This window comes from Chelonia mydas, chromosome 3 (genome assembly GCF_015237465.2).
Source record: "Chelonia mydas isolate rCheMyd1 chromosome 3, rCheMyd1.pri.v2, whole genome shotgun sequence".
NCBI lineage: Eukaryota > Metazoa > Chordata > Testudines > Cheloniidae > Chelonia > Chelonia mydas.
Window position 1 is genome coordinate 126,598,759 of NC_057851.1, and position 278,034 is coordinate 126,876,792.

General features: G+C 43.0%; 5 protein-coding genes, 3 long non-coding RNA genes and 1 pseudogene across 22 annotated transcripts; 6 read left to right on the forward strand and 3 right to left on the reverse strand.

Moving 5' to 3' along the window:
- The first annotated feature begins 13,546 nt into the window (after positions 1 to 13,546).
- On the forward strand, positions 13,547 to 29,380 carry LOC122465118. Its single transcript, XR_006289698.1, has 2 exons — positions 13,547 to 13,707; positions 22,179 to 29,380. It is a non-coding gene; the product is annotated as an uncharacterized LOC122465118 (long non-coding RNA).
- URB2 (URB2 ribosome biogenesis homolog) lies at positions 25,794 to 58,687 on the reverse strand. 12 transcript variants are annotated; one of them, XM_043543283.1, is made up of 11 exons: positions 58,683 to 58,687; positions 47,094 to 47,128; positions 45,985 to 46,127; positions 43,617 to 43,793; positions 39,259 to 42,670; positions 37,082 to 37,242; positions 35,178 to 35,288; positions 34,017 to 34,259; positions 33,181 to 33,271; positions 31,469 to 31,608; positions 25,794 to 26,514 (listed from the first exon to the last, which is right to left on the reverse strand). In XM_043543283.1, the coding sequence occupies exons 3-11, from the start codon at positions 46,108 to 46,110 to the stop codon at positions 26,317 to 26,319; spliced, it is 4,659 nt and encodes a 1,552-aa protein (XP_043399218.1). In that variant the 5' UTR covers positions 46,111 to 46,127; positions 47,094 to 47,128; positions 58,683 to 58,687; the 3' UTR covers positions 25,794 to 26,316. The 12 variants fall into 12 exon arrangements, 10 of the variants coding, with proteins under 10 accessions (XP_043399218.1, XP_037751153.1, XP_043399215.1 ...); XM_037895225.2 differs by lacking the exon at positions 58,683 to 58,687 and having other exon boundaries at positions 47,094 to 47,239; XM_043543280.1 differs by lacking the exon at positions 58,683 to 58,687 and having other exon boundaries at positions 47,126 to 47,216.
- On the forward strand, positions 47,350 to 73,595 carry TAF5L (TATA-box binding protein associated factor 5 like). Its single transcript, XM_037895231.2, has 5 exons — positions 47,350 to 47,492; positions 53,909 to 54,053; positions 61,093 to 61,197; positions 63,921 to 64,645; positions 71,624 to 73,595. The coding sequence occupies exons 2-5, from the start codon at positions 53,912 to 53,914 to the stop codon at positions 72,419 to 72,421; spliced, it is 1,770 nt and encodes a 589-aa protein (XP_037751159.1). The 5' UTR covers positions 47,350 to 47,492; positions 53,909 to 53,911; the 3' UTR covers positions 72,422 to 73,595.
- A 12,881-nt stretch (positions 73,596 to 86,476) lies between these two features.
- LOC102939249 lies at positions 86,477 to 87,418 on the forward strand (annotated as a pseudogene).
- Positions 87,419 to 88,782: 1,364 nt separating this feature from the next.
- LOC122465119 lies at positions 88,783 to 91,143 on the reverse strand. Its single transcript, XR_006289699.1, has 2 exons — positions 90,337 to 91,143; positions 88,783 to 89,408 (listed from the first exon to the last, which is right to left on the reverse strand). It is a non-coding gene; the product is annotated as an uncharacterized LOC122465119 (long non-coding RNA).
- A 110-nt stretch (positions 91,144 to 91,253) lies between these two features.
- On the forward strand, positions 91,254 to 127,606 carry ABCB10 (ATP binding cassette subfamily B member 10). 3 transcript variants are annotated; one of them, XM_043543287.1, is made up of 13 exons: positions 91,254 to 91,716; positions 99,207 to 99,407; positions 99,797 to 99,999; positions 102,833 to 102,967; positions 108,284 to 108,430; positions 109,545 to 109,680; positions 110,667 to 110,762; positions 116,509 to 116,722; positions 117,492 to 117,567; positions 119,724 to 119,904; positions 120,190 to 120,233; positions 123,052 to 123,086; positions 123,944 to 127,606. In XM_043543287.1, the coding sequence occupies exons 1-13, from the start codon at positions 91,404 to 91,406 to the stop codon at positions 124,197 to 124,199; spliced, it is 2,037 nt and encodes a 678-aa protein (XP_043399222.1). In that variant the 5' UTR covers positions 91,254 to 91,403; the 3' UTR covers positions 124,200 to 127,606. The 3 variants fall into 3 exon arrangements, with proteins under 3 accessions (XP_043399222.1, XP_007071115.2, XP_043399223.1); XM_007071053.4 differs by having other exon boundaries at positions 116,509 to 116,718; positions 117,488 to 117,567; XM_043543288.1 differs by lacking the exon at positions 91,254 to 91,716 and adding an exon at positions 92,006 to 92,214 and having other exon boundaries at positions 116,509 to 116,718; positions 117,488 to 117,567.
- Positions 127,607 to 141,726: 14,120 nt separating this feature from the next.
- On the forward strand, positions 141,727 to 204,620 carry NUP133 (nucleoporin 133). Its single transcript, XM_037895233.2, is given in 28 exon segments — positions 141,727 to 142,043; positions 144,630 to 144,748; positions 146,386 to 146,489; positions 149,518 to 149,625; positions 154,239 to 154,370; positions 156,214 to 156,384; positions 158,504 to 158,519; positions 158,522 to 158,658; positions 158,742 to 158,812; positions 159,428 to 159,575; positions 162,395 to 162,539; positions 166,125 to 166,282; positions 167,053 to 167,144; positions 170,490 to 170,531; positions 170,533 to 170,651; positions 172,226 to 172,320; positions 172,415 to 172,639; positions 173,768 to 173,890; positions 177,358 to 177,457; positions 183,194 to 183,445; positions 184,786 to 184,919; positions 186,159 to 186,317; positions 191,088 to 191,223; positions 192,827 to 192,945; positions 194,501 to 194,581; positions 198,506 to 198,570; positions 203,264 to 203,352; positions 204,366 to 204,620. Coding segments are annotated over 28 exon segments (3,450 nt in total). The 5' UTR covers positions 141,727 to 141,870; the 3' UTR covers positions 204,503 to 204,620.
- Positions 166,570 to 179,037, reverse strand: LOC122465120. The gene is made up of 2 exons (XR_006289700.1): positions 178,826 to 179,037; positions 166,570 to 166,599 (listed from the first exon to the last, which is right to left on the reverse strand). It is a non-coding gene; the product is annotated as an uncharacterized LOC122465120 (long non-coding RNA).
- A 5,613-nt stretch (positions 204,621 to 210,233) lies between the features above and the next one.
- Positions 210,234 to 215,382, forward strand: ACTA1 (actin alpha 1, skeletal muscle). 2 transcript variants are annotated; one of them, XM_037895234.2, is made up of 7 exons: positions 210,234 to 210,929; positions 212,307 to 212,447; positions 212,929 to 213,253; positions 213,561 to 213,722; positions 214,215 to 214,406; positions 214,523 to 214,704; positions 214,973 to 215,382. In XM_037895234.2, the coding sequence occupies exons 2-7, from the start codon at positions 212,319 to 212,321 to the stop codon at positions 215,114 to 215,116; spliced, it is 1,134 nt and encodes a 377-aa protein (XP_037751162.1). In that variant the 5' UTR covers positions 210,234 to 210,929; positions 212,307 to 212,318; the 3' UTR covers positions 215,117 to 215,382. The 2 variants fall into 2 exon arrangements, with proteins under 2 accessions (XP_037751162.1, XP_007071113.1); XM_007071051.4 differs by lacking the exon at positions 210,234 to 210,929 and adding an exon at positions 210,939 to 211,290.
- Positions 215,383 to 278,034: the final 62,652 nt, after the last annotated feature.

Sequence of the window (278,034 nt, forward strand, 5' to 3'; positions counted from 1 at the left end):
TATTGTGTATTTTGGTCCTGGTCCTGTAAGCCCTTGTGAGTAATGTTACTCACATACAGGATCAGCACTTTCAGACTGTATTATCAAGGTGTTTACCACTGTCCCCATCTTCCTGGTATCTGAGTTAGTGCTTTCAATTAGTACACTTAAAATATTTTAAAAGCAGTCTAGTGTGATAATTTTCTCTGAACTTGTTGGCAGGTATATGGTGCCACCTATCATGCTCACCATTATGATGGCAGACTGTAGTGTTATGAGCAGAGGAATTCCTGGGATTTAAATTCTGCTCTGACACCGAACAGGTCTGTGACCTTGGGCAAACCATTTAACCTCTGACTTTTTGTATCTAAACATTGAGAATCTCCATGGTCTCAATTTCCTCATCTGTAAAATGAGGCTAGTAATATTTAGCCTAACTTGTGTACAGGGTAGTTAGGAGGTTTAATTAATATTCGTACAAAACTTTGCAGATGTTAAGGGTTAATGAGGGAGACGTTTCTATATGCTGCAGTTCCATGGTCTGTATGAAGAATAAAATGTAAAGCCCAAGATGAATAGTTATATAGTAGGAGTCCTGAAATTTGATAGGCTGATCTATCCGTTCTCCTAAAGTCTCCACTGAGTACAGGTCTTCTCCTAAAAGAGCTTAAGGCCAACATAGCATCAGACTGAGATTTTGTGTTGTAACATGATGAAGCACCAAGAAGTCTTAATGCAAACGTCACAACATGGTGATATATTACTATGGCACTTCTTTGGATCCCTCTTAGCCACAGCACCATCACCTCCTCCCATTAAACTTGGCATGTTGCTGGGTCTGTCTGTTTAGTGCTCAAAGAGGGTGCAGGAGGCCCAGGTCATAAGAACATAAGAACGGCCATACTGGGTCATACCAGTGGTCCATGTAGCCCAGTATCCTGCCTTCCGACTGTGGCCAGCACCAGATGCTTCAGAGGGAATGAACAGAACAGGGCAATTTATTGAGTGATCCATCCCATCATCCAGTCTCAGCTTCTGGCAGTCAGAGGTCAGAATGAAGAAAGGGAAAGCTGACTAGAGGTTTGTGTTTGAGGACAGATCTCCCTCTCTAGCTCAGTGCAAGTGGGCTTAGCCTAAATTGACACTACCTTGGAAAAAGTCACTGAGCTAGATTCTCTAGCTGACTCACAAGTCCTTTGATGGACTGAGATGGTGGTGCAAAGGGGCTGTAATCCAGCCACAGATAATTCCTCTCTCAGAGGGGAGCTGACTGCTAGCACTTCTGCCCTGCTGTTGCCCCATTTCTCAGAGTAGGGGGTGGGAGAAGGCAGGAAAGGGGCAGGGTGGAGTTCTGTTCCACTTCACCAACCCTCCACTGGCATATGAACCATTAAGGACCCTATATCAGTGAGGTCTGACAGCAACCTCTGGCCATGAGGATCATGGAGCCATAACTGGCTCTAATCAACCTCTTGCTGCATTTCTTTCCTTGTTGTTTAACCAGAATTAAACTCAAGAATAAAAAACATCAAGGGCAGCTCCAGTGTTTCCCCAGAGCTACCTGCTCTGGCTTCTGGTCAGCACAACAGCCCTTGATCCTCTCTTACGTCTGAGAGCACCACCCCTTCTTTAGGGCATTGAGACTAAATATGCTCAATGTCCACCTAATATCTCCCAGCTGGTAATAGCTCCTGGAGCTGCCTCTGAACCCTGCTAGAAAGTAGCCCATGTGACTCCAAATCATTATCTGGCTCATTGGGGTTTCCTCCTAGACACCACTGGAGCAGGGAGTGGCTGGGCTTCTGGATATCCTTCTGGAGGCATGAAAATACCTGTACACCCCACCACAAGGAGAAATTCACATCATGTGAAGCAGCATAATTCAAATGCTTGGGGCAGTCCAGGAGAACATACTGTAAAACAGTAACCAGCAATGAGAATTAGTCCAGTAGAATCTTGAAGGTTATGTCTACACTGCAATTAAAAACCCATCGAAGGCTCATGCCAGCTGGCTTAGGCTCACAGGTCTTGAGCTAAGGGACTGTTTAATTGTAGTGTAGACACTGGGGCTTCGGATGGGTCCCAGACCCTGGACTCCAGCCTGAGCCTGAATGTCTACACTGCAATTAGACAGCCCCTTAGCCCCAGCCCCACGAGCCTGTGTCAGCTGGTATGGGCCAGCTGCTGGCGTCTAATTGCAGCGTAGACATACCCTAAGGGTACGTCCACATTGCACACTAAACCTGGGCTCTGACTCAGGTTTGAACCCAAGCCCCCCTTCCATTCACACACAAAGCAGTCTGACTCAGGCCAGCTGGCACTCAGGATCCAAGTCCTAAGACCCTGCTAGGGGTGGGTCAGAGCTTGAGTCCCACTGTGATTCAGGTCCAAGTCCTGTCATTTTGCAATGTGGAGGTAGCTCAAGCCACAGACCCAAGTCAGAAGGTCTGCGCAGTGCAGTACGGATGCATTAGCACAGCTGTGAGACCCGGGTTCAGCTGTTGTAAGCCCAGGTTTACAATGCAGTGTGGGCATACCCGAAGTTAACTCTCTTTCTTCTGTATCCTTTCTGTGTAGTGTTCCTCGTGTCTTGTTTCCCTTTTTAAATCATTGTATCATTATTCTGACGCCAAATATTTGTTTTCAGTTCCATATTGGTGCAGGTACTGCCAGGGGAAGAAAGTGCTAGAGCTCAGATCCTGCACACTCCAAGACAATTGTCTGTGAAGCCACCTGTTTCAGATGACCCAGGAGCTCACATAAAGCAGCAGAACCCTTGAGCTCAATGCTTTTGTTAAGATGTGTGGCCATCAAGACTCAAATTTCATTATGAATAATCAGGATTTTATTTATAGCGACAAGAAGAGAGGGTCCTTTGTGCAATATTCACTAAGGTTACCCGGGTCAATGGCAGCCTCATTGTACCACCCTACTCTGTGGGATTAAATATTTTATACACAGCACTGTTGTATTCTGTCAGCCTCCCCTGTCAGTAACTGCTGCCATCTCATTTTTTCTTTCCCCTCCCCAAACAGACTAGAAAAGAATTCAACATATGTCATTCAATGTAGTGTGCAGTTCCATTTATTCTATGGAAGACAAGAGTCAGCATGAGTCATGTCAAAGACATGACAGTGGAAGCATTTGCTAAAGCTTTCCTTTGAAATGGTTATTCCTACTTCATTTATACAAATACTTATATATGTGGTAGGGCAGCACCAAGGATTTCCAAGTGGTCTACCAATATTCAGCTCCAGCAAGGTAGGTGTTATTATTCCCCATTTTACAGAAAGGTAAATCGAGGAACAGAGAGGTCAGGTGACATGTCAAAGGTCATAAAGCAAGTGAACGGAAGAGCTGAGAACAGAATTTAGGAATCTTGACACTAAGCCCCTGCCATAACAACTAGACCACATTCTCTCCTGGTTTGTAACGTATTAATATAGTTCAAATAGTTGGCAAGCGAGTGGACTCTTGTTTAACTCTTCCCTCTTCTTCTGCAATCAGAGAAGGCCAGAACCAGTGGAGTGGCTCTGCTCTTCAGAGAGAGGGACAGCTCCAGGAGGACTCGCTGGTCACTGGTGCAAAGCAAGGATTTGGGAGTGGGATCAGTGGATCCATCATTTGGAAGTGGGATCAGTGGATCCACCATTTGCCCTACCTCAACCAAGGAAAGGAGATGTAAATGGTACAGAGGCTATTCCAAACCTCAGGCTGGAATAGCAGACACAGTACAGCTCCAGCTGTGTTGGAAGACTTTCCCTGCCTTAGACCTGGAAGAACTCCCCAGAACACAGCACCACTGTTATGTGCATCTGAGGAAGGATTTTGTCCTGTATGATCAAAAAACCCCACATATGATAAAAGTATCTACAGTGAAAGCAATGCAATGCATGTGTACATAACACAGCCACAGTGGAAGCTACATCTTCCCAGACAAACACTCGGAAAGGATAGAAGCACTGATGTGATCCCGCGAGATTAAAAAGGAGAAGGAAACAGAATAGAGACATATGAATCTTTGTCAAGATAAATTGCCTTGCGCCAGAGAGCTCTGGGAGCATCCAAGCAGTGATTAACTTCCTAATTATGTATTTCATCAAGTACATTTTGGTTCTTATATAATATAGATACACAAATATACTGCAGATATTGTGGGCCTAATTATCCTCTCATTATCCTATAAACTGGGAGTAATCCTGTGGAAGGCAATGGGAGTACACCGGCATACGTGAGTGGAGAGTGAGTATCAGACTTTGTTCAAATATTGATCAACCATATGTTGAATGCATACAGATGACATATTAGCACTGCAGGCACTGGGTCAGACATTTTGGTGGTTTATGTGAGTTGGGGAGAGATGTGTGCTCTAAATTAGTTTTCTTAAAATTTCATTCTGAGTGCTTTCTGACCCCAAATGACATGCAAAGCTGTACCCATTTTCTGACAGATGCCTCAATGCAATTTTTAGCATATTTTTCTCACCCTTTTTAAATTGACTGAAAAGAAAATGCATTGAGTAGGATGTTAAATTCTAATTATTACGGTTTTTCCAGAGTTACCTTTAAAGCAATGGACATCATAAAATGATAAAGTGTACCAGTCTTTTTAAGTAACAGCTGAGCATTTGTGGGAGTTGGTGACTTTTGGGGACATTCACTTTTTGCTTTTTAATAAAACGTCATCGTTTATCAAGTTGGTTTTCTGTAGCATCTTTCTTACTCAAGGTATCACAGAGCCCTTTAAATAGTCCCAAGCAAGGGCCTGATCCTACAACCAGTTACTACCTATCACAATGCTTACCACCACAAGTGGTCTCCATGGAAGAAATTCTGCTTATCTTCCCCAGGTATAAATCCAGAGGAGAGCTGCGATCTTCAAGGGATTTACTCCAGATATACACTGGTATAAACGAGAGCAGAATTTGGCCCATTGAGACTACACATGGAAGCGAGCACTTCATCCAGTAGTAAGAGCTTACAGGATCAGGCCCTCAGCAGCGTACTGACTCTGTAGGTGAAGGAGTGGCCACTATGCATTGAGCAATAGCTCCCACAACAACTTGGTCAATGGGGCTATTCATTTGGAAATTTGGATAATCCCCTGCTCTTTTCAAGAAGCGCCATAGGCCACCTTGGCAGCCAACAGGGATGGGCAAGTGGGACTTCCATTTAATCAGGCATCCAGTGGCTGGCACCTCTGAAAAAGCAGACACCTGTCCAGCTGCCCTGGAGTGTCAGGCTTGGGTAGAGACCCAAACACTAGTGTTGAATTCTAATCTCAACCTTCTGGTCTAAAGGCAAGAAAGCTACTAAGTGGGCCATCATGACAGCATGTACTGTTATGCAGAGCTTAATCCTGATTGCTGCTGAGATGTAGAAAGCTGCTAGCAATCTTATAGGTGATAGCATAAAATTTCTATCCTCTATATAGTGCTTGTTACTCATCATATTGGGCCTGATTCTCATTTACCTTAAGGCTCTTTTACACTGCTCTGACAGTGAAAAGAAGCTCTAAAGTCACGCCCACTTTAAGGCCCCTTCACTCTGCCAGAGCAGTCAAAAGGAGTCATAGTGCAAGTGGGAATTCAGGCCAGAAACTAGGATGCTCTCGATAATGAATTAAACATCTGTAGGTGCTGATGGTTCTCGGTGCTACTGAGATGCAAAGTTCATTAAAAGTCTGTGATAGATCCTTCATGCAACCGGTTTTTGTATAATTAAGTCTCCAGAGGGAAACAAGCTTAATCACAGAAAAACATCAACAGCAATTGAAGGGGTACTGCAATATTATATGGATTCGGCACATCTGGACTGGCCCCCCTGAGCTTTGATACTAGAGAGTCTAGATTTTAAACACAGAAAACACCTGGAGTCAGATTCATATCTTGTCTAACTCATTGACTTTAAATGGGAGTTATAAAAGGGAAGAATCTGTCCCCTGGAGTTTATTCCTTGTCTATATCTTAGGCCCTACTGGGGAAATATTGACCTGATGTAGCACAGCTCAAGGCTTGTCCTGCTCTACACAGGCTAGAGAATGTGTTCGAGTTTAGTGCTAATAATACATGTTTCTGTTCCCACTATTCAAAACATCTCTGGCCTCTTCCAGTTCTCCCATTACTGCAGACAGTCTCTAATAAGAACCAGTCTACACCGTGCCGCTGTCTCATTTTAAAGAACATGGGAACCCTGCTCCTTCAGTTCCAGAAACACAGACTGCGACCACTTAGGCTGTCCTGTAGCTGCTAGGAGCTGCAGATCCCTCACTTCAGTGGTCCCCACTCTTTTTACCTCATGCCCCTCCTTACCCCGTCCATGCACCTTCCCCACCCCCCAAACTGGGAGCAGGGCCACGGCTCCAGGAGTGGGAAGACAGGGACAGGGGTAAGGGGGCTCAGGCGGGGGCCACAGCTGTGGACTGGGGTGGGGCCAGGCACAGAGCCCTGGGCCGTCCACCGAGGTGGAGGCGCAGGTCCAGCAACTGGGCTGGGAGAGGAGCCCTGGGTATGGGGCCGGCAGCTGGGACCTTGGGCGTGGGGCTGGGGCTGGGAGTGGAGCTGGGTGGTGCTCCCTCCCCACCTCCCATGGGGGCTGGCCCAGGCCCCAGCTTCCGCCCCCTCCGAAATGTTCCTCCATGCCCCTCTAGGTGGGTGCACCCCACAGTTTGGGGACCTCTGCCTTACTGTCTATGTGAGCCACTGTGACAGGGCACGCACTATTAGTAACACCCTGGTCACTGCAGTTGCTGCAGCCCTGGGAAGACTGCAGGCTTAATTGAAGCCAATCGACCAGTTTGTGTTGGGAATTACTGACACTTGGTGGCAATTGCTGGGCTAACAAGGCAATTGGCTGAGTAATTGGGAGGAAGAGGAAGCAGGGGAGAGCTCAGAGGATGGGGAGAGAAGGCTGTGTGGAAGTTTCCTGCTGTAAGACGGCATATGTTCTGTTATACTACGTAAGTGAAGAATAAATACGCACATGGTGAAAGGGTGATAACCTGGTGTGTGTTGGTGGATAAGAGCTCAAGAAACAGGCCAGGCAATGTGGCACACTGGATGCCGACGGAGCCACCCTGTGACAGTCACCTTCAAGGGGCAACATCATCTATGCACATGAAGCCAGCTCAATACATTACAATAGGGAAGGAGTTCGAGGTATATGGGACACCACGGCATGAAAAAGAGAAGATGAGTGAGAGAAGGGGATTACGAGTGACTTGATGACACCAAAGTGACCAGGGGAGTTTTGCACAATATTGAAGGAACTATACTTATATCATTCTGACATCAGAAAAAGAGAAACAGTAGAGGAATAAATCTTCCTAATCCCCATGAGATGTGCCAGCAGTATGTTTATGGAGATGTTGATTTGTGTTGATGGATGGCTAGACCTTGTGACTGTTCACTTAATCTGACAGGACTGATAGAAATGGTAGAATGGTAGAAATAGATAGAATGGTAGAAATGATAGAATAGTAGAAATTCCTGCAGAAAACAAAGACTGTCATATGCTATTACAAACAGATTTTGGTGCATGGCTCCTTCAGGGGAAAAATGAAGGGAAGCCCAGAATCGCTGTGAAAGGGAAGAAGTCTGAAACTCTCCTAAACTCATTCCACAGGATGGAAGGCATTTCAACATCAGAAGAAACAAGTGAAGGGCCACCCACCTATTACAGTCCCACTTGGTTTTTCTTTCAACATCAGTGGATGATGTGCAAAGGGGGCACAAATTCAGATTTTTTCCCGATTTCCCCTTTTATCACATCTTTCTGATGCATAAAGAAACACGGAATGATTAATTGTTTTTCTGCTTCTTTTTTTTTTATATTAGCAATTAGATATTTATCCATCCTGGTGGCACCCATGCTAAGCAGGCCTGTGGCATCTTGAGATTTTCTACCCCACCCCAGCACCATCTGTAGTTGTTTTATTACCTGGCCCTACAGAATGGTTTATTTGATCATTAAACAATCAGCCACTGAAGGGAAAGCCTACATCAGCAGAGGGCTTTACTGAAGTGTTAACCCAGAAGGGCATCCTAATAATATAAATCCACTGCCCTAGACCCCAGCATGGGGTTCCAAGCCAGAAACAGAGAAAAGGCACACACACTACAGAGCTGGTCACCCTCCATTCTCTTGCATGCTGCACTACAGAAATAAAGACCTGAAGAAATGATCTCTAGTGCTCTGGGGGTCCTCTGAATCCAGTGATACAAAAGAAGCCTGCAATGCCAGTTTGCCATTGGGAGATTCCATCTTGGAATCATCTAGAGAGGCAGTGCTGCCTACCAGATAGAGCATGGAACTGGAATTCAGGAAATCTGAATTCTACTCCTGCCTCTGTGACTGGCCTGCTGGCTAACTTGGGACAAGTCATTGCCTATCTCAGTGCCTCAGTTTCCCCAAGGAGGGATTGCTCAGTGGTTTGAGCATTGGCCTGCTAAACCCAGGTTGTGAGTTCAATCCTTGAGGGGGCCATTTAGGGGATCTGGGGCAAAAATTGGGGATTGGTCCTGCTTTGAGCAGGGGGTTGGACTAGATGACCTCCTGAGGTCCCTTCCAGCCCTGATATTCTATGATTCTAAGGTAGTTCAGGCCAGGACTCTTAAATTGAGTTAAATTGAGAGCTCTCTGAGAGTTGGAGTGTCTAAGCAAAGGCTGGGTTCTTGGCAAGGAGTAATTATAACCATTAAGCATCCATGTTTGAAAACTCTATCCTGGTAGTTTGGAAAAGCTTCCTTAATAAGACTTGAGTCACCTTTGCAACCACAAGGGCTACTGACATTACTGTTTTTTTTTTAATTTAAAGTTTAGATTTGAGAGCAGAGGGTGGCAACAACCATACAATAAACAAAATAAAAATCACCAGCTGAGTGATCCTGAAGTGATTCCATTTGACCACAGTACCTAGAATCATGTTTGTTGTCTTCTTCTGGTTATTCGGAGAACAGATGAAGTGACCCAGGTAGGAAATTCCTCACAATTCCACACTACCTTTTCTGTTAAAACAGTCCCATTCCTTATTTATCAGGTACAAGTTAAAATTGGTCTGATCAACGTCAAGACGCTCCAATTCCAGTCTACCCCTACGACACCACCTCCTGTCCCGCATGTGAGCACGCACACACATACACATGCTTAGTTGGCCTGATTTCCCTAGCTAAGATACATCATTACAGGATTTTGACAGCCACACAGGCAGAGGCTGCGAGTTGAGTACGATTATGAGGTAAATATTTAGCTATAGTGGAGTAAGATAGAAGGCAAGGGAATTGGAACAACATAATGAGGAGAGAAGTAGCAAATGAAAAGATGAAGTGGATAAGTAAAGAAGAAAGATGCTTTAGGGGAAATGTACTACGAACAGAGGGAGGTCAGAGATTGTTTCTATGGCAATGCAAGTCTGAGACTAAGACAGCAAAGCTGCTGGCAGCAAGCAAATGTATTTCAAATGAAACATGAGGTAACTGAGCAGACCCCTGTGCCAATAATGGGGAAGTCACTAGGCAGTTTTGAGCCTCCAGTAACCCCCACCCCTTATTCATCATCTGCAGCACTATGAAATCACCCACCCACCCTGGAAGCTATTATTGTCTTTGTTTTGGTCCTTTAAGTGTTGCTCAGGTAGTAATTATGTTCCCCGCATCCTGACATATAGGATCATAGCTATTATAAATTGAAGAGACCTTGCAGAGCATTGTGTCCTTTCCATACCAGCAAGAGATATAGCACACCATTGGTGCTTCACACTCACAGAGTATAATCATTTAGTAACTTTGGAACATATTGCATGCTATTTTGCTTCTATAGGACCATAGGTGCTGGATAGAAGAGTGCTGGGGGGGCTGCTGCACCCCCGGGCTTAAAGTGGTTTCCATCATATCCAGGGTTTACAGTTTGGTTCAATGGCTTTCAGCACCCTACTACACAAATTGTTCCAGCCTCCCTGTATAGGGCCCAATCCTGCAAGATTCCCTTTTGGCAAGGTCCTAAGTGGCCTCAGTTCCCACTGACTTCCAGCAGTGTAGCAGGGTGGGCTGGTCCTTTAAGGGAGCTGAGCTTAGCATCTCTGGGTGTAGAAAGTGAGCTGGAGAAGAGTGAGACCCTACAATGGCTCAGAGAGGCTATTAAATGGGGTACACGTTAGGGCAGCCTTTCTGGTTGCTCTGGTCTGTGCCAGGAGCTGACCCAATCCCTAAATAGGGGAGACACAAGCCACCTTTCTTTGTCCTTCCACCAGCACAAGTGCAAAGATAAGTCTGTCCTTTTGTCTGTCTTCTCAGCTTTGCACTAAAGACTTGCTAAGGCCTTACAGTGATGTGGAAAGATTTGGAGGTAGTCACTTTGTATGTGATAAACAGAGATTTATTTTTTAAATTGAAGGGGCAGAAATAAGGCAAAGTAAAGGGAAATAAAATGAATTTAAACACAGGTACATAGAGATGGACATGTTCACCATCTGCTGTACGCCTATGATCTTAACAGAAATAGAGGTTATAAAAATAAAAGAAGAGAAGTCAAATGGCTTTTCCTCTACATGACTCCTATAGCCCCAGTCTGACTGAGCCTGACAGCTTTCTCTGAGACTCAGAAGGTCTCTCTTTTTCATTCAGACAATGCCCTGGATGTGCATACCCGGCTCCCAACAATTTCAAATAATTTTGGTCCCTGTAGTAGAAAGTCTCTAGATGCCATGATGTGGAATCTTAGAAGCAGTGGGTTGAAGTCGCGGAGGGCAGGTAAGGTGGGGTGAGTTACATGCTGGCAAGTTGTTTTACATGAATGTAAGTGAGTGCATAGTGGTGTAACTTACAGAGCAGAGGGGTTGAAGGAAAGTTCAAGATGATGTAAGTTACAGTAGGGTGGGTAGTACTTCAATATACACCCTTCAGTTATCTGCTCTTCCTGTTACACCCCTCACCTCCAGCCCTTTGGCATTTGAATTACACCCACTTAGGCTCCCTTATTCCTATGTATACCCACTTACAGAGGGGTAAGAAGGATAATCTAGCGGATCAGGACCTGGAATGGGACTCTGGAGATTTGGGTTTGGTTTTCAGCTCACAATTTCCCTCTGTGACCTTGGACAAAACAGTTCATCTACCTGTGCCTCAGCTTCCCATCTGTAAAATGGGGTCATTCTTCCATGGCTCTTCTGACATGGACAAACACTGGCCTCCTAAGAAGTAAACTGAGATGATCACATTCATTTCATATAGGCCACTGAACAGCCATCGGCTGGTAATGAGGAAGTCACTCTACGTATGTGAGTCAGATTGAGTTGATGACCCAGCAGTGAAAGGATCTCTCCCCCATTCCTGAGATCCAGGCTTGCCTTGGATAAGCAGGCAGATAAGAGTTTTATTTAACCTTCTTAAAGCTGGAAATCTAACTGCAGGCCCCTCAGATCAGGTTCTCAGCCTTCAGCAAGGCAGGAACTACTGTAAAGTTAAGCAAACAGGTACAAACAGTCAGACAAAGTTAAGTTCGGGTGTTGAGTGAAGACTTGTTTTGGTTCTTGTTTTATGCAAATTGCCCAGAATGCAAACAGCCTGACCAGTGCTGCAGCACAAATCAGGAAACACCAGGACCTTTGCTGACAATCAAGAGACCCTGATTCAAGCTTCACCCTTGTGCACCCCTCTCCCAGCTATGGCCTCATTTTTATTTGCTGTTGTTGCATTTTGTCAAGTTTGTAGAATCACTTTTGTCCAGATCTTTTACTTTCCAGCCCTGAGGAGGAGGTGGTATTTATATTGCAAATGGTGAACATGTTTGCTGTGCACTGGAACGATACTATGGGGGCATAGGGGTAAGAGGAGATATATTTGCTTGTGTCTGTATGTAAATTGTACAGATCTGCTTGCCAATCCCAGGTTTGTTTGAATCTTACTTGGAAATAGTTTTTAAGCCTGTAAGTGAAGAAGTCTTTTTTGGCAGCCAAGTCTTAAATACAGACTCTAATCACCACTGCACATGTTGTACAATCAGCCGAAAAACTGATTATCTTTTATATAAGCTTATGTTCAAGGGGCAAGTCAAGATGTTGAGTTGGCACCAGTTCAGTGTCTGAGTTTGTGTCTCTTTCCCATGCATGCAATAAAAATGTATACCATATGCTTAAAAGAGAGAAGCAAATTATATAGAATGGGAGATTAAGAGGAATGACCATGGAATTGCCATCATAAATTAGATGGGCCATTTGGATATAATAAGATGGAATGAGCTGCTGGGAAAATACTTATTTTACTGAACGCACTTAGTCTTCATAAATTTTTATTAGTTGGTGGGTTTCTAATAAGAGTATGTACCTCAATATTTCATTGACACTGGGGTTTTCATTTCATTTTAAGAAAAATGAAGAGGGGAACAAACCCTCTGGCTCATACTGTTTCTGTAGGAAAGGATATGGGGGGGGGGGGGGGAGGAGAGCGAGAGAATTTAAAGATATTTAGTAGTATACTTTTCCAAATTCATCTCTAGTTTAAATGCCATGAGCATCACTATAGTTACCCCTCAGATTAATTTGACCCTACACGTTCAGATCTAATAGAGATCTGTAGCACAGCTAAAGTCACAAGGGAGAGAAATCATGCTTCAGACCATAAATTAATCACCAGCTGGAGTCAGGCAAAAAAATTTCCCTCTGGAATACTACTGCAGTTAGGTGGATTGGAGAGGGATTTGTACCTTCATTTCAAACATCCAACACTTGCCACTATTGGAGACAGGATATTTGACTAAATGGCCCATTATTCTGTTCTGGTAGAGTAATTCTTGCGAGCTATGAGTTCCTAGCTTCCTTTACAAATCAGATATTATTTTCCATTCAGCCACCTGCACAAAACTGATCCTTGTATCAGTATGTGGCCCCCGGTGGTCATATTTCCTACAGAGAGTCACCAGTGCTCCCCATCTTCGATGGGTTTGCAGAAAGAATGAGTTGTGTAGCAGCTAGTACATGAACAGCTGCCAGGAAGTGCTCCTAATCAGTGGACTACAGGCTTTCTTTCCCAGGCAATGGGTGCTTCATCTTTAAATTCAGTCTGACTTACTGGCACAAACCCAGGAAGTGTTAGTCCATCTGCCAACTGAATATCCCAGTTAGTCTGCAGAGGTTTGCCGTCAGCTGTACAAGACTCCCCCTGCCCCCCCTTCAGGAATTTCTTTTTTTGGACAGACTCAGACAGGATCCTGATAATCCTCACCATACTTTCCCTCTCCTAATAAGCCTCCACCAAGCCCTGTAAAGAAGTTTAGGAGCACACAATGCAATTAATACCACCCCTAATCCAGCTGGTGTGGTGACTGCGTGTAAGTGAGCCTGGAGAAGTTCAGGTTTTATCGACAATGTTTGGCAACGCTGATCCCAGAATCGAACATTATTTCTCACTGGTCTGGGGAATGGGATCCAGGAGCATGGTGTCTTTCTACTACATAGCTATCACAGGGTAGGATGGGGTGTACACACCCCACACGGGGAAACAGAGGGTTAAGGAACGCTCTGGTAACAGGAGGCCCCGCCCAGCTGAACCTGGTGGTGCGCTGTAGTGGAGGCGGAGCTGAAAAGGGTGCAGCGCAGCTCACTCAGGGCAGTCAGTGAAAGGGAGCAAGCCTGCACCGATATCTCCTGCAGGACTCCAGTAGGAGCTGCACACCACCCTGAAGCTCACCTCAACTGGAGTGACTAGCATCTCTGAGAAGAGATACAAAACATCTGTTTGTGAGTGGGAAAGGGAACCCTCTGATCCACTTCTGAGGGGGTGCATTGCAGGCTATTGGCCAGGCCTTCACCATGTGGTGAAGAAGCAGGGAAGTGGTAGGAAGTAACCCAGAGGGTAGGCTGGATGATATCCTGGCCCAGGGTGCACACCTGATGTGCCTGCCCCTGGGTGGGAACCTGGAGGAGTGGGAGGGCCCAGGTTCCCCTATTGCCAATCCCTGGATTTGAGCCACTAGGTGCTATGGCTAACCACCAGTGCTCTGACCACCTGTGGATGTGGTCTGGGGAGACATATCACAGATTCTGACCTTGGAATCTAGATCATCCTACTGTAGTTAGAGGTAAAAAACCCTACCACACACCACAAGACATGTTGCCCCTCAATGAAGTTCCGAGCAGATTGGTGTCCCTGTCACAAATCCAACCACCACAATTGGCAGAGAAGTCTAGGAATGAGTGAGACTGGAGACAGGACACCTCCCCACCCCTTATTTTTAGGAATGCTCAGTGATGACTTGCCCACACTCAGTCACTTAGGGAAGCTTACACCGTTGCTGCCGGGCCTGTAACTGTTCTGTGGCTAAGCAGCGGACTTTAGTCTCCAGAGCCATCAGTGTGATATTTTTCACAATTACTCCCTGGTGAATGTCTGGCATGATCAGCATCCAGCTGACACTGGCTCCTTCATCTTCCAACTGTGGGAGGCTACACTGAGTCATGCCTGGATGGACAGCATCTGTGTGTCCTTCTTTAGCATGCTGGTACATTTCACAGTGCCAGAGTCGTGCACACAATACATAACAATTATGCACTCAACTTCCAGAGCCTCTTCTACCCAAGGATCTCATTAACGTTTGGAAAACCTTTTAAGTCAGTGCTCACCTTCTTCCAGTGCAGTAGGTAAATATTGTCTCCATTTTTACAAGGGGACTGAAACCAAGGCACAGAGACCTTCTCTGCCTGTCCCCAAGGCCCAAAGGAACTCTGAGCCACAGCCTAGACTAGACCTCTCACTCCTGACTCCCAAGTGTGTGTTTGAATAGGTTTCTCTCTAAAGACAAATTATCCCCTGACATTTTCCAGGTCATCTGCCTGCCTTTACCCCCCTAAAGAACAGCCTAGTAAAGGCAGTGCATTAGTCAACGTGAGTTAAACTTCTCATCCCTCCTCCTGTTTGCTCTTTCAGGCAGGGACTGACTTCATTTTGTGTCTTAGCACAACATTAGCACTTAAGTTATAAGGAATCCTCAATTCTCCCACTGAAATATAATTTGTCCTATTTCCATATTGGTGCCTATCACTGCTGGATGCTGTCAGCAATGTTGTTTACTATTTGTTGGAACTTGTAGGAGGGAGCCAGCTGAGAGAAGAGTTTCTTCAAATGCTTCCATAGTGGGTGTGGGGCTTGACCCCTGAAGAAGCAAGTGTTTGGCCCTGCAGAACTCTGGTATCCACTGGAGGAATGGGGCCATGTACTTCTCTCCCAGCTCCATAGCAGTGACTAGAACCCCCATGAAATGGGAGCCTCCTGCAACATTAAGGGGGACCCTACAAAAGATAATGCACCCTGGGTCTGTATTATCTCTTGTGCAGATTCACTGCTGGCTGCCAAGACTGTGAAGCACAGAGCACTGGCCAGCAGGCCCTGCTCCTAGCCTGCTCAATATGCAGACCTTGTGTACTGGTGGGAAAGCACCATTGAGGTGGCTGCCTCCCCTTTCGATGCAGCACAGGGGAGAGCATGCCTAGAGGAGACCCTTAACACAGAGATCCCTTCACAGGAGTATTTTTGTATGGAGCGAGAACCAGTCTATGCCAGGGTATGCTGGCAAGCTCTCCCTTGCTCACCTGGAATAAGGGGCTTTTCTGAGAGTACTTGATCTCCTACCTCAGGGGGCCTGGAGTCCAAATGTAGCACTTGTCTAATATCTCAACTAATCTCACTCCCTCTCATTCTAGTTACTGAGGCTTTCTGATACAGCTCTTTGGTCCTGATTTGCAGTTACCCTGCTGCTCCAGCACAGCTCCTCCCCTAAACAAGGGCAACTATTCAGTGCCAAGGATGTAGTATTTATGCTATAGACAAATGGCCACCGTTGTCACCAATACTGCATCCCAGGGACATTACATGCCAAAAGTCTTTTTCAGAACGCTGATCCCTGTTCCTTCATCAGCAGTATGAAGATCCCGTGTAGACAGCTAAAAGAGAGTTGGGCCTGTCCACCAGCTTGGGGACAAAACAGTCAGCCATACCCCACTTCTACACAGGCTCTCTTGTTCCTCCACCACACAAGACAGATGGGAAAGTCCTATTTGTGATAGACTTGACCTGGACTGATACTGTAGGGTCCTCCACTCCCCAGTAGCTAGAAGATCACAGCCTTCCCTTAGCCATCCGGGGGACCACAGGGCAGGTGGGACAGCCGGTGGGTGGGTGAGTGTGGGTGTGGGTGCACGCGCGCCTGCCTGCAGCCTTCCACTATTGCTCCTCAGGGAACTGTTTATTTGTCTGCCCTGTCAGGGCCACCACACACACACTTATCTCTGCCAGCTGGGAGTCAGCACAATCACTCCAGCTGCTTACCTGGATCAGCTGGTTCTCAACACCTGCCTGCTGAGCTTCTCCTTAGGCCAGGGCTTGCTGCTCAGACTGTTAAAGGGGCAGACCACTACTACAGTGCCCCACTGAAATCACTGGGCTCCATGCAAGTGTAACCCACACTCGCTCTGTACGGCCCTCTGGCCTTAGGGGCTGGGCCACACATAAAAGTTGATGAGCTTGCTACAGCAGTGTATTAACAAAGAGGTGATTTAGCTCAGGCGGTAGTTCCTTATGCTTTTACATCCAGAGGTGACAAGCCCTGCTGATAATGACCCACATGGGGGTGTGGTGTTACGCCAGCACAGGAGTCCACCTGCATGAAGCTCACTGCAGGACTAAGGCCTACGTTTTTACCCCAAACCCGTTACCATGGTAGCTGATCACCTCAGTTCAGTACCAGCCATCATTGGGGGCATCACAAAATGACGACATTCATGTTCCTAACTACTTGATGGGTGGGGACACCGAGGCAGGTATCTGATTTCTGACAGTTGCATTTCCAGTTGGCTGAGGACACAAAATGAGCAGCTTTCCTAAAAACAGCCAAATAAATCTGTTTCCATCTACAAATCTCTCTGATCTGCACAGTATCATATTAGTCCCAGCAAAGATCCACAGACATCAAGAGACAATTGACACTGGACACAGTGGCTTCTCAAGTGTGGATCATTTTCCATTAGTGAGTCACTGGGACAGCGGGAGCAGAGTTGTACAATAAAATTGCCACAGCAGCCGGGGATGGATTAACACTAAATGGGACCTGGATCAGCCACAAGCGCATGGCATCAAAATGACTCGCTTGTTTCTGGGAGGTTCAGGTCGGTCTCCGCAGAAATTCTGGGGTCTCTTTTGGCTCCTAGGACTCAGCTCAGCCCATCTGCTTGATCCTGCCTAATCTGCTACTGACTACATTGAAGTAGAAATGTCATGCAAAGTTCAGCGCTGCAGGCAGATGGCGTGTCAAAGAAAAGCGGTGATCAGACTGACATGTTGCAGGATTTCTGATTTTCATGGGAGACCCCAGGAAACTGCTGTCAGTGGAATCAGACAGTGAAGTGAATCCAGATGATTGTTGAAAGAGAGGGTAAAAAGCCTAGGAACACTTGAGCAATTTAGCCTGCTCTAATACTCTGCATCTCCAAGAGAAAGATGTGATGTCTGGGTTCCCCTCCCATGGTGTTATACACTGCACTAATTCACACAACTGACGAATATCTAAACGGGCACAATTACGGCCCATTATATGGGGAATATTTAAATAGTCATATTGACCTGAGGCTTTGCTTGTCATTTGCAATATTGATAATAACTTGCATTTCTATAGCATTTTTCATCCCCCCCAAAGATCCTAAAGAACATTACAAAAGTTCTACTAAACAGAAATCACTTCTCTCACCATTAAACAAACAAACACAGCTGCCATGTTTTGGGGCAGAAAGTGGCAGATGTTGAACAGCAAGGTTTAGGACAGCAAGTGAAAGATACTATATCCAATAAAAACTCAAGGTGACATGGATGTAACTATTCATAGTGCCAAACATGCCATGCGACCTTCAGGACCTGAGTGCTGAGCAACCAATCGACGCCCCCTGGATTTGCACCCCGCGAACAGGAGCGTGAGCTGTGGGAGCTCGGTGGATCTTAAAATCAAACAGCATTACGTGAAAGCACACTAGGGGATCTTCAGTGAGCGCCAGCAGAGTCTGCATGGACAAATTAATGCGCAATGCGTTAGTGCACTCTACACATCACACCCCTGGAGTGCACATTACCACATCATGTGGACAAGTCCTCAGAGTGCTTCCTTTTCTGAATATTTTAGAGGGACAAATTGATTTCCAATGCAGCTCCTGAAATGACTTGGTGGATATGTATTGTCACATCTTAAAACATAGAAGAATGACAGCGCGTACCTTGTGCTCCTCATGGTTTTATGCACACAGGTTTAAAAGTACCTCTGGGTGACTGGATGGCACAGGGCGCGGATAAAGGGCTATGGAGTCTTGCATCCCTAGATCCTCATTTGACTCCAAGCCAAAGACCCTTTTCTCCTGCTGCAGGATCTAAGTTCCTGGTGTCCTGTGCAGGGGTGAAATGCACACTTGTGCAGAGACCACCCGGAAGGCCTATGTGTGATTGAAGGGATGCAAAGGCCTCTGGCTGGCCCCTCCGCACAGGGTGGATTTCACCCTGGAAAAATAGGGCTCTGCATAATTAGTAACTGAAAGTAGCTATCATCAGTGGTTCCCTATTGGCCCATTCATATTGCAGTTGATGAACCCTGTACAGTTCTCAGGGTACAAACATTTCTGTCTCTTCCCTCCACAATACACACACACACACTTCCCAGTCTGCAGCTACTCAGTGGCTGCCTCTACACAGACAAAGGAGACAACGTGTATGGAGACACAATTACTCCCTCAGTCCTAGAGATGGACCCTCCAGGGCAGGGATGTTTGAGAAGGAGATTTTATTTTTCTACTGGAAATTTTGAATTTTTTTATGTTTTTTCCCCAAAATGTCCCATAATATTTAAAAAAAAATAAAAATAAAAAATCAAACAAGCATTGGATTTTGTTTTTTGGGGGGAGTGGGGGTGGAGGGGTTGTGAAGGGGGTTTAGTTGAAAAACCAAGACATTTCAAATGAAATGAAAGTGTTCTCACAGAAATATTCACTTCCCTCAAAAAGCCATTTTCCATTAAAAAAATAGAAATTTTTTTATCAGCGTTAATTATGGCAGAGCTAGATGAATCACATACTCTTGTAGATAAAACCTGAGCTTTGGATCTGGACTTCATGGATAAATGCAGGGGGACTGATGTTCAACCATGGTGTTTAAGAATGTTTTCATTTCATAGATTCATAGAGATTAGGGCCAGAAGGGATCCTTAGATCACTTCGTCTGACCTCCTGTATATCACAGGCCATTGAATTTCACCCAGCTACCCCTATATTGAGTCCTATAACTAGTGTTTGCCTGAAAAATCTCTCCCCCTTGACAAGGTCATATGGGACCAAGGGTTTTTTTCTGCATGTGTTTGTGCGTGTAAAGTAGAGGGGAAGGGGGAAGAAGTAAAGGATGCAAAGCCACCAGATGGAAGCAACAGAGGATGATTACAGCATTAAGTGGAGGGAAATTGGCCCAGTGACTTTTGTGCCCCTCTTGTCTCAGCAAAGCTTTATTTGCTTTCCCCTCTTCCTGTCAGTCCCTGTGCCTCTTCAGGTCTTCACTATTAAATTTGGCAGGAAACTTATTAATTTGATTGCTCATAGGAGTGCCCAAAGATAAATACATGCAGCTTAATAAACCTTGTTAGCAGGAAGGAAGGAGAGAACATTTAATTAATGTACTGTAGTAATGGTTGCAAAGCACTTTTGAAGATGAAGAGTGCCATGAGTAGGATGCTGCCCTCAGAAGTCATGCACATGTATCTGAGGGGTGAAGATAGCTTTAAATATTACTTCAGTCTTTCAGGGAATAAGTAGAACACATAATGACTTCTTTTGGCTGCATGTAGGAGTGAGGGAGCTCACAGATACTCTACCCCGTTGCATCCTGGGAGTGTTGTTGTTGCAGAAGGTACAGGGAAGTGGGACTTCTGAACCCTTTGCCTCGTATGTGTTGGCTCACAAGGCAGCTGGTGGTAAAATTGTTGAGCCATTGGTCTAGGCTTGTGTGACTGCCTTCCTGTGGAATTTTCTCTTCAGGGCAGGTGTATATATTCCCAAGGAATGGAGGGTGGCCCTGGAGTCCTTTAGAGTATGTAAGGATTCATCTGGCTTCTGGTCAAAAAGATGAGTTTCAACAAAGGGCAGGACTTCCGTGGAAAACCCCGCAGTGGGAAGCCATGATTCATGGCACATTGTAATGGCAGTAGCCATTGCCTTTGAAGATGTATCTGCTGCATCTACTGCTGATTGAAGAGTGGTCCTGGCAACCAGATTGCCTGCCTTAGTGACAGCCTGAAATTGAGCTCTGTCCTGTTGCAAAAGCTATGCAGTAAAGTCAATGAATTTATAATAATTCATACTTAGCCATCAGTGTTTGGTAATTGGCTATTCTGAACCAAAGGTGAATAGAAGTGAAGACCTTCCTTCCCAATAAATTGAGTCATTTACCCCTTTATTGACCAGATTGAATCTAGGCTGTTGCTGGCCAGATGTCTCCATAGCAGCCTAGACAACCAAGGAGTTAGGAGCAGGATGAGAAAAGAGAAATTATACCCCTTTGGCTGAGACAAAATAACATTTTTCTGGCCTCTTGGGGTAGGGGCCCAGATCTTGGGGATATACCAGACTGTTCTAGCTGGTTCGGCTGGATCCAGAGAATTGGAGGATGTCCAGGAGTTTATGCTGAGAATCCTGAACTTCCCCCCCCAAGGACGATCTGTAACTCCTCTGACGCCATATGTAACAGTTCCTGGAATTGTGTATGGTCGTTGGGGAGGATGGGGATACTGGAGCAATTGCTTCCTTCAATGATGAGGACAGCCTCACTGGTACCAGCGGAACTGCCAGATCTGATGCATGATTCTCCTCTTCCAGGCGGTCAGGAGGAAGTGCTGCCTGTCCTCTCACAGGGGAAAGATGGACTGACTTCCTAGTGGATCATGTTGTCTCTGCAGGGTGGTATGGGTCCTACAGTCCCCACTATAGCCAGTAAGACAGGTCAAAGGGTGATTGTGGAGGTCTCCAGGGCATGGGGTTCCAAGGCAGGTGCTTAGGCAGAGATTGGTTCCAGACTGACCCAGGTCCCTTGTCTGGGAAGGAATGTCTCCAGAGGAGGAGACATTGGTTCCTCAGATAGTTTAGAGGCTCCCAAGGAAGAAAATATTGATTCTGGATCTATTGGCAGAACCAACAGTTCCGCTGGAGGGAAACCATGGCTGGACGCTGGAATAGGAAACAGACTCCGCCCATAAATTGCATCTCCTGGTGGAGTCAGGACCTCCCTGGAGAGAGACCTGATCGAGATGGAGATTGAGGATCCAGGAGAGCAAAAATGTCCTCGGGCGGAGCATAAGACTCTACTCTTCATGGAGCGTGAGGGGTCCTGTCAGAGCTGGAGCTGTTATAATTTGTGCCACTGTCAGGCAACGCAGAGCCAGTACCATTGGTGGCTGAGGCTCCCGACGGTTTCATATTGTTGGTGCAGTCGGTTCCCAGAGCTGAAGGCTTAGTTGGTACTGGAGGCACTGCTGCCACCAGCGTGCAATCTGGTACTGATACAGCCCTGGATTTGTGGGCTGTCCTGACATGACCCTGTGATTTAGGACATTCTAAGTCCACATGGGCTGAGCAGGAAGACTCGACTTAGGCAGGGCTGTATCTAACTTCTTTGAAGCAGATTTAGAGCGTTTATGAGAATGCTCCCTGCCCTCCCAACAAGTCCCCAGTGAGGGATCTGTGGGGATAAATTCCCTTGCTCCTAAGTTGGATCTCAGAGCAGCAGGTGCAGTCCTTGCTGATGTAGGCAGTGGGGTCTCCTGCCCTGGGTCTGACTGTAGCCTCACGGTCGTCTCCATTAGGTGCTTCTTAAGGCAAAGATCCTGCCCTTGACGGACACGAGTGGGGAACAAGTGGTAGATACTGGGCCTGGCCACAACATGAGCTTCCCCGAGGCAGCATAGGCAGCATTCATATTTGTTGCTGACTGAGAAGGAGCGTGAACAAGCAGCACAGAATTTGAAACCCGGGGTCCTGGGCAAAGTCCACTACCCACAACAGGGCAGGGAGTGTGTGTGGGGGGGGGAGAGAAAGGGTGATTCCCCAGGATGGGGAATCTAACTAACTATCAAACTTAGATAAGAACTATCAGATAAAATTCTTTAACTATTTACAAAAAATATATACCTATGTATTTACAGATTGAAGAATAAAGGAAGATGAAGCTTGGACAATGGAGGTTCCGACCCAGGCCATGTAGTGACAGGAAGGAACTGGAGAGGCGGTCAGTCCACTCTGCCCTTTATCTCCTTGGTTGGAAGCATGAGGAGAGTGAAGGCAAATATGTGGCCCAACAGACCTGGTTTTCAAGAATTTTCCAGTTCCGGCTGCATGGCACGCACATGCACCCACCGTAGAATACACACAGGCACCAGCACTCAAAGAAGGAAAATCACCAGAGAGATTTTCAGAATTGTTCAGCAGTCAGTGCTCAGCAGCTTCCCTTGTTCTTCCACTGAGCACTTTTCAAAAATCTGGTCCTTCGTGTTGTTGGGATACACGCAGAGTTAGGGTGCCGTGCTCCGGTGTCACGCACAATGCCGCATTGGCCTGTTGCAATGCAACCAGGGCTAAATCTTGTTAGAAAGTTATGTGTACATGAATGCCATGTTGGGATCTCCTAACATCTCCATGAGCTAGAGGCCTGATCCTGAGAACTCTTACTCATGCAACTAGCCTTTACTCACACCAGCAGACCCGTTGAGGTCAATGGCGCTATACATGAGTGAAGGTTGTAGCTCTGAGGTGGAGTGTTAAAGAAAAAAGCTGGAACAAGTAAGAAAGGGGACCGGATCCCGAGAAAAAAATAGTACTGCTGAAAGTAGTAGTTCTGGTTTGTGCCCCACTTCTTCTCACTCTTTTGGTTGGAGCCTTTATGCGCTTCTGTAATAGGAACAACCACCAACCAAGGTCACCGAGCAAGTCTGTGGCAGAGTCAGGAGCACAACATGGAGCTCTGGACCCTTGGGCCTTATCTATACAGGGGTTTTAAGCCACTGATGTAGCAGCACCAATGCAAACCCCTACTGGTGCAGTGCATCTACACGGACCAGAAAACAGGCTAAGGTACAGCATTGCAAAAGTCTGCACTAGAAGTTTGCATTGCATTGGTATAGCTATACACCAGTGACTAAAAGCCCCAGTATAGACAAAGCCTCAATCCTGTTCTTTAATTACAAGACTGTGCTTCCTACAAACTCTTTCCCTTCTAGTGATTAGCTCTCCAACTGGCATACTCTAGCATATAAAGAAAAAACTATGACTTCATAGCTTGCTTTTGTGACTTGCAGGATGGCTCCATCCTGTGATGAAAGATTGCATTGCATCCAAATGTGAATTTCTTTAACAGAAGTCATTCAACTTTTTTCACCCAGATGGGTTATACCAGCACCTTAATGATTTATTCTAGCTAAAGAACCTAAGAAAATTCTTGAGAGCGCTTCTCCTGTCAGCTTAGTTAATCCACTTCTGTGAGAGGCAGTAGCTAAGTCACGAGAAGCGCTCCCGCCGACACAGCGCTGTCTACACCAGCGCTTCAGTTAGTTGAACTACATCGCTCAGTTGTGTGGATTATTCACATCCGTGAGTGACGTAATGATACAGAAGTAATTCTCTAGTGTAAACCAGGGCTTACAGAGACCCTCCGCAGCATACCCTATAACCAGGTGATTAGAAGGAAAACCAGGGTTCAAGTTCCTTTTTGCTACCTAAATCTCCTTGGGAATCAAACCTGAAAAATCAAAATGTTTTGTTGCACGAATGATAAAATGAACCATTTTGACATTTCCAAAAAGTTTTCTTTTTGACAGAACTTTGCCAAAATCTACACAAATTCACCCAATGTTTCAGTCGATCCAAGTCAGCATTTTTCAGTGGAAAAAAAGTTTAGTCTGAAAAATTTCACTCAGTTTTAGTTGTAACTCATACCTTACCCTCCACATGCAAGTCAGACCCACTACCCTGCTGGGGGCCAAGGAGCTCACTGTACCTGGTTCAGCCCCATGCCCCCTGAGTCAGAAACCTCACCCTTCTTCCCAGGGCCTCCGCCGATGCTCACAGTCCTCCTAACCACCCTCTAGTTCACACTGGATTACTGACTCCCAGGGAGCCCCTCTCTGTTTGCTACCCCACTTTACTGGGCCACAGGCTGTTCTTGTTTTCCCTCCAGCAGGCCTGCTTGTCCTTTGTCACTCATCTGCTCCAGCTGGGGAGGCAAGATAAGTCTGGCACAGATGCAGCTGAGCCCTAACACTCCCCACCCCTTAAAGGCCCAGCTCATACTGGGAAAGCCCCAAGCACTTGGTGCACAGCCCTAACAGTCCTTCACATTTCTGGAGTCTCAGGGAGAAGTGGTAGCCAGTACTATCTTTTCAACTATGGCTGTCCAAGATGCCATGTGACTTTTCTACTTCATTTAAAATATCATGGTAAGCCAAATTCTAGCCATTCCCCCCACCTCCTTAAGGATTACAGATGTAATATTTTTCTTCTTCCATTAGCAAATAAATTGGAACACACTGGTATTTTAGGCAAAGGTGTCCTAGAATTGTTCAGATCAGAAGGTTTTAACAATGGTCAGATTTTTTAAAAAATCATTAGCGACTAAAACTTGTGAATATCATCATTTTCAGCTTCGCTTAAAGGGATAACATCAGTGATTCTCAAACTTCTGTAATAATGGCCCTTTTCACATGGCAAGCCCCTGAGTGTGACCCCACCCCCACCCCTGTATAAATTAAAAACACTTTTAAAATATTTAACACTATTATAAATACTGGAAGCAAAGTGGGGTGGGAGTGGAGAGGTGGCAGCTTGCGACCCCCCCCATGTAATAACCTTGCAACCCCGAGTAGTCAACCCCAGTTTGGTCACAACCCCCTGGTCTATATAATCAGGCTGAAGATACGAGTTAAAGGTTGTTTCACGGACACTAGACTCTGAATTCCCCTGCCAATTTTGGGGGTTTTGTAAATCCAAGTTTCCTATACTATTAGATATTCTTTTCTCTTCCCTGTTGCTGGGTGAAAGCTCCACACAAACAAAAGGGAGGGGAATTACTATGCCTCCACTTTTGCAAACTGCTTCATGCAGGCACTAGAGTCAATGGGGTTCCATTGTCTTCCTGCCTGGAGCAGTTTCCAGGAGCTTAAGATGGGGGGCAGCATTGCCCACTGGAGAGGGCACTGAACTCAAAGACAGGTGACTTGAATTCTGGCTCATCTCAGCACTGACTTGCTGTGTGACCTTTGGAAGGTCACTTCATCTGTCTGGGCCTGTTTCCCTTCCCCACCCTTAGCCTATTAGATGGTAGGTAAGTATTTGGCAGCAGGGACAGACATATCTCACTGTGTTTGTACAGTGCCTAGCACAAGGGACCTCTGGTCATTACTGTAATACAAATAATAATTGGTTAATGATGTGGGGAAGACTGAAACTGACTATACATAAAGTCAACAAAATAAAAGCAAAAGCTTTTTCCCCCACTCTAATCTCTTTCACTTATGGAAAGCTTAGGTATTACTTGTAAAGATACCAAAAAGTACTCAGGCAGAATGATTCACTTTGGTTATATATTTGCGCAAATTAAGTGAGTATGTGTGATTTTATGAAACAGTCACAGGAGGGCAGCATCAGCTGTGTTTTGGGTTTGATGGAAAGGAGATATTTGATAAAGCTTTCTAGCAGGTCAGGGTTTATGATGATACTTCATAAGACGCAGTAGAAAAACTTACTGGCTAGACAGATACAAACACCACTTCAGGTTTTCTAAAAATCTGTATTTACACAATTTTGTAACAGAAGTGGACTGAATATTTTACAGTTGCACACAAATAAATTTATTTAGCATGAATGTAAAACAAAGTATGGCGTAGGGCACTTTACCATTATTTAGCGCTGCTCCCCATTGTAAACAACAGGGCAGGGCAGTTGTATAATAACTGAAGGTTTTCACTCAGTACATTCTTTGCTTGCACAGGAAAATTACATAAGGCCCCAGATCCTGCAACAAGTAGCACATATATAGGCTGCAGAGAGAGATTTCAATGGGGCTCTGCACAGCTGCAGCAGGGCCGAGGCCTAAGCATGTGTCCTTTTGCTACCATAGATGTCGAGACCAGTTATACAGGGACATATAATTCAGTATTTTACTTTTAGCAAAACAACTGATGGCATGATCCTGCAATGTGTTGATCATCCTGAACTCAATCAGAGCTGAGCTTTCTCAGCTCCACACAAGATCAAGTTCTTATTGATTATGCAAATGTTAGGAAGGATACGTCACGCAGTGTACTTTTTCTCCCCATGTTTTTTAGTTTTGTGGTAGTGGGTATAATCATTGTACAATTCCTTAAAGACTTCTCTTACGCCCATCTGTAGCGATGCGTTTAAGAACTTGATGTCGCGTTCAATGCAAAGGTCTAGGATGTGATATATTCCCTCAGTTAGATGTTTCTTTACAGCTGGAAGTAAGGTCACCTAGGAGATGAACAAAATCTCATGAAACTTTTTACTTTCCATAGTTAGTATACGTCAAGTGACTGGAAATAAAAGTACTGACAAGATACAATCCAAAGTATCAGCCCATCTGTTAATTTATTATCTAATATTTTACACGGTGTTTATCTCCCCGATTTTGCAAACCTGATTTAAAACACAGCAGTAATATATAATCCTGTATATTAAGATTTGCAGCGGTGCTGAGTGTTCAGGTAAACACTCTGTTATACTTGGGAGAATTTGAAATCATCCCAACAAAAAAAACCCTACAGTAAAATATTCTAAGACACCCATCCTGGAATAGATTTTTCCAGCAGTTTTTTGTACACCTCTTTCATATTCAGGAGATGGAACAATAGCCAACATATCAGCTGCATGCTGCACACTGAAATCTCAGTTAGGAACAAGTCCTTCTGTGAGCCTACATCTAAAATGGTTAGTTTGTTTTGCCTCTTCCAGTTTAATAACTGCATTTATCTAGCAACTTTTATCCAAGAATTTCAATTTGCTTTATAAGCATTAATTACAGAAGCCTTAAAGAACACCCTCTCAGGTGTGTGTTTACTTGACCCATTTTAACCCCGTGGAACCCCAGGCACAGAGAAATTAAAAGACTTGCCTTAAGTCATACAGCAAGCTAATGGCAGAGCTGGGAATACAACCTAAAACTCCTAACTCAGTCCCTTGCTGATCACTAGACACGCTGTCTTCCCACAACTGCCATAATCCCCATAACAAAGCTCATCAAGGTTGACTCTGGAGTGTTTTGGGGCTCTAGGCAAACTGGAACACATCCTAGGATCATAACCCGCTCACTAAACATTTTACTGCTTTAGGTTCAGGTGGCCTCTGGAGCGGATCATGCTGTTCTTGCCACAGAAATAGGTCTTATCTCTGCTGAATACTAAAATTAACTTGGTGCCTCCAGACCTGTGCTTCTGCACTCCAAGCATGAAACTGCATGAAAGGCTCTCATTAAAACTCAGAATTTTCCTCTCTTCCTGAGGCAAGTAATACACTCTTCACTATGGAAGTGAACTCCTAATCCCTGTGTCGGGTCCAGGCTCTCTTTCTGCCCTGAGGCCACAGAGCAGTGAAGGGGCAGGGGCTGCCTTCTAAGAGGATGAAGAGCCAGCTGATCGCTGCACAGAAGGAACAGCATGAAATGCCACTATAATTGAGAATTTGGATCAAGTTCATACCTGGTGTAAGCAGATGCATCTGCAGTGGAGTTACACCCACTTACACCACATCTGAATTTGGCCCCAACTCCTCTTGACTATCTTTACTCTACAATGCAATTCCCACAAACCACTGTCTAAAAACCTTATGAGATTTACACAACTGCCACTGTGAGCTGGCAGTTAATTCTACCTACACACGTGTTATGGTCTATATAGTTAGCAAGACCAATCTGCGTTACAGAACTCTTGATGGGGGGACGGCTAAGTGTGTGAAGAATTATTTCATCATTGCTGAATTATGCTACAGCTCTGAGATAACGCATGAAAGGTGAGATCAAGCATGTGGAAGAGGCTGCAGGTGTACCCAGGGCCAATGATGGACTTTTCTAGGTTTATTTCAGAATAATTAATAAGGGTCTACATTTGTTGTGATAAATATTGATAAACTAGATTTTTCATCAGGGGAAAGTGCCCTTTATGATTGAGAGAGTACAAGTGTGTGTGCAGCCTTTGTAAAAATCTACTTTGAAAAGGGGTTTCTCTTCTGTTCTTTCAGAGCAACATGAGAGGTCTCAAGTGCTTTCTAGCATGTACAGGTCCAGCCCCTTTCCCCTTTGAGATCGATCCTCTTTTTTTTTTTTTTTTTTTTTTTTTTAAAAACTCCACGTCACCAATTCAGTAAGTGTCCCACCAATTCATTAACTCTCCTCCTCATGCTCAATTATTCCATTAACATATGAATCCCCAAACAAAGATTCGTTTGTGCCGTTATTTATCATCAACTAGGTAGGCATATGGTTACACCGCACCCTTTAGCTAAAGTCTCCAGAGGCCTTACGCTCTAACACAGACTCAAATCACTTGAAGATGTCCATATGTGAAAATTAAAACAGACACCACGTGCGGGACACTCAGCGGTTCTATAATTAGCGAGCACAGCTACCGAGCAGGTTTTAAAGAGTGAGGCTTAAAACCAGTGAAACAGCATATTTAAACCCAAGAGATAATCAAACATTAACTTTCATTGTTATTTGCAGAACAAACTTATGCTCTATATATGAAAGACTCTGTTCTGAAACACTGAGGGCACGTCTAAATGAAGAGTTATCTCCTCGCAATAGCCTGCCGTGCATTAATTGAGTGTGGACCCTGCTGCCACACACGAACAGCTTCATAGTGTGCTTTGATTTACCCTGCTTTGACATGGGCGTAGATCAAAGCTCATTAGGGACTCTTACTGCACAGCAGCAGGGTCCATGTGGACAGTCAGTGCATGGCAAGCTAGTGTGGGGTAGATTTACACCCCAGCAAAGTTTAAGATCAAGTGATGCACCCACTTTTTAAAACTTTGGCCATACGTACTCTCTTATAGGGAGTAGCTGCTCTTATTCAGAAACCAGTGAATAGTGGGATCTCAGTTTGCTTTATGGATTGCCCATCCAAATGCTCTAGTAATGTCTTTTCAGCAATGGCTGTTTATAGTTTTAATTCCTCTAATTTGGGGGGGATAGGAGGACTTGGTAAAAGAGCACCCTGCATTTACACTGACTGAATATTTTCCCCCACTCCCTTTCTTCACTCCTTCCTCACCTGGAGCCCCCACAGCTGCAATTGACACCAAAGCGGGATTTGCCTGGTCTTGGTGTGGGAGGGTGCAGTTTGTGGAAAAGAAAAGGAAAGGTAAAAACATAAAAATGATTACAAAGAGCGAGGAAGTAGAAGCTGGCAGCTTCTGCTGAGGATGTGGAAACAGGTAAAGCAGATACCAGAGAGCATGCTGCTGTGGATGAGTTACTCAACACTGCTAGAAAAAACAGGTTAGGGAAGCCAAAAAAAGTACAGACAGACAGACGTCTGAACAGCATGTGAGTGAGTTGCAGAAGGACCTGGCAGCAAGAACTTAATTTACCCCAGTTAGTCCTACTGGGGAAAAGACAGGCAAGACAGGAGCAGCTGGATTTGTTAACACCAAAGTTATCCCTGTTGGGAGTTCCCTATGGCACTACTTCCAGTCACTCCTCTCCATCACCCATATCCAGCTTATTGCTGGGAATGGCTCTGACTGCAGAAGCTTGAGGAAACTGATCGTGCTGAACATTACTTGAAAGGGTGGCTGAATTATGTGGGAAGCTAAGGACAAAATCGTCTGTTCGGCCAACTGAACGTTCGGGCAACACAGGTGGCACTCTCAGGAGCGGACACTCAAAGATTATCACAGTGTTAAAATGCAGCAGTACTTTGCAAGTATGATGTCCGTCTAGAGACGGCCTGAAGTTCCGCTCATGTGAGATGCAACCCAGTGAGGCACCTGGCAAGCTGTACAGAAGTGGATTAAGCCAGACAACAACTGTGGAGATTTTTGATCCTACAGCAGTTGCTCCAGATGGTTGATGCAAAGATGAGGATTTGGACATCTGAGCAGCAGCCAAAGAGAGCAAGACAAACCCGCTTGGCTGGGCGACTGCAGAAAGGTACCTGAATATCAATGGATCAGGCCCAGAGAGGCTCGTACACAATGCAGTCCTTGAAAAGAGTTTGCTGTGAGACAGCCCTTAGCACGAGTACTCTCTAGAGCCTTAGCTGGGGCAAATACAATCACCAGGACATCAATAATTAGCGTAAGTAGGCAGGATATGGAGCAGCTGTGTGTCCTGCACAGAAACGAAAAAGGCCCAGTTGAAGTTTTAAACCTAGGACAGGGAGACATGTAAAAAACCCTGATCACTAGCACAAATTAATTACAAGAGGATTTTGCAGGCTTTGATGGACACAGGCAGTGTTCAATGAAATCCAAATTGGCTAACCTGGAACAAATTAGTAATTCAGAAATTAAGTCTGGCTGTAAGGAGCTACTCCATTGTAGACTATGCAAGAGCAAGAATATTTGCTTTCAGTAGAAATGGTTGAGAAAGATGTAACCATCCTAACTGCTTACTGGACTCTTTCCTCTGTTTAATTAATGTCAAATTCTTGGCAGTACTTCTAAAATAAGATTAGAGCCTGGTTATAGATTTTAGAGCACTAAATTATTGCTCTCAAACCAGAAATTTTAGTCTGAGGGTAAAATGTCCAAGAGAAACCCCTACAGAATGCAGGCAGAGAGCAAGGCATAAGATGTCCAAACGGTCTCTGATAACTGCCAAGGGTGGGCTCAAACTCAGTGCATGAGTGTCCTCAGATTTAATGACCACAGCACATCACCTTTCGCCACTCACCTTCTGAAAGAGCGGGCTGCCTACAAACTCTCCGATTTCAACAAAGCCCTAGTCTTGCTGCACATGCCCACGTGGCTATCACTCTCTCTTTGATTCATCAGAAAGCTCAACCTGACCTGGAGTAGTAAACTTTATCCTCTAACTTTTTCAAGACACCACTGCCCCCTTGGGGAAGTGATATCATGTACCAGCCGAGATAATTCCAAGCACCTGAGATCAATTTGGGGAGAATTAGAACCATAGTTCGAGCCCCAGGTGTATGCAAAAACAAAACAAAAAACCAACACACCAGAAGAACCAGGAGATTTTGTAAAAACAATTTTAAGGGGTAGATCATCTCAGGAAGCTTTGCTCAAATGACCACAAATTTGGAACACTAGCCCTACTCTGCATCCCTAGGAGGTACAGCAAATTTCAAGACATCCAAGTCAGCATGTGGATTTTAAAAAAATTTAAAATAGTTGTCTTTTAAACAATAAGTGACTCTCAACCTGAACCTTATAAATGACTTTAAGGTGGATGAGTGTATATTACCTTCTGCAGTTCAATCACGTATTGGGCCACTATAAAGACAGAAAACACTGTGAACTCCTCTGTTTTTGCAGCAATGTGACTATACATCCTTTCCACCAAGCGTGCACATTTCAATACAACTCCAAACTCATCTGTGCTCCCTAAAACAGAAATCAAATTGTGGTGCAAAATTAGGGGTTAAAAAAAATTGTTATACAAGGAAAAAAACCCCAAAAAAACAAAACTTCAACAACTACCTAGCCATGGTTTCATATTTTGGATTTGCCAAAATGCATTTTTTTAAACACAGGAGAGGTGAGAACAGAAGAGTGGTTTAAAAGCAACTGTGCCCTTATGAAAATGAACAATCCCTTACAAAACTTTATAGACTCTCTTTCAAGGGCAATATTGTAAGAATAAAGGCATAAGGCTGTTTCAACTCCACCATACGCTAGGATGCAGCCAACTTTTGTTACATGAATTCAAGCAGAAAGAAGGGCGGGGAAAGTACCTCCCATGTTCCAGTCCTCTGCCCAGTTAACTGGAAAAAGAGCAAAAACATCAAATTTTTTTAATTTTTTTTTTTTTTTTTTTTTTTGAAGTGCCACTTGCAGAATACATTATCAAGAAGCAGCTTTTTGATATAGAGACCTATTACATGGCAGAGTCTCCAAAGAGAATCACCATCACTGGAGACATTAAAAACTAGATGGGACAGAGGACTTGAATTTTCTGTAGGGAACAATCCTTCACTGGCAGGCAATGAGATAACTTAATAGAAATTAGGAGGAAAGTGGGGGGGGAAATTCAGGCATGTGTCTTGTTTTTTATTATTAAAATACAATAATTCTGCAGGGGTAGATGAAGTGTATCTAAATCACAGCATTTCCTGAACCTGTAGCTTTCCACTGATTCTTCTCTTTGGAAAATGTGGATACTACTGAAATGTATAAGCCCCAGCTTTTATGCCATGGGTGCATCAATATATCATTCCTCTCTCTCCTTTGGAATATCTTAGTGTACTTGCCTATTGCATATACATGGTTATAATACACACACACAAAGTGGGGTAAATTTCAAAGCAGTGAACTTGGTTTTAGCCACGTGAATTAATGGAGTCAAATAAGTAAATCCCAAGTAACATTTTGAACATGTACAAGATTCTGGTTTTGTATCTAACACACAATGATGAACATGTAGTCTGTAGCACATCTAACATCTGCAACACAGGGCTCTGCTTAGTAGCACATATGTAAAGCCCTTTCCCAAGTGCGATGGTGTAAATCATCAGCATTTGGAGCCACCACACCAGAAAAAACATGTTTTTCCTAAAACTTTCACTGACCTTATACAATGGGGGCTACTGTGGCTGTTTCTGAGTGAGAATGCAAAGGTTGGGGAAAGGAACTGACATAAGGTACAAGGAGCCTTGCCCCTGTCTGTGTTGTGTCATTGTGCTGGGACCAGCCAGGGTTACAGTTCGAAATGGAAGCACTATGCTAGTCTCCCAGGATGAAGCCTGGAAAGAACCTTTCAAAGAGTGTCAGAGTGCAGATTGCTACGTGGCTCATCCTCACTTCTGCCTATGTGGCCAGTGGCCCAAAAGCCACGATCTGGCCCTGGGACTTTGTTTCAACTTCTAACGTTACACACAGCCTGCCCTGTCCTGCACATTCTTCCGTGCATTGCACCCCTCAGAGTCGGGTACGTTAATGAAAATGATGACACAGCACCTCTGTCTCCTTTCTGTCGCCCCTCGTGCATAACAGAAACAACCAGCCTATTGAAGCTGTTCAGGAAAGATGGCGCTGCTTTTAGCATAACCTGGAAGAACATCAAATGAAAGAGGATCAGATAAATACCTAATGCAGTACAGAAAAAAGGCTTTGAGGATGGTTCCTTTATTAAAGCAGCACACGCAGCATGACGTTCAACATCCCAAAATAAGAGTGGATTTATGTGCTTTAAAGGAAGGTACATCGCCTGTAAGCTCTACAGGGAAGGGACTGTCTTTTTGTTCTGTTTCTACGGCTGCTGGCACAATGGGGTCCTGGTACCTGACTAGGGCTCGTAGGTGCTATGGTTAATACAAATAATTACAATCATCTCAAAGTAACCCCACATCCACAAAGCAGAGGTTGAAAGTTATGCTGTTCTAATGCCTGGGGCATTTACCGCTGTCTGTCCTGAACCAGTGCTTGCCCAAGGGACCAGAAATTTAAGGACCAACACACTTATTCATCTGAAAACAGTTTGGAAAAATCAGCTTTCAGCTGACAGGCACTAGAGGCAAAAATTTTCAAAAGTGACTTACACAGCCAGGAGCTTAAGTCCTTTTGATCTACAAAGAGACTTAGCCTAAGTGCCTATATCATTTTTTTAAAAAAAAATATGGAACTTAGGCCCTTTTAAAAACTTTGGCCAAATCTAACTTTAGAGGTTGTGATAATTTGCTTCCAAATATCTTATCATTTCAGAACCTTCACGTTTTCAACCTCCTGGTCATAGGTCAGGGATTGGCTTCTTAAAATTTCTGATCCCCCACCCTTCAAGCCCCTTCTCCCTTCACCTTAGGGTGACACTGCAGTATGGAAAACAGCACTTCATGAATTCCCAGGAAGATGCTCCCATACTCCTCCATCTTCAAATGATCCAGAGGGACAGTCAGAAGAATGCTGAATGCCAGGGTCACGTGATGGGGATTGGAGAGAATCTCTTCTCCTTGCCTCAGCAGGGCTGCTACTGTCTCCAGTATAGGAACAACAATGGTGGGAATCAGCAACTGGTCCCGACAAGCCTCTTTGGTTTGTATCTACATGTGAAAGACAAGACAACAATAACAAAAAAGAATTCCGCTGTCTCCACACACCCCCTTCTTCCACACCAGAGAATTGTACTGTTGCAACTTGAACCAGCAGGAGTACACTGGCGCAAACTGCAACAGCATAAAGCCTCATCCGTACTAATCAATCTGTTTTAGGCACATGCCGTGTGCCATATCCACATGCAGCATTCCCTGAAAGCACTGCAGGGTCTGTGCATTGTTGCATCTATCCCACAATCCCATAGAGAAGATGCATACAGGATGTGTTATACAGGGTCTATTTGCATCTGTTCATGTTTTTACACTGTTCCAGTGGATACTTCTGTCCTTCACAAGCATTGACTCACCCCAAGCCACTGCCAGACAAATCTCTGGTCCCAGAGAGTCAGGCATTGTGATGGCACGCACCAACACTACTACAGTTGGGTGCAGCACAACACAGGTAAGGAAACTGATTCAATTATTTTCATTCACTTATTCAGTCATTTTTATATGCTCTTTTTTATTAGTTTGGCCTTGTAGCAAAGCAAAAAGCCAACAAACAGTTTTCTCCTCCTTTGGATCAGAAGAAGAGTTGCCCAGGCCTGGGGAGAAGCATCTCTCTAAGCCTCTCCATGTAGCCTAGTGAGATGCTCTCAACCTCTACACAATGCAGTGCAACCCCAAAGATGTAATCTTCCTCAAAGTAACGGTGATGTTAATGAATGAGTGTGTGTGCCATGCCAGTATACAGGGACATACCTGAGGAAATTTGGGCCAAACAGCGTAAATGGATCCTAGCCAAACTGATGTCAAATGTAGAATTTTTTTTTTTTTAAATATATTTTTATGTATGTTTCAGACACAATTGTTACAGGCTCTGTCAAACAAAAGTGATAGGTAACTTATACTGTGGGAGTTACTTACAACTAAAGCTGTGATTATCTGTGGGCTGGTAAACCAGAAAGCTTTCTCTTTCTCTCCAGTTAACGGGCAGCTGAGCAGCAATTTGGTTAGCGTAACAGCTGACAATACTTCCTGCAAAAAAATGGATAAACAATCACTGCAAAAAGATAAATACGCTCACTTGAAATATGGCACCTCTCAGTGGAGACATCACATTATCAGCAGCTCAACAGAATTTGCACTGAGCAATAATCACCTTAGCATTCTGTACAATATCTATTTTAAAAGCAAATCGTGACATTAAAACATTTAAAAATAAAGGCAGATCAACTCATGTAGCAGCCATTATAGATAATGGAGGGAAGTAGTGTGAACATACACATATGAAACTCACTTGTGGTTTGAGCCTGCCATATAACCAGCATAATCTCATCACATTTACCAGCTAACATGTCACCACATATTGGCTTATAAGAACTAAGATGAAAACATAGAACATCAATGTATTTCAGCCTTACAGTCCAAAAACATGCAGATTTCAATGCCTATATGCTACGGCGACTAGCGTTACACAAACCATGTAGAAAGATCAGGTTAGATTTTCTTTTAAATGGACATTATCTACGGAGATGACACACAGATGCCTTTTCCAAATGGGCAGGTCTGGGAGCCAGATACTCCTGAGCTTCAGCAAGGCTCTGAGTTCCAAGTCACTTAACCTTCCGGGGGGGGGCCTATGCCAGGCTTGTTTGCCAAATTTCTTCCCAATGTTACAACTACTAATTCAGTTCCACTGGCGACAGATGTTACATGTCACTTAATGAACTACTGGAAGATGCTCAGATGCTACAGTAATGAGCACGGTATAAGAACCTATACAGAATAGAGTAGTGGGAGCACTAATATAATCAGTGCTTCACATAACTGCTGGTGTTTAAAAGCACCGTGCCACCTGACCCTGTTCAGAGTAGGTTTGGACAATAAAATGGTTAAAATGCCAGTGGCTGCAAGTCTCTTGTCTGTGCTACAGCTTTGGTGGTAACAATAGTGGGAAATTTTTAAGTGATAAAACCTTTTGTCTGGTCTTGGTCTCAGTTTCTCCATCTGAAAAATGGGGATAATTGTACTAACTTACCCTCCTTCTCAAAGCAGTCTTGTGACGATCAGTACATTTGTGTTTGTAAAGCACTTTGCCAATGAAAAGTGCTCAGTTACTGCTAAGTAGTACTGTGATAAGCAAAGAACCACCCACATTACAAGAAATGTATACTAGCATGTGCCAGTTTACACCTACAACTGCAAAGAACAGACCACATTAGATGTGACTTTTAAATGAACTAGGCAAATCTTTGTTTTGCGTGAATGGAGTTAATGGACTGAACCAGCTTCCTGGTAATCACCTACATTATTATGACAAATTTTTCTGGGTGCTGAGTCTGAGGACTTTACTGAATAACACAATAGGAAACAAAATTAAAGCTTTTATTTGGCCAGTTTGTAATGTTAGAATTAACACATAGGCGTCGACTTTCTGCATTCTCTACAGGAATTCACTGATGTGAGACTCCTGTTAATATTACTGGGAATTAGAGTGCTAAATGCCTGGGGATCCTACTGAAAGCTTTCTTCATAGGTAAGAAGTTTCTCTCTTTTTCATAGTGGAGTCTATCGATCTCAGGTATTTCTAGGGCACCCTTCATCGCAGTACCTAAGCACCAGGTTTATTGCCATGTAAGTTACCATGAGTGTGCAGCATAACAAACACACATTTAAAGCCAAACTCCTATGTGTTCCTCATGTCGTGTTCACGGTCTTTCTTCCTGCCCATTTTATCAGATACCATCCATGTTCTATTGCAGTTTTTCAAGCCATGGAGAGAAAACTAAAGAAAATAAATTATAAGAAATAAGCCCAAAGTTCCCTACTTTAGGATTTTGTTTCCAAATATTGCTAACTTCAAGTCCTTGGAGCACCAGCCTCATCATGGCACAGAACTCCTCAGTCGTGCAGCTCTCCACCAGCTGGGTCATCAATTCTGTCAGCTGCATTTCTAGATCTTGAATCACCTGGACTGTAGTGCCAGGGCCTGCATATTCAAGAGACACAAACACGTCTGAATTGCTTATCCACCTGGGGAACTGCCAAAAAACCCCTTTCAAAATCAAGCCTTGAAAAAGAGCTCTCTCTGTGAGTGATTTTTTAATGTTCACCCGCACAGAACTGCTTTCTCCCACCTACCACAGCAGCAGTGTGTCATTCAGAACATTCCCATCCTACTGTGTATCCCGCAGTCAGTATCTTGATTAAATGCCTTCACTCTGTGAAAACCCCATAATGAGGCTTGTTCACAAGCTAGGGGAACAAGTTGATCACAAGCTACAGAATATCAGGGTGTTGGGAGGAGAGCCACACATCACATGAATATTAATGGACAATGCTTAGATCTCGGTTTAGCAGTGACCAGGTCTCCTACATATGAAGTCAAAGATTATATTATCTATGACTAGTTTAAATTTTGGTTTACTTTGCAAGCATATTTATCTGCTCCACAAACACCCCGAACGTAGCAGTAACTCCTGGGATTTGTGGCAAGATTTTCTGTAGGAGAAAATAATTTTAATCTATTTAAAGCCTGGCACTTCTACAGCACATTTCATCAGAGAATCTCAAAGCATTTTATCACCATTAATTATGCCTCTGCACTAAATAAATATACCAGCTTTGTACATGAGTAGAGTGTGGTACAGAGATGTTAAGCGGGAGTCAGCAGAAAAGCCAGGGTCAGAATTTGGTAATCCTGACTCCCAATCCTGTTTTAACACTTACAGAATTCACCATAGGAGGCAGTATGATGTAACTGGAAAGAACTGAGATACACAGTGTGCAAGAAATATTATACATAGACACAATATAAAAATCTATTTGCAACTCAACTAGCAAGAGCTTCAGCCAGGCTCACAAACAGATTTACAAAAAGGCTTCTCCATACAGAACTGTACTACAATTAAGGGATTAAGAGCATTTGTGATTCCCTACCAACCAGGGGGTAATATACATTTGTAAGATCACTGTAGTAGTAAACTAGACTAAATCAAATCTTTCAGGCATCAAAGACAAAAATAATATTGCCAGGTTTTTTGGTACTACTACACTGCACATGTGCAATGTCAGTTTAGGTTATATTTTAAATGAGGCAACATAGCATAGTCGTTAGATCACACTGGCAGTCAGAAGACCAGGGATTCCCCTAATTCCAATTCTGTCACTGGCTCACTGTGTGCAGGTGATAAAGGGTCTAGCTTTCTGAGAGGTGCCGAGTACCCACAGCTATCATGGACTTTGCCTGGAGTATATTGTGCTCAGCACCTCTGAAAACCAGGCCAGTAGTCTCTCTGTTCCTCAATTTCCTCACCTTTAAATGGAGATGATACTTATCTACCTTTGTAAGGCCCTCTGAGATCTTCAGTGAAAAGTGCTGAGTTATTTAACTAAGCCGATCCATTAATTCCTTCAGTGATAGTTGCTATACCAGATACATAAGACCAAAAAAAATGCATCTTCAGAGCAGCCCCAAAAAGTTTGACCACATTTGGTGAAATGGTCCTAAACAGAATATTTCTACAGGGGTGTTTCTCAGTGCCTTGAGCCATCATTTATAGAACAGTGTAGTATTTTAAAAAGGGCTAAGGGCTACATTTTCAAACCTTGATAGATTTGTGTCACAAAATATACATGTGCACACACAAAACATGTATTAGCATAGGCAAAATACATATTTTTGCACAAAAATGAGCACTGAGGCACATGAGTAACTATTTCTGTGAAAGCAAGGAGATCAAAATAACTACGTGGCTGACATCCTCAAAGACCTTCCAGATGAGACCCCTACCAAGACAGGTCAACACTGCGCCCCAGTCATGACAACAGTATCCCTCTAAAAGCTTCCCAGTTTGTTTCTTAAAAAGATAGGACCAATTTACTGATGGACTAGCATACGTGGATATCTTGTGACTTTCTTAAGAACCTCTTGGATGCTTTTACCCACCCCTGTATTCCAAAATTAAACGGAGGAGTTGAAGAAAAGAAAAAAAGAGCTCTGTACCAGCAAGTAGTTTTTTTACAGCATGGAACACAGTGAGAGCAGTCTCTTCTCCAGGATACAGATCTGTTACTGAGCAGAAAACAGTTAAAAACTGCAAGGCAGAGTGAAAGAACTGGAGATGGCCTTCCACAGAGGTCAGCTCTCTCAGTACCTGAGTGTAAAACTTTTGGTACAGTTCAGTGTGGGAATACTCCCGATATTTTCCTGGGTCTTTAGGATTCTCTTGCTTGCCTTCCATTTTCATAAAGCCACCAGTGCACATGTAGCTCAGATCTGCTTTCAGTAGAGTTGAGACAGCTGGGATGAACGCCAAAGGCAAAGGCTGGTCTTTGGTGAGGTTTCTAAGGCAGAGCTGGATGGCTGTTCCTGTCTGGAGGACTGTTGGCTCCAACAAAGCAGACAGCATTTCTGTCAGTTGTTGTTTCTTCTCTGGCTGCTGCTGGAGGTACAGAGTCAGAACACGGCAGAGTGTGGTTAGCGGCACTAGGAGCAGCTGATTGACTGCAGCGTTCCAGGGCTTGCCTCTGTCTGCATCAGCATATGGTTTGCAGCTCGCTAGGAAAAAAGTGAACTTTTCCAAATTGAGTTTCAGGCTCTGCCTCTTTTCGACAATCATCTGAAGAAAGCCTTCCAAAAAGGTTTGGATCACCTGGAGAAATTCTGCCCAGGCGGGAGTGGTCAAAACATCAGCAAAGCACTTGCTGGCTGCAAACAGGGCGGTCATGACAGCCTCAAGAGCATCACTGGCATGAAAAACTTTAAAGACAGAGTTGACACTTCTGCCAGTCTGTAGGCATGTTAGGAGGCGGAAGCAGGTAATTAGAAACTTCAGTGATAGCAACTTACTGCAAGAGATGTTAGCTCTGGTATTGGCTACCAAGGATAGCAGCAAGAGAAAACAACGGGTATGGTCTGAAGGAAAAAGACTGTCAAGTTTCAATGCAGAAATCATCTCTAGTAAATGCAAAAAGCTTTCTATCTGGTCTTCTTCCAAAGTAATGGGGGAACCGGTCCTTGTTAACAACAATATATGTTGAGCAATTTTTTCCATTGTTGTCCAGCAAATGAAGGGTTCATCCTTTGATTGATTGTTTTCTGACTGTGCCTCCCCCATGCCAACCATCTTGCAAGATGAGAAGACTTCCTCATGCCATGGCATATTAACTGCAGACAGCTGTTGAATAGGCTGATCTACGATGCCCTGAGTAGCAGAACACAACACACTAGAGCACTGCTGAATAACGCGGCTTATAAAAGCACAGTGAAGCACCTTAATTTCTGGAAGAAAAGTACTATGCAGCAAGGCTTTAGAAACCTTTTCAGCTGTGATGAAGGAATCCTGATCTGTAGAAACTCCCGGAGCTTTAGTTGATGATAAAGTCTTCAGAAGCACATCAGCAACATACTCTACATCTTTCAGAGAAAGATGAGGAATCAGGATTGTTAGATTTGAGACTACAAGGTACCAGTGTGCAGCGGGGTAGGTGAGAGCATTTATTGCACTGATGTTGCCATTCCAAGGTTCGGACTCTTCCATGCTCATGCTTGATCTTCCAGAATGAAGGATGAAAGCTGCGGCATGCTGCAAGGTGTGAAGATCAGCCTCCGTCTGAAAACTGGTTTGCATTAAGATCTTTTTTATTTTCTGAAGCATGAGCAGTTCTAAGCAATATTTACTAGGTGAGCAGAAATTACCTGAGAATCTCACTACCCTCTTCCAACACTGGCTATCCACACGAGGGAGAAGGGCTGAGAAGTCCCACCTCTCTGCAGCACAGTCAGTACCACCACCAGCTGCTTCAGCCAGTCGAGACACATATTTGCTGCAGTTTATACTAAGCAGAGTGTCAACCTCCACCCATGTGCAGACAAGGAGGAGCGCAGAATCACTGACCTTCTCTAGCCAAAACCCTGGTTTATTTTCGTCTGCCCAGTGATCCTTCAATAGGTCGAGCAATGGCTGGATTACCTCTCTCTGCATCTTGTCCAACAGACTCTGAGTGCGAAGGACAACAGGTAATGGGGTGACATTATCCAAACTCTTCATATTGAACAGAAAAGCGTGAAGCACAGAGCTCACAGACAACAGCTTCAGTGCCATGTCAGAATCATCTTTAACGTCAGGAATTATTTGAGTCTGACACTTCTCCAGTATGAGGAACAAAATATCCAGAATCTGATTGGGTGGCAGCTCGAGGAGGCACTCACGAAGCTTTGCCGTCAGCCCAGCAGACAAGACTGGCAGCCTTAACTCTTCAGCAGCTGGACGGCAGATCACGGACAGAACCTCTTCAAAGAATTTAGGGAACTGTCGCAGCTTTGTGTAAGTCTGAAACATGGCATTTATGAGAGTCTCTTGGGGCTTCTTTGTACGTGGCTCAGAGACCTCTGCATCAATCCAAGCTGAGGCCACAAGGTCATCCAGATCAGGCTCGACAATTAAATGATTTAACGAAATCAAGGTCTTGAGACACCTAAACCAAGCTGGGATGGAAGCCTGGGAGTGATTCACCAACATTTCTGCCAGTTTGCGGTAAAACTGGAACTGGGTCTCTTTGTGCCTGATCCGGTCAGCGGCAACGTTATAGATATCGTTGCTGAGCACCAAGTTCAGGAGCTGTTCCACAGCAAGCAGTTCTGTGCTCCAGTCTACTGGCGAGAGCATCTCCTGCCACAGATCCTCCTGCAGGTGAGAAATCCTTAGACAGCCAAAAAGCCTGGTGAACATGTGGAAACAGACCATGTGGTTTTCTGCCTTACAGTAAGAATCCAAAAAGAGCTTATAAAGCAGAGGTACTGAATTTGCTACTATGATCACCTGGAGCGTTGATTCACAAAAGCTAGCATCCTGGAACTTGGACAGCACCGTTTTGACTGGCATCAGAATAGTTTTAAGAGCCCTATTCTTTTTCTCTTGCGGTTCCCTTTCTGGCAGGAGCTCCTCTCTGTAAGAGGACAAGAGCTCAGGCTGGAAAATCCCAGCCTGCAGCACAGCCTCTACTTGGTTTCGGATTTCCCTGCTCAGATGCTGACGTACGCGGCCATCATCAGCTGGTGTCCATGCTCTGGCCATAAGCAAATGCCTCAGGAGCAGACATGGTTGAAACAAGTGGCTGGTCACTTGCCCAAACACACGATTTGGGTTGATCTGTTGCCTCTGAATCAGGAGGTACTGAGCAAAGGTCAGCTGGAGGATATCAAACAACTGGGAGGTCACAGCATCTTCTGAGGTCAGCCATTGACAGGCCAGCCAGGAGAGCTTGCTTAGGAGATTCACCATCAGCTCACATTTTGTGGTATAGATGATGGAGAGAGGCGGAGTGGAAAGGATGCCCCTGCAACAACTTAGCACTGTACCAACATTTCCGCGGGATTTTTGAATGCAGGACTCGGATATCCTTTCATTTATGACCTGAAGATAAAACAACAAAAAAAGCATCACTATCAACCTTGCACACAGAAACAAAGGTCATTGGGGAACAGACAACAATCTTCTATTTGCTGGGCGGCTCCGGCTGGACACATCAACAGCACTTAAACGATCATTAGTAACAGAAGATGGGAAGGACATAGACCCACCAGTGGTTATTCCTGACCCCAGGCATAGACAATTGATCATTTTCAGACTATAAATTCTTCAGGGTAGGGACCGTGTCTTTGCATGTGTCTGCACAGCATCTGACATGAGACCCCATTCCTGACTGACTACTGTAAGAAGAACAACAATAATGATGCATGATAATCCACCTCATTCTAACTGTGAGGAAACTTACTTAGTGCTGTAGAGAAAAGAAAGGCAAGATGCCCTCCCCATCCCAACAAGGTCCCTACCAACAGGGGGGGAAATTCCCTCCTTATCCCCAGTTGGACAACCTATTTAGCAAGGATCTCAATCAGTAAGCAAATAATTCCAATTATACTCTAAAACAGCCATATGATCTTCCAGAGTTTCCTGTACTAATATACATTTGCGAGCCTTTAACTCTTTCTCACGTGAGTAGTCTGAATGAAGTCATCTAGGCTACTTGTGAGAACAGGGGTTGCCTGACTGGGTCTTTACTTACTAACCAAAATATTTAATCCTGTTCCATCCCTGATAGTTTGGGGAGCGGAAAACCTGTGTGAAATCATCCGAGTATGAGGCTATTGGGAAGTGTTGTTGCTTTCAATCTTTGTTCTCCACAAATATCAGCTGTCTTGCAACAGAGGGGATAGAAGGGAAAATAAATACAATGGCCTAAAAATGTAAGCTAAATTATCCCTATTTTCATACAACACCTACCTCTAAAAGGAAGAGTCATATATTGTATCACATACTGCACTGACATTCATCACTTAAAGAGTTTGGTTTGAGTTACCTGTGCAATCAAAAAACTGAGGTTGATTGTCTTTCCATCCTTTAAGAGATTCTGTAGTTTTCTGCTATGGAGAATGTTATCCAGGTACGTCCAAAGTTTCTCAACAATTTCATCCTCCAGTTCAAGTTTCTTGTTGTAATATGAAACCAATGCATGGCTCACCCAATCAAGTAATACCTGTGTAATTTAAACAAACAAAAATATACAGCTGTGGGTGATCATCTTTACCTCCATGGGAAAAGGTTACAGAACTGTAGTAGCCACTTCACACCTGAGAATTGTGTGGAATGAGCTTGATGTGGACACAGAAGTTTGTCTATGCAGTTCTCCAAGCAGGATCAGGGCCTGAATTTGTAACAGTTTCTAAACTCAATTTTGGCTCCCTTCACACTCTAACCTTCATAGTAAAGCTAATGTCAAGGGTGAAAATGCTGATTTCCTTTCAGCTTCTCTTAAACCAGCAGAGAAAATTTCTCACATGAAATTTTTATATCAGTGAGGACATTTTTGAGTGAGGGAACTTACGAAAAGAATTGTGGATTTTCACTTTATAAAAACTGTTCTCATTTCCAAAATGCAAAAACAGCTTGTCCTAAAGATTGCACGTTTATTTAAAATCTCGATCCCCAAATAGAATGATTGCACAGGCCTGATTTAACTTTTTTTGGTGTTCCTATTTTTTCAGTCTCTGTGATATTGATAGATAGATATAGAGAGAGAAAAAACAAAAACAAAAAAAACCCTCTGAAGCTTTGCAATCTGTAGAGCTTACAAAATCCTTGGGCAGCGTCTGCTTTGCTTACAAGGTGTACAGATATAGTCCATGTACTAGAGGGTCTGCAGACCAGACCTGAATATCTTATAAATTCCACAATCACCATTATACAGTTACAAGTTCCAAAGGCCCTGTCTGACCTGTAAAGGATTATAAATGTCATAAGTCAGCACTGAACTTTCAAGGTACATAGATTGCAAGCTCCATGCTAACCATTATGAAGTTTCCAGCTCTTACAAAGCCTTCAGACCTACAACTACGGTTAAGGAAGAAGCACATACTGTAACCCAGTGAGCCAAATTCAAGGAAACAATCTCTGCTAGCAAAGACGACAGAGTTTTTAAATTTTGTGAGAGAAATAATAAGATAATTTTAAAATTATTAAAGCCACTGCAGCCAAGTCTCCCAGGGGAGTAAAGAGGACGCCTTCAATTTCTGCTCCGTTTTTGTATATAGATGTGAAATAAATAAGATTTTTCTTAATTTTTTTCCAAGTTCTTTAAGAAGATGCTTTGAAATAACATTTTAAAAGTTTTACTTTTCTTTAAAAAGCTAAGGAAATGTAGGCAAAAACCATTAATACACAATTAAATTGTATAACGTTGCTCACTTAGCCATTCTATCAAAGGTTAATTTCATGTTTTAAAGCAATTCATAGAACAATTTAAAAAAAACAAACCACTTTTACAGATCCTTCTTGTGCTAAGTTCTCAACTAAAATGCTAGGTGGTTTGATAGCTGGGTCAGCAGGCAAAGCCCACTAAACGACGTAAGGTCTGCCCCCCTCAGGTGAAAGGAGGAGTCACAAGTCCCAGAAATCAACTATTTACAGGGAACAAAAAAACAAGTCACAGGATCAAAACATGGTATCCAGAGAGGAACACCGCACAGAGAATGTGCTGGACAATACCCACTACTCCAAGGAAGAATCCAAGGAGTGAGTGGTCATGCTGCCCAGATTCACACAGATAACGTGCCAGGAAACAGGTCTCACAGCCACAGAGAACTCTCCCCCACCAGTCCAATTTCCCTGTCCTGGACTGGTAGATGGTCATTTTAGCCATTATCAGGAGACGGTTGGCAAGACTTTGCAGGGGCCATGTAGGAAATGTGATGAAAGATGCTAGCCTTACAACTCTGGAGACAGAGGTCTTCAATTTATCCACAAAACAAAAATAGCATGGACACTGCATCTCTCTCCCCTCTGCCCCATGAGCATGTCCCAATCCTGAATTGGAAAAACCATCTTTAGATGTGAGAAGGTAGTTCATTCTTTAGCCCATTCTATACTTGGACTTTCTACTGAAGCCACTAAACAAAACTTCCATATGACTGCCTCTTAGTGGTCATTGTTGTGATGGAGATGAAAGCCTATTAGGAAACAGACTGGTCTACTTCACAACAGCAGCAACAACTTTCAGTTACTCCCTATTGCAGCTGTATTTGCACCAGTGTCTACAGGTGAAAGGCTATGCAATGCATCTTGATTCATCCTCTGAATCAGCTTGGTCTCCACAGCAATTAATTGGTACATTTTTCTGCATTTAACAATTAAAACAATTTAAAAAAAAAAAAAACAACAGAAAACCATACTTGTTCTTTATTTGGAAGAAAGCACTGATGGGAAATCCATGCAAAGTGAGCTAATTTGATTTTGTCTTCCCAAGAGGTTTTTGCACTTTTCAGCTTCAGGTGAATTCCTGAGTAAATTGCAGCCATAGAGACTACTATTGTATCTGAAACGTCAAATATTCACAAAAATATTAGATGCACTTGAAATAAACATTAACCAGAAGGATTTAAGAATACCAGAATTAATGGTTATTTATCTCTAGTAAAGCAGACTCTTATTTGGGCTAGCCCTATGTTCATTTGGCTTTACAATGCAAGAGACCTGGGTTTGATAAGCAGGTCTGGTCACTGAGGATCCAATCCACTGAAATCAGTGGACACAGCATTGGATACCAGGCAAACAAGAGCTGGGAAAACCGAGCAGACAACAACATAAACTGGGCCTTGTTATGAGAGGTGCTGAACTACCCAACATTCCTCCAAAAAAAATCACAGGAAACTGCGCATGCCCACCACGTCTCAGGATCAGACCCTACATCCAGTGCTTAATTTGTCCCAAGGTTTGCCAGGTGCGAGCCCCGGCACCTCTAGGCTTGGCAGTTCATAGCCCCGGCACCGCTAGGCTTGTTGTACCAGTTATGAATATAAAAGAGTTGCTTAAGCCCTGGCACCTAATTGCCTTGGGCCCTGGCACCTCGCCCATTACACAGCAAGCACCGCCAGTGCCAACAGCTGAACCGAACCCACCCCTCCAAAGGCGAGCCACGGGGTCCGGTACAGACCGGAAAATAATGGACCAGATTCAGTAATGTCCAGCCAACCACACGGAGCAAGGGCCCGCTGCTGCCGTACGCCAGACCCACCCAAGGGTCACCTGAGACCACGGACCCCCCCCTGGCCCGCAACAAGCCTCGCTCGGCTCGGGCCAGCGTGATCTCGCCCTGCTCTGAGACACGCCGTCCAGGCACCGCGATGCAGCCACCCGCCGGGGCACCCTTCCCGGGCTGGGGCCCGCCCCGCGACCGAGCCGGCTCCGGCCCCGCAGCCCGCTCCCCGGCTGCCGGCGCCGCACAAGCCCGGGGGCAGCTCGCTCACACCGGCCGCGCCCCGCGCGCAGGCTCCCGCCTCACCCGGCCGCGCCTCCCCGGGTCCCCGCACACACGTGCTGCCGCCCCGTGGCCTTTGCCCTTCGCCCGCTCAAGGCGCCAGGCAGCGCTAGCCGAGCGCCGCGGCGAGGGCCTCCCATTGGTGGGGGTGCGGGTGCATCACGCATGCGCTGTGGCAGCCGCCCCAGCTCTCCTCGCTCGCTCGCTCTCTCTCTCTCTCTGTGTCAGTCAGTCATGGAGCGGCTGCCTCGAGCCGCGGCGGAGACTGAGGCAGCCGCAGCGGCAGCCAAGGGAGGCGGCGCTGGCTGCGCGCGCGCTGCGGAGAGCGGCGTCTCGCGCCGGCGGGCGCAGTGACAGCGCGAGCCCAGGATTCCGCCTTGTGCCCGCAGCAGAAGCCGCCGCCGCTGCCGCCTGCGATGCTCAGTGAGTGGCCCCGGGCGGAGCGCGCGAGCAGGCTGCCCCGTGCAACGCGCCCGGCAGCCGTCCCGGGCCCTGGGAGGGAGAAGGAGGCAGGCCTGGGCGGGGGGGGCGGCGCACACCGCGCCGGGGATGCAGCTGCGCCCGCCTGCAAGGGGACGGGAACCAGTTGCCTTCCCTGCAGCGGTGCAGCCTCAGCAACAGGGAGCGGGATGGGGATCCTCCCTGACCCTGCCTCCCCATCCGCTTCTCCTCTGCTCCCTCTTGCTTTTTATCTTCTTCTTCCTCCCCAGCTTCCTGATTCCCCCTGGCGGCTGCTGCCTTCTCTGCCCGTGGCTTTCTTCCCCTCTGTGCTCTGCACTGATTTTATTGGCGGGTTGGGGGGATTATCAAACTGATTCTGCCCTGAAAAGTGACCCTGTAAAAATGGCCCTGCGGGACTCCTTGATTATTGTGTCTCAGTGATTCTAGGTCACAGGAACTCAGCTTACATGTAGCAAAACCGTAACTTTGGTAAATGCCAGCCCTACAGCCAGAGTCTGGGATCTGAAGATCAAGCTGGGGCTTTCACGTTTTCATCAGAGCCGGCACTAAAGGCCCTACAGGCCCAGTTCTGCCCTCAGTGACACCTGTGCAGCCCTACTGAAGGCTAATCAGGTTGCCCAAGTGGCACTGAAGGAAAAGTTGGTCTGCAGAATCTCATGCTGTTGATGATGCACGAGCAGGAAACAAAAACCTGGCTTCATTCCCAGGTTGTAGGGCTGGGAGTTATGAATGACTTTCTACTGAGCACATTTGATTTGAGCTCAGTGAGACATAGGGAACCACAAATTCCCATTCTTACAAAGCTGCCTTCTAAAATACAACTGCAGTGTAAAAAACAAACTTTTCTTATGTGTTACAAATAAACTCTGAAAGAGTTAAAAATTCAGGATTTATTAACAATCTATTTTATGTCACTATGGATTTTTCTTTTTATGCTTATGCAATGAAAAATTTATTTTCATTTTCTGGTCTTCATGCACTTGCTCAGTGGTGTTTTGTTTGGGTTGCAAACACTGTAAAGGAAAGTTATTCTTTAAAAATACTGTTTCAGTTGGGAGGGGGAAATTCATGGAAATGGGTCTGTTGCTCTAACTTTGTTTTTACAAAACCTAATTTTGGAGTAAGATTTGACCCCTCAGCTTCACTTTAAGGAAGGCAGGGATGTATTAGAATTTGAAAGGAGAGGGTGAGCTATTGTGGGTGGAAATAAAATAGATCATGCTCGTGTGGGACACAGGAAATAAGGCAGACAAAGCTTGCCATTTAATCTCATTCTTGAAACTTCCTTCATGGGGTTGGTCAAGCTTATTCTATGGACTGTGCCCAAAATACAGGTCTGGTGTAAATGGACACAACTCCCACTAAAACCACTGTCTCCTCTATTTCTGAACCCAAACTCCACTGCAGGTAGTCAAATTATTTTTTGTCAAGGTTCAAATTTCTTAGTCAAGGTCCAGACTCCAGAGAAACATTTTTCACACCTCAATAACAATAATGATAACAAATAAATAAAAAGATTCCATGGTCTGTTCCAAAGCATCTGGTGATCAGGATTTGGCCTACAGTCTGCCTGCCCACTACCCCTGCTTACTGTTTCTACCATCTGGAATGCTTTTCCTATTTTTCTGCACCTCCTTAAATCTCCCTTTCAGCTTACAATGTATCTTGTCTCACTTACCTGGACCTCTATTTCTCTTACTGTATATGGGTGCACTTAAGTAAAATTTGAGCAAACATTTCGAATTCGTAAAAACAAGTTTTTACAGAACCCTAAGACTAGTAGAAGTAGTGCCATGAAATAATTTTTTTAAAAAAAATGTGACTGGAAGCAGTAGCTTTTAAGCAATTAAACATTTCCCTGTATTATTTCTGACCCAAACACTGAAGTACTGAGAAGTTGAGAGAGAACAAGAGTAAACAAAAGTGGAATTGCTAAGCACCATAAATAGTTAATTAGATTCTTTAAGTTCAGTTCTCAGTTGTCAGTGACACAGGCAAAAATATTGGAAATAATGATTTTTTTAGCAGAGTCCATGTACTTCTGTAAAGTGTTCTGGGATTATAGTTTATATGAAAGCCCCCATAAAAAAATGGAGTTACGCTGTACTGTACATGGACTCTAATTTTGGTGCCTCTCAGTAACAGAACATTGACCTGAAAGCGAGGACTCAATTTGGGGATAAAAGGCAGTAATACTCTGCCTACAAGTCAATGCCTGACACGCCATTCACCATCAAATCTGCAGATGTTCAAAATATGATCACTGGTGCTCTGCTGAGCTGGTCAGGTTTGACTCTTCATATGGAGGCTTGTATACACAGTTCTCAACAAAGGCAGAGGCCCCAGTTCTTGCAGTCATGTGATGAGTTCAAAATCTAAGCTGGCTTCTGAAAAGTTGTTACTAGCCCTTTTGTATGCGAAGAAAAGCTTGAAAACATGGACAGAGCATAACTGCATTAGGGTCTGCCTGAGTCTGCAAGCAGCTTCCAGAAGGAGAAGCGACAACCACTGTAGCCAGGGAGGGTGCCCCTTGGCCTCACACTAACCACCAAATTGGACTAGGTTCTTGTTGCTCTGGGGAAGGGGAGCTTGGCTTGGGTTCTGTGGGATTGGCACCCCCTTTGGGGCTCCCTGTGGGCTTCTGGCTTCTCAAAAAAAAAAAAAAAAAAAAAAAGTAGTTTTCCCACCTACCACCCCCTCATGACATCAAAGCAAGATATTTAATTCTGTGTAGACTGCAGCACTTTATAACATGATCTTCCCCCTCCTTTCTTTCTTAGTTTGATAAGCAGTAGAGGAGTTAACAATATTGACCTATTATCATCCCTGGGCACTTAAGTTGATGCCCCACTAAGAAGAATCAGGTAGCTCAGACCTGTGAGTGATTTTCAGGCTTTGTGCAGACTCAGGCTGTTGCAGCCGTTAGTCATTTCACATTTTAAATGCTTTCTCCACAATCAGGAGACCAAAAGACTTTAAGTGAAAATTGAGATTTTGGAGAACAAGATGGCAGATTGCGGGGGGGGGGGGAGGAATCTAGGTCTCTGACCTGGTGTGATCTGGCCTAACTTGAACCTTGCTGACAGCATTCTGGATGGCTGATTTCTTACGTTTATTTAGATATGCTCTCTGCAATGGCCATCAAAATCAAAGTATCTTTAGGAATATTGTTTTGGGGGCTTTTCTTCCTGTGTCTCTTACTGCAGATAATTTCCCTGCTTCCATTATAACACTCACGAGGAGTCAGGTCTGATAGCCAGTGGTAGAGCTGAGCTGTAGACAGCTGGAGCAAAAATAACTTTCCAGGAGAGAGGCTTTAGTGGACCACCATAGCACCTGTAGCAGTAATGTCGTGCATTTGCAATGTTTTAGGGGATTTGCTCAGTAGTAAATCATCTAAGCAGTTCCTATTTGGTGACAAGAGTAAACAAAAGTGGAATTGCTAAGCAGCATAAGTAGTTAATTAGATTCTTTAAGTTCAGTTCTCAGTTGCCTGTGTTACCTATTTGGTAACTTTAAATCATCCCTTATCTACAGGGGAAAAAAAAATCTTCTTAGGAGATGTCATTCCTAGTGTCAATCCCAGTCCTGTTGCAGGTAAGGGAGAGAGTGAAGGGGCGTAAGTGTTTTCCTGCAAAAGTATAGAGCCCTGCAAATTCACAGATATCCACTTTATATTCATGGCTATTCGTGGACCATTTTTGCAGATCGGATGTGGATACAAATTTTGTATCCACGCAGGGCTCTACAAATGTAAAAAGCTACCCCCAAAGCTCTGAAAAGTCCAAGCCTGAACGAGCTGCCAGTAATTGATCTGTATCACAAGTCCTAATCTAATTAGTCTAACATCCCTAAAATGCCCAATCCCTGTATATGAGGATTTGAGAGCCCTATTTAAACTCTTGTCTTTCTCCCTTGCCTCAAACTTACCCTCTTCTCCATTAGTCATCTGTTTGATTCAGCAATTGCTGGTGAAGACTGACCTCTGTTCCCCTCCAGCCCTTACGTCATTACCATTTTATAGGATCTGCTGGAGTTCTGCACCTCTGTGCCTCAATGTAATGAGTGATTCCCTTCACTCATTACAGGCTTATTATGAGTCAGCTGTATAAGGTAGCTGTGTTCTAATGTGTGAGCACCTCTCCTTGATGCAGCTTTATGTTCGTTTTGGTAATGAAATATAAGGCTGTGACTAAAGCAAAAAAACAAGACTCTGGTGGTTATGGGTTCTATTTTATATTGAACCACTGATGTGAGGCTGGTCTACACACCGTTTATGCAATGATTTAACTAAATCGGTTTAGAAACGTATGTAGTTAAATCAGTGCAAAGCCCTTTTGTAGATGCACATATTTTGGATTAAGAGTGGCACTGTGATTTAGTTTTAAGTTGGTTAAAAAAAGATGTAAAATAACTTAGTTTAAGGTACTCCATAATCTGAAATAAGAGCCTTTACAAGAGGGGGTTTCACAGATTTAATTAAATCTGTTTCTAAACTGATTTAGTTAAATGTGTGCACAGAGTAAGCATCGATAAGGCCTTAGTTTGAGCATGGGTGAGTCACTTATACATCAGTTATACCAACTGCAGTATTGGATAAAATACAGGACTTCGGCAAAACAGATTCTGAATCTGATTTAAGCTTCTCTGAGTGGGAATTAGGGTTTGGAGTTCTCTACATTCACTTTTTTGTTGACTTGAATAGAATCCTTTTATATCTCTCCCTTCTGCAGAGAAATGTTAAAGATATCAGCAGAACTTATGTTGATTTATATGATTTTATTAGCGCTTTTGAGTGGAGGAAGCTGTGGTTGAATCATACAATTTCTTCATTTAATAAGGCCGCTTAGAAATGCTTTGAAAAACCCACTCGTTTGTGGCCCCCCACAATTGACTCACTTAGGTGAACAGATGGAAAACTTGTCCCCAGAGCAAATATGGCTTTGTAATAGTACAGGTCTCTTAAAATTCCACTATTGCTAAAATTTCATATCCACACCCACTGGGTACTTTAAGAAGAGCTAATTGTTTTAACTGCTCCTGTAAACTGTAAAATGTGTGTGAGTATTAACAAAAGCTAAGCAACTGTCATGCTCTTTAAAAAGCTGTTAAAATACTCTTGTTCTGTTTTGGGAAAGGACAGCCATAAAACTAATGTTGCCTGTCTGAGAACTGATACACTTCATAAAACATAGCTGCTCAAACCAGAAAACATACGTATTTATGGTAAATAAATGCAGGTCTTTTTGTAGTGGGAATGGGGACAGGGACGTAGGGTAGAGAGGTAGGAAGCTGACTTAATGTTGAAGTTCTTTAGCTCATTTTTCCAGTAGAAGAAAATTGGCGCTAATCCATATTTAATAAACCGTTTGTCCTTGTTTGATGTTTATTTCACTTAAAACTCTTAAACATCCCTAAATTCTGAATAGAATCTATGGCTTTTTGACTAAGTGTCATTAGTGGGCAAGGGGGATTCGAGTAACATCTGACCAATGTTCCGTTTGTCACAAACTATAGGCTGATGCAAGTAGCATCAGACTCATTCGTTTATGAAGCTATGACACTTTTAGAAAATGTTTGCAAAATTCACTGACTTTACTGTAAATAATTTCTAATTAACTTGTATTGCTTCTTTTTGTATAAGGATGACCCAAAAAGATGTGTGGGAAAAGGGTGGCAGGATGTGGGGAAGGTAAGGGAGAGAAGGGTGCAGAGAGTTCTGCTTCTTACCTTTGAAGTAATAGGAATGTTAACTGTGGTCTTCCCAAATTTTGCTGGAGGACCTCCTGGAAGTCCCAGAAGTTATAATGTTAGCTCTTGCCTCTTAAAACTTTTTTTAAAGGAAGTTTAAGTTGTATGATTAAAAATGTATTCCCTTCTTTGCTGATCAGCTTTCATTCGTGTGATGTAATTTCACTGGTTTTCCAGTCATGAGAGTCTTAAGGCTAAACAGGACCTGAATTTGTAATGTGAAAAAGCAAATAGGAGAAACATACCTTTCAAACCGTCCTTATACATCACAATGAAAAAGAGGGTGAGGGAAAGGCACAACCGAATTTAAAAAACAAACTTTGCAAGTTACTTTTGCTACCTTATAATGGATGTTCTTTTAGCTAAATAAAATCTTTTGGCTAACCACTGCAGTTCTCTCTTACTCTTTTAGTGTCTAGTTATGCTGAGATATTGGGAGATGAGCACTTAAGGGTATCTCTCGTACTTTAGTATCTAAAGAATCTGCCTTTGTGGTTGCTAGTATAATGGAAGTGTTGAGCCATTTGTTTTCAGGTTTAATGCAGATACTATGTTTATGGAAAAAGCTACATAACCTACCTGTAAACCATGTTTTTATGCCTTATCATCTTTTTTATTTTTTGGAGGTCATGAAACGCGTACGCACAGAACAGATTCAGATGGCAGTGTCCTGCTACCTCAAGCGCCGTCAGTACGTGGACTCGGAAGGTCCCCTAAAACAAGGGCTGAGGCTGTGTCAGACTGCTGAAGAGATGGCAGCTAATCTCACAGGTAAATTGTCCATGGATACTTATTGGAGGAGTAGTGGAAAATACCAAGTTTCTATATAGTAACTTTTATTTTCAGAGGGAAATTTTCAAATACTAAATTGGGAGGAGTTACAATGTAAACTGTAAATGTAAACAAGTAGTGGGGAAAATAAAATGTAAAGGGGCCTACTCCAGAAACATGGTCAGAAGAAGAAGAAGATTAACGGTAGAGAAGAAGTAAGCTAATTAATCTGGGCAAATATTCTGAAACACTCATTTACACTCTGTGGGAAGGAGAAACCTGGTGAGTACTGATGGCGAAAAAAACCTAAGGGTAAAATTGGGTATGAATAGGAAAAGCCCATACAACTTTGTGTTGCAGAAGCACAGAATCATATGAAATAAAAATAACAGGAACTGTTTCTTTCTCTGGCTAGTAGTTGTCATGTAGTTTTGAAAGACCCTTCCATATCGCTCAAAAGAACCCTGTAATGGCTGGAATGGAAAGTGTGTACATGCACTCTCTCTCCCTTTCCCTTCTAAGAGCTCCTGGATCTCTGCTACACCCTGTCTGCTCCACCCGCAACATATCCCCCTCTGCCCCAGGAACATGTTTGTTTGTTTTTCAAACCATGTCTATGGCACTCTTCACTATAGAACCTGAAGGGGAGGGACACAACTGTCCACAAATATTGCAAGAATGTAAACACCAAAGGGTGAGGTGGGGGCTATAATGAGGGATGAAACTCGTTTAGTGGTAAAAGAAAATATAGGCTGAATGTTTGGTGGGAGGAGGAAGATCTCTGTCAGTGAGATCTCCACCTGTGGCAGCCTCCTGAGGGGAGCGGTACACACTCTGTTTCTTGTGACATGTACATCTTGCCTGGACAAAATACTAGTTACTGTACAATTCTGCATTGGCAGGGAGATGGACTAGAAGATGATAAAATAGATCTTTTCCATTTCTAGAATAGACCCACCACAATACCGAAGCAGAGTGTAGCATGCTATGGGTAAATGGAAGGTTCAACTCTTTATAGATCTAAGATAAATGATAATTGGTGCTTGTTTACGGCTTTTCATCCTCAAACCATTTTCAGTCAATAGCTATAGCAGGGTTATAGTGGATCACAAATTGAATATGAGTCAGCAATGTGATGCAGTTGCAAAAATGGCTAATATGATTCTGGGTATATTAACAGGAGTGTTGTATGTAAGATACAGGGGGTTATTGTCCCGCTCTGCTCAGCACTGGTAAGGCCTCAGCTGGTGTACTGTGTCCAGTTCTGGGTGCCACATATGAGGAAAGATGTGGAGAAAATGGAGAAAGTCCAGAAGAGAGCAACAAAATGATAAAAGATTTTGAAATTCTGACCTATGAGGAAAGGTTAAAAAACGTGGTCATATTTAGTATTGAGAAAAGAAGACCGAGGGTTGATAAGTCTTCAGTTATGTTAAGGGCTGTTAAGAGATTGGTGATTAATAGATAGGACAAGAAGTAATGGGCTTAATCTGCAGCAAGGGAGATTTAGGTTAGATGTTAGGAAAAACTTTAACTATAAGGATAGTTAAATTCTGGAATAGGCTTCCAAGGGAGGTTGTGGAATCCTCATCACTGGAGTTTTTTAAGAACAGATTGGACAAACACCTGTCAGGGATGGTCTAGGTTTACTTGATGCTGCCTCAATACAGGGGGCTGGATTTGATGACATCTCAAGGTCTCTTTCAGTCCTCCATTTCTATGATTCTATTTAATCTTCACAACAAACCTGTGAAGTATTCTCATTTTAAACAGGATGCAACTGAAGTAAAAAGATGAAGTGATTTTGCTGAAGGCTTCAGTGGGGAAGAGGGAGGCAGTGTAATAATGAGATTAGGACTCAGGAGCCATAATCTCAGTGGCATAAAGTATGACAGTAGATGCTGGTGGGATTATGTTGGTGTATGCAAATCTTACTATTTTGCATACAAATAAAAACCTAATTTAGATAAGAGAGTATGAATACCTGTATATTTTTAACTGACCACCAAACACGGTAAATAAATTTATATTCATTAATGTGTATCCTCCTGCCAGTTCAATGATTTTGTTGCTGGTGATCCAAAACGCAGTCGTCAGTTCTCATTAGATCCCAGACTCTGGGCTGTCAGCGGTCATCTGTTGAGGTGGTCGCTATTAATTCATTTCAGACATGTTCAGTGGGAACACAATGTGCATAAGTTACAATTCTCCAGGTGAGAGTGAACCTCTGGAAAGTTCTTTCTTCGTGACTTCAAACAAATATATAAATGGAAACTGGGCTGATCCAGACTATGGAGGTCAGATGGTCTTCCTGCAACATATCCTGACAATGGAGGTTGCCTTGATCTTGAAGACTGATAACTAGACTAACACCTGACTACAAAAGAAAAGCCTCTTGGAATGACTATTTTCATCACTTTTCCTAAAAATCTCCTGCTGACTCCCTAACAAAACCCAGCCTTGCTTTTCCTCTTCAGCTGTTTCCCTGATTGTTTTCGCATATTGTTTTCTAAACAACAATCTTTCCATTTAATTCTCTGGGTCATTTACATACTATTCTTGCCTGTCTCCTGTACTGTAGTTTCTGCTCTTTTAGATGTATTTCATACTCTATATTTGATTTATATACTTTTCCTTTTCTTTCCTATACTGACACTTACTTTTTCCTTCTTCCTTCAGAATTGCTTTATCTCAGCCCATCCCAAATGTTTGATATTGTCACTATATCTCTCTAGCTATTTGCCTGTTTTAGGGCCTTCACTACAGCATACAAACTGGAGAGCAGAACTTCTTCCCAGCTCATCTTCTGCCCTTTATGGGACTAGAAGCATAGTGCACCAAGTGAACCTGCAGCAGGGTTTTCTAATACAGGTATATACACATATACCTGTGGGTGAGGTAAATTGATAACTTTCTAACAGACAAAAAAGAAGTGAGAGTAGCCATACTGTGTGTATCAGCTGAAGAGAACACTTTCGTTAGCCAAAATAGAACATTACAAGGGAGATCATCGTTACAGATAGGATAGTTCCTTTCAATCTATTAGCGGGTCACGTAACTGGCTCCATTTACAGGAACTGAAATCAGGAAACAGATGTTATCAATCGATGCTCTCATGGCCAATGGAGAGGGTGGGGGGGAAAACTGTCCATGGTAGAACTGAAAGAAATGTGTATATGTTTCCTGGCCCAAAATCTTTCTATTTCTTTCAGAAGGAAAATACACCTGAAAACAGCTCTCCCTGCTCCAGAGAAATTTTTAGGGAGTGATTACCTTCTTGATTCCTGTGTAAAATGTCAGGAAGGGGAAGAACTAGAATTCTAACTGCTTATAATTGGCTCATATGTAGTATCTGTTTACTGTTTGCATGATGGCAATGAGCATCAGAGGCATTGTTGAGAGAGCAAATCGCAACAACATAACTACCCGATTAGCCAAGTTAACTACTCAAAGGTTACACCCTTCTGTCTTACATGTAAGGTTATTTTCTTGGTTTGAAAAGTAAGACAGTTACACAGGGCTAAGGGGAGATTTAGTGATACTCAGTAGAGTGCACCTGTGTGGTATGGGCAGAGTGACAGATCACTCCCATTGCCTACGGGAATGTCAAAATCAGGACCTATTGCCAAGGGTAGTGCTGGGGAAACTGGAACATTCTAAAGAGCTGACGCTAACTCTTTTCTTTAACCCTGTAAAGAGATTTTATTACAGAATGGCCATATTTGCGTACATGGGTGAGTCACATAAAAGGCAAGCTCTTGTAATTGGGTCTGCTGCTGTTTGGGCTGTTCAGATGACTGATGCAGCTGACTTTGTAAACTGTTGTGCAATGCTTTTTTAGGTTAACATGAGCAAAGTTTGTATATTATAGTTCTAATAGAGAATGTTGACTTTTTTGAGCCATAAGTCCAAGCACTAACAGAGAATCTGAACTGTAGGCATTAAGTGATCCTAATAACTTTGTCTTTTAGAAGTAGAAAAACATATTTGAAGTCATTCAATAAATATATAGGGGTTTTTTTCCTTTTTACATCGCCTCTAAGATTTTATGCAACACAGCATGCCTTCAGACCCTTACTGTTTGCTTCTGCATGGAATTCCTACCAATTCTGAATTTCCAAAGTAGCTGGGTTATGGGAAAACAATCTTCCAACAGGGTTTAGACGTGCATATTTAGGAAATAGGGGATTTGGGAGGGGTGGGATATTGTTATTTATGTAACTTCACTAATACTGGGTTTGTTCACAGAGGGGGCTGCAGTTTTGCAGCTACCTTTATGCTCCTGCGGCTGAATTGAGCTCAGCCCTGGGAACTTGTAAACATGACCACTGCGTTTCCCTAACTCGATGGAAGATATGCCTACTTGTTATAAAGGAGGGGTGAGGGTAATGCTAGGGTATATGTGAATCTTGGCTCAACGCTATCTCCATTTCTTTCCAGTGCAACACAACAGAGGTAAGCTGGAGACTGGACTTTCTCTCTTCAGCATGTGGAAACTGGCAACTTTGTTTATAGGCTTCCAGGCTGTAATAGCTGAGTCTTATGAACGCGAGAGAGCAAGAGGGGAACCAGGATGAGGATTAGGAATAAAGAGACCGAGGAAGAAATTGTGGAGGTTGGATTGAAAACAGATGGGAAGAAGGAGAGGATGTAGGAGAGTATAAACATGGATAAAAGAAGGGGAGTAAAGGAAAGAGGGAATGATAACATTAATAAGAACAGAGAAAAAGTATAGTAAAAAGAAAAAAACAGATGAGAAGGAAGAGCAAAAGAGTCAAGACATTATTAAAAAATTTTACATTTACATTTTGACAGTCAAAATTTAATAGTGTACAGATGTAGTCTGCTTAGAGCAGGGGTGGGCAAACTTTTTGGGCAGAGGGCCACATCTGGGTGGGGAAAGTATATACAGGGCAGGGGGTTGGGGTGTGGGAGGGAGTGCAGGGTGTGGGAGGGGGTGTGGTGTGCAGGAATGGGCTCAGGGCAAGGGATTGAGGTAGAGGAGGGGTGCGGGGTGTATGGGGGCCTCAGGGAAGGGGGTTGGAGTGCAGGAGGGGTGCAGAGTGCAGGAGGTGGCTCAGGGCAGGGGTGCAGGAGGGGTGTGGGGTGCGGCAGGAGGCTCAGGGCAGGAGGTTGGGGTGCAGGATGGGTGTAAGATGCAGGCAGGGAGTTGGGGGGTGGGGTACAGGAGGTATAAGGGGTGTGGCAGGGGGCTCAGGGCAGGGAGTTGGGGTGCAGGAGGGGTGCGAGGTGCAGGCAAGGGTTTTAGGGCAGGGAGTTGGGGGACAGGGTGCAGAAGGGCTTCGGGCCGGCGCTGCTTACCTAAAGCGGCTCGGGGTGGCAGTGCTGCGCACCGGGGCCAGGGCAAGCTCCCTGCCTGCCCTGGCCCCACGCCACGCCGGAAGTGGCTGGAACCACATCCCTGCGCAGCCCCTGGGGGGGCATAGGGCTCCGCGCACTGCCCTTGCCACGCCTCCAGGTGCCTCCCCTGAAACTCCCATTGGCCACGGTTCCCTGTTCCTGGTCAATGGGAGCTGCGGGGGGCGGTGCCTGGAGGCAAGGGCAACACACGGAGCCCTCTGCCCCCCCAGGGATGTGGTGCCAGCCGCTTCTGAGAGCGGTGTGGGGCCTGCAGCACCACAGGGGGCAATCCCGTGAGCCGGATCCAAAGCCCTGAGGGACCGGATCCGGCCTGCGGGCCGTAGTTTGTCCACCCCTGGCTTAGAATCTCAGAGACCTGTGTATAGGTGTAGGAAGTGGAAGATTTTGGTTTTCCTTCCTCTGATGGGGATCCCTTTGAATACGTCAGAGCTATCTTTACCAGAGTTAATATTGATCTTTCTGAAAAACAATGTAATACCTATTTTTTTGGCCATGGCGTGTATTTGTCAAAACAAAACTCCATTGGAAAGGCAGTCACAAGCACCACTACAAGGTCTTTTTCTTCCCTACTGCAAATTACTCCGTATCTTGTATCATGTAGGCTGGTAAAAAGATACTGCCCAGATCAGTTGGTGGATACAGCTCTGCTATAGCATGTGTATGCAGGGCCAGGGCAGGGGGTTGGGGTGTGGGAGGGAGTGCGGAGTGTGGGAGGGGGTGTGGTGTGCAGGAACGGGCTCAGGGCAAGGGATTGGGGCAGAGGAGGTGTGCGGGGTATATGAGGGGGCTCAGGGAAGGGGGTTGGAGTGCTGGAGGGGTGCAGAGTGCAGGAGGTGGCTCAGGGCAGGGGTGTGGGAGGGGTGCGGACTGTGGGAGGGAGCTCAGTGCAGGGGGTTAGGGTGCAGGAGGGGTGTGGGGTGCGGCAGGGGGCTCAGGGCAGGAGGTTGGGGTGCAGGTTGCTGCAGGGGGCTCCGGGCAGGGAGTCGGGGAAACATGAGAGCATAAGGATACGTTTTGATAAAAACTAGGTGTTTGACGAAGTAAAGGTATGAGTTTGTGAGCATTGATTCTTTAGTGGGATTTCTAGACACTGCTGTAATACAGGTAAATTGTAATTGGTGAGCAGTCCCTATACTCAAGAAATTTGATAATTTGATTTAATATCCTCAACTGTAGAACTCAGATTCTCTGGAAATTCCTCACTTTGTGTGATAGATTCATTTGAGAGAGAAACACAAGTTTGCTTCAATAAGAATGATTTATTTTAGCACACACAGAGTTGTAGGACTGTGCTGAATTATCTAGTAGCAATCTAAAGGGATCTGTAACTATGTTTTGAGACAGAGAACTTTGTGCTTTATTTGAAAATTAAACAGTGGGTAAGTAACTATTGTTTCTCGTCAAGCTTTCAGTATAGTACTTAATGTGTGCAACCTTTGTCCTTTTCCATTTTCCCTAGTTTATGTAATTTTGGATTAATAGTTTGTCAAATGCCCCATGAGACCGTATCTAATGCTTTGGAGTACATGGCCCACATTCATCCTGAAATGTTGTCTCTTTGGTTGCATTTTGTTTAGTTTTGTGTTATGAATTTTGACACTTTCAGATACAATCACCCTTGGATTCTAATTTTTTTTTTTTTTTTTTATTCTCCCAGTCCAATCTGAATCTGGTTGTGCCAACGTAGTGTCTGCAGCTCCCTGCATGGCAGAGCCACAGCAATATGAAGTACAGTTTGGACGATTACGCAGTTTTCTCACAGGTAAGCAGCTGCAGGAGGAGGATAGCAGATTCTGGACAGGTAGTATACATTTTTAATTTTGTATAGTGTACAGTGTTCGCTCAAAGTCTTTAAAATTCTTTTTTGAATGGGTGACTTTGTGTCAAGAGACCTAAATCTGAAGTCCTGTGGCTTCAGTGAGTAAAGGAACTCGACCACTTACCTTTAAAAACAAGTAAAACAAATTAACATTTAAGATTACAGCAACTGAAAGATTAGAGAGAGAAATATTTATCTTTTTCGGTATGTTTACTCTGTGCATTTGACAGCACTTTGAGCATAGTCAGTTTTGCTGTTTCCCTTCTCAGTCGGTCAGTTTACCCTCATGTTTGCGTGGATCTTCCATATAGCAACAGGAGAGCGGGAGAGGTGTATTATTTTTTTAAGAAATGAAAAAAGGAAAGTGTGATTGTAAAATCACTAAAATTGACAGATCATTTTAGAGGGAGATGTAGTACTATTCTATTTCTGTTCTCTTTAGCTTTTCAGACATTGTGGTATCTGACTGCCTGAAGCTATTTTTAACTCATTTTTTGATTGCCTAGATCTTAAGGGGAACTGTGTTCCTTTAAATTTACCTGAGCATTGCTCCAAAGTTTTTGGGATGAAAGGATGTGGGGAGGAAACCAACAATGTTATCACTGTGTGCCCCCAAAAAGAAGGAAAAATTGATCTTTCTAGAAACGAGAAGACCCTTGCGGGGTAGGTGGCAGTAAAAAGTGGGAGGGGCTTCCAGGGAAAGGAGTACAGAAGTGGCCAATCAAAGTGTTGTGTGTGACTGCCACCCTTCATGGCTGTAGGGAGAGCTCTATTGATTCCAGTTATATTTAAGTTAGGATTAATATTCCTGCTGGAGTTGAGGAGGGTTAGTTGGGAAGATTTCCCATCACGGTATATAATATAGCTGGTCTGTAGACTTACCGTGACCATCAATAATGCAATGGTACCAAACTACTGTATGCTTTTATGATTTGTCGGGTGGAGATAGTATTGAAAAGTGTGGACATTCTTTTCAGGATTGCAGGTAAACCTCATGTATTAGACGCGGGGAGCAGTTTTCTTAGCATCTTCTCCTTGAGGCTCACAGGTGCCCTTTAAGACAGCCTTCAAGGCTCCAACTGTCAGCTGCTTTCCCCTTTTCTATCCCCTTCTGTTTTGGTTTTGATCTTACCTGCTTGATCCACTTCTGACTTGAACTTTAACCTACTTTCGTATCTGCATCTGTGATGTGTAATCTGCAGCCAGGCAGCCAAATGGAGCCCACCAAGGGCTTGCTGCCTGCCGTCTTTGTCTCCACTGGCACTGAAAAGCTGCTGTTGCACATTTCTCAGCAGTGCATTCCTGTAGGGCTCCTGCAGTTCCCATTCTCTCCCACCCCAATTCCTGCCAAATGGTAGCCTCTTCTTCAGTGAGGTCCTGCTCCTCTCAGCACTTCTGAGGCATGGGAATGGAACAGAGCACCATCTGGCAGCTTCGGAGTTCAGCGTGTGCAAAGCACTAATTGGTTGTCCATGACCTGGGAGAGAAGGGAGAAAGAATGCAGAGGCAGGAGAGGCTTACAAAAGGAGACAGGGAGAGAGGTAAAATGGCAGGATGGAAAGGAAAACGTGTTGGAAGAATACTTAGGTTCTTTTCCATTGTCTTTTCTCATTGATTTGAAAGGAAAAAGAGAAAATGATGTATGGGAAGGTAAGAGGCAGAGAGAAATGGGAATAAAGAAATAAAAAGGGATGAAAAAGACCCACCTTTAAGGCTTTTAAAATATATTTTGTTCCATTCATCTGAATGCATCATACTCAAACGTTGAGGCTTGAGCTGCTGGTAAATTGCTGTTGTGGCCCTGTATGCTGCCAAGGTTTTTGTGGCACTGCTTGGCATGCTACAGCTCCCTGCAGCCAGTTGAACCCGGGAGAAAAACAGCCCCAAGCAGCTGGCTTAAAAGGGGTGGAGTTGTTACACAGATATAGTCTTGTCAAGGTACGGTGCATCCCCATCAGGTATACATGACACTGTGTTCTAGAAATTACTGTTGGGATTTGTTTTGGCTAACGAGAGAGAGAACAGGGACAGAAATAAAACTGTGAAGCACAGCGTGTTGCAGTACGTTTTCAAAATAAACTGTGAGGATGTTCCTCTTCCTTCATTTGCGAATCAATTCCATGCATTTAAAAAAAACCAAACTCAAGTTATACTGAAGTTGGGAAAATCACTCAGTACAGGCCCCAATAAAGGAGGTAAATAATTCTGTGTTAAACATCACAGAGGTCTGGTGTACAAATATGTTTTTTAACGTATCCTAATTTTAGAGTGCAATTATTTCAGTACATAGAGCATTTAAAATAGGAAAATTTTCTTCTAAATTCATAAAAGAAATTCCAGCTGTCATGTTGCTTATGGTGTGTATTTTAATAAATTGGCCTTAATTGAAAGGGCTCTTAGTAACAGAAGAAAGCTATTTCAAAATGAATTCTATGTTGACAGTCTCCCTCTTGCTGAGCTGAAAATGTATTTTAAATCAGAGATGGAATAGATTCCCTATACCCCCTTTAGGGACACCAAGTATTTATTTAGAAACACCAACAGAAGGCTAGACATTTGTCCTCTTACGCCATTGAAGGCAGCTTGAATAAATTGTCTTGATTTATATTCCTAGCAGAAAATAGATTGAGAGAAACCATAATGCTTGTTGTTGTGTTTTGATCTAGATTCAGATTCCCAGCACAGCCATGAAGTGATGCCTCTTCTGTATCCCCTTTTCGTCTACCTCCATCTTAACATGGTCCAAAATGGCCTAAAGAGCACAGTGGACAGTTTCTACAGTCGCTTCCATGGGATGTTCTTGCAGAATGCCAGCCAGAAGGATATCATTGAGCAGTTGCAGACTACCCTGACAATTCAAGACATCCTGTCCAACTTCAAGCTCCGGGCATTTCTGGACAATAAGTATGTTATCCGCCTTCAAGAAGACAGCTACAACTACCTTCTCCGCTACCTCCAAAGTGACAACAACAATGCTCTTTGCAAGGTTCTCACCTTGCACATTCACCTGGATGTGCAGCCTGCCAAGAGGACTGACTACCAGCTATATGCCAGTGGCAGCTCCTCACGCAACGAGAGCAATGGCCTGGAAACGACAGACATGCCTGCTTCCATACTGCAGAATGAAGCAGCGCTGGATTTACTTCAGGACAGCATTAAACGAGTCAAGGACGGGCCTCCTTCACTAACCACCATATGTTTCTATGCCTTCTATAACACAGAGCAGTTGCTGAACACAGCAGAGATCTCGCCGGATAGCAAGCTGCTTGCTGCTGGGTTTGATAATTCTTGTGTAAAGCTGTGGAGCTTGCGATCCAGGAAGTTAAAGTCTGAGCCTCATCTTGTAGACGTGTCCAGAATCCGTCTGGCTTGTGACATCGTGGATGAAGAGGTCTGAATATCCTTATTTTTCACCCTATACGTTTTGGAATGTGTGAAGACTATTTATATTAGAAAGGCTAAAAGAAATGTTTTCTAACTTGGGTGTGGGAATAGGGCTTCATGGAACAGGGGAGAGGAACTGTGAGGGCACTGAAAAGCTGAATGACCTTGAATCTGCTCCACCCCAATATGAAAGTCTTTTATGAGCTACTGCCATCCCTCTCTTCTCCTGCAGCAGCCCTTAATGCAGAGAGCTGTGGGAGGATTTTATGTGGACAAGCTCAGGCAGCAGCCTGCCAGTCCTAGCTGCTTTTTTCCTGCTCCCTCTGTATTTGGCTCAGCCACTAGAACACATGCAACCTGGCACCATTGAACCACTAGTGGAGGCCCAACCCCCAGAAGCATGTAGCCTGAGAGTGAGGCTGGAGGGGTACCAGGAGTGAATAACAGTGAATAAGACAATACAAAGCAAAAGTAACAGGGAAAACAAGACAAGAAGGGGGAAAAGGAGCAGACAGAAGATGGTAGGAGATAGAAAATGGACAGAAAAAGAAGAGAGCAGAAGGGGGCTGGGCCTGGTGTGAGGAATCATGGAAGTGGGAGCCATGCCCGTTTCTCAAACTGTCTCAAGGGAGGCTCCAAAAAGGTTGAGAACCTGTGATTTAACAGATCAGCGGGTAAATGGTTAGTCTAGAGAAAGTATGCAGAACTGTCTATATTAAGGAAACTGCATTGTAGAAATGTAAGAGACTTGCCAGTCTATCTTTGTAATGTTTGAGATGAGAATGACGCGTATCTCTTTGCATGCTTGGCCTTCACCCCAAGGTGTTGCTGGATGGCATCATCTAGTTTATTCCACATCTCTTTTAGTTAGTGCCAATTGCCCCATTTCTGCCCTCCCATTGCAGCCACCCATGTGGCACCTTGCATCTGATTAGGAGATCAGGACTTGTGACTCTGACTTTCTTTAATCATCCTTCAAAGCAAGGCCTCCCTCATTCTTGTGCTCAGCAGCTTCCTGTGAGAACATCCTCTCGCTACTGCTTTGCTATTTTGTGTTGCTCTTTAAAGAAAACCCAGTAGCATCTAGATAGTGAGGGACTGTTTACTTTGACATAGTAAAGAGAACTCAGAGCCCTAATTATGAGGAGGGATTGTTTTGTTTGTCATCTTGGGGCAGACTTCCAGGCTTAGTAGCATTGAGTTAACCCGTTCAAGTGGGTGTACAAATTTGTAGCTTAGGCTATCCCAAGATCAGGCTATGAACTACCTTCATCATAAGGTTCTGGGAGTCCATAGGACTTGTCACTTTGAATCAGTGCGGTGACAAATATGCAGGTCACCTCAGATTGCCTTTTGGCTTCAGGCTGCCCTATGGTATATAAATTCCCTTGTTTACATATCTAACTTCTGAATAGCAAAACACTGCCAATGTATTTGGAGTGTATATTGCTTCTTGCTAGCAAGTGTTTACATACCATTACATGTATTCTGAAATGGCTTTGGAAGTCTGCGTGCAAATGGCTCTTGCTGATTATTTAACATTTGTGTCTATTGTAATATTTTGATGCAAATTTAAAACAATATCTTGTCAAAAATTAGCACACGTCCAAGCAATTTCTGCCCCACCACCTTCACCCACTGACCAAAAAACCCCCAACCATCCTGACATCAGGATCAAATTTTGGGAAAAACCTGGACGAACACGCTTCTTGCAACATGTCCTAAGATTGCCAAATTCTGGGCTAGAAAGAGAAAAAATTCCAGAATGGAGAGCCCACTAATGAGAATATGCTGCCACAGGCCTCCAGGAGTTCAAACTTGAGAACAGGCATTCAGATACAACTGGGATGGAGGCCCTAAATACCTATATAGGCAGAGCAAGAGCATTCTGGCTGGTCAGAGCTGCCATGATGTGTGATAGTGAAAGGGAAGGCTGTATCTGGGAGAGCTGTTCATGTATAAATGATCAGTGACTGTGGAAAATATACAACACACAGGATAACATAGATAAAAAGTACCTGGATGCTACAGCGAAGAGTGCTGTAGAACAGCCTTTGGTGATGCCTCACTTTGGAGGTACAGGGTTTCTTTATTGTCTTGTTTTTCTTCCCTCCTCTCCCCGCACCCCCCACTCACTCGAGATACTTTGGTTTTGGGGAGATTATTGCATTTCCTTAGTGCCTAAAGTAATTTGCCTTCAACTTTGTTTCTAATTTGCAGTAAACTAAATGGCTAAATTCAGTTTCTCATGATGTAAAATTGTAAGATTGCACCAGTGTTCAATAGACCGTTTGCTGTAACTGCACTGGTGGTACACTATCAGGTTTTTTTATACATCTCTATGTATGAACAAAAAGAGACGTTCAGCTATTAAAATAATTCCCATAGCATGAGTGTTACAGAAGTGCAGTTGCTTCTATTTGGCACAATGCCCTAAAATTATTAGGGTCAAAAGGCTTTTAGCAGGTCTAATTTACATGGCTGAAAAGCAAGTTCCTTATTCAGTGTAATGCCCCAACATGCTGGTGATGTCTCATCTCTGAAGAGTACTGGAGGCTTCAGCCTGCCCTTTGGGGTAAGGCAAGTCCATTGTCTTTATAATCACATGTGTGATGGGCTTTATATTAATATTCTGTCATTTAACTGTATACTCTCAGTCCAGTGTAATATGTGATTTTGCACCTGTGCAAATAGCCTCCTAATTGCCCTCTTTGCAATGTTCCCATGTAAGTGTCTAGGACTATATACATGAACAGCAAAAAATGCTGCATTTTATTCCAAGCTGTAGGAGTGGTTGCTCCTAAACTCTGATGTGAAGTCAGACTCAGTTCTACTTAAATTCTGCTGTGAAGATACTGATTGGCAGGGGGCCTATGAGTGGAGGAGAGGGGTTAACAGCCACTAGGTACCAGGCAGGAGGAATACTGGAGGAATCAGCCTGAAGACTGTCCTGCAGAGTCTCTTTTCTAGCAGAGGGTAGGGGCTCTTCAAAGCAAGCATCTTCCCCTGCTGTGCAGCTGTATGCAGGAATGGGGCTTCCCTCTTGAACACCTTAGGAGCTCTGCAGGACAAGAGAGAGATTGTAGGTTTCCAGGATTATCTGCTGGTGGAGGGATGGGGGTGGAAGAGTGAAATGCTGCCTGGCCCCAACATTGTTCCCATTAAAGATCTTGAGGCCTGGCTCACTTTCTAAGTGCTGCTGGGCAGAAGGGTATAGGGCTGGGTTTGGCCCTTTTTCCCAACATGTGACTGGGATGGAAGGGTTTGAGGATGAAATGTTTGTCATTTAAAAAAGAATAACTTCAGGGATTTTATATAAATGTTCCCAAAATTAATAAAAACAGACTGGCTCTAGGGACAATACTAAAAATAAAAAATTGCCCTGTGGGAGAAAATAGTTCTTTACTATTTGTGTGCGCGCACATGCATATGCATGCTCATATTTACACACACACAAAATCATCTCCTGTTAGTTTCAGGCAATATACCACAGCCTTAATTGTTTTCTCCCCAAGTGTTGGTTGCTGTTGCCCTCGGTGTGCATGTATGTCTGCAGGGAAATGGAGTCTCTCTGCTATTCTACCTGTCCTTCTGCCTGCTTTTTGGATCCTTCTCAAGTACCTGCATCTGCTGCTCATAGCTTTTTCCAAGTAGTGGCAGAGTAAAATTAAATCACCATGATTCTTGTTAGTTTAACTACTGCCCACAGAGATACAAACAGCAGCAGCGAAACTTACCAGAGTTAAATTAATGTCACACAGCAGCTGATGTAAGAGAAAGATTTGAGCATCAGCAAGGGCACATTGAGCTTGCTGTCTGTAGACTCAGGAAGATGACATTGCACTGGTTCACATTTGGAAGGTAACCTTTGCAACCAAAAGGGCTTTAAAAATAAAAACACTTCAATTCTGTAGAAATCAAGTCCTTTACTTCCCTGGCGAAATTTCCTACTCACCAGTGGGGAGTAGATTTAAAAAAAAAAAAAAAATCTCATACCAGAGATTGACATTTGGAAAGTTCTTTTAATACTTTCTTTAAAAAATTCTTTTTTTCTTTTTCAGACCGTATTGTACAAATAATAAAATACAATTTTTAATGCATGTAGTTGGCTTGGAAAAGGGTAGTGTTTTGCATATTGAAATGTAGAGGAAACAAATTGTTCACACTGCTCTAACCTGCAGTAGTAACTGCTTTGGAAGGGATGATTGATATTCTCAGTTATGCTCAGTGCTATAATATATCAAAGAAAAGTATGTATTATCACATTTCATGTCTGGAGCAGTAATTCTGAAAAATTACTAAAGGAGAATGAAAAGGAGGACTTGTGGCACCTTAGAGACTAACAAATTTGTTTGAGCATAAGCTTTCGTGAGCTACAGCTCACTTCATCAGATGCATTCAGTGGAAAATACAATGGGGAGATTTATATATACAGAGAACGTGAAACAATGGGTGTTACCATACACACTGTAATGAGAGTGATCAGGTAAGGTGAGCTATTACCAGCGGGGTGGGGGGGACACCTTTTGTAGTGATAATCAAGGTGGGCCATTTCCAGCAGTTAACAAGAAAGTCTGATGAACAGCGGGGGCAGGGGGGAATAAACATAGGGAAATAGTTTTACTTTGTGTAATGACCCATCCACTCCCAGTCTTTATTCAAGCCTAAGTTAATTTTATCCAGTTTGCAAATTAATTCCAATTCAGCAGTCTCTCGTTGGAGTCTGATTTTGAAGTTTTTTTGTTGAAGAATTGCCACTTTTAGGTCTGTAATCGAGTGACCAAAGAGATTGAAGTGAGGAGACTGGATTCCCCCACTCCCACAATTGATGACAGCGCAGGCCTAATTCTGTTACTGTTCTAAATGCTCCAAAGAGTCAAGAGAAGAGCAACAAAAATGATAAAGGGTTTAGAAAACAAGGAAAGGTTGAAAAAACGAGGCATGTTTAGTCTTGAGAAAAGAAGACTGAGGGGTGACCCAATAACAGTCTTCCAATATGTTAAGGACTGTTATACAGAGGACAGTGATCAATTGATCTCCGTGTCCGCTGAAGGTAGGACGAGAAGTATTGGGCTTAATCTGCAGCAAGGAGATTTAGGTTCGATACTAGGAAAAACTTCTAACTATAAGGGAAGTTAAGCTCTGGAATAGGCTTCCAGGGGAAAGTTGGAAGCATTAAAAACAAGTTGGACAAACACCTGTCAGGTTTTAGGTTTAGGTTTACTTGGTCCTGCCACAGTGCAGGGGCTGGGACTTGAGGACTTCTTGAGGTCCATTCCAGCCATAAATTTCTATGATTCTGTGAAATACTCAACTAAAATACAATATGGAGTGTAGAATGTTCTTTGTGTGACACTGGAAACAAAGGAATGGAACTCAGTCCTCAACTAGTGAAAGATTTGTGGTCTGTGAATAACTGGGTGCATTTTTTGAGTACAGAAGAAGGTTACTGGAATGCGAGATTACTTCTGAGCAGAAGAGAAGTGACACATGCTTGCTGATAGTCTAGAAATCATAATTGATTGGGAGGGCATATAACTAAAATTCTGGATTTATGCATTTTACTTAAATTGCACTGTAAAATAGGGAACCTCAGTGGGCTCTTATTGGCAACTTTGTCAGGAATCGTAGGTTTGCAACTGATTAACATAATATGCTGCAGATTGCAAGCCCTGACCTTTAATATGGATATGTGGCTCACTGACAGTGCAGGCTCCAGCGAGCAATGCTCCATCCAGGGCAGAGAAGGCCACTTGGCTAAAAATGGAGCTTTGCATGTAGGAACCAGTAGTCTCTGTGCCACACACCCATAATAGAGATTCAGTTGGCTGTAAACCAGATCATAAAATTCCCGTGGGTGCTGCTTTAATGAAGGAAAGATTTGTGACTTTATTATATTTCTTTTCAGAGTAGCAGCCGTGTTAGTCTGTATCCTCAAAAAGAAAAGGAGTACTTGTGGCACCTTAGAGACTAACAAATTTATTTGAGCATAAGCTTTTGTGAGCTACAGCTCGCTTCATCGGATGCATTGGGGAGGAGGAAATGCACAGTAGTATTGCTTTCAATTGCCCTTCATTTCTTTTAGTCTGCTGCATCTTTTTTCTGCTAGGAGTCTGGGTTTCTTTTATCCAGAGTGACATACACTTCCAATAATAACTACACCAAAGCATCAGGTGCCAAAATCTGTTTCCACACTACTGCCAAGAGCTTAGTAGAGAGTGAGTAGAAAGTTACCAAATGAGTTTAGCAAGTGTGCCAAAGGAGGAGAAATTTGTAAAAGAATACATCTTAAAATAGCCTGTCTTGTCTATTTTAATATAATCTCAGGTCTTGTCTACACAGGGCACTCAGGAAAATTAAACCAAATTAAATAAAGATGTGACTTTAGAGTGGATTAACTAAACCACATTAAACTCTTGTGTGGAATTCTTATTCAGAATTGAAGTGGCATTAACTTGGTTTATGCAGTGTTGTTGTAGCCATGTTGGTCCCCAATAAAGACATTACCTCACACACCTTGTCTCTTTAATTCGATTTAGTTTAATTCACTTTGGAAGTGGACTAAGGTAAACCAAATTAAGGCCACTTTGATTCTGAATAAGAGCATTCCCACAGGGTTTTTAGTGTAGTTTAATCCACTTTATAAATTAAATTGGATTAACTTTCCTGAGCGTCCCCATGTAGACAAACCCTGAATTTAAGGTTCCTTCAGAGATGGGAATGGGGGTATGGAAAGTGAAGATAAAACCTTGATAAAACCAAAACCCTTTCAGCATGTCCGCAGAAGATCTAGCATGGAGCAAACATGCTCGAGAAGTGGACATTGCTACGTTACACAGAATGGATATCTGTAACTCTGCCACTAGTTCTCCATTTTTTGGTGGTGGCAAGGGAGAGGATCTTCTGAGATCACTTCAGACCACTCTTCACTTGTTGCTTCTTGTTCAACAAATAAATATCCTCTCTTGTTTTCTCCACTGTCCAGGAGGAAGATGATGACAATGTAGGCACAGAAATGAAGATACTGAGAGGACATTGTGGACCAGTGTATAGCACGAGGTTCCTATCGGACAGTTCGGGACTCTTATCTTGTTCTGAGGACATGTCCATCAGATACTGGGACCTTGGAAGTTTTACAAACACTGTGTTGTACCAAGGGCATGCCTACCCTGTCTGGGATTTGGACATAAGTCCTTGGAGCCTGTACTTTGCCAGTGGTTCCCACGACCGCACAGCAAGACTCTGGTCATTTGATCGGACATACCCACTGCGAATATATGCAGGCCACTTAGCAGATGTGGACTGTGTCAAGTTTCACCCCAATTCCAACTACTTGGCTACAGGATCCACAGACAAAACTGTGCGCTTATGGAGTACTCAACAGGGGAACTCTGTGCGCCTCTTCACAGGTCACCGTGGCCCTGTGCTAGCACTTGCATTTTCTCCCAATGGTAAGTATCTGGCTTCAGCAGGAGAAGACCAGCGGTTAAAGCTGTGGGACTTGGCATCTGGCACTCTTTACAAAGAATTGAGGGGGCACACGGACAATATAACCAGCCTTACTTTTAGTCCCGACAGTAGTTTGATTGCCTCTGCATCAATGGACAATTCTATTCGGGTTTGGGACATCCGGAACACATACTGCAATGCCCCTGCAGATGGTTCTTCCAGTGAACTGGTTGGTGTATATACTGGACAGATGAATAGTGTACTGAGCGTACAGTTTATGGCCTGTAACCTTCTTCTGGTGACTGGAATTGCACAAGAAAATCAGGAACATTAATTTTTTTAGGGAGGTGGGTGGGTGGGTGTATTGAATGCCAGAATCCATTACCAGCTAAGATTAAATTACTGACTGTGAAACACTTTCTTCCTCTCTCCCATTAGCAGACATGTTCAGAATGATGCAAATATTTTCAAATGGCTTTCCCATAAAATGCCCTATACCGTTGAACAGAGAGAGAGGAAGAGGGAATGCAGAAAACTTTAACCTAGTCAGATACTGGTAGGGCAGGGGAAGAGGGGAAGAGAAAGCCTGTTGTCCAGTAGCTTGGGACAACCAAAAGCCTAGTCCAGACAAGTGAAATTATCAACTGGACAAGCTGCTGACCTGCACTTAAATATTCTGCATTGACTGAGGGCGTATCCTATCTACTATTAGCGGAGGTGTGAGTGTGCTCACATATGTGTAACTACTGGCCCAGTTGGCTTTTATTTTTTTCTGGTATTGCAGAGGACCAGAATTTAAGACCCTTATATTAAAAGAAAATGGCTATTTACAGTAATGGTCCCAATCACTACAGCTCACAATAGCACTACTGAAGTGTTTTGGACTAATAATGTAAAAAAATTCACCTTTTTTAGTAAGGGGAGGGAAATCTGACATCATAACCCATCTCTGTATTATCATTTGGGTTCCGTTCCTGGCACTGCCTGTGATATTTTGTAACTGTTCCTGATCCAGGAATTTGGGATTTTCCAAATCTGGTTGCACTGTGTTTTAGAGGTGGAGGGAGTAGGCAAGAGTGGTGATTTGGGGGTGATTAATAACTCACCCCGGCTGTACAAGAGTGTGAGAGCCTGATGGAACTTAACAGCAGAAATTTGAACTCCTCATAGGAAAGGGCCATGTCTGCACCTCACCAAAAATATTTCAGCAAATGGAAGTTGGCAATCTTCGGGGGATGGGAAGGGAACACAACGTGAAATGGAAAATAGTATTACTAAATTATTGTGCATACACAGAGGCAGCTTTGCCAGTGTTGGATTTTTCTCAAAATGTTGCAATATCAGTTATATGAACACTTTGTGAAACAAATCGTCAGCATTTAAAATCAGGATCCGAGGAGAAAGCAAGTCCTAATTTGTCATTTGGAGTGAAGATTAAATACTTCTGCTTTCTGGAAAGAGTTATTTTGTATTTTGTTTTCTATTAAAAGCATTTAGTTTAAAAAAAAGCATAAGTCTCTTTGTGGGAAATTTAGGGTTGTGCTGATTTGTGTGGAAGGTGAAGGCAGGTTCATTGGTTGGGTTACATCTCAATACACTTTGCAGCAAGGAGTGTTGATGCTTGTTGTTGGTTATGCTATACTAGTGCCCCATAACAGAACTAACCTTGATGGCAAGTAATGGAGTAGAACTGCCGCTAAAGGAACTCAAGTGTGGGATACCATAATTTTTGTCCTGAGATGTCCTGTCTTACACATCCCCCACAGTTTAAATGACCTGAAACTTAAATGTTTATAATTATTTTACATATTTTTGAGCAGCAAAATAAAGGCATGACCAAAATGTCTTTGGAGAAAATACTGTTACTATTAAAATGCTGATTGTCTCTGATATACACCTATATGTTATGGATCTGTATGAGTGGGATTCCCCCTTTCAGACCAAAAACAATCTGAGGATTGAATGAATGGCTTGTGGAACAGGTAATGGAACATACAGCCCTTCGCTTTTGTCACCATTTCAAATCCAGCTCAGGTTGGTAGTGACCAAAAGTTGTTTGTTTGGTGGTCTATGTGAAATTGGTAGGTTGTTTCAGTCCTGGAGTCACAGAAACTATCACTGCACCACAGTTGATTGGAATTGCTAACCTTGTGGCAGAGAGACCAAATACTGAGTTAACGTGGAGACTGACTGATCTGTTACCCCAGAGTTGTTATTTCCAGATCATGGTGGAGGCTCATTACAAGAGCAGTATGCATTGTTACTATCTGTGCTGTACTTGATCTCTGGAGATAGTACTTCACCTCCAGGGCTGTCTATCTGACATTGCCCACCAGCACTCAATGCACTTTTATTCTTGACCTAGGAACAACATCCTGCTAGATGTAGAAAGAACATTTAAAGAAAATAATCAGTGGTCCAAAGATCTTGTCATAACAATTCTTGTTACAGAATAACTCCAGACAAGGCACACACGAGCTGGGTCAGGGACTGTTTACTTACTTAGGTAGAATCTGCTTGTCTGGCTTTCTGCGGAAGCTGGTACTTGCTACTCACAGGAAAACTTACATGTTACTCACCTGTTAAAACACCAATGAAGTAATTCCTTCAGGGATCATTCTAGGCTGCGAGGTAGCTCAAGCAGAACAGAAGTGGGAGGTGAAAGTCAAACCCTGCAATATGATGCACGAGTGAATCCTCTTCACAACTTCCAGGTTTCTCTAATGGGTAGAATTTGGTTTTAATAAGGTATTCCAAAGAATTTTGCAATAGGGAGCTACATAGTAATAATGAAGGGAATATGGAAGTGGAGTGTTTATGTATGGCATACGTACATAACTGGATCCCTAAGGAAAATACTGATACCACCAATGAGCTACTTACAACTTATCTTATGTGCAGTGTAGACATTTTTATTGCAGTACTTATGGTATGTAAATGTTTATCTCCTGGTGTCCTGCCTTCAATTTGAACTGTTAGAAATGCTAAGACTTAGAGAATAGCCTGGATTCCAAAGGAGCAGTAGTAGTCAATGAGAGGGGGAGGAATAAATATTAGAAAAAGCCTGACAAAACTCAGACAAGTTTCTCCAAATTATTGTGTATTTCAGGAAACAATCTGCACTTGTACATCTCTCCCCTTTAGCACTCTAAATATTTCATATCACAAAAAGTTAAGAATATTAAGGTTGCATAGTAGAGCGCTCAGATGTCAGGAAATGCCAAAGCTAAGGTTGGCTGAGCAACTCTTCCTGCCTCTGGTGAGTATGTATTCTCACAGTTCTTATATATACACTCACATACTGCTTTTTTTACACAGGATCTAGTCTCATTGCACATGCAGGCTGGATGGTGCACAGTAGATGAGGCAGCTGTTCAGTACCTATTTTTATCTTCACAATTCAAAGAGGATACCCTGGCCGTACATTCACCATCCCTTCCATCCTCTCCAGATCAGTTTGACCGGTGTCAATTCAGATTTCCGCCATGGTAATTGCAATAGAATATGACCAAAATTAAGGCACAAATCCAGGGGATTAGTGAATAGGCCACAGAGAAGTGACGTGTGTACTAAATGAGCCAGAGCTCCTGCAAAAAAAATAGCATGTGATCTAGTGATTAGTGTAATGCACACTCACAAGAACAGAGTTAAGGTTGCCCTGCACAACTTTAGCATTTCCTGACTCACGTGCTGCCCTTTACAGTCAGTGTTTTAATGTTCCTAATGCCTTTGCTAAAAAAGTAAAACGATAAATTCCATCCTATGTTACAATTTGCTAAACCGGAGTAAAATGCAGCGTCCTGCACAAGCCATAAGAGACCAGATGCCCCCCTTTCAAGGAAAGGCTGAGAGCTCCCAATGTATAGCTGTGGCATCTACATCCTCAGGCAAAACCAAGGAACAACACGCTTGTCAGTCCTGATCTTTTTAAGGGGAAAAACAAACTGAATTTTTGTAAGTCAAGTTTTTAATTGTTCTCTCCATTCAAAACCATCTTTAAATAGTTTTTCCTATCAATGTCTTCAAGTTTGAGATAAAATTCTGCAGAACTGAGTTTTCCATTACATTCTTTACGATTCTCCAGGAAAAATAAAAGGACTTCAAGACAATTTTTCTAACCCCTTTCCAACTGTTACTGTCTGATAGCTTTGTGGACTCAGTAGGTTCTTCAAAAGAAAGTCCTGAAATGGCCTTCATTGTGAAGGTGTCTTATTGCTTGTGATGAGCCAGGATCTAAAATTGTACCATTACAAGACACCTATGTGACAGTTTAATTAACGACATGAATATGCCCTGCCAAAGTCTAACCCATCATGCTACACGTTAGCTTTGATTTTTTTTTAACGTATTGGACAGGAGCCAAGATTGACTGAAATAACTCATCTTGCTCATCAAGTTCAGTTTGCTTCAATTAAAGAACCTAAGCAAAATCTGTCAGAGGACTAGTGTTTTTACTACTACAAGAAGTTAGATATATGCACAACTTTGTTCCATTTCCTGATCACAAGTATGCAACAATCTTTCATAGGAGTTGTAAAGATAAGATGGTGGATTCCTGCTGTCTAGGCATCTCCTTTACAAAATAACACATTGTGTACTGGGGCCCCATCCAGTAGAAACATTCTCTCTCAAGCCTGTGACATTCTTGGACAATTCAGCTGTTGAAGATATTTCTATAACTTTGTTTCATAAGTGTTGTTTTGTGACTGGAAGATATGACTTCTATTTTCAAACAGGGAAAGGAATAATGTATTATATTCAGGCCTACAGCAAGTATAATTCAGCCACATTTCCTTGGCCAATAACTTTGCATTACCTTTCTTAGTTTCAAATATTTTTGGGATGTTTTTTTTAAATGTTACCTCCTCTCTGTCTAGCTTCTCCTTGTTCTGCGGTCTGCAGTGAATTTATGATCCTCTGCTTATGCCATCAAACTTGTTGTCATAGCAATGTCACACATTCAACAACAAGACTTCACCATTGGCTCAAATACAAGGAAAAGAGGGGCTTGAAGGAACTTCAGCTAAAGCCTCATCTGCAATCAAATAGCTGTGATAATTAGCAGAGCTGGTTGACTTATTTGGTGAAACAATGTCTGTTGGATTTCCTGTTCACAAATTGCCTGTAAACATCATGGGTTTATGTTTTTTGCAGATGTCTGGTTTTCAAAATGGTTCAACAAATATTTTTGTGCACAGATTCATAGATTGAGGAAGGAATGCCTGGAAGAAATCATTCCTGACCTCTCTCCCCCCACCCAGTTTTCTGAAGACACCAAGCTGCCTGATGAATGTCTGACTAGATTCCACTTAAATTGTAAAGGTGCAATAAGCAGGTAATCCAAAAAAGATAAAGGGTGTGATATTGCTCCCATTGAATTTGATGTCTAAACATGCCATAGGGGCATGCCCTATATAATAAATACTTCCAAAGTGCAGCTTGTAACAGTGCTATAGAAGCTCAAAAATGTCTTCTGTGTGAAAATAAGGAGTAGAAGGAAAGGAAGGTGGGCATTTAGGACAATTCATCACCTGGATAACAGAAATTACACTTATCAGAGCTAGCCTTTGCTCCCACCCTGTCATAAAAATAAAGGGAAGGGTAAACCCCTTTGAAATCCCTCCTGGCCAGGGGAAAGCTCCTCTCACCTGTAAAGGGTTAAGAAGCTAAAGGTAACTTCGCTGGCACCTGACCAAAATGACCAATGAGGAGACAAGATACTTTCAAAAGCTGGGAGGAGGGAGAGAAACAAAGGGTCTGTGTGTCTGTCTATATTCTGTCTTTGCCAGGGATAGACCAGGAATGGAGTCTTAGAACTTTTAGTAAGTAATCTAGCTAGGTACGTGTTAGATTATGATTTCTTTAAATGGCTGAGAAAAGAATTGTACTGAATAGAATAACTATTTCTGTCTGTGTATCTTTTTTGTAACTTAAGGTTTTGCCTAGAGGGGTTCTCTATGTTTTGAATCTAATTACCCTGTAAGGTATCTACCATCCTGATTTTACAGGGGGGATTTCTTATTTCTAATTACTTCTATTTTTATTAAAAGTCTTCTTGTAAGAAAACTGAATGCTTTTTCATTGTTCTCAGATCCAAGGGTTTGGGTCTGTGGTCACCTATGCAAATTGGTGAGGCTTTTTATCCAACATTTCCCAGGAAAGGGGGGGTGCAAGTGTTGGGAGGATTGTTCATTGTTCTTAGGATCCAAGGGTCTGGGTCTGTAGTCACCTAGGCAAATTGGTGAGGCTTTTTACCAAACCTTGTCCAGAAAGTGGGGTGCAAGGTTTTGGGAAGTATTTTGGGGGGAAAGACGTGTCCAAACAGCTCTTCCCCAGTAACCAGTATTTGTTTGGTGGTGGTAGCGGCCAATCCAAGGACAAAGGGTGGAATATTTTGTACCTTGGGGAAGTTTTGACCTAAGCTGGTAAAGATAAGCTTAGGAGGTTTTTCATGCAGGTCCCCACATCTGTACCCTAGAGTTCAGAGTGGGGGAGGAACCTTGACACACCCCCACTTGGAGGACCAAAAAATGTAAAGGAGGAGAATGTCACTTTAAAAGCCTACCCCTTGTTTTTAAGGTTCTTCACAATATAAATTGATATAAAATTATGTAAAGCATTGCTGAGGTTGAAGGAACAAGAAGCTGGGCTCAACTTCTGAGGAATTGGTGTGTGGGAGGGGAGGGGGGAATAGAGATTTTTCCATCCCTCCCCTCCCTCTGCTCACACACCTTATTTAAAATGAGTTAGCTCTGTTTCAGAATCCTCTCCCTGACCTTGCTCAAATTCCTTACACCAGCCCTGGATACAATGAAGGCATAATTGACTGGAACGAGCTCTTTGTGGGAAGGGGGAAAGTGGCAAATTTTTTCACATGCCTGTCCAAATTACTAAGGTCACCTTTGTCTCCATCTTTGGGTATGTCTACACTGTCAGAGTTACATCGCTGGCAGTTACATCACTGATCAGAGAGCACTGAAGGGAAATGGCTGTTGTGTGTTCACACTCTCAGTTGCATGCACAATAGCGTGTTCACACTTGCGGCACTCAGGGCTGCCCCTAGCTGTTCTGGGGCCCTATGCAGCCCCCCCGCGGGGGAGGTTCCCTGGCCTCTGCGGGGGTAGGGGGAGGAGAAGAGGGCAGGCCCCAGGCCTCCCCGGGGGGGTGGGGCTGGCTTGTGGGGCAGGGGGCAACCACCCCCCAGCATTCACCAGTGGCATAGCTGGGGCTGGATCGCTGCACTCCTGCTGCCGGTGAGTGCAGGCCTGGCCCTGCTGCACTCCTCAGTGGAGTGGGGGCAGGGCTGGGGCGGGAAGAGGTGGGCGGAGCAGGGGCGGAGGCCCTGGGGAAAAGCAGGAGCTGGAGCAGCACGCAGCTGCGCAGGGCACCAGGAAATTTGCTGCCCCACGCAGCTGCATACTTTGCGTATGGGTAAGGACAGCCCTGGCGGCACTTGCAGCAGAATTCGGAGTGGTACACTCTGGGCAGCTATCCCACAGAGCATCTCTTCTTCTTCTGCCGCTAAGAGTTGTGGGAAGGCGGAGGGGGTTGCGGGGCATGCTGGGTCCTGTCCCAATGACCTGTGATGCATTGCTTCGCATCCCAGCAATCCCTGAGCTTCCGTCCACATTTGGTGCCAGCTTTCAACAGTTTGTGGACTGTGTGCCCTGCTCTGCCTCTTCAGTTTGCAGGAATGGATCCCGCACTGTTGACCAATATGCTGCTCGCTCTCACTAACACATCACAAGTGGCAGTGGAATTATTCCTTAAACTACAAAGGCAAGAGGAGTTCAACATTGATCTTGCCACATGTAATAGGTATGACACGAGATTGCTAGAGGCATTCACAGAGGTGCTGACCACAGTGGAGCATCGCTTTTGGGCTCGGGAAACAAGCACTGAGTGGTGGGAAGACATTGTCATGCAGGTCTGGGATGACGAGCAGTGGCTGCAGAACTTTTGGATGAGGAAAGCCGCATTCATGGGCCTGTGTGATGAGCTCGCCCCTGCCCTGCAGTGCAAGGACACGAGAATGAGAGCTGCCCTGTTGGAGAAGCAAGTGGTGATTGCACTATGGAAGCCGGCTACTCCAGACTGCTACCGATCGGTGACTAACCAGTTGGGAGTGGGAAAGTCGACTGTTGGACTCGTGTTGACGGAAGTGTGCAGGGTCATTAATCTCATCCTGCTCCAAAAGACCATGACTCTGGGCAACGTGCGTGACATTGTGGATGGCTTTGCACAAATGGGCTTCCCTAACTGTGGAGGGGCGATAGATGGCACGCGTATTCCAATTCTGGCACCAGACCACCTAGCCACCGAGTACATTAATCGGAAGTGGTATTTCTCAATGGTTCTCCAGGCGCTTGTGGATCACCATGCTCGTTTCACGGACATTAACACAGGCTGGTCCAGAAAGGTGCATGACGCACACATCTTTCGGAACACTGGCCTGTTCAGGAAGCTGCAAGCAGGGACTTTCTTCCCGGACCAGAAGATCACTGTAGGGGAAGTTGAAATGCCCATTGTGATCCTGGAAGACCCTGCCTACTCCTTAATGCTGTGGCTTATGAAGCCATACACGGGGAACCTTGACAGCAGCAAGGAGCGGTTCAACAACAGGCTGAGCAAGTGCAGAATGACTGTGGAGTGTGCTTTTGGCCATTTAAAGGTCTGCTGGCCCTGCCTATATGGGAGGCTGGACCTGGCTGATGACAATATTCCTGTGCTTATAGCCACGTGCTGTACGTTCCACAATATTTGTGAAGGGAAGGGTGAAAGCTTCACTCAGGGCTGGACCGCGGAGGCTCAGCACCTGGTGGCTGAATTTGAACAGCCAGAGACGAGGGCTATTAGATGGGCGCAGTGCGGGGCCATAAGGATCAGGGATGCCTTGAGGCAGCAATTTGAAGCTGAAAGCCACTAATATTTGTTGCTGTGCTCGGGAGTGCAGTGCTTGTAGTGCTAGGAGGCGATTGTGATTGGTGCAGACGATGCACTTTGAAGGTATAAGAAAATTGCCTGTTGCTTTGCAGGGCTCTGTTTGCTTTCAATGAATGGAATAAAGATCGCTTTCAAACCCACACCATTCTTTCATTAAAAAAACAACTGGAGGAGAGAGACAAACAAAAAAACATACCAGCATTGTGCAGGATGGGGGAAGGGAGGGTCCCAGGCGGAGGTGGGGTCCTGGGATGGTTAAAGATTTGTGAATATCCAGGTATCATATGCGACCTTGTCCTTTTGGAGTACAGCATAGCGGGTGCTGTACTTCAGCAGGGCTAAACTGCAGAGGGATGGGTGTTGAGTGCAGTGGATACTGGGAGTCCGCAAGGCTGGACTGTGATGGGACAGGAGTGAATGTAGTAGGTACAGACTGGAGCCAGGGGGTTGATAAGAATGTGTTGGTGGTGTCTGGGGGGCGCATGGGAATGAGTTTTCCGACAGCAGCTGCCAGGGAGGGTGGGCGCGGAGCTGCTCATTTTGCAGTGCTAGTAGCACCTTGAATGTTTCTGCTTGGTGCTCCATAATGTTTAAGAGCCATTCCGGGGCTTCGTTTTGGCGCACCGCGTTCTCCTTTCGGTCCCTCTTCTCGCTGTCCTGCCACTCCTTCAATTCTTGTTTTTTGGCCGCGGAGTGCATCATGACATCACGCAGAAAGTCCTCTTTAGTTTTTTGCGGCCGCTTTCTAATTCTGCACAGCCATTCAGCTGGCGATAATAAAGAGGGAGGCTGGGCTCCCAATGTCATATCTGTGAAGCCAAAATGCAACATTTTACAGAAGCAGTATTGTTTGCAACACACAGACCACTGATTCAATTATTTAAAACACAGCCACTGTTCACATACTTGTCACTAACTGGATGACCCCAGGCAAGCACACATAAGCCACAAGACCCCCAAAATGGTGAGTAACCGCAGGGGCAGGGGAAATCAGTGTTCTAGGACCCTACTGTACACTGGGCATGTGGCTCTTGGGGAAAGCCAGCACTGTAGAGGGAGCCTTATAATCATTACTGTCCCCACATTTTCCACAGGCTGTGATCATTATGGAAGATATCTCACTGCTGAGAGTGAGCAGGGAATCAAGGGAGGGTCTTCTCCAAGACTGCGGCTTCCACCTTGGCCCTTATACGGCTCGCCCGTGTGCAGCAATGGTCCCCCCACCCCAGTGATGGCACAGTGACACGGGCAAGTTATGCTTAATGGGGCAAGAAACAAAGCAGCTCTGCCGAAGAACCTGCGGCAGTGGATTGCCCAATATCTCCATGAGAGTTTCATGGAGACGTCTGAGGCAGACTCCCACGAAGTCAATCAACACCTTGTTCCACTGCTCAGACTAGGCATGTGGTGGTATGTGCATCATACAGAGACACGCCTGCTTTCTGCAACCCTTCTGCCCCCAACAACTTGCTTCAGCAATTCCCAAAATCAAAGCCACTTACCGGGGCCTCCTCTCCTGTTCATGCTTCGCCAAGCTCCGACAGCTGTGACTGGCTAGCCTCCTCTGGGGTAGAGAAGTGCTCCTGGCTGCATGCATCTCTGACCTCCAAGTTGTCCTCTGTCTCTGGGTCCCCCTCTCCCTCCACATCCTCGTCCAAGATTTCCTCCTCCTGGCTCGGTCCACTCTTGACTTGCACACAAGCCACTGATGTATCCACAGTGGCCTTCGCAGTGGAGGTGGAGTTGCCACTGACTATTGTGTCCTTCTCTTTGAAGAACTGGCAGCTCGTGGGCTCAGCACCAGAGTGTTGGTTTGCCTCCCGCGCCTTGTGGTAGGTGTTTCGCAGCTCCTTCACTTTGACCCTGCACTGCAGTGTGTCTCAGTCATGGCCCCTTTCTGTCATGTATCTTGAAATCTGTCTGTAGGTGGTATAATTCCTACAGCTGGAGCGCAGCTGACACTGGACAGGCTCTTCTCCCCAAATGCTGATGAGGTCCAGCAGCTCGGCATTGCTCCAAGCGGGGGATCGCCTGGTGTGTGGAGCAAGCGTGGTCGTCTAGAAAGATGCGCTGAGACCACTGCACACGTCATCCAGCCAACAGGAAGGGGGCTTTCAAAATTTCCAAGAAATTTAGGGGTGGGGATCATGGTTTGTCACCTGAGGGCAGGGCAGTAGAGTTCAGACCGATGACCAGAGAGGCGAGAACAGGCATTGTGGGACCCCTCCCGGAGGCCAATCGCAGCGCTGTAATTGACCAGCGTGTCTACACTGGAAGCTCAGCGCTGTACCCCTCTCGTCTTTACAGCGCTGCAGCTGCGCAGTTTCTGTGCACTGAGTGGCTTGGCAGTGTGTACACCTCGGGAATTACACCATAGAGAGCTGCTTTACTGCGCAGAAACTTGCCAGTGTAGACAAGGCCTTTGTAAGACAACTCCAGACAAATTGTGACCATGTGAAGATTATATTATACTTTTTAATTAAAATCCTTTAGGATTATCATGTATCCTTCTTGTGTCATGTGTAGCTTGAACAACTGCTAACTTTATTGCATCTTTTAAAATATGGAACAATCAGAGTTTGTGGGAGACTGATCCTAGTAATGCACTGGATTCAGCCAGTACTCTGATTTTTATGTTTACTTGAACCAGAGATTGTTTGCTCATCCGATTCTAGTAGTTTTAGCTTAAGTGATGTTTTGCTAACTGGTGGAGTTAAGACAACTAATTTTTGCACAGCAGTTCAGGTACAGTTTTTAGGGTGAGCAGTTTAGCTGGAGATTTTTGCCCTAGGGTTTAACCTGTGCTGGTGTTGCTTTTGCTGCCGTATCCATCCTTGCTCAAGGCAATAGTATGAACTACATGCATATTGTAAATAAATGCAGACTAGGAAAAAATAGGCAGGATTTTTTAGCCACTCATTTCTCTCCCATGGAACGATCTAATGCATTCTTGTTGTCCAAATGTTTCCTAACCATTTGGAGATCTGGGGTGTTTGTGTTTAGATGCAGAGTCTCTAAAAGGCTAACTTAGCCCTTTTTCAAAACAAATAAAATCTGTGCCAGATTCCTAGCTTATTATGCATTTTTACTACTTCAGATAAAGAAGTTAATTACCCCTCTTCAACATTCCCTCAAGGAAGAGACAAGCAGACTTCTAATTCTCCAGCAGAGAGTTTACTGCAGCAAATTCAGAAAATGTGAGAGTAAAGAGGACCCTACTTATCTGAAACTCTGTTTGTGTTCATAGTGATTGAGTTATATTGCTAATAGGGATCAAATTACATACTTAACAGAGCAAATGACATTCTTTACTGACAAACTATTATCAAGAGATCAAATCACACATTTTCAGAGGAAGTTGCATGCATCAGTGCCTGAACTGCATGAAAAGCATTTCTCCTACATGCTTCACTGATCAAGCTGCATGTACTTTTTCAGCTATTGTACACTTCGCACCTTTCAGTGAAACTTGCATTCTTTAGTAAAGGTTTATTTTTTAGCTAAGTGGGTTCAAATTACACGGTATCAGATCACATATTGTGCCATTTGTATGCTTTGTTTTACTTCTGTACTGCTTATTTTACTCTCTATATACAGTACTAAGTTTCTCATGCAGCTCCACATCCTGGCCTATAACTCCTGCGAGGGATAATACATGCCACTACACATTTTAAAATTTACCTGCTTGGTCCCAGTTTGTTTGCTTGGATTTTTACAAGCCCCAAAGAGCTCCCATCCAGTGTTTGAGGCACTCTTGACAATTTTTTAAAAATATATTAAATACATAAGTCCATCAATATCCCTAGATCAGATCAAAATAAACCAGCAACAACATAAATAGAATAATAGTTCATGGTATAGTTCATGGTTCTTGAATAGACCTATGGAGATGTTATACCAATAAAATAAAAACCAGCAGGGTCTTATTAAAGGGGAAAAGGCAAAATGCCACATTTATTGTGAATACAGAAAGAATCATAGTAAGCAGTTAGTTATAGCTATAACATTCCATTCAATTTCATATTGATTCACACATTCATTCATACACACACACACACACAGGTTCTGCAAGGTTGTTATCATAATTACCAGCCTTAGAGTTGCTCATGCCAAGCCACTGGTCAGGTGGCCTGGACATGAGGAGCAGGGCCTTGTCAGATGCTCATCTCATGCTCCTGGAAGTTGGTTTGCAGAATCAGACCCCAAAGTTCTCACTTTCTAGAGTCCATTTTTATAGGAATTTCTTCCTATGCCAGTCTATGGGAATTGCTTCATCATGCTGTTGCTGAATCAATCAGCAGATGGCACATTCTTGATGGTTCAGTGTTGTTCTTTGGTTCTCCCATTCTTGAGGCGGTTGGGTGGATTCCAGTCTGACCTCCGGGGGTCCTCTGGTTATTTCCATTTGACGCCTTCTTCAGCTGATGGACACTGGATTCTTAAGCTGGCACCTCCCTGATCATTCAGTTATTATCCACACCAAGCATCCATCCACATACATCCTCTATCTCTATTTTAATCACAATTGTTAATAAAGAGAGATGAATACAACAAAAGGGTGGGGAGTCTCTGGGTGCTGTTTCTGTTGTTACAGAGTATTGCTTTGAGTCTCTCTCTGTGTGAGTAGTTGTTGTTACAAAGAATTGCTTTGAGAACAGACTCTGTCTTAGGATGTACTAATACAATTAGCAGCTTGCAAGTTTCACACAGAGAGGGAGAGAAACAGTACCAAAAACCAAGAGACCTCTTAATTAGTAATACCCTGGAATTTAAACTATGGGGAATCAAACTCATTTGTGATTTTAATACAGAACTTCTTTAATATGATCCAACAGATGGAATACTGTACATCTATTTAAGGGTATCAGTAAGTATGCAAGTGTCACCATATTCTTAAGCAGTCTCACCTGCATGCCTGCTCATACTTTTTAATCTCTTCTGCATTAAGCAGCTTGTTCATTTTCATATCCTCTCCAGAGAGCTCCACATTGATATGTGAGTGGCTCCATCAAATTTTGTTACAAGCAAACTCAGTTCATGAAGCACTCTTTATCTCTTCCAGTTGCTGCAAAACATCCTTTCAGCAGCTCATGTAAGATTGGATTCTGGGCTTTAATATTCAAAAGCTGTGAAGGCCCTCAGAATGTTAACAAACGAATTCTGCCTGTTGGGCTCTTTCCTAAAGATAGCATGGGCAAGCACCATTCTGTTTCTCTGAGCTTCTAGTACCCTACATCCCAATCATGTCTTTGAGGTCTCCTTATTTCCTACTATCCCTGAAATCTAGATTCTGAACAGGTGCTTCTAGCGCTTTCTGACACACTGCACCTCATCAGAAGCTCTCTCCTTTGGTTACTCAGGGAAACACAGTTGGGTTGTGTTCTTGCTTGTTTGAACACAGCCTGGGCTAGAGATTCTTATTTCTCCTTTACTGCTAAATCTTATAGATTCTGAAATGGAGTCCTAAGTGCACTTCCATGCAGAGTGCAAGGCTGCCATAAATCATATGGTGAACCTGACGTTGTATGCCAGCTATCTTTCTCTCTATATACATTACTTTGACTGTGATGATGTGCTCCTGAGGCATGTGACCAGGTTCCTGAAAGAGCAGTCCCGTGAGCCAGAGGGAGCATACAGAGAAGTTCTTGACATAGCAGAACAAGTGAGGGCGGTGCATTGTCCTGCAAGACATCAAGAAGTCAGAGCAGTATGAATGGGGGAGCAGGCTGGAGGCCTTGCCATTGGAGAAGACTATGAACCAGGTCCTACTGGATCTGCATGAACTGACTACAGAGAAAAATTACCTCCAGCTATATGACTTCCTGGAGTCTAAATATCTGGATGAGCAAGTAAAGGCCAGCAAGTACTAGGGAGACTACTTCAGGAAGCTGAAGCACCTGGGAGTGTCCCAGGATGACATGGGGGAGGAGTACCTGTTTAACAAGCACAGCTGAACTACACCCCAAAGGCTCTGTGTCAATGACCATTCAAAAGCTGGGAATATATACAGATATAAAAAAAATTCAATTTAGCAAAGCTTTCTTCATGGTTTTTAAAAGTCAAATTAAGGGATTGGATGAGTCTGGGATTAGCCTTTCATATCTAGGTCACTGATTCAAGAGTCCCAATGTGGTAAACACTGAAAGCTGTTTGATGGCCTATTTAAATGAGTTGATTACTTCAGTCCATCCCTTAGAGGAAAAGTCTCCATGTAACCAAAATTATGGTCAGAACTGACACCCTTGTCCACAGAATAAGGAGAAAGGCCAAGGACTGGGTGAGGAGAGAAAGTGATGGTCCCTAAGGGTTAGGCTTGGGGCATAATGGCAGCGCAGGGTAGAGAAACTTTTACTGCTGCTGCCTATTCTGTCCCTGTTCTCTAAATTAAGGTGGGTTTAGTCAGAGTTATCAACTGGGCTTCTTTCACAAACTCTAAATTCTCTTTAAAAAACAGACAATTCAAATTACATTTTAAAGTATGGTGTTTTATCTATTCTGAGAAGTTTGAAAGGGTAGGAATATTGTTCTCCTAACCAGCTGGGAAACACGCAGCGTTCCCCGTGTTTCTAATGGAGCAGAAACTAACCTAATTCTGTGTACATTTACCTTCTTATAAGTGTCCCTGTATACTGATGACATCAGGAACATACTCAGCTCTAGGAGTAATGGGTTACTTGTCTTCTTCATTGTTTTCAGTATCTCATCCATACCTTTAACCCTTGTCACCATAATTCCATTTCCTTAAAGCTCCTGTACCCGCAAGGGCCAGGGGGGAGATACCAGTGAAAGGAGGACACTCAGGCCTAAAAATAGTAAACTATGCTTTATTGAAGGAAGGAAGGAAGAACTTACGCTCCAATCTGCGCAGGGAGCCCCTAGGACACGCGGAGGGGCTACAGGGGACTCTGACCGTTCGGGACAGCTGACCAGGCAGGACTCCGCTGGTGGGGAGTCCTCTGTGGTGCTATATTCTCTGCGCTTATCTCGGGGTTACATGGGGTCAACAGCTGGTTACATTCTTCTTATATGTATGATTTATGCTTATTACATTAACTTGTTTACAGGCAAAAATATGCTGACCTATGCTACAATATCTTTTGGCAGGGTCTGTCGGACAAAGTTAATTGAAACTGCCTGCATCCTCCGCTTACATCCAGTCACGTACTCAGTCCACCACTTAGCTCCTCACCATCTTCCGCAACTTTGCCCCTACAGCTCCTTATTTCCCCCAAAATGATCCCCATTCCTCTTCCTAAAAAGTAAACATATACACTTGATTTTTTCTGCACTTACCAGCTACCATTCTTTCTCTAGCTTATTACTGAGCAGAGTACAAAGTTTTAATCACATCCTAAATGTGGGTGACTTAAAAAACTGATGAGTAAGAATTGGAGATGATAAAAAAAAATTTCATAGAAATATTTGAATTTTTTGAAGCTGCTTACATTTTGCAGGATTTGACAGTGTCCACTTTTCTAGTGTTTTCAAATTTCTCCATATTTTTTTAAAAAAATGTGTATTGTATTTTTTCCAATTTTTAAAAATAATTTAACATTTTCCCAAGAACTGTATTTTCTTACTGAAAATTGGGTTTTTGATAAATGAAAAACTTCAAAAATTATTTTGGTAAAAATTGCAGTAAAACAAAAGTCAGTATTCCTGGACAATGTTGATAATATTGGCAATTTTTAAATTAAAAAATATATTTTTAAAAAGCCATGTGGGGGGGAGAGGAACTTTTCAAGCACAAAATTTTGACCCCACTCTAGTGAGAATACAAATGCCTCATGGAAACATGCATACACAAATATCCTCCTTCCTCTGCAGGAGAGAGTAACACACAGAGCACAATTTATCTATCTCCATCCCCATAAAAGGAGAGACTGTAAAATATTGTTGCCGAATTAATTCCCAGTGAGGGAATCTGCTTCGACCCATCAGGAAGCAATAAGAATTACGCAGGTCTGGATAATGCCTTGCCGTTTACATTATTCCAGTTAAAGATTTTTCGTTACCTTCTCCCGGCTGCTAGCTAATGATTTTGGAAGCACACTTGGAAAACAGCTGCCAGAAACAGGGGAAGACGGCTGGTTACGAGGCATTATTCAAGGAGAGGTACAAACCGGACTCTTGGTTCTGTTCATTTCAACGCAACTGGGTCAGAAGCACCAACTTCTGTTCAGCTCCTGACCGGGGATAGTTTGCTCCTCATCTGATCAATTGGTTGCGTCTCTGTGGCAACCCTGGCCAGGAGGAGCATGAGAAATATCCCAGTGACACTTAACCAGAGAGTGATGTGAAATTAATCTCATATGTCTCTACTGCACATGTGCACAACTGAGTCTTCCTCTCTCAGGTAGGTTCTCCCATGTTCTGCCCTGGCATGAAAAGAAAACTGTCAGGTAGTTTAGACCCCAGACCTAGCTTATGTGTTTCAAACAAACAAACAAAAAAGAACTTAGTACTAAAAGTATCTGTGTATTTGGTTTTAGATCTCATCAATAAAAAACAAGGAGTTGCCTACAAGAAGTGGGCTGAATCTTTCTTCCTCTCTCACACACTCACTCTACATAAGAACAACCTGTGGTAGTAGTAAAAATTTATACTATGGCAGCACCCAATGGCATCATTTGTGATTGAGGACCCATTGTGCTTGAAGCTGCACAAACACAGCTGGGAGACAATCCCTGGATAGTTTACTAAGAGAACCATAAAGATGTGCATATCTAAATTTAGGAACTGTCCCATGTAATTACCCCCCTCATATTTGTTACCCTCACTATGTGCCGTTCTAAAATTAGATTTTAAGCTTCTTGGGGCAGGGAATTTGTTTTCTACTTGTTCTATAAAGTGTCTAGAACACTTTTGGGTGCTGTGAAAATAATTACAATCCCAGGATTTTGTTTGGATGTAATGTTTTCCAGGTCGTTTTTGCAACCTAAAGATTTCAGCTGGGGGAACCTGAACCTGGCCTGACAAGCACTCAGAACTATGTACTTAAACTCTCAGAAGTCACTTAGAGTTTTGAGTGTGTAAGGAATACAAGATCAGGAATTTAGATAGTAGTAAGCATTTGTGGTTGTCTGTTTCATTCTTTGGACCAGTGTAGAATAGCGATCTCCACATAGACCTCCCAATGTGCCAGAAAAGTTTGGTTCTCACAACATTTTGTGGGCCACCAGAGGATACAGTGGATCAGAGGTGGTTCTCAGGCCACTGTTTGAGAACTGCTGTTACACACTGCCATATGTTTTAAAGCAAATCTCATCACTGATTTTAGGGAATTTATTGGACTTAAACACTCACGCCAGTTGATGGCCTTTTAGTCTGATCCTGGAGTCTTTACTGGTACGAGTAGGCAGGGCTGCTGGATGGAGGAACGAAAATATCTATGTTTGATTGCCTGCTCTGCTGCTGATTTGCTATGCAACCCTGGGAAAGATGATTCTTCTCACTGTGCCTCAGTTTTCCATCTTGAAAATGAAGATAATAATCCATAGCTACTTTTGGAATGTGATTTGAGGATGGCAAAAGTGCCATGTAAGTGTTAAGTGCTGTTTATTATTATTATTATTGAGTATGCATGTAGTCTGAGTGAGGTGCCAGGCAGATGGTGGCCCTTAAGTTGTCAGCTCTTCAGGCCACGGACCTCTCCTCATCGAGGATGAGATTAGAGACTCTGCCCATGTGAACTGCCACAATGAGACGCGGCTCAAGTAGACTGGGCAGATAATCAAAACATGAGGGTGGGTTCCCCCGCCGCTGGGCTTCCCCCTGGGGGCCCCGAACGTGCCCGTGGGCTCTGCTGGCTCCTCCGCGACCGGAGAAAAGAAGTAAGCGGCGGTCACCTGTATCTCCACCTTTGCCACGCCAAAATGAGTCGTGCCCCGCGGGGCATGCTGCTGATCTGTGACCCTCCCTCTCCTTTCTCGCCCAGGAAGGAAGCTGACTGGAAGGAGCCCGTGAAAATGAGGCGGGGCTGAGATGAGAACACGGGCCAGGACGGGGGAAGGGGAGCAGAAACCCAAGCCCAGGACGGGGAGGGGTTTCCGCCGGGGGTGTATTTGTACCATACGACACGTTCCCGCCTCCCCCGCGCGGGGGGAGCGGAGGCCGCCGGGGTGAGCCGGCCAGGGGCAGCAGGGGGCGCTGGCCGGGGGCTGGGTTCGCTCCTGGCCTGGCGCTGCGGCGATGAGCAGGAAGCCGCAGCCCAGCCCTTATCAGCGGGCGGCAGGCGGGGCTGGGCCCCGGGCCCTGCGCTCCGGCTCCATGGGTAGTGGGGGGCAGCGGCTGTAGGCGCCTCCTTCTCCTGCGCCGCGCCGCGCGGCAGGGCCGGGAAACAGCAGCGGCAGCGGCGTGGCCTCCCCTGCCCCATGGCGGGCTACGCTCCCCGCCTGCCCCTGCTGCTGCGGAGGCTGCCGCCGCCCTGGGCTCGGGCCGCCCGGCTCCCCTCGAGCGGCGCTCGGCTCCTGCTGCTCTCGGCCGGCAGGTGCGGGGCCCCAGCCGAGCCCGGCCCCTTGCGCCTCCTCCGCGGCGGCGGCGGCCCCCGCTTCGCGTCCTCCCGGGTGGCCGGGGCGGCGGCAGTTGGGGAACCCGAGAGGAGGAGCGGCCCCCGGGGAAGCGGGGGAGACTCCGAGTTGAAGAGGCTGCTGGCCCTGGCGCGGCCCGAGCGCTGGAGACTGACAGGTACCTGCCCCTGCCCCCCAGCCCAGTGAGTGTTACCTGCCCCACCGGCCTCAACGCCCTGCCCTTACTGTCTCCCAGCCCAAGCTCATTGTGACACCAGCACCCCTTGGCAAAGGGCCCCCCGATCTTCACAAACCACTGTCACCGCAGACCTGACAAACTCACTGCACCCCACAGGTGTCTTACAGGGCACTTACCCACAAAGAGAAATGTGGAAGGGATCTATGTAAGGCTGGTAACTTGTCAAGAGTGAGAATCTTTGTGAGATGTGAGCACGGGTAATATTGAAGGAATGATGTATTTACCTTCTAAGTCTGTTTCATAGACTTAGAGTAGAAATTAGTCACTAGAGGATAATATGTCTCGGTGATGGCCCTTTTGGGCAAGGGGGATTTGTCACCCTGCCTAACCTGGCTGGTGATGCAATGCAAGGCTGAACTGAAGACTTTGAATGGGACACCATCAGAGGCAATGGCAAACAATCAAAACGCCTTAAAGGTAAAAAAGAAACATTACAACAGGGATGGGGTTCACCCTGTTTGCAAGTAGAAACAAAAGGCTGTCCATTTACTGAGGAAACCCCTTGTGAAATAGGGCTGCTTTCATGAATGTTTGGATCCTGGTGTTTCGGAAACCAGCCAACTACAAACAGACTGAATTTTGGCGGGGGGTGGGGGAGAACATACTTCATGAGATAAGAAAGATAACTCTTGATAAGTGTAGGTCCAGGTTCACGTTTTATGATTTTGTTTTATATTGTAATCATTTGTTTCCATCACTCTTGTTTCTAGTTAAATCCTCCATTCTTAAATAAACTGTCTTCTGGTTTATTATAAGTGCTTACAAAATGTTGTGTGGTTTAAAGGAGCAGTGGTTTAAGGTAAAACTAGTAAGCTGGGGTACACTGCACTTTTGGGTGCAGAGGATCTGTGATTTCTGTGAGAAGGCAATGTCCGGCTGGATATCACAGGGGAACAATGCAAAGGGACTCTGGGATTGGAGTTCACCTATTAACCTGCAAGGTGAAGTTAGGGTTGACAAAGCCCAAGAGAGAGTGCTTGTGTGACTGAAAGGCTAGCTGTGTAATGAGCTGGCACCCAGACAAGGAAGACTCCCTCTCACTGCAGGTAGGGAATAACAAGATGACTCAGAGCCTTGGGTACCCCAAAACCCATCACACTCAGCATCATTCTTCAGGCTGTCTAATGCCCCAATTGCTATCATAGCTGTCTTTACTTGAGGACTCACTATTAATCTACAAACCACAAGCATGGTATACGATAACAATTTATAATAATTTAATGTGTAATTATAGTATTGTATTTATTAATGGGCATAAGAAAATTAATCCACCAATGCTTGCATCTGAACTAATTCTGCGCTGTAAAAAATGTTGCTGAAAAGTAGTTAGTGTATATGCTCCTTTTTTGTTATGAGAGCACACTAAAAGAGCATGTTTTGTTTAGCAAAACAGAGACTGAGAGAATATAACTTTCCTCTATAAGTACATTGGGGTAAAACACCAGGAAAGGAGAGGAACTGTTTGAGGAACTGTTTAAGGTAAAGGACAAAGTTGGCAAAGGAACAAAAATAAATTGGGTATAAACAGGCAATGAATAAACTTATGCTGGAAATTAGACTGTTTCTGACTAGTAGAAGAGTGAGGTTCTGGAACAGCCTTCTAATAGAAGTACTGGGAGCTAACAACCTAATTACTGTTGAGATGGGGCATGACAAATATATGAGCAGGATTATATGACCGCGTAGCCTGTGATAGCAGGGCGATTGGATTTGATAATCCATTTTTATAGCCTATGTTCTTTTTTGAGATACCAAAATGATTAATCTAAATTAAAATTGAAAGCTGACATTTCAGTTAATTAAAATACTCATTTAAAATCACTAGAATGGCAAATGCAAAACTAGAACATAGCTTTTTAAAATTTTGCTGTTTGGAGGCCTTGAGGGATGTGGATTTGCTTAACATTTAGGTTTTTTTGTTTTGGTTTGGTTTTTTACATTTTCCCAACTGACACCTTTAATGCCAGATTTTGGCCTGAAGCAAATTTTTTTTACTGCCAAGTTATAAGTAGTTGGCATCCTTTCGTCTGTGAGAGACAGTAGGAATTGCAGCCTGTGATGTAGATGGTTTGCAATGTCTCCTGTGCCTGAATAGTCCAGTCCAAGATTTGCATGATCTTTGGCAGTTATTGCAAATGTATGTGTCTTAGTTGGGAGCTGCTTGCTTCCTACAGGCTCTTTACTTTTCAAGCTGTAGGAGCTAGCTTCTGTCATGGACTTTGATGCCCTGATGGAGACGATGGTGCCACTTGTTACAATCACTTGCAAAGGTTTCCCATCGATTAGGATCCATTCCAAATTCCTTCATATCTCGCTTGCAAGTATCTTTAAAGCGAAGCTTGGGACGTCCTATTGATCTTGTTCCCTCTGATAGCTCCCCATATAATATGTCCTTAGGTATGCATCCATCTTCCAACCTACTCAGGGTGGCCCAGCCAGTGTAGTCGTCTTTGCTGGAGCAGGGCTGAAACACTTGGTAAATTTGCCCTTTAAAGAACCTCTGCATTGGTGACTTTATCTTGCCATTTGGTGTTGAATATGTGGCGTAAACAGCATAGGTGGAAACTGTTCAACCTTTTCTCCTGATGAGTATAAGTTGTCCATGTTTCCCCATACGTGAGAATACTGAGGACACAAGCTTGATATACTAGCATTTTGGTCTTAATGGTAAGTTTTGGGTTGTTCCATGCTCTTTTAGTTAGTCTGCTAAAGGTGGTGGCGGCCTTTCCAATGCGAACATTTAGTTCTTCATTCAGTGAGAGGTTGGTCGTCACTGTAGAACTGTAGGAAAATCCAGAATATATAATGGTGTTTTAGTTAAATAAAACAATTTAAATGTCTGTCTGGTGATGTTCTCCTCCTACTACAGCATGGCAAGAAAATCCTCCAAATATTAATGATTAACTTGTTGAATTGGAGATAGTTCACCTCCCAATGACTTCATAAATATCTGCTTCAATTATCTTTGGTAAATGAAATAACCAAACAATCATTCATTTTCTGATATAACTGTAAAATAATTTGAAAAGTTTTCAAAATAAATCACTTAAAAAATGTATAGTATTTACCTTCTAAAAATAAAACCTACATCTATCTCGGAGTTGTGAATAATATGTATTAAGGTTATAACAACCAACAAGAATGCACTTCTATGTAGAAATCCATGATTAAACTGAGCCTTCCTGACTAGTGATTTAAATCATGGTTTAAAATCAAATCCACCCTGGTTGTTTTGTACAATGAAGTTACAGGGTTCTTAATTCTGTAATGTCTCCAGATATTAAGGAGGGTGACTACTATAAAGAAGATAGCTTCAGGACTCCTGTGTTAAACTGATTGTATGAGACCAGCCAGTGGTGCCTCCAGCTGTCTAGGGTGGCACCTTGATCACAGAAGTTAAAAATAGAAAATATGAGATCAAGATCACAAGAGTTAAAAATAGAAAAGATAAGAGATCAAGTCCAGCTCCTGGAGAGAGAGGATGTATTCATTATTAAACTGATATTATGCTTGATCTTACATTGCATTCTAGGCCACTAGCATTTATCTTTTACTTTAGTTTCTTCTGCTTTTCCTCCTGGCCTTTTCCCATCTCATTTGTCTGCTCTGCTTTGTCCAGCCTTACACTCTAATTACTTATAGTTCCATTCCTGACCTGCATGCAAAACTAGAGGTACCTTGTGCTTACTGTCCATTGGTAGAGTGTATCTCTTTCCAACAAATACTCAGTGCTTATTTGCTCGGAGTAAAAGACGAGTGTTTCCCCACCAGGCTCTTCTGCAAGTGAGTAATGTTTTGGAATTGTGTGCTCATTCACCATAATCACTTCTTCATAAGTAGAGCCCTACCAAATTCATGGTCATGAAAAATGTGTCACAGACCGTGAAATCTGGTCCGTCCCCCCCCCCCGCCCCCCCCCCGGTGAAATCTGGTCTTTTGTGTGCTTTTACCCTATACTATACAGATTTCATGGGGGAAACCAGCATTTCTCAAATTGCGGGTCCTGACCCAAAAGTGAGTTGCAGGGGGGTCACAAGGTTATTTTAGGGGGATTGTGGTATTGCCACCCTTACTTCTGCGCTGCCTTCAGAGCTGGGCAGCCGGAGAGCGGTGGCTGTTAGCCTGGCGCCCAGCTCTGAAGACAGCACCCTGCTATCAGCAGTGCAGAAATAAGGGTGGCAATACCATACCATGTCACCCTTACTTCTGCACTGCTGCCTTCAGAGCTGGGTGGCTGGAGCGTGGTGGCTGCTGACTGAGAGCCCAACTCTGCAGGCAGCAGTACAGAAGTAAGGATGGCAATACCATACAATGCCACCCTTACTTCTGCGTGGCTGCTGGTGTCTCTGCCTTCAGAGCTGGGCTCCTGGCCAGCAGCCACCGCTCTCCAGTTGTCCAGCTCTGAAGACAGTGCCGCCGCCAGCAGCAGTGCAGAAGTAAGGATAGCAGTATGACAACCCCCAACCCCCACAATAACCTTGCGAATCCCCTCCCCCCCAACTCCTTTATGGGTCAGGACCCCTACAATTACAACACCGTGAAATTTCAGATTTAAATAGCTGAAATAATGAAATTTATTATTTTTCAAATCCTATGACTCTGAAATTGACCAAAATGGACTGTGAATTTGGTAGGACCCTATTCATAAGTGACCATAAAAATACTGCTATCATCACCTCCTGGTTCATGCTAATAATTATCTTATTTACTTTTCAGTTGTGGCAAATGACACTTTTTCATTCTTCTAAAAAGCTGCATAGAATTGGTGGTTGTTTTTATACCTTAGCATAGGAAATTTCAAACCCTATAAAAACATAATTCTTTGGAAAAAAAACACCTTAAAGTTAAGGAACAGTATTATTACAACTTTATTCATGTTAATTTTTCAGAGTTACACTCTGTATCATTGATCTTGTCCAGAAATTAATCTAATATACAGTTGTTCAGTAGTTTGTGATTTCTGGATAGGGTCACTTCCCTTCCCCTTCTGCATTGTATCTTCTGTGGTCAGGACCCGCCTCACTCCAGATCTCCCTGAAATTAATTTGAAAATGTTTGTCAGTGTGACTGCACCTTAACCTAAATTCACTGGTGGCATGATTTGTTATCTGAAAATCATGTTCTCTTTTAAAATACCTTTCTCCCCTATTGCTGTGTGTACAATCCAGCCAATCAGTTCCCGCTGTTTATATAATTACAGAGGTGAAACAGTGTACCTATATGGAAAGTGCTATCAAATAAGCCAAATTAGCTTAAAAACAACTCTCTTTTAGTGTAATGTTTTTTGCTACGGTGTTTTGTTGGTATTACTAACAACCATATAAAATTTTAAAAAGTAATTCAGTCAGCAGTGTGATTTAAGTGGCAGTGATCCTTTAAAAAGAAAATTGTGGTAATGGAAAAGTGCATTCCCTAAGTCATTTAATCTTGCTTGCAATTGGCTGCTTGTTTAAAAATTAATATACTCAGCTTTCTCTAGGCAGATGCTTTCTTCACACCAATAGGTTTGAGTAAGTTGGGAAGATAGTGGATAACAATTAGATTTATGTGAATTGTGTGTTTTATTCAAGTTCATATTTGCATTATACCCATTTGAAACATTTAATTGTTAAAATAAAATAGGGGTAAAGTAGTACTTCACGTGATACTGTACACTTGAAGGTTTCTTACTTCAGTTCCAACGTTGGTATTTGGAAACTCACTGCATTTTTATGGTTGAGATAGACTAGCCTATATCTTAATTAAGGGAACATAATTGAAATTTTTAAAAAACCATGTGTTTGAAATAAATTCTATACCTATTATTAACACCTCTTACTACTAAAATGACTTACCATAAATGCCTAATTTACTCATAACCCTTCATATATTTTGTTTGTATCATGCCATGTTCTGATCTCTCTGCCAGACTTTGGGGCAGGTGAATGTCTGGTAGTATAGACTGAACAACAGAATGGAGTCATCTGCATATTGTTGGCATCTGAGCCCATAAAGTTTCACTACTTCTAGCAGATGCTATTGTGTAGAACCCTGTAGTACGCCACGGGTAAAGGAACCAATGGCAGAATTGCTATCCTCTGGATATGTCCTATGAGGAAGAACTCAGTCCATTTCATAGTGTGTTTTTTGGACCCCTGCCACTTCTCTGAGACAGAATAACAGTATCTGTGATTGACTGTACTGACTGCTGTGGGGGAAGTCCAAGAGTAGGAGTATAAATCTTTTCCCTTTTTCCATGGAAAGAAAGAGAGCAGTCATCAATGCCAGTAATTCTGTTTCAGATTCTGGCCTCAGATCTGACTCTGTAGGATCGAGGCTATTGATGTTGGACAAATGTCTGAAGATGGCTCTTTGCTAGCTTCTCAACATATTTATGAAGGCAAAAGGGGATTAGTAATAACATGGATTACTTGGCCTTTCACCTTCAAGACAATGTTTAGATGTATTGTTTAACACATTGTATCTAGTATTTAAATAAACGGAATAGTTCAGTAATCAGTAGTATACTACACTGGTAATATTTACTTTGTTAGTTTAATTGGATGAAGTCTAAGCTGCATTATGCCGAAAAAGGTGTCAGCAGCCATTGGGCTTGCTAAAATAGGGTTGGCGTTAGTGAGAAATTTGTCCAGAACTGCCCTAGTGTAGAGAGGGCCTGAGGCAGAGAAGACCTCACCTCAAAGTGAGAAACATTCTCCTTCTCATAAACATTCTAGTTGTTCTTCCGTGTTGGGCAGACCTTTCAAGATCCAAAAAAGGAACCATTGTGGTTTTTATGCTTCCCTGTACCCCACCATGGTTTCCCTTGCAAAATAAGATGCCATCCAATTGGAGGGGAAAGTTTGAACCCAGACGAATTCTCTCAGGTGCTCATGAGAAAGAAGGCAGTATGCAATCACCAGAGTATTATAAAAGGCAGCTGATGTAGTAATAGGGTGGCTGCAGATGCTGCTCTGACAAGATCATTTCTCCGCTCACTGAGTGTTCGAACAGGAATGCGTATACGTTTTTGTTCTACTACGTCCTGGGTTATGGATTCTGTTTGACTAATCAGCCAAGACTCAGAAGCTTTGTCTGCAAGAGGGAGCCTTATGTTATGCTGCCTGTTGAAAATACATCAGGAGTCTTCTGTATAAGACAAGATGCTTTTTTCCTGCCTTCCAAAGCATCTGTTTGTGAGAGACTTTTTTGAAATGGGCTCTGCCACACCTTCCTGTATACAATTTTGTTGAGGCTGGTTCATTTAATAAGCAGTGTACAACTGATTTTACAGCATTCCATTCAAGATTAAGAGCCAAAATAGAGCCCTGATAGTACAGTTCTGGAGAACTCCAGTATTAATAGAAAGTAAAGGACAGTTTATACGTTCTATTAAAGTTTACACAAACTGAGTGACTTTTTGTTTCCAGCTGCTGTTGGCTTTCTGACAGTTTCCAGTGTCATCACCATGTCTGCCCCTTTCTTCTTGGGGAAAGTTATCGATGTAATTTATACAAATCCCACTGGAGATGTCGCCGATAGCCTGACCAGCCTCTGTGCCTTGCTGAGTGGAATTTTTGTGTGTGGTGCTGCTGCTAATGCTGTTCGTGTCTACCTCATGCAGACTGCAGGTAAAAACAAAATGGGGTCAGGAGACTATCTCCCTTTTTGCCATAGAAACAAAGTATTGTATAATGCTCTGAAGCAAGTCCCTGAAGCTAGCTGATATCTTCTCTGACATAACTGTCAGTATACTTTATCACATGGAAGGGATAAAACATATGCATCCTAAGAGAGTTGTTAATTCATTTTTATTTGATGTTAAGAGAGATCTTAAAACTCATTTTGTATAGGTTCCAGTATTTTATAACATTGTTGCATGATTTCTGTGTTGCAGAACCTTGTATGAAGTCAGTAACTGGTGTGTGTGTGTGTGGGGGGGGTGTGTGTGTGTATTTCTATGTAAAGTTTTGGTATGTACTGCTTTGCTGGAAATAGTCTTTCTTTTTGCTCCTTATAGGACAAAGAATTGTGAAACGTCTGAGAGCAACTATGTTCTCTTCTATTTTGAAGCAAGAAGTTGGTTTTTTTGACAAAACCAGCACAGGAGAACTGATTAACCGCTTGTCTTCAGACACAGCACTGTTGGGCCGTTCTGTGACTGAAAACCTTTCTGATGGACTAAGAGCAGGAGCTCAAGCATCAGTTGGGGTTGGAATGATGGTATGTCTGTCATATTCTGCCTCCCTCCCTGCTCATAGCAGGTTCAAGGCTGTATAACTTGCTATCCAGTAACTGCATGTGTGAAGGTTCTGTAGTCTGCTGTAAAAGCTGTTATGCTTTGTAAAGGCAGATCTATTCCCCTGTTTTCTTAAAATCTACAATCCCCTTTACGCTTATAAAGTTCGTGGACGATACCAAGCTGGGAGGGGTTGCAAGTGCTTTGTGGGACAGGATTAAAATTCAAAATGATCTGGACAAACTGGAGAAATGGTCTGAAGTAAATAGGATGAAATTCAATAAGGACAAATGCAAAGTACTCCACTTAAGAAGGAACAGTCAGTTGCATGCATACAAAATGGGAAATGACTGCCTAGGAAGGAGTAATGCGGAAAGGGATCTGGGGGTCATAGTGGACCACAAGCTAAATATGAGTGAGTCAACAGTGTAACGCTGTTGCAAAAAAAGCAAACATCATTCTGGGGTATATTAGCAGGAGTGCTGTAAGCAAGACATGAGACATAATTCTTTTGCTCTACTCCGCTCTGATTAGGCCTCAGCTGGAGTATTGTGTCCAGTTCTGGGCACCACATTTCAGGAAGGATGTGGACAAATTGGAGAAAGTCCAGAGAAGAGCAACAAAAACGATTAAAGGTCTAGAAAACATGACCTATGAGGGAAGATTGTAAAATTTGGGTTTGTTTAGTCTGGAGAAGAGAAGTCTGAGGGAGGACATGATAACGGTTTTCAAGTATGTAAAAGGTTGTTACAAGGGGGAGGAAGAAAAATTGGTCGTCTTAACCTCTGAGGCTAGGACAAGAAACAATGGGCTTAAATTGCAGCAAGGGTGGTTTAGGTTGGACATTACGAAAAACTTCCTGTCAGGGTGGTTAAGCACTGGAATAAATTGCTGAGGGAGGTTGTGGAATCTTCATCATTGGAGATTTTTAAGAGCAGTTTAGACAAACACCTGTCAGGAATAGTCTAGATAATTAGTCCTGTCACGAGTGCAGGGGACTGGACTAGATGACCTCTCGAGGTCCCTTCCAGTTCTATGATTCCGTGTACTGCATTGTAATAAATGGTGCCTGCAGCCAGTTACGAGTGTGCTACAAAGTGGATAATCACTTCTGTATGACGAGCCATGATAAGAGAGATGGGGAAGAAACTCTCGTGTGTTCTGTCCTTTTCTTTTCTGAAGGATCGAAAGTGAACTGTGTGCCACATTTCTTATATGAATGGGGAAACCTATCACCCAGAATATGGCTGTCAAGTGGTGTGCGCCTGCGCCCATTGAAATTGTAAATGGAAGTTTTGTCATTGACTTTAATAGGAGCAGGAGAGGGCACTAGGGGCCTGATCTAAAACTGGGTGAAGTCATGTGTATTGGGCCAAAGCCTCGATGAGCAATGGATAATAGACTGAGGAAATGGCTTGTGTAGGCAGAATATCAATCAAGGGTTTCAGTGTTACTGATGCACAGCAAGTAAAACACTTTCAGGTGTTGGGTCAGTTTCCTAATTTTTAGTACATAAAAAACTGACAGTTCTCTCTTCTCCCCCTGTTGTTTATCTAGACTGAACTTTGTTACGCTACCTTATCTCAGAGAACTGGCAACTTGGTGGCAATCCTTTTAAATGACAAGCATGGTGGTTTTCTGGTGTCTGTTCAGGAAACAGACAGGAAAAAGTCACTTAATAAAAAGAAAGGCTTTCTAGTTTGGCAGTGCCAGCAAAAGTTGGCAAGAGTTTCTACTCTAAAGATTTAAAGCATTATTTAAGTCTTAAAATTTTATCTCTGATAAGATCTATGGCTTTCAGTCCTGTGTTAAAGTAAATGTTATGGGCCTGCCCTTATCCCACAATATAGATTGTCTAAGAATAATTTCTCATTGATTTCAATGAGGAGTTCTGCTTAAAAATTGCTGGCATGGTATAGTCCTATTAGGTTAACAGGGAAAAAAAAATTACCTGGGGTGGAAAGGCTATTTTAAAAGTGCCTTACAGTCTATCATATTAGTAATACATCTGTAGGCTCATTTTTTAAATTTATCTGGAAAATTTCTGTCCAGAACACCAGAAGGAAAACAACCAAATGAAATAATATGCAATAATAAAATTAACACTTCTTTAAAAAAGCCTTTTTACAGTATTCGGCTACTTTTGCATAGATGCTTTGATGCTCCTTGTTAATTGTTGGTGATGACCTTATAGGACAATTAACTAAATCCATTCTTCTGACACACAAGAAAAGTAAATAGGAATTACGTTTGCTGGTTCTGCTAGTTGGCCAGATGGTAAAGAAAACTGGTGATTTCTTCCATTCCTCAACCCCACTAAAATACCATGCAATATATCTGTTCTCTACGTGCCCTTAAGCCAAACTTTCTCTTCAGTGTTTCATTGTTGATGGTGATGCTTTGCATTTCTATAACACCTTCTGTTAAAAGATATGAAACCTTTTACAAATATTAAAAAGTTAGGCCTTTTAACACACTGGAAAGGGAGCTAAATAACATTGTCATTTTACGGACAGGTTAAGTGGCTTGTCCAAGTCCATACAGCAAAGAAGTGGCAGAGTCAGAAATTGAATTCAGACCTCTTGACTTGCAGTCCCTTGTTCTAAGCAGTAGCTAACATTTCCCAAATGCAACAGAGGAATGAGCATTTTGTCTGTAAGAAATAGAAGACAAAGGAAAGAAATTGTGACTACACTAATTTTACAAAAGTCTGTTGAAAGCAACCACACTGCATTAAGTCTACGTACTAGTGTATTTTAGCAAGACTTCTTTATTTGTATGCCAAAATATTAACCCCTAGACACTTATTTCTTCTAGTTTTTTGTCTCTCCAAAACTTGCTGCATTTGTTCTGAGTGTTGTGCCCCCTCTGGCTATCATAGCTGTGATTTATGGAAGATATCTGCGAAAACTTACTAGAATGACCCAGGATTCCCTTGCAGAAGCAACACAGGTAATCTTGTTAAGAAACTTGGGAGATCATGTTAGATAAAATTTAAGCTAAATAAATATTGTAGAGTTGCCGAGGTACTGAGGATAAGAATATCTTTCATTGCCCTGATCCAGGCCTGTATCTCAGTACTAACATTCATTTTTTTTTAAAAAAAAGTTTTATCTACAATGTAGCATGGTATATCTAAGATCATACAAGATTTAGGAATTCTGTTGAGGAAAGGTTAAAGGAATTGGGTGCTTTCTCAGTATGAGGGGGAGAAATGTTGACCTATGAAATCTTATATGGTTTGGGATCGAGTTGTGTGAAGGACTGCCTCTCTCCCTGGGCCATAGTATTGCATTTGAAATTACTAGAGCTGCTCCAGCTGAGTTTCTTAGAATAAGAGGTAGCAGCCAGCAAGTCATTCTTTGAGAGTGGTCCTTGATGTTGGAATTGACCCCACGCTCCCCCTTGGATCCACCTGAGCCCAGATTTGTTAACCTTAAGGGCATGCTGCAAGATTAATCTTTTCTCGTAGACAATCAGTGAGGGATTAAGACACAAGTTGGAGGGACCTCATTATTAAATGGACATTTTGTGAAAGGGGTTTTATTATGTGTGCTGGGGCATATTTATATGTTGCAAAATAAAACTACTGAGAAGATGGTAGTGATCTCCTTTAATAGCAATGCTGGGGACAAGATCTAGCTGAAATATTCACAGCCTTCATCTGTATAAGACCTGGAATGTCATGGTTATAGACTCCTTGGCAAATTGACCTGTGCAGAAGAACGATTAGCCTTTTGTTCATCTCCCCCATCTAAAAGAAGCTGATTTCTTAGATATCAAGGTCAGAAGGGACCATTATGATCATCTAGTCTGACCTCCTGCACAACGCAGGCCACAGAACCTCACCTACTCCTGCGATAAACCTCTCACCTATGCCTGAGCTATTGAAGTCCTCAAATCATGGTTTAAAGACTTCAAGGTGCAGAGAATCCTCCAGCAAGAGACCCGTGCCCCATGCTACAGAGGAAGGCGAAAACCCCCCAGGGCCTCTTCCAATCTGCCCTGGAGGAATATTCCCTCCTGACCCCAAATATGGCGATCAGCTGAACCCTGAGCATATAGGCAAGATTCACCAGCCAGGTACCCAGGAAAGAATTCTCTGTAGTAACTCAGATCCCACCCCATCTAACATCCCATCACAGGCCATTGGGCCTATTTACCATGAATATTTAAAGATCAATTAATTGCCAAAATCATGTTATCCCATCATGCCATCTCCTCCATAAACTTATCGAGTTTAATCTTGAAGCCAGATAGGTCTTTTGCCCCCACTGCTTCCCTTGGAAGGCTATTCCAGAACGTCACTCCTCTGATGGTTAGATGGTTAGATGGTTCGTCTAATTTCAAGTTTAAACTTCCCTATGGCCAGTTTATATCCATTTGTTCTTGTGTCCACATTGGTACTGAGCTTAAATAATTCATCTTCCTCTCTGGTATTTATCCCTCTGATATATATACACACACACAAAGAGAGCAATCATATCTCCCCTCAGCCTTCTTTTGGTTAGGCTAAACAAGCCAAGCTCCTTGAGTCTCCTTTCATAAGACAGGTTTTCCATTCCTCGGATCATCCTAGTAGCCCTTCTCTGTACCTGTTCCAGTTTGAATTCATCCTTCCTAAACATGGGAGACCAGAACTGCACACAGTATTCCAGGTGAGGTCTCACCAGTGCCTTGTATAATGGTACTAACACCTCCTTATCTCTACTGGAAATACCTCGCCTAATGCATCCCAAGACCGCAGTAGCTTTTTTCACGGCCATATCACATTGGCGGCTCATAGTCATCCAGTGATCAACCAATACTCCAAGGTCCTTCTCTTCCTCCGTTACTTCTAATTGATGTGTCTCCAGCTTATAACTAAAATTCTTGTTATTAATCCCTAAATGCATGACCTTACACTTCTCACTATTAAATTTCATCCTGTTACTATTACTCCAATTTACAAGGTCATCCAGATCCTCCTGTAGGATATCCCTGTCCTTCTCTAAATTGGCAATACCTCCCAGCTTTGTATCATCCGCAAACTTGATTAGCACACTCCCACTTTTCGTGCCGAGGTCAGTAATAAAAAGATTAAATAAGATTTGTCCCAAAACTGATCCCTGAGAAGCTCCACTGGTAACCTCCCTCCAGCCTGACAGTTCACCTTTCAGTATGACCCGCTGTAGTCTCCCTTTTAACCAATTCCTTATCCACCTTTCAATTTTCCTATTGATCCCCATCTTTTCCAGTTTAACTAATAATTCCCCATGTGGCACCGTATCAAACACCTTACTGAAATCTAGGTAAATTAAATCCACTACGTTTCCTTTGTCTAAAAAATCTGTTACTTTCTCTTTGAAAACAGGTTAGAAATTTCCTACTAATGAGTACTTTGCCTCCTATGCTTTGCAGAGGTTGAAGAGGAGGTAAAATTGTACAGTTTTCCAGTGCTTTTGTTCTTTTAGATATGCTGCTCCCAAATCCTGTCTTGCCTCTCACGCCGGAGCATTGTTCTGGCATAAGATCATATTGGTGCCCATTAATAAGCAGTCTGATTGCATTTGGATACTTCTAGAACTAACATTTTTGTTCATTTGGAAGTGAAATTTACCCACTTAATTGGAATTAAAACTAGTTGGGCTAAATTCATACGTAAAGCAACTCCATTGAAATGAATGGAGTTATGCAAGCAATGAATTCAGCCTTTTCTATTTAGTATCGTTTATATTCGAGTATTTGTTTTGTTTTTTCTTCAAGTCATAAGAACTGCCATACTGGGTTAGTCCATGGTCCATCTTGCCTAGTTTCCTGTCTCCAACAGTGGCCCATATCACAGTTGCAGGGGGAGTGTACAGAACAGGATGATTATGGAGTGATCCATCCATGTTTTTTGCTTCCAGTAGTCAGAGGTTTAGGGTTACCCCAAGCATGGGGTTGCATTCCTGACCATCTTGGTTAATAGCCATTAATGGACCTATCTTCCATGAACTTAGCCATTTCTTTCTTGAATCCAGTTATACTTTTGGTCATCACAAAATTCCACGGCAATGAGTTCCACAGGTTGGTTGTGCATTGTATGGAAAAAGTGCTTTCTCTTGTTTGTATTAAATCTGCTGCCTGTTAATTTCATTGGGTGAGCCCTATTTTTTGTATTATGTGAAAGGGTAAATGTCACTTCTCTATTAATTTTTTTTCCACACCATTCATGATTTATAGCCCTCTGTCATAACCCCCTTTGTCTTCTTTTCTAAGCTAAACAGTCCTAATCTTTTTAGTCTTTCCTTGTATGGAAGCTGTTCCATACCTGTGATCATCTTTGTTGCCCTTCTCTGAACCTTTTCCAGTTCCACTATATCCTTTTTCAGATGGGGCAACCAGAACTGGACCTTGAGTGGAAGTTTTCAGAGAAATATCCATGGTGACTCAAGATCTTTCTTGGGTGGTAATAGCTAATTTAGACGCCATCATTTTGTGTGTACAGGTGGAATTATTTTTTCCTGTCCTCATTGCTTTGCACTTATCAATGTTGAATTTCATCTGCCATTTTTGATGCTCAGTCCCCCAGTTTTGTGAGATTCCTTTATAACTCCTTGCAGTCTACTTTGGACTTAATTATCTTGAGTAATTTTGTGTTGTCTGCAAACTTTTCCACTTAACTATTCACCCCTTCTTCATATCATTAATGAATATATTGAACAGCACAGATCCCAGTACGACTCATTGGGGGACCCCATTGTTCACCTCTTCCCATTGTGAAAACTGACCATTTATTCCTATCCTGTGTTTCTTATCCTATAATCAGTTACTGATCTATAAGAGAGGTTTCAGAGTAGCAGCCGTGTTAGTCTGTATTCGCAAAAAGAAAAAGGAGTACTTGTGGCACCTTAGAGACTAACCAATTTGTTTGAGCATAAGCTTTCGTGAGCTACAGCATCCGATGAAGTGAGCTGTAGCTCACGAAAGCTTATGCTCAAACAGATTGGTTAGTCTCTAAGGTGCCACAAGTACTCCTTTTTCTTTTTGATCTCTGAGAGGACGTTCTCTCTTATCCTATGGCTACTTAGTTTCCTTACGAGCCTATGGAGAGGGACTTTGTCAAAGGCTTTCTGAAAATCCACATTCATTATATCTACTGGATCACCCTTATCCACGTGCTTGTTGACAACCTCAAAGAATTCTTAATAGATTGGTGAGACATGACTTCCCTCTAGAAGAGCCATGTTGACTCTTCCCCAACAAACCGTGTTTATCTGTGTGTCTGGTTCTGTTCATTAGTACAGTTTCTACCAATTTGCCTGGTACTGAAGGCTCATTGGCCTATAATTGCCAGGATCTCCTCTGGAGCCTTTTTGAAAAATTGACATTACAGTTGACACGCCATTTTGGGACAGTACTTCAGATTTGTTGTCCAAAAAGAATAGTGCTGATGTGGGGTATTGCCCCCCATCCTCTACAGCAAAGACAAATGTAAAGAATTCATTTAGCTTTTCTGCCATGGTTGTCGTCCTGGAGTGCTCATTTAACATCTTTGTCATATAGTGGCTCCACTGCCTTTTTAGCAGGCTTTCTGCTTCTGATAAACTTCCAAAAACTAATAGTAAATTTTTGTTTTACCTTTAGGAAGTTGCTTCTCAAATTCTTTTTTGGTTTGCCTTATACTTTTACTTGCCAGAGTTTGTGCTCCTTATTTTCCTCATTAGGATTTGACTTCCAAATTTTAAAGGATGCCTTTTTACCCCTAATGGCCTCCCTTATGCTGTGGTTTAACCATGGTGGCATTCTTTTGGTCCTCCTGCTGTCTTTTTTTTTTTTATTTGGGGGTATACATTTAGTCTGAGCCTCTATTAAATGGTGTTTTTAAGTAGTATCCATGCTGCTTGTAGACATTTTACCATTGTGACAGGTCCTTTTAATTTCTGTCTGACATCCTCATTCATGTCACAATTACAAATAATGATAAATAATCCTTTTTAATGTTCACTCCTTTCTTGGGTGGTTTGTTTTCTCTAAATTAAGATGTTTAAACTCCTTTTTCTAACCACTTGGCACAATCCTCTCATACTAATACTCAAGCTAAAACAGTTTTGACACTTTTTTTTCAAACTACATTGATATAGTTACTGTTTCCAGCTTAATAGAATTAAAAAACAGAAGTGAGGGGAGGGCAACATTTTCAGTGGTATTGAGAGACTAGGATAGTTGTACTGCTTTTACTTTCAGGCATTCCAGAATGTGAGCCTACCATGAGTATCTGTTTTGTTTTGTTTTGCTTTAATATAGTTAGCTGAAGAACGTATTGGAAACATAAGAACTGTTCGAGCTTTTGGGCAGGAGATGACCGAAATAGAGAAGTATACAAGCAAAGTTGATTACGTGCTGCAATTAGCTAAAAGAGAGGCATTAGCTCGGGCAGGCTTCTTTGGTGCAGTAAGTATATTATGGTAGTGAAGAATCCACAGAATATGATCAAGTCCTGGAAATCTGTGATTCTTTTAATACACACAAGGGTGCTTTCAAAGTCTTAGATATGCACACATACAAATCAATTTACTATAAAATGGATTCCCATAAAGATATGAGAAGAATTAGTTTTTCCAGTTTTCCTCTTCACATCGTTTGTTGAAGCAGGGAACTGAATACCAAATTCTACTGCATTTGCAAAGTCATGAGGCTTACTTCACATTCTTGGTTTACACCTCCCTGCACCAGCAGAGACCACTGTCTCACAGGAGATTCACCTTTGGGTAGATCAGGTGATGCATATGCTCCTACCCTCCTTCAGAGTTTTGCTTAGGGTACCAGAGTTCTAAATTGTGGTTATCTCCATAGGTGTCCTGCCAGAGAGAATTGTGCAGTGATGCCCTGAATTAACTCATTGCAGGGTTGTCCTAGCCATGGGCCAACTCCTAGGCTAGCACTGGTCATTGTGCCCCCCAGCAGAGATATAGGTGCTTGTGTCCTAACAAACTCCCTCTGGATAGACTTTCTCCTGCCATGGGCCCTGTGCCATGAGTTTTATCTGCAAAAGATGGTGTTCCCCAGGATTGAATTGGCCCGTTGTTTTTATTATTTTCTTTACTGGAGGAGAGAGAGAGGAGGGAGCCTTATTTTGGGGTTCCCCAGGGTTAGGCCATTTTATATCTAATAATTGTTGAAGGTGGGGCACGATTTCTTCTAGAGCCCATCATAGCTGTTCCTGGGTGGGGGAAGAGATCAGTTGGGAATGATGCAGAGCTGTCCTTTTCAGTCTGGAGAGTGAAAGATTGATCTTCAAGTGTCTGCATTCTAAACCCCTGCACAATTGCATTTTATGTAGCTAGGGGATCACAAGACTGATTATTCTCATTCTAAGAAACAAAGTTAGGAAACTAAACATGAGCAAAATTTAGTCCTGTAGAATCTTAAGATTACACTAAGGTCCACTTACTATGAGGAATTTTTTTTTTTAAAGCCTTAACTTAGAGCATTTGCAAAGATGAAATTGAATTTATAAGGGAAGATCCAGTTTTTCTTCACTGTTTTTTTTTTTTCTCTTTCCCAGACTGGGCTTTCTGGGAACATGATTGTCCTTTCTGTTCTGTACAAAGGAGGATTACTGATGGGTAGTGCCCACATGACTGTTGGTGAACTGTCTTCCTTCTTGATGTATGCATTCTGGGTTGGAGTTAGCATTGGAGGTATGGAATGTGAAGTACACAATGTAAAACATAGGATAAAAGAATTTTTTTGAAGTAAGGGAAAACATTGGTTTTAAAAACAAAACAAAAACCTCAAGTGTTTTGTAATTCTTTGATTGTTTTCAGTTGACCAATAGCTTACCAGTACAGAATGGTCTTTCTGAGAAGATTCATAAATATTTTTCCAGTATGAGTCAATCAGTATTAATGGCTTTTGACTTAAGACCAAATAGTTAATTTAAAACTTTCCCAAGAGAATGCAATGATTAAATTTTTCAAGGTGCATTTCTTCAGTGTCCGGTTTATAATGCTAACTTTTCTTGATGATGTTCTTTGTGGAGCCTATGATGGTGTTTTATAATTTAAACGAATATTAAGGTTTTATTTGGAATAAAATGTCTTGATCTCTGTTCAGAGAAATTATTTTACAAAGGAAGGCATGTAGGAATTAGCTGTAATTCCACACGGATAATTGTCTAAAGCTGCACTGGATCTTTAAGTGCCAGCAGAAGACTATTGTAGGGGATTGCCTTCTAGTGCAAAGGCAGAAAAGGACATCTCTTCTCTTTCCTGCTTTGCTCCTCTTCCCCTGTCAGTGAAGATCAGAATCTGTAATCTGCTGACCCAGAGACTAACTGCTCCTTTTTAGGGAACAATCATCACTACTGCACACAGGCAAAAATGAAGATAAGGTATTTCAAATAGCTTGTCAACTACTTGGAAGCGTTGTTTTTAAAGTGAATCTGTTGCTTCTGATACACTATTGTACCTTGTTAGTTTGAAAACAGACATTGGCTCAGTGTTTCTGGAAGGGCAGTGAGGTCTACTTATACACTTTATTTTTCACTGGGCCCCTTTACTCAGTCTGTCTCCATGTTTTCCATGATACTCAGAATTTTGCTCATGGATGATAAAAACTGGGTTATTTTTTTCTAATATGTCTTCCATGTTCTTGGGTGATGCATAACCTTGTTGTTTGTTTTTAGGTTTGAGCTCTTTCTATTCTGAGCTTATGAAAGGATTAGGAGCTGGAGGACGTCTGTGGGAACTTATAGAAAGAAAGCCAGAGCTTCCATTTAATGGTGGGTTCCTGTTTCTTTACCATTTTGCATTAGTGTTGTCTCTGACTAGTTATCAGGCATTTGACAACAGGTTGGTATTACTTAAAACTAACACCAGCTTTAAAATTCTCATAAAGAAGCTAGATTCAATGGAAATCTTCCTTGGCTACTGTCAAGTTATTTGGAGCGGCTCAGCAAAAGTATCAACCTAATGGCAGACTTAAGAAGCAGGGCAGACACCTCGATTTGGTTGAGTTCTGTATTTACGTTTCACCAACCAAGTATCTAATGTGAGCTCTGCACTACAACAGCCTTAACATGGAGTGTCTCAGTCTCCTTGGGTACTCCAAACTGTCTTGCCACCCAGGTAACCTTGCCGTTGTGATAGATCGTCCCTTACACCAAAAATCACAATAATATTCAGGTAACTCCCAGTCCTAAAGGACCTGTCACTTACCTCAGATCAATTGCACTTTAGATCCTACACCAAAGACAATGCTTGTAGCCAATCCTATAATAAATTAATTAAAGATTTATTAACTATGAAAAAGAGTTGTTTACAAGGTTAAAGCAAGTAAACATACACACACAAATTAGTTATAGTCTTAGGCTCCAAAAGATAATAGAAGCTGCTGTAATATGCAAACTCTATAAATCCTCTAGGGTTAACCTAGGCCAAGCACTGGGGATCCCTTGCTTATGCTTATAAATCTTGTCCTCTCCAAGTCCAAGAAGCACAGAGATGCAGTTTCTTCTTGTCAGGGATTTCTGTTCCCTTACGCCAGAGTTCCCATGCACGTCTCCTCTTCGTGGGTATGGGGGGGGAGCAATCAACAAAGTTTTATTTTGTCCTCTGATGTTCCAGAACATTTGTCTGGTACCTGTGGGCCTTCTTTGGTTGGGCAGGAGATAACACCTCCTGTGGTAAACTAGTATTTCACACTTGGAAATGTTTTCCTCCTGACTGTGGAGGTTTACAGTTTCAGAGCATACACTTAAATATTACCTTGTAACATGGGATACAGATATAAATGAGATGACTGCATGCAGCAACTTACAAGCATTTCATAAAGTCTAAATACAGTTTCATAAACCTAACACCTATTTAAGAATACTAACATGACAGATGAGCCATACTGGTTCCAGCTTATGGATTTGCCAGTGTTCAGTTGAGGCCTAGGGTCCTTAGCGTGAGCTGACATCTGGTCTACCAGCATCACAGCTACGTTCTTTGCAACAATATTTTGTTGATTAAAGAGATTTTTTCATAGAAATTATAAACACAGAATTTGAATTCAACAGTTCTTCATTCAGGGTGCACTAATGAGTTGATTACCTGGCCGACACAAAACGTGTTACTCATCAGCATATTACTCTAATGATGATATCTTTCATATTGGGCCATCTTTAGAGTATGAGGATGGAGGAAGAGAAGGGGGTTTTGCTCAGGATTGCACTTCTTAATGTTCAGTATTTGTGCTAAAGAAGATAACACATTTCTGTCTTTAATTGCTGAATAGATAAGGGACTAGAAGGGTGAAGAAAGGTCTCAAAATGGAACAAATGCTTCTCTCTCAATGAAGCAAATCTCTAATTTATTACAGACAAATGTTCACGTTGATCAGATTAAGAATAGCTCATTAATCTATGGTGTTATAAATATTACACAAATTTAATATCCAAGTGATGTGGATATACAGAAGTGTATAGATGAATATAGTTTTCACGTGTTTAGTTTACTATCTATGTTTTTCTTCTATAGGTGCTATATTTTTCTCTTTATAAATCTGAGTTGATACAGTTATTTAAAAAAAAAACTCTCAAAAAAGGTAGATGTGCAAAATCTATCTATAAATCTGAGTGACATTTGTTCCTTGATGTTTTAATAAGGGTTTGTTGCCAGCAGCACCTGAAATGTATTGCTGCTTTCTTTAGTCATTATCACCAGTGTGAAGCCAGCAAGGGCCATTCAGTGGTTAAACCCATTGAAGAATTTTTGGATAAACACCACTGATCAATGTGTACTTAATTCTAATCTGCATTTAATTAGTTCAGTGAGGTTATCATAAAGACAGAAACTGTTGTTTGGACTTGATCAGTTAGATCCCACTGAACAAAAATCATGGATTCCTGTTGGCACCAGGTATGTAGATAACAAACATCATAAAGCAGTATTTTTATCTTGGAGTTCGAGTGACACGTAAGAAAAACACTCCAGTTTTGTTCTCGATATTTATATTGTCATCAGAAATTCTTGATTACAAATGCAGCTATCAGAGTGGGAGGGGAGAATATAGCAGCAGACCAAGTAGAAGTGTTTTGGAGTGAGCTCTGGCTACAAGGGTTAGGTTTTTCATCTTATTGTATGTTTTTAGTTTTGTATCAATTGTTCTGTTTCTGCTTCTTTGGCTAGAAGAGCTGAGAGTTCTAATCCTGGCTCTGATGCTAATTCACCATGTCGCCTTTTTAAAATATTTAACACTATTATAAATGCTGGAGGTGAAGCGGGGCTTGGGGTGGAGGCTGACAGCTCACGACCCCCAGGTCATAATCTCACAACCCCCTGAGGGGTCCTGACCCCAGTTTGAGAACCCCTGATTTAACCTCTTTGCATCTGTTTCCAAATCTGTAAAATGGGGATGACTCTTATGTATTTGAAAGGAGTGTTATGAAAATTGGTCCGAATGATGTTTTTGAAGATGTAAACGCTCTTTTATAGAAGTGGAAATGAGTATTAAATCTGATGAGCTGGGGTTAAGATTTGGAGACGAAAATGTTTGTCTCACAAACAGTTTGTCCCAACAGTTAGCTAATGTAACCTCCTCCAGCAGTCTCAGACTTCAGCACATTACAAACGGGAGGTAACTTTTCCAAATTAAGATAGCTAGAGGTTTTTAATTTCCTTTCAGCATGAAACAAATTTGTAGAGAAGAATATGGGTCTCTGCCTCAGGGAGTAAATATGGAGGTGATTTCAGAACTAAGCATACAGTAAAAGCAAAACAGCTTTGTTGCCCAAACTCAAACAAAACGTCTGCTCACTCTTTTGCGTGGTTCTGACCTTCACTTACTCCAGTTTTTCTCCTGACAATATCTCAATATCCTAGTTACTGTTTTTCTATGTGTCTCCAGAATCCAAAGAGGAAAAATAAAATTCTGTGTAGAGCTTTGATATTTTTACAGTAATATATGGGGAAATATCAAGTAAGGACTTGCTGCATCAGACTTCCTGTACTGTTGAAGCATTACAGTGCAGTTTATGGTAGGTATTCCAGAATAACTGGAATCAAAGAGAGAGTTTACTGATATAGTAACAATTGTACTAAATAACTTAGTGTTGTTAAATTGCTATTGAGCAAATGCATCTTTAAATGAACACTTAATGAATTTACACATTTATCACGCAACATATTAGTACCTCCATGGTTTAATGTCGGAAAAGCAGTTTGAATCCATATGCAGCAGCTACAGACAGAGCAACTACAGTTGAACTAAATGAAGATAAGAGACTGGGAAAGAGGAGGAAATTTGAGGGGAATGAAAAGTGAAACAAAGAAGCATTATAAATATAGTTAAACTTGCTACAGATGATCACTTATTGCTATACTCACCCATGGCTATTGTCTATCTACCTGCTTACCAGTTCAATAAAGTGAATACATTAATACCCTGATTGCACTAAATTATCCTTTGCATAGTATGATTATCTGTTATACCTAGGGCTCTACCAAACTCATGGTCCATTTAAGTCAATTTCACGGTCATAGGGCTCTACCAAATTCATGTCCATGAAAAATGTGTCACGGATCATGAAATCTGGTCTTTTATGTGCTTTTACCCTATGCTATACAGATTTCATGGGGAAGACCAGCGTTTCTCAAACTGGGGGTCCTGACCCAAAAGTGAGTTGCAGGGTTATTTTAGGGGGGTCGTGGTATTGCCATCCTTACTTCAAATGCTGCCTTCAGAGCTGGCTGGCCAGAGAGTGGCGGCTGCTGACCGACGGCCCAGTTCTGAAGGCAGCAGCGCAGAAGTAGGGGTAGCAGTTGTATACCATGCCATCCTTACTTCTGCACTGCTGCTGGCGGTGGCTGTGCTGTCAGAGCTGGGCTCCCGGCCAGCGGACGCCACTCTCCGGCCATCCAGCTTTGAAGGCAGCGTCGCAACCAGCAGCAGCGCAGAAGTAAGGGTAGCAGTACCACAACCCCCTCTACAATAGCCTTGCGACCTCCACACAATTCCTTTTTGGGTCAGGACCCCTACAATTGCAACACCATGAAATTTAAATATCTGAAATAATGAAATTTATGATTTTTTAAATCCTATGACTGTGCAATCCTATGACTAAGGCCCTACCAAATTCACAATCCATATTGATCAATTTCATGGTCATAGGATTTTTAAAACGGCAAATTTCATTTTTTTAGATATTTAAATCTGAAATTTCATGGTGTTGTAATTGTAGGGGGGGACCCAAAAAGGAGTTGTGGGGAGGTCGCAAGATTATTGTAGGGGGGTAGTGGTACTGCTACCCTTACTTCTGCGCTGCTTCTGGTTGCGACACTGCCTTCAAAGCTGGATGGCCAGAGAGCAGTGGCTGCTGGCCGGGAGCCCAGCTCTGAAAGCAGAGTGGCCGCCAGCAGCAGCGCGTAAGTAACGATGTCATGGTCTACTACTGCCACCCCTACTTCTGCGTTGCTGCCTTCAGAGCTGGGTCAGCAGCTGCCGTTCTCTGGCTGCCCAGCTCTGAAGGCAGTGCAGAAGTAAAGGTGGAAATACCACGAACTCCCCCCCTCCGCCCTCCCCCCGAAAATAACCTTGCAACCCCCCTGCAACTCACTTCTGGGTCAGGACCCCCAGCTTGAAAAACACTGGTCTTCCCCAAGAAATTTGTATAATATAGGCACATAAAAAAACAGATTTCACAGAGGGAGACTAGATTTCATGGTCTGTGATGCATTTTTCATGGACGTGAATTTGGTAGGGCCTAAATGTACTAAATTACTTTCACTGTACCTATTGCAGGCTCCCTCTTGATTTCCTATCCTCAAACAGTGAACTCACATAACATACAGGTTTTTGGTTTTTGTTTTTTTTTTTTTTTAAAGCTGGTATACTCTATACGTACTTTGTAGGATTTACTGGGGCCTGAACTGCTTGTGATCCTCTAAGTCGTAGATATTTACAAGTTTTATGCTGTTTCAAAAGAAGAAAAAAGTGATATTTTTTCTTTGACCATTCACTTACAATAACTTGTTCTGGTATTTCACAAACTGAAGAATTTCAGCTTTTGCCAAGCTGTTGCCAAAGGACACTATATTGATTGGTCTGTGTTGAATACTGTTCTGCCTTGGACTTCAATTAATTCCATCAGCCATTCTGTTTTATTTTAAAAATGGTCATTAGTGACTTGTTTGAATTCAATCTGGAAGCAGATTTGTTCCAGAGACAGACTGGCTGAGAAGCTGAGCCTTGAATAGCCAATGGAGATTAAACTACTCTTGTTGGTAAAGGTGCAATATTGTACGCTGGGAGGTTTAGTCCCCATGAGTTACATTTTAAAAATAGTGGGGGACCCGCTAAAGTTTTGCATAACAGATGCAGCTCTCAAGCACCTGGTAAACTGGTAATGTGATCTGTGGTTTGGCAAATTTTGGGTGCCTCTGTAGCAGCCAGCAGGTTTTATGGAAGGCTGAACTGCCATTGTGGAGGTTTTGATATATTTTTGTCATTCAGCTTCTTCTGTATTTTAATTCTTCATCATTCAGATGGAATTGTGTTAAACAAAGACATGTTCAAAGGTGCTTTGGAATTCAAAGAGATCCACTTTGCATATCCAACACGTCCAGAAATTTCAGTTTTCCAAGACTTCAGCCTTTCCATTCCAGCTGGCTCTGTTATGGCACTGGTTGGCCCAAGTGGCTCAGGCAAATCAACCATTGTATCTCTTCTGTTGAGGCTGTATGATCCCATCTCAGGTATGTTTATATGTTACTGTAACTGCCATTAGAAATAATTAATATTCTGCATCTAACAAAGCACTTTTATGAACAACCAGTGGGGATGTAATGGAAGGGTTCTGAGTTGAGATCCCAGCCTGAGAGCTATGCAGAAGCAACACTTTCCTCTTTAGGGGAGAGCATGCCTCACATTGCTGGGTGCTTGATGCAGCAGTTCTGTAGAGCCCTGTCCTGTTCTGTGTAGGCACGGTCATTGCGACATGGGGCAGAAGTGATGTGATGATATTAAAAAGCAATCTGTGGAGTAACCTGAGCCAGTCATTGCCTCAGAGAGGGGGACGAATGGGCCCCAGCATTTTAAACAAGGAAAGCTCTGTGTGTGTGGCATGGCCCTGCTTCCTCCTCACCCACTGGGGAGAGGCTAGCACTGCCAACGGTATTAGCCTGTATCAGCCCGTGCACTTGGAAGTGCAAGGACAGCCACTGTACTTGGCCCCTGCACCAGGGGAGACTTTGTGAACACTTTTCTCCTTCACCCCCTCCACATCTCTGCTTTCTCGCACCTGGCAGACTGAGGCACGATTTTGCCTCGCATGTTTAAATGAGCACTGTAGAGTGCCTGAGAAAGGATAGGATAAATAATTGCTCCATAAAGTACACCACCTTTGTAGGACTGAGAGAGAGCACATCTCTTATGAACACCTGAAAACTGAGTGTTTTCCTCCAGTGCTTTCTGCCTTTTGTCAGTATCTTATATCCTGTATAACTTAATGTTTCTTAAATTAAGGTTCTATCACCGTTGATGGCATTGATATCCGTCAACTGAATCCACTCTGGTACAGGACTAAAATTGGAACAGTGAGTCAGGTAAGGAAGAGGGGAATTTCTGTGTGAAGGAAGAAATGAGTAATCAGTTACTACTGTCTCTCTTTCTAATTTTGTACAGTTAAGGACTTGTTTACACGGACACTTAGTGTGCGGCAAACTGGGGTGAGACTCTACAGCACACTAACTTGTCATGCACTAACTAGTCATGTGGACCCTGCTACCTCATACTAAAATTTTGTACTGCATTGTAGATTCACACCCCGACTTGCCGTACACTACGGGCAACTCTACGCTTAAAACGCTGCAACAGCACAGCTCTAGCATTTTAATGAAGACACTCTATGCGAGTGGTGGGCAACCTGCGGCCCACATGCGGCCCATCAGGGTAATCTGATTGCGGGCCGCGAAACGTTTTGCTGACGTTGACTGTCCACAGGCACGGCCCCCTACAGCTCCCAGAACTGGTCAACATCAGCAAAACGTCTCGCAGCCTGCAATCAGATTACCCTAGTGGGCCGCAGGTTGCCCACCACTGCTCTATGCTGACAGGAGAGAACTCTCCCGTCGGCATAGTTAATCCACCTCCCTGGGAGGCAGTAGCTATGTAGATGGGAGAAACTGTCCCGCCAACATAGCACTGTCTACCCAAGAGGTTAGGATGGAATAACTGTGTCGTTCAGGTAGTTATACTGATAGAACTGGTCTACACTACAGACCTTTAAGTCTCCCTGTGGACAAGCCCTTTGTTTTGTTTTTTCACGAAAAGGGAGAAACTCCCTCTTGCCCTTATAAGCATTAATTGGTCACTGTCATGTTATACTATATTCTAAAATGGTAAATTCCCAATTAGTCCCAAACTGCTTGTTCTGTGGTCTGCAAGTGTCTGATTGTGTAGGTTAGGTAAGTAGCTCCTGAAAGATAGTGATTGCTGGTAAAATACCTCTTGTGTAGAGCAGTGTTTCTCAACCTTTTTGATACCAAGGACCAGCTTGCTGTCTTCCTAAACTGCGTTAGGGAGATCTCAGGGACCAACGCCGATCCATGGACTGGTCATTGAGAAACGCTGGTGTAGAGGACTGGAAAGTACATGGTTCACAACTTAGAACATAAGTTGCTTGATTTTCTTGGGACTCTTATGAATAAATAGAGTCAAGAAAGGACCTCCAGTGGCTAACGTTGCAGATATGCATGACTGCTTAGCTCCATGAGTCCCATTAATATTAATCAAAGTTACACAATCCTGTGCTTACATGCTGCTTTGAAAACTTACTTTCTATTATCTAATCCTTTTGCTTCCTTGCTTACACAATTATTTCCATTATGCAGGCATGCTATTATGACACTGTTGGCACTTCCTTTTCTCTTGCCCCCCATGGTAAAGGTGCAGAAGTACACATTCAGTTGTCCCTTAAAGAGAAGCCACCAAACCAGTCTGAAAGTAGTACAGTCTTTTTACAGAAAGTCTTCATAACATGACTGGCTGGCTAGCTAACTGGGGTATTGCAGCCCAGTTATTTTTCTAATCCAAATGTACTTCACATTCCAAATCATCATCTGTATTGCAAGACAGTAGCACCGAATATCCTTCGTGTAGGAAGAATCTCTTTTCCTTGTAGGCATGTCAACATTTAGTTTTTCTTGATTTTAAAAAATCTCACTTTGTCCAGTTTTGAGTTACCAATAATAAGTTACAATATGAAACCTTTCTGTTTCATACAGAGAGCAGTCTTATCTTGTCCTGAACACCTTCTCACTGTACATCATTTCTTACCTGCTATTTCCTCTGCCTGTGTTTACACTTTCTTGCTGTTTCTGTACACAGAACACACAATGTAGATAGCCTTAAGAAGAAGAGATGATTGTAGATGCAGCGAAGAATGATATACCTGGTATCCTAGAAACTTGGGTTTTCTGAATGAACAGATAGCCTTGGAAACCTCCTGGAATATTAGGAGTCAATGGTCATGTAAAGTGTCATTTGAAAAGTTTTCAAATTTTATAATATGGACTTACCTTTGACCTCTGACCTCAATGTTAAAATAATTGTGGCATTATTCATTAACCCAAAAATATTAAAGTGTACAATAAATCTTAAAACTCTGTCATCTACTTGATCCTATAAAAGGGACTTGAGATTTATTAAGAAAACTTGTACTATAGATATACCATATGAGCTATGTTTTTGCATTTATCAGGAACCAATTCTATTCTCCTGTTCTATTGCTGAAAATATTGCCTATGGAGCTGAGGACCCTTCTATGGTAACTGTTGAAGAAATCCAGAAAGTTGCTGAAATAGCTAATGCTGCCAATTTTATCAGAGACTTTCCAGAAGGATTCCACACTTCAGTTGGAGAAAAAGGCACTCTCCTTTCAGGTATACCTGACATATTTAAAAAAAAAAAAAAGAGAGAGAGAGAGAAAGATTGACACAGTGGAACAAAAAAAAATGGCTTTATCCAGCTTGCTTTATTGATCAGTAGCTTTTGTTGGAGTACTGTTGTCCTAAGCACTTAATCCCTTCTTCCCCCAACATAAAATCCATTTCAGTAACTAGCAGAGATCAGTTCATGTCTAGTTACAGTCTGTTTAGATCTTCAGTTACAATCAGAACCTCTTCTATTTTACCTTTCAGTTTAATTTAGTAAAACTTTTATCCTAGGTGGGCAGAAACAACGAATTGCAATTGCTCGAGCGCTGCTCAAGGTAAGCTTAAAAAACAGGTAGCTATTCTTTATTTAATTATTTCAAGAAGGAAAAGGAGGGGATGAGTCTTTCATTGGGGGAGTGAATCTTTTCAAAATATCTTTTGAAATATTCAAAATTCTGTATATTGATGAGGAAGTTGGAAGAGGAAGAGAGAGATGGTTAAGGCAACTTATTTATTTCAAGTTTTACCGCCCTTTAATTGCTCTTATGCCTGATGCATTCTTTTTCCTGTGGTTAGACTCTGACTAGAGCCACTCTGTAAGGAAGACTGTAGGCCAAGATAGAATGGTTCACTTAATAAGCCTTGCTCAAGAGCCAGGGATGATTTCCACTTTGAATATGGTGTCAATGTCCTTGCACAACTTGGTTTCCAGCCAGATTCATGGTGCTGCTAATTATAGCTTGCAGGTCACTTTGGATAAAAACCTTGGTTTGCTGACTTTTCTGTAGAATACAAACCAATAGCTCTCCCATGTCTTTTGGGGGAACCCATTGATGTCATTAAGAATAGAAACTCCATGCCTTTTATGAAGGAGAGTGAGGTTTGGGGTGAGTTGACTGTCTTCAGAAGATAATTCTTTTTCAGTCAGCCTGTAAGTTCTGGTGATTGTCGACCAGAGGACGGGAGCCTTTATTTTAATGCCTAGAATCTATAAAGTACTTTTCATAGATTTCAACACCAGTGGACCCTCATTACTCCTAGTAATGCACACTAATAGATTCCATCTTAACATAGTCTGTTTGGTGTTCGCTTTGTTTTTAGCATTTTAGATGATCACAAATTGTGTTTTTTAGGGTGTGTCTGCACTGCAATTAGACACCCATGGTTGGACCGTGCCAGCTGACTCGGGCTCCCGGGGCTCGGGGCTGCGCAGCAGTCTAGTTGTGATGTAGATGTTCCTATTTGGGCTGAAGCCTGAACTCTGGGATCCTTACAAGGTTCTAGAGCCCAGACTCCAGCCAGAACATCTACACTGCAGTTACACAGTCCCGCAGATCAAGTGCTGCACACAGGCACAGGCCAGCTGTGGGTTTTTAATTGCAGTGTAGACATACTCTTAAAGACTTGTCGTTGCTTTAGGAAGTTGAGCTGCATCCAATCCTCTACAAGATGGAGGGTCAACCGCTGGCAGAGCGGGAGAGAGATGAAGGAAGAATGTGGTGTTAAAATGCAAATTGCATTGTTCCTTTTGTGTTTTTAACTAAATCTCTTCTGCTTCTTCAGTCTGGTTTTGGAATAGTTCTTGGAAATACATGCCGAGGCAATTCCACAGTATACTATGGTTCTTTACATTTCCAGTGTGTGTTCTTGGCCTCTAGTGGTATGTCTACACAGCAAAGAAAAAACATCATCTGGCTCAGGCTGTGGGAATGTTTCATTGCTGTGTAGACTTCTGGCCTCAGGCTGGAGCCTGGGCTCTAGGACCCTGTGAGGTGGCAGGGTCCCAGACCTCCGGCTCCAACCCAAGCCTGGTAGCCTATGCAGCAATGAAAAAGTCCCGCAACCCAAGTGAGCCAGCCACTCTTCCCCCCCACCCCTCCAATCGCCTGTGTAGACATACCCTCAGTGGCCTGGTGCATTCCAGCCACCTAGGAAGTTGCTGTCTCCCAGGTGCAAGATGAATGTTATGCTCATGTGTAACAGGAGGGAGACTGCTTGTAAACAAACGATAGGTGAACCAGCATGAAAGACTCTCACAGTCGGGGAAACAGTGAAATTGACCCTTAACTGCTGCCAAATGCACAAAATAAACAAACTGAAAAGATGAGTTTTTTTTCTATAATCTTTGTAATCGTGATCTTAGGTGTTAAAGTAACAGTAATAGGTGAAAAAATAAGATGTGATTTTTATTTATATTCTGTCCTTTTACTGTTGTGACAAAGTTCCTCCTCTACCTTCATGGGCCCTGTGCTTATTGGCGGATTTTGCTCGCCTCAGAGATTCACAGTAGCCCTCAGTTTGGCCACTTTTGTGGCTCAAATCTGCCATTCACTCAGATAACCTCATCACTGGCCAGCATGGGGAAAAGGAGGGAGAACAATCCCCACGGTCTCTGCTGGTCCATCTAGTGGGTCAGGGGACAGGCAAGGGACCTTTCCCTCTGGTGGGACCCACAGTCTAAGTCAACTCCTCCTGTATGCAATAGGGAATTGGGGGGGAACCCGGGCCCGCCCTCTACTCCGGGTTCCAGCCCAGGGCCCTGTGGATCACAGCTGTCTATAGTGTTTTGTGTAACACCTGTGTGACAGCTACAACTCCCTGGGCTACTTCCCCATGGCCTCCTCCCAACACCACCTGTATCCTCACCACAGGACCATCCTCCTGATGCCAGGTAGCATTCGTACTCCTCAGTCCTCCAGCAGCATACTCTCTCGCTCTCAGCTCCTTGCACACACCTCACTAACTGGAGTGAGAACCTTTTTAAACCAGGTGTCCTGATTAGCCTTAATTAATTCTAGCAGCTTCCCAGTTCACTACAGGTGTCCTAATTAGCCTGCCTTAATTAGTTCTAGAAAGTTCCTGAGTGTTCTGGAATAGTCCCTGTTGTTTTACCCAGGGAAAAGGGACCTGCTTAACCTGGAACTAATGTATCTACCTTCGACCACTCTGTTGTAGCCATCTGGCCTGACCCTGTCACACTGTCTAGACTTATTACCTACTGAATCTCATGTTATATTCAAGTCTTCTGATGAGGCAAATAATCTTGCTTGTAGTTTTAGTCCTGTTTGTGAATTTTTTATACATAAATAGAATGTGTATCCTTCAGGTGTTGTATAAATTTGATTTTAATTATAATTTTACTTTGTCCTTCAGAATCCTAAAATTCTTCTTCTAGATGAAGCAACAAGGTAAGGAATAAATTAAAGTGAAGCTAGCAAATATCCTATAATTAGAGCAGGAGACTTGGAGTCAGGAGATGTAGGTTCTGTTCCTGTCTGTGTGTGACCTTGGGCAAGTCGTTTAACTTTTTTTCCCCATCAATTAAATGGAAAAATACTTAATGATGCCCTGATGAAAGCCACTAGATTAAGTGCAACAGATGGTACGTTATTCCTTATTAAATAAAATTTAACTCCTATGAAATATTTGTGATTTACATGAATACTAAAACAGTACACAATCTCAAAGGTTTTTGTATCTCTACTTTATGAAAATATTAATGTTTGCAAGTCCTGAGTGGATAGGTATAAGTACACTACATCCACTTGTTTCTGTAAGTTATTCAGTGTTAAATGTCAGGGGTGTATGTGTGTGTGATATGCAGTATGCATACTCAGGATGGATGCATACTGTCTGCACTAGACCTTTCCACTAAAAATTTCTCACCATTGCTACCACTGGCTCAGCTTCATTAATGGTAACAGATGTAGGAGCTCTAGTGTGAAATCCTTGCCCCACTGAAGTCAGTGGGAGCTTTACTGACTTCAGTGGAGTCAGAATTTCACCCCTAGTGCAGAGAGGTCTCCAGGCAGCTGCCAGTATTGTAAGCACCAAGTCAACTCATTCTGCTCACAATGAGTCTACATGACTCGGTGCTTAAAATGCTGGCAGCTGCCAGCACTTTTGTCTCCACTAGCAACTCCACCATTGTTACCCTGTTGGAAAGGCAATGATGGGAGAGCTTAGAGAAAGAAGCCTAGTGGAGACCAGGCTATTTTGATTTTAGAGAACAGTGACACTGATTTTTTCTTTTCTTCTGAATTAGTGCTTTGGATGCTGAAAATGAGTATCTAGTGCAAGAAGCTCTAGATCGGCTTATGGAAGGGAGGACAGTCCTAATTATTGCTCATCGTCTGTCTACTATTCAGAATGCTGATTCTGTTGCAGTTCTTGATCAAGGCAGAATTACTGAATGTGGAAAACACGAGGAACTTCTTGCAAATCCAAATGGACTTTTCAGGAAGCTAATGAAGAAACAAGCTTTTCTTCAGAATAGTAAAACTTTTGCATTAAATGTGTAAAATCCAGACAAAAGGAATTTTTAAAAGAAAATATATGAAAGGAAATATAAAGAATAGAAACTTACAGAGGACAAAGAATATAACTTTGTTTCTCATTATGTAAAGTAAATGTTATATTTTTTCCAAAGTGTACAAAGTATCATTTTGAAACTTAGATGTGTTAAACTTTTTATTCAGAGATTTTTAATAATTATTGTAACTTTTTAAATGTCCACAGCACTGAATTTGTTTTCAAAGTGTATAGATTCTTCTGCTTTGTCGTAACTTAATTGATTCAGTATGGCATTTTCTCTACTTCATTGCTATACAGTGCATTAAACTCTATTCTCAAGCAAGTTCCTAATTTTAGGGAAATTAGAAATCCAGAACCTGGTAATTTCACCACCACCATCTCTTGCATATCAGGGGCCTTTTGCTTTCTGGGCTTGTCACTGTACTTTGGCTTTAAAAGACTGAAGTTCAGAATTGTGTGACAGTAGTGGCATAGGAAAAACTCTTCAGTCTCCTTTTTCACATGCTGCTTTTTTCTCTTCCTTTTCAAAATAAAACTGGAAGTTGAGGGGTGTAATCACCATCTGCAGTAACTGTAGATAATTATTTATAAACAGAAGTTATTTTAAATTATTTGGAAGCTTGGATGGGGAGTAGTACTCTTGAGAGCTTCAGGTTTTACAGCTAGGGCAAAGGGAGCAGAATTGCTGCTAAACATTAGTTTGTACTAGAAAATTCTGAAATTTGCATGCATCTCCGCATTTCTGTATTCTTCTGGTCTTTACTTTCATTACACTCTAAAGATGACCTTTAAAGGAACAAACAGTGGGCTTTTGCACTTTTTTGCCCCCACGTAAAGGGTATATAAATAATGCTCAAAGCTTTATTTACAACTTTTTTCTATTGTCTGTTAGAAATTCAAGTCTTATTTAGCTATGAAGACTCTGGGGAAACCAGAGTCACAATAAAAGACTGACATTTGAGCAACTGAGAGGGGAGGGAATGTTTAGTCAGTGTTTAACACTCCCCTAACTCCCATGACTACCTGAATGCTTGGGTGAAAAGATGCCCTGTTAAATATGCAAAACGCTTGCCCCTTCAATTAAGGAGAAGTACACAAAAGTGTGAGAGCACCAGCAAAATCAAGCAGGACCAAATCTGATGTTCTTGATACTTAAGTTTAAAAAACAAAACAAAAAAACAAACAAAAAACCCCCCCCCACTTCTAGTGCAGACCTTTTTTATTCATTGTGAAGAAATAAACAAAAGTCCAAAGCCAATTTTAAAAAAACATTCTTTTGCAACTCACCTTCAGAGCAGTCTATGCTGGCGTAAGCCTATGCATTGTTAAAACAATTGTAAGCAGCGGGTGAATTTCCTAGTACAGGGTAAGGCTTCAGTAAAATGTATGTTTGAGAATGGTGTACTGCAGCTGCCTGCAGTTATACATTTCAGGAACAGCTTGGGGTAAATGAGGGAGAGAGCAGGTGGTGGGGGGAGGAGGGGAATGTACCAGACAATGAGCTTTTCAGCATCGACTATTAAGCGTCCCTGTTTTAGGAGGAAAAGCTCTAAGTATTTTACTTTCTACCTTAGTTATGCCAATAATTAAGGTTGCCAGGTGTCCAGTTTTTGACCAGAACGCCCAGTCGAAAAGGGACCCTGGCAGCTCCAGTCAGCACTGCTGACCAGGCCATTACAAGTCCAGTCAGCAGTGCTGCGAGGCTAAGGTAGGCTATTCCCTACCTGTCCTGGCACCGCGCTGTGCCCCGGAAGCAGCCAGCAGGTCTGGCTCCTAGGCCTGGGGGACATGGGGCTCTGTGCGCTGCCCCCACCCTGAGCACCAGCTCCGCACTCCCATTGGCCGGGAACTGCAGCCAGTGGGAGCAGGAGCAGGGGCAGCGGAGACGGTGTCTGCAGGCGAGAGCAGCACGCGGAGCCTCCTGGTCCCCCTGCCTAGGAGCTGGACCTGCTGCTGGCCGCTTCCGGGGCGCAGTGCAGTGCCAGGACAGGCACGGCGCCTGCCTTAGCCCTGCTGAACCGCTGACTGGGAGCTGCCCGAGGTAAGCCCATGCCCCAGCCCTGAGCCCCCCTGCCAAACCTGGAGCCCCCTCCTGCACCCCAAACCCCTCATTCCCCATCCCAGAGCCTGCACCCCTAGCTGGAGCCCTCACCACCCCTGTCCCAGCCCAGAGCCCCCTCCCACATCCTGAACGCTTCATCCCAGAGCCTGTGCCCCCTTCTGCACCCGAACCCCCTGCTCCAACCCACAGGCCCCTCCCGCACTCCAAATCCCTCAGCCTCAGCCTGGAGCCCCCTCCTGCACCCCAAATCCCTCATCCGCAGTCCCACCCTGGTGTCTGCACTCCCAGCCAGAGCCCTCATCCCCTCCTGCACCTCAACTCCCTGCCCCAGCCTGGAGCCCCCTCCCAAACCCCTCATTTCTGGCCCCATCCTGGAGCCTGCACCCCCAGTTAGAGCCTTCACTGTCTCCCAAGCCCCTGCCCCAGTGAGCCACTAAGGGAGGGAGAATGTAGTGAGCAGCGGGTGGGGCCTCGGGGAAGGGGCAGAGCGAGGGTGTTTGGTTTTGTGCGATTTAGAAATTTGGCAACCCTATATGCCATTGTGTGAAACATTAAAAACAGTTCTAAAAACTACTGCAGGCTAAAAATGCTGACAGAGAATGCTTTAACTTCAATACTTCCTACCCATTATTTCTCTCTATGTACCCTTTCAAACGATGGGCTTGTTCCTAAAAACCATTACTAGTAATCATTCCCAGGTAAGGTGCAGAATGAGCTCATAAACTGTGCACTAGGTGTCTGTGTGGACCCTGCTGCCACACTGTAAAAGTTCCATAGTGTGCTTTAATCTACTCTCATTTCAAAACAGCATAGATTAAAGTGCACCATGGAACTCTTACAATCTATACTGTTTTGAAATGGGCCTACATTCAAGTGCATTGCAGAACTTTTTGTGTGTGGCAGCAGGGTCCAGATGTAAGTGGCAGGCTAGTAAGTGGCAGGCTAGCATGAGTAGATTTATACCCCAGTTTGCCACGAACTAAGTGTTCCTATAAACAAGCCCTGAGAGTCATTGGGATTTGGGCTCCTAAGTCACTTAGGCTTTTTTGAAAAGTTTAGCCAGTTTGAAAAGAGAAGGTATATACCATAGCCACCATGCAACTGCTGCAGGGAGCTGTGATTTGCATTGTGGGTAGGTGCCCAATCCACAGATCCTGCAGCGCGTGTTGGGAGTACTGTATGTGGCCAATACAGCGTAGCTTGTGAAGTTCTGCACATTTTTGTCTTATATCACTGCAATCCTACTAGTTCAAGCTTCAACAATACAATTCTTCAGCTTTGAGGCTTTGTAGGGAGATTTAATCTTTCTGCTAAGAAAACCAGTGTGTTTTTTAAAATGCTCACAGTATTGCATTCTGGTTCACTAAGGGAACCTTCAGTGGTTGCTGGTATAGGCTAAACCCAGCAAACTGTTAGTGTGCATCCGAGACACTATTGACAGACTTGCTTTGCCAAGGACAATTTTATTTCATCCAGTCTGCTAATTCAATGTGGTCTTATGAAGAAAAATGGGCCACGCTTAGTTAGAGTATCTGAATAGTGCACTGTAGCACCCTATATAAATTGAACTTGTTTGTTATACTCACTGATCGCATTTTCCAGCATTGCCCTCTTCAGTTGTTTTTTGTAATTTTTTTGTATCCTGAATTAAAATTTATAAAGAAAAAATGTATTGCATCTGTCGTCTCCTGGTAAGACATACTGCTTCATAATGATGTAACAAGAACTTTGATCATTTCAAAGACTGATTAAACAGTTCTTCCGAAGACTTGAAATTTAGAACACTAATGGTGATGTACTGAATGAGAGTGCATAGAACTCCCATGTAATTTAATGGAAATCTTGTTCAAAACTCTGAAAGTGGAATATGGCTCTGTTTCCTGTGGTATAACGCTTAAAAAAAAATTCCCATTTACTTACTCCCTCAATGTAGTTATTCCATACTTGACACATTTCTTGGATTGCTGTACACATTAAATAAGATGACCAGCCTGTCCAACTTCAAAAGCCAAATTCTCAGAAAGAATGAGTAACTACTTTCTTCATTTGGAGTTGTAGGCACTCAACAGGTGTTCAGCATCTCTCAGGATTTGACCCAAAGAAAATAAAAACCTTTTCTGTAATGTATAATATAATCTTATTTAGTGTTGAGTGCTTGCTGCCCCAGTGACAGGCTAGCACTGACTGCTCCGTTCAGTGTTTCTAATTTCTGGTAGTATGAATGCTTTCCTGAGGGAGCTAGGACATTGAAAATAAAATCACTGTCTTGCAAGAGTTATTTTGATTAGCTTTTTTTAAATATTAAAGTATTATCACTGTTAATTATTGGCATGTTTGAAATAGAGAAGATGCTTTAATTCAAGTAGCTGACTGCTGCTGTGAAACTATATTTTTATCCTCTGATGCATAGAACCTCCCTCATTCTCTTCAAAGACTGCATATTGGCAGTCTACTTCTTGTGCAATACAAAAGATTATAATTCCTGAGAGAGCGCTTAAACAATACTGCCTTCACACCACTTCCACACTGCTGGGGTTAGGGTAACAGTTGTTCTACTGTCTTGCGAAAGTTTAGTAGCTGTTAAAAACAGTCAACAGAAAACTGTCAGCATCTTAAAATGGAGGCTGCAATTTGTTGGAAAAAGGAGTCAGGTCAACAGTTGATTGTCCTTGACTTTTAGAGTAAATCTTTTGTATTCTGTGTGATGCAAGAAGCTGCATTTCTTATTTTTTGAAGAAAAACATTACTGTTCTGTCAGTTAGGCACATTAGTTTGAGCCTCTGTATTGTCCCCCAAGACACCTTTGTATTCAAATAAATTAGTTTCATATGAACCAGCTGCCATAATATCAATTCTTGAAGTTGTTATACTAACTCTGCAGATCACAAGTCTGCCTGCTTCTATCTCCTAAAACAAATTGTCTTCCCAGACAGGTAGGCAATTCCCTAATTTTCTGCAGTAACCTTTTTAAAAAAAAAATAAAAAAAAATTCATGTCTATTACTTTCCCAGAATTTCAAGACAAGCTTGATCTTTTTGAAGAGGTGTACCTGAGCATTAACATCTCTGCACATTTCAAGGAATTGGTGATGGGTGAGGGCAGCTCTGGGTACTGTCTTCCTGATCTGTAAAGCACCTAGCACAATAGGGTCCTGGTCTATGACAGACTCCTAGGGGCTATGATAATACAAATAATAAAGAATACTGTAATTTAATTTCAAAGTTGCTAGTTCAAATCCAGATCAGGTCAGCAGCGTCTTTTATTCAATGCCATATGTGAAATGGGATGATTGTCTAAGTTCATTTCCTAGGTGAAAAATGGCTAATAGGTACAATTAGCACTAGTTGGCATTCTTTCTCCTGTGCTAAAGTTTGAATGACCTCCTCTCCCCCGGAGGCAGTGCACGAGTCCAGTTAAGATGTGTTGACAAGGCAATGAGGGGAAGCTTCATTGCTACCGTAGCTGCCTTGTTAATTAGTAAACACAATTTAATTAAGCAAACCTGTTGTAAGTACTATATTCTTTTAAAGTGTGACAGAAGTTATGTGATAGGGAGCTAAACGACATTATAAAGAGTTTTAAAATCTGTTTTGATGGATGTTGGGAGGAGTGGATTGCACTCCAGTTCCTTTTTTTGGTTCCCTCGCCCTCACTTCCGAGTATTGTTTGCATTCATTTTTGTGGTTTGGTTTTGTTTTTATGAAACAGGCATAACATGTGAGTTCCATGCCATTACATAGGGGTGAACTACCATAACAGGGAAGGACTGCAGGAGAATAATTAGTATAAAATGATATAGTGAAGTTCTATTGGACATTCTGATTTATTCCCTCCTGTAAAGCAAGAACAAGAGGACACAGCTGAAATGAAAAGGCAACTTCTTTGAAACATCTGGAAGGAATTTTATGCAGCAATGTATAACTAACAAATCTAATACTGCAGGTATGATTGAGGCTAATAGCTTAGTCATATTTTTAAAAAATGGGCATATGACTATGAATAGTAACTGCTGTTGCTCTAAGTAGGAAAAGTAAAGGTTTGGATCCTCAACTGATATAAATCAGTTGACCTCTATTGGCTTCAAATTATGCTAAGGAGGATTTGTCTGTCTTGAAGCAAGCCCATGGGCCACATCCACAACTGGTGTAAATTGACATATGTCCCTAACTGGGGATTTGGCCCGAGAACTATTAAACTTAACCCTTAAAACAAGAAGCTAATCCCCATGTGAGGGTCAGAAAGAAATTCCTAATGCCCTGTATTTTTATACTGTACAATTGGCCAGGTGCCATACCTCTCAATGTACCAAGGACCAAATATGAGATGCAATGTGTGACCCACCCAAAGCAAGGGGCATAAGAATTATTTATGCAACTTGGTTTTGGAAGCTTAATGATGTAGCAGTCATTACTGTAATTCAGGGAGTGTATGAAGGTTTTGGAAGAACATGGAATGGGGTGAGAGGGATGGGGATGCTCCCTGACTTCCTTTGTGGCATGTGGGGTATGAAGAAGTGCTTATGTTTGCAATGAGAGAGGGGTGCTACTTGTGTATGGGGTGTGAGGTTAGCAGGGTGCATTTTTACCCTCCCTACTTCAGCATAATGTGTGTTTTCCTGATGGTAGGGAGCCTATCAACTACATCTCCTAAAACGTAGGGGCCTCTGGCTTCCCCTTCATGCTACTCCCTGGTGGCTGCTCACCAGCATCACCCAAGCAACATAGTTCCAAGCTTGTGTCCATGGTTGGCAGGGGAGACTATGCTTTGACTATATCCATGTGGTTCTTCCCAGCTGCTTGGTGTCTGTTGTTACAAGTATCTAACCATGTAGTTGCAGCCTGAAGCCTCTCCTGCTCTCCAAATCAGTTTCAGTCCCATTGGGTAGCTTCAATCCTATTAGAAATTTTCAAAAAATTATAATAGCAGCCATTTCTTATATGGGAGAATTATGAATATAATGGAAAAGATAGGGAAGAACAGTAATAGCCTTGCTGATTTGGAACCTAATTTCTTTGAAGGTATGTTTGAAGAATGCTAGCAATGATTTTGTGAAAAGTATGACTGACGCAAACCAGCCGTTAGCAAAAAGTAAAAGAAAAATGTCTTTAAAATCCTATTTAATTTTCTCTCATAAATCGAGTAACAGATTTAGTTAAAAATCCCCAGACAATTCAATTTCAATCTCCCTAGAGTAGATGCTGTAAGTATACTTTCCCCAAATCTGTATTCTTCATAAAAAGCAATGCAGTTAAATGTCTGCTTAAGTGGAAAAACTGAACCTTTACCTAATATGGAGGTGCTACTGCACATCGAAATGTTTTTTCTATAACCTCACTTCCATGATTCCTTATTTGTAATGTCATCTTCAACATTAAGGTTGAGTAACAACAAATCTGTGTGAAGCACAGTTAACTTGGGGACAAAAATAAGTTACACTGCTCACAACAAAGGAAATTTTAGAGATATGGCACATGCATCACTGGGTTGAGTATTAGTTTGCCTTCCTCTGAAACAGTGGTTTGTAACTTCAAAGGCTTTCCTAGCAAGTTGTATTGGGTGTCTAATTTTCACTACAAAGAGTTTATTTAGTTACTTGCAACCTGTTATCTACTGCTGCTATGTATGCCCCATAAATCATTACACTGATTTCCAAAGCAACTATTTTGAAGTAACCTGGGACTTACCCTAAAGGACTTGGGTGTATCTGAGGAGGATTAGTTTGGGAAAAATCACATATGGAGCCCAGATAAGAAAAAGGTGGATAATTCCTGTGGCAGATCTGATAAAGGCCTCTGTTGGAGATGTAATACTAGACTAGATGAGGGACTATTTATGACATTGTTACCCCATTTGCCTAACCTCTCAGGTCAAATCTGGGGTGTTGCAGGTTGCCCCAGCAAAGTGAGATGGAGGGATAGATACTTTATTTGATTTGGTTTTTTCCCCTTGTTTATTTACAAGGAACATACAAAGACCTATTTCCCCAAGGACGAAATAAAACACAGGAGGCAGTTTCTTTGCTTACAGCCCCAAGCCTCTTTAGCCAGCCTCCTCCCGAGGCTTTTCTCAGAGTCACAGGCTGGCCAGGCTATCTCCTACTTTTCTCCTGCATACCTGCCCCCTCAGTCATAGGATACCCAGTGATCCCTCAGTCTTGCTTCTTCCAATTGCTGGCAGCCTTGGTTGCATTAGTCTGTGTTGGGTAGAGCCATGTGCTTGTGCTTTGGGTTTGGACACTTATGTCCGTCCCTTCTTTCAATGTTTTCCCCAGAAGCTGAAATTAGGGGAGGTGTTTGAATTTACAGGGGAATGAGGGTGAGACCGTGAGGGTGAAGACGTGCTGTTTTAAAATCATCACACAAATTAAAGTTGGCTACTCAAGGCTATTGGGGGGAGGGATAGCTTAGTGGTTTGAGCATTGGCCTGCTAAACCCAGGGTTCTGAGTTTAATCCTGGAGGGGGGCCATTTAGGGATCTGGGACAAAAAATTGGGGATTGGTCCTGCTTTAAGCAGGGGGTTGGACTAGATGACCTCCTGAGGTCCCTTCCAACCCTGATATTCAATGATTCTACTATGAAGCACTAAATCCTTATTGGTTTCTTATTGTAATTTTGCACAACTCCAGTAATGAACTTCTACAATGCAGTGCATTCATCTTTGGTAGCTTCTTGTGTGTCCAGTACTTGCAGTCCTTCATGATATGTTCATGATCAGGCAGAAGGTGACTTATTTCAGACCACAAAATTATATCCAGTGAGGAAAAAGAATGCTCAATTTAAACTGTAGCTGTTATGACTGAGGGGAGCAAGAGATGAATTCCTACTTCTTTCATCCCAGGAAACACAACAAAGATTGGGTCAAACCACTGATGATGATGAAGAAGAAGTTGAAGTCAAACTTTCATTCATTCATTGTATGATATTTCATTCTGTGTTCAAATTCTTTATTCTGTCCTGAAAACATAGCAGCCCCATTGCTGGTACTGCCTCACTCCACTCAACTGTCAGTGTTTTATAAGACAGGCATCTGTAAAAGCTCTGTAGAGGTTGAGTAGAATCCAGAAGTTGCTGTTGTAGATTTGTAAGAACCAAATCTGTGTACTTTTTCAGCTGGCTTAACAAATGCTTCTTGGCCTCTTCACTTAAGGAGTCAATATAAATGCCTTAATCAATCAACTTCTGAACTGAAGTCTTTGCTTCTTCCAGTATGTTTTCAACTGATAACTACCTGATCCAGAAAGAAAAGGAGTACTTGTGGCACCTTAGAGACTAACAAATTTATTTGAGCATAAGCTTTCGTGAGCTACAGCTCACTTCATCACTCTGATCCAAGTACAGCTTTTATCACTGGACAAAGATCTACTATTGTTGTAGCAGGCACTTGGATGGCATTGTTTAATGACCCAAGTGGTTTCAACAGTAGACTTACAAGAGAGACAATGGCAATAGTTTTCTCTGAACTTAGTAGCAAAAGTAGTCCACCAGCCTCACTACTTAGATCTGTCCCATCTCAGTAGATACTTTCGGAAGCCAATAATAATGGTTGCAGGTTTCAGAGTAACAGCCGTGTTAGTCTGTATTCGCAAAAAGAAAAGGAGTACTTGTGGCACCTTAGAGACTAACCAATTTATTTGAACATAAGCTTTCGTGAGCTACAGCTCACTTCATCGGATGCATACTGTGGAAAGTGTAGAAGATCTTTTATACACACAAAGCATGAAAAAATACCTCCCCGCACCCTACTCTCCTGCTGGCAATAGCTTATCTAAAGTGATCACTCTCCTTACAATGTGTATGATAATCAAGTTGGGCCATTTCCAGCACAAATCCAGGTTTTCTTTCCCCCCCCCCCCCACAAACCCACTCTCCTGCTGGTAATAGCTTATCTAATGTGACCACTCTCCTTACAATGTGTATGATAAACAAGGTGGGCCATTTCCAGCACAAATCCAGGGTTTAACAAGAACGTCTGGGGGGGGGGAGGGGGGTTAGGAAAAAACAAGGGGAAATAAGTTACCTTGCATAATGACTTAGCCACTCCCAGTCTCTATTCAAGCCTAAGTTAATTGTATCCAATTTACAAATGAATTCCAATTCAACAGTTTCTCGCTGGAGTCTGGATTTGAAGTTTTTTTGTTGAAGAATTGCAACTTTCATGTCTGTAATCGCGTGACCAGAGAGATTGAAGTGTTCTCCGACTGGTTTATGAATGTTATAATTCTTGACATCTGATTTGTGTCCATTTATTCTTTTACGTAGAGACGGTCCAGTTTGACCAATGTACATGGCAGAGGGGCATTGCTGGCACATGATGGCATATATCACATTGGTGGATGTGCAGGTGAACGAGCCTCTGATAGTGTGGCTGATGTTATTAGGCCCTGTGATGGTATCCCCTGAATAGATATGTGGGCACAGTTGGCAACAGGCTTTGTTGCAAGGATAGGTTCCTGGGTTAGTGGTTCTGTTGTGTGGTATGTGGTTGTTGGTGAGTATTTGCTTCAGGTTGGGTGGCTGTCTGTAACAAGGACTGGCCTGTCTCCCAGGATTTGTGAGAGTGTTGGGTCATCCTTCAGGATAGGTTGTAGAGCCTTAATAATGCGTTGGAGGGGTTTTAGTTGGGGGCTGAAGGTGACGGCTAGTGGCGTTCTGTTATTTTCTTTGTTAGGCCTGTCCTGTAGTAGGTGACTTCTGGGAACTCTTCTGGCTCTATCAATCTGTTTCTTCACTTCAGCAGGTGGGTATTGTAGTTGTAAGAATGCTTGATAGAGATCTTGTAGGTGTTTGTCTCTGTCTGAGGGGTGGGAGCAAATGCGGTTGTATCGCAGAGCTTGGCTGTAGACGATGGGTCGTGTGGTCTGGTCAGGGTGAAAGCTGGAGGCATGTAGGTAGGAATAGCGGTCAGTAGGTTTCCGGTATAGGGTGGTGTTTATGTGACCATTGTTTATTAGCACTGTAGTGTCCAGGAAGTGGATCTCTTGTGTGGACTGGACCAGGCTGAGGTTGATGGTGGGATGGAAATTGTTGAAATCATGGTGGAATTCCTCAAGGGCTTCTTTTCCATGGGTCCAGATGATGAAGATGTCATCAATATAGCGCGAGTAGAGTAGGGGCGTTAGGGGACAAGAGCTGAGGAAGCGTTGTTCTAAGTCAGCCATAAAAATGTTGGCATACTGTGGGGCCATTCGGGTACCCATAGCAGTGCTGCTGATCTGAAGGTATACATTGTCCCCAAATGTAAAATAGTTATGGGTAAGGACAAAGTCACAAAGTTCAGCCACCAGGTTAGCCGTGACATTATCGGGGATAGTGTCTTGACGGCTTGTAGTCCATCTTTGTGAGGAATGTTGGTGTAGAGGGCTTCTACATCCATAGTGGCCAGGATGGTGTTATCAGGAAGATCACCGATGGATTGTAGTTTCCTCAGGAAGTCAGTGGTGTCTCGAAGGTAGCTGGGAGTGCTGGTAGCGTAGGGCCTGAGGAGGGAGTCTACATAGCCAGACAATCCTGCTGTCAGGGTGCCAATGCCTGAGATGATGGGGCGCCCAGGATTTCCAGGTTTATGGATCTTGGGTAGTAGATAGAATATCCCAGGTCGGGGTTCCAGGGGTGTGTCTGTGCGGATTTGATCTTGTGCTTTTTCAGGGAGTTTCTTGAGCAAATGCTGTAGTTTCTTTTGGTAACTCTCAGTGGGATCAGAGGGTAATGGCTTGTAGAAAGTGGTGTTGGAGAGCTGCCGAGCAGCCTCTTGTTCATATTCTGACCTATTCATGATAACAGCACCTCCTTTGTCAGCCTTTTTGATTATGATGTCAGAGTTGTTTCTGAGGCTGTGGATGGCACTGTGTTCCGCACGGCTGAGGTTATGGGGCAAGTGATGCTGCTTTTCCACAATTTCAGCCCGTGCACATCGGCGGAAGCACTCTATGTAGAAGTCCAGTCTGCTGTTTCGACCTTCAGGAGGAGTCCACCTAGAATCCTTCTTTTTGTAGTGTTGGTAGGGAGGTCTCTGTGGATTAGTATGTTGTTCAGAGGTATGTTGGAAATATTCCTTGAGTCGGAGACGTCGAAAATAGGATTCTAGGTCACCACAGAACTGTATCATGTTCGTGGGGGTGGAGGGGCAGAAGGAGAGGCACCGAGATAGGACAGCTGCTTCTGCTGGGCTGAGAGTATAGTTGGAAATCCAGACTCCAGCGAGAAACTGTTGAATTGGAATTCATTTGCAAATTGGATACAACTAACTTAGGCTTGAATAGAGACTGGGAGTGGCTAAGTCATTATGCAAGGTAACCTATTTCCCCTTGTTTTTTCCTAACCCTCCCCCCCCCCCCGCAGACGTTCTTGTTAAACCCTGGATTTGTGCTGGAAATGGCCCACCTTGATTATCATACACATTGTAAGGAGAGTGGTCACTTTAGATAAGCTATTACCAGCAGGAGAGTAGGGTGGGGGAGGTATTTTTTCATGCTTTGTGTGTATAAAAGATCTTCTACACTTTCCACAGTATGCATCCGATGAAGTGAGCTGTAGCTCACGAAAGCTTATGCTCAAATAAATTGGTTAGTCTCTAAGGTGCCACAAGTACTCCTTTTCTTTTTGTTAATAATGGTTGCAGTAATTTTAAGACAACTGCCAAGGACCACTCATGAGAAAGTCAGCAGGTTTTCCCAGGTTCCACTAATCTGAACTTCAGTCCCAGTGTATCTTCTATTTTTCCCAAGACGTTCAGTCCTTTTGGACTTTTGCTGAAAAAAATAATATAACTAAAACATTAAATTTATGACTTTTTAATGTCTTTTGAAGATTCTGCAGCTTGTACTAGTGCTAGTTGGAGTAGATGGCCTTGGCAGTGTGTATAGGAGATATTAGGAATACACTTTTCTCTGGTCAAAGCTTGTACCACATCTTCTAAAGAACTTTGCAGATCCATCAACTGCACAAGAAGCCATATCTTTAGGGTTTAATTTACAAGCATTTAACTTCTAAGATATGGGTTGTCACAGGTGCAGCCAATCTATCTTCTATAACCTGAACATCTAGAAATGCATCAACTGGCCTACCATTGCCATCAAGATAACACATACAATGACTAGGGCCCTACCAAATTCGCAGCTGTGAAAAATGCATCACAGACCATGACATCTGGTCTTCTGTGTACTTTTACCCTATACTATACAGATTTCATGGGGGAGATCAACGTTTCTCAAATTGGGGGTCCTGACCCAAAAGAGGGTTGTGGGGAGTTTCACAAGGTTATTGTAGTGGGGTTATTTCACAAGGTCGCAGTATTGCCATGCTTCTGTGCCGCTTTCAGAGGTGGGAGGCCGGAGAGCAGCAGCTGCTGGCCAGGCACCCAGCTCTGAAAGCAGCACTCTGCCAGCAGCAGCGCAGAAGTAAGAGTGGCAATATCATACCATGCCATCCATAATTCTGAGTTGCTGCCTTCAGAGTTGGGTCAGGACCCCTACAGTTACAACACTGTGAAATTTCAAATTTAAATATCTGATATCATAAAATTTACAATTTTTAAAAAACTAGGACCATGAAATTGACCAAAATAGACTATGAATTTGGTAGTGGCCTAGCAATGACTTAATTCTTGATGCCCATTTGCATCGGTGCATTCATCAGTCATGTATGCACATCTTCTGAATGTGGTGAGAGAGTTCTTCACTTTTTCAACTGCTGAGTCTTTCGCTGTTGCACCGCATGCTTCTAACCAGTCAGTTGAGTTTCTTGCAGAAAGAGAGTGAGCATTTGCTGGTCTTGTTTAGAATCAATGTCCAACTTCAGGATTAACAAGTGACAATGCACCTAACACTGGCCTCCAGTTTGTAGTATTGCTTGCTTAAATAGAAAGTATGATGCGAAAGCCATATTTGTTTGCATAAACTGTGTGAGTCAGCATTTTTAACAGCCTCATTAAGTACTTCTAAAATTGACTTTGACAGTTACTGGCTTATAAGGCTTTCTGCATGTTGATGCAGTCCAGAGGCTTGGTGTTTTGCAGCCTTTTCACAGAGGATGTCCGCATTGGCTTTGCTGATCACTCTGGCAAACCAAGCTCCTCCACGTTTATATAAAAACATGGTATGCCCACATCTTGAATACTGTATGCAGTTCTTGTCGCCCCATCTCAAAAAAGATATATTGGAATTGAAAAAGATACAGAGAAGAGCAACTAAAATGATTAGGGGTATGGAGCAGATTCCATATGAGGAGAAATTTAAAAAGACTGGGACTTTTCAGCTTGGAAAAGAGAAGACCTAAGAGGGGATATGATAAAGGGCTATAAAATCTTGACAGGTGTGGAGAAAGCGCATAAGGAAATATTGTTTGCTCCTTCACATAACACAAGTACTAGGGTCACCCAATGAAATTAATAGGCAGCAGGTTTAAAACAAACAAAAGGAAGTACTTCTTCACAAAACACACAGTCAACCTGTGGAACTTTTTGCCAGGGGCTGTTATGAAGTTCAAAACTATAACAGGGTTAAAAAAAGAACTAGGTAAGTTCATGGAGAATAGGTCCATCAAGGGCTATTAGCCAGGATGGGCAGGGATGCAATAAAGAGTGGCCCTAGCCTCTGTTCGCCAGAAGCTGGGAGTGGACAACAGGGGATGGATCACTCCATGATTGCCTGTTCTGTTTATTCTTTTTGAACAGAACAGCCAACAGGCCACGGTCAAAAGACAGGATACTGGGCATAGATAGACCCAGTATGGCTATTCTTATGTAAAAATTAATTATAATATTGTAATAAATATTTAGTACAGAAACTCTCCAAGATAATGACCTCTTGAAATAGTGATGATGTGAGAAAATGACCTTGGCAAATAATGCATTTAAAAATGTTGTCCTACTAGGATATGTATATTTATATGTTTCCCAGTCACAAATCAAGCATTCTGGTGCAAAATCACTAAAACATAATCCAACACACAAGCGTTACTTTAACGTGCCCCTCCCTTCTCCCTCCACTGCATCCCACTCAGAGTTGTTGTCCTTGGTCAGTGGAGACCCAGAGTTCAGAGGTGCTTTCACGCGAGTTCACCTCTCACCCTGGGGTCTGGAGGAGAACGCACCTAGCTTGTGCCTCCAGCTGCTCACCACTCACTCCAGCCGCTCACTCTGGCCACTATTGTTTGTTGTGCAACCGTTCACTCCACTGCTCTGTTGCTGATGATCCTGTGCTGTCATCTTCTGATGCCACCTGCCAGTGTGACATCTGCAAGTCAGTCTCTTGAGATTCCACCCAGGTCTCAGTGGGGGAACCTCACTGCTAGTGCAGGCTGGGCTGTTTCTTCCACAGAAACACTATCCCACAGCAGGTCTAAGCACTTAGACCTGATTATCGGTGATTTCAGTTCTACGGTTACTTAAAAAATCAAAGACACTCTATGGAGCCTAATCAGTTCATCTTTAAACAGGGGAGAGGGCAGGTCAAACAGTGCCTGTGACTCTCTAGGCAGAGCCCATCCTCTCTCTCCACCGGGATCTGGCATCCAAGCCCCCTGATTAGCTAGTGCAGTTCAGTTGAGAGTGACCAATGCTTAATTTGTAATGAAAGAGGTGCCAGGGCTCAAGCAAGTTTTTTACTTTCATAGCTGATGTGGCAAGCCCAGATGTCCCAGGGCTATAAACTGCCAAGCCTAAATGTGCTGGGGCCAGCCCTGGCATACACTGGCACAAATTAAGCACTGAGTATGACCCCCCGCTCAATCAGGACAAGCTTAGTACAGTTCTGCTGCCCTTTACTCATACAATAAGGATAACAATTACTCTTGCATTCAATATGACAGTGATTTGTAACTCAACACTGGCCAAAATTGATCACTTGGGCAACACAGCTCTGTCTGCTAGATACCTAGGCAGAGTAGGTGTGCATGTAAATACAGTCTGGTCCTGAAGCCTTTCCCCGCCACTTCCCGGCTCATTGCTGGCTGTCAGGGGAAGGCTCATTCGGATCTTGCTTACAAATCATAACTTGAAATTATTAGGTTGGCCAACATCACCAAAATGAATGTGTCAACATTGTCATAAAAAACACAGCTGGGTGAGAAGCTAATCTTTGTTCATACTTTTCAAACCTACTATGCTTTTTCAGTATATATGCTTTTAAAGTCTGTATTAATGTTTCAATTTTAAGTCAAATTTCCAACAGACTAAATAGGCAACACTGCATGCAACCAGTTGATCACTGGGTGGATGATGGGGAAATTCAGAAGGGGTGTAGGGAAATCTCTGCCTTCTTTCTATTCACTTGGAATGAAAGGGGGTTGGGCAAACCTCACGCCTGACACCAGGGCTGGCCCTAGACCAAATGGTGCCCCAGGAAAGGAACATCTTTGGTTCTCCCCACCCCTGCCATTTGTTAAACTTTTGAATACCTTTTTTTTAATTGCATTTGTAGCCCATTTCATGAGTTTGATACATTATTTGCATTCATGATTTATCCCTGTCATATAAGACGATAAGTTTGCACACTAAGCTCTGTAAATGCAGTTCTCAGAAAGTCTGGAAGGTTCCATGAGATTCTACGAAGGTCCAAAACATTCTAGGAGGTTAATGAAAAATGAACCCACATATTCAATACCTGAAACATGTTACTTCAAACATGCTATTTTCCCTTTTGCTGCTAACAAAAACAGCACCCTGAGCCCGGCAACCCCCAGGCGGTCACCTGCCCCTAAATCTGACGCTGCCTGACCCAAGGTTTAATCCAAGCCCAGACGAGGATGCTGATGGGCTGAGCGAGTCTGAGGGGAAAACCGCCAAGGCATGGAGCACAGTTCCACCCCCCCAGCCCAGTCAGCACGCCTGCTGGCCCGTGGACACAGAACGCTCCTTCCCGCTCAGACCGTCCAACAGTTGGAGCTGGCTGCACCTCAGGTACAGTTGCCAACTTTGGTTGGACGTATTCCCGGAGGTTTCATCGGATGACATAATCTTTAATTCCTGGAGACTCCAGGACAATCCTGGAGGGTTGGCAGCCACAGGACAGGGCGCGTGGGGGCTTCCCCCGCGAGAATTCAGTTCCTCTAGCTCGTTGGGGGATCACCCAGCTCTGGAGGCACCGCCACTGCCCCCGCCTGGTGCGGGAGGCTCTGCAATCCGCCCCCCCCTGCAGCGCTCGGCCCGGACGCTGACAGAGGCGGCTGAGTAGCGAGCACTGGGGACCCCTGTTTGTGCCAACGGCGCTTCACCGGCTAGCGACAGCCCGGCCAAGCGTGGGTCCCGGCTCTGGGGGCAGCGCTTCACACACGGCACCGCCTCGGGCGCGTGGTGCTCGGAGTCGGTGCTGCCCCGCCGCCCGCGCCCCAGCCCGGCCTCCCAGCAGCGCGAGGTATTACCTCAGCGCGGCCGCCTTTCCACTCCCCCCCGGCCTGCTGCCGGAGGCGCGCGCGCCCGGGCCCCAGCTGACTCCTCCCTCTCTCGGGCAGCGGGGCCGGGAGCGTGACGTCGGCAGTTGCGACGCTCGGAGCTGAGCGTGTGGCTCGCGTTCGTTGGCGGCGCGCGCGAGGCCCGGCACCGGCAGTTGGTACCCAGGCGCTGCCGAGCTCGCGCCAACTCTCTCCCTGCGCCTCCTACCATGTTCCCTGCTGCCCCCGGCTCCCCGCGCACCCCGGGCGGACCGGCCCGCAGGACACTCGGGGCCGCCGCAGTCTCCGTTCCCCGGCCGGGCGGCAGGAAGACCCTGGCGGCGGCCGGCTCCCCGGGGCTGTTCTCCCCGGTGGGGAGGCGGAGCGGCTCCCTGTCGGCGCGGTGAGTTCCCGGCGGGGGCGGTGGGTTCTGGGCTGGGCCTTAGATCTCCAGAGCGGGGCTTAGGGGTACTGGGGGGCCGCGGCTTGTGCCCCCGGAGCAGCCGTCCCTGTCCCCCTGCGCTGCCCAGTTCAGCCGGGAGTGAGAGTGACCCGGCTCGTGGCAGGTCCGCGCTGTCCGGTGTAACTGCGCGGGGCTGCTGTCTCGGAGAGCCGTGGCCAGAGGCACTGAGCTGCCTGCCGGCTCGGGAAGCCGTCCCTGCGTCAAATCATCCCTCCATTGCGAAGGGCTAGAAATTTAATTGGTGCTGTTTAAATTAACAGTCTGCAGTGGGGGTCCCCGTTCACAACTGAAATGCCCCAGTGGGTAGGTGGGCGAGATGGGATTTATAAATCCAGTGTAATTTTGATGTGGTCATCTACGTTTCGGTTCTCTTTCTCATTCTGTAAGTGTGCTTTAATATTGCAGTGCTCTTTTATGAGTTTATTTTATGAGTGTAGGGACCTAAACTGTGGTTCAAGTAATCTGCTTGATCACCCAGGGGTTTGTGCATTACCCAATTTCTTTGTGGTATTGTGCAGAGGACAGTCCATTCCTAAAGTCGGCGATGTAAGCAGGATGTCTGCCCACTTTGATTGTAAGCACTTTGGGGCAAAGATTTTTTTTTTCTTCTGTGTTCATACAGCAGCTAGCACAGTGAGCTCCTGTCCACGACTGAGGCTCCTAATGCTGCCATAATTCAGATAAACAAACAGTATTTCCTTTATACTCATTATACTGTTCATTTTCTTTTTGACATTTCTAAGATTATGGGGCACAGGTCTTTGTTAGGTCTTGAGTAATTTTGTGGCTGCTGGTAGTAACCCTGAAAATCACATGAACTGAAGCTCAGCATATGATTATTTCCATTCATTTTATGTCTAGAATGATTGTCAGTTGTACCTTTTTAGTTTTTGGGCCTCTGGTTCTCAAAGTTTCCATGGATTTAAAAAAAATCACTGTCCAAAAAAAATTATTGTTCCCTATCCCACATAGGTCAGAAGTGTTATAAATCCAGAACAGTTATATGACCCTTCAGAATTCAGTCTCAAAAGTAGTTATTTGCTCTTGAGACTGACAGGTGTTGCTCAGATGACATTTTCAGCCCTGGGGAATTGCTAGACTGAACTTTCAGCCTGTTTAGCATGGCAGCCCATTCTCACTTTCTGACCTTGGTTTCAGGTTTGGGTTACAGAGATAGTCAGTCTTTCTGATTGAAAGATGCTATTGCAGTGTTTTCCTGCTTGTTGGCAAGGAAAGTGCACCCTGCTGAGAAGCAGGGAAAATTTGTAAAGAACTGAATTAGAGTAGAAAGGAATCTAATAGCAACCCAACAACTTCCTGGAAGGAGCTGTGATAATTAGGCCTACAAATTTACCATCATTTTGAGTTTTACGGTAAAAAGTGCAAGTTCATAAGATGTCACAATAACCTATAATAACAAATGTTGCTGGGAATAGATGCAAGAAAACCAGACAGAGAAACTAGATTTGTCTAAACCAAAGAGTCTTCATTGACATAATCTGTTGAAAACAGATGATGTGGAGCTGGAAATTAATGTACCAAAATTGGTGTGTCAGATATTAAGCCTAATTGATGGACAAAATAATGAGAGTATGGGCTATTCCATCCTCACTCCCTTTTTGGGTCCTTAAACGAGAGAGACTTTGGGGGCGGGGGGGAATGCAGAGCAAAGATCAGACTGAGGCTGCTGGAGTGAGCTTCACCATCACTGTCTCCTGGGACCCCAGGCCGCCTTTGTCCTAATCCTGAGGGATGTCCTGACCAGATGGGGTCAGAGGGAGCGATCCAGGTGATATTGCTACCCCCTACCAGCTCCAGCTATATCCCTGACACCATTGCAGATAAAATGGGATCTGACTTTAACAGCAGCAGGAATAACAGCAGTTCCAGCCCATCTCAACTAACTTATTTTCATTTTCCCAAAAGGAGTTTGAAATTTTTTACAGCAGCAACAGCTGCAGCTCATACCAACCAACTTCTTCTCTTTTACCCAACAGGACATATATTACCATCTTTAATACCATATAAGAGACTCACAAACAAAGTTTTTTTTCCTCCTAAAACTCTTTCCAGCTGAAAGTTTTGCTGTGACAAGCGCCATTGTGAACAGCACGTTGTCAACAGGAGAGCCGACAAACAGCGGCTACACTGCATGACTTTTAGCGGCACAGCCGTAGCGACACAGCCATGTCGCTGAAAGCTGTGTAGTGTAGTAGTAAAAGTAGTGTAGACATAGCCTTTGTTTAACACTGTTTATTGTTGGATTGTGACTGGGTTATGCTAATACCTTTGGTCCATTTATTCCATCTAAATTAATACAACAAGGGAAACCTAATATACGGACTTGACTTGAGTGTTCCCAAAGATATGCATTTGTGCCTCTTTTTCACAAACCTGGCCATTTAATCAAATCTATCTTTTAAACAATTAAAAATGAAATAAATATTATATATTAAAATTGCAGGAGACATAGTAGAAAATTAATCACAGCTGGTGCGTTGGTTTTTTTTTTTTTTTTTTTTTTAGAGCAACACCCACAAGGGTCATACAACATCCTTCAGCCAGTGAGACTATCAACTATGATGTTAAGAGTTTTGGATCCTCTCTCCCTGTTAAGGTTATGGAGGCCCTAAGAATGGCTGATGGTAAGGGTTGCATTTTTCTTTTCTCCACATGGGAATTGGATCAGATAAAGGAAAAATGGTAATCTCTTTATACTTTTAAATAGTTGATTTTTGAGCAAGGAGGAGGAGAAGATAGCACCTCTTTTTAATTGCATGCAGTAAGTCACTTGTTTGAGCATTTGTAAGCTTCAAAACATGTAAAACTGTAATTGTTTATGACCAGAACAACACAACTACTTTCTTTCAAATGTCAGTCATCTGGATATCAATTCAGTAACAAACTTCTTGTGAAAAGCAGAACTATTTCATTATATTTTTGTTTTATTTGTAATATTGGAGAGTATCATTCAGGCCAAGCAAAACAAGTACCTTCAAAGTTAAGGTTGCTGCTCTATACATTCAACTGTGTTTAAATGTTATCATTCACAGTCTTAGGTAAGCTCAAGAGATGTTTAGGCCACTTGTAATAGTCATGTACAACGTCCTGAGTTAAAAAAGGACAACCAGCCTTAATTGTTTCTTGTTTTGCACTTGTTGGTTGATGCCATCAGTCGTGCTGTATAGGTGCATAGCATGTGTGCACAGTACTGTATTTGTATACGTAATTGGACTGTATCCATTGATCCAGATTCTTTACCTTCAAAACAATAACAAATGCGAGTGGCTTCTAAAATTCAAGACTTGGGAACCACACTACTGGGAATGATTAGAATGAGCTAAAACTTGTCTGTTTTGAGAGCGCAATGCAAAACTTTATGAAAAAGTCTTCCCTCAATAATAAAGGCTGAACTAATATAAAAAAATCCTTTCCAAATATAAATAGCTGAATCTAGGAATGATAAAGGAGCTGGATCTTTTATCAACAAAGTTAATGAGTCCCAATTTTGAATTTGGCACCTAGATAATACAGTTAGAGGCATGTTAAAAACGCCTAAAATAGTGTCTAAAAGGGGATTGTCTGTGTCAAATCCAAAGGATTGAATAAAGAAATCAAGTTGTGTATATGTCTGTCTTTTTTATCGCTTTCATTTATTTTGTACCTATCTCAAACTTTAGGTGCTTTAATAGTTCTTTAAGAACACGTAATGCAAACTGTTAAAACACAGATACATCAGCTTGATATAATCCAACCCCACATAATGGCATAAAACCAGCAGATAAATAGAAAAAGGTACTCATTATTATCTTCTTATCATTCTCCAAAAACCCAGGAAAATGGGCTTTGCCTTGAAACCAAGAATCTCTCTTCAGAGATTTTTCTGTACATTGTTGTTTCTTTTTTATAATGGTTCACTGTTTTAGGTTTATATTATATCTGCAATAACTTTAAGTAGTTTTCTCAGTGATTCTGCTGTTCTCAATTCTTATCTAATAAGATGTAAATAAAATGTAAATGGGTCATTTTCTTGGAGTGACTTTCAACTTTTGTGAGAGAAATGTATGTTACATTGAAATGTATTTTAAACAATATTTGGTAAATGAGTGTCTTGCATTTAATTAGCTAAAGGACATAGAATTTTTCATGTGGCATTGGATCTATTAGAAAAAAGTTTCCTCCTTTCCTACCAAAATGAAGATTTGATAGTTTAAAGACTGTTCTACAGAGTTTTAGAAGTCGTATTACTTCATGAAATTTTATATGGTCTTTTTGGATGTAGCTGATGACCTGTTAAGCGTGCAGGTGGATGAAAGTGGATGGGCCTGGCTAGTGTACAAAGAGAGGCTGATTATTTGGAAGATTGGTCAATCACCAGTTGCTAAGGTAAATGGGCTGTTAAACTGACGATGAAAAAGTGGGTGTGTATGTGTTATGCTAACTGAGCAAGTCTTTCAATTGTGTAGTTTGACCCAAGGGATAGTCGAGGACCTGAGACCCTAACTCACAAGAAAAAGATGAATGGGTTTGTACGAATCCGTGGTAGCAACTGCATAAGAAAGGTGAAAGCTTGCTGTTAGAACTTAACTCTTGTATTTTCTCTCTGTGCAACCTTAATATTTCCCTATTTCCCCTTGTTTTTTCCTCCCCCGTTCCTCAGACGTTCTTGTTAAACCCTGGATTTGTGCTGGAAATGGCCCACCTTGATTATCATACACATTGTAAGGAGTGTGATCACTTTAGATAAGCTATTACCAGCAGGAGAGTGGAGTGGGGGGAGAGAGAACCTTTTGAAGTGAAAAACACCCATTTTTTCATGGTCTGTGTGTATAAAAAATCCTCACTGCATTTTCCACTTTATGCATCCGATGAAGTGAGCTATAGCTCACGAAAGCTTATGCTCAGATAAATTGGTTAGTCTCTTAAGGTGCCACAAGTCCTCCTTTTCTTTTTGCGAATACAGTCTAACACGGCTGCTACTCTGAAACCTTAATATTGTATTGTTTTTTTTTTTATTTAATAGGTATCTCTCAAAGCAGATGCACTCAAGTGATTTAAATAACGTTTTTAGAAATTAACTAATATATTAAGATTGGTTTTGATAATCCTGTGCCTGCTCTTCAACATGTGCCATGAAAAATGAATTTTTATAAGCCTCTTGTATTGTGAGTGGATGTTTTGATTAATTTCTTTTTGTCAAGAACATAGTTTTACCTATGCACCAAGAAACACTTAAGCGAAAAACACTTCGGTGCATAGCAATTAACATCTGTAGGAGCCTGTAGTTGTTTCCAGTCTCTCTTGCTGATAGGGAATATGTCTCTCCTCCTCAGTCAAATGCAGTGTGTATTCCTTGTACAACTCCCACAGTACAATGTCTACAATACCAGAGTGACAGGTGCAGCTGTGCTGATTGTACCGATACAGTTGCCTTCCCTATTCAATAGTCTTGATTTTCTCCAGCACATTTCTTTGGATGATTTTACCATCTTGTATCTGAAAATGTATAGCAAGTGTTCTGGCTAAAAGGCTTCAAAGAAACCTGCTTTGTCCGTTGTTGTGTTGAGAAGCACTCTTACCCTGTATAATTTGTGAATTGTTTTTGAAAATAATGTGTAAATACATATTTGAGCTATCAGCTGGCTGTGGCAATCTTGCTAAAAATGACATCTGTGACACTCCATATGGGGACCTAATGTTAGAACTTAAGATAGTTTGAAAGCAGAAAATTGGTTCAAAATTTAGAGCTTACATTTTTTAAAAGAAAGTGCTTCATACATTAACAGTATTGTTCTGATTGGTACACCCATATTAGTGCAAAATAAGTAGTAGTTCTATTATTTACAATTTTTATTCCAGTAGCACCCAACCAGGTGCCAATCAGGATTAGGGCTCCACTATGCTGGGTGCTGTAGAAGCAGATAGTGATATAGTCTGTGCTTTAGAGCTTTCAATCTAAAAGATTCCAGAGAAAATGAAGGGTTGGGGACATTGTAATGACATACATGCAGATGAACCCGATGCTTGGCACAAGTTGTTAGTTGTATGTTTTTCTTTAATTGGGGGTGTCATAAATATAAAGGGAAGGGTAACCACCTTTCTGTATACAGTGCTGTAAAATCCCTCCTGGCCAGAGGCAAAACCCTTTCACCTGTAAAGGGTTAAGAAGCTAAGGTAACCTTGCTGGCACCTGACCAAAATGAACAATGAGGGGACAAGATACTTTCAGATCTGGAGGGGGGGACAAAGGGTTTGGTCTGTGATGCTTTTGCCGGGCACAGATCAGGAATGCAGCCTTCCAACTCCTGTTAAGTTAGTAAGTAATCTAGCTAGAAAATGCGTTAGATTTTCTTTTGTTTAATGGCTGGTAAAATAAGCTGTGTTGGAGGGAATGTATATTCCTGTTTTTGTGTCTTTTTGTAACTTAAGGTTTTGCCTAGAGGGATTCTCTGTGTTTTGAATCTGATTACCCTGTAAGGTATTTACCATCCTGATTTTACAGAGGTGATTCTTTTACCTTTTCTTTAATTAAAATTCTTCTTTTAAGAACCTGATTGATTTTTCATTGTTCTTAAGATCTAAGCATTTGGGTCTGTGTTCAGCTGTACCAATTGGTGAGGATTATTATCAAGCCTTCCCCAGGAAAGGGGGTGTAGCGCTTGGGGGGGATATTTGGGGGGAAGACGTCTCCAAATGGGCTCTTTCCATGTTCTTTGTTTAAAACGCTTGGTGGTGGCAGCATACTGTTCAAGGACAAGGCAAAGTTTGTACCTTGGGGAATTTTTAACCTAAGCTGGTAAGAATAATCTTAGGAGGTCTTTCATGCAGGTCCCCACATCTGTACCCTAGCGTTCATCTGTACCCTAGAGTTCAGAGTGGGGAAGGAACCTTGATAAGGGGTAAAGGTGGGGTGAATTTATGTTGTTTAACAATGGGTTTTCTGAGAAGCCTAATACCACTGCCAAGCTGGGGCTGTTGTATCTTCTCCAGCCTTCACCTCCTGAAGAATTTCTCTCAGTGGTGAGGGAGCATCATCTGAAAAATGATTGGCATTGTAAATCACATTTAAGACATTTAAATAAAGAAATAAGTTCAGTGAAATAATTGCCTGCTTGTTGGCAGACACAAGTTGCTGTCTGGTTGACAGAAGACTGGAATCTAGAGTTCCTGTATTTGTCATTAAGATGTGAGTGAAGCATGCCTGGGTATTTATTTGACACAAATGTGACTGTCCTCTGATAATCGTCTCTAAAACTCTTTGCTGTAGTTTCATGTAATTTGAGCAATTTAATTGTTTGCTTTTACCTTAGTATCTACTGTCAGAATGACGATTTAGTAGAATTTGTAAAATGGATATACAAATGACTTTGTCTGAGGCATGTTTATGATAGTGTCTCTTTATTCCTCGTTATAGTTATCTGTATGCAAGGAACTACAGTTGCCATCCAGTGATTTCCAATGGAGTTCTAGCTTAGCAGCTATATCCTGCCTCAGTACTTCAAGTGAAGTACCTTCTCTACAGGTAAGCAACTTAACAAATTAAAATAAAACATCTATGACTATCATCTTCTTTGTCACTCATTCTTTTCGAAACTGCATTCTCTGTGTTATAATTAGGTTTGGCGGGATTCAGTTTTAATCGATAACTGTCAGTAAACATCGATTTCTGTTAATGCACTCAAATTGATGAAGAAACCATTGGTCGGTAACTGTCAGCATGCCTACAGGGATTTGGTGTCACCAGCCCTGTGGCCCTGGAGGGAGTCCTCTGCAGCCCTGCTGTCATGGGAGTGAGTGGGTCAGTCTGTGGCCGTGGAGCTGCAGAGAGCTCTCTGGGCTGGTGACACCTGATACCTGCACACAAGGTGCAGGGGGAGGCTGCAGTCTTGGAAGGGCAGAGCGGAGATCTCTGTCCAGGACTGTAAGGAAGAGGAGTCGTCCCTGGCTGCGGGCGTGGCCACCTCACTGCTGAATGACTTATGTAGCAGTGCAGGGAGCCCTCTGTAGCACTGCTGTCATGGACTCTCACTCACCAGCTGGGAGTGCCGGGTGGTCTCTGCTTTGCTCCACCAGGATGACAGCCTTCCCTGCTCCTTGTGTCTGTAGAGATCTGGTGTCAATGGCCATGTAGGGATCTCTCTGCAGCTCTGCTGTCAAGTCCCACTCACTCACTTTTTTGGTAATTAAATGTAGTAATTAGAAACTTTTTATATTGCAGTTCTTAAAGGATTAATTCATTTTAAAAAAAAAAATCGGACTAGGGAAAATAGCATCATTCAGCAGTGGGACACCTGAAAGTTTAGTCCAGATAAGTGAAATTTGAACATAGTGCTTCCTGAAAAAGTTATGCATCATCTGTGTTTTAATTCTGGGTGTGTGGACTGACTGCAAATGAAAACTGTTTTTTTGCCTAAGTTTCATTATGAATGCCATCCAACACTGGAAGAAATAGGTGATCTGCCTGTCTGGGCCTGCTGCTTTGCTAAATACCTCTTGTACTGTGCGGGGATGAGAACCCAGGATCAACTAGGTATACACAATATTGCACTATTGTGTACGATATTATGTGTAACTACCGTTCACAAAGAACATGAGATAGTGGCCAGTTTTCAGTTTCAGGTTGTACACAGCATTCATTCAGTGCACCCAGAGCTTTTCAGTGAGGATCAGATCAGCGGCTAGTCCTTGAAGGGAAGAAGCCATCCATCCTGGCATCATCTTGAATTTCTAGGTGGTGAAAAGAGGTAGTAGCATTTTGCTGTCACATCCCTCCCCCCAAACTTGACCCCTTTAATTTTGCCATAGTTTAATCATGCTAGAAGTAATATAAGAGGTAAGAACATGGGAAAGCCTAAATTATTAAATTAATCTTTCCTTAGCTGGGTATGTTTTGCAAAGACATCACTGTTTTGTGGACCACAATAGTAAGCATGTAAGGGGAATATTAGTGGTGGGAAAACTGCAAGAGGTTGGGTAAAAGGAGTAGCTCAATGACATCTTCAACAACAACATTATAACATAAATTATTGTTAAATTTTTAAATATAATTGAACTGATCAGTAATAGTGACAATAATGTAATTGAATTTAACATCCTTGTAGAGGGGAAAATACTAAAAAAAACCCACCACAGTAGCATTTAACTTTTAAAAGGGGAACTACACAAAAATGAGGAGGCTATTTACATGGAAATTAAAAGGAATAGTCACAAGAGTAAAATGTCTTCAAGCTGCATGAAAACTATTTAAAAACACCACAGTAGAGGCTCAAACAAAATGTATACTCCAAATTAAAACAAAACAAAACAGTAAGAGGACCAGAAAAATGCCACCATGGCTAAACAACAGAGTAAAAGAGGCATTTAAAGGCAAAAAGGTATCCTTTAAAAACTTTGGAAGTCAAATCCTAATGAGTAAAATAGAAAAGAGCATAAACTCTGGCAAGTCAAGTGCAAAAGTATAATTAGGCATGCCAAAAAGGAATTTGAAGAGCAACTAGCAAAAGACCCAAAAACTAACAGCAAAAATGTTTGTAAGTACATAAGAAGCAGGAAGCCTGCCAAACAATCAGTGGGGCCACTGGATGATCAAGGTGGTAAATGAGCACTCAAGAAAGACAAGGCCGTTGTAGAAATTAATTCTTTGTATTGGTCTTTACTGCAGAGGATGTGCAGGAGATTCCCACACCTGAGCCATTCTTTTAGATGACAGCTCTGAGGAAATGTCCAAGATTGAGGTGTCAGTAAAGGAGATTTTGGAACAAATATTCACCCAAGAGTTCTGAAGGAACTCAAATATGAAATTTCAGAACTACTGACTGTGGTATGTAGCCTGTTGCTTAAATCAGCATCTGTACCAGATGACTGGAAGATAGCTAATGTAACAGCCATTTTTAAAAAAAGGCTCCAGAGACAATCCTGGCAATTACAGGCCAGTAAGCCTAACTTCAGTACTAGGCAAATAGGTTGACATTATAATAAAGAACAGAATTATCAGGCGCAGAGATAAACACTGTTGGGGAAGAATCAACATGGCTTTTGTATAGGCAAATCATGCTTCATAAATCTATTAGAATTTTTTGAGGTTGTCAACAAAATCTGGACAAGGATGATAGTTAGATATAGTGTACTTGGATTTTCAGAAAGCCTTTGACAAAGTCCCTCACCAAAGGCTCTTAAGCAAAGTAAGCAGTCATGGGAGAAGACGGAAGGACCTCTCATGTATCAGTAACTGGTTAAAAGATAGGAAGCAAAGGGTAGGAATAAATGGTTAGGTTTCACAGTGGAGAGAAGTAAATAGCAGGGTCCCCCAAGGATCTGTACTGGGACAAGTGCTGTACAACATATTTATAAATGATTTGGAAAAGTGGGGAAACTGTGAGGTGGCAGAGTTTGCAGATGATAGAAAATTACTCGATGGTTAAGTCCAAAGATGATTGCAAAGAGTTTCAAAGGGATCTCACAAAACTGGATGACTAGGCAACAAAATGGCAAATGAAATTTAATGTTGATAAGTGCAAAGTAATGCACATTGGAAAACATAACCCCAACTATACACACAAAATTATGGGGTCTAAATCAGCTGTTGCCAGTTAAGAAAGAGATCTTGGAGTCACCTTAGATAGTTCTCTGAAAACATCTGCTCAGTGTGCAGTGACAGTCAAAAGAGCTTAACAGTGTTAGGAGCCATTAGGAAGGGAATAGATAATAAGAAAATATCTCAATGCCACTATGTAAATCCATGGTATGCCCAGTCCTTGAGTACTGCATGCAGTTCTGGTTGCCCCATCTCAAAAAAGATATATTAAAATTGGAACAAGTAAAGAGAAGGGCTACAAAAATCTTTGGGGTATGGAACAACTTCCATATGATGGGGAGATTAAAAAGACTAACTATTCAGCTCAGAAAAGAGACAACCCAGGGGTGGGATGTAATAGAGGTCTCTAAAATCATTAATGGTGTGGAGGAAGTGTTATTTATCCCTTCATGTAACACAAGAACCGGGGTGATCCAAATAAATTAATATACAGCAGGTTTAAAACAAGCATAAATACTTCACACAACATGCAGTCCGCCTGTGCAACTCCTTCCCAGGGGATATTGTGAAGGCCAAAAGTGTAAATGAGTTACAAAAGAATTAGATAAATTCATGGAGAATAGGTTCATCGATGGCTATTAGCCAAGATGGTCAGAGATGTAACCCCATGGCCCTTAATCTCCAACTGCTATAAACTGGGATTGGACAACAGGGAATGAATCACTTGATAATTGCCCTATTCTGTTAATTCTCTCTGAAGTATCTGGCACTGGCTATTTATAGAGGATAGGTTAGTGGGCTAGATGGACAATTGGTCTGACCCATTACAGCCATTATTATGTTGTTGTTATTTTGTGATTTTTTTGGACAATCAGTTGATTAGATGTAGTGCTTCCTGTTCAGATCTTTACTTGGATAAAGGCACTTGCACCATTCTTTGGCCTTGGGTGGATCTCCAGGGAGAGTGAGTCCTAAAGTGAAGAACTCTTCACCCAAAACATCTTGATAGAAACATCTGAGAGTTTGTGTGATTATTCTTTGAAGAATACATTTGTAAAAAAAAGGCATTGTAGAGTTTAATGTTTCTCTTAATGGCTCCAGAACCATTTTATTTGGTTTACAGGTAAAAAGATTTTTTTCTCTTAACTGTCAGCTTCGCCGGCTGACATTGGATATTAGTCAACCTGAGTTTTTGGGGTCACATGTCATGACCAGTAATAAAGATTTTGCATCTGGAACTTAAGTCCTTCACTGGTTCTTACAGCAACAAATCTCAATTGCTCTCAGTAGCTATATTGGCCCTGCTACATGATCAGCAGTAAAAAGTAGTAAAAATTATTTTTGTCAGTAAGATAGGCAGATGTGACTCAATATATACGTCTGTTGAGTTAGAAGTTTCCATTTTTACATAATCCTCCTCCTCTGCCCTAAATGTGCTTTAGTTCTGTTTGTGTGTGTATGTATATATTTACCGTTTTTTTGTTTTTACCCTCTTAACCTCTGGGACACTCAAAAGAGATTTAATATTATTCAAATAAAAAGTTTCATCCTTATTATAGTCCACCTATATCATGTGTTGACTATTTTTCTGTAATTCCAAGTCTCTGTCAGCGATGGTTGCCACCAGTGAAGGGTTTGTACGTTATTGGCCCAGCCTTCTGCATGAAGGTTCCTATACGGAGACTTTTACAGACTTTGGCGGCTCTCTGTGCAGTTTTCTAACAGCTGTTAAGGTATAGTACAAATTTTGTTTACATCATAAGTATTAATTTGATTGCTAACTTAGAAACAGGAAAGAGTATTTGGAGCATCAAGTCTTAAACCCCTAGGAACTTTAATAAACTAAACAGTTGCAGAGTGAACTATGTGACCTCATTATGGATAACTTCACAGAACTGTCAGAGAGGCGATACCACCGTGAGTGAAAGCAAGATCCCTTTCCTCACAAAAGTTCCAGAATATGACAAACATGAACAGAGAATTATTTTGTGCATGAGCTTGTTAAACGGGATATATTTTTTTTATAAATCCTAGTTCAGAAATTAGATGTAAGAGGAGTAAACTGCAAAGATAAAATGGTGGTAGGACTACTTGTATCCTCTTTTTAACGTGTTATGTTTACTAAGGAATTGTGAATTTTTTTTCACTTAACTAAATGAACAATTACACGTAAGTGTTTCAGATGTCAGCAGATTGACCGTGTTGGAAAATGTTTTACCTGTATTTTGCAACTTCTAAAACCTGGCACATCTGAAGTCTAATTTAAAATAAAAATGATTTTCCTTTTAGGGCAGAATTATTATATTTATATGTAACATTTTTGATTAGCAGTGAGTATTAAACGTCCCAAAACAACACATACGTTCTTGTTTTAACTTAAAAGTCTAGTAAAAGAATTAAGCATCTGTCAGAAAATGAAAGCAATTGAAAGTGTGTGTGCAGGCACCTCAGACTTTGAAGCACTAGACTTGCTAAACTGAGACTCAGGAAAAGTTCAAATGGAACTATACCACAGCATTTTGAGAAGTGTAAACATTTGTTTGAAAACATTACATGGAATTTTAGCTTTGCAATTTTGTTGACTGAAATGCAATTCCGTAGGTGAAATCTTGTACAGTGTTTAGAAGATTAATCATTGTTGAACTCCAGTTTAATATTTGTTTGATACAGACTTCTTTCAATACTTCTAAGTAATGTGTCTTTCCCAGTATGGGCTATATTCATCTCCCATGTAACACTATTGAAGTTAATGACTTTCCCCAAGAGGTGAGCCTGTCCCTGTCCTCTCCACTACTGTTGCCAAATAGTGCTGCATTTCGTTTTACAACAATGTGGCATCTCTTTACAAAAACTACATTTCACTATTACCAAAATCCTTTTTAAAAGATACTGAAATAAGTCTGACAACATAGTCTGATGGATATTTTTCCTTATGCAGTTAGTTGTGATGTGTCCTACTTAGTTAGGTCAGGGCACTTCAGTGAAAACAGCAAGCTACCCTGGAAATAAAATTTTGTTATGGAGCAGAGCAGTTCCTAGTAAGAAGATTAGGAAAATGAGCATTAAGTTCACAAATAATAGTTGGTAAAAATGTTCATTAAAGGTGGACTATTTTTGTGATCAATAAAACAGTTTTTTCAGAAAATGTCGTAAAATATTAATTTAAACATGCGTAACCTAACAAATATATTGTGTGCTATATGCCATAATTTAGCCTTGGAAGAACTATAAATAGTTGTTAAAAAGCACTACTTCTGATACATTTCAGTTTTTATGTAATGCATTATAATTCCAGGTAAGAGCACGGGCCTATTGAAAAGCTGACATTTTTAACCAAGTGAAGTTTTTCCCAGGCTTTTACAGCCAGCTGAGCTTTAAATTAATTTGCTGGAAAAAATGTTTCATGCTATATCTCTGCTAGCCCTCATTTTCTTTGTAGAGTAGCAAGGATGGCTATGTTCCCAGTCCTGTTTTTCTCCTGACCTGGTACAAATAATCCTTATTTGACAGTATTGTTGCTGAAAGTGGTGGTGTGTCTTTTATGTGTCTAATGTAGAGATTTTTACTTTTTGTAAGGGAGGAAGTTTTGTTTTATCATCTTCAAGGGGCCAGCTAGTTCGATTGATACCAGACAGTTCTGGTAAGATCCATCAGCATGTCCTGCCACAGGGACAGGGCATGTTTTCTGGAATTGGCCGAAGAGTCTCCTCTCTCTTGGGGATTTTGTCTCCCAGTAATGATGCTGCGGTAAGTTCAAGAAATAGATTATTATAAATAGATTTTTTTAAAAGAAATTATAATGACGTGTTCCAACTTGTCTCACTCCTTCCTTCCCCTTTCACTCACTGCTACTTAAGGACATACTGTACCAGGATACAGAACATCTGAAAACCCACTCCATACCAATTATATTCACAAAGGCTTAAAAAGAAATACTTTACAGCAGTGGTTTTCAATCTGTTTTCATTTTTGGACCCTAAAAAATTTCGGATGGAGGTGGAAATCCCTTTGGAAATCTTAGACATAGTCTGTGGACCCCAGGTTGAAAACCACTGTTCTTTAGTAACGACAATCTTTCGCAGACCTCTTCGACATAGTCTGTGACCCCTAAAGAAAACCACTGCTTAATAGCACTGATGTAAACAGAAAGGAATAATTGTCTTGCAACTGTTTTTTAAATTTCCTCAGAAATCATAGCATCAGTGTGCTCATTAAATGATCTGCATCCAGTATGATCACTTGGACTTGAGTCCTCAACCTGATTTATGTTCCAGAATTAGTATTTCTTATGCTTCCCAGAAGATTCCCTGCACTGCGTTTGTCAAACACCAAGTGGCTTAAAGCCTAGAAAACTGGAGTCTACTACTGTCCCTCCTATTCGTTTTGTTATAGATTTAATCCCTGTGGTAATTGAATGTCAAAAGCAAACTATACTTGGTGGTCCTATCTAGATTTGGTATTTCTCAACAGCCTGTGGCCCTTTGTTTATTTCGTGGAGTGGCATTAGTCTTACACAGCATATTGTCTTCCTTTCTGGTCCATACCAGACTTGAACTAGCAGTTTAATTGCTGAGTGCTTGTGTATTTTTTAAGATTTTCATCATAGGAAGACTAATTTAAGTTAATCAAAAGAAACTTCAGTGTGTGCTTTACTGTGCAGTATTATCATTCAGTCAGGAAATGCCAAGTTAAGGTTGTATGCAGTGTAGTGGTACTTGTATATTCCAAGAATCTTTAATTATATGTTCACTTACCATATATCAAATATAACATACAGTTTTCTATAAAACTAGATGTGTGGCATTTTGTAGTTTTGTATATATACTCTGCTTGTGCTGACAGTCTCTGAAAGTCACTTACATACAAGATGAGCCCCATACAAGGGTGAGCGATGAATGAAGCAGGCCCTGTGTCATTTTGCTGCAGGTGTTATATATTATCATTTTTCAAGGTTATATGGACATCTATTTGTATTATTTGTGACTTATTTTGTGATCATATTGTCGTGCATATCCATAAGGAAGGACATAGTTAACTTGCATGTGAATATTAACTTTGGCATTTTCTGATTGAGTTCTTAACCGTACAAACTCATATTAAACAAACCCCAAAGAACCTGTTAAGTTACACATCACCAAAACATCCTATCCCATGCACCTTACTAGAGTCATAGGAAAAAGTACCCTTTTGTCTATCTGAAGAGCTGCAGTTTTTAACATTCAAATGCACAAAGACTCATGCAGTCACTTCTGTGGAGACCTTGCCTCATTTCTTGTGCATCTATAACATGTTTACTTCATTAGGCAAATGTTCTTTCAGGTCCTTGCATCACCCAAAGCACAATTTTTAAAGTGTACATTGACCTATAGCCTGGTGTACACTTGAGATGTGCAGAGAATGGTGCAGGCAAATTGAATGACAATGGAGAAAACTATTAGTAACTCATAGGTTCTCCCTAGATAAAGGGTTGCCAGTGGTTGTGGGTCAACTCAAGTTTTGTATGTGAATTTTACAAAAGCTGGAGAGGAGCATGAGATATATTTTTGCTATTTTTTTTTTAATCCCATAAAATGACTTTCCATCTGGAATTATTTTGATACTTAAATTTTGTATCATAGTTAAAGCAGAGATTGTAAACTCTTTCGGGCAGGGACCATTTTTTTATCTTTGGTTATATCAGCCCCCTTGCACAATGGGGTTCTGGTCCATGAGTAGGGCTCGTAGGCACTACAGTAATACAAATAATAATTGTCAAATTGAGCATCCATATGTCTTATCAGATTGAGTGGAGTGGCACAATATATCAGAATAGTAAGAACATACTTTAACCGACAGAGCTTGCTTTTTTTTTTTTTATTAAATGCAGCTTTCTAGTGTTCTTTGGACAAAGAGAGATCAAGCTTTTATGCACTGACCAGTTCAAATTTAAACAAATGGGAGATAGACGATTCTACTGAACGTCAAGTTCTCAGCTGGGATATCAACAGAATCCTTAAAGAACACATCACAGATGCAATTTGGGTAAGAAGCAGTACACTTGAAAAATAAATGACATTGGTAGTTAGCTGATTTATTTCTGTCACTATAATTAGTGTCTTTTACAGGGCTCTGAAAGTAACTATGAAGATATTAAAGGAGGAGTCAATGTTCAATATTTGGATTTGCAACGAAACCGGTAGGCATGAGCATTCTGCCTAGCAAGAGATGAACCATATGCTGATTTGATAAGTGCTTTCTATTTTCCTACATTGTTTTATATGCAGATTATTGGGATTTTAATTACTCTGAATGCTGTTGGTGACAAAACAGGCACCTCAGTGCAAATAACTAATTGTACTAGATTGTGATGGCATTAGTAACTAGTAATTAGGTTTTTAAAAATTCTTCACCCAGAATAACTCTATTAAGGTTCTGTCATTTCATGATAATTTTCTTTGCAGTGTTTTTTTCCAGGAGGCTGGGTAAGCCAAATATAACTTCTGTATAACTTCAAAATAACTGGTCTGTGGCTTCTATTGGTATTACTTAAACAACGTGATGGGAATTTAGTGTTCCACATATTTTCAGTTTCTAGAAACCATTGTTGCATTAAGAGCATTAAAACAACAAAATACTCCATATATCCCCTTACTGTTTTAAGTTAGAGACTAAAGTTCCTGTTTAATAAAAAAGACACTTTTCTAATACTGTTGGATACCTAAAAATATTATTTATGTAGCGTTCTACCTATGTTCCTGTTTTCTGAACCATGGTGCTTGTACTAATGGTGTGTTGCTTTTTCAATGAATAGTGATGGACTGGTAATTTTGGCTGCAGCATGGCATCTTGGAGACAGTCCATGTCTCACCTATTACACTCTCATAACAGTGGAGGATAAAGGTTACCACATGTCTGATGATGTTGTTGTGGAGGTCACCCAATATAATCCACCTTTTCAGGTATGGAGTCATTGGACGTTTGCTCTAACGTGAATTTGGAATTAGTCTTGAAAATAATGTAGACAGGCAACATTTTTGTGTGTGTGTTTTATTTTCCTCAGAATTAATATAAACAGCTTTTGATGAGAGCAATACCTAAAGTTCAATGTAAAATATTTAGATTTCATGTAAAATATATAAAGTAAAAACCCACAGAAACTCTCTCCTTTTTCAAAGTGTTATTGCTGAGATATTCCATACTGTTTAGGTTTACTATCTTGCCCTCTACATACTGCCATCTATGTCTCTGTTGTAAGCAGTTTTATTATAAAATCAATTTTGCATGAATTATGAAGTAATTCATCCTCAGGGTCTTGAATCTGAAGGAAGAGGCTGAAGGAATTTTGCTGAAAATGGACAGCTAATACAGAAAAAATTAAGAGTAAAACTTAGAGCAGCGGTTCTTAACTGGGGGTCTTTGGCTCCTTGGGGGTCTGCGAGCCATTTCAGGGGGGTTGCAGGGCCTGTGGCCAAAGCCCCAAGCCCCGGCACCCCCCATGGGACCAAAGTCCTGGTGCCCTGGCACTCCCCCTGGGGCTAATGCCCCGAGTCCATGGGCAGATTTGGGTGGTTATGAGGGGGCATTGCCCCCCCAAACTGCAGTGCCTTACCCAGAGTAGGGAAGTCATGGGAGCAGCTCCATGCCTGCCCCACTTCCTTCTCTCCTCCAGCCCCCAAGGCCCTGCCCCCTGGCCGGGTTGGAGGCTGTAAGCTGGAGCTGGGCAGTGTGGGGCAGCTGCTACTCTGGCTGGTGCCATGTAGCTGGCAGCCATGGTGTTCCCCTGTCTCCTCCTCCTTCTGCTGCTGGTGCCTGGGGTTGCCCCCTTTGACTGCTTACGCAGCTGGTAAAGGAGAGCAGCAACCGCAGGGTGGGGAGGCTCTCCAGGCACATAGCCCCTAGCTATCCCTCTCCCTGCATTCTGAGCTACTCCCCCCTGCCTACACACAACATCTAGCTGCCCCCTGCCCTCTGAACAGTTTTCAAACTTTTTGAGCTGAGCCACCCCCTTTGAGTTATAATCCCCCTCCTCCCCCACCCCCCGACAACCCAGACAGGCTGGGTGGCCTGCTGAGGTGAGTGGCACTCCCTCCCTGCCCCATACACCCCCAATAGAAGTCAAACTATACCTATGCTTGAGGGCCCGGCGGACGGAGCCCCAAGTCCCCCCACACTGGGCCCTGGTGTTTTTATAGCTTGTGGGGGAGGGGGCCTCAGAAAGAAAAAGGTTGAGACACCCCTGACTTAGAGGTTAAAAGCTATTGTTGAGGTAGCTTTTAATTTAAAGCTTGATCTTTGTCTTTTTAGAGCTTTTAAAGCAGTTAAAATAATATTGAGTAAGAAGAAAAAAGGATACTTGAAGAGCATTTCAGCCAAATATGAATCTTCTTGTCTTTATTTTAAAATGTAATCTTTTGTGAGATTTGGGCAGTACCTGATTACATGGATTTGTATGCCATAGATCAGTGATATTCAGACCTTAGTAGTTCAGGAGCCGAATTAGCAATCAGCATTACCCTAAAGAGCCTCAGCAGTGTGAATTCATTGTTTCATTTACTATAGTACTATATTTTTATTTTTAAACAGTATGACAGGGGAAATATAATATTCTCACAGCAAAATGACTGACCAAGTATTATTTTATCAGCTACAATTGGTTAATAACATAGTAGAAGCATCCTGTTTGGTTAATAACTTAGATTGGTTAATAATTAAATCAATGTTTTAATATCATGTTCTGCAAAGAGCTGCAGTAGTCTCATTAAAGGGCCACTTGTGTCTCGTGAGCCTCAGTCTGAGTATCACTGCCAGAAATTGTTTTATAGGGTATCTTGTGCTGTATATATTGAACTAATTTTCTAATCTGCAGTTGCTGCTTTATTTTTTGTACCTTGTACTGATGCTCAGCAAAGCCAGGTGAAGGTTCTGAATTCCATCTAATATCACCAATATACATACCCTTCTTCCCCTCAGATGCAATCATATGCTCAAAAAAGAGGCTTTGCCTCTGCTGCTGTCTGGCTTGTTTGATATTTTGGAACCTCATGCTTTTGATTAGAACTGAAAAACCAGACCAGATTTGAATTTAAATTTCCTGCTTCTGATGGGGTTTTTTTTTTGGTCAGAATCTTAGCTTTTAAATAATGTATATAGTCTGTTATCTGATACATCAGTCTGCTTTACTAGCCTCTCTAATACCAATAATCTTGAATATCTCTGATTAATTAAACCCATCTATAACTAGTTTTCAGCGATCAAATCTTTAATTACAGATGTTCTGAAGATTTCTAGCAGAAATCTGCGAAGTGTCCTTAAAGTATATTTGCTTACACAACTGACACTTCACAAAAAATGTTTCATGAAGTGTCAGTGTCTCTTTAATTAAGCTTTTATGTTCATGAATATTAGCTTTGACCTAACTTTATAAGGCTGGTATTTTTTCCATGGTGTCAATTTTCAAATTGGTTCTTACATTAGGAGGAGTGTCTAATGGCTGCTGAATTACTGATTTGTTCATCTCTTTTCTATCCTGGTGAAAATATACCTCTATCTCTTTTGGAGTTAGCAGGTAGATAAAACAGATCTTAAGTATTCAAAGCAAATTAGAAATAGAAACTGGGATCCTTTTAAAATAAATTTGTGATAGATGTCTGTCATGTTAAAATTAAGAAAAGGAAGATATTCATGTTTGTACAACTTTTTTTGAACATTTTTAAAGTGCTGTATTAAGTGTTAAATATTGTTTATTTGTATATTCTGTCATTCTTCTGGACACTTGTAGTCTGAAGAACTGATGTGCTGTTTCGTGGTCCCAGACTTCTTTAACCATGCTGCCTACCTGTACACTGAAGATGAGGTCTTTGCTTGTTCAACTGGAACTGGAAGAATTTCTTTACCACAGGAGAAAATTATATTTGGTGCACAAGGTAATAGCAATAGGAAACTTAATTTGTATTAACTCACTTAGTTAACCATATTGACAAAAAAATTCTTCTTTGATTTTAATTATTTCCAGACTGCATTTAGATTGAGCTATCTGTTTTGGCATTCTGTTCCTTCATTCAAGGATCCCCAGTTACCTCACAACTAAAATTGAGGCAGCATGGGCTGATGGAAAGAACAAAGGTTTGGCAGTCAAAGGTCTGAACTCTAATTCAGTTGTTGCCGCTAGTTCTTTCTCTGACCTGCAACCAGTCACTTTGCTTCAGCTTCCCTGTCTGTGAAATGTATAAGGATAAGTTGTTTGTGCAAACAATTTTGAATATATATATAAGTGCTGAGTACGTTTTTATTCATATACTGCTTGAAAAAAGTCTGGGATTTTACTCTAAAAATGGGATTGAAACTCGCTTGAGAGGAGACAGACGGAAAATGAAAATAAGATGATATTGTGTAACTGTACATAGGAGCCCTATTTTTAAATACCACCGAATCTTGCTTATTCAGATAAACTTTAAGGTCAGAACGAACCATCATGATCATGACCTCTGGCACATTGCAGGCCAAAGAAGCTCTCCCACCCACTCGTATAATAGATCCCTAACCTCTGGCTGAGTTATTGAAGTCCTCAAATCATGATTTAAAGACTTCAAGTTACAGAGAATCCACCAAAAAGAAAAGGAGGACTTGTGGCACCTTAGAGACTAACAAATTTATTTGAGCATAAGCTTTCGTGAGCTACAGCTCACTTCATCGGATGCATTCAGTGGAAAATACAGTGGGGAGATTTATATACACCGAGAACATGAAACAATGTGTGTTACCATACACACTGTAAGGAGAGTGATCAGGTAAGGTGAGATATTACCAGCAAGAGAGTGGGGTGGGGTGGGGGGGGGGACCTTTTGTAGTGATGATCAAGGTGGGCCATTTCCAGCAGTTGACAAGAATGTCTGAGGAACAGCGGAGGGAGGGGAATAAACATGGGGAAATAGTTTTACTTTGTGTAATGACCCATCCACTCCCAGTCTTTATTCAAGCCTAAGTTAATTGTATCCAGTTTGCAAATTAATTCCAATTCAGCAGTCTCTCGTTGGAGTCTGTTTTTGAAGTTTTTTTGTTGCAGAATTGCCACTTTTAGGTCTGTAATTGAGTGACCAGAGAGATTGAAGTGTACTCCGACTGGTTTTGGAATGTTATAATTCTTGACATCTGATTTGTGTCCATTTATTCTTTTACGTAGAGACTGTCCAGTTTGCCCAATGTACATGGCAAAGGGGCATTGCTGGTACATGATGGCATATATGACATTGGTAGATGTGCAGGTGAACAAGCCTCTGATAGTGTGGCTGATGTGATTAGGCCCTGTGATGGTATCCCCTGAATAGATATGTGGACACAGTTGGCAACGGGCTTGTTGCAAGGATAGGTTCCTGGGTTAGTGGTTCTGTGGTGTGTGGTTGCTGGTGAGTATTTGCTTCAGGTTGGGGGGCTGTCTGTAAGCAAGGATTGGCGTGTCTCCCAAGATCTGTGAGAGTGATGGGTCGTTCTTCAGGATAGGTTGTAGATCCTTGATGATGCATTGGAGAGGTTTTTAGTTGGGGGCTGACGGTGATGCTAGTGGTGTTCTGTTATTTTCTTTGTTGGCCTGTCCTGTAGTAGGTAACTTTCTGGGTACTCTTCTGGCTCTATCAATCTGTTTCTTCACTTCAGCAGGTGGGTATTGTAGTTGTAAGAACGCTTGATAGAGATCTGTAGGTGTTTGTCTCTGTTTGAGGGATTGGAGAAAATGCGTTGATCGCAGAGCTTGGCTGTAGACAATGGATTGTGTGGTGTGGTCTGGATGAAAGCTGGAGGCATGTAGGTAGGCATAGCAGTCAGTAGGTTTTCTGGTATAGGATGGTGTTTATGTGACCATCGCTTATTAGCACCGTAGTGTCCAGGAAGTGGATCTCTTGTGTTGACTGGTCCAGGCTGAGGTTGATGGTGGGATGGAAATTGTTGATAACTCTGGTGGAATTCCTCCAGGGCTTCTTTTCCATGGGTCCAGATGATGAAGATGTCATCAATGTAGTGCAAGTAGAGCAGGGGCATTAGGGGACGAGAGCTGAGGAAGCGTTGTTCTAAGGCATCTAAATGTTGGCATACTGTGGGGCCACGCGGGTTCCCATAGCAGTGCCGCTGATTTGAAGGTATACATTGTTCCCAAATGTGAAATAGTTGTGGGTAAGGACAAAGTCCAGCCACCAGGTTTGCCGTGACATTATCGGGGATAGTGTTCCTGACAGCTTGTAGTCCATCTTTGTGTGGAATGTTGGTGTAGAGGGCTTCTACAGCCATAGTGGCTAGGATGGTGTTTTCAGGAAGATCACTGATGGATTGTAGTTTCCTCAGGAAGTCAGTGGTGTCTCGAAGATAGCTGGGAATGCTGGTAGCATAGGGCCTGAGGAGGGAGTCTACATAACCAGAAAATCCTGCTGTCAGGGTGCCAATGCCTGAGATGATGGGGCATCCAGGATATCCAGGTTTATGGATCTTGGGTAGCAGATAGAATACCCCTGGTCGGGGTTCCGGGGGTGTGTCTGTGCAGATTTGTTCTTGTGCTTTTTCAGGGAGTTTCTTGAGCAAATGGTATAGTTTCTTTTGGTAACCCTCAGTGGGATCAGAGGGTAATGGCTTGTAGAAAGTGGTGTTGGAGAGCTGCCTAGCAGCCTCTTGTTCATATTCCGACCTATTCATGATGACAACAGGACTTCCTTTGTCAGCCTTTTTGATTATGATGTCAGAGTTGTTGCTGAGGCAGTGGATGGCATTGTGTTCTGCACTGTTGAGGTTATGGGGCTTTTCACAATTTCAGGCCCGTGCACGTCGGCGGAAGCACTCTATGTAGAAGTCCAGTCTGTGGTTTCAACCTTCAGGAGGAGTCCACCGAAATCCTTCTTTTTGTAGTCTTGGTAGGAAGGTCTCTGTGGGTTAGTATGTTGTTCCGAGGTGTGTTGGAAATATTCCTTGAGTCGGAGACGTCGAAAATAGGATTCTAGGTCACCACAGAACTGTATCATGTTCGTGGGGGTGGAGGGGCAGAAGGCAGAAATTTACCATTTATACTTGTTTAAACCTGCAAGTGACCCCTGTTGCAAAGGAAGGCTTCTCTGCAAACCAAATAAGTCTCTCTCTCCACCTGGAAATTTCATTCCACTTCTCATCAAAGATTTGAGTGGAGCACTGTAGTGAGGTCTGCTATTAGTGTTTTATGGTACAGTTCTTTTTACTAGGATAGTATGGTTTATAACATAAAATAAAGGTGGACTTACTTTAATATGTGAGACTATTTTATAAATCTGTGCTTTAGATTTTTTCTAAAATTAGGTTTGTTTGCTTAGCTATTCCCTCATATCATTTGGTAATCTGCAGTGGGTCTTATCGTTTGTTTGAATGATCGTCTGTTGTGAAGTACTGCTGTTAGCTGGTTCATGAGAAAACTTAGTAAATGTCTACGTGAAGATAAAGCTATGAATGCAGCATTATATGATCATTTTATTTATTAAATGTCTGGTTTTCCTTCCCGTTAGGAGATAGCATTTTAGGAGCAGGTTGCTACACCGGAGTTCCCATTTTTTTCACCAGAAGAAGTGGGCTTGTGGCCATCTTTTCTAGGGAAAATGTGTCTGTGCTTCCTGAAGACCTTGAGGATTCCCTGTCATCTTCTGTAGCTGGACCAAACAATGAGGTAATATTTAGTATGAAAATTCAGAATCTCATAATGCAAAAAGAAAGTGTGCCTAGAGTTTACTCACATTTTCATTCACAGAAAATTTTAATTTTTTTATAGATCTAAGCTGAAAACAAATTTTCAAAATCGAGAAACAATTTTTAGAATATTTTGAAATTCCCAGTCAAATTGATATTTGTCAGCCAGCTCTACTCATTTGAATAATGTGCTATTTTAATTCTCCTTTTTTATCAAGTAACCAATTCTTTAGAATGGAAAAAAGTTTTTTCACATGTCCATATTTAACTTTTATACAATATGCATTTACTTAAAATCTCAGATTAGTTACCTTGTCAAGAATATTTTTCTAAAGTAGAATCTTTTGCTCAAAATTTTTTAGAGAGGGATGGAAGCTGGGTTTTTAGTATGGGGCTGACTAGTTCTTTAGCTGGCTAATAACGAAGAATGAATTTGTCATTATCCCATTTATCTTACCCTCTTGGGTCAGTTGCTGTAGTAGTACCTCATAATGGAGGGATCTTATGACCATTACTTTGGCTAGATCAATCTGTACAGCTTCTGAACTGTGATCCTGTTACCTTTGCCCCCAGTCTCTTTGTTGTTGTTGTTGTTGTGATCAGCAAGGACATCCCACAGGAATAAAAAACTTTAGATGTTGGCATGTCTATTTTAATCATTGTTATTTTTAGAAGGATTACTGTCCTTCCATAATGAGGTTTGTATTTGCCTATCTGTCCTTCGGTCAAAATTTTTATTTTACATTTCAGGGTTCTGCATTTGATGCTACCAGTAGAATGGAGATTATAGCACAAGAGGATAAAACTAAATTACTGAAAGCTGCTTTTCTACAGTACTGCAGGTATATGGAGTCACTATGTCGATATAGTAGAGAGGGCAAGTTTGTTTTTAATTAAGGGATTCTCTTGATAAAAATAAAATTCATGCTGATTAATTAAAATCACCATGTACCCATGTTTAATATAGTCCTTTTCTAGAGAAGTGTGTATACATCTTGGACGCTGTTGAGTAAATTGTTGTTGACAATTTTTTTTTGACTAGCTGTTTTATTTTTCCTGAAATGCTTTTCATATTGGTTGAATTTTTCTGGATTTTCAACACACACACATCCCACGTCCCCTAAAAAACCAAATCAACCGAACAAACAAAAAACCCACAAGAAATTGGTTAAAATGTTGAGTTTGGTTTTCAAAAACATTTCAGTTTTTAGTTTTTTGTGGTTAAAAAAATCACAAGAGATTTTGTAAAAGAACCAATTTTTAAAAAAAAAAATTATTGCATGAAATAATTGGCATTCTTGGACAGCTAGACAGTGATCCATGTTAGAAAGGAGCAGACTTGTATAGTCATTTTTACAGTTATAACCCTGCCAGAGCTGGTATTAATGATCTGACTGACACAAAGTAAAGCTATTTCAAGCTTAAAATTTTGTTTGTCTGTTCTCTCTGTAACTGGCATTGGTGAAGAAAGTTAGGGAAGAATGTAAATAAAATAGTCAGGATTTTTCCATTTAAATGGACAATTTTCAGTATTTAGAAGATATTTTTTATACAGTGCCATGAATGTGCATAGTGCTTCTCAAAACATAGTCATTGCCCTGATGAATGTATGATCTAAATTGACAAAAACGAGAGGAGGAGATAAACACAGGAAAGGGTGGAGTGACCTAAGGGTGAAAACAGTAAGTAATCTATAAAACTATAAAACTAAGCCTCCTAGAATAATTGGTTGGAGAAAGGACTTCGAAGAGGGGAGGATGGAGGCATGGAAGAGAGAGTCAGAAAGAGGGTTCCAGGCATAAGAAAGACCTGCATGAGAAAGACAGATATTTGTGTGGGAGAAGTGCATGAACGGGACTGTCAGGCGGAGCAAAGAGATAAGAAATTGAGTTGTGGAAATCCTTAAAATGCAAGGAGGAGGACCTGAATTAGTCTGGGAAGAGAGAAATCTTTGAGCTCCATTCTTGGTGTAGAAAGTTGCAACCATAGAGGTGAATGGGGGAATTGATTTGTGACAGCAGGTTGAGCAAGGGTATTAGTAAGAGAACAAGAGACAGAATGGAAGCTGTGATGAGGGAAACCGAGTGAAAGTGAGACATTATTTGGAGAAAGATGATATTGGATCAAATGGTACCAGATATGAGAAGGAAGGGATAACCTGAGCCATGGTAGGTGACACCTAAACGAATACGTTGCCTCAGTTTTTAATAAGGATAATGAGGAATTTGGGAGTAGAGGCAAGGTGGATAATGGAAACAAGGATATGAAAGTAGAAATGACTACATCCGACATGAAAGTCAATCTCAAACAGCTTAATGGGACCAAATCAGGGGCCCCAAATAATCTCCATCCAAGAATATTAAAGGAACTGGCACATGAAATTGCAAACCCAGTGGCAAGGCTTTTTAGTGAATCCTTAAACTTGGTGGTTGTACCCTATGACTGGAGAATTGCTAATATAGTACCTATTTTTAAGAAAGTGGGGGAAAGTTGATCTGGGAAACTGCAGGTCTGTTAGTCTTACCTCAGTTGTATGCAAGGTCTTGGAACAAATGTTGAAAGAGAAAGTAGTTAATTATATAGAGATAAATGGTATTCGTGATAAAATACAACGTGGTTTTACGAAAGTTGAATTTTGCCAGACCAATCTGATCTTTTTCTTTGAGAAGATAACTGATTTTTTAGACAAAGGAAATGCAGTAGATCTAATCTACCTGGATATCAGTAAGACATTTGATACAGTTCCAAATGGTAAATTATTAAATTGGAGAAGATGGGATAAATATGAGAATTGAAAGGTGGACGAGTAACTGGTTAAAGGGGAGACTACAATGGGGCATACTGAAAGGTGAACTGTTAGTCTGGAGGGAGGTTACTAGTGGAATTCCTCAGGGATCGATCTTGGGACTAATCTTATTTAACATTTTTTATTAATGACCTTGGCACAAAAAGTGGGAGTGTGTTAATAAAATTTGCCGATGACACAAAGATGGGAGGTATTGCCAACATGGAGGAGGACTGGAATATCATACAAGAAGATCTGGAGGACATTGAAAACAAGAGTAATAGAAATGGGATGAAATTTAATAGTGCAAAGTAATACACTTAGGAGCTAATAAGAATTTTTGCTGTAAGCTGGGGACATATCAGTTGGAAGCAACAGAGGAGGAGAAAGACTTGGGTGTATTGTTTCATCACAGGATGACTATGAGCTGCCAATGGGATGCAACCATGAAAAAGGCGAATGCAATCCTAGTATGCATCAGGGGAGGTATTTCCAGTAGAGAGAGGAAAATGTTATTGCCATTATACGAGGCACTAGTGAGACCCCATCTGGAATACCGTGTGAAATTCTGGTCTCCCATGTTTAAGAAAGACGAATTCGAACTGGAACAGGTGCAGAGAAGGGCTTCTAGGATAAGAGGAATGGAAACCCTACTTATGAGAGGAGACTCAAGGAGCTTGACTTGTTTAGCCTAACCAAATGAAGGCTGAGGGAAGATGTGATTGCTGTCTCTAAGTATATCAGAGGGGTAAATGCCAGGGAGGGAGAGGAGTTATTAAAGTTAAGTGTTGCTGTTGACACAAGAACAAATGGATATAAACTGGCCATTAACAAGTTTAGGCTTGAAATTAGACCAAGATTTCTAACCATCATAAGAGTGAAATTCCGGAATAGCCTTCTAAGGGGAGCAGTGAGGGCAAAAAACCTAACTGGCTTCAGGATTGAGCTTGACAATATATCTGGAGGAGATGGTATGATGAGATTGCCTACAATGTCATGTGGAACCATCTGCAACTGATAGTAGCCCCCAATAGCAAGCCAAGAGGAGCATTGGCACATACATTTTTTTTAATTAAAAAATTGTGTGGACTGCTCCTGTTAGCTTGGCTACTGGAAAGACATTCAGCATGCGTAGCTAAACATCAGGGGTTTTTGGTCAAAAGTGACTGTAAATTACTTACCCATCAGTAAAATAGATAATACCCCTTTGAAATAGGTAATTATACTGAGATGCTTTTTAAAAACTCAGGTTAAAGGTGGTCAGTACAAACAGTGTTAGCAATTATAACCTACAAATTTCATAAAAAGGATAGTAGAAAACACTGCTAGTTGTGAGAATTTTTAACATTCTGGCCACTTCTGATTACACTTTGTTTTATGCAGCCTTTCTCGTTTATTTCAGAAAAGATGTAATCAGTGCACAGAGCATGTTGTTGAGCTCTTTCACCAAATGCAGACCTGGATTCTGATACTGAACTGGATAGAGCTGTAATTCAGATCAGTGTAGACTTAGTGGATGATTACCCTGCATCTGACCCACGATGGGCTGAATCTGTACCAGAAGGTAAGGCTTAATATTATTTGGGGTTTTATATGTGGAAGTTGTGCACAGTTTTTCTGTTAAAAGTAAATCATAAGGTAAGCCCTATGCTCCATGAAGTGGAGGCAATTTTTGGGACTTATGGATTGCTTAGTATTCAACAACTTGCATTGATTGCACCACTTGGACATTTCTTTCCCTACCCTCACTCCTTCTTCCCAAACTAATCACCAACAACCTCCCCACAATTTTTGCTATGCGCTCTCAAGTGTACTTTCATGGAGGTAAAGAGGCTTTTGCCTTTGACCACAGTGTTTCCGCCTAGCAACCTTTACTCTAAATAGCTCCTTTTCACTCCTTTTAGTGCTGATGTTTCTCTAGTAATGCTAAGAAGAGAGGATGGTAGCAGTTGCTGCAGGGGGGAGCTACATGCAAAGGCTAAGTGCCACTTTCTTACCTCCCCAACCCCTGCTGGAGGAATCTGGTGTAGGTGAAGCACTAAAGCAGGCCACCTTGTGATCAGACACTCCTTCCTGAGCAACTACCCATGAGAAGAGATCTTCCCTTATGTCTCCAGGCAGCAGTTGCCCAGAGCTGAGCATGGACTTTGCTGGAAGTTTTATATGTAGCATGTATGGACAAGTGATGCTTTTTTTGCTGTCATTTCTACTTGGCAATCTATAAGAAATTATGAAATATCAAATACTAAATCTTTAAAGATTCATAACATATTGAAAAATAGGCATTATCTGTATTAATTTCCTGCTAATGCAAAAACTGGAATTGATTAATCTATAAATACTTGAAAATAAAAATAAAATCCTGATAAGCCTACTCATGATGGAGACTGCAGACGCAACTGTTCTTGTGAGTTTCACATCTTAGCAGTCTTCTGATAATAGAGTATGTAGAAGTTGTGAGAATTCTAAAGCAATAAAAAGGTACAGTGGAGATCTACTGGGATGTCAAACACACAGATATACCCAAAGAAGCTTCCACTCCACTCACTTGTTCCTTAAAGTCTTTGCTACTTTGTGTCCCAAATATTACCAGGATCCTGGGATTCAAACCCTGAGGGAAAGGAGTGAGCTTGGGCCAACCATATTTAAAACAGCATTACATGGCTACATCTGGGCGTGAAGGAGAGGGAGCAATTTCCTTTTGCTTTGCTAAGCCCATATGTGCATGGAATGTACAATCTGTGCAGCAGTGGAGGTGCATTAGGTCTTTTATAAACCCTTTAATCGGGATTCAGATAGTTATCTTCATTTTAATGTTGTCTGTCTTCTGTATTTATATATTTGTTTTATTTATATTACAGAAACTTAGTTTTAGGTTGTGTTTTCAGTCTTTTAAGACCAAAACAAGGTGATCTGATTTAAAAAAAAAAAAAAAAAAGTCCAGTCTTTGTGTACTGGTTTTTGTTAGTATCAAATAAGTTCTTTTCAAGGGTTTGCTCTTGTTCGGTTTTTTTTGTAATAATTAAAGACAGAAAAGCTGCAAAATGTAAGAGATCTTAAATTCCATCTTGCAATACCATGGACTTTATAAAAAGTGCTCTTAGCTAAAAATCTTGTCTTCTCACACACGCTTTTCAGAAGCAGCTGGTTTCAGCAATACATCCCTTATTCTCCTTCATCAGTTGGAGGATAAGACGAAAGCCCATTCCTTCTTCATTGACTTTCTTCATCAGGTACGGTCCTAAAATTCTGCTGGCATGAACACTTACGTTTTTTATATTATATTAATCATTTTTTGCATATTGCTTAACATTTTTTTAATAAAAGGTTGGCTTATTTGAACGTCTGGGCAGTTTTCCAGTAAGAGGGATGCCAATGACAACTCGATTGTTGCTCTGTGAACATGCAGAAAAGTTATCAGCAGCCATTGTTCTCAAGAACCACCACTCCAGACTGCCAGACTTGGTGAACACTGCTATATTGATTGCATTAAACAAAAGGGAATGTGATATTCCACAAAGTCTTACCCCTGCAGATGTTTTCTTTAGAGAGGTAAGACGAGGAAGTCTCCTTGATTAATTGGAACCATTTTCATGATGAATTGTTGTGTTGTAAAAACTGAAATACATTCATGTGTAATATAAGACTTTATTCTTCTAAAACAAATTTAACTTTCCGGAATTCTCCTGTTAAGACTTTATCGGTAGCATTTTCTCTCATTTTAAAACATAACTTCTGGCATGCATCTGCGGACTAAAATATGAATCCTGACTGACATCCTATGGCTAGAGTAAAACCAATCTGATCTCCAACAAGTTCAGCTATAAGAGGGATGAAAACACTGCCATGTTTTCCCTTCTCATCAGAGAATTGTATCCTAGGATTGCCATGTTACAGGAGAGCACTGAAGGACACTAATGCCTTCTAGCTAGGCCTCTTTCTCATAAAGCTTTCTCATGTCCTCATCTCTTCATTCCCTTCTTGGAATGAGTTGTAACCACTCAGTGCCTTTCACTATAATATATTGCTCTCTCTGATGCAGTATGTCTAATCCAATTAATCAATTACATTTTTAAGGCAAACATTGCAGTTGTACTACATTCTAGTTGTGTCCAGTTTACATTGATTTCCTCTTTCATCTTAACAATGTGCAATAAAATGTTTAGATTTAGTTTTAGATGAATTATGTACAGAGTATTAATAACTAGTGACTGACTGATTTCTCCCTAGGAGAAGTGAGAAGTGGTGTCAGCAGTGGAGAAAATAAATAAGTAATAGGAATTGTGATACCTGATTGAAACAATTGTCTGTGTAGTCTATTATCCTTTTCCTGACAGTAGTCAGTACCACATGCTTCAGAGGAAGGCGCAAGGAGCCCCATAATGGACAATCATGGAAAAACCTGCACATATGGGGAGTTTCTTCCTAACCCAATTGTTTTGTGTCCAGAAGCGAGAGGGCCTATTACCCTTAAAAAAACCAAACCAAAACTCAGCTAAAATAACTGGATGTTTTCAATATCCATATAAATGTTAAATACTTTTTTGTATTCCAGTAGGCTGTTTAATCAAGATCCTGTTAATATTTCTGTTTTCATAGATAGGAATCATTTGGCTCTCACACATCACCTGATAATGGGTAGGCTTGTGTTCAGTACAAATATTTTTGTATGTTTTACAGGTATCCCAGATAGATACGATCTTTGAATGCTTATTAGATCACGAGGAGCAAATCTTGAAGGATACACCAATTGAATCAATTGAATGGGCCCAGATAGTTGTCGATGTGAATAACATCATAAAGGTATCAAATTACATTGATTAAGGGAAACACTCAAGAAAAAAACCAAGATCAGAATTTAGCAAGTTGAGTCCAACCCTACTTTCTGAGTATTAGTAAGCAAGGGAAAGTTGTCTAGAATGCAGTATTGTTTTATAAAAACAGGAAAGAGAAATAAAGAAAACATAAGAATTATTTCTAAATATAAAATTATAGAAATGTAGGACTGTAAGGGACCTTGAGAAGTCATCAAGTCCAACCCACTGCTCTGAGGCAGGATCAAGTAAACGTAGACCACTGCTGATAAGTGTTTGTGCAACTTGTTTTTAAAACTTCCAATGATGGGGCTTCCACAGACTCCCTTGGAAGCCTATTCCAGACCTTAACTACCCTTATAGTTGGAAAGTTTTTGCTAACATCTAACCTAAATCTCCCTTGCTGCAGATTAAGCCCATTACTTCTTGGCCTACCTTAAATGGACCTGGAGAACAATTGATCAGTCATTTATAACAGCCCTTAACATATTTGAAGACTATTATCAGGTGTCGTTTTCCCCCTCCCCAATCTTTTCTCAAGATTAAACTTGCCCATTTTTAAAAATATTTCCTCATAGGTCAGGTTTTCTAAACCTTTTATCATTTTTTTTTGCTCTCCTCTGGGGTCTCTTAAATTTGTCCACTTCTTCCCTGAAGAGGGGCCCCCGGAACTGACCACAGTACTCCAGCTGAGGCCAGTGCTGAGCACCACGAAGGCTGGATAGAGCCGGACAGTTACCTTCCGTGTCATGTATACAACATTCTGTTAATATACCTCAAATGATATTAGCCTTTTTTGCAATTGCATTACATTGTTGTCTTATACTGAATTTGTGATCCGCTGTTAACCCCCAGATCCTTTTCAGTAGTGCTATCCTCCTTACCAGTTATTATCCATTTTGTAATTGTGCATTTGATTTTTCTTTCCTAAGTGAAGTAATTGTATGTCAGTTTTCCCACGTGATTAATAAGAAAAAGGACTTGCAATGTTGAAAACAAAATCGATAAAGAAGGCATTTCTGGACAGGAAACTTCAAGAAATACTTTGACTTTGCAAATCTAATTTTACGTTTGTCCTTTATGTAGGCTACATAAATATCAAATGCCATGTGCAAGACTGTCAAGGTACTAATAAACAATGTATAATGTAGGATTTTATTATATGGATATTACTAATAGAATCATGAAAACTTCTGGACCTGCTCAGTCTATAGTAGAAATTAATAAGCTGCAAGAGTTAAGAAAACAAAACAAAACAAACCCCAGTGCCATATATGGAACCCTTTTTAACAAGGCTTTTACTTCAGCCAGCCCAAATATTGGAAGGGCAGAGTGGAAGGATAGGGTAAAAAGTACAGAAAACTGTAATTTGCATTTCTTGGCTGAACAAAAACCATGGAATATGTATTAGTTGTTTAATAACAAATGAGTACTACTGATATTAAAATAAGTGAAATTGGTAGAGTTAGATGGTTTCATGTATAGTACAGGAATCATTTGTGGTTGTGGATTCAGTCACGGGAAATCCTTGACTACTGCTCAATAGAGTAACATGGGTAGTTCTCATAGACAAGTTGGCCAGATAAAAGAACTAGCCATTAATTAATATGAAAGTGCACAAAACAAGTTTTAAGAGGGATCCGTTAGGTGCCTCATCTTCCTTTCAGTATCCAAGCACAGTCTTAAAAGGAAATACATAGGGAAATTCACAAACGGGGAAAAATAAAACTCACCAGTTGCCTGTCTCACTCCTTATGCATTCTGTAGTAGTTTATACAAATACAGTAGTATCTCTCTCAACAAGAGGGACAAAACACTTACTGAATATGACCTTGTTAGTGGCAGTATCACAAAAAAGGGAAAATATCCAAAACAGCTTAATCCACATTTAATCCATCCCGCAATGCCAACACAAGGCATACTCAGTCTGACTACTTTACATAAAGTTAATGTCCATCATCTGTTCAACAATATGACTTTTCGTCTCTGCTTCTAGAAGTGTCATACTAGATAAAAGCTTTCTGAACTTTCTAGGCTGGCATGGATATATTCCAGAAATATAGGATCACATTCCAAGATATTGTCAGAACAGAGTAACACAACTGTAGCGAACCATATGTGATTTTGGCCTGTAGTGTTATCTTGAGATCCAGTTTCTCTCAGAATTCTGGCGGAAACCAAGTGCTTAGGTAGCTCAAGCCCCAGAAAATCAGAGGCACTGACCTCAGTAATGTGTCAAATCACCCACTTTGGCCTTCTGTCTCCCTGCTAAGTCCCAGGAGGCTAATCTTGGATTTGTTCTCTTTGTTATGATGGGCCTGATGACCTGATTCAGTCTCAGTTCCCTTTTGTTCCACTACATCTGTCCTGCCCAATTACTAGAGCTCAAACATTTTTCCTGATTTATTTCACCCCAGTTTGTCCATTTGACAGAGCTTTGTGTAAAGGTGTACTTCTGTATTGGTCAGTTTCACTTCTTTCTGGTCTCATGAGCAAGCACATGATATCAGGCACTCAAGCACTGTTGTGGAAGAGCTTATAATGCACATACTTCTCCAGGCATTTTAAGAGTCTGCTTAACAGTAAGAGCAACTCATGAATTGTTGCTGTTTCAGTACGTGGGCTTGGAAAGTCTCTCCTTTCCCAAACTGCTGCAGGGAGGCAGAAAGGAAAGTAATGAAAAGCATGGTCATGTTGGTTTAACCACCTCTTTACCTTACAATGGATCCAGAAGAAAGGTGGAAGGAGATGCACTTAGGCTCACGATCACCACCAGATCTTTTAATGGAGCTGAAGGAGGTTGGATGCCTCCACAGACGTAGAGGTGGCGAGATGAACCCCTTCGCAGAGCTGGGAAGCACTGAAATTAGTGTAAAATAGTAATGGGGGGGGCCCTCCATTTGCTGGTGGAACCCTTAATAGTCTCTGGAAGCTAGCATGGAGGTGGGAGTCTTGTGGGGGATTGCCACCTTTACTTTGCATCCTTTTAGCAGGAAGGAGATGATGAAGTGATGGCCATGAACTGCAGCGGTGCACAGGAGCAGGAAGAAAACCAGTAAAGACCAGGGGTATATAGTTGGCCACATCCTCTGAGCCCAGGAGGCAGCTGAAGTACTGGGGTGGGATTGAGGGTACATGGTGACTGTCCCTCTTGAACTACTCGTCATGGGAACCTTAAAAGTAGCAGGATGGCTAGCAGCCTGGGGGAGACTATTGATAGCAGATGTGCATGATAGAGAACTTATAGCTCCTGCGCATGTACATTAATGCTCCTTGCTAGGCCTCTGCATACTCTTCTGCTGTTTGTGAGTTGTATGCAGCAGTAGAGGGTGAAAAAAAATTAACATGGGAAAAACGTGATTGAAAGAGAAAATGTGGCAGGAGTGCTTAAGCAAGTATACTTCTCAAGTTTGTAAAATTGACCGGATTTTAAGGTGTCCATTTAATGTTGTACAGGATATGCTACAAGCTGCCAGCCAGTATCGCCAGTCTAGAGCCTCTTTATATAAAACAGGAGAGCTCCCGGAAAGAGAACCTGAATATGTTCCATGGACAGGTGAGAATAGTGAAAACGTTAGGCAAATTAATATCGGTTTTAAAACATTAGCGAATACTGTTCATGTGTTTCAGAACATTTGACCGTATCCTCTGAAGTCTTTGCTTTAGCTCGAACTGTGAATATTAAACTGGACAGTGCTGTTATGCGCTCTTCTAAGCTTGTATGTAGATATGCATATGGATAGTAGAACCTAATGGTTTAGTTTGTGGATGGGTGGTTGGTTTCTCCATTACTGATGATATTCCTTTAAGCTTGTTGCACTGGATACTGAGAATCTGGCTACAAAACAAAGGTGCCAAAAGTTGGGAAGCAGAACTAATCTTTGTTTTCAGGGTATCCTGATTCCAGCTGACAAGATCATGATTTTTTTGTGTAACTTTTAAAATGAAGCATAAAATACTAATCTTACTCTGTTTAAAACAGGTGGATAGAGTTCAAGGCCCCCTGTCAAGAGTAAAAAACTGACAGTTGCTCACTTTGCTTCTTTGTTGAGTATTTGTGCTTTGCTACTCGAGGATGCAATGCTGTGAAAACTTGTCAGAACAAGTTTTGTAACGTAAACATTTTAACGTTTTTCTTCCAGCCTTTGTCCAAATGGACCCCTCTTACGGTATGCATGTGCCTCATGTACCCAAAATCAAAATTTCTGAACAGCAACGTTCGTTGGTGTTATGTCTATGTCCTGCATGTCATGGTGATCCCTGTGTCTAAGGGCACATGTAGATCAGATTGGCTTTGATCACCTCTGTTCCCACTTGCCATCTGTGGCAGCAAGACCAGGGTAGATTTGATTTAAATCACTAGTCAGGACGACTCGATTTAATCATGGATTTCTACATAAAAGTGCATTCTTGTTAGTTGTTACAACCTTAATACATATTCTTCACAACTCGGAGATAGATGTAGGTTTTGTGTTTAGAAGGTACACGGTATACATTTTTAAAGTGATATATTTTGAAAACTTTTCAAATTAGTTTTACAGCTATATCAGAAAATGAATGATTGTTTGGTTATTTCATTTACCAAAGGTAATTGAAGCAGATATTTATTCACCTCCCAATGACTATCTCCAATTCAACAGGTTAATCTTTAATATTTGGAGGATTTTCTTGCCATGCTGTATTAGGAGGAGAACATCACCAGACAGACATTTAAATTGTTTTATTTAACTAAAACAACAACGTTACGCATTCTGGATTTTTTTTCTTCAACAGCAAACATAATATTTTAACAAAACATATGAATTTTTGAATTTAAACATTCAAGTTTTTTTAAAATCAGGTTTGTTTTTGTTAATTGTTTTTAACTAAAATAGTTAAATAGTTTTTTTTAAAAAAACACAAACTTTTAAAAAACTACTACCACCATTTTTTGCTGTTAACAAGCATGTTATCTCTGGAGACACAAATCCACAGTTTGAGAACTGCAAAACTAAGCATCTCTGATGTTATCTTCTAGACTGAGTATTGAGTCCCGTTGGGTGGGTAGATTATTTAGGTTAATCTTTCTATAGAGAAGCCCTTGGAACCCCATAAGATTGGGTCCCTAATCCATGAACTATTGGAACTCATTTACAAAACATTACATGAATATATTGTCTCATAATATAGAATTAGAATTTATAATCCCTATTCCATGATGAGATATCTTTGAGCTATAATGTATCTTAATTAAAACTATCTTTAGATAGGTTTTTTTCCCTCAAAAAGCATTTTATCAAAAAAATCTATTTAAATTAAAAAAAATTCCATTTTTTTTTAATCATTGATTTTTATCCACCCTGAGCAAGACTTATCTCTGTGGTGTCTGCTGCACTCTGCATCATAGTGCCTTTTCTTCTAAACTGATAATTAAGGTAGTTAGTCTAGTTAGTTTTTAAAGTGATATTGCTCTGTATGCAGGTCCTTCTCCATCAGAACCACTTCTCTGCAGATACTTACTTAAAATTCTACGTGTTGGAGCAGTCCACAAGATTCTGAAAATGCTTCTCAAACTCCAAAAAGGGATGCTCTTCCCAGGGATACCCATCGTTCAGCATTCCTTGGGGTATGGATACTCCCATTACCTGTATCAAGAAAAGGGCATCAACCCTTTCAGCTCCTCTCAACACTCCAAACCTATTTCAGCACTGGCTGCATGCTTGGTGCCAAAGCTCTGTCTCACTTATGTTATACCAATAAAATAAAAACCAGCAGGATCTTATTAAAGGGGAAAAGGCAAAATGCCACATTTATTGTGAATACAGAAAGAATCATAGTAAGCAGTTAGTTATAGCTATAACATTCCATTCAATTTCATATTGATTCACACATTCATTCATACACACACACACAGGTTCTGCAAGGTTGTTATCATAATTACCAGCCTTAGAGTTGCTCATGCCAAGCCACTGGCCAGGTAGCCTGGACACGAGGAGGGACCAGGGCCTTGTCAGATGCACATCTGACGCTCCTGGAAGTTGGTTTGCAGAATCAGACCCCAAAGTTCTCACTTTCTAGAGTCCATTTTTATAGGAATTTCTTCCTATGCCAGTCTATGGGAATTGCTTCATCATGCTGTTGCTGAATCAATCAGCAGATGGCACATTCCTGATGGCTCCGTGCTGCAAGATGTTATCTTATTCTTCGGTTCTCCCATCCTTGAGGCTGTTGGGTGGATTCCAGTCTGCCCGCTGGGGGTCGTCTGGTTGTTTCCACTTGATGCCTTCTTCAGCCAATTGACACTGGATTCTTAGGCTGGCACCTCCCTGATCATTCATTTATTATCCACACCAAGCAGCCATCACATACATCCTTTATCTCTGTTTTAATCACAATTGTTAAGAAAGCGAGATGAATACAACAAAAGGGCGAGGAGTCTCTGTGTGCAGTTTCTGTTGTTACAAAGTATCACTTTGAGTCTCTCTCTGTGTGAGTAGTTGTTGTTACAAAGTATTGCTTTGAGAACAGACTCTGTCTTAGGATGTACTAACACAATTAGCAGCTTGCAAGTTTCACACAGAGAGGGCGAGAAACAGTAAAAATAAGAGACCAAAAACCAAGAGACCTCCTAATTAGTAATACCCTGGAATTTAAACTATAGGGAATCAAATTCATTTGTGATTTTAATACAAAACTTCTTTCATGTGATCCAATATGAGACTTACACCACATCAAGGCAGGGCACATCTGAGCTGCTTTCTAAGGATGGCTCTACTAGCAGTCCTGTTTCCCAGAGAGAACAAAAAAACGAAACAAAGTCATGGCTTTCTGACTCTTGTTAAGTGACCCGAAAAGTCTAATCTCTTCAGACTGCCTAGTGTGGGCAGACTCTTTGCTCCACCCAGCTCCAAGCAAAATCAGGTCCACTCCCACACCAAAACTCATTACTGACAATGACTCCCTGTTGTCATCAAGACCCTTGGTACCAGACCCAACACTGATACAAAAATCTTCAGTAGTACCAGCAGATAGTTCAGCTACAGACCTTGAGACACCAGCACCAGATTGGTTACCAGTGCTACCAGCACTGACCTTCCCAGTAACAAAAAGAATCAAGCCTTCAACACCAGTATTCTCTGTCTCATTAGAGAGAGGTCATAACCATCTGTAGGACAAATATACTCTTCTTCCTCTTCTCCCACTCCTTCTTTCCTGATAGCATCAAGCAAAGACCTTTCTCCAGATGTTCAGATCTCCCTCCTCAACCTGTTCCTTGGCAAACTTCACCTTTGAGCCTCAACACCTACCCAGCTCTATTCATTTGGCTTACCACCCTGGCTTTATTGGGCATTCTGGCACTGCTCTAGGAGCTACTCACACCCTTCCTGCAAATGACCTAGATCACCTTCTCCAGTTTCCCTTACTAGGCCAGTCAGCAAAGCAGGTCTCCAGAGGGAATGAGGGTTGGAGCAATGTGAGGAGGAAGCAGAGGAGTAGAAGGAAGATAAGATGAAAACACTCGTTTTAATGTGATGAACGTTGTTACTGTTAAAGTCCTATGCTATGGGAGAGGACATAAGTTATTCTCCTCCTCGTTCTTGCAACCTCTACTGCTCTGATCTCAAAGTCACTTGTTAGTTTGATTCTGTTCTCATGTATATTTGCTGCTTCTCCAGTAGAAGTGTTTACTTGACACAGGTTAAAATCTCTGGAAGCCACTGAAGATTTGTTTGTCAGGGCACCCATCGATGCAGCTGAATTAGCATTGGCATGGATAGTAACTCTGGGAAATAATTTGCTGGTTAAGGCCTCTGTGTGTTGGAGTGTGTTACACTGATGCATGCAGAACCTTGTGACAAACAGTTTGGTAGACTAAAACTTGACAACCACTGTCCTGTAGTAGTTAGAGCTGTTTGCAGTGCCTCATAACAGTCTCAGAATATTTTCTGATCTTTATACTTTTTAAAATTAAATTATTAAAATAAAACAGGTCCAAAAAATCCCAATATACACTTGTTTTCATTTTTTTTTCTGATTGAATTTTTTCCTATTGCTCACCAAATCTCTTTTAATCAGTTACAAATTTAGTATGTGTCAGTGTCAGCATGTCAGTCTATTTTTATGGTATGTAAATTGGTTGATTACTTAAAAGCAAAATTGCTTAGTTGTACTTGGTTTATATTGTATGAATGGCATAACAAGTTAGGGGCTCAGAGTTAACCTGTGGATAAAATGGGAAGGTTAGAATTAATGTTTCGTATTAATAATGTAAAAGAAAAATGGGAATATTTTAATAAATTTTTCTCCATATTTTCTGTTTCCCCGCTGGTATTTGAGTCACACCAGCAGCGGTGTACATAGCCATCACAGCTCTAAATAAGACATTTCCAGCCTCCAGGCCCTCTTCCGCTCAAACAGGTTCCTAGCTACGTCTCACAGTAGCTTATGCACCTCCTATTCCGTCTGCTCTGGCCTTCCAGTACATTTCTGCTTTGCTGACAAGAACTGGAGCAAAAGATTCCCCATTCACTTTCCTTCTGGATCTGTGGAAGGACTCCCCCTGCTATTTGTTGACCTTTGGATAGTTCTCAAGAAGCGTTAGCCAGATCCGGTTGTATTCCCCCAGCTCAATGGAAATGTCCCAAGAAAAAGTTCCTTCCCTAGCTCATAAGTGCACACTACTTCCCTACTGCTTAGTTCTGTCTCAGGTCACAGGGAGGGGAGGAACACCACCTCTGCCACTGCTCTCTTACTTTCTTTTGCTCCTTTGGGATCTTGACATTGTGCATAATTTAAAAAAAAATTAATATAGAAATTCAGAAATTATATGATTTATACCAATGAAAAATAGTGAAAAGCAGCAGCCAGCTGAACTAAGACATCAGCAGCTCCGTTTTTGTTATGTTCCCTTTAAACACCCTCTTGGGAATTGTGTACATGTGGGTTCCCAGAGTACTGTACCAGTGTGATAAAGTCTCATGCTTGTCTGGTTCACGTGCAGGCACTGACAGAAGCACAAAGAAAACACTGAAAATGTGAAAGACACTACAATCTTTTAGATAATGTAATATGAGGTGCTATTGTAACACTAGTATGTGTTTTAAAAAAATGAGATAAAAAGGTAGTTTGTAAGTAGTGTCCCTTTAGTCTTGAAATTAAAAGAAAATTCCTAAGTCTGTATTTTGCATGTGGTGGTATATCTGTCTCTTTAATGCCTATAGTTGTGCTCCCTTCATATTATCATACATAAAGTCACAAGCTAATTATAGAATCTAATTTTTTTTTAATGTTTACTGTTTTTTGTCTTTCCAAGCATCTAATGGTCCAGCTGGCATACGAACAGCAATAGTACGTCAGCATGGAATTATTCTGAAGGTTGTTTATCCTCAAGTGGACAGTAACCTCCGTAGCATTGTGGCTGAACAGTTGGTGGCTCTGCTAGATTGCTTTCTAGATGGCTTTGTTTCTCAGCTTAAATCTGTGGACCGGCCTGCTGATCAAGATAGATACAATAATCTGGAAATGGAATATGTTCAGAAAAGATCGGAACTTTTGTCTCCTCTTCGTAAGTGCTGATCTCTTTTCTTTAGTCTAAGGATTAACCATTCATCTAGGAAACAATGCATGGAATGTTTGGATCCAAGCAAATACAGAAAGTTAAAAAAAAAAAAAAATTCCATATCAAGAGTAAAATGACATTTCTGTGCAGCATATTAGTTGTTGGTTTGTTTGTACTATTTAGTGGGGAATTAGCTGTAGAAATAGATTGAAGAAAATTGAATTCTTATTGTAATGATCCTAAATCAAACTTATGTAGCAGACAGAAGTCTCCTTCCTGAATTGTAAATTCAGTGCATTCTTTCCAATTATTTATTGCATAGCCTGATGTCAGGAACTTGATATGACTTGACAGTGTCAGATGAAAATAGCTTTAAAATATATTTCTAAGTAAGCCTACTTTGTTGCCACTTAGCCATAAGTCTGTTTGAATATTTATCAAACATTTATCTAGCAGCATAAATATTATAATTGTATAATGGTAATTGTGTATGATTTTAATAATCATAGCTTAACTTGTCATTGATGTAGCCAAAATATTTTGGGTTGAATAATGTCATCTTGGAAACAGTGCTCCCTTATAATAGGTAGCACAATATTTGGTAAGTTTATGAACCTGATGTTTTTTAAGGCTTAAAATGAATTAAATTAATAGAACAGTTGAATATTAAATCAATCAGCTTTTAAAATTATCATCAGGGAAGTCTTTGAAAATTCTGTTCTAAGTAAAGAAATTGCATGTGTTAGTCTTTTTATACTAACATACATATATTCTGGTAGCGTGTAAATATATACAAGCTCTGTAGCATTGTATTCAGTTTAAAGCTTTAATTTCCTTAGCAGCACAGTGATGGCCCTCATTTCTCTTGACTTTCATTGGATCAAAATAGAAGTGACCAATAACGTATTGTGTATATTAATCTAGTAGTCCTTATAATTGTTCCGTATATCGACAAAATGTCTTGTCTTGTTACTTTCTCACTTGTGGTGATGCCTGATTATGAACTGTAAATATTTATGACGGCAAAGAATTTCAAATGTGAAAATGGGAGTGGTGTGCTTACTTTGAGAGGTAGCTGGGTGCCTAACAGGCCTGTGTGGCTCTGAAAATCTCCCCGGATTTATTGTGCTGCTTACTGTATATATGATACATTTATGCATGTTTACATAAGCACGCATATCAGTTGTGGTTTGAAAATTCAAATGAATGCATACTTGATATACAGCTATTTTTCTATTGCAGAGATTTTGAATTATTTTTATTGTTGTGATCCAAGACAACATGCATCCTCTTACAGACAAAGATGAGTGTGTTTGATTGACTTGTTTCTTTTTTGGCTTCCCTAGTTTCCCTAGGACAGTACCAGCTGGCAGCTGCTTTAGCAGAGAAGTATTGTGACTTCGATATCTTGGTACAAATATGTGAGCAGACTGATAATCAGGCCAGACTACAACGTTATATGACACAGTTTGCAGATCAGGTAACTTTTTTTCTCACTCATTTAGACATTTGTTCTGCATTAAAACAGGATAAAAATCATTGCCAACAAAATACTGATGGTAATTTTAGACTTTCAAAATCCAGTTAATAGACCTTTGATATCTTAGGTTTTTATATTTAAAAAATTCTTTTCCTGTTCTTTTGATTCTCCATTCTGAGTGGTACAAAAGTAAAAGTAATCTTGCTGAACAAAAAGATGGTATCTAGAAATGGGATTTTAACTTGTTTAGTGTGTGGTGTCCCTCTTCTGATATTCTGTTAGCTTCAGGATATGAATTTAAATAGGAGATTCAATAGTCAGTTTAGTTACTAACAATTTTTATCTCTTTTTTTTCTATTTTTAGTCATTTTCTTTTGAGTCACTTTGACAATAAAGTAAAATGTTTTAAATTGTTTGACTCACCTGTACTACATAACATATGTTCAATCCTAATCTATTTCTAAGTCTTGCAAGTATATGCACAAGGTAAAGTTACTTGTTGTGTTCTGGAAATCTTCTGTCTTTGCAAGTGTGTGAGAGACTTCCACAATCATGCATCTAATTTAAAGTCTTATAGAAAGGTGATTCTTTACAGTGGTCTTATATATCACACCGAAAAGATACAAACAAAAGAATCCTTTTGTTTTTATTATAACTGTTGAGTTAGAAATAATTTGGTCAAAATATAGTAAAACACTGTGTGTGGTAATCATAAGCAATGTGTACACAGTTTGTTGAAATTTGAGAATTAATAGATCACAGTCTTGAATGCATTTTATGGACAATGATTCTGCATGTGAGAATAATTCATAACAAGGGGCAAGTACTCCACTCAGATCCCTATGGCAGACTTCCAAAGTAAAATTCTACTTTCCCTGCCTACTCAGTTTGCTTATGGATGGCAGTGAACTTTCCAGAAGTAAAGAACAAAGATGTAATCTGTAACAACTAAAGTTCATACTAAGGATGTTCCTACTGAGACAAAAATATTGAGCTGCTTATAGCTTAAAATATGTATAGAGAATGGTGTAGATCCTCTTCCATAGACACTTATATTTTTGATCAAAACACTAGCGTTTTCACTGGGATTTTGTTAAATACTTTTCCCTCTGGTTTTGTTGAGCAGGTAAATCTATGTTCTAACCACCTGTGGTCTGTATAGCATTTGTGTTGAAACTAAATTGGACACAAAAACTGACATCAGTTTTTAACATGTGTTCGTGCTCCTGTAATCTTTAGAATTTTTCAGATTTCCTGTTTCGTTGGTACTTAGAAAAAGGAAAGCGAGGAAAGCTGTTATCTCAGCCTATTGCTCAGCATGGACAGCTGGCCAGTTTCTTGCAAGCTCATGAGCATCTCAGCTGGTTACATGAAATCAATAGTCAAGATTTGGAAAAGGTAGGATTTCTTCATATAAAATTAACTGAAGTGTTTGTTTTAAAACAAACAATTTGTTGAATACACATACAAGTGTAAGGGTGTACTAGTCACAACTCTTTGATGTCACTAACTAATATTTTGGATCAAGGAAGCTTTTACTAGAATAACACCCTTCACACCTTCAGTTAAGGTAAAAGCGTTCACAATTAATATTTCCTAACGCTGTCAATAAGTCTTCCAGCAAAACCAGGGAAACCCTAAGTTGACATTCTTGATATTTTAAAAGGTGGTAAATCTTTTTTTAAATCATCCTTTCCAACTTTTTGTATACATTGTAAAGAAACAAAAAAAGTCACTAGTCCAATTTTTAAAATTATTTACAAGTTACCTTTAAATGATGAGCATGAGTAATGTGCATATAGGTTTTGAAACTGGCTTCTTCTATATTCGGGTTGATTTCTGTGATCTTCGAAATTTTGATCTTTGTTGCCCAGTTCGTTGACAAATTTTCCTCCCCCTACTTCTCACTGTTCTCTTCCTTGTCTCCTCCCACCCATTTTTCTTGATTCATGGGCCCACTTCCCTTCATCCACCCCCTGAGTAGAACTCCGTGGTGCTAGTTTGTTTTCCCAGCCATTAACCAGAAACTATTAATTTCAACCCATGTGTACATTTCTTGTATAAAATATGGAATAACATATCCCCCACCCATGCATTATAAAGCTGTAATATGAGTTTCAATGACTCTGTAAACCAAAGGAGCTAAAAATCGTCAATATATGCTGAGTTAATAGAGATTTGTAACAGTGGGAGTTAAATTACTTTGTTTTCCTCTGGGTAGAACATTAACATAACATGTTAATATTTTTTGGAAAATATAACTGACATCCTATTCACATGGACTGAAACTTTTCTTTTCAAAGGAATAGATGAGTAGGGAACCCAGAAAAGAACTGAAAGTGTCAGACTAATTTCTGAATTAATATATTTTCGTACCAGAATTTTTCCACTCTCATGTCTGACATACCAGATGTATAGGCAAGGATTCACTTTTTACCTCAGGATTGTACATAAATTTCAGTTTCTAGCTAAGTAAACATTCCTGAAATAACAAGTGAATCAGTCTGCATGTCAGACTGCTCCTTTAAGCTCATTCTGATACGGTATTTGCACTTATTTGAATAAAGTCAGTGCTTTAGTGTGTAAAGTAGCAATTCATCTGCTTACTTGATCCTTTAATCATGTGACAATTTTTCTTGACTAGCAATGAAACACACATTTTAAATTGTTGAACATAGTATAGGAATAAAGATCTGTCTTATATCTGTGGGCTGAAATGGGGTAGCTATAATTGTTGGATGCCAGGTAATTTTATTTTAGAAATTACTAAAAAATATTTAGAGAAACAAGAAAAAGGGTAGGCCAGCTCTAACTAATTATTTATCTTTCTGCCAACTCAGCCCACTGTTTTAGTCTGAGGGTTTTATTTACATACCTTAGGGGAACACTGTGATCAAGACCAAGCAAAATAATCATAACTATTAACCATGGCTATTTTATTATTAAAGAAAGTATTAAACTAAACAACACAAATGATTCATTGACCACAAATAATAAACTGGTTACTTCTGTTTGTACTCTCTTCTGTATGTCTCTCTGTGGAGAGCTTTTAACAGCGATTACATCATCTCTGGCGGGGTGCTTTTCTCTTGATAAGTTGAGACGAAATTTGTGAATTCAGTTTTAGTATCTTATTAGATACTTAAAACTGTTTATATATGTGACAGGGTTCCCGAGTGCAACCTGGACTGTGGGGCTGCTGAGTCCTCTGTCCCACCAATGTGGGCTGCCTCTTATACTGTGATGCTGTTGGCAAGCTCCAAACCTCTGGCAGGTACTGTACTTGCACAGACATTCACAGGCAGGGACACACCCAACCGAGTTACATGCATGCTTCTCCCAGCCACTCATGAACCAACAATAGAGAGGCTCCAGCCAATTCCCCCCAGCTCCCTAGCCTTGCATCTCAGAACTGTACTGTCTTGCCCTGGTCAGAAGCCTGACCAGTGTAAGTTCATTACTCAGTCTGCCCCTCCTTCTATGTGGAGAGGACACACACTAGTCTTTGTAAGCTGAGCTGAGTTTTCCCAGGCTCTTCAACCAAAACACACTGTTTTAGGTAAAATATAAAACAGATTTATTAACTACAGAAAGATAGATTTTAAGTGATTATAAGTAGTACGTATAGAGATCAAAGTTGGTTACCTAAGAAATAAAAGTAAATTCGCAATCTGAGTTCTAAAGACTAGACAGAACTTGAATCAAGCAGTGTCTCACCCTGATAGATGGTACAAACAGGTCACAGATCTTCAATACACAGGCTGAAACTCTCTTTCAGCCTCGGACCACTCTCTCCAGTTCAAAATCTTTATCCTCCAGACATGTTTCCAGGTGTTGAGTTGTGGGGGAAGTGAGGCCAAGTCATGATGTCACTTCCCCTCTTTATAGTTTCTTCCAGTTTGCTGGAAAGATCTTTTGCTATGACGTGGGTCAAGCAGTCTCCACTATATACGTGCACTCGCTGAGATGGTCGTTGGGAGAGTGGATTCCCTTCAGTGGGCCGTCAGCACGCCTGGTGACTCCATTGTTGTACCTGAAAGGCTGGTTGTGTGTGTTCCCAATCTAACAACATTTTTCAGTAACACTCACATAGCAAAACTTCATAACCTCACTTACAAGTATAGCACATACAATCCAATAGGATATTAATGTTCAACAGATCAAGACTTTTAAAATGATACCTCACAAGGCATTGTTTGTACAAAATGTATCATAACTGTATGACAGTGGTGCTGCTTTGAAGTACAGAGTGCCACAATGTATGGGAAAAATAATTTAGGGGCAAATGAAGCCTGTGTAATTATTATAGATAACCAAACCGTTTATTGTTGGGCAAAATAAGCAATCTTAACTAAATTCTATGAAATTGAAGAAAATACTTAAATTAGTTACTTAGAAGAAGCCATTTAAGGAGCTGTCTTAAAACAGGCCAATTACAAATATTAAGAATCTTAAATCCAGTTACATCCCACTATTTATCGGTTTACCAATATTTAGTCCCTGTTTCCTTTCCAGGAATACGTGGTCTAAGCACTTAGTGATTAACAGAAGAAACTGTTAGCCGTTCAGCATTTTGATATTCCAACAAAATCATTGCAAGAGTTTTAAATCTAATCCCGTGGCAGTTTCTTAGTTAAATTCCTCTCATCAATCCATGTTGAAGTCTTGGGGAGGTTTTCCATAGTTTGGTTTCTTCTTGAGTCTTCTCTGTTTTTTTCTTATCTGTCTGTGGCAGCTTGTTTATAGAGTGCTGTGTAACAGGGTCTGTTGAGCAGGGTAACACAGGGTGTGTGTGGGGTGTGTGCTCACTTCTGAGTTTTTATACCCTTTTCCTTCTTATTGTCATGAAATTATAGGAAAACACATCACCTTCAGACTTGTTTAGATTCAAGTCAGTTGCTATCTTTTCATTAGCTTCATGCCTTTGGGGTTGACCTAGGGGACCCTTTCAGCTCCTGAAATATGCAGTCTGTTTAATGAATATGCAACATTTCTTTAATTGCCTTTGTTCTTGTAACAGGAAACAATCAGATAACTAGCTTTGAAAGTTTTAATTCTCTTTTTAATCAGTCCATTCTAGATCTGTAATGTCTGTTCTGAGATATTCTTTCAATTTTATTAGTTTGATAGGAAATGAAATTGTTTTCAAAAAGTCTAAACACTTCTATAAGAGATCTTTTTAGTTCCCAAAACAATATTTTAAAATTAAATAACTTTCAGAAAGTCTTCAGCTTAAGTTGTTGATTCCACATGACAGTTTTTGGAACTGTGACTTTATTTTTTTTTGTCTTCCTCCATTGGGTGAGGGTTTGCTTGTGCACTGCTGCTAATTAATTCATTCATCATTAATATAAATATTCTATACTTAAATGTCATCTTACACTAATTTAGCAAGGTCATTAAATTTCATGTTGGTACATAAAGCATTTTACAGCAATGACATCAGAAGCTATATTAGGACTATTGCATTAGCTAACATATTTGCAAGTCTGCGTTTCACAAAGGTGTTTGTCATTTCAGTATTAAGAAATAAACAAAAGTTTAAAATATCTCAACATCATATGTTTTTTGTTAAAGTTTTTAAGAACATAAACAGGTTTTCTTGCAAGAGGGTGGGGTTATTAGAGCCCACTTTACCAAGATTTATTGATCTGATAACACACACCCTGCATTTCTTTCACAAGCAGGTTTTTCCTAAAATGTGAATGTTTACATTGTTTGTCAGCATGAATTTGCTTGTTGTTGGAAGATAGAAGCAGAAACCTTTGGAGTTTCTCTGATTAGCTTTAACATTTTGTAATATAACTAGCTAAACATATGTATTGTTATATTTCCAACCATCCTTGAAATAACATTCTTGTAGCTATATGTATTAAAAGACACAGACAAGTTTGTAACAACTTAAAAAAAAATTACAATAATTTTACTAATATCACTTTTGCATCAATATTGAAGTCTTATTGCCACATGTCCTGAACAGTGAAATGCAGAACTTCAGTTTCCAAGTTGTGCAACTTTTTTTTTTTTTTTTTGGAGTGTTATAGCCTATAAAATCTTGGGGGGAGGGGTTTAAAGAAAAAATAGCCATAAGGGTTTAGTTCTAAAGGATTCCATCTATTCTCTTTCTCCATGTGCCTTTGTTATTTCTAATACCCTTCTTAACTTTAGGCTCACAGAACGCTGCAGGCTTTGGCAAATGTGGAGACCAGATACTTTGCAAAGAAGAAAAGTCTTCTTGGCTTGAGTAAACTAGCTGCTTTGGCATCTGACTTTTCAGAGGATTTACTGCAAGAAAAAATAGAAGGTAAGAAATAAGACCAGAGCAAAGAAAACAGCAAGATAATGGATTTCTTTAATCAGAATCTTGTTAAAGTGTTACACGTGGTAAAGTTAAATCCTTAGTGCTGGCACTTTGGAAGTTTTCACCATCAGTGTTCTCTAGTGTCACTGGAAAATTTGGACCCTAGTTCACGGGTGTATAATTATTTTTTAAAAGGCTCTATCAGCTACTCTGGTAAATAGGTTCATAAAACTACTGCAATTTAAAAAAACCCAAAACCACCTCTGATCATTTCTTGGAGCCTTATGTTGACTGCCTTTGGAGGTGAGGTTACATGGTGCTACATGCCCTCATGTAGTTGCAGGAGAAAGCCTTAGCAACTTTAAAAGCCTGTCAGTTTTCCTTTATTAGTATATTTGCAATGTGAAAGTCTAAGCATGTGTACTGTTAATTTGGATTGTCAGTTTTTATTTTAAATGTCACTTAAATTTTTTTGGTAGGGACATGGTTTCGTAATACTTTAATTCAAAACCCATTGAGGTTGAGAGCACCTGTCCCTTCTCCAAGTGGCTATACAGGTTCTGCAACCTTGCCCCAATTTTTAAAATGTAATCTACCTTTCTGGTGATAGTAACTATTGCTGCGTCTTTACTACCAGATTGTGGAAAGGCTCATGAAAGATTCTTCAGGAATAGCTGCTGTAATATTGCCAATCAGGGGAAGCATTGCAACATACTTCACACAATCACTAATACAATAGTATTTTGTTTATTTGTTTTAGTACCTATTTATGGCTGTTCTTGAATCATCCCTTTCCTGTTATCTGTGTTTTTAAACATAATGACAGTTCACTGCATATCAACACTATTGTCATCTTAACTTGCATTCTTAATTAAAATACTCAGACTGGGGATGTATAAAGCTCCTTTTTCAGTTTTTGTAGGGAGGTGAACAGTAATCTGTACAACCCCAAGTGAAATAATATTAAAATTACAAAGGATATTAATGGTAACTAAGCAGACTTTTTGAAACTGTGTGCTTCAGCTTTTAATATGTTTAATATCCTACATAAACTTTTTAAATAAAATAAATTGGCAGCATCAAATTTTGAAGTTAAAGAGTCGTTTTGCACATTGGAGAAGCAGCCACTCTGGAAACATATAGACGTGCTGATGTGAAGAAACGCTTTTGAAACATAATGATGAGAGCCCCAAATGAGAGAGAGAATGGTCTGTCTTGTGGTTTAAGAGTTAGGAACTCGGGAGATCTGGCTTGAGTTCCCGGTTTTGCCAGAGACTACCTATGTGACTGTGGGCTAGTCACCTAATCTCTCTATGTTAATACATCCTTTCTCCCACCTTTTCTCTTGGCTATTTAAACTGTACTCCCTTCAGAACAAGAACTGTCTCTGTACGGTGCCTGGCAAATGAGGGTCCCAGTCTCAGCTGGGGAGTCTGTGTGCTTCTGTAATACAAATAATTTAAAAAAACCTAAATAAATGCACTCTTTAAGACAAATAACTTTATAAACCTGAATAGTTCTGTGACTTGTCAGAATTTATTTGTATGTTCAATGCTCATAATATAAATAATAATGTGAAATATTCTTCTCCCTAACTAAATGCAAGAAATATCAGAACAGGAGCGTTTTCTGTTGCATCAGGAGACCTTACCTGAACAACTGCTGGCTGATAAACAGTTGAACCTCAGTGTCATGCCTGTATTGACTGCACCTCAGCTTATCGATGTATGTATCTCAAATTTTCTTAGCTAAAGTTTACCTGTGTGCCTGTATTTTCAACAGAATTGGTGAGAAGATCAGAATTGAATTGTCTTTTTGTTGTTTAAAGGATGGTTTCCATCCCACCCTCAGTTGTAAAATATGAATTGGTTATTTATACTTAAACCTCCGTTATGGCTTATGATTAAACTCTAAGGTATTGCTTCCAGTTCCTGCTTTAGCTTCCTGGTTGAACATGTGCACTGTCATGATGCATGGAGCAAATCAGAACAGCATCAAGAGCTGAGCTATTGGATTGGGGCACTGTGTGGATAAATGATAACTTGGAGTCTGGTTTAAGAGGCAGAAGGGACCCAGAACTTTTTACCTTTGGAAGACAGGGATGCTGCAAAGTGGAAGAGGGGGAAGGGCTGCAACCAGGAAGGGGGGATTTTGATGACCAACTGCACTGAGAGCCAAGAGAAAGTCTTTGATCCCCTATGGAAAATCCAGCCAACAATCACTGGCAGAGCTGACTTTCTCTCCTTTGTCCCTCATTTCTTTTTGCAGTTGTAGCTACAATCACAAATTGCCTTACTAGTTCCTATGCCTTTTTGGTAGCATGATCTTTTCACCTGCTTCTCTCTTATCACCCACTGATGTGTGCAGAAAAGTAGCAGAGGAATGTATGGTGGCAGCATGTTGCTACAGTCACCATCAAAAGAAACCAGAACCTATCAGTGGTGTCATTTCTTATATTCGTTGCTCTCTGTACAGCCTCTACAAAAGAAGCAGCAAGTTGCACATTCTGTTATTACTGTCCTTCTGTCTTCTTGGACCTGCCCTAATAGTCAGCAGGTTCTGAGCCCTCTACCCACACTTTAAACTAGGCTAGTTAGGGGGAAGAGGTAGAGGAGGAGATATCACATAATCCCTTTTCAAGCAGTTGGGACACTGTCAGCTGTCCAGTTTTCCTCTAATAAGTTCCTGCTACCATCAGATCTGTGTCTTTAGTCACTGTTTACAACCAGGAAGTGAAAATCAGAGGCTGGGAACAAAATATATTAGTCTTAATCTTAAATTTCAATTTAAAATCCTGATTGAGGGTTTCCTGTATGGAGACTCTGTATTAAAGGGTGAGTTGCAAAATAAGTGTCTGCAGTTTTAAATGTAAAAGGCTGATTTTGATAGCAAGCATGTCTGTTTTCAGGAGATGAACAATGGTGCATGCATTTTTATATTGCTGTGAGCTCATTTTATTTGTGGAGCTAAGCTCTGGCTACAATAGGCTAGGAATGCTGCAGCCTTAAACAGCATTTAAATTTGAAACCTGTACTATAGCAGCCTTATATCCAATATAGTCTTTCCACAGACCATTGTCATGTGGGTGGAATGCTCGTCTAAAACCTTGACTATATTCCTTACCATAAAAATACTTGCAGCCGAATCAATACATATTTCAATGAAAAGGTCACATAAGTGGAAAATACATGGTGGTCTTCCCACAGAGTTCTTCACAATATCAGCTTACATCAGTTTGCAAGCTAAAAATAATTCTGTACTTAATCTTTTCATACCTTAGCTGTACATATGTGATGAGAACAGAAGAGCTAATGAGTATGACTTCAAGAAAGCACTGGACCTGCTGGAATATATTGATGAGGTAGGAAAACTGTTGGATGATCTCAGAATCAGAGGAAGTATATTTTAAGTTCTCTGAGCTGGTGTTATTACTGTAACTTGAGGATTACATACTGGCCCTTGGTGCCCCCCAATGGAAGTGACTTTTTCTAGTTTTTCAATCTTTGGAGATATGTCAAATGTGGTGTAGGTAAAAGTAACTGTGGTTTAGATCATAAGTGAAATAACACTTATCCTTGTAAACCGCAACAGGGTAGGCCATCTGTTATATTGAGAACCTTGCCAGTCTAGAATTTGTCACCAAACAAGAAGGGGTGGGTCCATCAGTTTTAGGAAAACAGTACTCGTCCACTATTATCAGTTTATCTGTATGCCAATAAATAATCTAAAATGAATCTGCCATGCCTCCTCAAATTGACAAGACTTCTTTGGCCTACATCTGTGCTTTTTATCATTATGATGGTACTCTTTAGGGCATAAGGCTTGCTGTCTTAAGCTTGCATCTTGAGAGGTCACCATTTCTCCTTGCACACTCTTATTTCCTGTTTGCTGACAATTTATTCTGGCAACGCCAAAAATCACCTCTCCAGGACCATCACTCCTGAGCAGCATTCTTCAGCCAAAAATAAAAGCCATGTCATTTCAGAGCAGTGTTATTTCTAAATTATCTAGGAAAGGTTGCTATAGAAAAGGTTCCAGCTTGAATCCACTGTATGATAGTGATTTGTGCTACAACGAGGCCATTGTGTTACCCAACAATAACTTTATTGGTCATGTAGTTATTTAATTTAGATTATTTAGACCTTAAATTATGGTCTTTTCCTTGTTAAAGTTCCTTTTTGTAATACCTGTTAAGTAATTCTTATTTGTGCTTTATGTATGAAAAGTTTCACGTCGAAAATATTTGCCTGTATTTTGTGCTTTTATTACACATTATTGTATGTAATGGAGGAGGAGAAAAATGTTAATGTTTGGGACAGTGTATTGTATCGATAGACCCAGAATTAGTTTTCTTCCACTTTAAACAGAAAAATGTTGCTTAACACACATACCCTGATTTGACTGCTATATAAGAACTAAGTGTAAATAATAACATTACTTTGGGAGAGAATAGCAATAAATGGGATTACTGGACTTAGTTACTTCTCTTCTTTCATTTGTCATTGCCTTTTTCCAAGTTCCCACCATCCTTTGTGAAAATAGTCATATCGTGTCATTTTAAGAAAATAAGATTTAAAAGTTTCTTATTTAAATTAGAGAAACTTAGATGTCTGAGTAAGAATATACACTACAAATGGGAAAGCATAAATTAAACTAAAATTTCTGAGTGGACAAGGTCACCCTAATTTAGGATTTCATCTTTATCACCCATGGAAAAGCATGATTGACCAGAGAAACTGCAGAATTTTGAGGCTAGACATGGGTTGCCTAATTGCTCTTCTTAGCTATCCCAGTCACACTCTAACTGGCAAAAAGCTGATAGCACAAGGACTTTGCTCACACTCTTGCTTCCAGAAGAGTCGGGGGGTTAAATAGCTGAGATTGGGGAAGGGGGGGTTAAATAGCTAAGATGCCCAAGAAGGCTAATGGGAAGACAAATGGCCTTTTGTGATGACAGCATCATTATCTGAGCAGAAAGGTCTCATGCCAAGCCTCTTAATATTTGTGCTAGAGGTCTGTCTGCACTAGGGTAAAGGCGTATTTTAAAGACATGTTAGTTAACACATTAAAAAACCCTAATGTAGATAGGGTAAACTGTATTTTAACATGTGATAGATATCTGGTCATGCTGAACACCTAGCTAGCATGTAAGACAACTTGCCCTGGGCACACTGGGGTTTTAAAACAGAGTAGCTAACATGGATTTTAAAATATAGATAGAGATAGATATGGGGTTAGAGAAATTCATAGCCTCAGCTGCAGATGGAGAGAAACAGCCTTTAATGGTTGAAGACTGAGCCAGGTCAGCCCATGTTGCCTTAAAATAGGAGTTGCACTCAGACAAGTGATTCTCCCCTCCTTCACAGACTTACTTTTCCCTAATAGCCAAAGCCTTTATGGCTGCCAGAGTGCCAATGGGTAACCCCTTTGTGAGAGACATTTTCTTAAAATTTTTGGCTTTGCAAGTCAAAGCTAAAGTCATTTCCAACTCTGTCTTCTCAGATGTCTTTAAACATCAAGGGGCATTTTTGCAAGGCATTACTTTAGAGCAGTGCTTTTCAAACTTTTTAGGCTGCATACCCCTTTCCAAATAATGTAGTCTAACATGTACCCCCATCTGAGACAGGTAGAGGCGATGCATGGCGGGGGGGGAGCGTGCCCCCCCCCTCCAATTTCTGCCTTCCATTTAGCAACATCTTCTAGAGGTTTTCAAACTGTGGGATGTGGAGTAACATTTGGGGGTAGGGGAGGTGACACCAGGCAGCTTGGGCCAGCCCTGCGCAGCAGGGCTCAGGGGAGGGATTGCTACCTCCATCCCTGACTCACCTCAGCAGGCCACCCAGCCTGGGTTGGGGGGAGGCATAACCAAAAATTATAACTTGCAGGGTGAGGGGGTTCAGCTCAAAAAGTTTGAAAACAGCAGGTAATGCTCCCTTTTCAGTAGCTCAAACATGGGGCTGATATTTTCAGAAGGTTTTTTTTTTTATTTTTATTTCTAATTTCTATCAGATGCTTTAAGGTCTTATTAGCTATTCCTACGTTCTCAGTTAGGTTTAAATAGGTGAAACCATCCTTAACTGTCTGACATAATGAGCACCGAGGTCCTTCATCTTTTTCATCTAGTAACTGTATCTCAGCCAAAATGCAGTGATTTGTGGTTTCCTTAAACAGGTCTTTCCCACAAATGGGTAGCAGTTGAAAAACATGGCAGCCTTACCATAATGCTGTAATTGATTTTTCTATTTTTATTAAGACCTACCTCTGCTAGTCACTGTTGGTTTATCTCTTAGGCCCTAGAGGACCTGTTTGTATTTGCTTTTATTTTGCACCATTTTTGCTGACTTTCCCACAAGATTTGTCCTTTGTAATGTGTGCCAAGCATACAAAAAAAATAGAACAAGTAATTGTGCCCTAAATGTTGCATTGAATGTAGAGTAAGTTTCAATCTTTTCTCTCCTGTTGATTCTTTTCTGTTTTAGAACACAAGATTATTTACCCTTTGCAAGCCTCTCAGATTTGGTACTAACAATTGTCCTGCTAGTAGGGCAGTAGTGCAAAATTACTCAGGGTCAAACGATCATATATTGGCCAGTTAGATGGTTTGACAATGCAAGAGTATAACACAGCTGCGTAGAAACATACATACATATTACAATGCTTACTTTCTCTTATACTTCGTTGCACTTATGCAGTACTGTTTTATCTGAAGATTTGAAAGAACTAAGTCTCAAAACTCCTGTGAAATAGACCAATAAAGTGAGGCACAGGGAGGTTATTGCTAGTCTACAGTAAGCAGAGCTGAATAGAATTCAGAGGCTATGTGAAGCTTGCAGCCCCAGCAGTTGTGAATCAAAAGAACCAAATGACTGAATGAAATTTGGACAAATAACAAGTTTTAGTAAGTTTTTGTGTCAAAATCATGTGAAAATACTACATTTTTCACTGTTTCCACCCCAAGTCATAACTGGGCTTCTTTTCAGGTACCTGTCTCAAGTGTTGAAGTGGTAACAAAACTAGGCAGTTTTGCTTTGTTTGAGGGTTTTGAGAGATGGTCTGTTGCTTTGACTACTAGACTGCACTGCCTCTCTGCAATGAAGTGGACAAACAGGTTCCTATGTACTAGTTACCAGTATCAATTATTCTTTTGTAAACAAGAGTAATGAAAGCATCCAAGTCAACTCTCAGATCTGGATGTGATGTGGTGGTTAAGAAAAACCCTTTATTTGTCTTTTAAAAAAACCCAGCAGTTAATATTATTTTCCTTTTTTTTTTTTTTAAATTGAAGGAGGAAGAAGTGGATGTAAATGATCTTAAGCTTAAAATTCTCTGTAAAGCTCTCCAAAGAGACAGGTAGGTCATAACTGAACATATATGAAGGGTACAATTTTCTCTATTCATAGCATTGATTTTTCTAATTGTAAATTTTTGTACTATTCTCCAGCTTCTAATATCAGATTGAATGTTCAAATGGTATGTATGTATGTTTAATATAGATTCTGAAAAGTCTGTCCAGGACAGTGTGTCTTTTTAGAGGGAGAGGAGAGGTATCACTTACAAAGCTACTTCTGTAATAGTTTATCCATTAAATCCTCTAGCTATTGTACAAATACTTTAAACATTTAGGGAATTAAAATGAAACTATGTAGTTTCTTGAATTTTCTTTTGCCCTTTAATGGAGGGGAGAGATCATAGAATCATAGAATATCAGGGTTGGAAGGGACCCCAGAAGGTCATCTAGTCCAACCCCCTGCTCAAAGCAGGACCAAGTCCCAGTTAAATCATCCCAGCCAGGGCTTTGTCAAGCCTGACCTTAAAAACCTCTAAGGAAGGAGATTCTACCACCTCCCTAGGTAACGCATTCCAGTGTTTCACCACCCTCTTAGTGAAAAAGTTTTTCCTAATATCCAATCTAAACCTCCCCCATTGCAACTTGAGACCATTACTCCTCGTTCTGTCATCTGCTACCATTGAGAACAGTCTAGAGCCATCCTCTTTGGAACCCCCTTTCAGGTAGTTGAAAGCAGCTATCAAATCCCCCCTCATTCTTCTCTTCTGCAGACTAAACAATCCCAGCTCCCTCAGCCTCTCCTCATAAGTCATGTGCTCTAGACCCCTAATCATTTTTGTTGCCCTTCGCTGGACTCTTTCCAATTTATCCACATCCTTCTTGTAGTGTGGGGCCCAAAACTGGACACAGTACTCCAGATGAGGCCTCACCAGTGTCGAATAGAGGGGAACGATCACGTCCCTCGATCTGCTCGCTATGCCCCTACTTATACATCCTGGCTATGATGACTGGCTATGAAACTGGATTTTCTTCTTTGAGGCTAACAGCATATTTCCAACTGTGGAATAAGAAGATCCCAAGCTTGGGATCTTCTAGAGCAGTGTTTCTCAACAACTGGTCATGGTTTAGGAAGGCAGCAAGCTGGTCCTCAGAATAAAAAAGGTAGAGAAACACTGTTCTAGAGCATTGTCCATTAACGCTACTGCTGGAGACTTTCATGTCACTTATGCTGGGCACAGAACTACTTTGACAAATTATTCTCCAGAGCCAGCAGTCCAGGATGTTCAGCACTGGACTTAGTTGACTTGGACAGCTCCAAGGACCTTGGTTCTGCTTATGTTGGACACAAACACTTTGGTAAGCTGTTCGTCACTTTGTAGTCATCAAAACAGGATCATTGGTACTGGAAGAGACCGGGGACCTAGATATTGTTTTAGCTAGCTATAGAGCCACTTTGACTGGCAGATCTCCAAAGTCAGTGCTGGACACACCTTACTAGACTTAATCAACTGGATCTGAAGAGTTTCCCTCATCACCAGTGTTTGAGGCAACCCTCCTGCTCTTCATAGGTCTTAGATCAGTGGTTCTCAACCAGGGGTACTCCTACCTCTGGGGGTACACAGAGGTCTTCTCGTGGGTACATCAACTCATCTACACATTTGCCTAGTTTTACAACAAACTACATAAAAAGCACTAGTGAAGTCAGTACAAATTGAATTTTCATACAATGACTTGTTTAGACTGCTCTATATACTATACACTGAAATGTAAGTACAAGATTTATATTCTGATTTATTTTATAATTATATGGTAAAACTGGGAAAGTAAGCAATTTTTCAGTAACAGTATGCTGTGACACTTTTGTATTTTGCTGTCTGGTTTTTGTAAGAGAGGTGAAACTTGGGGTAGACAAGACAAATCAGCCTCCTGAAAGGGGCACAGTAATCTGGAAAAGTTGAAAGCCACTGCTCTAGATAATGCCCATGACATGTAGGGGACCCTTTCCTCCAAAAATAAAAAGGGATAGAGAATAAGACGGAGAATATCTTATTGCCCTTATATAAATCCATGGTACGCCCATATCTTGAATACTGCATACAGATGTGGTCCCCTCTTCTTAAAAAAAGATATACTGGCATTAGAAAAGGTTCCGAAAAGGGCAACTAAAATGATTAGGGGTTTGGAATGGGTCCCATATTAGGAGAAATTAAAGAGGCTAGGACTTTTCAGCTTGGAAAAGAGGGGATTAAGGGGGGATATGATAGAGGTATAAAAAATCATGAGTGGTATGGAGAAAGTGAATAAGGAAAAGTTATTTACTTGTTCCCATACTATAAGAACAGGGGGCCACCAAATAAAATTAATGGGCAGCAGATTTAAAACAAATAAAAGGAAGTTCTTCTTCACTCAGCTCACAGTCAACCTGTGGAACTCCTTGCGTTGCCTGAAAGGTAGGACTATAACAGGGTTTAAAAGAGAACTGGATAAATTCATGAAGGCTAAGTCCATTAATGGCTATTAGCCAGGATGGGGAAGGAATGGTGTCCCTAGCCTCTGTTTGTCAGAGGGTGGAGATGGATGGCAGGAGAGAGATCACTTGATCATCACCTGTTAGGTTCACTCCCTCTTTGGGTCACCTGGCATTGGCACTGTCGGTAAACAGGATACAGGGCTGGCTGGACCTTTGGTCTGACCCAGTATGGCCATTCTTATATTCTAGTTTTCAAATGCTAGTCCAGTCAGATTTTTTAACTATAGTCATACCCCACCCCCCACTCCAAAGGGACAGAAGGGGAAAAAAATAACCAATGAGGGAAGAGTATATTCCATGCCCACTGCAACTTTGGCAGTCAAAAGGAGCTGAAGAGCAGTTGGAGCCACTCCTGCTTAAAGGGGAGGTTCCAAAGGATAGGGATTTCCAGAAAACTCCAAGCTTACGTGGCCAAGGAGCATTTATCCTACAAGTGGGAATATGCAGGCAACATAGTTACTGATTAGTAACCTTCCCCACGCCTTATTAAATTGGGGGTAGATCCTGTTTTAAAAGCCTTCACAATTACAGCCCAACAAGTTTTTAGGCCTTGTCCATTCTGGGCCAAGAACAGAGTTTAGAAATGGTATTTAAACTCTGCTAGAACAAATTTTAAACATGACTCTGGCTAGCCAAACCTAATCAATGTGGATGGGGCCAATCTGTATTCAAACCAGTTTGGGTGGAATAGTGTTTAGATAGTTTACATATGATTTCCAGATTTGGTTCCCAGTTCACTGAGGTTCTGTAGCCAAGGAGGCTAATCCCTGTTCCAAAAGAGGTAGTGGCCATTCTCTAGCATCTGGAAAATGCTACATTAGGCATTCCACAACACCTGCTTTTAGGGGTGGAGCTTGTTACATTCCCTAACTTGATTACTATACATGGTGACTGGATTCTTTGGATACAACACCAAGACTCGCTAAGCATGCTTAGCAACATCCTAATATAGTGCTGGACTTCAGTTTCTGTCATTCTCTTTACCACTCCAATGCCTGTAGAAGGAGTGGAGGTAGGAGAAAAGGAGGGTAACAGGAAACTGTCTTTCTTTCTCCTCAATAAAACTATGGGTGAAATCCTGACTCTGTTGAAGTCAATGAGAGTTTTGCCACTGACCTCATTGGAACAACGGTTTCTCCCAAGATGCTACCTTTTGTTGTTAGTGTACCTATTTGGAGACCAAACCATCCATTTCCCAGTGACCACACAAGGTAATTATGTCCGTTTTAGGACTGAAATAATGGGTATATCTACACTGCAATTAAAAAAACCCACAGCTGGTCCATGCCAGCTGTCTCAGGCTCACAGGCCAAGGTGCTGTTTAATTGCAGTGTAGATGTTCAAGCTCTAGGACCCTGTGAGGTGGCAGAGTCCCAGAGCTTAGGCTGCAGCCTGAGCCTAGCATCTACATCACAATTAAACAGCCCCTTATCTAGAGCCAGCTGGCACCGGCCAGCTGTGGGTATCTAATTGCAGTGTAGTCATACCCAGCGTAACTCCAGGCTGCATGGCATTTGACATTGGGGACAAGAAACCTCAGCAACTGAAAAATCCAGTGCCAACAGCAAGGGAAGTTATTTTAAATCCATTTTTTCCCCCTTTCTGCCAGGCATTTTAGAATGGTTTGAATTAGGGCTTCAGCAGCAGCCTGACCTTTCCCTTGAATGACTCAGCATATCTGATCACATATTAAGGCTTGCAAACCTCAGAAACTAAGGATATTTTGTGCTGAGTTAGGGCCTTGCAATTTTAAACCTTTCACTCGACATTTTGTTCTTCCTTTGCTTCTCCTATTCAAAAATGTATGTTGGCAAGTTGCCTTTGCTTCTGTGTTCTGAAGAATGTCTTTTTACAGAAAACTTGTCAGAATGGTGATTGTGGAATAATTAAAATAATTGTTTAAACTAGCTTACTTAAACCCATGTGTGTAATTGATTCTGCGTTCTCTAACTGAAGCAAATAACTTTTTTCTGCTGTTACGGTTTAGTCAGTGGGGAAGCATTCCTATTATCTGCCTTATTAGATTGTCTTGTAATGCCACAATTTTAATAAAATTTTTCTCTAAAATATTAAAAAGATAATCAGTTCAGGATGCAAAGAACACTAGCTTTCAACTATAGAAATGCACACGGAATACAGGTATACTTCAAGAACATTTATTTCTATTTTAGTATCAGGTTTTTAATCAACTTTACAACTTATAATTTATACTTTCTGAGTTGCAGTTGGTCCAGTTCAGAAGGTAAAGATGATCCAATTGAAGCATCTAAAGACAGTATATTTGTGAAAATATTACAAAAGCTATTGAAAGAAGGTAAGTTTTGTTATATGTAAAGAATACTTTTTCAGATTACTGTATGTCAACCTTGTTTTAAAACATACTTAACAAAATAAACAGCTTTTATCTATTAAAAAGAACAAGTAAGGTGTAAAAGAAGCAAAAAAAAAAATTGCATCAGTAATTCATCAGATAAAAATGTGACCATGTGGCACCCTATTCTATCTTTTTGTAGGGAGGCGACAAAACATGTAAATTCTCTCTCTCGGAGCCTCCAGATTACATCCGTTTTGCAGGAAGATAGTGTTTATTTTTTTAGTAACTCATTATTATACAATGGAACTCAGCCTCCAGTGTGAAGATTCCCTATGAGACAGGAGGAATTTTAAGACACCAGGACTGTATTTCAGAATGGCTTAATTGCTTTAACTCAAACTTTTAAAAAACTAACAAAAAGCCTTGAGTTCAGATCATTTAAGCAACATGACAACTCAACACGAATTGTTGGGGGGAAATTTTATAAGCAACTAAAAGAGATTAGAATAGTAACTCAACCTTAACTATAATGTTCACAATTTTAAAAAGCTATATTGTCAAATAAGAGAAGCTTGAAGGTTATAAATCTGAAGAAATGCACTTGCATAAGATTTAAGAATGCAACTTAAAAGTATCTGATTCTTGACCCTTTTTTAAGGGCTGCAGTATCCAGTCATTTGGACTAAGTCCATTTTAATTTATCAAAAGTATGATTTGTTAAACAGGGACTTTGTGGAGTTTACATAACTGTTAAAATATAGAATGTGCAAATGGTCAAATTGAGGAGGGGAATATAATAATCTTTAAACAATGAACTCAGTTTATAGAGTTTAGAGTCAGAACACTTTATAGAGTTGTTTCACTGCATGACACAGTAGATGGAATAGAATTAGAACAGTCTTTACAACTGCAAACAAATGAATCAGGAATTGAAATACAGGTACAGATGTTTCCATTGGCATCCTTTCTAAGTATCTTACAATTTCTATAATGCAAGTTTATTTGTGTTGAAGGAGTTCAGCTCAGTGAATATTTACCAGAGGTGAAGGACTTGCTGCAAGCAGATGAACTTGGCAACTTGAAATCGAATCCTTATTTTGAATTTGTGCTAAAGGCAAACTATGAACACTATGTTCAAGGACAAGCATGATGACTCAACATTTTTGAAAGTAGAAATTTCTAAAGAACTGAGTTAAAGCAGTGTATACTTCTTTACATTCTGAACGTGCTTCATTAAACCTTTGTAATAAAGTTTATACAGTAATGTGTTTGGCTTTTGAAATGAACAGTCTTTACAATATAGCTAAGTCTCTTAATTTTTCTCTGGGATACTTACTTTCTCTCCCAATGGCTGAAAATGTATGGTTGATTTTCATTTTCTGTGCCTCTTTTGGTTTCACGTTTGTTCTATACTTTTGTCTAGTGTGCAGGAAGTCTCAACACTGGCAGCACATACACCAGGGGTGAAATCCTGGCCCCACTGAAAACCATGGGAGTTTTGCCATTGACTTCACTGGGGGCAGGATTTCACCCCAGGGGTATATATTGGGGGGAAAATACAGTAAATGTTAAATGATGGCTGAATATATAGCTTTTTGGAGTAAGAAATTAAAGCCACACTTGTGTAAAGCACGCTGCTTAGAAATTAGGCTTTTGGTATAAAACTTTGCATTGATACAGCACCTTCCATCTGAAGAGGTCCATGCAAAAATGGATAGGTAAGTAGTCCTCCTTTACAGAAAAGGAAACTGGCACAGAAAGGATAAGTGACTTGCACAAGGTCACTCCTTGTCAGTGGCAGACGGGAATAGAACCCAGATCTCCTCACTCAAAAATCCCCTGGCCTAGCAAATACATCAGTCTTTCAACTTGTACATAAATGCAGTTTTTCACATAAATTTTCAACAAATCCAGAGCAATTTTTTAGATTAAGATTACAAATACAAAGGTTATCTATAGATTTTTACATTTTTAAAACTGAGATTGACGTTTTCACCCTACAGTAATTGACAATAAATGCCTAGAACCTAAGCTCACAAGAAACCTAGAAAGCAGTTCCCAAAGCGAGAGTCCAGGAAGACCTTCCTTACTCGAAGACTCGTTCTTTACTAGTAGATGCCAACTTACTCCAGTTCACTTATCTCTGACACGATGATAAAAAAAAAAAAAAGTCCATGTAACTCTTAAAACATTGTAATGGTTCTCATACTGAAATAACAGGTTTAATTTAAAATCATATAAAAATTGCTTTAATCTGACAAATCGCAGGAGGAGCTTTTCTTTTACAAATAGTTTAATGTCCAGAGATTGAATGCAGAGCAACTTGCATACCCTTATGCTCTACTTGCCCTGGCTAGGTGCCTGCTAAAACAACTTGATCCAACAGCTGAGAAGGTCATAAGTTAAATCAGTTGAAGAGAATCCAATTTCTAGTTTAAAAAGCACAGCTATCGCACCATTGCTTCCCCCCTCCCTGTGCTAATACAGTGCTCGGCTGAAAGGCTGAACATGTTTGGAAGAATAGACTTAGCTAGAGATGTTCTAACTAATATGGAAGAGATACTCATTAGCAACCTTGTAAAAAGTCAACACAATTAAACGTCACCTGTTTCTACAGTATTACATGGCTGTGAGAGCAGCAGGTAGAATTTACAGCTTTGACTTTACAAAAGGGAATAATTCAAAGTATTGGAAATTTACTTACTCATGTAAAACACAATTTTAAATGGAAACGGGATCTCAAATTATTTAAAAACTAAACTAAACATTTAGGAGATGGGAAATGGTATATCAAAGGACTGGCACTCTTTGTAGGGGTATCTTATTCCTGGGCTTTAGCTTTGTTAAAATTAGCTTGAAGTGTCTAGTAATGTGGACATTTCTGGTCAAGCCTTGAACGTACTGATGGGATTTCTCAGCCCCCGCCCTTTCGACTCATCTCCATACAATCTAACCACCTGTACCCAGTCATAAGCCACAGCGTATGCCAAGAGAGACATCTCAATAGCTGTTAGACTGGCTAAAGTTTATGTAGAACTATAGATTGCTGTTAGCCCTTGATCTACTCCAAAGAAAGGGTTATTTAAACATTCTGTTTTGCAGAAAGTCAATATTTATAGGTTGTAAGCTCCTGCAGGCAGATTGTTTCTCCTGCGCAGCATGGAGTATACGTCCTCAACAAATGACCTGTGTAATGTTCACAGCTAAGGCTCTTTGGTCTAGTGCTGGTGTAAAAGGTACTTTGCATTGATATAGTACCTTTCATCTGAGGATCTCTAAAGCACTAGGCTGTAGGCAGTAGATTTAAAACAAAACTTATTTTAATAACTTCCATACTCAAACTGAAGTTCAATATTTGGATATTAGGAATGTTCAACGTGTTCACCATGTCAGTATAAAATTTGAAAGGTCAAGCTTATTGGGTTATTGTCCCTTTGCAGCTGCTTGTTCATTCTATGCAGTCAGACCTCCCTGATTCCTATTGGAGATCTGCTTCCATTAGGGCAAATGGGGTCCAAAGTGTAAATTACAAGAGTTACAGAGTTAAGATTTGGTATTTGCTCCTATTTCCAAGCTTTTCTGATAATCTGTTCACTAAAACAAAACTTTATGGTGAACACTTCTCTTATAGAATAGACTTCTCTCAAATAGGGGCACAGAGAAGATGTCTTCATTTAGCACTGCATATGAATGTCACGGGTATCCTATTTTGCTTCATAATAGATCTAAAAAAATTGCAATGAAGGGAAACCGTTACAATAAGTATAGACTACTACCTGTTCCTGCAAGAAAGTTTTCAGTTAGCCATGTGGTTAAATTAAATAGGGGAGAAAATGTTCTCAAATGTTTGGGGGGGGGAGGGTGTTACATAAGTTTTATAATTAAAGAATGTATTAAGCATTTCTTTCCTTGTAGAGGATACAAATCATTTTAATGTCCAACCCTCACTTTTAAAAATTACAAGTTTAAGAATAATGGGAAAGGGTGTGAAGTTGAGATTTGTATCAAGATAAGCGGAAGAAATTGGACATTCCACTACGGAGATCAGTTTTATTCTTGCCCTGGTCTTATTGCTGAAATTTGAACTGACTTGTTGCTGTGGTGGCTGAGCACTGAAAAAATAAATATTGGTTTAGCCCCTTGTGCCTATCCTAGGTTTTAATCCCAGAGAATGTATACAGGGGAAGTGGCCTTTTATGTGGAAAAATAATATTGCCACCAGGCATTTGTCTATATTGAATTGCTATTTATCATACTTAGCGATAGTATCACTTTGAGATACCATGAGATTTGTTGTAGGAAAACCAAAATGGTATATGTCCAGTAATTTTTTTTCAAAACTTACAATAAAAGGTCACTGACAATGCTTCCATTGTTAATATTTTAAGCAGGGTTTGTGCCACCACATATGGATGACTGGACTACAAATACATCTCTCATGAAATAACTAACCTGTACTTTAGTGTGCTTCTGAGCATCTTTTTTTAATATCTGACTGTGATTCCCTAAAATCCTCAGGAAAGGTAGTTTCTTTTTATGGTGAATTTATGTAGGTTCAGTTTTAGACACAGTTTGGGAAGAAGGAAGAGGAGAAAAAATTGCAGAAAAAATCATTATTCCCCCAGCCTGTTTTACAACAATAGCATGGCAGGAAGTGGAAATGGAAAGCAGCAGCAAAAAGACATAGGGTGCAGCCAGAGGCGAAGGGAAGAGCTGCCAGACTAGGAGTTGCAGAGATTAAATGTTCGAGAAGAAGAAAAGTCACCTGTCTCCTGATAAACCTTGCTGCTGTCTTGCAGCTGGGGAAATCCAACTGCAGAAAATGCCTTCTCCTTCATAGTGGTTCCTGGTAGCACAGAGACTTCCTTCTTGCACTTCTTTCTCTACCCCACATTTTAGTTGTCCTTTTTTCAGAAAGATTTTCCTTTGGTTACTCCTACCCTAATTTCTCCATAGTCAGTTGCTACAAACCAGACCTCCTTTCTTCATCTCCTTTACCTGATTCTTCCTTCTAATTGTAACAGAAATTTCTAAAGAAAGTCTTTCACCTATGCCAAATAGAATCTCTGCTTATTCAGAGCCTGGCTAGATGAATAGTTAATTCCCCTTTATTTAACTATGGAGTAGTTTCATCCAGTCAGAGGCAGCTTATCAGCAAGACTAATATACCTTTTTAAAACCCTTATGGATGAGCTATTCTGAGTCACACATCAAGTCTGTGTTCTAAGCCAATCAGAACTCAGCAGGTCAATAATGGATACAGTTCATAACTGCAGTTGGAGTGCACCAGGATCCAACAGCTAGTGGTTAAATCTACATCAGCCTTCTGGTATTAGAAATAGTCACTGATATAAATTTTCCCAGGACCAATATCTCTTGAAGGGTTTCTTTAGCAGACATCCACCGCTACCCTATGCATTTTTTTCATACGCAGCTTTAAATCAGACCCAATAAAATCTGTGTGCTTTAAAGAGCTCACTAATATGAAACTGATTTTTAAATGTAAGGTCAGATCCCATATAGGGCAAATGAAACCATGAGGGGGGCATTGTGTATAAGTAAATCATAATCTACTGTTTCCTTTTCAGTTTTAGATTTTCGTCTGTACTAACTCCCCTTCTTACCTACACAACCTATTACTTTTCTAAATGTGTTTTCCCCCTTTTATGTCTATTCTCTGTGGGGTAAATACAATTCCTATTTATGGAGGAAGAACTGACCCTTCCCTGATTTGGCAAAGAATTGTACAAGAATTGAATGGGTACTTAATAATGTTCGGTGATCCCTACCTTTAAAATTGAATTACAAGCATTTTTTCAGGATGCCTGAAAGTTACAAATCTCTCCTCCTCAAAAAGAAAAGGAGGACTTGTGGCACCTTCGAGACTAACCATTTTCTTTGAGCATAAGCTTTTGTGAGCTAAAGCTCACTTCATCGGATGCATGTAGCTCACGAAAGCTTATGCTCAAATAAATTGGTTAGTCTCTAAGGTGCCACAAGTCCTCCTTTTCTTTTTGCGGATACAGACTAACACGGTTGCTACTCTGAAACCTCTCTTCCTCAATAAGTCTTGTGGTGGATGCAGCCAGGCCTTTGTTAATTACATATCTAGGCTATCTTGCTGGTTGCTGAAACTATAAGTAGGAAATGTAGGAGCAGTTTCCTCTTCCTAAGTTTACAGAGAAATAGCCTATAAAAGGATATTTTATGGTGGGCTACAAACCAGAACACTTCTACCTTTATCTTCCATAGAGAAAACCCCTGGTGAGCATATGGATTCCTTCCAGCATGTGTGTACATTATGTACTTTAGAAAAGTAGATGTTGGTTACCATTGCTCTAAGTGAGGCAGCTTCTCTCTTCCACTAACTTTTGGCACCACATCTGTCCCTCCTGTCCCGCTAAACGATCCATTTATTTCAGTTCTCTCCGTAAGCAGCTGCTGTGCTTCCTATCCTAACGGAAGTTCGACAGCTACCAACTGGACTTCCAGCCTTCCCCAACCCAAAATGACCATTAAACCTCTACCTGACCATAAGTAGATTCAAATCCCTGGAGAATTTTTTTAAAAATATATCTGAATATATCGGTGGTACAAATAGCATAAACAGCAGCAGACCCACTGTGCATGGGAGCTGTCCAACCCATACTGGCAACGAGCCAGAACGTGGGTCTTTATCATCCTCTATATATAAAACTGATTTTGCACAGCGTTTATTATTATTATTATAAAAAGCTGCTGCTGTGCAAGATTGAATTTTTCTACCCAAAAAAAAAAAAAATCTGCCGTGATTAAGACAACGAAACGTGGCCCCCTGCGCCGGCCCTTCCCCCTGGGATGGAGAATGCTCATTAGGAGGCAGCGTCCCCCGAGCTGACACAAAGGGGCCGCTTCAAGAGACCCTACGCAAGTGTGCCCGGCTCGCCAGGGCGCTGTGCGCTAGGCGGCCGGCAGGGAAGTGGGGAGCGGGAAGTGAACGGCCGAAGGCAGGGCCGTGCTGGGGGTCCCTCGGGCCGAGCGGCGCTGGAGAGGTCCCAGCCGCTTGGCTCCCGGCGGGCCGGCGTCAGAGCCCCTTGCCCCCGGCCAGCCCAGGCCGCTCACCCCGCGGCGCAGCTCTCCGCTCCTCCTCCTCGGGCTGAGCCGGGCTCGCCTCCCCCGGGCCGCCCCGGGCCGGGGGCTCCCTGCGCCGCCTTCTCCTTTCTGGGTAGCGCGGGGTCGGGATTATTTCGGACACGAGCCCTCCCGGCCCCTTCCCCTGGCCCGAGGCGGGGGCCGGGGAGGGCCCGGCAGACGCTCCTTATACGGCCCGGCCTCTGGTCCCTGGGCCCGGGCCAGGAGCTCCTTCTTTGGGCAGCCCCGCGGCCGCGCGGCGGGTCTGGGGGGCTCCGGCCGGGCCGGCCGGGCTCGCTCGCTGCCCAACACCCAAATATGGAGACAGACGGGGAGACATTCCTGCGGCCGGCGGGGGAGGCGGCGGCGGCGGCGGCCCTATAAAGACCTGCCGGGGCCGGGCAGCTCACCGAGCTGGAGAGCCGCGAGGAGCCTGAGCCGGAGCGGAGAGCCAGGAGCCACCCGAGGTGAGCCGGGGGAGCCCCGCGGGGCGGGGGCTGAGTCCGCAAAGCCCAGGGAGCGCGGCGCGCCGCCAGACGCCCAGCCGGGGCCCGAGACTAAACAGTGTCTGGGGAGCCGCCAAAGCGCCAGCCCCCAGAGGCGGGAGCCTCCCCTCCGCTGCAAAGAGCGAGCGAGCGGGCCGGGCTGGTTCGCCAGGCTTCTGCCCTCGTGCTGCTGGGGAGGAATCGCGTCTACACGCGGGGGCACAGCTCGGATCCCTCGCCAGGCAGCGAGAAACTAGCGCCTCTTGCCTGGACTGCGGCCGATCCGCCGGGCAACTTCCCTGGAGCTGAGCTGGCGCTGGGTGGAGGGAGAGAGTGCTAGCAGGTACGCGTTACCTGCCTCTCTAGTACCTCGTTCCTGATCGTAATGAACAGGGACATCGTTTAAGTGGCTCCTGCTGAGCCAGTCTTCTCTTTGATTGTAGCCCGGCGGGGGGGTCAGATTTTAAGGAAAAGCACAATACCATAGATTTTTACTATTTGGATTTTAACTATTTGTGCCATCCAAGATGGCACTTGAACTTGGATTACTTCGCAGTTTCTTAATTCCATCCAATTGAAAGCAGCACGTGTATTGCTTCAAACTTTTAAAATCCTTTAATAACTAGGCAAAAAGTAACTTTTGAAAGTCTTCCTGTCTCCAGTTTTTGCCACACTATTGAATCAAAGTGCCTGGCCTTTATTTTAAAACTGTGGCTTACTATTGTTATCCTGATAAAGGTTTATAATTATTTCTCCTAAATACTCTTGGCCGCTATGATCTACTTTAACTTGTGTTCCAGATTGATGAGATTTTTAAATCAATTGAAGATGATTATAGGATCACAATTTTTACCCTCCCCCCACCACCAAATATAATCACTGTATGTATCTTAAGTGTATATATTAAAACTACCAGATTACATGGTGACAATCTCTAAACTTGATAAAATGAGGATCAAGGAATAAAGAAAGCAGTTTATTGAGGATGTGGTGGATTAATTCTATTAGTTCTTTGAGCTAATTTACTATTTCCTATAACCCATACTGAGTGGAATAAAGATTTAAAATAGAGTTATAACATTGAAGGGAAGGCTGGACCTACTTTGAGTTTAAAATGTGATTTTAATTAACCACTTTAAAGTAGCATAGAAGTTTTTTGTTTTAAATCAAACCCTTTGAGATGCCCACTGGACCTTGCAGCCCCATTCTGAAGCCACGCCCCACTTTACCCCGCACCTTCTGTGGGTGGGGAGAGCCTGGCTCCTCTGGGACAGTGGATCATGAGTGGTGAGACTGCGGCTGTGTTGCATTGTCTCTCGTCAGCTCTTACGGTGGTTTGATTTTCTTGCCGTTCCCCAGAAAGCCGACACCATGTGTGATGAGGATGAGACCACCGCGCTCGTATGCGACAATGGCTCTGGCCTGGTGAAGGCTGGCTTCGCCGGGGATGATGCTCCCAGGGCTGTGTTCCCCTCCATTGTGGGCCGCCCTCGCCATCAGGTACGATGCCCTGTCTTCTAGCCGTTCCAGGACTGCAGCTTCACAGAGGTAGTGCTTAAAAACCAACCCCTGCTTTCTGGGGAAAGTCCCTAATCACTTGGGAGAGGCTGACCCCCCTCCATAATGGGACTGAGTAATTTATATGCCAGCTGTGCGACAACTGCCCGCTGTCACACCAGCTGTGACCCAATCACCCTTCCTCCCATCATGAAACTAGCATATATATATTACTTACTAACACTTATATAATATGCCATCAGTGCCCCACAAATGTGCTCTGTGCTCCATGCAGGCACACCTGTAGTGCAACAGCTGCTCTTACAATAGGCTGGATTTGCCCTAGCTGTGCCCTGTGACTTGAGAGCCTTCTCCTCTTCTGACCTGAGCTGGCTGTCACTCCCCAGGGTGGATAACGTGTGACTCTCTCCCTCCTTCCCCGGAGAGATGTTAAGCTCCCCAACCCCCTTTTGTTCCTCTCTAGGGTGTCATGGTGGGTATGGGTCAGAAAGACTCCTACGTGGGGGATGAAGCTCAGAGCAAGAGAGGTATCCTGACCCTTAAGTACCCCATTGAACACGGCATCATCACCAACTGGGATGACATGGAGAAGATCTGGCACCACACTTTCTACAATGAGCTGCGTGTGGCCCCCGAGGAACACCCCACCCTGCTCACTGAGGCCCCCCTCAACCCCAAGGCCAACCGTGAAAAGATGACCCAGATCATGTTTGAGACCTTCAACGTGCCCGCCATGTATGTGGCCATCCAGGCTGTTCTGTCACTGTACGCCTCCGGCCGTACCACTGGTAAGTGAGAGTAATGGGCCTCCAACAGCACCCACCCTCACCTGGGGGGCATCCACCTACCGGCATAGGTGCCACCCACCCTCACCTAGTGAGGGCACTGACCCACTGGCATAGACTCTTAGACATGAAGAGAGGCCCCCCATTCTGCTTTAGATTGATGTTGCCACTAGTAAAAACAAACTTTGCCTGCCCCTTTTCCGTGAGGTCCTGCAGGGTTTGCTCCTTCCCTTGTGACCATTTCCCCAGCCTTGCCTTGTGTTGGCCTAGCGAGGTGCTCGGTCTCACTCGCTCTCCCACCCCCTCACAGGTATTGTGCTGGACTCTGGTGATGGCGTCACACACAACGTGCCCATCTATGAGGGGTATGCTCTGCCACATGCCATCATGCGCTTGGACCTGGCCGGTCGGGACCTAACTGACTACCTGATGAAGATCCTGACAGAGCGTGGCTACTCTTTTGTCACCACTGGTAAGTGGAGCCTGCACACCCACCACCACCTCTGATTGGCAGCACACAGCAGTCACACTCGAGGCTGACTTGTTTAACTTCCACGGGGATGGCCAAATCCTGCACTCCTTTGTGTGACTAGGGATCACCACTCAGTGCAATGGGCACTTGTACTTAGCTACTTGCTTGTTAATTGGCACAGGTTTGTACTTAATAGACACAACCTGAGCTGGGGATACCTGGTGTGTATTTGCTCAGTGTGGTCCTGTTTGATAGATTTAATGTTAAACATGGGGATCTGTATCTGATGTTCCTTGTTGAAAATCTGGGACCATGATTTGACTCCCCCCTCCAGTCATATTGTTGACTGACTCTGCACAGTCTCCCCCAGAGCCAGAAAACATGTAGGCACGTTCTTTTGGAGCCCTTGCCTGTTCCCCTTGACCTCTGGCTGGGCTGTTTTCTCCTCTCTCCTGTTCCAGCCTTCTAACATCTTGTTTTTCCCTGTGACAGCTGAGCGTGAGATTGTGCGCGACATCAAGGAGAAGCTGTGCTATGTGGCTCTGGACTTCGAGAATGAGATGGCAACTGCAGCTTCCTCCTCCTCCCTGGAAAAGAGCTATGAATTGCCTGATGGGCAGGTCATCACTATTGGCAATGAACGTTTCCGTTGCCCAGAGACCCTCTTCCAGCCATCCTTCATTGGTATATAATCCTCTCTCTCCAAAGAAGTCCTTCCCTTCAGTGTTACTGATCCTTCTGCTTCACTGGTGAATTAAGTGCACTTACCTCTGTATTCCTTTATCTCCTCATGTCACCAGGTATGGAATCTGCTGGTATTCATGAGACAACTTACAACAGCATCATGAAGTGCGATATTGACATCAGGAAGGACCTGTATGCTAACAATGTCATGTCTGGTGGTACCACCATGTACCCTGGTATTGCTGACCGCATGCAGAAGGAGATCACGGCTCTGGCTCCAAGCACAATGAAGATCAAGGTACATTTGACTATATGATTATTGACTCTTATATTCAGATAAGACTTATTTTCAGACAATACAGTGGAATAATATATAATACTTAACACTGCTGATCTTCAAAGCACTTTACAAACAATCAGATGCACCCATTCGAACTAACTCTACCTCTTTGGCAAATGCTATTTCACCTCCCTTAACATGTTAAGTTAGGTGTAGTAAATCATAAAATGTTTTCTGTGCCCATATATGGTTTGTTTACTGATCAGAGCTCTGCTTACTCTTGTAGATCATTGCACCACCTGAGCGTAAGTACTCTGTCTGGATTGGTGGCTCTATCCTGGCTTCCCTGTCTACCTTCCAGCAGATGTGGATCACAAAACAGGAATATGATGAAGCTGGCCCATCCATTGTCCACCGTAAATGCTTCTAAGCATGTTTACATGATCACTATGCTAACCACTCTCAGGATGACACTGTTGTAAGTTGTAGGTTGTTGAATACCTGCAACAGCCATGTAACTTTCTATTTTGTAACAATTTCTGTTACTGTTGCTGCAAACTCCAAGTGACACAGAGTGTATGTAAAGTGTACATAAATTAATGTATTATCTCGTTTTGTTTATTTTTAAAACCATGCCCTGTGGAAGGAAACCAAAAACTTCAAGAAGCATTAAATCAGTCATTCTGTCACACCCCATTGGAGTTGGTTATGTCACGATTTATTTCTGTTTCTGGAGCTGAAATCTCTACATACGTTTATCCTGTTCTTTATAACTGGTTACAATTTAGGGAGGAAAAAAGGTTACGACACTTTAAATTGACATAATAATGATGCAGGGTTATTGTACACAGTAGCAATGCTACATTAAACAAACACGCTGGGTTATAGAAGGTCAGAGTGCTTCACAATTAGTTTTCAAAATATATTTAAAAGGTTTTGGTGTCCTTTTTTTCCAGTTTAAATATAAATCTGAAACTGCTTTCTTGGTTCTGAGAAATACTTAAACATCTATAATTTTTAGAATTACACCTGATCTTCCTATTCTGTGCTATCATACAGGTACTGCCCTAGCCTCAAGTTCAGGTTCACATTTTCTGCGTAAAATCTCTTTTTCAACGGATTACAGCCTGGCTCTAAAAAACATGGTCATAGCTGTAATGTGCCTATCTCAGCCTAGAAACCTTTTTCTAACTTTTTAAAAAGGCTGTTGGGTTGTAGGAGTTGCTTAAACTCAACAAAAACAAAACTCCTTTTGAAGGAGATGCAGTCTTACGCTGGCCTAATGCCAAAGATATTTCACTGGACAAATGATCCTATGCAACACATGTGTTGCAAATGCCTCATTGGAACAGAATGTAAATAGTAAGTTTTTTATAACCCATTTCTAAGTGGAACTGACAGGAGAGGGTTTTCCTTTAGAACTACTAGTAAATCACTGGGCTAAACTATATATAACTTAGTTGAGCCCTTCACTCTTTATTTGGCCATTCTGTGACTGCCCTGAAACACTGCATAAAGTAAATGCCCAGTGGCAAACAGGGAGTGGGGCTTAAACATAGATCATTCCACTCTATTATACACAGGCAAATATCAACTACACCCCCTCTTGGGAAACAGGGGCAGTGCCCAGATGAGCCTTGGGAGCTTCCTCACAAGTTAGGCAAGGGACTTTGGCGCCTGAGGGAGATCCCTCTTTGAGAAGGGGTCAGAAACTTACTGTTGTGGTTCTTGTTCAATGGCTTCAGACTGAGTCAATCTGGTGGCCCTAGTTTGGCTGTCAGTAAATAGTAAAGACTGAATCATAAGATCCAAACCCAACTACGGATACAATTAGGAGGCCCATGGATAAGCCAGAGCTAACTGTTCAAGCTCCCTTTCATTAGCCACAGCATTTCTTCCCTGAGAGGAAGCCACACCTTTTAGCTCTTGATTAGGGGATGGGACTCGGCTGCCCTTATTAATTCAGCTTCAGCAAAAATCCAAATTTTTTCCCCTCTGCTCAGGAACTCCTGACCACTCACTCTTCAGGTGCTCCACTCTCATGGACCCAGCAGTATGAGGGGATTGGAAATGTAACTGGGAGTGGCCAAGTCTTTCAGTCCACTCCTAATAGCCCAGACCCCCTGTTTGTCCTTCTAGTAGGAAAACGGAGATGGGGAGTGTTGTGGTTGTGGGGATTCACCCTAGGGGTCCTGAAGGAGCGATGGATCCTCCTTAATGCGGAGTTGGTAGGCTGGAAAATGGTAAGTGACAAAACAACCAGTTTTGACAGAGTATCACCCTAATGGAGGTAAAATAGGAAGCCAGTAACCCTGTCCCCTGTGTGTTCCTCCCTCATGCCCTGGAATGACTGAAATGCGTTCCTTTAAGCATCGTGGCATGATTCTGTTAGACAGAAATGAATCTCTAAGAGCCTTATTTGATATGGATTTCTTGGTCATGATCCCATTGAAATAATTGCACAGTAAAGTCAAAGAGATCACAAAGATCCCCAAATATTGCATTTGTTTTAGATAAGGGTTTTTAGAGACATAAGGTATGTGCACGTGTGTAAATGATTGTTAGAATAAAAGATTATCACAAAGGGATTCACACTGGTATAGGACTCAATCCTACAAGCTTTAGTCGTGTGGCTGAGTGTTTTCAGGTCTAGACCATTTAGTGTCTTCAAAGTATTGTCAAAGTCAGATTCAGGACTCACATAATTTGTCAGACCACTCTATTTATTAGCAAAGCGCTTTGCTAATGCACCCAGATGTGAGCCCCTCTCTGAGGCTCAAGATAACTTATTTATACAGCTAAGCCAAAGCCAATTTAACATAAGAGACAAAAGAAAGCAGAAACTGACAAATATACATACATATCTTATTTGCATACTAACGTTTACCTATCTCCTAGCTCAGTAGGAGCTCTAAGTTAATTAGTTTGAGGACCCATTGTCTCACACTCCTTAATGTTTCTCTTCCTGACAACTATATTTCAACAAACCCTTCAAGTAGCATTTCTTTAATGAATTATAATTTCAATATAATTCATTCTACTTTCACAATCCCTCCTTTTGGTCAAGCTACGCAATGACCAACAATGACTGGGTTCCACATATCAATCGTTCTTTATCTCTTTGTTCATCAGTGATATTTAAAATCATCAAATTAGCACTCTGGTTTGGGGCAGCTATCTGTGTAGTATGCCTGACACAATTTTGGATACAACAGGAAAGTAACTGAAAACATACAAAAATTATTAGGATTCCAAACAGGAGAGTTAGGGCTCCCTGAAACAACCAGTTTCCTATGTCAGAGAAATTGAAAAGGTTACTTAGCCACTTCCATAAAGAACTTGGCTCTTCGTGGGGAAGGTATGCGATTTGTTCTAAGTGGCTAGCATGATCTATTACCTCACTGGTGTTGTCTGGTATATACACACAGCAGTCTTTTCCAATGAGAGCACAAGTCCCTCCTTTTGCCACCAGCACTATGTCCAATGCCTGACGGTTTTGGAGGGCCATCTGTTTCTTTGGCCAGGACTCTTAAACTTTCTCCGGTTTCATTTGCCATTATTTCAACTGCTGCTTGTAACCTTAGGATACTTTTTGCATGATGTATTACTCCCCCTAATGGTATTAAGGAACTGCCAATGGCCTCTTCCCAGGTTAAGGGGCTTATGTTGTTTACATACCATTGGGCATCTGTTAAGTCCCTTCTTTTTCGCCTGAAATTGCGGAGGCGTTCTCGAGGGAAGGTTCCGAGCACTCGGAATTGTGGGAAGAGTCGGGCGGGATAACAGATTCCTGACCAATTAGCTGGTAGTGCGGTATAAGCTGTGGTCCCACACACCCAGTGATGGCCTATTAAGGCCAGGAAGGGTCGGTTGCACCCATTTGTCATATAGGTGTTTGCAAAGGAGGAGGAGTATCCCCCAAAGGGTACAGGGTAATTCTCCTTACAAGGAGTGGTGTTATTTGCATGACATTGAAAGATTGTATTGTTTTCACTAAGGTTACGGTAGGGGGAACATGAGATTGATTTCTCTGTTTGATCCCAGGTTGAGAAAAAAATTCATATCTCCATACCCGGCCCGCCACTTTTTAGTTTTGTTTGAATAATCCCATACACCATTGGCCACAATATGCTGAAGGCAACGGCTTTTCCCCAGATCCAGCCCTGTCCCATTACATACCCAACACCAATGACCTTTTCCCTCCACCACACTTATTCATTTAGATGCATTTATTCCCACCGCTTCCCAAGTGTCATTGCTGTTCCATATTTTGTTAAACGGACAAGGCCCTCCAGTGAGGTCTGGGGACTTGAGTGGGATAGCCAGGACAGGAACACCAGTTTGAGAGTGGGCTGGGATGTGGCTGCAGACCCAGCAATTAGAAATATTAAGGGTCTGAGCTATCCACACCTGCTGCTGGATAAAAGAATTGTCATCGTGGTCTCCCCAGACCGTAAGATACCAGCAGCCGAGGAACAGGCAGAGGCGCATGTTGGTGGCAAGGCTCTTCTGGTTCTGACAACCTCAACTGAGGGAACCGCAGTCACGGTTTTACGCCCACCAGGCAGTAGGCGCTAGGCTCGCTACTGCTTTTTTTTTTTTGCTCATCGTCTGCTTCTGGCAACCCTTACGAGAGCGTAGATTGTAAAGTATTGCAGACTGTTCCTCTACGTCTTCTTCTGGAGTCAAAATTGACTCTGCGTTGTCCTGAGGCGATGGTTGGTTCTCTGGGGATGGTGCCTTCTTATACCATGAAGCATGTATCCACGCTGCGATGCCAGATAGCTTAACAGCCGTCTGTGTAGTAAGCAGTACCTGATGAGAACCCTTCCACTGGGGCTCCACGGCGTGCTTTCAATGATGGCACCGTACGTAGACCCAATCACCTGGCTCGAGGTTGTGGCAAGCATCGGAGGTGGGTTCCGTGGGCCAGGCGACTCGAACCTGTGAATGGAAGTGACTTACAGCTTGCATTAGTCCCTTGCAATACTGAAGGAGCGCACTGTGAATCAAGTTCAAATCTGGAACGGGAGTAATGGTAGTCATAGCTCGCATAGGGCGTCCCATAACAATTTCAAAGGGACTTAATTTATGCCTTTGGGATGGAGTGGATCTCATGTCCATAAGGGCTACTGGCCAGCTTAATCCTGTAGAGTTACAAATTTTAGCAAGCTTATTCTTAAGTACACCATTTTGTCTTTCAACTGCACCTGCACTCTGTGGGTGGTAGGGACAGTGCAACAGGTGTTTGATATGCAATATATGGTCCAGGTGTTGAACAAGTTGTCCAGTAAAATGTGTACCCCGATCACTGGACAGAGTAGCAGGAATTCCCTTGGCAGGCATAATATGATTTAACAAACTTTTGTCAACAGACAGTGAGTCAGTCTTGTGACAAGGAAAGGCTTCAATCCAACCGGAGAATAAACATACCATAACCAATACAAATTCATATTGTTGACACTTAGGCATTTGTGCAAGAACGGTGCTTGAGGCAGGCCCCGGAACCCCTGGGCCACTTTTACAGGTTTACCAATATTATGGCTTTGGCAAATGGTACAGGCTGCACAGTGGTGGGCTGCAAAAGAGCTAAAATGGGGGGCCCACCATCCTGTCTTTGTTACAGCAGAGACCATCCCCTCCTTTCCGACATGTGAAACACCGTGTAGCAGGGCGGCCAGAGATGGGTAGAGTGAAAAGGGGGCTACAAAGGTGCCAGTAGGCGAGCGCCAAAAGGAATCGGGATGTAGAGAGCAACCTTGGGCAACCCAGGATTCTCTCTCGGTTTCTGGGGCAGAGTCTTGGAGCAGGGTGAGGTCAGTGAGGGACCAGGAGGGTAAGAGGAGAGCGGAGAACAAGGGAATCAGACATTTCGACTAGGCACGCTGCAGCAGCCACAGCATGCAGGCAGGGGGGTAAGCCTTGGGCAACAGGGTCTAAAGTGGCAGAGAAATAAGCCACTGGGCGGTTCTTTTTTCTGTGCATCTGAGTGAGAACTCCAAGTGCACACCCAGATTGTTCGTGGCAGAAAAGGGCAAAAGGCTTAGAATAGTCAGGCAGCCCTAAGGCAGGGGCAGAAGCCAAACCCTGTTTGAGGGAAACAAAGGCAGAATTGGCCTCAGGGGGCCATGGCATGGGGTCAGGCACAGAGAATCGAGTGAGTTCCTGGAGAGGTTTTGCAAGGGAGGCATATTGGGGAATCCATTGTCTGCAAAATCCAGCCATGCCTGAAAACTTCCGGATCTGGCGTGGGGAGCGGGGTCGGGGAAAGCTAAGGATAGCTTGGACGCGGGTGGGAGAAAGTGCACAGGAACCCTGGGAGAGGAGAAAGCCAAGGTATGTGACAGAAGCTTGACAGAGTTGTAGTTTAGAGGGAGAAGCTTTGTGACCCTTATTTGCTAGGGCAGTAAGGAGCACTAAAGAGTCAGTTTCAGAGGCAGACAATGAAGGGGAACAGAGGAGTAGATCATCTACATATTGGACTAGTGTGGACCTGGAAGGGAAAACAAGGTCAGCAAGGTCTCGGGCTAATGCTTGGGAAAAATATGACGGGCTTTCAGTATACCCCTGGGGCAGTGTGGTCCATGTGTACTGTTGCCCCTTGTAAGAAAAGGCAAACAGGAACTGGGAGTCAGGGTGAACCGGGACAGAAAAGAAAGCAGAGCACAAATCAACAACAGTAAAATGAGTTGCATCTGGTGGGATAGAAGCCAGAATCTTTGAGAGAGGCAAGTTTTGATTCTGTCCACCTATGATTTGCCTCTTCCCACCACTACATGAAACAATCAACTTCTTCTTTTGCCAATTTAGTTTTAGGTTGGCCGAGTTTGTCTTTTAAGACGTCTACTCGGTCTTTGTCCCAAGATCCTAACAGTGGCCACTGAATTTTGGGATTCTCCTGAGTTAGCCTTTTGCATTCCCATACACAGCCTTTTGAAGCCATCCCCCACCCATGTCATGAGGTTTTCTGTTCATTAAAACACAACAATGCTAGCAACAAGACAAACACCACAGACAAACAACACAAAACATAGATCCATGGTATTCTGAGTTATTCTTCCGCTGGCGCCAGCTTGCTTGTAGAGTCTAAAAACAAAAGAAACAATTTACATCCCCCCTGGTGGGGACAGATTATTGCTTAACAATAATACCACTTTCTTTTAAAAATTTCCTTGCTAACTGCAGGAAAAACAGAAGAATTACCTCCAGGATGTACTTATTTTGTTCTATAGTCAGGCTGTTCTATAGTCAGGCTAGTGAATTACCCCACGCACTGATCATTTATGAAATTCATGAGGTGGTGTGCCTCAGTTTCCCCTCTTGTGCAACAGACCATGTTTGCAATAGTTTCTCTGCTGTACCAAGCTATAAGTTTATTCTCAGGTAATAGCTGAGACACAGCTTCAGATTTTAGTACTATACACACACACACAATTTTCTTTTGCCTAACATCCCTTGCACTGTGATTACTCTTTTACACAACTGTACCCCGATTACACTTCCATCTTGTACAACTAGACACAACCAGGAGCAGCCAAGTTAAGTTCCAATAGAAACCCCTTACATCCTTTAGTGATTTTGATTACATTACCCAATAGACAAAAGATTTTGATCAGATTCTCTCTCTGCCTGCAGCAGTCCCTTTCTGTGGGAAAAGGGCCCATGTTCCCTCAGAATAGCTGTAAAGGCTTCTGGGGACAGAAGCGTAGTGGTGGTAGTAGCCACTCTACCTGACCCCCTTAGCCTAGACCATTTTTCCAGAAATTTACAAGAGTCCGGACTCTTCCTAAAATACATAAACTGAGCCGGCGTTCCTCTAGGGAACTGTCCCGACTTAGACGTCTGGTTACCCATACAGGAGGACTTTACACACCAATCACACAAGAAGGAAAGTCGGGTTCGTCAGAGCGATGCCCAGTGCAACACACAAAAGGAGCCCACAGGCTACTGCCTCAATCGCCCTTGCTTTCACACCAAGGGTTTTACCCAAGGCGCGGTGTGGCTGCGATTGTGCAGATTTCACTCACTCAGACCGTGGGGACAGGAACCCTTTGGTCAGCCTATCCCCGGATGGAGACAGCGCCCAGACTCAAACACACCACAGGGAGGACGGATAGACACAGAGACAAGACAGTCCTCAGTCCGGACAAAACACAGAAATAATTACCTGACCAGATTCCTGATGTCAGATCCCGGGATCCCTACCAGAACAGAGTGGGAACCAACAGGTTCGATGGCGTAGACTTCACTGTGGTCATGCACCCTTCCGTTCTGGAGGAGGACCGCTTGGGCCAAATGCCCAGGAGCCGGCTTGCCATGGCCATCCTAAGAACAGTCAGGAGTCACACAGCCCCAGAGAAGACAGTTGCCATCTCGGTGGAACCTCCAAATTGTCAAAGTCAGATTCAGGACTCACATAATTTGTCAGACCACTCTGCTTATTAGCAAAGCGCTTTGCTAATGCACCCAGATGTGAGCCCCTCTCTGAGGCTCAAGATAACTTATTTATACAGCTAAGCCAAAGCCAATTTAACATAAGAGACAAAAGAAAGCAGAAACTGACAAATATACATACATATCTTATTTGCATACTAACGTTTACCAATCTCCTAGCTCAGTAGGAGCTCTAAGTTAATTAGTTTGAGGACCCATTGTCTCACATTCCTTAATGTTTCTCTTCTTGATAACTATATTTCAACAAACCCTTCAAGTAGCATTTCTTTAATGAATTATAATTTCAATATAATTCATTCTACTTTCACAGTATGTACATTATTTGTAAGGAAAGACTGGGTGGATTTAATGTCCGCTTGAAAAAAGGTTTTAAACTGGTTACCATTGTTATCAAAGGCTACAAATGTTTTGAAATCTACATACTTCAACATAAGGTATGTAATATGAAATGCACATGATCTTTAAGCCTGTAGAATATTTTGCTTTTTTAATGATGTCTGTAAAGTGTAAATAACGTTAAGGCATAAGAAAGGTTTGATCTGTTAGCCAAAAGTTTGGGAAGGGTTCACTTTTCCTTTTAGCTCTTTGGGCAGCTTTTCTACAACTGCCCTAACCTCATATACTATAAACAGCTAGCTAGGTAAAATGTCACCATTAGACTTGGTTGGTAACCCACTTCTCAGGGGGTTACATTTCAGTTGCTTCAGTTTGCTTCCATCTTAAAAGTAACAACCTCAACCCTCCAAAACAAAAAAAAATCTTTTATACATCTATTTTGCTAAGAGCTGGTAACCATTCTGATAACTCCAGACACAATGAAATACATAGGACGCCGTCCTGTCAGACCCCTGCAGAGCTATCCCCCTGAACTGTAAGGCCTTAGAGGATACGACCCTTTTTCTTTTTTAAAAGGTTTTCTGGTACCCCTTAAATTCTATATTAAAAACTGGCATAAGTGTCCACATATTGCAGCGATGAGCCTTGGATAAATGCCTAGACAAATAAGAATTTTGCTGGCATTTGCAGTGGTATTCACCCTAATGCAGGGTTTAAGCGGGGCATAGGAGCTTACCTGGGAACTACGTGCTGATGTGAATTTCACTCTTAGTTCAAGCTTTTGTTAGCAGGTTTAAAAATTTTTAAACTGCTGGGGAAAAAAGGTTAATCTAGAAGAGCAGCTGCTCTTCATGATGGGACAAATGCTGCTGTCAGATCTATGCATGCAGACTAAACTTTCCAAAATGGGGACCTAAAGTTAGGCTCTTGACTCCATATTCAGGCATCTGATTAAGTGGCCTGATTTTCAGAGGTGCTGAGCACCCTCCATTCTGACTGAAGTCAATGGGAGCTAGGTGCTCAGCACTGCTAAAATTCAGGCCACTTATGCAGGTGCCCAAATATGGAGTCAAGAGCCTAACTTTAGGCACCTATGTGTGAATGTTACTAATTTCATTGGGATTTGTGCGTGCTTATCTGCAGGCAGAATTTGACTCAATGGCTTTATTATCCCTGTTAGTGAATTACATACGCTCCATGTCATTGGAGAAAGCCTAATAATTCTCTTGACATCTCAGTCCTTACTGTCCCTAACAGCAAAATTCAGTGTATTACTCATATACATAGTAATTGCCCTGAAGATGCCATGTTCTTACAACCAGATTCTCCCATTCTGTAGCTAAGTGCCATTGTCCTAGTTCTATTCCTACTGAAGTCAATGGGAAGAATTGGTATCTCTGATTTAAATGTTAAATGAGTGCTTATGGGCTCCATCCTGACTGATCCCACTGATTTAGATGGAAGCAGGATTGGTCTCTAAGCTACCACATTCTCTTCACTTTGGGGAAGCCAGGTACCTGCATCCTCGTTTATGTCTATGGAGGAACTTAGCTCATTATGGTATTATTACAAAATCCAAATGCCTGTTTTCCTTCTTATATGGTCAGAGAGTAAATCAGGGGCCAAATTCCAACTGGGTATACGTGGATGCAACAGCATAGCTTTCTGTGGCGTTTCACTTGCTTTCACCAGGTGGGACTTTAGCGCCTGGTGTGTATTTCACCTGGGTGCTATTTCTGCTTCTGGTTATAACAACACCAGCAAAACAGAACTGGAAACATTTACAAACAGCTTCCGAGGCAGTTTGAATACAAGGGTTCAACTGAAATGGTCAGATTTCGCTGGGTAAAACCCTTAGTCCATGCATATTTTGTTTCCTTCCTCAAAACTGAGGCACTCCACTATGTTTTCAAAGTAATGTTTGAAGCCCTTGCAGGAGGTCAGACTAGAATGATCATAATGGTTTCTCCTGACCTTAAAATCTATAAATTTACCTCATTGGACAACCCCTGAAATCTCTCCTCTAATCCTTTAAGCTAGTCTTTGGCAGTTTCCATTGTTAATCATCCTTTTTCGTGATTATAAATTTGTATTCTTGATTGGATGCTGAATACATCCTTGTCACCGAATCCCCATTGACGTGCTCTGTGAGGGCAGCCATTGTACTATGTACAATCTACTCTATTTTGTTAGAGCAGATCAGTATGTGTGAATGTGGCTGTAGGCTGTTTCCAGCTCCATGCTTCTGCCAAATAAGGTTGGTGTTACGCCCATGACTATGTCCCGTCTATGTGTCATTAATACAGGGCTGTCAACTCACACGCCTTCGGAGGATGACACCCACACATTCCCTGTGCCACCCACCCCTTTTTGAAACACTCCCATCAGCTGTGCTGGAAGGGTCGGCCGGACCAGTATTTGGGCTCCTATTCTGAGAGGGGCAAGGGAAGGGTGGTGGTGGGACGAAATGGAATAGAGAGAACATGGGAGATAGAAATGGAGGTGAGAGGAGACCCTGGGGAAGTTAGAAACACAGCAGAGGAGGATAATGGTGGGGCAAGATTGAGGCAAAGAGGAGAAAGAAAATGCTGAGGACCAGATTCACTCTTGTGATCCAGCTTTTTTGTGCCAGTCTGGTGGTAGAAAGCGGCCAGAACACATCTGATGGGGAGTGTGTGTGTGTGTGTGTGTGTGTGTGTGTGTGTGGCAGGGGTCACCAGCTCAGGAAGCATCTGGTTACACAAACTTCTACACCACCCATCTCTGCAGCCCCTGGTATAGAGAGCTGGTATAAGGTGGGGGTAAGGCCAGAGCACCACTTTGCTGGGGCTATTCTTTGCTGGAGGAGTGTCCCCCTGTGGCCATAGCCAGCTGATATAGTTTTGAGAAAGTCCCTAGGCTGCTCTACCATATGCTGGGCCAGGCCCACACGTCAGCCCTCCTTTTCAACCGGGCCCAATGATCCATGGGCATAGCTGAGAATCTACACTGGAAGGTAAAAATAGATAGGAAAGAGAGGCTAAATGCGGAAAAAAGTTTTGAAGAAAGAAGATTTTAGAGAAGAAGATTCAGAGAAACATTTAAATTGGACATGGGCTCAGATTGCACCATCCTGAGAAGCTGTAGATGTGAGCTTCCCCCAACCAGGTAGTGTAGACGCAGTTGTAGTACAGGGACAGACTGGGTATGTCTGTTGCTGGAGGAGCACCACCTTCCTGAATGACAGCAGCCAGATCAATGGAAACATTCTTCCATTGACCTAGCAACATCTATGCTAGGGGTAAGGTCAGCATAGCTACATAGTTCGGGGGGGGGGGGGAGGGGGGCGTGGTGTGGATTTTTCACACCCTGAGTGCTGTAGCTGTGTTGACCTAATTTTAAATGTAAACCAGGCCGCATTGTCACTCCAGAGCTCTAACACAGCCCCTTCCCTGCTTTGATCATTATACTGGTGTTATTTAATCTTTTACATAGCACTTCTCACAAATATCGAGGAAGCAGAAGAGTCAAGGCTCAGGGACCAAACTCACTTCTCAATGATGCTGTAACTCCAGGGTGACTCCGCTGAAGTAAAAATCAGCACTGCACTGACAGCAGAATCTGGTCCAATGCGTGTCTTCCTTTCCTGAGAGGCGGACCACATGCCATGAATGCCACACCCCTTTTCATGTTCTGAATTGGGAATTTGTACCCTGTTCTTCTCTCTCTCCCATGGTGATCTGAAAATGTTAAACTGAAAAGCATTTTAACCCACATTAGTTGTTAGTATTGACCTATGCTCCCAGGGCTGGAATCTCCTCTCTCACAGGTTTTATGTCAATGTAACTCCATCAGTCACGCCTGATTTACACCATGGAGAGATCAGCATCAGGCCTAGATTAGTTATCCAACGAGGGCTTATTATTACACATTAAAAATCAAAACAGGAGAGCCGGCTGGAAACTGTCAATTATTTTTCACAAAAAAAAAAAAAAAGAGAAAAAAAATCACTTTTTAAACAGATTTCCTGTGGAAACTTTTTTTTAAAAAAAATGAAAACAACCACCACCCTTCCAAAATTTTGGTTCTTGAAAACTGGAAAATGTTGGTTTTACTTTACTGACAAAAAAATGATTTTCAGTTTGTTTTTTCCAAATTTACCCCAAATGAACATTTTCTACAAAAAATTTTGTTTTGTCCAAAAAGCCATTTTGGGGCAAAGTTTTGATTATAACAATTCAGCCAGCTCTGCAAAATCGCTTCCAGAAAGTATTTGTCACAGATGGAGAAACAGCACAGCTGGGTGAGTGTGGCCTATTGATTGGCTTATGGGTTCCTACAGGGTGGTGTTGCAAATCCACATGATGCTCTTAATTGACACTTGCTGTTGCAAGGGCGGACTAGGTGTAGAGAATTCCCTCTGGAAGGATGGCTTTGAATAAGGAGCCCTGCCAGGAAGGACTGATTGGCAGATGGATTAATTCAGAGGGTCTCCTGGCCATATCCTGTCCCCTGTGGAAGGGGAGGTTGATGCAGCACCTCTCTGAGTGGACTCTGCACTATGTTCTGGGTGAAGAGTGAAGACTTTGATGTAACCAAGGCTCTTAAATGCTGGAGTTTGCATTTGGACAGGGGTTAACTAAACAATGTATCAAACTCCCCAGTAGTCAGACAGCTCCTTATTGCTATGCAACTGGCAAGGCTATGTCCATTGCATGAAACACACTAGCACAGGTATGGGACTTTGTTGCATGAATAGGGTGACCAGCTAGCAAGTGTGAAAAATCAGGATGGGGGTGGGGGTAATTGGCACCTATATAAGACAAAGTTTGAATATTGGGACTGTCCCTATAAAATTGGGACAGCCGGTCACCCTAGCAGGGTGAAACTCTTTATTTTGCAAGAAAAAAAAGTGTCATGCTAACTTTAACAATGCACAATAAATGCTACTAAGGGTAGGCTTTGGGACAGGCTATGGAACAGCCGTTCTTGCAGACAGCTGAGCTCCACTCTGCCCGCCGGGATCACAGCCAGACATAGGAAGTTCCCACCCAGTTTCACATAACTTTGCCCCAAAAAGCGTATGGCCAGATTCTGCTCTTAGTTACACCCGTGTAAATCCAGAGTAACCCCACTGACGTTACTTGGGAATTGCACAGTGTAACTGGGATAGGAATCTGGCCCGGAGCATCCTAGGCAGCCATGGCATGAGCCAGCCTTTTAGCCACACCCAGAGAGCTCCGTATATATGGCATGCTGAAAGCAGCTCCCCTCCCACCAGCAGTACACTCCAACCGCAGGCCCAGGCCCAGCCCCTCTCCCCCAGCACGGCTCTCTGAGCTATGGAGAGATTTACAAAAAAACCGCCAGCAGCTTATTTATTGGCTCCAAAGCAAATTACTCTTTGATGCTGAGGGAGCCCCCTGGCGAGGGGAAAAAAGAGGGAAGGATTGTGCAAAGGAGAAAGACTGACAGACCCAGGGCCGTCCCCAGCCATTCGGGTGCCCTACGCAGCCCCCCCTGTGGGGCCCCAGGCCCCCTAGGGTCTGGGAGGCAGGAACTGTGGGGGGAGGGGGCACTTTTGGGGGCCCCACAGGCCGAGAGTGGCCCGGGGGATTGGCGGGGGCCGGGAGCAGCCCGCTCCGCTTCCCTCGCCCCGGGAGCAGCCCGCTCCGCTTCCCGCCGCCGGCGAGTGCGGGGGCGTCCTGTCCCCAGCCTCCCCGCGCTCACGGGCGGCGGGAAGCGGAGCGCGGCGGCTGGGAGCTGGCGCAGTGGAGCGGGCTGGGGCCGGGCTGCTCCGCTTCCCGCCGCTGCCGGGGAGCGCGGGCTCGCTGGGGGAAGAGGTGGAATGGGGGCGGGCCGGGGGCGGAGCAGGGGGAAGGGGAAGAGGCGGGGCGGAGGGAGTTGTCCGGGGCCCCACAACCCCGTAAGGGCGGCCCTGCGCCTTGCAGTGGGCGCAGCCCGCGGGTGGCCGAGGGACAGGGCTGGTCGCAGGGGCTGGTGCTGTGGTGTATGCAGCACGCAGCTGCCTAGGGCACCATGAAATTTGGAGCAAATGTGGTGCCCCAAGTTTCATGGTGCCCTACACAGCTGCGTATGCCTAAGGAGGGCCCTGGACAGACCCGTACCCGTAGAAACAGGCGTTTATTTTGTGTCTAATGGGCTGCACCTGGATCGTGAAAGTCAATAAGAGTTTTGTCATCAAGCGCAGTGGGAAGTAGATTAGCCTCTGCCACAGATCTGGGTACGTCTACACAGCAAGAGACACTTGCGGCTGGCCTGTGTCAGCTGGGGTGACCGAATAGCAAGTCTGACACACTGGGATAGGGGGTGGGGGGTAATAGACACCTATATAAGACAAAACCTTGAATATCAGGACTGTCCCTATAAAATTGGGACATCTGGTCACCCTAGTCCAGTGGCTCTCAAACTTTTTTCCTGGTGACCCCTTTCACATAGCAAGTCTCTGAGTGTGACCCCCCTTATAAATTAAAAACACTTTTTTATATATTTAACACCATTATTATAAATGCTGGAGGCAAAGCAGGGTTTGGGGTGGAGGTTGACAGCTCGCAACCCCCAACGTAATAACCTCATGACCCCCTGAGGGGTCCCAACCCCCAGTTTGAGAACCCCTGCCCTAGTCATCTGACTTAGCCTTGTGGGGCTCGGGCTGCAGAGCTTAAAAATGGCAGTGTAGACATCGGGCAAGGGCTGGAGACCAGGCTGTGAGACCGCATGAGGGGGAGGGTCCCGGAGCTTGGGCTCCAGCTTGAGCTTGAATGGCTACCTTACAATTTCATAGCTCTACAGCTCGAGCCCTGCAAGCCTGAGTCAGCGGATATGGGTCAGCCGTGGGTGTTTTATTGCAGCGTAGGCATACCCAGAGACTCTGGTTGGGATTTTCAAAGGTACCTGAGGCCTGGTTTCTACACAGTTTTTGAACCAAATTAACTGTTTCAGTTAGGGGTGTGGTGTTTGGGGGTTTTGTAAAAAAAAATAACAAAAAACCCAAACCACTCAAACCACAGTTATACCAATACAACCCCTGGTGTAGCCACTTACACCAATATAAAGGTGCCTTACACTGCTATAGCTTATTTCCTTCCCCTCATAGAAATATCTGTACTCGTGTAAAGTGCTTTAAATTGTGCTATAACTGCATATCTGCTCAACAGTCTTCTACCACTTCAGCTATATCACTGTTAGAGCTGGGTGGCGAAAGTAACTCCATTTTCCAGAGGATTTTGATATCTCAACATCTGGTTTCGTTCCAATTGAGAATGAAACCCAAACATTTCAAAGTTCTCTTCAAAAGGAAACGGATCCCTGGTGGTTGCCCTAGAGTTGCAGATCCTGGGAGCCTTGCAGTCCCCATCTCCAAGGCAGCCTGCCTCAGGGATCCTGGGAGGTCGGGCTGCCAAGGAGCCACAAGTTGGGGTTTCCAGGCTCCCAGCTCCCCACTAGACCTTCAGGCAGGCTGCTGAGCGGCTGAGCTGGCAGAAAAGCAGGCAGGGTTCTATTGGAACATCATCAAAATCAAACCATCTCCACACAATGTTTCTATTCTGACAAATTAGCCAATTCCAACAAACAACAACAACAACAAATTTTCATCAGAATTTTTCTGACTAGCTCTAATTGGTATAGTTAAGTGGTACAATGTGTGTAGCCCAGGGATGAGGGATGAGGCAGGCACCCAAATCCCACTGAAATTCAATGGGAATTGGTCACAGGCTCTTTTGAAAAACCTAGTCTCTGGCAATAGTACTTAGGTGCTCAACGTTAATTATGAAAAGTATATCATGCTAACTGGTCCTGCCCTGCCTAAATGATCCCCTGGCCAAAGAAATCCAGCTAGATGGAGAGGTGACACGCAAACAAAGAGACCCAAAAACAGATTTAGATCCTTCAGACCCAATAAGGTTTCACCTTTGGTGTCTTAATTACCATAACCGGTGGAAATAATGAAAAAATGGTTAGTATGACACGGAGGTTATGGGCCAAACTATGCTGAGTCAGGCAGTTCAGAGTCAGCTGCTATCACTCCATCCTTAGTTCATCCTGCTTGGTGCATATGAGCCTTAGGGCAGAGGTTTCACAACAGTCTCCTGACAAGCACCGTGCTAAAACTGAAGTAGTGCCCAGGTGCAGAACTAGTGCTTTTGAATGTGTCACTAACTATTTGTGGGAGTGTTTTCATGGGGTCATCTTTAAGAATGCTGAGGAATGTAAAATTGTTGCAGAAGAAAACTGTTTGTTTTTTTTTGCCTTCAAAAATTTATTTTAATAATTAGTCATAATAAATAATATTTTGTGCCTCTATAGTTTCTTGTCTAGGCATTTCAAAGCATTCTGATATAATGAAACTATTATTACCATCAAATCCAAGAGGGATTCTACAGCTGAGACGCTGCATTTTTGTGAGTGCAGGATTGGGCTCCTTAGCCAGGAACAGTGGCTTTGTGGTAAAGGCAAACAAGTGGGAATCCTGAAAACTGTTTATAATCCCAGTTTTGCCACAGACTTGCTGGGAGAGCATGTGGGCCGGGAGAAGTGGCTTTCTGTGCCTGTAGCCAGACCGCCAGCCCCCCCTCTCAGACCAGCATTGCTGGGAACACAAGGGTGCCAAAACAACAGGGCACTTAACAAATTCCAGCACAGCCTTTGAAGCTGTGAGAAGCACAGGTGTGCTGCTACAATGTGCCTCTGGGAATATATACAACAATTAGGCTCACAGCAGACAGAGAAGCTGTGACAGACATGGCTATGCACACACCCCAACATCCTAGGTGGGAAAATATTTACCCTAATAAAAGGAATGTCCAGTAGTCGAAACTTATTGTTTCTCTCCCTTGCAAGTGTAAACTACTCTTGCGAGAGCTGGCATTGCCCAGACAGACCAGCCCCAATTTGGCATAAGAAAGGAGAAAGAGAATAAAGGAGTACAGAGGTATAAGTATGGGACCTACAGCACCATGATTTTTGAGTGCTTTTTCACTATCTATCTGCTGGTCAGATAAGTGACAGCCTGCCAAGGCTTCTGCAGCTAAGAGGGTCCCTAAGCCTTGTCCCTTATTCGTCTTTCCGCGGAATTGAGTGACCGATCCTGGCTTGGCACCGCTGGAATGGAGAGATGCAAGGAGGGTAAGAAGCACCCACACCTGATCTCCTATCTTTAGTGTACACATATTTTGAAATAGAGCTCTATACTTCGTTTTCTTTCTTTGGGATTGTGGCTTCAGTTTTGTAACTTGTTTGTGTGTGTAACATCTCTACATTTAAATAAGTAGGCACTAGCAATTTTGTAACCACGTAATTAGAATCTAGTTTAATAAATTTTGGTAACCATTTGTGCATAAGCCTGACTTGTTTCTCTGGTTTACTGTAAAGCAGCCAACACAATTAAAGAACCTCAGCCGTTTTGGCTATAAAGCCTGGCCATTAGGTGAGAGTACTAAGAGCCTAGCGTTGAGTTGTGCCGCCTCCACGGGGCAAACTCTTGGGGCGCCTGTCAGTCAGTGTTGACTGCCCGCTGCGAAGGAGCTCTGAGCTCTAGCAGTTAAAGTCACGGGTGGTTAGGACCTTGGGGCATCCGTCAGCCTAGCCCGGGCTGCCCGCCGCGAAGGGACAGTGCGTCCTAGCGGTTAAAGTCATGGATGGTATAAAACGGGCATAGCTGGCACTTCACCAAACATCCTTGGCCATCGGCTAACAGATAAATCAGCTATGCCTGTTTTATACCATCCGTGACTTTAACCGCTAGGACGCACTGTCCCTTCGCGGCGGGCAGCCCGGGCTAGGCTGACGGATGCCCCAAGGTCCTAACCACCCGTGACTTTAACTGCTAGAGCTCAGAGCTCCTTCGCAGCGGGCAGTCAACACTGACTGACAGGTGCCCCAATGGCAGCACTAAGAGCCTCTCCACACCCGTGACTTTAACTGCTAGAGCTCAGAGCTCCTTCGCAGCGGGCAGCCAGGATTGACTGACAGGCGCCCCAAGAGTTTGCCCCGTGGAGGTGGCACAACTCAACGCTAGGCTCTTAGTACTCTCACCTAATGGCCAGGCTTTATAGCCAAAACGGCTGAGGTTCTTTAATTGTGTTGGCTGCTTTACAGTAAACCAGAGAAACAAGTCAGGCTTATGCACAAATGGTTACCAAAATTTATTAAACTAGATTCTAATTACGTGGTTACAAAATTGCTAGTGCCTACTTATTTAAATGTAGAGATGTTACACAGCGGTGCCAAGCCAGGATCGGTCACTCAATTCCGCGGAAAGACGAATAAGGGACAAGGCTTAGGGACCCTCTTAGCTGCAGAAGCCTTGGCAGGCTGTCACTTATCTGACCAGCAGATAGATAGTGAAAAAGCACTCAAAAATCATGGTGCTGTAGGTCCCATACTTATACCTCTGTACTCCTTTATTCTCTTTCTCCTTTCTTATGCCAAATTGGGGCTGGTCTGTCTGGGCAATGCCAGCTCTCGCAAGAGTAGTTTACACTTGCAAGGGAGAGAAACAATAAGTTTCGACTACTGGACATTCCTTTTATTAGGGTAAATATTTTCCCACCTAGGATGTTGGGGTGTGTGCATCACGCTATTTAGTAGGGGCTAAGAGCCATGTCTGTCACAGCTTCTCTGTCTGCTGTGAGCCTAATTGTTGTATATATTCCCAGAGGCACATTGTAGCAGCACACCTGTGCTTCTCACAGCTTCAAAGGCTGTGCTGGAATTTATGTTAAGTGCCCTGTTGTTTTGGCTCCCTTGTGTTCCCAGCAATGCTGGTCTGAGAGGGGGGGCTGGCTGTCTGGCTACAGTGCCGCAGTTTTCCCCATCTGTAAAATGGGGCTAATAATACCTACCACACAGGAGGATTATGAGGATTAATTAACATTTGTGAAGGATTTTGAGATCTTGGCAAGGAATTAGCTATAGTAATGCAGAGTATTAAGATATGTCTAAACTACAGAAATTATGCTGGCATAGCTGTGCTGAGGTTCAAGGGTGAGGGGATGTTTTCCGTTGGCATGTTGATGGAAGCTCTCTTCCGTTGACATAGCTGAATCCATACTGGAGTTTTGTCAGCATCGCTATGTCGGTCAGGGATGTGGGTTTTTTTCCCTGTAGCTATGCCCATATCATGTTCAAGAGTAGACCAAGCCTTAGTCATTCCAAATTCAGCTCCACAAGTCAGGTCCCATTTTCACAGTACAAATAAAAGTTCTAAAACTCACCACTGGCTGAAAATAGGGCACTGCTTTGGTTATGAGGTGCTGCAATATTGATCATCTTATGGAATTCCAGGCTGGGTGTCTCTTCTTTTGGGCCCCAACAAATGGATACAACACTATACACTCCTTTTCTGTCTGACTGCTGAGTATCCCAGAAGCCCTTTTAACAGATCTGGTCACTCCATGGGCACAAACAACTGGAGCTGGTGATGTCTTACAACACACAAGGGTCACGGTCCAAATCCTGAGTTCCAGCTCTCCATTGCCACATAGCGGATGGAGCCAGTGAGGGTGTGAGGAGCCAGAGCTCTGGAGCTGGGTTTTTAAAAAATCCAAAATTTAGCAACTTTTCAATAAAACGTTGCACAACTTTTTCACAAAAATGTGTCCCCTTTTTTCAGCCAGCTCTAGTTGAGTACACTCCAGGCAGTGAGGGAGGGGCAGGACAAGGGCAGGACTGCTATGCCATGAAGCTCCAGTCCTAGCTGTGGCATTTTTTTGTCTGTGTACAAGTCACTGTGTTAAGAAGACGTTCATCATTTTAAAAGAGTTGGCTGACCCAGCTGGGTTCAGAGTCAGGTTGTCCATATGTTTATAAATGATCTAGAAGAGCCAGTGACAATATGTACTACTGCAAAATTACTTGTTAGTAAATAGTATGGTGGCTTGTGAAGTTCTCCAAATATAGCTGTTAAAACTGGGTGATTAGGCAATGTGACACCAGATGAAATTTAGCAGAGACAAGTGAAAGGTAATATGCATTAGAAGGTATACGTTAACCTACTTGTAAACAACGTTGGTTTCTGAATTATTGCAACTTCTCCGCACAGAGCATTAAGCATCCGCATGGACAGCTCAGTGAGAACATCTACTCGTCGTGGATCATTGCTTAAAAAACAAAGGGAATAGGTTGCTGTGAGGAGAGAACAAAGAATAATAATAAGAATATTGTAACGTCAGCATATGCATTGATGGAACACCCTCCCCTTGGATACTGGACTGAATTTTGATACAATCATCTCAACAAAGACAGGAAAAACTCCTGAGAGACACAATGAAAGTGATTGGAGTCATGGGGAAGATTCCTTTCGAGGAGAGAGGAAAAATCCTGGGGTCACTGAGAGCCAAATCCTACTCACTTTACTTACATGACAGAATTATCTGTGTGAATAAGGTGATCTGAGTCTGGCTCTTTGTTTGGAAAGGCCAAGGGACAGAACACAGAAGGTCTGAAAGAGGGATATAAAGTGATAGAGAAGGCCAACTGAGTGCTCCTATTAACTCTGTTCCGGTGAGTATTATTATATAGTCAGCTGGTGTGAATTGACAGAGCTGGATTTGGCCCAAAGTGCTTTAAAGGCACTTGGAATTTTGCAGCATCAGACCCAAACTCTCTATTTGACGTACACACTTAAAAATGTGAGTAGCTTGACTCAGGAACAGTCTTAACTGAAGCAAATAGGAAAAACTCACATGACTATAATAACTCCCATGCAAAAGTAGGGGCAGGATCAGGCCATAGATGCAATAAGTGAGAGCTGCTGGGGGTAAAAGTTGGGAAACCGAGTCACAAGTCCACCCAATTTAGGCTTAATCAATTTTCACCTTTATTTTGTACAAGTTCAGACAGAATTGTCACTTATAGTGCCTGGCCGTACACGTGTGCCAGACAAATAATAACAGACATTCTGGGGCAGTGGGAGTCCTTCCACCATCCATGATAGTTGTCATCTTCTTTTATTCCCTTGTGTGGTCTTTCAGTCACATTCTTCAGTTTCTGGTCCGGTGTGGGCCCAAGTTCACTTAGGTCCTTTATACATTTCTACATTAATTCATCTTTATCCAATTGGCTTTTAGGATATCAGCCCTTTGGGTTTTAGGTAACCTGTATATTATGCATGCTCAAGCTTCAATTATCCAACTTGTGCATTTTTCCGGCAGGTTTTGCAGTTTCTGGGTCACGTTAATGTGTGCCACCCTGCCACTCCCAGAGAAAGTGGGGGTTTATTTATTATTCCCTGTCTGTGTATCTTTTACTTACATCTTCTAACACAACATCTTACTTTTGGTCTGTCAGCAATGACATTTTAAGCAGATTAGCAATTCTATATAAAAGAAGAATTGGCAAAACCACACTTATGCCAGCAAGAACTTGGCCTAAGTGTTCTCATCTGTACTCATTCACTATCCGTAACTACAAATCGTTAACATATAACTAAGAAAATTTTTAATTTTACCATTAACAATTCTTCCTTATATTTCAATGTTATAAGTCATTCTGTGCTATCCTTGATGGGTTAGAAAGGAGAGGAGGAGTTAAGGAAAACATGATGATTCTTTAATGTTAACATTTCTTATTTTCCTTAAAGATGGGTTTTTCATTCAAATTCCAATTTTGTTTATGCATCATTACAAAGAAACTTCATTAGAAATTTTCCTGTGAATACATTTTGAGGGGTATCTCAATTTAGTTGCTATTAACGGTACCCCAACAGAACCAAAAACAATAGCAGCAAGAAGGGAAGAGTAATATAATTAGTTATGCAGTCCAGTAATGGGCACAACTTGAGTATATGAAATGATTAGTTAAAAAAATAAAAAACCCTCTGCCTGGTTCTTTTCCTTTTTTTTTTTTTTGTAATTTTTAAACCTCCGCCTGTTTCCCGCTTTCTTAAAATTAAGTTTCAAACCTGTCTCTTTTTCTCTATTTTATATCACAGAAACAGAGTGCAAAAGGGCATGCAATAAAATGAAAAGGTAAGCAGTATGTATGTAAAAACAATCAGGCTACAAATATTTCGTAGAGCTTGGCAGGTAAGATGCTGTAAAGAAGAAATTGGAGTACATGCATAAGGCCTCGTTCTGCTCTCAGCTATTTTATGCCTGTATAACACCATGGACTTCAACTGATTTACGCTATGTCTACACTACAGCCACTAGAGTGGCACACCTACAGTGCGGCAGCTGTAGCATAGAGGCTTCCTGCATCGATGGAAAAGGTTTTTCCATTCATGTAGTTAATCTACCCCTCTGAGCAGTGGTAGCTAGGTTGACAGATCTCTTCCCTTGACCCAGCCATGTCTACACCAGGGGTTAGGCTGACCTAACTACAGTGCTCAGTGTGCAAAATTCTTCACAGCTCTCAGCAACATAGCCAGGTTGATATAATTTCTGAGTGTAGATCAGGCCTCACATTGGTGGAAGTGAGAGCAGGATCAGATGCTGAGGTTTGCTTTTACATCATGGTTTATATCTCAACAGCAAGATGATAAATGGTTTCACACCAGTTTTGGAGAAATCACTCTAAATCAAATTGATTGAACATGTGTATGGTGCTTTTATGGCAAGTGTGAGTGTAATGACAAGCCACGTTTGGAATTATGAACTGAATGTTTAAAGCCAATGCCTGATAAGTTGCTCCCTGGCAGTTTGATTTGTGATTCACATTGCACAGTCCCCAAACCATGCCCATCTCTATTTATAAATTCATGCCTTGCTATATCTGACTTGTTAAATAAGCATTCCAAAGTGTGGATGGGACTCTGGTGGTATATTATTGGACCTAGGGAATAATTTAGAAGAGTAAGTGTAATTATAAAAGGCACAGCAAATCTGTGCAAATATTTCTTCTTCCTAGCTGTGTTTTGTCATTGTCACAGTACAAATTGCACATGTTTTAGGAGAGAGGGTGAAAGTAAGGCTAATCCAGGAAAGCATCCCTGTAAAGTCAATGATACTTGAGGCAAAGTAGCCACCAGACCATTCCCCCTAGTGGCTATATGTGGCTTTGCAAGAGGTGTGCTTCAGTTTCCTCAGTGTCTTCTCTGGCCTATTTTGGTTGTTTAATGACCTGGCTGTCCAACCAAGTCAGGTAACAGAGTCCAGCCCTTTGCATGGCCTCAAAGCCCTTCACTTAAAGTCTGATAGAAAACAGCAAAACAACTAAATCTTCAGCCCAGCTGGTAGGTATCTTGTTTGCAAGTTAGCCCCAGCTTCAAGCCATCCCAATACCAGTCCCAGTTCCTGGGTTTCACTCCCGCACCCAGGGCCTGTCACACTCTCTCTCTACCCCAGGTTTCCGGCAGGCTGTAGTCCCTGATCAGCCGCTGTGTGCAGTCAGGCTTCAGCTGTCACCTGTTGAGCTGACCTAAACTTCAGCTTTAGGCCAATGAGCTCTCCCCTAGCAGTATTGGTGATAGGGCATGGAGCTGCACAGGACGTGACAGGTGGGTGGTTGGGTGCTGAGGGAGAAGTATCCGTGGAGGGGAAAAGGTGGGATAGCTTGGTTTCGGGGGAGGGAGAGAGGTCTGGGAAGAAGATGGAGGCGGCTGACAGAGGAATTATTTGGGTGGAGGCTGCTGGGAGAAGCAGGGCAATAACTAAGGGAAGTTGGGGTCTGTGGAGGGCACAGAGAAGCTGGGGGTACCTAGATTAATGGGGTAGAAATGAGAGAAACTCCACGGAGTTGGCGCCTATGCCTGCAGGCTCTTCTGCTGCTCTGCCTGCCATGCCACTAGGGACTGCCTTTCAATGTGGTGGGGTTGCTGGAAGGTCTGCATTGTCTTTTGCAGCTCCAACTGCTGCAGAGCCTGCTCCATGTCTGGATACTGAATCTTCACCAGCTTCCCCCCATGAATTTTCACTCACCATGTGTTGGGGGGGAAATCAAGATCTTGGACAAGCTCCCACTTGTGACAGGACACATGCCCCCACTTCATCCATCCTTGGCTATCCCAGGAATTGCTCAGACTCTGTTCTTTTAGTATTCACTCGGTATAATTAATTCAAGTCTCCTCCAGCCACACCTGTACAGAGCAACACGACAGTCCTAATCCCTATGACCTGCAGCCCCTATTCATCAGGGCCCTGGGATGCTATGAGAGTCTCTTTCTTGGAATCTCTTTCAATCCAATTCAATCTAATCTAATCTAATTCAGACCAGCCCTCCCCTTAATGCTGTCTTCCTACCTTTTATCCAGCTCGTCATCTGACGAGCCACTTAATTCCTTTGCTCACCCAGCTTCCTTCTCTGAGTAGCTAATTCCTCCCTATTTTCTCAATCAGCCATCAAAACTAATTGAGACTACAGCTATCAGTGTGCTGACCCATCCACTAGACCTCAGCAGTCTGTTACACCTTTACATCCTCTCCTCTCCCTTCCTTTATCTTTCTATTTAGCTATTGCTGCCTCCTTAATGAAACCTCAACCAATTAATCATGGCACTAATATATGCTGTTTTCAACCTATTATTCTGTTCCCCCTGCTATGTTCTGTCCCCTTCCTCTACCCTATGTCCTTCTTGTCTATTTAGACTGTAAGCTCCTTGGGGCAGAGACTGTCCGCAATTCTGTGACTGCACACCGAGACATATGATTCCCTGGTGATTCACTTATGCCAAGACCACAAGGGCATAATTTTCAGTATAGTTATATTATTCCTTAAATATTACTCACACATACATCTCATACTGATTATAAGTACTGATAAGTTACACGCTTTCAGTAGAGACCTCACATATTACCCCTCATGGATAAATACCATGAAAGTGGTGTATTAGGTGTAGTGAGTTTTTTCAGGTCTGAGACAGGAGTTGCTTCAACTTGCTTGTGAAGTTCAGTGAACCCTTTGCCAGTTGGCACCAATGGGCCTTTGTGTTACACGTAGGTACTCCACAGTTGCCAACTTTCACGTGGTAAATAAGCACCCCAACTTTCACAATAAGCCAAAATTCAAGCTAATCCCATTTCAAAACAAGGCCAAAACAAGCCAATCCCTAAGAACCCCAACACTCTATGTGACTAGATCCTCCCGGCGTGCAGTCTGGGACTATGGTGGGCCCGCTGTGCACCCCTGACTCTCTCCCCCTCTTGCCCCTGCTTGCCCCCACTTGCCCCTGCTTGCCAGGAGCCGATTTAAAAAAAAAAAAGAAGCAAAAAGCTACAAGCTAAAAACTAGCCAACAAGCAACTCACAAGCTATTAAATCTAACTATACAACTAGTAAGTCTTTGTGCTGGTATCCTTCCATAGGAAAATTGTTTCAAACTTTACATCATTTGATGTGATCTGGCTCAGACCAAGGGCAAAAAATATCCCTCTTGAGAGGTCTTTTATTTGAGCTAGGAATAATAGCCTTCCTTGGCAAAAATAGTTTTGCAATGCCTAGGGAGAGGAATAAACTATTTATCTCTGACATTTATAAAGCACCCATCATTGTAGTATCTGCACCAGAGTCAGGGAAAATCTCCCCCATCAGCTGGAATGCTCTATATAATTACTACAGTAAAATATTCCATGCATTTTTACCATCATTCTACTGTATGATCTTTCTTGGAGACATGAAAGAGGAGATTATCTCCTCAGGAGTAAAGAATACATGAGCTAAAGTGGTTGCTTTATTTAAAAGTCACACTTTTTCTTTATTGCATTCACATTAGACTTAGTAAAAAAGCTGCCCTTGATCCTTATGAAAGGAAGGATATATAAGCCATATAATGAAAATAACATGCAGGCAGCATAGTGACAATGTCATTAATGCAATAGGAACAATTCTTGACCTGTTTTACACTGGCTGCTCTCCAGACTGAAAGGGCCAAGCGGGACAGTGACATTAAATAACTTTATAAAGATGTGGTTGAACATTAGCCCCTCCTTTCTCAGCTGTAGTCTTTTATCTTTTTCTGGGCTTTAGAGTGACTGGAGCCAAAATGCTGACAGCACCTTATGAGATGGAACCCTTGGTCAGCTCTTGGTCTCACCAGAGCAAGTAAAACCATTGGAGTGGAAAAAATTCAGAGACCTCTTTAGGGACCCTGATTAGAGCCTCCAGGCTATTAAATCCCATCTGTTTCTCTCTCACTCACACACTGTGTTCCAGCCTCTCGGATCAGCAAGCCCAGCTCCACATGTCTCCTTTGTACTGCTGGCCTGTCTGTTTATAACCTCTGGGGACCCTGAAGCAGTCAGGTATGATGTCCTTGTGCCATTATTAGCCATGGAGCCTTATGCTGTATTCACACAGCTAAAATTTTTGCACAGATGTCAGAGCTTGGAGCTGAAATTACCTGCTCTTTTATTAAACTGATAAGAACAGGTTTTAAAATTTTATTAAGATGATGTTTAAAAAAAAAAGTGAATGGTACAGAGTTTAAGCGTAGAAGTTTCTGGTTATCAGGGAATAACGTACAGATTATCAAGGGGCGCGAAATTCAGTTTAAGATTGGATGGTGTAAGGAATACATAATCTGCAATATCCGCAATTGGGGGTAAAAGGTTAATGGGTCAAAGTACAGACATTGAGGTATGAGGGTATGTTGTTCATATAATGGCTATGTTCAGGTGTGGAGTATAATGAGTGGATACGATGATGACGATTGACTCTCATTTGGTGAGATTTAATGTTCAGTGAGTTTATGGTTCCAGTTCATATGGTCCAATGGAAAAAGTCTCTCGGTCCCTTCTCTTTACTTTTATCTCTTGGCCAAATTAGTCCCCGGTGGAATGTCAATGGAGTTACATCCAGAGTTCATCTGGCCCTCTCTCACTCTCTACTGGAAAATTGTGGGTTTTTTTGTTTTCCAGTAAGTATTCTTCATTATCTCTCTTCTTTGTTCTTCCTTGGTGTTCTAACTAGATAACATTAAAAGAGAGCCCCAGTCTAGCCAGGGTTGTGATTTGGTGGCTTCACAAATGGAGCTGGGGGAAGACAATCATCTGGTACTGGAAGGCAAATGGCTACCCCCCCCACCTTGTTGAGCCCCAGCCCTTCCAAGGGAAGCCAAGACAATGGAGGTATGAATAGATAATCTAGTGACAGGTGCTTGAAAAGCCTGTGATAACCCTGCATTGAGCAACCACTGGTATGAGCTGTGGGAAGGGGCTTGCAAGTGAAATTGTGCAGAACTGATCTAGTTGTTGGCTTATTTTGGCTGGTGTAATGTCTGAGCAGAGACATTCTCCTCCAAGAAACCATCACTTGTTGTGCTAAAGCAAATCTGCTTGTTCGGTAAGGAGCCACCTCTATGCTAGGATCTCTGCCATGCAGGGGATACGGATAAACATGGTAGCCCTTGGTGTACTTCTGTCCTTCAGTGCTCATGAGACTGAGCCATGTCCCCAGAGCATGATGGAGCCTTAAGCATTGCGGGGCTGCAGTCTGCCCTGTTAAATGGGAGAATCTAAAGGCAGTTCTTCTGAGCCCCATGTGTTAACGGGGCCCCAAGGCAAAGCATTATTGTGGGTGGGAGCTTAACCCCCCCTCCGCAACGAATGTCTGGATTTTTAGACTATGCCTTAAATGGCTTTCAGTGGGTCCATCTCCGTCCTTGTATACCAGTCCTGCCCAAGGACATCAGTCAGTGCCAATGCGGAATTTTTCCAGTCCGATAGGTGTTTCATGGACCCACAGACTGGCTAGTGTGAGTGCACCAGTCCCTCGCTGGATGAACTGAACACTCAGCTTCCTGAATGGGAGATGGCTCGACTTTGGAATTTCCTCCATCTTTCTCCTTGTGCGCCCTGGAATGGGCAGGAGGAGTGCAGTTCAGGGGCTGAGATGAGCGGAGACACCCTAGGGATGGAGTCCTACTTGCTCCAAGTGGTCTGTGCTTGTGAAGTGTGTCCACTGTGCTCTGAACAGGGGCTTGTCTGGATCTGTCCTCCCTGACAGGAACTGGAATGCACTTCACTCCACTCTGGCTGCAATGATTTAAGGGCAGGACACCCGGGCTTATTCCCATCATGTCTCACCTATCACCCCGTGGAACAGGGATTTCCCTTGCTAGCCGGGGGCACAGCAGCCCTTCTCAGGGAGGGGAAGGAGTGACTCCTCCTGTGTGGAATCCTTAACATGGCCAAGGCTCTCAAGGCACTCGCTTCTGGCTACAGATGTTTAACAATTAACACCGCCAACCAGAAATGTGCCTGCAATATTCATTTCACTGCCAAGCATGTGCCTGGGTGTAACAGCGGCATAGCCAATGCTCTCTCGATTGCCAGTCGGGAGATTCTGAGCACTAGCACTGGAGGCCGATGATGTGCCCGAACAGAGGCCGGCAGCCCTGTGGAATCTTGGTTGCTAGAAGCAGTATCCATGGCCAAGGGAGCAACTGCACCATGCACCTGTTTAGCGTACACAATGGCGTGGGAGGAGTTTCAGGGGGGCTGAGGGTCTACCACAGCCTGGCCTATCCCAGAACCCCAAATCTGGCAGTTGATGGTTTTGCTATAGCTAATCAGTTATCCAGGGTGGCCTTTTACTGCAGGTCTGCAGGTCATCCAGAGCCCTATCAGGAATTCATGATCCGAAGAATGCGAGAGGGGTGGGCCCAGGCTGCCAGGATGTGCAGCAACGTTAGAAAGAGAGTGACCTTGCAGCTCCTTAGGTAGGGTGGCTGGGTGCCCGGTTTTTGACTGGAAAATCCGGTTGAAAAGGGGACCTCAGTGTCCAGTCAGATCTACTAACTGGACACTTGGTTACTGCGGGCGGGGAAGGTGTGGAGGTGCCGAGTCATCATGCGTTCCAGCCCCTACTCAGCTGGGGCCATCTCCTACCTTTGTCAGGCTGCTGCAGCTCGCAGCCCCGGCTCTGCAGGCAAGTTCCTCCAGACCCAGGCAGAGGTTGGGGGAGGGAGGGGAAGAGCAGTGAGTGAAACGGAGAGGGGGAAAGATGAGTGAATGGGGCAGGGCCTCAGGGGAAGGGGTGGGGCAGGAGTGAGGCCTGGGGAAAGGGGCAGGGTCTCAGGGGGAAGGGGCAGGGAAGGGGAGGTTCCAGCACTCCTGCTGGAGTGTCCAGTTTTTAAAATCTTACAAAGTTGGCAACCCTATCCTTAGGCAATTAGTTGAGGTTCTTCCTCAGGTTTTCCTTTCAGGGGGTGAGGCCATACTCTTGAAGGCAGCCTTTCTGTTGGCCTTCTCTGGGGCCTTCTGCTTCAGTGAGGTGTTCCCTTCAGCCAAAGGAGACTCTTCAGGGCAGGCTCTCGAACTATAAGACATGCAGCGGGAAGGTGATTCTCTATGGCTCAAGGTCCACAGATCAAAAACCAATCAGATGGGGGTGGGTGAGGCTGTTGCTTTGCACTGCTTTGGTGAGGGGCACCTTTGTCCTGTATGGGCAATATGGGCATATCTGGCTCAATGGTCACCCAGTGAAGGTCCCCTGTTCCTGCCTGGGGGACTACTCCTTCCAAACCAAATTCCAGTTTGTGGGAGTGTTTAGGAAGGAACTGTCATTTTTGAGCTTGCCATTGGGGTAGTATTGCTCTCACTTGTTCCGTATAGGAGCTACAACAGCAGCTACCCAGTCAGATCTGGGGCATCAGAGGCCCTGGCTACAGGGTGTGGGTGATCCAGAGTTTATAAATCCTACGTGCAGCTACCTGAGGGGAGGCCGACACAGGTGGGGGCCATAAGCACCCCATGTTTTAACCATATCTGCTTCCTTCCCCATGTCTATCCTACAGAATGTATTGGAGCATGCCTATGGGTGAGGACATGGATTAGTGGGCACAGCGCTATGCACTAGGCTTACAAGAGAACATGTCATTCAGCAAGGGGCTCGCAGCTGGGCTTCAGGCTGGTGCGAATTTTGTCTTGGTGCAGCAGATGGAGCATACATTGGGACCAGCTCATGCCTCCTTTGCATGGGCTGGTGCCCTATGAGTACACACCAGACATCAGTGTTAGCACCTAGGGGGGACAACCTGAGAATATGCTCCGGGCTCCAGCTGATTTGGAAGTTCTAAGCAGGCTATTGGACTGCAGGTGGAGATGGTTTCCTGGTGTGGGGATAGTATAGCTGGCGCTATCAGCTCACAGGGTTTGGCAGACAACCCATGGCAATCCACCCATGGAAAAGGTGGATAGGGCCTGATGGAAGCCAACTGGAAAGTACGGACACAGCTGGAGTCCTGAAGTGGCTCAGTTTAAAGCCCAGAATGTGGCTGAGCTTTACCTAGAGGACGGAGTGCACCTGTAGGTGCTGATTTGTTCCTGGATGATCTTGATATTGGGTTGGACGAACTTCTGGGTAGCCCCTGCAAGATGGGGTGGAGGCAGCCAAGCTGCTGCTGGCTCCTTCTCGTGGCCAGTGCCCAGCACAGGAACTCAGTGATTTAGCTTCCAGATCCAATAAGGTAACATAGTGGGCATCCAGGGGGCATCTCCTTATGAGCTTGGGGCATTGTATCTAACCCCCTGAGGGCAAATGTGAACCAGGGGCTGGGGGGACCAATACACTTGAGAGTGGTACTGGCTGGGGGTTGAGGCCCCCTCTTGCCTTGACCCCCCCCAAAGGGGGAGGGATGCTAGTGGAGACCCTCCTAGTGTGATGATTGGCTCCCCCTGTGGTGGGAGCCCCCAAGAGTTGGGAAAGGATCAATGGGGTATGAGTGACTGTTTGGGGCTGTCCCCCAGTGGGCCCCTGGATGTAATTTGACTTATAAAGTTGCAGCCTGGCTAAAACCCATATCACGTGTCCTTGCCTCCTTCCACGCAGTGAGCTCACCAATGAGCAAACCCAATTTAGGAACGCCAGACACAGATGTGTTCTTGTGTGAAAAGCAATTGCACTGTAGATGTTGTCACCTATGTCTGTAACTTTAGTATTAATGAGTGTAGTTAATTATCTCTGGGTCAGCAAGGCAAGGGCCCCACAGTGTCCTAGGCACAAACACGATTGTATAATGCTTTGCACTTCCATAAACGCCTTTCAGTCGAGCCTTATAGTGCTTTGGAAAGACTAACGACTTAACACAATCTCCCTGTGAGGGAAAGTGGTATTATCACCCTTTTCATTGCCACTCTTCTTGCATCATCAGCTGCTTAAAGCAGAAGTCAAACAACGCCAATCATCCCTACCCAGGGCTCATTTTTCCAGGTCTTTTCTGTTCCCCTTTTACAGATGGGAAAATTGAGGCATGGAGAAGTTAAGCCACTTTCCTAAGGTTACAAAAGCCTGTGACAGAGCCAGGAATAGAACCCAGCTCTCATGACGCCCAATTCTGTGCTTTAGCTAAAAGCCCATCCAGCTCCTTGGTAGCTGCTAGTGAAATGGGCAGTTCACATCTGTTTGTGGATAATGCTTAGCTTTACCTTACACCTCAGATAAATATGTATGAGGATGATCTCTTCTTGCTCTTTAAACTGAGCTTCTCTTTAGATCAATGTCTGTTATTTCTTGAATTCTCTACATGAAGCGCTCCCCAACTGTAGCCATTTGTTTCTAGTATAGCTTTAAAGTGAACTCTGTGCCAGAAGGGAAGATATCAGTTTGACATGCTCCAGGGCAAAGTCCTCTCTGCTTCTGCAGAACAGGTACTGATCCAGCATGGGCAAGCTTTTCTCCTCTTCTGAAGGGGAGCGCCTCTGGGAGCCAGAGAACATTTTAATTCTCTGTGCTTATTGAGTTCTAGGTCTCCCTGCTGAGTAGGGTGACCAGATGTCCCGATTTTATAGGTACAGTCCCTATATTTGGGGCTTTTTCTTATGTAGATACCTATTATCCCCCACCCCCGTCCCAATTTTTCACACTTGTTGTCTGGTCACCCTACTGCTGAGGCTCCTCAGCAAGGTTACCAATTGTGGTAGGGGGCTTGGTGACCACCAGCTCATTGCACACAGGTCAGCAAACACACTTCAGGGGTGGGACTGGGCCTCAGACTGTAACAGATTTTGGTCACTAGTGGTCTAGGCTGGATTCAAACCAGCTACTTAGAGACGAAAGGTTTTGTAATTCAAGCCCCCAGAGCTATCCAGTTCCTGCTGCTGGGTAAATACCTCACAATAAACAATGGGTTTCAGAGTACCAGCCGTGTTAGTCTGTATTCGCAAAAAGAAAAGGAGTACTTGTGGCACCTTAGAGACTAACCAATTTATTTGAGCATAAGCTTTCGTGAGCGACAGCTCACTTCATCGGATGTAATTGACAAATGTCAGATCTGTCTCATCACAAATTGTTCATGAATATAGCATGATTTTGTCAAACATATTTGTTACTCAAAATCATTCTTCCAAGAATCATTTGTGGACACCTCTCCAACATTCCTTGGGAGAATCCAGCATCTGAAATTAATCTGTCTTTAATTGGACATGCAAGTCACATGATATATATCTCTTCCCTGAGTGGAAGAGTTTTTAACTTTCAGAATCAAACCTCTGGAACCAATGTGTGTGATCACAAATTTGAAATTTGCTTTCCATGAGGATATTGCAGCTTCTGCAACTGTCACTGCTTTTGTGATCATTCTTGTTGGGAGACTAGTTTGCTAGAATATTTGTACATAGAGAATGCAAAAAGGGCACAAACATAGCTGAGGTGAATTCATTAAAAATGTGAACAGATAGTCACAGAAAACTCATTGCAGTGTTTGATCAGTGCTATTTATAACATGTCTATCTTTCTATGGGCAATTATGCTGCCTGTGTAGACTTTTTTCATCACTAAGAAGGCAAGGCTCATGACAAGATATAGAAACCTTCACATGAATATATTCAGGCAGAAAGCAACTTGTAATACTGTATGTGAGCCCTCTCTCCTTCACCTAAACGTAGATCTCCTGTTTAATTATAGCACTAGAGCTGGAAAAGAACTATTAGGTCATCTAGTCCATCCCTATGCCAGGGCAGGAACTGTAACAGTACAACCTCTTAGTATTCTGAGTAATGCTATGCAATAGGCCAAAAAAGCCAATGTCAAGTAATGCTAACTTCATAGCAATGCTGATAGACATCAGAAGCCTCCACAATAGCCCTATCCAGACTGAAACAGCAACTAGCAAGCCACAGATATATGTTTCACCCTTCTTGGGGCTCCCTGGCATCCTGCAGCTGTTGTCTCAGTCACACAGACGCTGTCAGGCTGAACACGTAGGTTAGGAACTCTGACTAAACAGAAGACTTTGGAAGGCAGAACTGCAAAGCTGATGAACTGTAGGAGTAGGAGCGCTTAGCGCGTGCAGGCAGCCAGCCAGCTGGGATCTTGATAAACCCAAAAGAAGATACACTCTAAGACTTTAATCCTCTGTTCTAGTAGCATTTTTCCAGACTGTTAGTCAAGCCAAATGACTGATTTAGTGCCTCTCTCTAGCTACAGACATACACATACATCTGCGGACTCCAAAGAGTTAAAAATAAAGCCCACCCCTTTGTGGCTCATTTCATGTCCATTTAAAGGTGTGACATGCTTTCCATTCTAATACTCCTCTGCCAGATCTGAGGAAGCGTCTTAGCAGTGGCATTTTGATCAAGATCTTTTTATGATTTAAAAAAAACCAAAACAATATGTATGTAGGATAGCGTCCCTTCCAAAGGCTGTTTCTGCAGGAGTGTGTTTGCCATCCATTTGTCTTGTTTTAAATTGGGAAATAAACTGTGTTTGCCAGCACATTTCCGGTTCTCTCCACTGCTACATGTGTGGTGCCCTGCTATGCAGTCAATTAGAGACATTGGCACACATTCAGGAGGTAATTATTTTATGCATCTCCGCTGATGGTATAGCAAGAGAGGGTCTTTTTGCTGTTTTATACAACAATGTGAACCTTTTCCATTATAGATTTTGCCCTTTTGCACCTTTCTCCAGTCACAGACCTCCGCCTTGTTCCTTTTTGGTGCTTTAGCACAGTGAATATTTGTTCAGATAATTGCTGTCAGTTCCTGCAATCAATTATGTCTTCCTCGGGCTGTTTGGTGGTAAATTATACTGGGTATAACCAAAATGAACATGCAATACCCAGGTATTGTGTAAAGAGTCTTTCAAACATCGTGTCTCCTGAGAGTTAGCAGAAGGAACTTTAGGTTTGTCTTCACTGCAGCGTTAACGCTGGTGATCGGCACCTGGCGTAGCCTCATCTGGGTGAGTGGCCACACTGCAATGCCACTCTTGAGTTATTGCGTCCTCACTGGTGCCGCATTCCCCCATACGTATCTGTTACTCTAAGCCCCCTCAGGATAACAGATACCTACATGCTGTGGTAATAATCTTTGTACAAAATATGCCTTGTGAGGTATCACTGGAAAAATAATAACTCACCACCCATTAATACTCTTGCGTGATGGATGGATGTGGTGTGCATTAAGAGTTATGGATGTATGCTGCAATGATGACTAAATGTGTTTAAAACTGGCAAGTCAGGGGGAGTTGGTAAACCGAAAGGAATGTATTAGCTTTTCTGTCCAGCCGGGTCACCGGGCAAAGACAGTGAAGGTACGTTTACATATCAGGTAAACAAAGCTATCAAGCTAACAAATAGGGGAGGAGACAGCAGGGTGTCTACATACTGCATGAGAGAGAAGCTTGGTCTGGGTTTGCTTGTGATAGACTGTATTGCAAAAGTGTACTGGTTTATAAAGGGGCTGGGCTGAACCTCAAGTGATAAGCAATTGAATCAACTGATTGGATACAATATTACTGTATTATAAAAGTGTACTGAGTGAGGTATTTTATGTAAACCTATGACACACTGGTGATATAAAATATATTAACACTATATAAAGAATTATGGATCCTCATTGATATTAGGCTTTACAGTCTGTGTCTGAACAAAAGGGAGAAACAGGTCTCCCCAGACAGGAGGGAAGGCAGCTATCTAGCTGTCTCCAATGACATTAAGCAAGGTATGACCAGAAATAGTGGAAGCCCTATTTACATACAGGGAGATGGGAAGCCAACAAGAAGGGAAAAACAGCATAAGGTCATCATGCCTCTTGAAATAAGGTCATTGAACTTTGGAAGATATAAGCAAAGACAGAAACGCTCTTTGGCATTGATAACTAGACATACACAAGGGAACAGAGCTCTTACAAACTGAGAAAGATGGATCCTTCAGGTAAGGGGTGGGGGTTTGAAGTCTGAAAACTGAAAATAGGTGAGAAACCTGCTGTGGCAAAGATCTTTCACTTTGGAAGACAAGGGAAGCCAGCCCCTTGTGCTTCTGTGGAAGGTCCTGACTGAGGGAAAGTCAGCCATGGCTGGGAAGAAGAATGATTGGTGAGAGAAACCATCTTGAACAAAGCCTGCACCTTGCTGGATTACCTTTCACACTTTGAGATGCATGTTTTCACTTTTATTTGCTTCTTATCCTTTCTAAGTTTATTCCTTTTACTTGGCATCACTTAACCTAAGTCCTACTGTTAATACATTTGTTTTATTTTTACTATAAACCAACTCAGTACTATGTGTGAAGGGAAGGGTGTATTTACCCCAGTGACGTTAATAAGCTGTAATGTGCTTTTGTCTCTTCTCTGAGTAGTCCAGGAGAGGGCTGGACACTTCAGGGCACCTGGTTTGGGGAAATTCAGGACACTGAGTGTGTTGGGGTCACCTTGCTGGTTGTAACCAAGACTGGTGGAAGCCAGGGTGGGACTGTGAGGCTGTAGACAGACTGTTGGGGTCAGAGCTGCTGAACCAGGAATGGCTGCATAGCACACAGACACTCAGGGTGTAACCTGCATTATTGTTGCTGACTGTGAGTGTCCTAGGCAGAGTGCTACAGCAGCAAGGCATTGTGAGGTGCCCATGGTTGCAGGGAAAATGGTGACAAAACCCCCCACTGGTCTGGATTACACCCCTCAAACTCTGTTATGGCATCACTAGGACTTCTGGAGGCACATCCCATAGTTCTCTGTGCTTCACGAAGTTGAGCCACTCTGATTCTTTCCCAATGAAGTGTGGGAGAACTTGTCTGTCCTGGGCACCTGGAGGGAATTGTGGGAAGGCACTGAAAGACACTCAGCACTCCAGTGATTTAGCATGTATCCTCACTGCCAGGTGGGTGGGTTATCAACCCAAAAGTAAGTGGCAGGGAAACTGTAGCCTATAACTCCAGCCATGCCAGCTAGCCTGGATTGAAAGCACCACCAAACTTGAGTGATAGGGGTTTTTTGGTGTGGATGGAAGTGGGAACTAGTGAAAACCCCCAGGCAAGAGCCCCTGCTACTACTGTAGTGAAGATACGTCCTTTCTGAGGTTTAGTCAAAGGAGAACAGATGTTGAAATGAGATGAGGTGTCAGCAAATTGGAGTGACACGGGAAGGCTGTTCCAAATGGCATAGCCTGCAAAGGGGAAGGTTCGCACACCAACAGAGGGGAGAGGGTGAGATAGGACCGAGGAGGTGACCAAAACTACATGAGGAAGCCTGGGAATAAAGAGCGACAAAGTCCATCAGATGAGGAGCAAGTCCATGGAGCATTTAATAAAAGAAACAAAGGCCAGTTGGATCTGGATCCTGCAATGCATGGGGAGCCAGTGGCGTTGCTGGAGCCAGGAGACACCTGGTATACTCTGTTCATTTGAGGAGACAGCTAGCAGCAGCATTCTGCATCTACTGAAGTTGGGACAGCTGAACTTGGAAAGGCCACAGAGAAGTGGGTGTCAGTAGTGAATGTGGGAATAGGCAGACTTATAAATACGGGAATTATGGAAAGAGAAGGGGTCAGAGAACCCACTCATCACAGCTACCACCAGGGGAGGCAAATGGAAAGCCAGAGGAAGGGAAAAAAGCAAAACCAAGTTTGAGAATTCACTTCTCCCAAGGCCACGCACTTCTAAGACCATTAACTGAAGGAGAGAGGGAGCACAAGGCAGAACAGCAATGATCAGCAAACCAATGGTAGCTAAGCTTTTAACATAGAGGGCCAGATTCAAAGGCCTTCTCTAAGGCTATGCTACAGAGCTGACAGCGGCACAGCTGTACCTGCGCTGCTAGGGCGACATTAAGCCGATGGGAGAGGGCTCTCCATAGCCTGACGCACTCCAGCCCCCGTGAGCGGCGACAGCTCTGTCGGTGGGAGAAACGCTCCTGCCAGCATAGCACTGTCCACACCAGCGCTTAGGTCCGTGTAACCTATGTCGATCAAAGGGTTGGTTTATTCACACCCCTGAGCGACGTAACTCCTACCAACTTAAGGTGTAGTGTGTACAGGGCCAGCGTACACTGTCTTTTTGTTCTGTGTTTGGACAGAGCTTTGCACATTGGGGTCCTGCTCCATGACTAGGGCTCCTAGGCACTACAGTAATGCAAATAATACAAGCAAATTTGTGCCATTTTAACTAACTGGTGCAAGCCACTAATGTAGACTTAGGCCATGTTTACACTACCACTTATGTTGGCATAACTGATGTCAGTCAGGAGTGTGAATAAGTCACCCCCCAAGGGACATAAGTCACATCGACCTAAACATCAGTGTGGACAGCTCTGTGTGGGCAGGAGAACTTTCCACTGCTGCTCATTGGGGGTGGATTACGTCGACGGGAGAGCTCTCTAGTGTAGCCATAACCTCACTTAACCAGTTTAGTTTAACCTACATTTAAATCAGTTCAGTTTGGGTCAATATATTACCAAATTAAGCGACACTGATTTCAGGAAGGGTTAAACTAGTTTGAGAGACTCTACGCTATTGGCTAGCACCAGTTTAACTAGTTTAATTTTAAAATGATTAGTAAACTGGTGCAACTTTTCTCATATAGACAAGGTATAAGATCACTTATAAGGGTGTAAATCCAGAGAAACTCTACCAAAATGAATGGATTTATCTGGATTTACACAGGTATGATTGAGCTCAAAATGCAGCACAGTGACTTCATAGCCACAATTATTACTTTATAAGTAGATGTTCTATCAGGGTGACTTACTATAGTAGAAGAGAGTTGCTGTCAGAAGTTAAGCATTACTTGAAAAAGGATACAAGGATTTTCTTTGCTGAAGTCCATCAAATTCTGGTCAATATCATAAGCTATGCATAGTCTTCCAGACAACCACTTACTGCTGTGCTGAAACCCAAGAGAGCCTGGATAATATCCAAGAGACACACTTGGTTCACATATCAAGCCAGCCTCACCCTATCTCTGCTAAAACCCAGGAAGGCTTGCATTCATGTGAGGACCTGGATGCTTTTATAAGGGACTACATTCTACCCTCAAGCACCTTACCACCAATCACAGAAGCTACTACCATATATGGAACTCCACTCACCAAATCTCAGTAGCAAGCCTACTCTCTCACATTTCCCACAGTATAACTCCCAGTCAATGCAGCAATCAGTGAGGTTCCCTCTAATCCAGAGGTGGGCAAACTACGGACCGCAGGCCATATCCGGCCAGCAGGACCCTCCTGCCTGGCCCTTGAGCTCCCAGCCGGGGAGGCTAGCCCCCGGGCCCTCCCCTGCTGTCTCCCCTCCCCCACAGCCTCAGCTCACCGTGCCGCCAGCACTCTGGGAAGCGGGGCTGCGAGCTCCTGCTGGGCAGCGTGGCGGGCTCTGGCCGGGTGGCACAGCTGCCAGTCCTGCTGCTCTGAGCAGCGTGGTAAGGAGGCGGGGAGCAGGGGGGTTGGATAAGGGGCAGGAGGTCCCGGGGGGGCAGTCAGGGGACAGGGAGCAGGGGGTGGTTGGATGGGGCAGAGGTTTGGGGAGGGGGGCACTCAGGGGACAGGGGGGTTGGATAGGCGTGGGAGTCCCAGGGGGCCTGTCAGGGGGTGGGGGTGTGGATAGTGGTCGAGGCAGTCAGAGGATAGGGAGCAGGGGGGGCTGGATGGGGGTGGGGTCCTGGGGGGGCAGTTGGGGCAGGGGGTCCCGGGCGGTCAGGGGACAAGGAGCAGGGGGGGTTGGATGGGTTGCGGGTTCTGAGGGGGGCAGTCAGGGAGTGTGAAGTGGGAGGGGGGCAGATGGGGGTGGGGCCAGGCTGTTTGGGGAGGCACAGCCTTCCCTACTCGGCCCTCCATGCAGTTTTGGAACCCCGATGTGGCCCTCAGGCCAACAAGTTTGCCCACCCCTGCTCTAGTCTGACTGACGAGGTAGTGAAAGCAGCAGTTAAGAGGTGTGTAGGAGTGAGAGGAAGTATATGTCCATAGGCTCTTAAAGTCACATCAATTGGCTGTCTGCTAATTTCCCAAACCAGCATTGCCCCCAAATGAAAGTTAAGACAAGCCACTAAACCAGCAGCTAGAGACGGGGGAAATTCTTACTTTCCTCTGCTGGCAATGTATTCTTTCTTTGTACAAGTGTAATGTGCATTTTCTTTCCTCCTTTAGAAACTGCAACAGAGTCCTCTTGCATCCAGCCAGAACAGCACTGGATGGCCCATTCATTATGCACAGTTAAAATTATTTGAGTTGCTTTAAACTAAACCCCCTCCAGGAAGCACAAGGGTAACACATTCATGCTGCATGCCACGCTGGAAATGAAGGCTAATCATTGCCCTCTATAAGAACATACCACTTCCAAATATTTGTACTGCCTTCCTCTCATAATACAGCCCAGTATAAATTGCTTTCTTCTTTGCAATTGTCATTGGTCTAAAGGCAGCACTCGTCAGACTATTCAGACTTACCGCTCATGCTCCATACTTTTAAAAAAATTCCTAGTGCTTTAAGTAAACTACCTTTCACCAAGGTGAAAGAGCCTGCCATACCACTGGTGTGTAGGCATTTCTGTGGTGCTACCTGAGTGCCTCATAATAATGTAAATTTCAAGACACCTTCCAATCAAGGATCTCAAAGCCCAAGATATACCACTCAGGTCTGTAAGTGGAGTTGTATGCAGGCTCTCAATCCTGGGGTGAAGAGACTATGTTTAGAAAGAAACAAACATGTAAATTTCAGATAAGCGTAAATTATATGGATTTGATCCTTATTTAAAAAGACAACCAACAACAAAAGCAGCAGAGAATTACGATTCAGAAATGCCTGCTCAATTTCTGCCATTTCAAATTGATATTTAGGAATACGTTTGCTGCTGCTCAGTTGCATAACTGGTCTTAATAATTAGTACTTCGCATCTTTAAAGTCCTTTGGAAACATTAGCCTCTTTAATTTTCACAACGCTCATGATGTGCGTGTGTAATATTATTGCCTCCACTTTACAGATGGGTAGAAAGAAACACAGAAGTTATGTGACTTGCCCAAGACCAAACAAGGTGTCAATATTAAATTCAGGATCAGTACTTGGGGGCTCATATGGCAGCTGGGCACCAGAAGTGTACCAGGGGGCAACTGATGTAGTGATGAGGTCCCAAGGAGTTCTTGGCTTCTGCACCTGTGCTTAGACCAAAGAAGAAGCCCCGTCCCCTCTTTCTAAATGACCACAGAGCTTGGATTGAGCTTTTAGAAGGCATTATGTTGTAACCAGCCCTTCTCTAGTGGCCCCTTTAGTTTCTGCAGAATGTAGGATGTCACATAAAACAAGATAAATATCTAGCCTTCATGGGTCTGAATGTACACAGCCAGCCAGCCTGAAAGAACAGTTCTGGATGATGGGAACTGCACCCATTCAGCTCAGTTCAGTGCTAACCCTGAAGTCCAGTGCTGACCAATTTAAATAGCAGCCTTGTTAAGTATTTTACTGCACTTAATTTAGCAGAAACATCCAGAGCTTGAGTAGCACTTTCCTTCCCCTTCCCCCAAATATAACTCTGGTTATGGATAGTTATGTTGGGTTGCATTGGTCAGATACTTTTGGTGAAGGATTCCAGATAAATTAATTTTATTGTTGCTAAACTAGGCTGCCAGGGGTCTGCTCCTGTTTCTCACCCGGATGAGATGAGAGTTCTTCACTTTGCTTAACAGATGGGAACGTTCCTTGGAACAGTGCTTGGCTCCATGCTCTGGCCCTGCCTCTTAGGCAGTGTGGGGAGAGTACAGATTACTGGCATGAGAAGGGGAGAAAGGAGTGAGCGGCTGCATTGTCCTCATGTCCAGAGTGAGAGAGGAGGAAGATGGGTAGGATCAGATACAAGTCCAACTTCTGCCCCTCTCCCTTAGTGGTGCCCTGTGTGATTATAACGTCTGCCTAGGTAGGGTGTGGTTCTGCTGCCCACAGTGAGTGACACCTTACTCCTTGAGCGGCATATTGATATCACTGGGACTACCTCGGGAGCAAGGTGTTGCTCAGTATGAGGAACGGTGGCAGAAACTGGTCCAGAATCACAAGCTCTTTGGGGCCAGTGCTGCCTCTTCTGTTGTGTGTTTGTTTACAGCCCCAGTGAGAAGACACTAAGTGTATGGGAAAGCTAGTAAAGGGGAAGAGATAAAAGCAAAGAGGAAGCCAAAATGGGGCCGGGGGGAGGAACAAAAGGGAGACACAAATAGAATCACCTTTCTGCATCCAAGCAAATCTCTTACCTTTGGCTGGAACTTGGCAGCTCTGCTTGTGGCAACATGATTCAGCATGCTGGAGCTGACCTGCTATTCCCTTCGGGAGAGGGCAGTGAGCAGGACACAGCCATACTGGGCCAGAGCCTCAGCTGGTGTCAATGCAGCTTGGCTGATTTACTGCAGTGGGGATGGGCTGATTTCTACCAGCTGAGGGTCTGGCCTGCACACTTTCAGGTGGAGGCATGCATGAGAAAGATGAAAAGATCATAGGCCAGAACAACTAGGGGGACAGGCTGGGGAGGTAACAGTTCACTGACCACTCAGGGTTGCTTTTCTAGAGAATGATAATTGTGTCCAGACACAAGGGATCCAGCAGTGGCTGAGTCTGCCCATGATCTTATAGCTGTGGTGACCAATTTATCAAGTGTGTTTCACCCGACAGGAAACAGCAGGGAGTCACATCACATCACAGCCCAGGGGGAAACAGGCAAACTTGACAGCAAGGATTAGTCTGCTAGGAGGTGGGGAGGGTGTGTATTCAGAGGGAAACCGAGGAGCTGGATGGGTCTGAATACACAACTCACATAGTTAAGTAACATCACAGAAAAGTGGACCAAGGGTTTAATGAGACGGCTGGTTAGGAGACAGAAAAGGAGTGTGTTCTGGTTTGCTGTGAATAGTTGAATCAGGATTTTAGGGGTAAGTCACTGGCCACAGGCAAAGGACCAAGACAGCAGATCATTATGTGTGCCAGATGATTATGGGCAATAGTGCTGTTTTGGGATATGGCAGAGTTGAATCTGCATAGCAGATTCCTGACCATAGATTAAAAAACAAACAAAAAGCAGGTGTACTTGTAGCACCTTAGAGATTAACAAATTTATTAGAGCATAAGCTTTTGTGGGCTACAGCTCACTTCATCGGATGCATTGAATGGAACATATAGTAAGAAGATATATATACATACAGAGAAGTTTCAGAGTAGCAGCCATGTTAGTCTGTATTCGCAAAAAGAAAAGGAGTACTTGTGGCACCTTAGAGACTGTCAAGGTTCCTCCCCCACTCTGAACTCTAGGGTACAGATGTGGGGACCTGCATGAAAAACCTCCTAAGCTTATCTTTACCAGCTTAGGTCAAAACTTCCCCAAGGTACAAAATATTCCACCCTTTGTCCTTGGATTGGCCGCTACCACCACCAAACAAATACTGGTTACTGGGGAAGAGCTGTTTGGACACATCTTTCCCCCCAAAATACTTCCCAAAACCTTGCACCCCACTTCCTGGACAAGGTTTGGTAAAAAAGCCTCACCAATTTGCCTAGGTGACTACAGACCCAGACCCTTGGATCTTAAAAACAATGAACAATCCTCCCAACACTTGCACCCCCCCCTTTCCAGGGAAATGTTGGATAAAAAGCCTCACCAATTTGCATAGGTGACCACAGACCCAAACCCTTGAATCTGCGAACAATGAAAAAGCATTCAGTTTTCTTACAAGAAGACTTTTAATAGAAATAGAAGTAATTAGAAATCCCCCCTGTAAAATCAGGATGGTAGATACCTTACAGGGTAATTAGATTCAAAACATAGAGAACCCCTCTAGGCAAAACCTTAAGTTACAAAAAAGATACACAGACAGAAATAGTTATTCTATTCAGCACAATTCTTTTCTCAGCCATTTAAAGAAATCATAATCTAACACGTACCTAGCTAGATTACTTACTAAAAGTTCTAAGGCTTCATTCCTGGTCTATCCCCGGCAAAGACAAAATATAGACAGATACATACCCTTTGTTTCTCTCCCTCCTCCCAGCTTTTGAAAGTATCTTGTCTCCTCATTGGTCATTTTGGTCAGGTGCCAGCGAGGTTACCTTTAGCTTCTTAACCCTTTACAGGTGAGAGGAGATTTCCTTTGGCCAGGAGGGATTTTAAAGGGGTTTACCCTTCCCTTTATATTTATGACAGAGACTAACCAATTTATTTGAGCATAAACTTTCATGAGCTACAGCATCTGATGAAGTGAGCTGTAGCTCACGAATACAGAGAAGGTGGAATTTGCCATACAAACTGTAAGAGGCTATTTAATTAAGATGAGCTATTATCAGCAGGAGAAAAAATCTGCTCAGTGGTTTGAGCATTGGCCTGCTAAACCCAGCGTTGTGAGTTCAATCCTTGAGGAGGCCATTTAGGGATCTGGGGCAAAAATTGGGGATTGGCCCTGCTTTGAGCAGGGGGTTGGACTAGATGACCTCCTGCGGTCCCTTCCAACCTTGATATTCTATGAAAAGGGAAGGGTCTGAGGTGGAAGGGCAGGCTCAGTCAGTCTGCCCTGACAGTCGAGATGGCGGGGGGCATTAGGACCCTGAGGCAGGAGTTGCTGCAGGGAGTCAGCATGGAGCTACAGGGAAGAGGTAGAGGCAGGGACGCTCTGCTCCGGGGCCCGGGGAGGTGCGTGGGGAGCTGGGGGCAGCAAGAGGGGGCCAGGGGACACTCGGGGGAGGGGCGGGGGGGGTGGCAGGTGGGGCTGGGGGGGGGGCACCCGGCCCCAAATATTGGTGGAGCTGGGCCCCTGGGCTCTGAATATTGCTGGTGCTAAGGCACCACGTGGAGATATATAACTCGCTGCCCCTGGGAGTTTGTGCACATTTATCCCAGTGTAACCGAGAGCAGGGTCTGGTCCAATGGGCAAACCTGGCTTCACCTCCCTAAAGCCAGCATGTTTGTGCTGGCGGAGGGAGGGAGGGGAGGCAGAAGGGGAGTGGAGAGGTTGGAAAGGGGATATATCCACCACCCCTTATACCCAAGATCAGTGTGTGCGCCTGCTGTGTAGACTCTCACCCCATGGCTGCTATTCTCCTAGGGCTGGCAAAGCAACCGCAGCTCCTCTGTGCTACTTGTGTGAGTTGCTAAGGCTACAGAGCTGCATAAGGGCCCTGTGGCCTGACTCCAGCATGCCTCATCATAATTTTCCAGGTCAGCCCATGTGGTGCTGGCACAGAGAACTTTCTGCGGCACACTGGAAGTTCAGAAGCCCCTTGTACTACTGCTCCAATCATAGTCCCTGTCAGGCAGCCTTTACATGGGCTATATGTGGTGTGGAGACCCTCCTGCTGGGGCCCTCCGTACCATGGGCTGATTTCACCCTTAGTTCTTATAAAGGATATCTGATTGCTAGGCCTGCGTTATTTCCACTCCTTGTGCTGCCTGAGGCTGAGTGGCACAAATGGAGCAGAACAGGACAGAGAATCCACCCCATGTTTACTATGACTTTAATTTGAGTCAGTGTTTCCCAGACAGGGTGGTGACAGATCAGCCCAGGAGAGGGCAAGAGACAGGTGCACAAGAAGGGAGCAATGTGGGTGTGGAGAACTTCATGGGCTTGGATCCACTTCAGTTCCAAACCACAGGCATAGTTTGATGTCTTCATTTGGTGGGGCAGCTCCAGTCAGGGCTACGTGTGTGTGTGTGTGTGTGTGGGGGGGATTCTGCACCTCCCTGAGGCTTCCAGTTGTGTGTGTGGGGGGGGGGGGCGGCCGCAATGTCCCCCCTCCAACACCCGCCAAACTACACCCATGGTTCCCCCATGAAAATGTGCTGCTGTGGGGTGGGGAAAGCAGCAGGCAAGGCTTTCAAATGCACCTTTCCTCCTGAGGCTGCCCTGGGAACTGCTCCTACCTATGGAGTGCATGCTCAGGAAGGTTGGACCTCTCCAGTGCATCATCAGGGATCTACAACCTATCCTGAAGGACGACCCATCAATCTCAGAGACCTTGGGAGACAGGCCAGTCCTCGCTTACAGACAGCCCCCCACCTGAAGCAAATACTCACCAGCAACTACACACCACACAACAAAAACACTAACCCAGGAACCTATCCCTGCAACAAACCCTGTTGCCAACTCTATTCACATCTATTCAAGGGACACCATCATAGGACTTAACCACATCAGCCACACCATCAGGGGCTTGTTCACCTGCACATCAACCAGTGTGATATATGCCATCATGTGCCAGCAATGCCCCTCTGCCCTGTACATTGGCCAAACTGGACAGTCTCTATGCAAAAGAATAAATAGGCGCAAATCAGATGTCAAGAATTATGACATTCAAAAACCAGTAGGAGAACACTTCAACCTCCCTGGACACTCAATAACAGACTTAAAAGTGGCAATTCTTCAACAAAAAAACTTCAAAAACAGACTCCAATGAGAAACTGCAGAACTGGAATTAATCTGCAAACTGGACACCATCAAATTAGGCCTGAATAAAGACTGGGAGTGGATAGGTCATTACAAAAACTAAAAACTAAATTCCCCATGCTAATTTCCTGCTAGTGTTACTCACACCTTGTCCACTGTGTGAAATGGGTCACCCTGATTACCACTACAAAAGTGATTTTTCCTCCTGTTGATAATAGCCCACTTTAATTGAATTGTCTCATTAGAATTGGTAAGGCAATCCCCACCTTTTTATGTACTATGTGTATATATATAACCTTCTACTGTATCTTCCACTCCATGCATCTGATGAAGTGGGTTTTAGCCCAAGAAAGCTTATGCCCAAATAAATTTGTTAGTCTCTAAGGTGCCACAAGTACTCCTCGCTGTTCACGCTCAGGAAGCAGCTCAGCTTGCCAGACTGTCTCTGCTTTTGCAATACACAGCCCAGCTGTGAGAGCCCCTGTGCCAGCCCCCCAGAGTCACTATAGCAGTTCGTAGCCTTCTAGTAACAGAGGGAACCAGCAGCCAAGAGGAGCAAATAACCAGAATGAATAGGGGGAATAAAAGAGAAAATAAGAAAGAATGGACAATAAGAGACAATTCATGGTGCAGGGAGATATGGGGGTAAGTAAAGGGGACGCTTAGCCACCAAGTTATTGCAAAGAGGGCTGTTAATAAGAAATCGAACTACTGTCTTAAGTGCTAATCATTCTGTTATAGTTAATAGTACAATGTCCTGGTGTGAGATATGGCTGTGACAGTTGCTATAGAAACACAAGCTGTTTCAGAGGTTACAGTTTTAAAACCGTGTCCCAGATCCTTGGAGGAGGGTGACAGTCTTATGATTGACCCTTCTTGCAGTTGTACCTGGTGTGCCTGTGCTAATACACTTCCCAGAGGGCAGCACAATGGTGGGAGATTTCCCCGTGAAGTCTTCTGTAGACACAGGCCTAGAGTCTCTCATGGTTTCCACATTTTTAAAAATGCAATGCAGAAAAATGAGCTCTTACAGACAAGGCTTGGAGGATCAAAGGCTGGCTAGACTGCTGTAAACTAGATCAATTTAGATGGTCCAAGATGCAGCCATCGCAATTTCCTTCATCACTTAATACCATTGTAAATCACTTTTGAGACAGGCAAAGCGATCTCTCTTGCTAGTGAAACTCTTTCAAAGCTAATGTAGATTAGAGCAGCCACATTACCTCTTGGGAAGAATGGGCCCAATCTTGCAAGGTGTTCCCATTGGGCCCAGCACATTGGGCTGTCATGTTGCCCAGTGTAAAACAGCACCATTCTGATTTGGTAGCATTTTCTACCTACTTGGCACTGATGTGAAAACTAGCTAAGGTGCAAGGCACTGGTGAATTGGATCCACAGACTTTAATGGGAATGGTGGGTGCTTAGCATCGTGTGTGTGTGTGTGTGTGTGACTGTTTAAATGAAAGATGAATTTCGCTTTGCATTTCTAATTTCTCCAAATCAAAGTGCAAAGGCCAGCTCCTGGGGGGTTCTTGTAGCGGGAGGGAACAAGAGGGGAAGTAGGAAGCAATGATCAGACATGTAAGGAGGAAAAGACTCCTTCAGAGCTGTAAAGGTGAGGGTGAAAAGCTTGACCGTGATATGGAAAGAGTGTGAGATTCACAATAACTGTGACATAGGAGTTTAGCTAGGTAAAGACTGTAGGCATGGTGGAGTTACAAGTGACTTGTCCAGGTCACAATAAGCTTGCACTTACCATGTCTAAGCTCTCTGGTTTGTTGTACAGAAGGAGTGGCCCAAGCTGTTTTGCTGGCCAGGGTGGAAAACATTTTCAGCACCCCCTGAGCAGCTGAGCACCCCTCTTCCCCAAGCTGGCCAATTAGGAGCAGAGCACAGAAAAGAAGCCAAGCAGCACAGCAGTTCAGCACCCCCTGGAAGTTGGCCGCAGAGGGACTGCCCTGTTCGCTCGCCCCTAGAACCAGCCCTGTGTCTGAGGTACTTTTTGCACCAAAATACATTGCTTTCTGCTAAACTGCTTTGTACGGTACCTGCAGCAGCTCCCTTGAGCCTTCCCCCAGGACAGCATTATGCTTTGCACAGTTGTTACAAGCCTAAAGGGATAAACAGCCCATGAAATGAAACTCCCAGCGATTGCTGGATTAACAGGCCTTCTATTACCAGTGTGATTGCCTAGGACTGAGACAGCTTGTTCTAGTTTTTGGCAGAATTTAATTGGTGGATGCAGGTCCAGGCAGTTTATCTATCTACTGGCCTTATTTTGCTCATTTGTTGGATTTTCCGGCTGCTTAATTTGCTTAGAGAACCAGGCAGGCACTAAAAAAATCTGTTTCTAAGAAACAGTATGATTTTTCCCCTCTGTGGCTCACTCTCTCACCCAGCCATTATCCAAAGGGCTTGTTCAGCAGTCCCATTTCAGATCACCATCATTCCTGGTTTTGGCTTAGAGCCAGGCTGTAGCTTGAAAAGTTATAATGACAAATAATTTTTCCACCTCTACTACATATAGTGCAGCTGCTATCCTCTCATCACTTAGGATTGCAAATAGGCACTTTGGCATATAGTATACATGATTATATTTACTCTTCCTAGAAGTTACCTGTGAGAAAAGAGATCTGTGCTTACTTTTCTGTTACTTCCCCTTTCTAATAATCATTTTATATCTTCCTTGCATCTGCTGACCTTCCAGATGCAAATGATACTGTTTCCAGTCCATGTCGCTTTCTTGTCTCTCTTCCTTTTATAATGGGAAGCCGTATTCTGTTTAGAATTGGGTGGGACATGAATAAGTGTCATGGCTCCTTGGTTTTGTTCCCAGCTCTGCTACTGGCTTGGTGTGCAAACCTAGCAAGGCACTTATCTTACCTGGGCTGTTGTTTTCCCACTTGTAAAATAGAATAGAAGGGTGCTGTAAAGCTTAGTTAGGGTCTGTAAAGTGGATTAATATCTTCAAATAAAAGGTGCTGTAAAAGTGCTAAGTATCATTTGAATTCTAATGTCATAATTCTAATATCTCTTCATTTATGAAAGTGTCCCAGTATCATCATTTCTTATCCTGGAAACTATGTAGCTGGAGTTACTTAAGAGTTTGATACAATTAGCACGTGAAACTCACTGCCACAAGTTATCATTGAGCTCAGCAGGATTAAAAAAAAATTGGACATTTGTATGGATAAATGAAAACATCCAGAATTACAGCAGTAAGACTGAGAAAACAACTATTGGAAGGGATTTGGGCACTCACTGAAGCATCAACTCTTACAGAAGGGGTTCCCAAAGAAACTTCCTTTTGAGCATGGGTGTTCCCTAACTGCCAACTGTGGGGTTTCTTGACTCTTCCTCTGAAGCAACTGGGGTTGGTCGCTGTAAGACAGGACACTGGACTAGATGGACCTTGGTCTGATCCAGTCTGGCAATTCCTATGTTCCTAAGGCTGATGGCTATTGAAATATGGGAGACAAAGTGGATGAGGTAATGTGTTTTATTGGACCATTTTTTCCGTTGGTGAAAGACACAAGTTTTTGAGCTACACAGAGCTCTTCTTCAGTCAGTGCAACTCAAAAGCTTGTCTCTCTCACCAACAGACGTTGGTCCAATAAAAGATATTACCTCACTCACCTTTTTGTGTCTCTAATATACTGGGTGCAACAACAGTGCAAACACTATTGAAATCGAAGGCATATTCCCAATGAAGTGGGCAGGAAAGTGAAAACATTTTAATTAGTTAAAGGAATACTGTCTATCTCAAGAAGTTCACCATACACCCCAAAGATCAGTACTTGAAAGCTGTTCTACCTTGCAAGTATGAAGGTCAAAATTTATCCATCCCCCTAACGTTCTTCTTCTTTCACTGGAAACTTCTTGGGTGCCATAGATACAAGCTGTGACAGGGTCGGGCCAGATGGCTACAGGAGAGTAATAGAAGGCAGATATATTAGCCCCAGGTTAAGTAGGTCCCTTTTCCCTGGGTAAGGTAACAGAACAATCAGGAACCTTCTGGAGACAATTAAGACAGACAGGCTGATTAGAACACCTGCAGCCAATCAAGAAGCTGCTAGAATCAATTAAGGCAGGCTAATCAGGGCACCTGGGTTTAAAAAGGAGCTCACTTCAGTTTGTGGTGTGCGTGTGTAAGGATCTGGGAGCAAGAGGCGCTAGAAGCTGAGAGTGAGAAGGTGGACTGTTGGAGGACTGAGGAGTACAAGCATTATCAGACACCAGGAGGAAGGTCCTATGGTGAGGATAAAGAAGGTGTTGGGAAGAGGCCATGGAGAAGTAGCCCAGGGAGTTGTAGCTGTTGCACAGCTGTTCCAGGAGGCACTCTAAACAGCTGCATTCCACAGGGCCCTGGGCTGGAACGCGGAGTAGAGCGCGGACCTGGGTTCCCCCCAAACCTCCCAACTCCTGGTCAGACACAGGAGGAGTTGATCTGGACTGTGGGTTCACAAAAACAGCCAAACTAAGGGCTGCCGTGAAGCTCCAAGGCGAGCAAATCTGCCAATAAGCGACAGACCCACCAAGGTAGAGGAGGAACTTTGTCACAAAGCACACTGGGCTGTGTATCTGGGTTATTGCTGTCAAGTCACATGTGGACACATGTTTCTGTAGGGTGCTCAAGAAGCCATTAAAAATAAAATCTTAAAATAGCGTCTCTTGTTTCAGCACTGATCAGTTACTATACAGGAGAATATGATGTGTAGTGGCTTGTGCATGATTACTGCTGCCATCTACTGGGTGGAATATATTAGACTTGCTTCCTCATGTGTCTCTGGTCCCTGTTCATGCTGAGCTAACAAAACTGCTCTTTCAGTTCAGCCAACAGCAGCTTATGTTTCTAGAACAAAAGGTTTTGTGTTCTCTTCTGAAGTGCATGTTAGTTGATTATGATCTATCCTAGGTTTTACTAAGAAATCTATCAGTGTGGTATCTACATGCAAGCAGTAAATTTGGAAAACCAAAGGTGTATGGATAAAAGTGAGAGAGCACTGGTCCTAGAGTGACACCACAGCTTTTTACAGTGGACAGTGTTATATGAATCCTGATTTTTCATACTACCAAGGAAAAACAACATAAAGGTAAATAGTATGTGGTGGGAAAGGATTCATGAAAGTAGCTAGCAAAAGTTTTGTATTATTTATATAGTGCTGACACTTTGCAGACAAATGTGGAGGTAAGGTACCTGTCCTGAAGAGCGTCCAGTCTAAACAGACAACATATAGATGAAGGATAGGGAAAGGGAAGCGACACAATGGAAGTGACAGAACTGTGAGGTTTAGTGCACACTTGTTGTTCCTACCTTTTTGGGTCTGGTGACTTGTTTTAAACCATTCATTTTTGTTAATGACTTAGAGGGAAGGACTAGGATATAGAGGCTTCCTGGAAGAAGTGTGTTTTCAGTAGAGTTCACTCAAGTTAACAGAGTTATACAAGACGCACATTTGGCTTGCAAAATGTCAGCTGTAAATCACCCGATGGCATCCCTGTACCTTACAGCCACTATCTCCTCCGGAATTGGTGGGAACTTTCTCTTAGGGAAAAGAGTGATTAATATTTCTAAAATAATGTAGTCCATGAATGGCTTTCTCTGAGTCACGACTGCCAGGGAGATATTTGGTACTCTTTTGTTCATAAACTTGACATCTTTTCTAGCCACAAATGAAACAAAAATTGCTAGTTCGGGGGCCTGCCCTCTTACATTAAATCTGTTAGTAATCCTCATCCCCTAGCCTTCTGGAACGTCACAGAAGGTCACCAGCCTGCAACAAGCCATAATTTTCTCTCACTCTCTCTCACTCTTAATTAGAATAGTCTGTTCACCCCTAAATCTATGGAGGTTACTGCAAATGAAGTAACTTATTTCATTCTTTAATCACTGATTATTCTCTCAGTTTCATCTGGGTTTGCCCAGATGTAAAGATGCTGGAGGCCAAATTATGTCTTCAGATTGAGCTGTGCAGCCTCTTATTTTCCAATAAACATGCTCTGTTGCAAAAGATGTGACTGAGGACATAGCTGGAAGACAATGGGATTGCACAGGTGCAGTCGGGGACATGAGTTGAAGAAAATGGGAATTGCCCAGAAGTCACTGGGGGCATCACTGCATCATCTTTACTACTGGAGATGATGCATAAAAAGGAAACACCCAGCTTGATGCTCCATCCCAAAGTGAATTTATTGGCCTAGAAGTGAGGGAGGAAACCTCCATTTGACTTGTAAACAGTGTAAATGTGTTAGGGAAGCAGTACAATTCCAATAAAACCTGCAAAGCTGTTTTATAGTCACTTTATAGAGCAGCTGAATGCCACTCTGCAGACTTTGACTCTATCCCGGCCTCTGCCACCATGTTCCTATGTGAAACTGTCATTTTACACCAAACTTTTCCCGGGTAGTCACTTTTGCATGTAACTAAAGGCTGTATCATAATTAGGGCTCCTTGTCTGTCATGGAGGCTGTGGAAGTTACAGATTCTGTGAATTTCTGCAATCTCTGTGACTTCTGAAGCGGCCGGTGCGGCTGGCCCCAAGGACTGCCTGAGCAGTGGTCCCAGGGGTGGTGGGAGCAGCCCCCGGCAGTGGTCCTGGGGGCGGCCAGAGCAGTGGCAGGTGGGTGGCCCCAGGGGCACCTGGAGCAGCTGCTGTTCAGTGGCCCTTGGCAGCTGGTGCTGCTGGCCCCCTGGATACCCGCAGAGCAGCAGCTCCCTGGACTCCTCCCCACAGTAGCACCCTGCCCAGCAGTGGTCCCTGGGGGACCCCCCAGAGCAGCAGCTCCCCCCAAGGCCCTGTCCAGCAGCAGCCCCGCTGTGGACTCCCCAGAGCAGCAGCTCCCCATGAGCCCTCCCCCCTCCTCCAGCTAAGATTTAGTCAGGGGTATTTATTGTAAAAGTCATGGACAGGTCATGGGCTGTGAATTTTTATTTATTGCCCATGACCTGTCCATGACTTTTATTAAAAATACCCATGACTAAATCGTAGCCTTAATCATAATGCATAGGCACAAGGGGGCTGAATTAAGGCTGCATGAGCAATGTACATTCTGGCACTTCCTAATCTGAGATTGCTTGCCTTTGCCACTTTTTAATCCTTAACATTGTGTTTCCTAATTTGTTATGGCTTAGTTTACTGATGAGAGCAACCTTAAGTACATGAGACAGTTTTTTGTTTGTAAATATACACCATGCTTTAGTGCCTCAGTTGGAGCATAGAGTATAGTATCTATCAGGCATAAGAGAGAATTTCCCAGTGGTTAATAATGGACAGAATTAGGAATTACTCCTACATTTTCTTCCTGGCTGACATTCATTTGCTTTGTGGCCTCAGGCAAGTTATTTCCCTTCTGAATGTTAACAGCTTGCCCACCTATAAAATTGATAGAACAACCTGACGGGCATTGTGAGACTGAATTAATGTTTGTAAAGCTCTTTGAGCTCTTCAGAGGAAATGTTCTTCGACCTTTCAGCTCTTCAGGGCAGGAGGTGCATCGTGCTGTATGCTCTGTACAGGACTGAGCATGCTTTCAGCGCTCTGATACCACTACAACTTCTACTAGATGTGCTACCTGACAGCCTGATCCTGTGTCTGTTGAAATCAATAGCAAAACACCCCCTGAGAGCCAGGTGATTCAGAGACCATGCTCCTGACTGGTATCAAAACCTAGATTACTAATGTCACAGCTTCAGGGTAACTGCACCTGTATTCCCCCTCTGTCATCCTTTGAGGGCACCCACTTAAAATTTCTGACTCTGAGCCATCATCTCTCTTGGGCAGAGATCCTTGTGTCTCTCCCTACTGACCAGGGGGTTTTAAGGCTGCACAGCTCCCTGCCTTACACTGTGATATCCCCAGCAAGCCAGTCTTCTTAATGGCCAGTGCCTGTGTGCTCCTCTCTCTTGACTCTGAGGGCTAGGCACAGTGTATTGCCAGCAGTAACTACTTACTGCGCCACCCTTTGTAAGCAAGCACAGTTATTGTTAATGTAAAAGCATTTAAGAGAAAACATAATAATAACAATAAACAGATTTAAATGCACACTGATCATACTGGGGTCACCCAACTATCTTATGGGGCCCTATTGGGCCTAAGTCTTTCCAACTGTTTCACAAGGGTTGGGGCCTGTTTATTTGGTGGATCAGAAAGCAGGCCCTAAGTAAATGTAAACCAGTCTTTTTATACCAAAAACCCTTTCTTTGTCTTTTCATCTCTTGAACCACCATATGCAAGTCTCCCTGGACGGTAGGGGTGTGCCCCTCTGGAGGTGCTCACAACCTGGGTGATTCACCTTAAGTTCCTGGAGGAGCTGTGGTAACTCTATGATCCTAGAGTTGCATAGAATCCCTGGCCTGCAATGATTCATAAACGTAATACAACATGGTCCCCAAGGATATTGCAGGAAGTTGCCATACCTGTCACAATTAACATGTAATGTATCTGTCTCCACAGCTGGCAGATGGTGTTAGGTAGAGGGAAGGAACTGGTGAGTGCTCCCTCCTCCAACTCCTCCTGAGGGTAAAGGATACAAGGGTCACAGATGGCAGCTAGTTTTCCTGCCTCCCCGCAGCTGACACAATTGTCAGAGCACTTTCCCCGCTGTCCAGCTAACGCTAACCTCAGCAAACCCTCCTCCAGTGCTGTTTTACCACTTAAAACCAAATCCCCTCTCTATATGGCCACACAAGACTTCCAGCAAAAATAACAGAGGAAGTCACGGCTTACAGAGGTTTCAGAGGATAGATACCACAGTGGTGGGTACACCAGGGGTGTTAAAAATAGGCCTTTTCCATAGCATCCAAACACTCACTCGAATCTCTGTTCGTTATGATTCCCCATTAATTTTGCTATTAGTCCTGTGGTTAGAAAGATGTAGCAGGTGGGTGCCTTATTTTTGAGACACAGACTGCAGCTTCTGTTTTCATCCTGGCTGGGATGGCGGAGGACAGGATGTATGGTGTTATGGGAAGGCTGTAAACCAGTGGTTCTCAATCTTTCTCAGCTCAGGACCCATCTGTAAACCCCATGCACCATGTAGCAACATCCAGAGCAAGAAGCTGAGCCCAGCCAGCCTTATGGGACTGAAACTGGCACCACAAGGCGAATGGGGGTGGGTGGGCTGTATAACACCCCTCCAGGGCCTCCCACCCCCTTGCCTAGTTACTGAAACCCTTCTGTAAACCGCACCTACAAGACAATCCTGCCTCTCCTCAGAGGCAGGTTGCTGGTGTTGCTGTCTTGATCAAGGAGGATGAATCCAAAGGGGTCAGTAAGTGGCACTTATTTGCTGTGTGCATGTGCATGCAGACATCCATACATTGGTGTAGCCAGTGAGTTGTGCCTGCTTATGCCAGCAGTGAATTGGGCCCTAGATGTGGATTGTTGTGTTTGCCCCTGCTTCTTTTTATGTCATTTGTCCCTGTGTAGGCTGTAGGACCCATATACAAGTAGTAAAGGTCTCTTCCAAATCACACAGTTGCCAGAATGCAGATTACTGGTGCATGGGTGGAGTATAGCGGGACCCTTAACTTGGATAGGCCATGTACACTACAAAGTTTTTGCCACGGCAAATTATATCAGCATATAGTTGCCACAGTATAGTATATCGCTTGTGCCTGTGATACTTGGCTTCTTGCATTAGTGCAGTACATACTCACCAGGAGTGCTTGTGTCAATGCACAGTCCAGTGCACCATCGATAGGTATCCCAGTGTGAAACTTGCCACTGTTTAGCGCACTGTCTTTTGGGTAGTTTTGGAAATGCATGGTGGGGCAGAAACAACTTGTATGGGGTTACTGCGAGCACCGTGTCGACTTCCAATAATGCAATGTTCTAGAGTCCCATAATATCTCTATCCTATAATTTTCATGCCTATTTTCAATTTCCCATGTAGGATTCATACAAGGTTCATGCGCTTGGCAACATTCAGGGCACACCCGGAGTGTTGTGCTGGACCTGTGCACACACAGCTCCTCTCAAGGGCATCAACCTTGGAATCTCGCCCAAATGACATGAACCGTGGGAAGCCTCCCAGGACTGGGCTCAAGGCCCGAGAGCAAGGAATGCGGTAGATAGAAATTGGTAAATAAGAATGTTAAACAAAGCTAGTGTATTCCTTTTATCTGTTGGAGAATGTAATGCGCGGGGGGAGAGAAAGAATAAAGGGGGAAGGTGGAAAGCTGACAGGCAGAAGCCCGTTAGCAGACCAGCCGCTTGCTTGCTAAAGCTCTGTGCTGTCTTGTCATTGAACGCCACGCATGCAGGACTTGTCGCTGCCTGCCATCTCTAACAGTAGCATGAAGTCTGCACAGTTCTGCACTGTTGTCATGAGTTTTGCATGTACAGGACACACAATCCTTTGGTATTTGCAGAGCCCCAAGGAGAACCGTGGGGAACATGATTTCCTGGCAGTGATTTTGCTGTGGGACATACCAAGAACCAACATTGTTGGTGGTGTTCACAGAGCAGCTTCAAACAGTGGAGCGCCACTTCTGGGCCCAAGAAATGAGCACTAACTGGTGGGATCGCATTGTAATGCAGGTTTGCAGAACTTTCAGGTGTGCAAGGCCCCATTCCTGGATCTGTGTGGTGAGCTCGCCCCCAGCCCTCCAGTGAAGGGATACCAAAATGAGAACTGCACTGACAGTGGAGAAGTGAGTGGCGATTGCACTGTAGATATAGGCGCCGACTTCCCCTCTGCCCGGTGGGTGCTTGACCCCCGCCCCTGGCCCCGCCTATGCCCCGCCCCATTCCACCCCTTCCCCAAAGTCCCCGCCCCTTCCTTGCCTCCTCCCCTGAGTGTGCTGCATCCCCGCTCCTCCCGCTCCCTCCTGGAAAGTCCTAAGCTCTGCCAAACAGCTGTTAGGTGGTGGGGCAGTGGGAAGTGCTGGTGGGGGAGAGAAGGAGGCGAGGAGGGGGGAGCTTGGCTGCTGGTCGATGCGGAGCACCCGCTAACTTTTCCCTGTGGGTGCTTCAACCCTGGAGCGCCCACGGCTTCGGCACCTATGACTGTGGAAACTAGCCATGCCGGATTGCTACCAGTCAGTGGGAAGTCATTTTGGAGTGGGAAAACCCACTGTGGGGGCTGCTGTCATGCAAGTGTGCAGGGCCATTAATCACCTCCTGCTACGCAGTACTGTGACTCTTGGCAATGTGCTGGACATAGTGGATGGATTTGCAGCTCTGGGATTCCTGAACTGTGGTGGAGCAATAGACGGCACACATATCCCTATTTTGGCCCCCGAGCACCATGCTACAGAGTACATCAGCAGAAAGGGCTGCTTTTCCATGGTTATGCATGGGAATGCTTCACTGACATCAAAGTTGGCTGGCATGGGAAGGTGCATGACATTTGCTTCTTTAAGAACACAGGCCTGTTCAGGAAGCTACAAGCAGAGACCTTATTTGCCAACCAGCAGATTATCATTGGTGATGTTGAAATGCCAATAGTGACCCTGGGGGACCCAGCCTACCCCTTCTTCTGGCTCATGAAGCTGTACACTGGCCACCTCGACAACACTAAAGAAAGACTCAGCTACAGGCTCAGCAGCTGCAGAATGACAGCTGTATGTGTTTTTGGTAAATTGAAAAGGCGCTGGCATTGTTTACGCAGCAGATTGAATCTCAGTGTGCAAAATATCCCAATGGTTGAAACTTCCTGCTGTGTCCTGCATAATATTTGTGAAGCAAAGGGGGAAAGCTTGGCGCAGGGGTGGAAGTGGAGTAGCTGTCTGCTGAATATGAGCCCTTGTGTCTGGCTGTTATCAGAAGAGCTCAATGTGGTGCTACATGGCTTAGGGAGGCTTTGAAAGAGCACTTTAACAGTGAGCCACAGTAATGTGTTGTGGTGTGCTGTGTTCTACCTGAGGAGGCATTCTGGTGAACTGTTAGGAATTTTGTGGTGCTTGGTGCATACCTGTGCATATATCAGTGATAGTGTACCTATTAATGTTGGGGGATTTACTGCACATTTATGACAACTGCATTATTTGGCACTGATCTGATGGGCAGTGAGTGAACAAGAGCATTACTTTCACTGCCAGCAGGTCATAGAATCATAGAAGATTAGGATTGGAAGAGACCTCAGGAGGTCATCTAGTCCAACCCCCTGCTCAAAGCAGGACCAACCCCAACTAAATTATCCCAGCCAGGGCTTTGTCAAGCCGGGCCTTAAAAACCGCTAAGGAAGGAGATTCCCCCACCTCCCTAGGTAACCCATTCCAGTGCTTCACCATTCTCCTAGTGAAAGTGTTTCCTAATATCCAACCTAGACCTCCCTCACTGCAACTTGAGACCATTACTCCTTGTTCTGTCATCTGCCACCACTGTGAACAGCTGAGCTCCATCCTCTTTGGAACCCCCCTTCAGGTAGTTGAAGGCTGCTATCAAATCTCGCCTCACTCTTCTCTTCTGCAGACTAAACAAGCCCAGCTATTATACGCCATGTGTTGTAAACTAATAGAGATGAATCACTTTCAAAACAAAAGCGTTTTATTCACTAATGAAAACAGCTCCAAAAATACCCCTGAAGAACATAATAGTAAATATATTTTAACTTAAAAAAAATTTAGGAACCTTAATAAATAAACCAGAGGAAGGAACATTGGCCACTGTAGCTACACATACATCAACTGTGGCTCTCACAGGTCAATGTACATGAAGCTGTGGTTGTCCATGCTTTCCCCCCAGTGTGGAGTGGTAGGTGTAGGCATGCTGGCCCTGATAGATTCTGAGGGTGGGGGCTATAGAGATGCACTAAGCTGCAGTTGTCCACAGACTGCAATGAGAGTTGAGCCTGGGTTTGTTGAACCAGAAGACCATAAAAGTCTTCAGCCTCTGAGTTTGTTGCTGGAGAAGACCTATTATGTCCTAGCACACCTCCCTCTCCTTTTCCTGAGCCTTTCTCCTGTGTGCTCTTTCCTTCTCCATGCAGTCTGCAATATTCACACTCCAGGCCTTCTCTCCAAGGTCGGATGCAGCACTGGCTTGCAGGATCTTGCAGAACATGTCCTCCTGCATCCTTTTTTTCCCTCCTCTTTACCTGGGTCAGTCGTTCCTGGGTACATCTCCAGGCCGCAGCTACAGATAAAACACAGCAAGGTACAGTACCATTGTCAGGACAGTAGAAACAGAAAATGAAACTTAAGATTCAGAACTCCCCCCTGCCCTTGCTTCCTAAAGTGTTAAACAAAACAAGCTCATTGACACTTCTGCTTTGGAGTTCCTGATCCCTGGTGCCACTCTCAGCTTAAGCTGTGGTCACCAGGGGTAAAGGAAACGAAGAGGGTATTGCTCAGATGTATGAAACTATGCGTATAGGGCAATGTCACTGAATACTGGCACCATTTTCCACAGGCAGTGGTGGTGTTCGCTGATATCTCACTCCTTGAGAGTAAAACAGGCACCGAGAGCACAGCTGCTGCTGGTGTCCCAAAGCCACCTGGGCCTGTATGCTGCTAGCCTGCGTACTGCAGTGGTGCCTGCTGAAGTTATCACTGCCTAGCGTGGGAAAGTGCCCTACTGTGGAGGAAGAAATAAGGCTGCCATCCTTAGAGGAGATGGATTGCAGTGTACCTTCATGGAAGTTTTCATCAAGATCTCTCAGGAGGATTCAAGGGACATCCCTGTGTCCATAAACAGACTGTTCCATATGAGAAGCAGATAGCACTGCTACCACTCTTGGTTGTACTGCGTCCTCTTCTAGCACAAGTAAATTAATGAAAAGTCAAAACCTGTGTCATGCTAATTTGTGGGTGCCATCCCTGGAATGGGAAATTTATTTACACACTTACTTGAGGTTCTTTCCCCTGCATCGGGCTCAGCTGTGCTCAGTGGCGGGATGGGCTGGACTGCAGTAGAATCAAAAACAGCTCCTGGCTTACTACACAGCAGGTTTCCCCAGTTGCCTGTCTTCCTCTTCCTCATCTACCTCCTCCTCTTTGCGGTTCACGACAGGGGCCTGTGACTCAGGCTTCTTGGAGGTATTCATGGTGGTGTGTGAGGCCGTGGTGGGGTCTCCGTCAAGTATGGCATGCAGCTCATTGTAAAAGCAGCAGGTTTGCGACTCAGCCCCACATCAGCTGTTGGCCTCCCACTCTTCTGGTACGCCTGCCACAGTTCCTTGGCTTTCACAAGGCACTGCTGCAGGTGCCTGTCATAGCCCTTCTCTTGCATCCCCTGAGCAATCTGCTCCTAGATGTCGACATTTCTATGGCTGGTTCGGAGCTATGCTTGCACAGCCTCTTCTCCCCTGTCAAAGTTTGACTCAGACTCACAATTTATCAGACCACTCTGTTTTATTAGCAAAGCTGCTCTGCTAATACATTTAGAAGTGAGCCCCCCGAGTGGGGCTTGTGTCTCTTAATTTATACAGCTTGCTGGAGAACAAGTTACAGAGAAGTTACAGACAAAAGAAGAAAAGATTTTAGTCACCACCCTTCGAGATCCCTGAGACCAGTCACGTATCTTCAATTACCTGCCACCCTTAACAATCTCCTTTAACAGCTTCCAGTTAACTTAACTAATTGTCCTTCACACCTTCCATTCTGATGCCTGCTTCTTAGACGTGCTGGCTCTATCTTAATTGCTTCTCCATTCAAAAGCTAACTATCCCTATGTGTGCTCCCTCAGATACTTTGTAACATGTTTTGGCATGCCCTCTCATATACAATGTATCCAGCATGTCCCCTTATACAATGTTATACTTCCACAATCCCCCCTTTTGGTCAAGGCTACGCCCATGACCAATGACTTACTGGATTCCATACATCAATCGTTCTTTTTCATTACTTTCACTGGTGACATTTAACAACATTAGATTAGCACTCTGGTTAGGGGTAACATATGTTTTTCCCAGCCCCCAAGTGTCATTTTCCGTCCATGTCCTTTTAAGTGGATAGGGTTCTCCAGCAAGCTCTGAGGAATTCAAAGGGATTGCCACGGTGGGGATACTAGCTTGTGAGTGAGCTGGGATGTGGCTGCAGACCCAGCAATTAGAAATATTCAGGATCTGGGCTACCTGCACCTGTTGTTGGATGAAAGAATTGTCACTGTCACTCTGGATTCCCCAGACCCTCAGGACACAGTAGCTGAGGATTAAGCTTCTCAAAGGACACATGTTGGAAGCAGGACCCTTTCTGGTTCCGACAACCCCTTTCGAGGGAACCGCAGTCACGGTTTTACGTCCACCAGGCAGCAGGCGCTAGGCTCACTACTGCTTCTTGTTTGTTGGGTCCTGCTGTCTGCTTACCCTCTGCTTCTGGCAACCCTTACGAGAGCGCAGATTGTAAGGTATTGAAGGCTGTTCCTCTTTGTCTTCTGGGGTTGAAGCTGGTTCTGCGTGGTCTTGCAGAGGTGCTTGGTCCCCTTGAGGTGGCGCTGGCTTACACTGTGAGGCGTGGATCCATGCAGCGATGCCGGATAATTTCACTGCTGTCTGGGTGGTGAGCAGTACCTGGTATGGACCCTTCCACCGGGGTTCCAAGGCGTGCTTCCGAAGGTGGTGCCGCAGGTAGACCCAATCACCAGGCTCAAGAGTGTGACAGGCAGCAGAGGTGGGTTCCGTCGGCCAAGCTGCTCGCACCTGCGAATGGAAGGAGCTCACAGCTTGCATTAACCCTTTGCAGTACTGGAGGAGCGTGCTGTGAGTTAGGTTTAGGTCTGGGGCTGGGGTAATAGTAGCCATTGTTCGCATAGGGTGTCCCATGATGATTTCAAATGGACTCAATTTTTGTCTCTGGGATGGGGATGACCGAATTTCCATAAGGGCCAGTGGTAAAGCAGCTGGCCAGTTTAACCCTGTGGAACTACAGATTTTTGCCAGCTTATTTTTAAGCACACCATTTCGCCTTTCAACTGCCCCTGCACTCTGTAAGGGCAGTGCAACAGGTGGGTGACACGTAATACCTGGTTTAGATGTTGAACAATTTTTCCAGTAAAATGTGTTCCCCGGTCACTAGACAAAGTGGCAGGAATTCCCTTGGTAGGGATAATGTGGTTTAACAGACATTTTGCAACGGACAATGAATCAGCTTTGCGATAGGGAAAGGCCTCAATCCAACCCGAAAACAGACATATTATAACTAAAATGAATTCATATTTCTGACACTTTGGCATTTGTACAAAATCAAGTTGCTAGTGTAGGAAAGGTGCTTGAGGCAAACCCCGGAACCCCTGTGTTACTTTTACAGATTTGCCTACATTATGGCTTTGACAAGTAACACAAGCGGCACAGTGGTGGGTTGCAAAGGAGCTGAAATGGGGAGCCCACCACCCCACCTTACTCATAGCAGAGACCATCCCCTCCTTGCCGACATGTGAAACACCATGTAGCAGGGCGGCTAGAGACGGGTAGAGTGAGAGGGGAGCTACAAAGGTACCGGTGGGCGATCACCAAAGGGAATCAGAATGCAAAGAGCAACCCAAAGACCGGAGTGGAGAGGGAAGTTTCAGACAGCAGGGAGGCTACAGAATCACATAAGGAAGACTGAGGGATTTGCAGATAGACACCATCTGGGGAGCAGTAAATAGAACAGCCAAGTTTGCATAGCAAGTTCCGTCCCAGAAGGTTTGCAGGGGTGGAATCAGAGAGGAGGAATGCATGCTCCTCAGAGAGGGGACCGACCTGAACAGACAAAGGTTTTGAGAGGGGAAAAGAGGTAGGGATCCCTGTAATGCCAACAGCAGACACAGATTTTCCAGATCGGGGAACCTCAGGCAAGTCAGTGGTGCGGATTGTAGAAAGAGAAGCTCCAGTATCAACAAGGAAAGGGAGAGAGAGATCATTTACAGTCAGGACACATTCTCCAGTAGGGGAGACAGAGGTAATAAGGGAGCTAAAACTTTGTGAGGTTCCCCAGCATCCCGTCATTGTTGGGGTGAAAAATAGGGTTGGGGATCAGCTGGAGGAACCAGCGGGGGGTTCACTTGATTTCCCATACAATTATTAGGTCGTCTTGGACACTCTCTTTTTTTCCAGTGTCCAGGCTGTTTACAGTAGTTACAAACCCCAATTAATCCAGCCCCCCGCCCCCTTCCGCAACCCCGTCCCTGTCCCCGGTGTGGTCTGCT

What these genes read in the sequence shown, in the direction of transcription:
- ABCB10 (XM_043543287.1), top strand. Translation starts at nt 91,404, where the DNA reads ATGGCGGGCTACGCTCCCCGCCTGCCCCTGCTGCTGCGGAGGCTGCCG. An exon ending in GCCAGAGCTTCCATTTAATG is followed by an intron (nt 110,763 to 116,508) that starts GTGGGTTCCTGT and finishes TTCATCATTCAG; the next exon opens with ATGGAATTGTGTTAAACAAA. An exon ending in AAATTGGAACAGTGAGTCAG is followed by an intron (nt 117,568 to 119,723) that starts GTAAGGAAGAGG and finishes TGCATTTATCAG; the next exon opens with GAACCAATTCTATTCTCCTG.
- ACTA1 (XM_037895234.2), top strand. Translation starts at nt 212,319, where the DNA reads ATGTGTGATGAGGATGAGACCACCGCGCTCGTATGCGACAATGGCTCT. An exon ending in TGGGCCGCCCTCGCCATCAG is followed by an intron (nt 212,448 to 212,928) that starts GTACGATGCCCT and finishes GTTCCTCTCTAG; the next exon opens with GGTGTCATGGTGGGTATGGG. An exon ending in CTTCCAGCCATCCTTCATTG is followed by an intron (nt 214,407 to 214,522) that starts GTATATAATCCT and finishes TCATGTCACCAG; the next exon opens with GTATGGAATCTGCTGGTATT.
- TAF5L (XM_037895231.2), top strand. Translation starts at nt 53,912, where the DNA reads ATGAAACGCGTACGCACAGAACAGATTCAGATGGCAGTGTCCTGCTAC. An exon ending in GATGGCAGCTAATCTCACAG is followed by an intron (nt 54,054 to 61,092) that starts GTAAATTGTCCA and finishes TTATTCTCCCAG; the next exon opens with TCCAATCTGAATCTGGTTGT. An exon ending in ATTACGCAGTTTTCTCACAG is followed by an intron (nt 61,198 to 63,920) that starts GTAAGCAGCTGC and finishes GTTTTGATCTAG; the next exon opens with ATTCAGATTCCCAGCACAGC.
- URB2 (XM_043543283.1), bottom strand. Translation starts at nt 46,110, where the DNA reads ATGGCTGCAATTTACTCAGGAATTCACCTGAAGCTGAAAAGTGCAAAA. An exon ending in TCAGTTTTTTGATTGCACAG is followed by an intron (nt 42,671 to 43,616) that starts GTAACTCAAACC and finishes TTTTATCTTCAG; the next exon opens with GTCATAAATGAAAGGATATC. An exon ending in GCGACAGAAAGGAGACAGAG is followed by an intron (nt 31,609 to 33,180) that starts GTGCTGTGTCAT and finishes TTTCTGTTTTAG; the next exon opens with GGAGCACAGATGAGTTTGGA.